This window comes from Puma concolor, chromosome E3 (genome assembly GCF_028749965.1).
Source record: "Puma concolor isolate L17-30 chromosome E3, mPumCon1.1.hap2, whole genome shotgun sequence".
Classification (NCBI taxonomy): Eukaryota; Metazoa; Chordata; class Mammalia; order Carnivora; family Felidae; genus Puma; species Puma concolor.
In genome coordinates this window covers 42330447-42565458 of record NC_141682.1, presented here as the reverse complement: position 1 = coordinate 42565458, position 235012 = coordinate 42330447, and the positions used below count along the sequence as shown (strand labels likewise).

Here is a 235012-nt window from a genome sequence, read left to right as displayed (position 1 = left end):
TCCGTCCGTTGAGCATCCGACTCTTGGTTTCCACTCAGGTCATGATGTCACAATTCGTGAGTTCCAGCCCATTGTGGGGCTCCACGCTGACAGCAAGGAGCCTGCTTGGGACTCTCTCTCTCTCCCTTCCTGTCTCTCTCTATCAAAGCGAATAAATAAACTTAATTTAAAAAAAGAGGGGGCAGCTGTGAAATGTAAATAAAGGAGAGACCAGGAAGGAGAAGGCCACACTTCAGTCTGGGAAGGCGGACTCTCCCTCCGGGACACACGCAGGGAGAGAGCCTTACCTTGTCTGCAGGGCTGACGGGGCATCCATCAGGTGCTGCTCTCACCCTCAACCCCTGACTCTCTCGTCGTGTCACATCTCAGGTATAGAAGAAATGAACACCGCGACACGAATAAAACGGCAGCACGGTGCCTGGCGGACGTGTTTCCATTTCAAAGGGCTCGTCCAAGCCAAATTTTCTCTAAGAATAGTTTCGCAAAATATCCGTGACGAAAACTCCCTACACAGGAGTTTCTGATTCCATAAAAAAAAGTCCAGCAGACTTTGTACAGATACCTCTTTGGCTGCCTCTAAAATTCATATGGAAAGGCAAAGGAACTAGAATAACTAACACCATTTTGGAAATGAAGGATAAAGTGGGAGGAGTGACATTCCGCGACCCTCTCACAGCTGTAACGAGGTACAAGTTACGCAGCAGGCACTTCACTTATTTAAAGCGTGCATTTTTAGATTCAGGGAGTTATACAACCATTACCACGATCTATTTTATTTTATTATTTTTTTAATGCTGATTTATTTCTGAGAGAGTGAGAGAGAGAGAGAGAGACAGAGCATGAGCAGGGGAGGGGCAGAGAGAGAGAGACACGGAATCCGAAGCAGCTCCAGTATCCGAGCTGTCAGCACAGAGTCCCACGCGGGGCTTGAATCCACGAACTGTGAGATCATGACCTGAGCCGAAGTCAGACATCTAACCGACCGAGCCACCCAGGCGCTCCTATGTTGGAATGTTTTCATCACCCCAAAAGAAACTCCATACCCTAGCAGCCACACCCTCCAACTCCCCGTGTCTAAACTACCTAAGCTACTTTCCTTCTCTATCGATATCCCTGTTCTGGACATTTCATATGAATGGAATCATACAACTTGTGTGTTTTCAAGGTTCGTTCACGTAGCGGTACTTCATTCCCTTTCGTGACTGAACACTATTTCTTTGCGTGGATTATCCCACATCAGCTGATGGACATTTGGGTCGTTCGCACTTTTAAAAAAATTTTTTAACGTTTATTTATTACTGAGAGACAGACACAGAGACACAGAGCGTGAGCCCCTAGGGGAGGGGTAGAGAGAGAGGGAGACACAGAATCTGAAGCAGGCTCCAGGCTCTGAGCTGTCAGCACAGAGCCCGACGCGGGGCCCAAACCCACAAACTGCGAGATCGTGACCCAATCCGAAGTCAGTCACCTAACCGACTGAGCCACCCAGGAGCCAACTGAGCCACTTTTTGGCTAGTACGAATGATGTTGCTATGAACATACAAGCTCCTGTGTGACCTTATGTTTTCATTTCTCTTGGGGATGTACCTCGGAGTAGAAGAGTCAGTTTGGTCATGTGGGAACATTCTTACCAACAGCACGTAAAGATCCCAATTCCACATCCTGGTCCACACTTGGCATTTCGTCTTTCTGATCATAGCCATCCTCGGGGGTGTGAAGTGGAACCTGTTTTTGGTTTTGATTTGCATTTCCCTCATGAGTAATGATGTTGAGCATCTTTTCATGAACTTACTGATCATTTGTATACCTTAGAGAAATGTCTATTAAAAATTCTTTCATCCTTGGGGCGCCTGGGTGGCGCAGTCGGTTAAGCGTCCGACTTCAGCCAGGTCACGATCTCGTGGTCTGTGAGTTCGAGCCCCGCGTCAGGCTCTGGGCTGATGGCTCGGAGCCTGGAGCCTGTTTCCAATTCTGTGTCTCCCTCTCTCTCTGCCCCTCCCCCGTTCATGCTCTGTCTCTCTCTGTCCCAAAAATAAAAAATAAAACGTTGAAAAAAAAAATTAAAAAAAAAATTCTTTTATCCTTTTATTGTTGAATTGTATGATTTTTAAAAAATATTTTGGACCAGTGTCTTATCAGACACGTGGTTTGCAGTATTTCTCTTATTCTTTGGGAAGTATCTAATTTCAAGACTTAACACAAAGTGGGACACCTGAGTGGCTCAGTCAGTTAAGCAACCGACTCCTGCTTTCTGGTCAGGTCTCTATCTCACATTTCGTGAGTTCAAGCGCCACATCGGGCTCCATGCTGACAGTATGGAGCCTGGTGAGGATTCTCTGTCTCTGTCTCACTCTCTCTGCCTCCAATGCTCTCTCTCTATCTCTCTCAAAATAAGTAAAATAAACTTTTAAAAAATAATAAAGAATTAAAAAAAATCTTTTAAGAAAAAGACTTAACATAAAGCAACAGTAATCAAGATAGTATGGTTTTGGTGAAGGATAGACACACAGATAAATGCAACAGAATATAGAGTCCAGAAATAGACCTGAAAAATACAGCAGATTTATTTCTCACAAAGGATTATGAGAAGGAAATCCAGTAGGGGATGTACGGTCTTTTCAATAAATGGTGTGGCAACAACTCAGAGGCAAACCAAACCAAAAGAAACTGGAACAAAAACTAACCCATACACAAAAACTTATCTCCAAACGTATCACTGATCCAAACATGAAATATACACTATTAACTTTGATAAGAAATCACTGACGAAATCTTTGTGGCCTGGAATGAGACACAGTGCTCTCAGGGGTGGCACTAAAGGCATGAATCATAAAAGGAAAACTTGGTAATCTGAACTCGATCAAAATCAAAACTTTGGCTCTGCACGCGGCCTTATCGAGAGGCTGAAGTGACAAGATACAGACTAGGAGACGATATGCGCTAGTCACGCATCTGACAAAAGCCTGCACCCAGAGTGTCTGCAAATGTCTACAGAGTGTGTCTCAGAGCTCGCCGGTAAGAAACAAAGAGCTTATTGTAAAAATGGGCAGAAGAGCAGAACAGATATTTCACCAAGAAGACGTATGGATGGCAGAGAGCACATGAGAAGACCCTCACGTCGCTGGTTATCGGGGGAAATGCGGAGTAAAGCCACACCACCACGCCCTCACCCGCCCATCAGAACGACTGCAGTGTAAAGAGGCCAGCAGCGACACGTGGCGACCAGAACGTCCTTCACGGCTGACCGCAATGCAAAATGGTACGGCCACCCTAGAAAAGGTTCGCAGTTTCTTAGAAACACACACGTAGCACATGAGCCGACAGTCCTCTCCTAGATAAAGGATCCCCTAGAGAAATGAAAACTTGCGCTCACATGAACACCTACGCACAACGTTCGTGGCAGCTTTAGCAATAGTCCCAAAGTGGGAAAACTCTCGTTAAGTGAAGGAACGCACACACTGTGACAGGTTCATTCCACAGAGCATGACTCAGTGATAAATAGAACTACTGGCACACGTAACAACACGGAGAGATATAAAGGGTATCACGCTGCGTAAGAGAAGCCAGTCCTAAAAGATAACGCGCTATAGACTTCAATCATATGTTATTCTTGAAAAAGACAAAATTATAGTGGTTGTCAGAGTTCAGGTGTAAGGCGGGTGAGATGGCAAAGGCCCCCAGCATGTGGGAGTTTCTTGCGGGGGGGATAGAGCTGTTGTATGTCCCGATTGTGGCGGGGGTTGAATGAACTTACGCATGTCAAAACTCACAGAGCAGTATACTAAAAAAAGTCAATTTTGTTTGATGTTAAAATAAAGTGTAAACAACTATTTGCCTCATTATGTCACAACGATGATATGGTGAGCAGGACGGCAACCCCTATGAGCACAGATTACAAGAATTCTCTTTTATTAATCTGATACTTCATCCAGCTCTTCAGAGGGGGTCAGTCCATCTCTCCTCAGTAACACGTGGACAAACCCATTGCTTTCTCAGAGGCAACCCAGGGATCACAGAGCCAGAGGGAGAGGAGACTGACACGTGGCCAGGCTGGGCTAGCCACAGAATCCCACTAAGGAGCCCAGCAGGCAGAAATGGGGCCTGCTCCAGCCCAAGGACAGTGTGTTGAGCTAACGCTCTGGTTTGCCCCATTCTGTGACTCTGAAGTGCAAGAAGATGGTCAGAGCTGGGCTATAAACCCAGGCATGGCCTCCTGGGCTGGCTGGGCCCCTATCTCTCCAGGACTCTGGTCAGGCTGTGGCCAACATCCCCTCTAAGGCCAAAGGGGAGGGTGGAGTGATAGCCCCTCACCCCACCAGTCCCACCAGGGACTGGTGACCACCCATCCTCACTGGGCCTGATAAGAGACCCCACCCCCACAGCCCTCTCCCCTCTCCAGACCAATGGCCACGGCCTGGCCCCCACCCCGGCTCTGTGTGTATAAAGGGATCCCGGGGGGTGAGCACACAGAGGCCAGTCCTGGGCACACCCGGCTCCAGCTCAGCCACCACCATGTCTCTGACCAAGGCTGAGAAGACCATCATCCTGTCCATGTGGGGCAAGATCTCCACTCAGGCGGATGCCATTGGCACCCAGGCCCTGGAGAGGTGAGTGCCAGATGGGCTGGGGTGGAGCCCCGTAGGTGACAGTGTGGAGTTGGTGAGGACAGGGGCCAGTGAGGAGAGGGCTCTCGGCGGAAAGGGTCCCTAAGGAGGGGTCAGCGAGGTGGGGGTTCTCTGAGAAAGGGGTCAGTGAGGGGGGCAGATGAATTGCACAGACTTCTGATGGACCCTATGCTCACTGAGTCCTGAACAAGCACAGGCCCAGCATCTCACCAGAGGGGTGTGGATGTGTTTCCCCCAACACCTGACATGCCTAAGGAGGCAGTCAAGCATCTACCAGCACCAGGGTCTCTAATCCTGGGGCAAGGTGGTCCCAGGTGGCTTCCCTAAGAGATCTCCCTTGCAATGTGCCTGCAGGTGGCATTATTTCTGACAGACGGTAGGTACAGCAGGAGCCCGGTCAGGGGTTGGGAAGGAGGTTTTTGTGGCCGGAGGAGAGGTGAAAACGGGCTGGAGGCCTACGGTGGGTGTGCAGGGCCAGCTGGGAGCAAGGAGACCCTGGAAGAGCCTGGCTGAGGTGGGGAGCAGGGGCGAGCCTGGGTGCTGGGAGGGTGTGGAGGCAGAAGGCCTTGGGACCATGGGGTGCAGCTTGGGGGAGGGGCAGCAGTCAGAGCACAGCACACCTCAGGAGGTGGTGCACCTGCTGAGCTGGAAGGCCCCAGGGCGGTGGTGAGGCCGCACTTGGGTTCTCAAGCTCGGAGAAGGACGCAGGGGTCGTAGAGAGGTGGACGGGGGCCCACGTTCCTCCAATGCTCAGGTCCCGCCCTCCCGCAGGCTCTTCGCCAGCTACCCCCAGACCAAGACCTACTTCCCGCACTTCGACCTGCGCCCGGGCTCCGCGCACCTGCGCACGCACGGCGCCAAGGTGGCGGCCGCCCTGGGCGATGCGGTCAGGAGCATCGACAACATCGCGGGCGCCCTGTCCAAGCTGAGTGAGATGCACGCCTACGTTCTGCGCGTGGACCCGGTCAACTTCAAGGTGCGCGTGGGGGCCGGGGTCCTGGCGGGGACGAGGCGGGGGGGGGGGGGTGGGGTGGGGGGGGGGCGGGGCGGGACAGGGTCTCGGCCGCCGAAGGTGCTCCGCCCACCCCAGAGCCCCCGCAGAGCACCCCGGCCTAGCGCTGAGCCGCCCTCCCGGCCCCCCAGCTCCTGTCCCACTGTCTGTTGGTCACGGTGGCCTCGCACTTCCCCGCTGACTTCACGGCCGACGCCCATACCGCCTGGGACAAGTTCCTGTCCATCGTGTCCTGCGTCCTGACCGAGAAGTACCGCTGAGCGCCGCCGCCAGGCCGGGGGCCGGCTGCGACCTCTCCGCGGCTCCAGGCTTCTCCAAACCCTCTAGCTTCCCCCTGAGACGCCAATAAACGAATGCACGCCCACCTCGCCTCTTGTCACTGGGGCCATCAAGGGGGCGGCAGGGGTGGAGGGGGGTGGCGGGGAGGCACAGGGACACCTGGAGGGCTGCGGGAACACTGCGCACTAACCCGAGGGTCTCTCGGACCGCAGAGGGCACTCCGGGGGCGTGGTGTGTGGGGCTAGGGCACTCGGGGTCCGGATGGGGTGACAGAAAGTGCACCCCTCGGCCTTTATTTCTGGGGTCAGCGCCGAGCCCACCTGGCCCCACTGACTCTGCTGGGGCGCACCATGGATTTCCTCTGGGATTGATCCTATTTTAGTTTATGCTTGATCTTAGCAAGAAAGGAGTAATGAGTGTACCTAGTCCCTCATTTATTCTTCCACCCTTCCACTAAACACACACACACACACACACACACACACACACATTTTTGATGCACAGGACGCTCAAGCATTTTTGTAGACTCTAATACAACAGCTAGAAAAAGCAAAGCCCCCTGCCCCATGGAACTGACAGTCTAGTCCCGGATACAGATGTGATATTCAGTCAGATCACAGCTCACAGAAAGAAAAAAATCATTTTGCTCATTATTAGAGAAATACAAATTAACACCACTAAAAATGAAACCTCACTGATATCCAGACTTTGACCACACTGTACTCATGGTCCCTTCTACAATGCAGTCCCTTCTACCACAGAGACTACACAAGCTTAGTTTTCTCAGCACTAGAAAACCCCAGTCCATCATCGGGCATTGACTGAATGTAGCATGAAAGCTCACACAGCAGAGAACTGTGACCTGAAAAAAGAATGAAGACAATTTGTAATAGTGGCTGTGATGTCCAGGATTTATCAGGTAAAAAGGAAAAGAAAAAAGAAAGAAGCAGAAGTGTGCATGCGTGTGTGTGCGCGCGCGTGCGTGTATCATGGTGGCTTTTCTGTTTTTCTGTAAGAAAGGAGAGGAGGGGGAGCCTGGCTGGCTCAGTCTGTAGAGCATGTGACTCTTGACCTCTGGGTGGTGTGTTGGAGTCCCACACTGGGCACAGAGTTTACTTTAAAAAAAAAAAAGAAAAGAAAAACAGTGAGAGGAGATACAAATGCGTGTGTGCATTTGTGTGTACTCACAGGTGTGAGTATGTGTACATTTTGACACACATGTATGATTACGATCATAGCTCTTGTGTGTGCACTTGTGAGTGTTTATAAGTTTGTGTGCATTTGCTCTTTTTTTTTAAATTTTTTTTTCAACGTTTTTTTTTTTTTTTAATTTATTTTTGGGACAGAGAGAGACAGAGCGTGAATGAGGGAGGGGCAGAGAGAGAGGGAGACACAGAATCGGAAACAGGCTCCAGGCTCCGAGCCATCAGCCCAGAGCCTGACGCGGAGCTCGAACTCACGGACCGCGAGATCGTGACCTGGCTGAAGTCGGACGCTTAACCGACTGCGCCACCCAGGCGCCCCATCTTTTTTTTTTTTTTTTTAAGTAAGTGCTATGCCCTGCATGGGACTTGAACTCGGGACCCTGAGATCAAGAGTCACACGCTCTACTGACTGAGCCAGCTAGGCACCCCTTGTGTTTGCTTAGTTTTGCAAAAGGAAATCCTTCAAGGATGAAGTGGAAATGATTACAAATAATAACACGGATGGAGATAAAGAAGGGGTGGAGGGGCTCCCCCAAGTCTAACTCTCTGGATGGTGTTACTTTTCAATCATGTAAATCTTTTACATCACCAAAAATAGAATTAAAAAAAGCAAAAAATGACAACTTGAAAAACCCTGCTTGTTTTCCACGGCAGCTGCTCCAACCCACGTTTCCAGCTGCAGTGCGTGACACGCTAGTCTCTCCACTGCCTCACCGATCCTTGTTCCTGTTTTTTTTTATAGTATGTATCCCGTTGAGTGTGAAGCGGTACTTCCCTGTGGTTTTCAGTTTCGTTCCTCTAACGAGTAATGAGGTCGAGCATCTTCTCATGTGCTTTCTGTGTATCTTTTCTTAGAGAAAAATCTATTAAAGTCCTTTGTCCATTTTTAAATCGGGTTGTGTTTCACCCTTTCCATTGCCAATAATTTTTAACCTGACTCTAACCAAGCCTTTAGATCTGACTTCCAGTGCACAGGAAATGCATGGATAAAGGCACTGTCTTAAAACAAACAAACAAACAACAACAAAAAAAAAAACCTTCAAGTAAAACCATCAGACCAATGCAAAATGTAGAACATTCTGTAAGACAGCTTGTCTGGACTATCCAAAAAGTCACTGATATGGAGAAAAGGTGGGTGTGGGGTGGAAAGTTTCTGGAATAAGAGAATAAAGAGACAACTGAAAGCTATGTGTGAGCCTGGGTCAGATCTAAATTTGAATGATTGAACAAATTTTGGTGATGAGTGAGGACATGTGATGCGAAAGAATGTTAATTCACTTAGATTGGCGATAAACCTGTGGTTATTTATGCAGGAAAACCTTAATCTAGGAGATGCGTGCTGAAGTGTAGACACAGAGCTTCAGGAGGACTGCCACACAATTCCAGATTTTTGGAAGAAATGTAAAGCACACCCAGGTATGTTCCTACATGTGCTGATAATGCAAACATGGCAAATGTTCACAACTGTGGGACCCCAGTGGTGACAGTGAAGGGGACCATCGTTCCATACTGGGACACACTGGGATATAAAGGGGACCTAAAGGGGAGCCTGGGTGGCTCAGTCGGTTGAGCATCTGACTTCGGCTCAGGTCATGATCTCGCAGTTTGTGAGTTCGAGCCCCGAGTCGGGCTCTGTTCTGACAGCTCGGAGCCTGGAGCCTGCTTCAGATTCTGTCTCTCTCCTCTCTTTCTCTCTCTCTCTCTCTCTCTCTCTGTCCCTCCCCCACTCACACTCTGTCTTGCTCTCCTTCAAGAATAAACATAAAAAAAAAAATTTTAAGGGTACCTAAGGGATACTGTAAGATCTGACCTCAATACTGCTCCTGTCACCCTCACTCCGCCCAGCCACCGGCCTCCTGGCTTCTCTTGAACAATGGAGGCACAGCCCCCTCTCGGGGCCTTTGGGCTTGCCAACCCCCTCTATGTGCCGCGCGCTCTTCCCCTGAACGTCGCGTGAATTACTCTCTGAACTACTCAATACTTGCTTACGTTTGCCACCTCAGTGACGTCTCCCCAGGCCACCTCATCTACAACTGCAACCCCTCTCAGCACTACCCACCATGCTTCGCTGTCATTTTCTTTCTACGGTCAATGCCATCCAGCCAAAGAGACCACCGGGAACACTCCTGTAGTCAGAGTTGGCTTCGTCAACTCATTGCCACGGAGGAGGCCGCCCACCACAGGGAACTGTGGTTCTGTGGGGCCGGCGTTCAGCAACTTGGGCTCGAGGAAGCAGGACTTTGCCCTGGATTGGATGCTGCCAAGAGGTGGGAGTAGCCCTAGGATCTAGTATCTTAAAAATTCCTCTCTAGCAGGTGAGAAGAGCAGAAGGAGGCCGGAGCCACCGTTGCCAAAGCAGCAGTCGCCCTCAGCAGCCAGGGTGGGTGCCTTCCTGATCTCATAGTCCACTGAAAAATAAATAAAAACGTTCTTTCTGAGGGGGAAAAAAGTAGAGCAGGCAAGATAGTGCACAGGCAGGGGTGGGGAGTTGCAATTTTTAACGGGGGGTCAATTTGGGCCTATTAGTAAGGTGACACTTAAGGGAGTGACCAAATTGGGGAAGGGCCTTCCAGGGAGAGGCCCCAGGCAGGACTGAGGAGGACAGAAAGTGGGGAGCAGGGCTGGGATGGCGGGGAGCGGGATGGGGGCAGGAGACTTCAGCTCGCTCGCAGAGGATCAGAGACCACAGCAGTTTTCAGGGATGAGAGAGGAACGTCCAAGAGGACTGTGGTTTCTGGCCCGAGCCTTGGGAAGAGAGGATGGTGCTGCTCGTCACCAGGCCCCGGGGAAGGGCAGGAGCAGGGAGGAAGAGGCTTTGAGGGAAGATCAGGGCCTCATGCGAGATGCACGGGTGAGGCTGCGAAATACTCCCTGGGTACAAGTCTGAGCTCAGAAAGGACATGTGCACGGATGCCAGCAGGAGTCCCAGGTCACAGATGGAAGTTAAGGCCATGAGGCGGACGGAGGGCTGGCAGAGAGGAGGACAGGATGGGGGCTGCAGCACAAGTTTGAGGGCTGAGGACACAAGCCTATCCAAAAGAAGAAAGGAAGGGTAGAAAATGTGGGGGGGCAAAGTGTACTCCCAGCTGCACTAACCACTCGGGTAAAGACTGGGAGGTGTGTCTGGGACGGGCTTGGGCATCCGAGGCCCCAGCCCGCAGGAGGAGGGGATTCTGTGGATGCCCTGGGGACTAGGGAAGAGTCCCTGTGCTCTGCCCTCAGGCCCTCCCTGGCTTCTCCCCTGCTCCTCTCAGCAATGCTCTCTTGGGTCAAGGGCCAGTCTCATCTGCAGTCCCTGCCTCTGCCTGAGCCTCTGGGGATTCGAGGTTGGAAGGAGGTCAGGGCTGGAAGCCTAAGACCAGTTTTGAATCAAGGCTGATTCCGTCCCAGGCCTGGCGCACTGAGAGTTCCTCCAATCCTCTCCCCACCCTCCATTTCGCTGGAGACCCTCTCCTGGGAGGAGTTTCCAAGGTAAGGGGCTGGCAGTCTCCTGTGGGTCCCTTCCTCACCCCGGATTTGGGCCCGAATACCATCCCCATCTTCTGTCAAGACGTGGACAGGGAAATCATTTCTGCTGAACTTCAGACTTGCTTAGTGACAGTGATAGCACCCAGCCAGCAAGGGCACCCCCAGGGAGCCTCAAATGGCGACTTTTGGAATCATAGGTCAAGGTTCCCAGGTGACTGGTTCAAATTCACACAGAGCTGTGACAGGTACACCCCTGCTGAGTTGTAGGATGTAAAGATGCAATTTCGAGGGAGTTCGGCTAAGCAACCTAAAACGTTAGTGTCAAGATACTAGTGATGTCCATTCACCTCCATAGTCTGTAGTTCTCACAGGCTGGGTTATTACACGCACGTGCACACACACTAGGAATCTCTATGCCCAGTGTGGGGTCTAAACTCACACTGAGATGAGGCATCGCATGCTCTCAGCTGAGCCGCCAGGCGCCCCTTATATGCATGTTCGTAACTTATCGCAGAGTCCTAGGAAAATAATTAAAGGGTTATCTCTGAAGACAAGCAGGTGAGAAGAGAACATTTTTTTGGAGAGAAAAAGAGGGAGAGAGAGAGAGATAAGCGGGGGAGGAGCAGAGAGAGACGGAGGGAGAATCCCAAAAAGGCTCTGCACTGACACCACAGAGCCGCACTTGGGGCTCGAATTCACAAACCATTAGACCATGACCTGAGCCGAAATCAGGAGTCAGGCACTCCACCGACTGAGCCACCCAAGCACCTCTTATGATTTTTAAGTGATCTCTACATCCAATGTGGCACTTGAACTCACAACCCTGAGATCAAGAGTCTCACACTCTACCAACTGAGCCAGCCAAGTGCCCCAAGTTTAATTTTTTAATTAACTCTTTAAAGGGGCACCTGGGTGTGGAGCCTGCTTAAGAGTCTCTCTCCTGGGGCACCTGGGTGGCTCAGTCAGTTGAGTGTCCGACTTTGGCTCAAGTTATGGTCTCATGGTTCATGAGTTCAAGCCCCACATCGGGCTCTGTGTGAATAGCTCAGAGCCTGGAGCCTTCTTCTGATTCTGTCTCCCTCTCTTTCTGCCCCTCTCCAGCTTGTGCGCTCTCTCTCTCTCTCTCTCTCTCTCTCTCTCAAAAATAAATAAAAATGTTTTTTAAAAGTTAAATTATAACTTGATTTTAAAAGTTTAACATAATAAACATTTCCTCATAAGCACACCTTTTTTTGAAATACAGGAATTTTTAATAGGAAGGGGAAAAAAGCAGGACATACCATCTGATCATGTTTTTTAAATACAAGAAAGGGCTGGACACAATCGCACCAAACTGGTAAAAACTCTTCCCCTTGGGGCGCCTGGGTGGCTCAGTCGGTTAAGCGGCCGACTTCAGCTCAGGTCGTGATCTCGCGGTCAGTGAGTTCGAGCCCCGCATCGGGCTCTGTGCTGACAGCTCGGAGCCTGGATCCTGTTTCAGATTCTGTGTCTTCCTCTCTCTGACCCTCCCCCGTTCATGCTCTGTCTCTCCCTGTCTCAAAAATAAATAAAACGTTAAAAAAAATTAAAAAAAAAAAAAACTCTTCCCCTGTGGGAGGAGGGTTACGGTTTTTCTCTTTTGTTTGCTTGTGCCCATGTTCTCACTGGGCTCCCACACTGAGTACATGTCACTAAAACCATTATGTGCTGTGAGGTGGCAGCTGAGCTGGGCCATCCTGGACCTTGCCATCTTTGGATAAGCAAGGAGTTTCGCAGGGGGTGGGGGCAGGGCGCGCTGAGCTTCCTCAGTGGCTCTTCCTGTCACACTTTCCCTCACAGGGGCTCGAACGGTGCACTGTGGGCCTCAGCCGAAGTGGGACGATTAACCGACTGAGCCACCCAGATGCCCCTAGCTATAATTTAACTCAAAATACATGCACCCTTTGCAAGAACACATACTAACTAAAGGAACATATTAAGCACATTAAAATGGTTGCCTTATGGTAGAGAGGGGAAAGGGAATAAGGTAAGAGGCAAAGAGATGTAAATAGTACAGGCTGTGACAGGATGTGACAGGTAGGATTGTAGGGTCGGGTGACCCCAGACTCTGTGTGAAGAGTCCAGCCTCCTTCCAGCCTGGGTGCCCAGCTTGGAGAATCCCCCCAGTCAAGCTGCTGAGGGACTTGGCTTGTGGGGGAGAAGAACCTTATCCAGGTGAGGAAGGCGCTATACACAGAGGCAAGAGCATCTGAAGCCAAGACTGTCACTCACACCCTGTGACACCTGGCCTCAGTTTCCCTCTGTGGACCTCCATTCACTCATCTGCAAGGTGATGCTACAGAAGCTTAAATTAAAGAAGGAGGAGACAGTGCTTCTGTGAAAGCCTGCTACCTTCTAGATCATCCTAATATCACAAGGACAGGGAACTCGGCGACCATGATTATAGAGGTCAGTCACTTGACTGGGCCCCTACCTCCCTGGAACCTGGAATCAGGCTGTGGCCCAGTGCAGGGAGGGGGGAATGTTAGCCCTTCTTCACCCCACCAGTCCCACCAGGGACTGGTGACCACCCATCCTCACTGGGCCTGATAAGAGACCCCACCCCCACAGCCCTCTCCCCTCTCCAGACCAATGGCCACGGCCTGGCCCCCACCCCGGCTCTGTGTGTATAAAGGGATCCCGGGGGGTGAGCACACAGAGGCCAGTCCTGGGCACACCCGGCTCCAGCTCAGCCACCACCATGTCTCTGACCAAGGCTGAGAAGACCATCATCCTGTCCATGTGGGGCAAGATCTCCACTCAGGCGGATGCCATTGGCACCCAGGCCCTGGAGAGGTGAGTGCCAGATGGGCTGGGGTGGAGCCCCGTAGGTGACAGTGTGGAGTTGGTGAGGACAGGGGCCAGTGAGGAGAGGGCTCTCGGCGGAAAGGGTCCCTAAGGAGGGGTCAGCGAGGTGGGGGTTCTCTGAGAAAGGGGTCAGTGAGGGGGGCAGATGAATTGCACAGACTTCTGATGGACCCTATGCTCACTGAGTCCTGAACAAGCACAGGCCCAGCATCTCACCAGAGGGGTGTGGATGTGTTTCCCCCAACACCTGACATGCCTAAGGAGGCAGTCAAGCATCTACCAGCACCAGGGTCTCTAATCCTAGGGCAAGGTGGTCCCAGGTGGTTTCCCTAAGAGATCTCCCTTGCAATGTGCCTGCAGGTGGCATTATTTCTGACAGACGGTAGGTACAGCAGGAGCCCGGTCAGGGGTTGGGAAGGAGGTTTTTGTGGCCGGAGGAGAGGTGAAAACGGGCTGGAGGCCTACGGTGGGTGTGCAGGGCCAGCTGGGAGCAAGGAGACCCTGGAAGAGCCTGGCTGAGGTGGGGAGCAGGGGCGAGCCTGGGTGCTGGGAGGGTGTGGAGGCAGAAGGCCTTGGGACCATGGGGTGCAGCTTGGGGGAGGGGCAGCAGTCAGAGCACAGCACACCTCAGGAGGTGGTGCACCTGCTGAGCTGGAAGGCCCCAGGGCGGTGGTGAGGCCGCACTTGGGTTCTCAAGCTCGGAGAAGGACGCAGGGGTCGTAGAGAGGTGGACGGGGGCCCACGTTCCTCCAATGCTCAGGTCCCGCCCTCCCGCAGGCTCTTCGCCAGCTACCCCCAGACCAAGACCTACTTCCCGCACTTCGACCTGCGCCCGGGCTCCGCGCACCTGCGCACGCACGGCGCCAAGGTGGCGGCCGCCCTGGGCGATGCGGTCAGGAGCATCGACAACATCGCGGGCGCCCTGTCCAAGCTGAGTGAGATGCACGCCTACGTTCTGCGCGTGGACCCGGTCAACTTCAAGGTGCGCGTGGGGGCCGGGGTCCTGGCGGGGACGAGGCGGGGGGGGGGAGGGGGGGACGAGGGGGGGCGGGGCGGGGCAGGGTCTCGGCCGCCGAAGGTGCTCCGCCCACCCCAGAGCCTCCGCAGAGCACCCCGGCCTCGCGCTGAGCCGCCTTCCCGGCCCCCCAGCTCTTGTCCCACTGTCTGTTGGTCACGGTGGCCTCGCACTTCCCCGCTGACTTCACGGCCGACGCCCATACCGCCTGGGACAAGTTCCTGTCCATCGTGTCCTGCGTCCTGACCGAGAAGTACCGCTGAGCGCCGCCGCCAGGCCGGGGGCCGGCTGCGACCCCGCCCCTGCCCCTGCAACTTCCCTCAATTTTGCCCCCAATAAATGGATGCGGATGGAATGGGTCCTGCGTTCTCAGTATTGGCCGAAGGAAGGGAGAAAGTGAGGCATAGAAAGCGTAAGCCACAGGAACACGGTGGTCCCCAGCGTCACCACCGGCCTGGAGGCCACCCCGAGGGCGCTGTGGCTCGATCCCTGCGCCTGCGGACCCCAGAATCGGGAGAGAGTAGATCGGCCCCGGGCTGGTTCTCCAGGGTCCGAGGTGCGTTTGCTCCTGTCCTGCTTCCCAAATCGCCCAAAGATCGTCGCTTTACTCAGCGTGTCGCGTGCGTGTGTGGTGCGTGTCGGCACTCAGGGGGCTTTTCCTCAAAGCCTGACACCATAGCTCCCGCACTGCGGGGACCCACGATACGCTTCCCGTGTCCCTAGCGGAAAAGAAGCGTCCCTGCCCAGCGCTCTTTCTCCCAATCCCTCCACTGGCTCCCTCCTGCAGTGGCTCTGACGCTGCCCGCAGGGGAGGCTCTCCCGATTTCGCGCAAGTCTGCAGCAAAAGCACGCACACACAGCGGCGTGAGTCGGTGCCGGTAACCCCCGGCTCCGCCCGCCCCAGGCCGTGGCCTCTGCAGCGATCGGGACCTGGGCTGGAGGCATTTCCCCGAGCTGGCCGAGGGTCCCGCAGATAAGGGCGGGTGGGGCGCCTGGAAGGCGTGGGGGCTGCTATAAGGAGGCGGGAGCGGCGGGTGGGGCCGCCAGCGCACGCCCGGCAGGCGCCATGCTCAGCGCCCAAGAGCGCGCCCACGTAGCGCAGGTCTGGGACCTGATCGCCGGCCACGAGGCGGCCTTCGGGGCGGAGCTGTTGCTCAGGTGGGTTGAGGCGGGGTTTCCAGGGTCACAGGGAGGCGGACACAGGGGTTGGGGGCCCGAGTCAGAGGGGCGGGCCAGGCTGGGGTTCCGGGTGTCTGGGAGGTGCCGGCCCGGAAGGACCCCACGCGGCCACCCTCACTCACCGACCGGCTCCACCAGGCTCTTCACGGTCTATCCCAGCACCAAGATCTACTTCAAGCACCTGGGCGTCTGCCCCGACGAGGCTCAGCTGCTGACCCACGGACAACGCGTGCTCGAGGCGGTGGGCGTGGCCGTGCAACACACCGACCACCTGCGCGCCGCCCTGAGCCCGCTCGCCGACCTGCACGCGCAAGTGCTACGCGTGGACCCCGCCAACTTCCCTGTGAGCCCGCCCCCGCCGCGGTAGACTTGGCGCCGGCAGCCGGGGTTGGGGTTAAAGGAGAAAGTGGCTGCAGCAGATCCCCTCTCATCTGCCCCTCCTCCCACAGCTGCTGATCCAGTGTTTCCATGTGATGCTGGCCTCCCACCTGCAGGGCGAGTTCACCGTGCAGATGCAGGCGGCGTGGGACAAGTTCTTGACCGAAGTAGCCATGGTGCTGACTGAGAAGTACCGATGAGTCCCCTGCCCCACCGGCTTAGGTCTGTGCGTGTCAATAAACAGGCCTCAAATGGCCGGACCCTGCATGTGTGTGTTCTTTGGGGAGCAGGTGGGCCGAGAAGCTGGGCAGAAGCTCTGGGTCCCACGCGCAGACTCCTGGAATCTTAGGGCGCCATCACGAACCCTTGCAGACCAAGAATCAGGGACCCGGGAGCCGGTCCTTGGATCTCTCCAAACTCTGAAATGAGGGCGGTTGCTGGGCTGAGGGTGCTGGATCTTGGGCAGGGTGTGGACCCCTAAAGGCTTGAACAGAGCAATTGCCCTCCTCTGTGGAGGAAATGGGAGGGGCAGAGTGGGTGCCAGGATGACAGGGGTCTTTGGGAGCAGTTCTCACCCAGCTCCAAAGCACGTCTGCACTCACCCACTCCCGTGCTCACTCCTTCATTCTTCCTCCAACCCTCCCACTGGGAGCTGGGAGCCAGAATTCAGAATTCGCAGCTCTTTTGCAGACAAACATGGGCACCAGGCCCAAGGGTCAGGTTTCTGGCCTGAGATCAAACAGACTTAGGGGCCAGGCCTCCTCTGACCCCAGGCACCTCCTCCCCTCCCCACGACTCTCAATCTGCAGCAAACCTTGCCCTGGCCAAGTTGGGTCCTTTCTCTGAAGTCCGTGGGGTGGGAGACTGGGGTGGGATGTCCCGATGGCCACGACCAGGCACACACAGCAGGGTTCCGACCCGGTTCGCAGGATAAGCCCTGTGACACTGGACATGTCTCTGGGCCGTAGGAGCCTAACGCATCAATGTAAAAGCAAACGAAGAGCAGACGACCAACAAAAAGCCCTACCTCGCTGGGTCTTTTGAAATAATTTAAAAGATCATGAGGCAGGCTCAGTGCCTGGCAGGCACTTGGCCATCCAGCCCCACCTATGCCTTTCAGTATCTGCAGGTCTCCCAGCCAAGCCGTTCCTCGCCTGCTCTCCCCACCCCCGCCCGCCAGGGTCAATCTCTCCCCTCAGCAGCAACAGGGCAGGAATCTTAGCTCTCTGCTCAGAACCTTGGTGGGCCAGGGAATAAGGCCAGGGACCCTGGAAACTCTCCCAACTCGGAATGAGGAAGGTTCCCCAGATAGCAGTCTCGGCGGGTGCGGGGAGCACTGCAGGGAGCTCTGAGCCCCAGTGGCAGTCCACACTCAAGTCCGAAGGGTGCTGGAGCCTAAGCCGAACTACCCACCCCCATCCACGGTCTGCGCCTTCACCTGTTAACCCCGCGCTGCCTAGGAGCGCCGGCCCACCAGTGGCAGCAGGAGGGCTTGGAGGGTGTCAACCCTCGTTATCTCCTTCACCTTCACGTTAACACGGACAATCTACAGCCCTTGGTCCTCGGGAAAGTCTGGTGCGAAAGCAGCTCGTTTTACTTTAGAAAATAGCCGTGCTCCCCTTCTCCACCGGCAAACAGCCCAGGTCGGGGCCGAACGTGGGTGCGCGACAGATGGGTGGGGAACCTGTGTAGGCTTCCCAGAATCACGGGGGCCGGATTGGAGAAGGCACCTCTGCCTGCGCGGAACCGGGAGAGGGAGGGCTGCCGCCGGCCCAGCGCACCTCCTGGCCCCGCGCCAGCCAATGAGCGCAGCCCGGGCAGGCGCGCCCCGCGCGCCCGGGGCATAAAGGCTCCGCGCCCTCGCGGCCCCGCACCTTCTGGTCCCGACACAGACTCAGAGAGAACCAACCATGGTGCTGTCTGCCGCCGACAAGAGCAACGTCAAGGCCTGCTGGGGTAAGATTGGGTCCCATGCTGGCGAATATGGCGCAGAGGCCCTGGAGAGGTGAGCACCCAACTTGCCCCTGTGGGCACCCGGCACCCGGGGCTCCGGACCCCTCGCGGTCCTTGTCCTGCGCCGCCCCGCCTAACCGTGGCTCGCCCACCTCTTCCTCCCGGCAGGACCTTCTGCTCCTTCCCCACCACCAAGACCTACTTCCCCCACTTCGACCTGAGCCACGGCTCCGCCCAGGTCAAGGCCCACGGCCAGAAGGTGGCCGACGCGCTGACGCAGGCCGTGGCCCACATGGACGACCTGCCCAACGCCCTGTCGGCTCTGAGCGACCTGCACGCGTACAAGCTGCGTGTGGACCCCGTCAACTTCAAGGTGAGCACCGGGCTGGGGGACATCTGCGGTGGAGGGCTCGCCGGACCCTGTTGGCAGGAGGGCAGAGTCCCTTGGGTTCCAGAAGGTGGAGTGCAGAGTGCGGGCAGCCGCGTCCCCCGACGCCCCCTGACGTCCCCCCTCCCCGCAGTTCCTGAGCCACTGCCTGCTGGTGACCCTGGCCTGCCACCACCCCGCGGAATTCACCCCCGCCGTCCACGCCTCCCTGGACAAGTTCTTCAGCGCTGTGAGCACCGTGCTGACCTCCAAATACCGTTGAGTGAAGCCGGGGCGATCGTCCTGAGGGCCCGGGGCCTCTTGGGCTCCGGGCACCCGAACTTCCTGATCTTTGACCCGAACTTCCTGATCTTTGAATAAAGTCTGAGTGGGCTGCAGCCTCTGTCCGCCTCTGTCTTCTTTGTCGCTGGCCTTCGTGTGTCGTGTCGTGGAGGGGGGTGAGGTTGGGGGGGTGGGGGAGCGGTGATTCTCCTCCACTGGTACCAGCGACCTCTCTGACTTTGGAGGGAGAGGGCAGGGGAGTAAGGCTGATGCTTCCAGGAATGTGCTGAACTGTGTTCAGGCCTGGGAAGGGCCAGACTTCCAAGGGTCCCTCTCTGGGGTAAGATGTAGGGGAGTCTTAAGATTGCCACCTTCTTTTGAAGTCTAACACCCATTAAACAGTCTAGATCAAAACAAACCACAAAAACACAACACTCCTGGTGCAAATGCGGGTGCTGGACAGTTTCTTGGAGATTCCCACCTCCTTCCTATCAGAGGGAAGGTGGGCTGGAAAGGGGGTTGCAGCCCCTCCCACCCTTCCTGGGTCACAGTAACCCTCCGGGGGACGGCAGGGGTGGGGTAGAGTCGGGGAAGAAGAGTGGGGCAATGAGCTGGGGGAATGGTCAGGGTGCACTTGGGGAAGCCCTTTAGCAGAGCGCCTTGCTCCCTTGGCCTGCAGGTTGTGAGGCACACTAACAGCTCACTGTTTGTGCAGCCAGGTGTTCCCCAGCTCACTGCTTCCCCTATTCAAACGCCCAAGGCTCCTGGGGCCTCCCAGAAGTTCTGCCTCAGTGCTGTGAACAATATTTGGAAAGTCCCCTGGCGGCAGTGCTGAAGCCCTGGGCTCAACTTCACACACCCCACCTGGGCTCTGCAACCGTCTTAGGGAACCCACCAGGGCCTCCAGCCCAGTCTGAGCTCAGGGCAGCGCGCAGTCCTGGGTTGTCTCAGGACAGTGACAGAGCCCCTTGCTCCCCACTCTGGACAGTGGGGGTTGCCTCTCCTCCTGCACTACACACCCTTTCTTCGCCCCAGAGCCCAATTCACTTTTACTTAAATATAGAAAACACTTAAGAAGTAAACTCAGGGGGCACCTGGGTAGCTCAGTAGATTGAGCGTCGAACTCTTTATCTCAACTCAGGTCTTGATCTCAGTGTCGTGGTTGTGAGTTCAAGCCCCCTGTTGGGCTCTGTGCTGGGCATGGAGCCTACTATAAACAAATAAACTAAAATTCGCCCATGCTTTCACACACAAGCCACGTGCACATGCACACCCACATACACCATTTTTGTGTTATTCAAAGTTGGGAAAGAGAGTCTCTGTGCCCTGTCCCACACCTCTGCAGAAGTAACACAGTTATCAGTTTGGGACTGAGCCCACTGGCTTCTATCCTGTGCTGAGGGGACACAGCTACATCTATGACTACATTCTTCTTTTTGGTTAAAAGTATCGTCATACCCTAGATATTTTTCTGCAACCTGCTTTTCTCATGGAACTGTGTCTCCACTACATCTCTTCCAGCAGCGTATCCAGCTCTTTCTCATGTCACAGATTTATTGGTCATTTCTCCATTTCTTTTTTTTTTTTAATGCCTATTTATTTATTTTGAGACAGAGAGTGAGAGAGAAAGAGTGTGTGTGTGGGGGGGGGGGTTGGGTGTGGGTGTGGGTGGAGGAGGAGGAGAGAGAGGGGGAGACAGAGAATCCCAAGCAGGATCCTTGCCATCAGAGCAAAGCCTGACATGGAGCTTAATCCCATGCAACGTGAGATCATGACCTGAGCTGAAATAAAGAGTTGGTGGCTCAACAAACTGAGCCATCCAGGCGCCCGGTCATTTCTACATTTCTGTTAATTTCCTGTTAATATCCTTTGTCCATTGTTCCCATTAGTCATTTGTTTCTCCCTTTTATATATATGTGGGAGCTCTGCCCATGTTAAGAATGTAAGCCATTAGCTGAGATATGTTCCTCAGTCTTGCCTTAAAAGGACTCAGTGGCACAGGGATTGGAACAAGATGAAGAAGGGGGGATTGTCCCTGGCCTGCGGGGTGGGTCTTGTATGCCTCTAAGCCCCCAGTGTCTTATCCTTTTTGGGGGGCCAGGAGAGGGCCTCTGGCTCTGACAGAATTGGGAAAAGCGTGGAGGTAGGAAGGGAAAGTGGACTGAGCTAGGGGGAGAGTCCTGTGTGAACAAAATTAGAGGAACAGACACCAGGAGGTGGAGCAGAAGGGGGAATTGCTGAGACTTGTCCAGAGCTTCTTTCTTCCCAGTCTGACCATTACTTCCTCCTGGACACACAGGGAAGGTCTTGCGGGAGGGCCCTAGGAGAGGGATGGGGGCAGAGGGTGGTGCCCCCCCACCCGTCCCCAAAGGGAAGTCTTCTTCCCAGGAAAGGACGTAGCGGTGGCCCCTCCCTCCCTTTTCCCCTCGCCAAGCTCTGATGTTCCGCCTCATCGTGCCCATCACACCACCTACTAGCCCAAGGGACTTGTCAGCAGCTGGAGTTCCTGCCCCTTCTTACCACCCCACCGGAAGCTCCTCCCCTGCCCCATGCTGTGGGGTCTGACCAGCCTTATCACCCCCGCATCTCTCACCCCCACTCTGCGGCCACAGAGGCCTTCTCTCCCCTTCCCCTCCACCAAGTGATGGGTAGCTCCCCCTGAACTCTACTCTGCCTATTACTGACTCATCTTCCAGTCTTACTTCCTCAGGGAAGCCCACCATGATCCCCAGACTAACCCTGATGTCCCTGAAAGCCTCATCCACTCTCTCCATGCTTCCTTGGGTCCTTTAACAAGGTTTTCCATTGTATGTGTACTTGTGTGATGATTTGGTCACTGTCCCTAACTAGGCTGGAAACTCAGGTCTTGCCCAGCCATTCGCTTTATTTATCAACTCAACGACTATTTGCCTCATGAGTCTTGTGTCTGGCACAGTTTACAGCACTGGATGTGTCATTGTGACCCAGGACAGCGGGGGAGAGAGACAGCCGTTCACGCAAGGTCTCAGATAGGAGAGGCCTGCCTCTGTGAGTCCCTGACCTGGGGTGCAGCAGCCGCCACCCTGGAGGAAGGAGCTTGCGCCTGGAACTCTCCTACCCAGCCCTGCAAACTCTGCCCCTTGGTATTTGCTCCTTCTGCGATCGGCACTCAGTGGCAGTCGATGGCTATTTGTGTAAAGAAAGGGGGTTGGGAGAACCAAGTCTGAGGGGAGCAGAAGGGCTATTGGGTGGGAATTCTCGAGAACATGTGAGGAAGGACCCCCTTGTGTGCACATCTCTTTCCGCCCTGGGCTAGGAGAGGCCTTTCTTTCCACGACTAACCGCCCATTGTTTCACTGGTTCCGCCCAAGTTAATACACGTCCGGGGAGTGCCAAGCCTAGATCAGGGTAGGTGGCACAAACTGACTGCTCCCTTCCGATCCTCAGGAGAGCACAGCCTGGGGATAGGGGCGCTCGGGGACCCTGAAGGGTGTCACTGGGCTCACGTGTTGGAAGAACGGGCATCGAGCCACCTCAGCAAACCGACCCCCACGAGCTGGGGTCTAGGATACCACTGCCATGGCCGTGAAGAGGCGGATGGGAGGAAGACACCCGAACCCTCTACAAAGCCTGGAGCAAAGCCCCCACCGCGCCAGGCTGGCGCTGGCCGCTCGCTGGCGCCCCCTGCCGTCCGGCCGAGTCGGCCCCGCGCCAGCCAATGAGCGCAGCCCGGGCAGGCGCGCCCCGCGCGCCCGGGACATAAAGGCTCCGCGCCCTCGCGGCCCCGCACCTTCTGGTCCCGACACAGACTCAGAGAGAACCAACCATGGTGCTGTCTGCCGCCGACAAGGGCAACGTCAAGGCCTGCTGGGGTAAGATTGGGTCCCATGCTGGCGAATATGGCGCAGAGGCCCTGGAGAGGTGAGCACCCAACTTGCCCCTGTGGGCACCCGGCACCCCGGGCTCCGCGACCCCTCGCGGTCCTTGTCCTGCGCCGCCCCGCCTAACCGTGGCTCGCCCACCTCTTCCTCCCGACAGGACCTTCTGCTCCTTCCCCACCACCAAGACCTACTTCCCCCACTTCGACCTGAGCCACGGCTCCGCCCAGGTCAAGGCCCACGGCCAGAAGGTGGCCGACGCGCTGACGCAGGCCGTGGCCCACATGGACGACCTGCCCAACGCCCTGTCGGCTCTGAGCGACCTGCACGCGTACAAGCTGCGTGTGGACCCCGTCAACTTCAAGGTGAGCACCGGGCTGGGGGACATCTGCGGTGGAGGGCTCGCCGGACCCTGTTGGCAGGAGGGCAGAGTCCCTTGGGCTCCAGAAGGTGGAGTGCGGAGTGCGGGCAGCCGCGTCCCCCGACGCCCCCTGACGTCTCCCCTCCCCGCAGTTCCTGAGCCACTGCCTGCTGGTGACCCTGGCCTGCCACCACCCCGCGGAATTCACCCCCGCCGTCCACGCCTCCCTGGACAAGTTCTTCAGCGCTGTGAGCACCGTGCTGACCTCCAAATACCGTTGAGTGAAGCCGGGGCGATCGTCCTAAGGGCCCGGGGCCTCTTGGGCTCCGGGCACCCGAACTTCCTGATCTTTGAATAAAGTCTGAGTGGGCTGCAGCCTCTGTCCGCCTCTGTCTTCTTTGTCGCTGGCCTTCGTGTGTCGTGTCGTGGAGGGGGGTGAGGTTGGGGGGTGGGGGAGCGGTGATTCTCCTCCACTGGTACCAGCGACCTCTCTGACTCTGCGGGAGGTGACGGCAGGGGAGGGGAGTGGGGCCGGACCTGCTGCCAGTGCAGGATTTGCGGGCCACCCCCCATCCCTCTCTCTGGAATGAGTGCCATTTCCTGCGATTCACTTCAGACCTTTCCATTGGAGCTCGTATTTGCTCAAATGATGAACTGATTTTCCATCTTTACGTTTTATGGCACACACTTGGGCTGAGAGCTGGTGGGCCTCCAGCCTGGACCTCTGAGCTCTCCGTGGCTCTTCCTGAAGTTGGGCGGTGGGGAAGACCAGAAGTTACGCTCCTCAGAGTCCCCCGCAGTGCCCCCACACCTGTCAAGCGCTTACAAAACACACATGCAATCCCGACGACATTGTGGCAGGCAAACAGTGCAATGGCAGTTGGCAGGCAATTTCCTGGAGGCATCTCTTTCACTGGTGTCACTTCCAGGACATTCACTCTGCAGGTGATGACGGCCTGGGGCACCATGGATCCAGAGGCCTGGTTTTGGGCCCAGCTCAGCATTTACTTCAATGTCCAGAGGCTGGCACTCCTGAGGCCCACCGACTCCCCCTGGCAGGGCAGCAAAGAGAAAAGCCAGGGCCTGGGAGCCTGCACTCCCACACTCTTCCCCCCCTCACGGCAAGCCGCTAGTGCTTAGGGGTCTGGTCCTGGCAGCCATCCAGGCCTGAGCCCCCAACTAACAGCAGTGTCCTTTCTTCCCTGTCTAAGAGTCATCCTTGGAAAATGATATGGCAGGTCTCTGCCTCAGTTTGTGCTACTTTTAACAGAGCTGGTGGCACAGTGTGAGCTCCCAGTAAGAGGCAGTCTCCTTCTTTTATTATTAGGGAAAAATGAGGGCCTGGGCTAAAGGTGGAAACAACCCAAATGTCCATAAGGGGATGAATGGAGGAATCAAGTGTAGTCTATCCATACAGTGGAATATTATTCAGCCATTAAGAGCTATGGAGCACTGACACAGGCTACAACGTGAGCGAAAACATGCTAAATGAAAGAAGCCAGACACAAAAGAATATATAGTGTGTGATTCCACATAGAGGAAGTATCCAGAATAGGCAAATCCATAGAGACAGAGAGCAGGCTGGTGGTTGCCAGGCACTGAGGGGAAGGGTTGTGGAGCTACTGCTAATGGGCACAAAGTTTCCATTTCGGATGATGAAGTTCAAGAACTAGATAGTTGTGGTTGCACAACATTGTGTGAATGTGGTTAAAGACACTGAATTGTACACTTTAAAATGGCTACTACGGTAAATTTTATATGAATTTTCAAAAAAAAAAAAAATTTAATGTGTAGAGTGGTGCCTGGCAGGTATCATGACTGAGATACAGTGGAGGAACTTAATAAATGTTTACTGCCCGGAAAGGAACATATGTCATGAGCTTGACAGTTGTTATCTGCTTAATTCTCACAGCAACCTTGGGAAGAGGACATTTTTATGTTCCTTTTTTACAATCAGTGCGAAAATAGACTCAGAGAGATGTCATAATAGTCTGGGGAGGAAGGGAGGGAGAATGAAATTCAGTGTCCCCTGATGATAATAATAACAAATTATTAGTTTCCATATAATAAACAGTACAAAAATGGGGCCGCGGGGTTCATGGCAATAGGGCAGGTCCCAGACTCTGGGACCCCTCAGCACCGGGGCCGGGACCCCTCAGGACTCTTCTACGAGCAAAAGCGGGGCGCGGCCGCGGCGTGGCGCCCCCTGGAGGCCGCGGGGACGCACCAATCGCGTCCGTGCTGCCATCCGGCGCGGAGCGCTCGCCGCTCAACGCCGCCGGATCCGCGATGGTGCTGTCCGCCGCGGAGAGGGCGGCAGTGCGCGCGCTGTGGACGAAGCTGGGGACCAACGTTGGGGTCTACGCGACCGAGGCCCTGGAGAGGTGCGGGCGAACAGGTCCCGGCGCCCCTCCGGCTCCCCGCCTTGGCGCCTGCCCCGCGGATGCCGTCCCCCGCCGCTCCTGGTGCCCTTCCTCCCCAAGCCTCCCCCCCACCCTCGCCCTCGGATCGCACCTCACTAGCCGTTCCTCCCGCAGGACCTTCCTGGCCTTCCCGACCACCAAGACCTACTTTCCCCACTTGGACCTGACCCCCGGCTCCGCCCAGGTCAAGGCCCACGGCCAGAAGGTGGCCGACGCGCTGACGCGGGCCGTGGCCCACCTGGACGACCTGCCTACCGCCCTGTGGGCTCTGAGCGACCTGCACGTGCGCCAGCTGCGTGTGGACCCCGTCAACTTCAAGGTGAGCACCGGGCCAGCGCTGGGTCAGCGGTCGCCGAGAAAGGGGGTGGAGAAGGACGGCCCCGGGCGGGACGACTGCCTCTCTCCGCAGCTCCTGGGCCACTGCCTGCTGGTGACCCTCGCCCGGCACTACCCTGGAGACTTCAGCCCGGCCATGCACGCCTCGCTGGAAAAGTTTCTGAGCCACGTGATCTCGGCGCTGGCCACCAGCTACGGCTAAACTCGGAGAGGGGCGCCCGCCGCCCAGCCGCCCCTCCCGCGAGTTCCAGAGTTTGAGTAAAGTCCCCGCAAGAAAGCCTCAGCCTGCATGCGCGTGTTCTCTCTGGGGGCGTGCGCGGGTCTGCGGAGTGGCGGGTATCGGAGACGCCGGAGTCGTACCCCACCGTCGTTAGACCCGGGCGCGCCCCCGGCTGCCCGCTGGGCGCCCTGGGCGATCGAGGGAAGGTTTAGGTCGCCCCCACCCTCAGCGGGCAAGGCCCGGACTCCCTCCAGGTGCAGGCGAGCCGGCCCGGACCCGCCGCGTGGCCCCTGACCCAACCGGAACCGCGGCCCGTCGCGGCCTCCGGGAACGTGAGGGAGCGGCGCCCCCTGCCGGCAGAACCTGCGCAGATCCCGACCAGTGTGCCGCTGGAGGGGCCTGGGGGTCTGGCAGTCCCGGGGGCCTCGGGTGCCCCGGCAGGAAAGCCCCTCTTCCAGACTCTGGACCTGGTGGGAGGAGGCGGGTCCTGCCCCAGCACCGGTGAACTGCCCATTTGTGTCCGTCCCTATTTTCCTGCTGTGGTATCTGTCATCAGATTAGCCCACAGAAGCCTTCCTCTGGAGATCTGTAGACGACTTTTAGTTCATCTTATGCACTGAAATTACTTGCCCATTTTTTCCGTCTTTATCTGGGGGGGTGGAGGGGAGAGCGGGATACTTCTTCCAGACACACTCAGCTCCTCCTTCAGGTCTGTGGGCCTTGACCGTGCTCCAACACGGACTGCTCTGAGCAGGCATTTCCAACCTGGGAACAGAGGCCACAGTTTCGCTTCAGCTAACTACAAATACTGGACAAATGGTTTCAGTGGGTTTTTTGTTTTTGTTTTAAAGCTCTATACCCAGGGGCGCCTGGGTGTCTCAGTTGGTTGAGCCACCGACTTCGGCTCAGGTCATGATCTCTCACAGTTCGTGAGTTCCAGCCCCACGTCGTGCTCTGTGCTGATAGCTCGGAGCCTGGAGCCTGCTTCAGATTGTCTCCCCCTCTCTCTGCCCCTCCCATGCTCATGCTCTGCCTCTGTCTCTCAATAACAAATAAACATTAAAAAAATAAAAAATAATAAAAAATAAAGCTCTATATCCAATGTGGGGTTTCAACTTACAACCCTGAGATCAAGTGTCATATGCTCTATTGACTGAACCAGTCAGACATCCAGATTAAATAGTCCTAAAAGCATCAAAGAGCAAAGAAGAGGGTAAGGAACCTTCTGGCCAGAAACCAAGTAAAGGCGAGGACTCAGAGAGGGAGAGGTTATCACAGCACCTAAACTACTTGGGTCCTGAGGTATTTGCCAAAACTGGCAACATCGGGCTAGAATTTTCTTCTTCATAGGTAAAAAAAAAAGGGGGCAGTATAAGGTGATGTGCTCCATAGGTGACTCTTCCCCATAAAGCTCGGGCCCCAAAAGGCTACACCTACTGGAGAATTCTCTCCTTTCCCCAAAAAGGGGGCCTAAAAAAAAATACCTTGGTGGTAAGCAGAAAAGGGAACATCTTTTCCAGATAAATCGAAATCTGATGTTGACACTCATGGCTCTGCAGCCCAAGTTTGTATCACCTGAATGGTCCCCCAAAATCTCAGGCTATGGATCTCATTTAAAACGATCCTGGACTCCCTCATAGGCACCTGGCAGTAGGAAGTAAGTCCTTCCTAGATAAAGGCACTTTACTATAGGCCACAAAGGGCAGGGCACCTGGGTGGCTCGGTTGGTTAAGCATCTAACTCGGGCTCTGGTCATGTTCTCACGGTTCGTGGGTTCAAGCCCCGGATTGGGCTCTGTGCTAATAGCTCGGAGCCTGGAGACTACTTCAGATTTCTGTGTCTCCCTCTATCCCAGCCCCTCCTTGGCTCACACTCTCTCTCTCTCTCAAAAGTAAACATTAAAAAACATTTAAAAAACCTCAAAATCCCGGGGTGCCTGGGTGGCTCAGTTGGTTGAGAGTCTGACTCTTGATTTTGGCTCAGGTCATGATCCCACGGTTGTGGAATGGAGCCCTGCATCAGCCTCCATGCTGAGTGTGGAGCCTGCTTGGGATTCTCTCTCTCCCCTCCCCCCACCCCCACCCCCCCGGTCCATGTTCTCTCTCTCTAAAATAAAATTTTATTATTTTGAAAAGTTTATTTTTGAGAGAGAGAGAGAGAGAGTGCATGGGGGGGGGGAGGGGCAGAGAGATTGGGAGACAGAGGACCTGAATGGGGCTCTACTCTTACAGTAGAGAGCCCGATGTGGGGGCTCAAACTCATGAACCACAAGATCATGACATAGTCCAAAGTTGGCCACTTAGCCAACTGAGCCACCCAGGAGCCCCTAAAATAAATTTTTTTAAATGTAAACATTAAATAAATAAATATTCAGTGGCTAAGTGTAACAGATAAAACATAGTCACAGAGAGAAATAGTGAACTTAAAAATAGATCTGAATTAAATTCTCCGGATCCTGCCTCACCCTATCCTGACTCTACTAAAGGATGCACTACAGGCAGAAGGACAGTGAGCCTGGGGAGAAGCCTGAGATGTAAGAAGGAGTGAATAACAAACAACGTGCTAACACAAACACTGATTGTATACAAAATCACATATGAGATTAGAAAGGAGAAAAAAAAAAAACCCTACAGACATAAAACACCAGATATTAATAACTAAGTCAGAATTAAGTCATGACTCAATGGCAGTTAAGTGCTCTTAAGTCCTTATGTCATCTGGGAAGGAAACATGTTTTTATTAACTTTAGGTTTTGCTAGTTGTATTACTTTCCTATTGCTGGCTAACAAACTTAGTGACTTAAAACAACACAAATTTGGGGCGCCTGGGTCACTCAGTCGGTTAAGTGTCCAACTTTTTTTTTTTTTTTAAGTCTTTTTATTTATTTTGAGATACAGAGAGAGTGCATACGGGGAAGGGGCAGAGAGAGGAGAGAGGATCCCAAGCAGGCTCCGCACTGACAGTGCAGAGCCCGATGTGGGGCTCAAACCCACAAACCATGAGATAATGACCTGAGCCAAAGTTGGACGCTTAACCGACTGAGCCAACCAGGTACCCCAAGTGTCCAACTCTTGATTTCAGCTCAGGCCCTGACGTCACAGTTCCTGAGTTCGAGCTCTCACCCAGCTCCATGCTGACAGGAGCAGCCTGCTTGGGATTCTGCCTCTGCCCCTTTCTCCTCCTCCCCTGCCTGTGCTCTCTTCCTCTCAAAAATAAACATTAAAACAACACCACAAATCCATTCTCGTATTACAGTTTGGGAGGGCAGAAGTCCAAACTCAGTCTCACTATGCTGAAATCAGTATGTCAGATGGATTGTGCTCCTCCTTCAGGAAGCTCTGGGGGGAAATCCATTTCCTTGCTTTTCCAGCTCCTAGAATTGCATTCCTTGGTTCTGGGCCTCTTCCTCCATCCGTAAAGCTAGTAGTATCTTGCTTTCTTCTGTAGTCACATATCCCCTTGCCTGCCTCTAATAAGGACCCATGTGATCACAGTAGGCCTATCTGGATAATCCAAAATAATTTCTCCATCTCAAAAATTAAAAAAAAATTTTTTTTCATGTTTACTTCTGAGAGAGAAAGAGAGAGAAAATGAGATGGGGCAGGGGCAGAGAGAGAGGGAGACACAGAATCCAAAGCAGGCTCCAGGCTCCCAGTTGTCAGAAGAGCCCAACATACGGCTCGAACCCATGAACCGTGAGATCATGACCTGAGCCAAAGTCAGACGTTTAGCCGATTGAGCCACCCAGGTGCCCCTCCCCATCTCAAAATTCTTAATCACACCTTCCAAAGCCTTTTGCCATATAAAGCCACATTCACAGGTTCCAGGGATTAGGACCTGGATATCTTTGGTGGCTATTATTCAGCTAGCATACCACAATACATGAAGCACGTACGTTGTCAATTCTGGAGCAACCATGAAATAGAAATGGAATGTCTGACTTCCAAAGTAACGGAGAGAAAAAAGTAGGAAGTTAAAATACTCTAAAACAGGGGCACCTGGATGGCTCAGTTAAGGTCCAATTCTTGGTTTCAGCTCAGGTCACGATCTCAGTTTATGGAATCAAGTCCCATGTTGGGCTTTTTGCTGACGGCACAGAGCCTGCTTGGGATTTTCTCTCTCCCTCTCTCTCTGCCCCTCTCTCGCTCTCACACACACACACACACACACACACACACACACTCTAAAAATAAATTTAAAAAGTAAAAAAATAAAACACGGAAGCACATGGGTGACTCAATTGGTTAAGCGTCTGACTTCAGCTCAGGTCACAATCTCACAGTCCTTGAGTTCTAACCCCGTGTCGGGGTCTGCGCTGGGGCCTGCTTCGGATTCTGTGTCTCTGCCCCTCCCCTGCTTTTGTTCTCTCTCTTTCAAAAACACGTAAACATTTGTTTAAAAATTAATAAAATAATTAAAAACTATTCTAAAACAATCCCCTCAAAAAGGGGCAAAAATGGAAATAGAACGGGCATGGCAAGGGGAAAGCTCAAAATAAGATGGCGTCAACAAGACCAAATACGTTAACTATATTGACCATAAGTGACTTCATTATCCCGGCAAAGGATAAAGACTGGACACATGGACAAAGACAAAAAGCACAGACTCAAAAAGTGTCAGTGAGAAAAGTACCTCAGGATCCCCACCTCCTGGTGTTCACACCCTTCTGTAGTCTCTCCACCTCCTTCTGAATGTGGGTTTTGCGGTTTTTAATACAAACAATAAATAAAACAAAGTTAACCTTTAAACCACTTTAGGGCATACAATTCGGTGGCATTTAGCACATTCATACTATGCAACCAACACCACTATCTAGTTACAAACCTTTTCATCGCCCCAGAAGCCCTGTTCCCCAGGTCACTCCCATTCCTCCCCCAGAACCTCTGAAGATCATTTGTCTACTGTCTGTACGGAACTGATGCTAGATAGTTCATATATGTGATCTTTTGTCTCTGGCTTCGTTTTCACTTAACATAATGTTCTCAAGGTTCATCCATGCTATAGTATGCATCAGAATTTCAGTCATCTTTATGGCTGAATAATATTCCATTGCATGAAGAGACCACATTTTGTTCGTATATAAGGCTGCAAAAAACACTGGAGTGCAGAGAGCTCTTCAAATCAGTGTTTTCACTTCCCCTGGATAAACACACACTAGTGGAATTATTGGATCATATGGTATTTAATTTTTGGAGGAACCTCCATACTGTTTTCTATATTTTGTCTTCTGTCTATCCATCCAGCTGCTGATGGATATTTGGTTTTCACCCTCCGGCTATTGTGAAAAATGCAGCTATAAACGTGTGTGCACAAGTATCGGAGTTCTTGCTTTCAGTTCTCTTGGGTATGTATCTAGGAATGTAGTCGTTGGGTTACAGAATTCTAACGCATTGAGGAACTCATTGCCGGACTCTTCTCCACAGTAGCTGACCTATTCTCTGTTCCACCAGCAGTATTTAGGGTTCCAGTTCCTCCACATCTTCACCAGCAATTATATTTTCTTTCTTCCTTTTCCCCTTTTTTTCTTTTTTGAACTGTGGCAATGCTAGTGGATGCTACGGCTTGCTTGTAACCTACAAAATTCTGAAAGGGGACTGGATGTCGCTTCCATGATTAATAACACCTCTCTTGCTTGGAGACGGTCTCCCTTGCTGGCTTGAAGCAGCAAGCTGCCATGCTGTGGCTGCCCCATGGAGTGGACCTCTTGTTGACGCCCAGAAGGTAGCTAAATGCTGCCAGCAACCATGTGAGTGGGGACCCTTCTCCAGAACAGCCCCAGAGGAGACCCCTCGATTGCAGCCTGTGAGGGAGAACTTGGTTGAGCTGTGTCTTGACTCCTGGTCTTCAGAGACCAATGAAATAACGAATGTGTCAAAGACTGCCACATGTCGGGAGGCTGTGACCTCTGGGAAGACAGAGGGACCGCGAAGGGAAGACGGGGGTTTCCCAGGAGCTGAGACACTGTTCCATTTCCTGACCCAGGTGGACATGCAGAGCTTGCTTCTTATTCTCTAAACTCTTCCGTGCCCTCTTCTGTAGGGAGAGAGGCTGGGCCCAGCCAGTAGCTGACTCGTCTGGAGTCCCAGGCACGCTGGACCTTCAGAGCTCCAAAGAAGGTTCCGGCAGCCTCAGAAAAAGGCCTAGGAATATGTAATACTGCATTGTGTATTATTACATAATTACATACACAGTATTCCACATACAGTAAGCATACTGTATTATATATTACATAATATACAGTATTATAGTTATATTTATATATAATTGCATCATATATTTACATGCATCTATTACAAATATATATACTTCACCGTATTATAGGTTATGTAATTACATATACAATATTATGTATAATGCTATCCTGTATTATTCCATAATTACATGCATAGTATTACATATATAATACTGCACTGTATTATGTTACCTAATTATATATATACACAGTATTCCATATATAGTAATTACATATGGCATTTTATACAGAACACTTCATTGTATTACATATCATTACATTACATATACAGTATTATATATAATACTGCACTGTATTATACTACATAATTACATACAGTATTATGCAAATAACACACTATATTATTACCTAATTATATATACCAAATTATATATACAGTAACATGGCACCATATTACATATTATTAGTTACATATACAGCATTATATATACAATACTGCACCTTATTACATAGTTACATTATTACATATACAGTAACACCATAGTGTATATTTGAAAGCTGCTCAGAGTACAGCTTAGCGGTCCTCACCACCAGAAAACAATTTGTGAAGACAGATGTTAAGCAGACTTCCCGTGGTGACCATTTTGCAACATATGTGTGTTGTTGAAATTAACAGAACACCATTTATCAATTACATCTCCATAAAAACAAAAAGAAGGTGTCTGGGTCCAGTGGTGGGGGCAGTCTTCTTCACGAGCTCTCACCACTGCTCCTCCCCTGGCAGTGACCCCTGCACAACTGCCCTGGGAGGGTAGCCCCAGCCCACAGGCTCAGCTGTATTAGCCCCAGGGAGGGAAAAGAGTGAAGGGCAGGAACAAAGGGCCAGAAAGCGCTAGAGAGCTTCAGGTGCTCAGGAAATCCGGTGACCCCCAGGGTCTCCCCTCAGCCTTCCTTGTGGATCTGTGTTATGCAGGGAGCACTGGCACTCCTGTGAGGACGGTCAGTCCTCCTGCATGGGCTGGGTCAGGGACCATGGCCACCCACCAGACCTTGTGCCCATCCATTAAGTAGCCATCAGCTTTGTCAGCAGTGATACAACATGCAGGGCGACGTGGCACCACATAGCCTCATGCGCCAGAGGATGCCCAGGGCATGTGCGGAAAGTAGGGGAGGGATTGTCTGGGGTGCTGGCATACGGACTGTGCAGTGGACAGAGGATTTAATTGTGTCATCAACTGAGGACATGACTCCTCAACCCCCCTTTCCTAAGGTCCAAGTATTACCTTTGGCGTGTGCCCTGATGCCAAGAGCTGGGGGCCCCTCTTTGAGTCAGCATCTCACTTCACATCCCAGAGAGGTCATTCAGGGTTTGAAGCTGGTGCCACTCCTGGCCCCCAACACCCTGCTGCCCCTATTCCAGTTTATGGTACGGTGCGGACCATCTTGCAAAACACTATGCTCAGTAAAAGAAGCTAGTCACAGGTCACTTACCGTGCTTTCACTTACAGAAAATGTTCACAACAGGTAAATCGACAGACACAGCAAGTAGATGAGCGATGGTCTAGGGCTGGGTCAGAGAGAGTGACTGCCTACTGGTAACTAGGTCTCCTTTTGGGGTGATGAAAATGTTCTGCAACTACATAGTGCTAGACAGCATAACATTGGGAATAGATTATAAACCACTTTCAAGCGGTCAAAATGTTGAATTTTATGTTAACTAAAAAAAAAAAAAAATCGACCTACAAAATAATGAAAATACATTCTTTCTGGGGCCCCTCCCCAGAAAATCGAAGCGGGGAGGCAGGGTAGCAACCCGTTTTAAGGTATCTGTTAAAGTCTAAGAACCACTCAACTGTCCCAAGCTTACCAGAGCGTAACCATATGCGGATCCCAGCCCTCACTGTGGCCACCATCCCATTTCTAGGTTAAGGGTCCCTTCCAAGGCACTCTGGTGCACAGCCCCTCTCCCCCTTACTCCAATCACAGATGGGTACCACCTTGCCCAGGGAGCTCTCCCAGCTCCCAGGCCCAGCCAAGTGCACCTCATTACCCTAAGGGAGGATCTCCACATATCCACAGAATGCAGTGAGAGCCCAGGACCTGCCAGTGAACCCTGGGGTGGGTGCTCCCCAAGGCTGGGCCCTGCTGTGGATCCTATGGGCTCCCATGCAGGGAACAAGGCCAACAGATTCTCTCCAACCCTCCCCTCATCAGATGGCAGCCCTCGACCTGGCTAGAGACCCCCATTTTGAGTTTGGAAGGTAGCCCCAGACCTCTACGCAATAAGAAGGTGCCACAACCCACACTAGGTACTGGTCACTCTGTCCTCCGCCAATCGACAGGACTGTGTGTAGCGGGGAAATCCTCAAGGAACAGCAACTGGGAGGGGCTGAGGGCACCACACAGCCCTGGGGTGGTCCAAGGAACATGGATTCCACTATGACCTTGGGGTCCTGGAGGCCCTGCACCTGCTGGCCTGGCCCACCCAAATCTCCTCAGGGACTGCAACTACCCCCTGACCTGCATCCCTGCTTCTCCATAAACATTTCCCACATTTTTGTATTCTTAGCAAGGACTCAAGGTGGGGTGGTGAACTCTGGTCCCAGCCACTTCATGATTTATGGGTGACTTTCTCTAGGCACCCTCCACATCCCCCCGACCAGGAGCTCACCTCTGTTGAAACCCACCTGGGATGAGCTGTGGAGCTCTGGGAGTGTCGTGCGTGGCCTCCATCAATATCACCTCCTCCTCTCCACCCACCTGGAACACAGGACGGTGTGTCCGCTGCACTCCTGCACACGGGAGCTTGGTGAACCCTTGAAAGCCACGAGGCTCAGGGGCCTGGGGTGCACCAGAGGCAGTGGGCGCCTCCAATAACGAGGTTGGAGAGTCAAGCATAAGAGCTCCAGACTCCTTGCTCCGCTACAGACTGGTGAGCGCCCACACGTGAAGGGAGCAGCTGCAGCCTTGACCTCAGCCTCATGCTCGTGGCTGAGATCTCACTAAGTCCAGGGATGCCCTTTCAAAACCACCCCTCCATGGATGGTGACACACTCAATACCACTCAAATGCACACTTCAAAATGGTTGAAATGGGGCACCTGGGTGGCTTAGTTGGTTAAGCATCTGACTTCGGCTCAGGTCATCATCTGGTGGTTCCTGAGTTCGAACTCTGCATCAGGCTCTGTGCTGACAGCTTGGAGCCTGAAGCCTGCTTCGGATTCTGTGTCTCCCTCTCTCTGCCCTCACCCCTCTCGTAATCTCTCTCAAAAGTAAACAAACCAACAAAAAAGGTTAAAATGGTAAATTGTGTGTATTTTACTACTGTTCTACAGTTTTGTTTTTCTTTTGTTTTCTAAAGCCTAACCCTCCAGGAGATGGGGGGTGTAGGCAGGAGGTCCTTCTGACACTCTGCCTCCTAGCAGCACACCCTCACGCTGTCGGAGCTAGGGTGTCCCTGCCTGCTTCAGACCATTCTCTGCATTCCCCACACGGGACTGCAGAGCCGAGTCAGGCACCCAGGACCCCAGCCCTCATTCCCTCCGCCCCTCCCCTCCTAGGACCACCCTTAACCCATTCGTGGCTTTGCACCAATGTGCCTCTACTTCCCAAACCCAAGACGCACCTCCACCACCCAGCCCGCTTGGTGTCTACGCCACCTACCAAGCCGACGTTTACCCCTTGCTCTCTGGCAGCCTCCCACTGGATGTTCCAGCAAGGCCCCTTCTTCCTGGCTCAGCCTGGGCCCCAGACAAGTGCAGGACACGGACACCCTACTGACACTGCCCTTCCTCCCTGTGGAGACAGGGGGCCAGGGAAAACCTATGCTGCAGGAGTACCCACCTATCCACACATCTTCCTAGAAGGGGACAGACTGCGATACCAGAGCCCACAGCACGGCTACCAGTCACTTCCCGGTGCTGGTGGCCCAAGATCCAGACCCAGTGACCATGTGCCCATTGGGCCAACCTCTGCACTAAGGGGGTGGGGATGACAGTTTTCACAACTTGGCCATCAGAAGCTCCCTCCTAGAATAAACCAACCCAAAGGGCTGATGGGCTGATTTTGGTCTCTGAGTTCGTGTGACAGAGCAGCTGAGAGCATGAGAACACCACTAGCCTCTCCTGAGTGTGAGTCGAACTACAACCTGATCCCAAATCAGTAACCCCTGCCTCTGAGGACCCTGTGGCTGCCACGTGGATGCCGTCCAAAGGCCTTTCTTTGTCCTTAAGTAACTCCCGAAGGGGGAACTGCAGTGTGGTTCACTGGAGCCAGGCAGGCTGAGGTTATGCTAACAGCACACTAGACCGGCAGTCCTTCCAGAGAAGTGGATGCAGGATGGGGCACCTCCCTCCTCCCCCGCAGAGCCTGCTGTGGTCTGCACTGAGGGGCGGGGCCAGGCAGCTCAGACCCTCAGAAAGGACACACCCAGCCCAGCAAGCAGACAACTCTGCACACCTCACTCCGCTTGGTCAGGGCGGCAAGGCATGTCAGATGCCAACACTCAAAGCGATGTCTAACAGTAGGTCAGCATTTCTGAGGGTGAATAAAGCTCACGGAGAACATCCAGCGTGTCATCAACCATGGAAGGCCATGGTGAAGTCTCTAGAGCACAGGAGGGACAGCAGAGACCCCACCGCAGCAGTAAGGAGGCCGTCTGTCAGATTTATTTATTCCTACTCAACATAACCCCAGAACACAGGAGCAACTCTGTACATCTCTAGAAACTCACAGCTAGCTCCGAAACAATAGAAATTGTAAACTACAAAAGATGAGGTGTATTCAGCAAATATAAAGGGGTACTTTAGGCTGTGTCAAACGTTTAACAGACTATTTACAGGCCCAGATGTAGGCTCAGATCTCGCCAGCCTCCTTCTCCTCCGATCTCCGTGAAGCTGTCTTCCCGTTGGAGCTCTCCAGCCTCCAGTCAGCGGCCCCTCGCTCACTGCGTCCATGCTCCCAAGACTCCTCCCTTGACGCCCGCTCTCTGGAGAACCTGGGAGAAGAGAACCAGAGGCTCAGAGGAGGCTGGCATCCCCCTTCAGGCTGGCTCCTGGGGCGCTGACAACTCGGATCCTCAACACCAGGTTAGGGAAGGCCAAGACCCAGCACACCTGGGGAGGCCCACAGAAGGCCAGAGGGCAGCCGTCTAGGGCCCACGCCACAAAGGAGTATTAGGCAGCCATGAAAAAGTAACATGTGCAGAGGTTTCTCCCAATAGGGTAAGCTTTCGCTTGAGTGTAAATGGAGCAAAAAACAAGAGTGCATATGAGAAATATGACCCGTTATGTAAACGTGATGGAAAAAAGGCTACAATCAGGCACACACAGTGCTTATCTTGAAGTGTGAGTATGAATGGTTTTTAATTTGTTTTTCCTTGGGGTGCCTTGGTGGCTCAGTTGGTTAAGCGTCTGACTTCTCTCAGGTCACTATCCTGTGGTTCTTGAGTTCAAACCCCATGTCGGGCTCTGTACTCACAGGGAAGAGGCTGCTTGGGACTCTCTCTCTCCCTCTTGCCCCTTCTGTACTTGTGCATGTACACGTACATGCTCTCTCTCTCTCTCTCTCAAATAAACTTAAAAAAAAAAAACACCTTAATTTGTTTTTCCTCAAACAAACAACAACAAAAACAAAATAAAACAGAGGCAAGAGGCACCTGGTCAGGACACAAATCTCAGGGGTTCTGTGTACGGAGGTGACACTGAGTGTGCAGCAGGTCACAAGAGGGAGCCATACCCATGTAACCACTCCCACAGCCTCTCAACTGTCCTGGCCCTGAATCTACCCGCTGCTCTCTGCTTAGAGCTCCCTGTTCCCTGGGCCCATTCACAATTCTCAAGGCTCCAACACTCAGTCCCACAGATGCCCAGCCAGGCTCCTGAGGCAAAAGCCTCAGACCCATCCCTACCGGGTATGGCCAACGGGCCCCGATGACAGACCCCCAGCAGACCCTGGGAACACAAAGAGAAGGGGCTCACTCCGGTTGCAGCTACTGAAGGAGTCAGAGTAGTTACTTGTATTTCGCACTCCGGTCCCTGGAAGCCCGGCGGTGGCCCCGGCTGTGGCTCCGGGAACGGCTGCGGTGGCGCCGGTGTCTGTCTCGGGACCGGGACCGGGATGACTTCCGTCTCTCCCTGGAGGTAGATCTTGACCTCCTCCGACGCCGGTCCCGGGAGCGCGACCTGCAGCAGACACCCAGATGGCTCTGAAGGCTGTGATGGCCCCATCCCAACAGCCCTTCTCTCTCAGCAGGTCCGACCTGATGCTTCCCTGGCATCTCCCCTTCCCTCCTACAAAAATACAACTGGGGTTCACAAGAGTCCCCCCAATCAATCTCCGGTCAAAGAGAATTATGGCCTGATGCTCCCACTGATGCTTCCCGAAAACATCTTGCCAGGAAACACTCACTGCCCATAGGCCTCAGCAATCCCACCTGACTTCTCTCATTGACAGTGGGTCCCTCTGCTGCACTAAGCCCCAACCAACCTGACAAAGACAGACAGGGTTTGAGTGTGTCCCCAACCAGCCCTGCCCACCAGGTAACAAGTGTGAAGCTATAATGGTTAACTATTAAGGAAAAAATGCACATGGAAAGGGACATTTGACTGAGAACACATTAATGGATCTGCAAACCTACCTCCTGCGATCTCTGGTTCTTGAACCAGACCTGAAAGAAAAAAAAAAAGATGAACAATTTCCCCCAAACTGCCCCGCCCCTCACATATGTATGAGGAGAGGTGCCCCTAGTCTACAAGGTGAAGGAGAGTCAGCTTCTCAGAGACTTGTTATTTTCTAGTTCTCAGGCCTATAGCTCCAAGTGCCCCCGACTCCTGATTTCAGTTCAGGTCATAATTCCAGGGTTGTGTGGGAATAAGCCCCGCGTCAGGCTCTGCACTGAGCGTGAAGTCTGCTTCAGATTCCTTCTCTCTCTTTCTCTCTTCCTCTGCCCCTCTCAACAACAGGAACAAAGAAACTGAAATCACTATCTTGAAAAGACCTCTGTGCCTCTACGTTCATCACATCGTTATTTACAAGGGCCAAGACATGGAGACTGACATATGGACGGATAAACAAGTAAATACACAACGAAACACTACCCAGCCACAAAAAGGAAGGAAATGCTGCCATCTGTGACAACATGGACGGGCCGTCAAGGCATGATGCTAGGTGAAATAAGTCAGACAGAGACAAATACTGTACGACCTCAGTTATCTGTGGAACCTAAAAAAAACCCCAAACCTCACAGATACAGAGATCGGAATGGTGGCTGCCAGAGGCAGGGGGTGGGATGTGCAAAAAGTATGAAGGTGGGGGAGGAAAAAAGGGTAGTTAACCTTGCCACATCACTGTAAGGGCACTGTGTATCTGTCAGGAGCACCCCTGCTGGGGGAAGATCTCAGAGGTGAGGCAAGGGTCCCACGTGCTTCCGCACACACAGACACACCCCACCGGAGTAGTGGTCACTTTCGGGTAAAAAGAGACTTACGTGTTTTGCTTAATACGTTTTTATACTCAGTGAGTCTCTTTACAATCACAACCTGTTAGATGATTAAAGTAATGAAAAGAAACACAGAGAAAACTATAAACGTGATCTGTCCTCTCTGAATTACAAACTAAGAAATTCCTCCAGGAATCCCAGCATCCAGGCCTTTCAAGGAACAGCGAGCTGTGCCCCACGAGAGCGTGGTCCGGCGTCTGGCCTCTTCCCTGAACTCTGACCAGATGTCTCCTAAGCATCTCAAAGTGAATACAGTCAAAGCCAAGTCCTATTCCCCACAGCGCCTTCTCACCCCATACACCGGTCCCAGTCTTCTCCATTGTCCTAAGTGGCCACGCCAGGCCAGAAAGCAGTGAGGCCGACTTCAATCCCCCTCTGCTTGCCTCGCCACCTCGTACCAGCAAACCTTATCAGCTCTACCCCCACAACACACCCACACCCTTCCCACTCGCACCCGTCAACCAGCAGCTCCTTCGCCTGGTTCTCCTAGGTAGCTCTTCACAGTTCTCACTGATTCTGCCCCTGTCCACTGGCCCCACAACCCTCAGTCAACACTGGAGTCTACTCAGCCCTAAGGCCCTTTGATGGATTTCCCCTAGGGCAGTACGGCTGTGTGACAGAACACGCTCCAGCTCCACAAAGTCTCTGCTCCTGCCCTACCGGTCCGCCCTGACCTCGTGGGGGCGCGGCAGGTGCCTCTCCCATTGCCACCGCTCAGCCCTCCCTCACACCTTTCCAGGTACAAATGAGGTTGTCACAACTGCTCCCGCAGCTCAGGGTGGCCGTGTACGCACCGCAAGGCTCCTACCACGCCAGCCCAAACCCTGCTCTCCGAAACATGTTGCACATTGCTTACTTTTCTTTTAAGGGCCACTGAGATCCGTAGCTGAGCTCAAGTGCTATGAGCCAGACTGAAGGAAGGAGCAGGGTCTCCCTGGGCGTGGATCCGCCGTGGACTCACCTCCTGCTCAGCCGCTCCTCCCGCTCCCTCTCCTCTCTCCTCCTCAGTCGATCCTGATTCCTCTTCTCCTGCTTTTCAGCCACAGTTTTCTAAATAAACAAGAAATTGGAAAATGAGAGAAGAGCAAGTTACACCAACTAGAGTGTGAACGCTGTTTAACAAAGCACTTTTACGTAATCTCAATATTGATAATTTAGAAATCCAATAGAAACTCTTAAGAAACAGGAACACAATCACCATTAAAGCTTCTTAATGGGAAATACGTGAAAATAACGCTTTTATCATTATATCTTACAAATTCAGTGACGTGTATATTCTAACAGATGCTACAGTTCTAAGTCACAGAAATCTATCTTTTGCCTCACACCAATCCAGAAAGTTATTTTTTTACCCAAAGGAGACTCCACAAACTTTATGGTAAAAAAGAACACATCTCTAACCAAACACATCCTGCTGCTTGTCCCTGGGGTGCTGCGTGCTACACTGGCTTTAGACCCAGCCTCATGGCGACAGTAGGCCAGGGGAGGTAGACCCTGAACCCTCAATACTTGGCCCATCAGGCTGGATTGTAAACACGGAGCAAAGACAATGCACAGACAGGAGGAGGCCTTGAGAAACGTTACTACCCGAACACAACTGACACAGCTTAGCTCAAAGCCCTGGGATCAGTCTGCATACTCCCACCCAAGGTCAACTCAAAGCCTTTTGGTGCCCCCACCTCTCTGCTGAGTGGAACGAAGCCCTGTGTAGAGTGGAGTAGGGAGACAAAGGGTCATCAGTGTTTTCGTGCTCATGATGGCACAAAGGATGGTCCCACCTTGCTGCAGACTACAGCCAGACACTGCATGAGAGGCGTAGCAAGGACTGAGAGAGAGGGGCCAGCTGTCCTCAAAGCACTCCCAAGGCACGAGAGCCTTCCTGTCTGGTTGCTTCTGGCCCTCCATCCCTGGTTTCACTTGTCCTACACTTGAGCAGGCACACAACAATGGACAGGTTACGGTTAGGGTTAAGGATGGGAGTTTCAGCCCCTTAACTTCCTAAAGGGGATGTGACCGAGCATAGGCCTATGGTCTGGCATTAACTCCTTTCCACATCTCCCTACTTCCTAGACACTATGCTTCCACCCCTAACAAAGAAGGTCTTGCCTCGCTCTTACCCTCAGTGTGTGGCACACCTCTGGGACCAATGCAAGGGACGCCATCTCTGATTAGGGCCCAGAACTCTACCCCCCTCCCTACTGTTAGGAGGTGCACTTACAAATACATTTTCTGTTGTTAGTTTAACAGCTATTATCAAAATACATTTATGTTGCTTTGGTCAACGACATGCCACTTGTAGCTTCAATGATAAAACATGCTTTCTAGATCAAGTTAATACTTAAGTTCTTAAGGTTTTAGGGGGAAAATTTTCAATATACTCTCATCTCTGTTGGAGAAATATGTGTTAAGAAAAAAATAAAGTTTTCAGCTATAAAAAAAAAAAAAAAAAAAAAAAATACCAGGACAGGGGCACCTGGGTTGCTCAGTCAGTTAAGCGTCCAACTGTTGATTCTAGCTCAGGTCATGATGTCATGGTTTGGGAGATCGAGCCTCATGTGGGGCTCTCTCTGTGTTGAGCCTGCCTGGGATTCTCTCTCTCTCTCTCTCTCTCTCTCTCTCTCTCTCTCTCTGCTGCTCCCTTGCTCACGCTCTCTCTCAATATAAATAAATAAACTTTAAAAAAAAAATACCAGGACAAAATTATGGGATGATAGAAAATGGAAACGTAATTTAAAGGAGAAATGTAAAAGTGCCATTTCCAACTGCTAAGTAGTGCATTTTTAGCGGGCATGGTAGTGGACACCAAACTGCTATTTATGTTCTATTGGTGGGGCACCTGGGTGGCTCAGTCGGTTAGGCGTCCGACTTCGGCTCAGGTCATGATCTCACAGTCGTGGGTTCAAGCCCTCTGTCCGGCTCTGTGCTGACAGCTCAGAGTCTGGAGCGTGCTTCAGATTCTGTGTCTCCCTCTCTCTCTGCCCCTCTCCCGCTCATACTCTGTCTCTCAAAAATAGACAAACATTAAAAAAAGTTTTATATTCTATTGGCAACACAAATATTTTTACACCTTTCATATCCATCAACTTGCAAGGACAAAATTCCAACTTAATAATATGTGACAGAGTGTATCACTTTTCAAAATTCTATTGGGAGCACAGAGCTGAATGTTTCAAGAGCAGAGGCTGCCACCCCAGCCCCACCTCTGCTGGTGAGTTCACACTGCACCTGCTGGCAACCCCTCTTCAGGGGCAGAGCTCTGTCCCCCCTGCTCCTTCTGGGGACACACAAGGCTCTCTACCCCGATGGTCACAGGGTCCCAGTCAGGGGCCATATGTCTGTCCCTCTATACTGAATTTCACGTGCGTGGAGGGAAGGCCTGCATAGGAGGCCTAGTACCCCATCCCAACGGTCTCCATACGCAGCAGGGAGGACTCCACCAGTCTGAAAAACAGTTCAAGGTATCTAAAACACGCTCATCCTTCCTTCAGAATGTTCTGCACCCATGATATGTTTTAGAGCCTAACCTAGGAAAATGAGGAGTCTTGGGGAAGAGACAAAGGTGGACAGTGGTGCAGCAGCACCATCCAAAAAAGCCCCACCACATCTGCATCCTCCAGAGAAGGCTCAAAGGCAAGGGCCGGGAAATGTGATCTTCTGTCTAGCCTAACCACTCTCCACACATCCACCTCTGCCCAAGGAGAAAAACGAGACTACTGGCTCTTCCGATCTCCAACCAGAAGTTACTTCAGAGGTGGGCAAGAGCGGTCTGTACCTGGGGAGGAGACTCTTTGTTTCCTGTAAACAAGTGCAGACTAAATAAATATCCAAGGTCCCTCTGGATTCTAAGACCTTAGATCTCTTGTGTGAACAAAGTGATGAAATCAGAATACTTCACTATAAAACTCAAGGCACGTTCTTGAGAGAGGATAAAAACACAAGGTTTTCTAGAAGTCAAGAAACATGAGGACAGTCAAGAGACTTGTTTCTCCAGAAACACAACACATTAACGTACCCTCAATTGATCAAGCTTCTCTCGAATCTGAATGAACCCCAAGTGTAACTTGCCCCCGAAGTGGTCTGCAAGGCGACGGTCATTGTCGTGGAGACCAAGGTAGGCTGAACAGACCTCACAGACGCGCAGCTTCTGCTGTTGAAAACTGGAAGCGGGCATGGAATTTCTGTATTCTTCCTGGACAACACGAACAGATCAAGGACAGTGAGGTACCCAGCACCACAACCAAATATTCAACCCCAAAATGGATACATTTCAAGGGACTACAGGGATGACTTTTTTTTTTTTTTTTTCCAGTTTTTATTTATTTTTGGGACAGAGAGAGACAGAGCATGAACGGGGGAGGGGCAGAGAGAGAGGGAGACACAGAATCGGAAACAGGCTCCAGGCTCCGAGCCATCAGCCCAGAGCCTGACACGGGGCTCGAACTCACGGACCGCGAGATCGTGACCTGGCTGAAGTCGGACGCTTAACCGACTGCGCCACCCAGGCGCCCCCAGGGATGACTTTCAAATAAATAAAAACTACACCACTTACAAGCCTCAGATATTTATAACCAACTCAATTTTCATCGTTTATTTACAAAATGAACTAACCAATTCAATTTTCATCGTTTATTTACAAAATGAACTAACAGTCATGATTCCAAAACAGTAAGAACATTTAAATCTCTGACAAGCAGGGTGCTGGTCTCAGAGGCCAGCAGAGAAGGGGTCTCAGCTACGCACAGAGGAGAGTCTAGGAGGGCCAGAGAAGCAAGAAGGGAGAACCTTCAAAAGGGGCCTTTGAAAAAACAAAGCACAAAACCCAAACCAAATAAACCAGCAAAACATACAAGAGCCACTCATAGAGACTGTGTCCCAACATTCAGAAAACTGTATACCAATGCAACCCCAAAAACTAAAATGTGGAAGGACAAATACATTAGACCCTCTCTTCAAAGAAGGAAGTATATAATAGAACAGAGCAAACTACACCACCTAGTGCAGCCACTCCAGTCCGAATCCTATTATAAGGAGTAACTCACTCAGCTTCAAGGTGGAATGCATGAAATATAAAAGAAAAAAAAAAAAAAAGAAAAGAAAAGAGGGACATGGCTCCTGCCGCTTGTGCCAAAGCTAAAACACTCTTTCCAAACCCAGGTTTAAGAAATGCATTCCAACAGTCACTGACCCTTACTTATGGGATCTTCCATTAATTCACACGTTCAAAATTCCCTGGCAAATGGAGATTAACGTAAGTTACCATGTCATTCATTCAACTGGTGGGCACTCTCATACGCTGCGGGGAGGAGACTAGGTTGGTGCAACTAACAGGTGGTGCAACTGAATAATCTGAGAGCAAGACAGTGCATGCCATTACCAGAAATTCTTCCAGGTGTACGTCCTAGAACACGCTCATACACGTGCCAGCAAACAAGTGCAAGGGCACTTGCTGTGGAGCTGTCTGTAAGATGAGAAACCGCCAACGGACAGTAACACGTCTGTGAAGCGGAAGCCTACAGCAATAACCTGAAGGAAGTTGTATGTAGCAACAAGGAGGGACCTTACAAACAGTGCTAAGTGAGGAATGCATGTGAGAGATGTGTATAGAATGGCAGCATTTAGGGGCGCCTGGGCGGCTCGGTTGGGCAGCTGACTTCGGCTCAGGTCATGTTCTCAAGGCCCGTGAGTCCATGAGTTAAAGCCCCACATCAGGCTCTGTGCTGACAGCTCAGGGCCTGGAGCCTGCTTTGAGTTCTGTGTCTCCCTCTCTCTCTGCACCTCCCCCATTCGCGCCCTTGTTCTCAAAAATAAGCAAACATTAAAAATATTTTTTAAAAAAAGGCAGCATTTATTTGGGACTTTTTATTTTTATTTTATTTTTTTTAACGTTTATTTATTTTTGAGACAGAGAGAGACAGAGCATGGACAGGGGAGGGGCAGAGAGAGAGGGAGACAGAGAAGCTGAAACAGGCTCCAGGCTCTGAGCTGTCAGCACAGAGCCCGACGCAGGGCTCGAACTCACGGACTGTGAGATCATGACCTGAGCCGAAGTCAGACGCTTAACCGACCGAGCCACCCAGGCGCCCCTATTTGGGACTTTTTAAACGCACAAAGCACACAACGCAGACACACACACACACACACACACACACACACACACACACACACACACAGAGTTTACAGGCGGTACACATGTGTAATACCAGACAAAGACAAAACTGAATGTACAGTAACGTCTGCCTCTGAAGAGGGAGAGAATGGGACTAGAGGGGGGAGGACTGGGAACCTGAATTTCCATTATGATGTGCTATAACTTTTTTTTTTAATGTTTTTATTTATTTTTGAAGGAGAGAGACAGAGAATAAGTGGGGGAGGAGTAGAGAGAGAAGGAGACACAAAATCCGAAGCAGGCTCCAGGCTCTGAGCTGTCAGCACAGAGCCCGACATGGGGCTCGAACTCGCAAGCTGTGAGATCATGACCCAAGTTGAAGTTGGACGCTAAACTGACTGAGCCACACAGGTGCCCCATTGCTAAACAAAACCAAAAACCTTACTCAAAAACGTAAATATGCTGGGCACACGAATATCTGTGATATTCTGTCCCTTTCTAGTTTCAAAACTTTGAATACCACCGCCTCCTATCTTTCAAAATAAACTCTATGCCTAGTTTAAAAAAAAAAAAAAAAAAAGCCAATCTCAAAAGGTTATGTACTGTATGACTCCATCTACATAAGATTCTTGAAATAACCAGAATATACAGATAGAGGACAGATTGGTGGTTGCCAGGGGTCAGAGAAGTGGGTGTGGCTACAGAAGGATCGTGGGAGGGATCTCAGTGGTGATGGACTTTTGACTATCAACATCCTTTGTGATACTGTACTACAGTTTTTCAACATGTTACCACTGGGGGAAACTGGCTAAAGGGTACATGGGATCTCTCTGCATAATTTCTTGAGACTGCCCAACACACCCACCCTTGTCCACTACTAAAAGCAGAAAGGAACCCACAGGTGCCTTATTACCTTAGGTCAGCACTGCCCAGACCTGCCCAACACCACCCTGTCTTTCCCAGTGGTTTTAAGAAAGTGGTGCTGCCTCCTGGGGGCACCCTCAGTGATGCGGATGGAGGACAAATGGCCAGGGCAAGGATGCTAGGAGTCCTGGGCACGAAGAGCCACGCATGCTACATTCTGCTCCTGTGTGGGCTGTCTGCAGACATGCACACGATGAACCCCACATCTACAAATTTTTATGCCTACATACAAATCTCTGAGCCATCCTAAGGATTTCTGGTGTTTGCTCGGCTCTTAGAAGCTGAAAGAGCTGGGCCACAGGACGTACCAACAGGCGACAGAGCTTCCCACTGGACAGAGCTGTCAGGACTCTTCTACATGTACACAAAAATTTCCCATTTCAATATACATCGGTTTAGATCCTACGTAAGGACGTATATACGTGATTTACATTTGTATAGATACTCAGGGACTTAAATCCTGTGCAGAATGCAAGATTTAAATATACATGCAATTTCCTGGATATGGATCTACTCTGTAAACCAGGAAAGGCTGTTTGGAACTCTACCAACTCATACTAACATGGCAATGCCACTCAAGGTAACACCTGCAACTGTCACATTCGCAACCCATCCATCTTTTACCTTGAATACATCTAAGCATTTACATACAAAACATCCATCTGCGGTGGGGGGTGGGGGAGAACGCCTGGATGGCTCAGTCAGTTGAGCATCTGACTCTTGGTTTCAGCTCAGGTCATGATCTCACGGCTGGTGAGCTTGAGCCCCAGGTCGGGCTCCGTGCTGACAGTGCAGAACCTGCTTGGGATTCTCTCTGCCTCTCCTCTTCTCAATCTGTCTCCCTTAAAATAAATAAAAATGCTGGGGAAAAAAAATTGTTTACAAAACATCCATCTGGGGGCACCTGGGTGGATCAGCTGGCTAAGTGTTCAACTTTGGCTCAGGTCATGACCTGGCAGTTCAGGAGTTCAAGCCCGAAACTGTACTCTGCACGAACACTGCAGAGCCTGCTTGGGATTCAGTCTCTCTCTGTGCCCCTCCCTCACTTGTGGCCTCTTTCTCTCAAAAGAAACAAACTTAAAAGAAAATCCATCTGTATTGTGAATTTTCTCCCTCTCATGTTCAAGAATGGACCATATCAGCTATATATGTCACTAAGCAGGTGCTGTCCTGCCAGGGGTATGAGGCATTATCTTGGCACCACCTTCCAGGAGATACCTTAAAAGCTGGAGATGACCCCAACCCCAGCACAGCCCTGTCCTGAGTAATCCTTCTGCTCCCTGTACTGACTACTGCCTCAGTGGGCATCGCTCTAACACCAACAGGCCCCTGGCACTATCCATGCATTCAGTTAGTCATTACCGAGCTCCTACTGCGTGTTCATCACCATGCTGAGCCAGGGGTGTACAGAGATAACCAAAGGGGACCTGACAACTACATGCCATCTGCTCACCTCTACCGGCCCCCACCACTCTAAGAACCGTCTCAGTTCATAGGTCTCCACTAAAGGGACTCCCAGGACCAAATTACTCTACCTGGAGACCCTTGGCAACACAAAGTCACTCTCAAACTCAGACCCCATTTCTTTTTTTCTTCTTTAAAGAATTCTTTTATTTATTCTAATTTTTATTTATGTGTTTTTTGAGAGAGAGATGGACAATCTCAAGCAAGCTCCATGCCCAATATAAAGCCCAACACAGGGCTCGATCTCACAACCCTGGGATCACCACGTGAGTTGAAGTCAAGAGTTGGACCCTCAATGGACTGAGCCACACAGGTGCCCCCAGACCCCATTGCTTCTAAGCACCAGATTTCCTCAGAATGAAACATATCCATCTGTTCACATACTCTTCTCTCTGCACCCCCTCCCGCCTCCAGCACTGTCTCCACAAGAAGGGCATCCTCTGGCATGTTCACAACCAGAAAGTATCTGGCACATAGCTGGAGCTTAATAAGCATGTGTTACAGGAACACAACCATCCCACCTCCCTCTGACTCTACTGTTCCCACCATTCTCAAAGTCGACATGAGCCATTTCCCATTCCAGGGGTAAGGACTTGAGATCCAAAGCATATCTGATGGATACAATAATCTAGGAAGAACACGGTTGTCAGTTATACAAACAATGAGTCCCTGACTCATTTTTTCCACCGCACATCCTGGCCTGGCATCCCAGCCAACACCACTTGGATGCTACCCTCAGTCTGCACAGGTTCTCCCTACAAGAGATGTACTGTTGCCAAGAACACCCAGTTTTCATTCTCCAATATAACTCTGACCCGCTCATGCCAGCTGAGTAACCACCACAGCCCAGCAACCTCCTAGGGAGCCAGAGGATCAGAGAGTAAAATGACATCACTCTGGGGGTGCCTGGGTGGCTCAGTCGGTTAAGCGTCCTACTCTTGGTTTTGGCTGAGATCTGAGATCATGATCCCATGGTTGTGGGATCGAGCCCCACAATGGGCTATGCACTTACCGTGCAGAGTACAGCTGGGACTCTCTGTCCCTCCCCACTTATGCTCGAGCACTCTCTCTCTCTCTCTCTCTCAAAATAAATAAATGAACATTACAAAAAAAAAAAAAAAAAAGAAGACACCACTCCAGTGACTTCACTCTCAGGACTGCATTCTGCATATAGGTGTTATGCTCAGGGCTGGTAAGGGATTGGTCTGATGTCAAACGAGTGTCACAGGGGGGCAGAGCAAAGGCACAAACCCAACTGTGTACAGACTCTAAATCCTACAATCCTATCCATACAGCATCTTATTTCCAACTTCTTTCCAATATTCAAAAAATTGAATGCTTTAATTTTAGCCCAAATGGTGAATCTTCTGGGGTTACTAAGTTTCCTCTTTCTTAAAGACATTTCCCACTAACCTCAGCTTCTTTTTTCTTTGCACGGACTTTTTCCACTTCCATAAGAATTTTCTGGGATTCATCAACATTTCCTTCAGCTCCCAGCTGCTCAGCTTTAGCAAGAAGTTTTCCGATTTCTTCATTCAACTCATGTACTTTTTCTGCCTAAGGGAAGACAGAAATAATCAGGTAAGGAGACATCTAAAACCAAAACACTAGAACAAAGAGAAAGTGAGTGGTTCTCTCGCTGTTCTTCTGTTCCGTTCCACTGGAATTAAAGAGAACAGCAAGGATCCTCACTGAACGCATGCAAAATATAGAAATTTTGACATCCTTACTAGCACTGTTGTGACCCTGACCTTAAACTAAACCTGGCCACTGCATCCCAGTAAGAGCATGTAAGACAGTAAGAGCATGTCTGTCACTTCCAACGTGGTGGTCAGGGTCATCACGGTGGTCATTTTCTGGGCTGTCTCTTCTCACTTCTATCACAACTCAACCTTCTGGGTAAAGGCCATAAAACATCCAGGTTTAAAGGTATAAATTTGTACTGTAAGCAAAATGCCTAATCATTTGGAATTTAATTTTAGAAATAAAGTAGCACCTTTGGTCCAGTTATCAACTGCACGTATCTTAGGTGATGCCTTTACAAAACTGAAAGTAAAGGACACCACAGAGACTTAGTTGTGCTGAAAGAGGGGGAGCAGAGGAGGGATGAACCGATAGGCCAGTTACACAAAGATCTACCTTCTTTATTCTGCGGTATAGGTGCCCCACAAACTAACCATTTCCCAACTAGCTTTCCCCCGTTTCCTATTTTACGTGGTGATGTTAAAAAAAAAAAACAAATGTTAATGTCTCCCAGGCATACCTTCGCAGAAACTTCTGCACTGATCTCCTCCTGCGTCTCTGCCAGTCGCTTCTTGGCAAGCTCAGTTCTCCGATCACACTCGGCAATAAAGGACTCCAAGTGATCCATTGCCTAGCTCAGGAGAAGCAGTGAGCTATGATCAGTTACATGTAGTGCCTTGGAACCCATTTATTCAATAGGACATACACTCCTGGGTTGGTTTCTTAAAAGCCTGTAAGTTCAGCGGGAAGATCTTAAACTACACTATAGCCAGCATGTCCATAATCACATTAAACCAAGGGGCTTTCTTAAACCAAGACTCAGAAGCATAGTCTTCTCATCTGTTTATTTCTAAAATTTGTAAAAGGACCCCCATCCCTCAATAACATTTCCAGGAATTTTTTTAATTAAAACACTTGGCCATAATTAACAGCGTTCTCTGAGGGGCAGGAAGGGTGGACTGAGACTAGTAACAGAGGCCCTCTGCTGGTGAGCTGTGGGGGATGCAGATGATGTACTCACTGGTCTGTGTGAGCCACGTAAATATTATTCCCTCATGTTCTGAGGGTAGAGTTCCCCCTTCCACCTCAAAACAAAACAATAGAACAAATATTACTGAGAGCTGTGAGTATGGTTAGTTATTGCCTACGGTCTAAAGTAGCAGGAAAACTGGTTACTACTTACCCAAAGAGATAAAGGAAAAGAAACTCTAGATATCTAATTGCTCACTCTGAAGAGTTTGTGGGAAACACTAAAATACACTAATTAATAAGCTGCTTCGTAGGTTTTAGGCAGTTAATCTGTCATGACCAGTCAAAGGCTCCAGCGTAACTTCAGATAAACACACAAACAGATGTGTCAGGCTATGACCAGTGATTAGCACCTCCTAACTCGCACCCACAAGTCAACTTGCAAATGTCGGCATTGTGTTAAATACGACAGCAACAGAATTTAGAACAGGATGACATGACTAGACCATGTGAACTATCGCCAAAAAATACAGGAGAACAAACTCTGGGTAGAGTTCCTAGAAAGCAGATGGAAGGCCAACAGACCAAGTGGTGAGAATCTATGTCCCTCTGCCCAAAGATGGCCAGGGGAGAGGTCAGCTGTCAAGAAACCACTCTACAAGGATCAGTGCCACAGTGGAATGGATAATAGGGACACTGGAGAGGGTTACTGTCTCCTCTAGAAATCTTAAATACTCTTTTCAAACAAATGCTTACTTGGAAGTAGGTCAAGACAGAGAAGAAGCTCTGTGACGATGCCAAGCCCCCCCAGGTGCTGAAGAAAGGTTAAAGCCTAATCATCCACTGAGGCCAATTCCCAATTTCACTCCATGATTTTGGAATTCAGGACCTCTTTCGTGTTGTTGGCCATCCAAATATTCCCTGATGTTTTGCTACATTTCAATCTAACAATCAGGAAACCAAATGATCATCATGTGTCTGCATGCAGTGTACTTCCTGGAAAGATGTAGAGTTGACCAACTCTGCTGACAGGGTGGTAACTTACCAGGATCAAAGTGCCAGCAATCTGATATAAGTCCCATGCCACCTGTGCTCACATGGGATAATGGATCCCAGTAGACCATCCTGAATCGCCCCAGGTTCACCCACATAGAGGTGTCAAGTCTGTGGTGTAGTGTCCCTCCGTTATATACCCAAAAAGAGCAATCTCCCCTGAAACAGACCCACGAATCTACACATCAGGGGTCAAATGGGCAAGAGACATCTAATAACCCTGCCAAGGCCTTACCAATTAAAGCAACCAACTGCAGCTTCAGCAGAACCTCAATTAGCTACAGACTCACACATCTGATAAGCTAAAAACTAAATAGGAAACCTCACAACCCAAAATAGGCAGACCACAGGGACATCCTTTAACTGCCACATTCTTTAAAAGACGATGCTTTGTTCTACTGCTTCTTCTCTTCAAAGTGCTTGTCAAATTCAGATTGATTCCTAAAATATATCAAAGAGGAGGTTTAAATAATTTTTCTTAAAAAAACAAAAAAAAAGGTACCCAAGTCTAAAAATTAAGTCCTAATCACAGCCCACCATTGACCAGAACGTGACCCAACCTCTGTGGCTTAGGAATGGTACAAGGAAATATGAACTACTGAGGGTACCTGAGCACAGGGCTGGTGTACAATTGGCACACAAGTCTCACTGCTGCTGAAGGCTATTCCTCCACACGTAGGACCGTCTGGTGCTGCTCCCAGCCCAGCAGAAATGACAGTGGCCAGAAACAAGCATGTGCCATCAAGGAGAAAGGTCACAGCACACACGTGCCCCTGTACTGTGTGACATGTCCACACATGCCTTAAAAGAGCTGCACAGAAACTCTGAAAGTCTCCATTTCCCAGGTGAAAAAACTGAGGTACAGTTTCCAAACTACTAAGTAATGGCATCAGGGTGCAAGAACCCTTGTGGCTTGGCTCCAAAGTCCTTACACCCAATCTGCACAACTGTGAGGCGGTCAGTACCAGCCCAGTTCACAGATGAATAGAAAAAGTTAAAAGAACTTGCCCAAGGTCACAAAGGGATTCTAATCCAGAATATCTGACTTAGCAAATACAACTGTTACACTGTCATCTGTAGCTAGAAAAAGTAGGTATAATCACAACTGGTCTCCTATGGGATATTAAAGATAGCTTGGAAATTTAGTTGATATGGTGTGTAGTTTTTGGAAACCTGTGAAGTAAAACATCAAAAAGCAAGACAAAGGCGCCTGGGTGGCTCAGTCAGTTAAGCATCCGACTCCTGAGGTCGGCTCAGGTCGTGGTCTTGAAGTCATGAGATGGAGCCCTGTGTCAGGCTTTGCACCGGTAGTGTGGAGGCTCCCTGGGATTCTTCGTCCCTCTCCCTCTGCCCCTCCCCTGCCCCTCTCCCACTTGCATGCATACACTATCCCTCTCAAAATAAATAAACTTAAAAAAAAATTTTTTTTAAATAGGAAACAATTTGGGGAAAAAATGATCTCTACTGAATTTAAAAAATAAAATTTTTTGTTTTTTCAATATATGTATGCTAAAGGAAAGCATTGCTCTGTAACTTTTTCATCGGCAAATATGTTAATATTGCGGTTTATTTGCCAGTGTTCACGTTGAGAAATGTTATTTATAGAGATGACCTCGTAGCAAACATATTATATACCCATTTCCTAGGAAATTTCTGAATAAAACACTTTCAAGAAGTCAAGGCCTGGCCGTGGCATGTCAGGCTGAGGCTGTGGTAGGCTGGGAGCCTGTGGTGAGAATGGGGAGGCACCTTCTCCCAGATAAACTCCCAGAGGCTCCAGCCATCAAGCTCAAGCTGAGGGTCTAGGCAGGATATACCTACACAAAGAAATGCTTTTACAACAACCCCATCAGGACCACAAATAAATACCTTTTTATACCTCTGACTGGCAAAGTCCCCAAAATTTGGCCACTCACTGTTGGCAAAGATGTGAAATGGAACTCTTCTACACTGCTGGTGGGAACATTCATCCCTCCGAAGAACACTATGGCACCATCAAAATGAAAGATACCCTTCTGATCCAACAGTTCTGCATCTAGGAATCTCTCCCAGATACATGTATACAATGCCAATGTGTAATGCAGCACCATGATCATCAATAAGGGACTGGTCACATAATGTAGATATCCATGCTTTGGAATACTACGTAGCCACAAAAAGGAATAAGGAACTCTATACAAAGATACACTAACAAGGAGAACAAAAAAAAGGGGTAAGGATAGAATAAGTGTATGGTAGACTGCTATTTGTGTAAAAACAAAACAAAAGAAAAAAACAATGGAATACAGACATACTATCTGCCTCAGGTATGCACATAAACTCTAAAGGAAACAGAACACTTAACTGGTTACTTCTAGAGGCAACCAGGTGACTGAAGAACTGAGCAGGAGAGCAGTTTCACAATGTACCTTCTATACTTTAAATTTTTGAACCTTATGAGAGTTCTACATGTTTGTACATTGCTAAGAGATGCTGCACCTTAGTGAAGTAACTGATCTAGGCAACTATCCTCAACTGTGCTTAAAGCATCAGGCTAAAGGCTGAAGGGGACCTTCACGACCAAGAGATAAAGGGTGTCTGTACCGACCAAGCCCACAGATCACTGTGCCAGCTGAGGTGATACAACAGGAAGGGCAAAGCTCTACCTCTGAAATCCTCCAGTCACAAAATAAAGTAAATCTGATTATCAAGCCTCCAGATCTAACTCCTAGGGTACAGGAATTTCAAAGATAAGGGAAAACATGTTAAAAAAACATCATGAGGATACAATCACCAAAGTTCAGGAGGAGACTTTAAGAAAATTAATTTCTTCAAAAAGATTTAAAAAGACTTACAAAAAGAAGTAAAAAGACTTACAAAGCACTCTAATGTGTAGCCCTTATTCTGAATCCTAAGTCAAACAAATAAAACTGTAAAAGAACCCTTTTTGAAGCAATCTGGGAAATTTGAACACTATCAAATGGTATATTATTTTTTAAAATGACTGTTTTTAATAAAGTCTTCAACTTCTAGATATACTCTTGCAGTATTTACAAATGAAATTCCATGTCTAGGAGTTACTATAAAGTAATCCAGTGGGGGCACCTGGCCGGCTCAGTTGGTGGAGTGTGCAACTCCTGATCTCAGGCTTCTGGGTTCAAGCCCTATGGTGGCGGTAGATATTACTTAAAAAATAAAATCTTGGTGTGCCTGTGTGGCTCAGTCAGATAGTGTCCAACTTTGGCTCAGGTCATGATCTTGCAATTCGTGGGTTCGAGCCGTGTGCTGGGGGCTCTGTTCTGACAGCTCAGAGCATGGAGCCTGCTTCTGATTCTGTGTCTCCCTCTGAATCTGCCCCTACCCCACTTGTGCGGTCTCTCTCTCTCTCTCAAAAGTAAACATTAAAGGGGCGCCTGGGTGGCTCAGTCGGTTAAGCGTCCGACTTCGACTCAGATCACGATCTCGCGGTCCATGAGTTCGAGCCCCATGTGGGGCTCTGGGCTGATGGCTCAGAGCCTGGAGCCTGCTTCCGATTCTGTGTCTCCCTCTCTCTCTGCCCCTCCCCCGTTCATGTTCTGTCTCTCTCTGTCTCAAAAATAAATAAAATGTTAAAAAAAAAATTAAAAAAAAAAATTAAAAAATAAATAAATAAGTAAAATCAAATAAATAAAACCTTACAGGCATCTGGGTGGCTCAGGCGGTTAAGCGTCTGATTCTTGGTTTTGGCCCAGGTCATAATTTGTTCGTGAGTTTGGGCTCCATATCAGGCTCTACACTGACAGCGCGGAGCCTGCTTGGGATTCTGTCTCCCTCTCTCTGCCCCTCCCCTGCTCACTCGCTCACTCTCTCTCTCTCTAAAAAAAAAAAAAAAATTAAAAAAATAAATAAAATCTTTAAAAAAATCCAGTGGGGAAACACAAGAAAAAAAGATGAAACAAGAATCTTCATATCAATAATCACTGAAAGAATTGTTGCACAGGAGCTGCACTGGGAGACAGAACCCAGAAATTTCATTATAATATTCTGTTCAGTTCTGTATCTTTAGAACTTTTTCTTACCACATTTTAATTTTTATTATTTAAAAAAATTTTTTTAAGTTTATTTATTTTGAGAAATACAGAGCGTGAATAGGGAGGGGCAGAGAGAGAGAGAGGGAGGGAGGGAGATTTGGAAGAAAAGTTAAGGCAAGACGAAACAGCTGGCAGTGAACTCACCATTCCCAAGGCTTAGTGAGGGGTACAAGAAAATTCATTATATGGTTACATCTACTTTTGATAATTGAGATTCTCCGCAGAACTTTAAAAAAAATTCCCTGGTAAATCAACCTTTGACTTTTTTTTGTAGAGAAATAATCCATTTAATCATAACTTTAAACTGTTAGAAGTTCGATGAGCAGGACTCACTACCTCCTTTTGGCCAGCAGAGCCTCAGAATTCTGACCCACAGCAAACCCTTGACACACAGCCTTCCAGCAAATGCTCCGAAACAGTCTGCTAAAAACCTAACCCACCAAGGTCAACTTGTGCCAGTTAACCAGCAAGCTGTCCCTTTTGAGGCGCCTGGCTAGATTAGTCAGAAGAGCATGCGACTGAAGTAGGGTATAGAGATCATTTAGATCAAAACAAGAAACAAAAGAACCAAGTTGTTGCTTTTAAAGTGTTTGCCTCCCCGCATTTTGACAGATAAGAGACTTGAGAGGCAGAGAGAGAGGGGGAGAGAGAATTGACAGTGTGGAGCCTGATGCAGGGCTTGATCTCAAGATCAAGGATCAGGACCTGAACCAAAATCAAGAGTCAATGATTAACCAACTGAGCCACCCAGGTGCCCCTGCTTCCCTGCATTTTAAAGCAGTACTAAGTGACTGCCTCCAGGGAGGGGAGGGCACACTCTGTGTTTTAAAAGCCACATCTACCAATTCTCTGATTAAGCAGTATGTGTTCAATGAGACCACAAAAAAAAAACAAAAAAACAAATCAAACAACCCCCCCGGCCCCCCCCCAAAAAACTATAGATGAACTCTCTAGTATACACAATTTTGTACCTTTGTCTTGCTCGTGACATCATAGCAATTCTAAGTCATTAAATAGATTTTATACAATTTCGAGGGCAGTCTATGACATGAGTTCTGTGTCCAATTTTCCAATCTTATAAACAATCCTACCATATTTGTTTACCAATGCCTGCCTATATTTCTAATTACTTCCTAAGAATGGAGATTTGTAAAACTAAGTCACAAGGTAGAAATACACACACACACACACATTTTGTTAAGATCTTCGTTTTGAGGGGTGCCTGGGTGGCTCATTCAGTTGAGTGTCTGACCACTGATTCTGACTCAGGTCATGATCTCATGGTTAGTGAGACTGAGCACGGAGCCTGCTTGGGATTCTCTCTCCCCGCTCTCTCTCTCTGCCCCTCCTCTGCTCACAGATGCTTGTGCTTTCTTTCTCAAAATAAATAAATAAACTTAAAAAAAAAAAAAAAAAGATTTTATCTTTGGGGGGCCTGGGTAACTCAGGTGAGCATCTAACTCTTGATTTCAACTCAGGTCATGATCCCTGGATGGTGGGATAGAGCACTGCATCAGGCTCTGTGCTGAGTGTGGAGCCTGCTTGAGAGTCTCTCTCTCCCTCTTACCCTCCCCCCACTTACTTAAAAAAAAGAAAAAAAAAAGATTTTATTCTTAAGTAATCTCTATATCCAATGTGGGGCTTGAACCCACAACCCCAAGACCGAGCTGCACACTCCACCAACTGAGCCAACCAGGCACCCCAAGATAAAAATAGTTTTTGTTTTTTTTTTTTTTAACATTTATTTTTTTGAGACAGAAAGAGCATGAACAAGGGAGGGTCAGAGAAAGGGAGACACAGAATCCGAAACAGGCTCCAGGCTCTGAGCTGTCAGCACAGAGCCTGACGCGGGGCTCAAACTCACGGACCGCGAGATCATGACCTGAGCCGAAGTCGGCTGCCCAACTGACTGAGCCACCCAGGCGCCCCTAAAAATAGTTCTAAAATTTCATTTCTGCCTATTATTGTGTTAGCTAACTGGACCTAATGACTATATGTGACACCGAAAATGTAATTTTTTCTTCTCTCCTCCCACAAGAAATAATCACTTAAGAATTTGGTATATACTGGGATGCCTGGGTGGTTCAGTTGGTTAAGCATCAGACTCGATTTCTGTTCAGGTCATGATCTCACGGTTCATGGGATCGAGCCCTGTGTCAGGCTCTGGGCTGACAGCAGAGCCTGCTTGGGATTCTCCCTCCCTCTCTGCCCCTCCTCCACTCGTGAACATGCTTGCCCTTTCAAAATAAATAAACATTAAAAGAAAATCTGGTGGGGTGTCTGGGTGGCTCAGTCGGTTAAGTATCTGACTTTGGCTCAGGTCATGATCTCACTGTGAGTTTGAGCTGTACTGACAGCTCAGAGCCTGGAGCCTGCTTTGGATTCTGTGTCTCCCTCTCTCTCTGCCTCTCCCCCACTCACACTCTGTCTCTCTCTGAAAAATAAACATTAAAAAAATTTTTTTTTCTTAAAAACTGGTATATACTTTTATTTAAAAAAAATTTTTTTTAAACTTCATTCATTTTTGAGAGTGAGACAGAGCATGAGTGGGGGAGGGGCAGAGAGAGAAGGAGACAGAATCAGAAGCAGGCTCCAGGCTCCGAGCTGTCTGCACAGGGCCCTATACCAGGCTCGAACCCACGGACTGTGAGATCATGACCTGAGCCGAAGTCAGACGCTCAACCAACTGAGCCACCCAGGCGCCCCAAAAACTGGGATATACTTTTAAAAATTGCATTAAGATGCATATACAAGAACACAATTTTCATTCCCACCAAACAGGACAATTTGGTAAGTTTCCATTTTCTTCTTCACATCATGTATCTTCTATGATCTACAACTGTGCAGTATTTCACTTTATTGTGACACAACTACTTTAGCCCCTCCAAAAACATCCATGTTTGGGTATCTCCATTTTTCCACTAATTCAAAATGATGCAATGAACACCTTCCATCTTCTCATACACACGCAATGTTCTTGTAGGACAACTTGCTACAAATTGCTTAGAGGTGACTCAAATCTCTAAGCGCTTTAGTTTAATTATTTTTAAGGTGTCTTTATTTTTGAGAGCGAGACAGCGTGAGCAGGGGAGGGGCAAAAAAAGAGAGGGAGACACACACACACTCCTTACATAACAAAAATCATTTAAAATAGAACTCAAACACCTGTTTTCTTTAATATATCTGATAAAGTTTTCAACATTAAAACAAAACACATGTTCTGAGTTTGTGGTCAGTTGTCCCCCAACAGGCCTACTGCAGGGAGTCTGACCCCTCTGCCAGCACCATTAATTCTGGCAAATAACAGTGGGCTTCAGACACTTCCAGAGATTTTGGTAAATGGTTGGCATATCTAATTATTGCCAACATGGAGATTCTACCAAAACACTGGATGAGGTACACAAAAATATAAGTTACTAAGAAAAAGCAGAATAAAGGGTGCCTGGGTGGCTGAGTTGGTTGAGCATGTGACTCTTGATTTTGGCTCAGGTCATGATCCCAGGATTGTGAGATCGACCTGCACATCAGGCTCTGCGCTTAAAATTCTCTCTCCCTCTGTCCTGTTTCCCACTCTCGCACACACACATTCTCTCTCTCTCAAAAAGAAAAGGAAAAAAAAAAAAAAAAAGAAAAATCAGAACAAATCATGGATTAGAGGTGGTTTACAACCTATGACAATGAAACCCGTATTCATCTCCTAACAGTGATGACCACACCACACTGCAGCCTTTCCAGAAACCAACCTCAAGATGGGCACCTGGGAGCCATTGGTCCCAGGCCTCCGGCTCGGATAGTGCAGGGGCCGAACGGCAGGCTCGGAGGCCAGCACCACCATCAGGTCTTCAGAGGGCAGCAGCAGAACAGGGACAGCAAGAATTAGCATACTGACCATATTTGGCCAAAAAGCTTCTGAGGGGTTCTGCTTCTCAAAATTGCAATTCTGACAAGAAGTACCACAACTAGCCTTTCTGATAAACCTATCTGTTCATCTTGAATCAACTATCTTTAAAAGATCAAAGTGACCTCCGGAGAGAGCTACTGGATGGCTGGTCACAGAAAGGGGAGACTTTTCACCAGAGCCTTTTAGACTTCTGGAATCTCCCACAGTAAACATGTATTACCTACCAAAGAGATTTAAAAATTGGTTTTCATCAAGTTAACTTAACAAATCTGTATTGTGAGAAAAGCCTTTATCTTCCCTAAAAAGTTTATACTGTAAAACTAAGGAGATGAGAAGTTATTTTAGGGGCGAGGCGCCTCTGTGGATAAGTTGAGCATCCGACTTCGGCTCAGGTCATGATCTCACAGCTCGTGGGTTTGAGCCCCGCATTGGGCTGTGTGCTGACAGCTCAGAGCCTGGAGCCTGCTTCGGATTCCGTGTCTCCCTTTCTCTCTGCCCCTCTCTTGCTCACGCTCTGTCTCTCAAAAATGAATAAATGCTAAAAAAAAAAGTCATTTCACAGGCACCTGGGTGGCTTAGTCAGTTAAGCATCAGACTTTGGCTTAGATCATGACCTCACAGTTTTCAGTTTCATGAATTCAAGCCCTACGTCGGGCTCTCTGCTGGAAATGCAGAGCCCACTTTGGATCCTGTCTCCCTCTCTCTGCCCTTCCCGCTCCTCAAAAGGAAAAAAACATTTTTAAAAAAGTTATTTTAGCTTGGTATCGTAAAGTTAGGCCACTTTTAATTACTTTACTTAGAGTAATCCGTGTACATCCAGTGTTGATATGTATAAATTAAAAACTCAAAAGGTGGGGCATGGGCATCACAATCTTAAAACCAATGAAGAAACTTTTAAGGGAAAACCTCCCTCTTCTCCCTAACACCTAGAGGTGTCTTCTTAGCTTCACAGAACAACAGTCCACTGTGTGACAGAACAATATATTTATTTATTTATTTATTATTATTTTTTTTTTAATTTTTTTTTTTCAACGTTTTTTATTTATTTTTGGGACAGAGAGAGACAGAGCATGAACGGGGGAGGGCCAGAGAGAGAGGGAGACACAGAATCGGAAACAGGCTCCAGGCTCCGAGCCATCAGCCCAGAGCCTGACGCGGGGCTCGAACTCACAAACCACGAGATCGTGACCTGGCTGAAGTCGGACTCTTAACCAACTGCGCCACCCAGGCGCCCCTATTTTTTTCTTTTTTAAGAAGATTTTATTTTTGTGCGGCGCCTGGGTGGCTCAGTTAAGCGTCCAACTCTTGGTTTCGGCTTAGGTCATGATTGCACAGTTTGTGGGTTCAAGCCCCACGTCAGGCAGGCTCTGTGCTGAGAGCACAGAGCCCCTTGGGATCCTCTCTCTCTCTCTCTCACAAAATAAATACATGAATAGATTAAATAAATACACACACACACATATCCAATGTGGGGCTTGAACTAACAACCCAGAGACCAAGAGGTGCACACTGGATGGACTTAAGCCACCCAGGCACTTCGTGACAATTTATATAACTAGTTCTCCATTAATAGTTGCATTACAGCCTCTTTTTTTTCCCTTAAAAAAAAAGTTGCAATGAGCATCTTTTGCATGTACATTTGCACGTATCCCTAAGATATGTTCCCAAGAGCATAGTTTTTTAAAGTTTTTTATTTTGAGAGAGAGAGAAATCACACATGTGTGCATGGGGGAGGGGTAGAGAGAGGGGGAGAGAATCCCAAGCAGGCTCCGCACTGTCGGCGCAAAGCCCAATGCAGGGCTTGATCCCACGAACCATGAGATCATGACCTGAGCCAAAATCAAGAGTCAAACGCTTAACCGACTGAGCCACCCAGGCATCCCCTGGCTATCAAACATTTTAATTTGAGCCACCTGTAAAATCAAAAATTATTTTTAAGGAGTTGGGGGGAGGGGTAGTTTCCTTTTTCACTGAAAAATTCCTATCTGTGATAAATTTTCTCATAGCACAAAAAAGTCTCTTGACCCACTCTAGCCCTCCAAGCAAGTTAAGAGTGTTCATAATCTCTAAAACACCTCTCTGCACATCTAAACATGTCAACAAGTGTACACCACCCTTCCCTGTTAAAAAAAAAAATACACACTATGGAGGGGTGCCTGGCTGGCTCGGTCAGTAGAGCATGCAACTCTTAATCTCAGGGTCATGAGTTCACGCCCCATATTAGGCACAGAGCTCACAAATAACTAAATACTGTATGCGATTTACAACAGCGTTTAAAAAAAAAAAAAACCACACTATGGAAGCATCATATCACACTTTGCTTATCCACTTAATCTACCTTGCAGATAAATTCACTTCAGTGATACAGTGAACTAACTCAATTCTCTTTTCACAGCTCTACTTCATTCCATCCTAAAGAGCAACTATGATTTAGCCAGTCCCTTATTAAGGAAGTCTACTTGGTTCCTGTTTTCTACAGTTACAAATGCTGTAGGAATATTCCAGAACAAATTTATCTTTGTACGTATGGGAAGTATTACCAGTGAGATATAATCTTAGAACTGGCCATCCTGGGATGTGCTTTCACATCTTCAGATGTTGAATTACCCACGAGGTGTATTATCAGGATTACTTAATTCTTCATCTCTTCAGTTCTGAATGAGGGAGAGCACCTACCACAGGATTAGATGCCCGCTAGGAAATGTCCTTTTCCATTCTCTACCCATTTTCTATTGAGCCACTAATACCATTCTAGTCAATTACGATGAATTTTACATAGAACTAGCTTGTTGTCATCCACACTGCAAACATTCTATCCCAGCTTATTCTCATTGTATGTAAGGCAATTTTTTTTAGTAACCTCTACAACCAACGTGGGGCTAAAACTCATGACTCAGATCAGCAGTCACATGCTCTTCCAAGAGAGCAGGCCAGGCACCCCACATATGGGTATTTTTGATACACTAAATTTTTACGTTTTTACACAAATGCACACATCTTTCTCTTATAGCTTCTAGACTTTATAGCACCGAGATGACAAAACAAAATCCATTTTGGGGGGATCCACCTGGGATGTACTGGTTGGTACATAGTTTACTGTTTGTTAAAAACAAATCCAGTTTCTCCATACTGGCGGAACACACCTCCTTCAAAATACACTACATGACTACGTGTTTCAGCCTGTTTCCAGTTCTTCTACTAATCTATTTCGTAGTTGTAAATTCATCAGGTCATTTAAAAAAATGCATGGACATTCTGATCTAGCAGAAATGCTGAGACTTATGATCCAGAAAACATTGCTGAAACTGAGATTTCAAACAGACACTGGTGTACATACCAGTTTCTGAAACCTGACATCCCAAGATAATGGCCTCTTCACATAAGCATTTGCAGTTTACTGAAGAATGAAACTCACAATACAGAAAAATGCCCTTTCTGAGCCTCTTCTGTTAGGTGAGCTGTTGCTAAAGGCATTTTTATTTTTAGTTAATTCCAAGATTCAACACTGAGAACACGCTGTGGCTAAAGAATGAATCCGAAAAAGAATTGTTAATTTTCATCACTTTAAAAGCTACTGGATTAAATAGAATTTACTCAAGTTATAATACATCCTTCAAAATGGCCTTTGGTGAGGAGGAAATGCCTTTCCTTGGGTTTTGTTTTTCCCTGACTCCCTCACACCAAGTTCTGTCCCTTCCCAGTCTTCACTCAGAAACCATTCTGAATGGCATCAACGCCACCCCACCCTTTAGTTATTTAGAGACAGACAGTGTATGAGTGGGACAGGGGCAAAGACAAAGGGAGGCACCAGTGCAAAGCCCAAAGCAGGGCTCGAACTCACAAAACTGTGAGATCATGACCCGAGCCGAAACCAAGAGTTGGCTGCTCAACCGACTGAGCCCCTCAGAGGCCCCTACATCAAACCCCTTCACTGACCTCTAGTCATACTAGCGATGGATGATTAGAGAGAAGAAAAAACTTAAATAGAGTGACTCTAAATCCTGCATTCTCAATGGAGAAAGGGGTGAAAACGGCTTAAAGGATGAAAAAAAATCTTAGATATCACAATGGTTTGTGGCCTGGAAATGACGACAGCACGTAAGCTAATACGCAGGGTATCTATGGTAACAAAATTTCATGGAGGGGCAAGGGACAGACAAATTAGGAATAAAGGTCTAAAAGGGCTCCTTTGGGAGGCAACATTTTTTTTTCAAGTTGCGAAGTTCCATTTTATTACCACTAAATTGCAAAAATTTAACACTAAAGGGGTATAAACTGGTATCATGGCTTCATCAACAACAGAGTAACAATAAAAACAACATACAGAAAAAGGATATTACAGAACTATCCTGCAAGGATCAACACATGCATCCCCTACAAGCCAGCAATTTCCTTCCTCAGAATAGACCCTAGATAAATCCTAATACGTGTGCACCAAAAAGATATTCAAGAACATTCATAATACTGTTTGTAACAGCAAAAAAAACCTAGAATCAACCTGTCTGTGAATAATGAATGGAGTTTGGGGAATAGTCAAGCAGCAATGAAAATAAACCATATCCAACAAAATGGGTAAAAAGGGACATACTGAATGAAAAAATAAGATTACCAAGTATATATATTATGAAACAATTTTTCTAAAGCTTAAAAACAGGCAAAAATATAATGTTCAAAGAATCATAATAATACGTAATAAAAAACACCTTGAAAAGGAAAGGATACGTATGAAACGCACAACAGTGTCGGGGTGGCAGACATACAGGTAGAGACCAAATGATACTGGCCATGTTCTAACTCTAAGGGAGAGTGGTGGCATAGTAAGTATCTCTTCGATTATTTTGCTTCATAACTTACAAATCTCACGTTATTCTCATTAGTTGATATTTGGCTCTTCACAGTAGGGATGAATTAACACCAAAAAAAACTTACATCTAGTTCAAAAAACAGGTCCCTTTCTTTACTTGCAATCTCATAGTCTGCTCGGAGGGCCAAGTCGTGGATTTTGGTACATTCTCCTAAATCCATGCGCTGTAGGAAAGAAACAAAAATTTACACATGAGCATCTACTCATTGTAGAAAGCACATGACCTGGTGTTTCAACTGTCACCAAAACAAACAATACCTCTTTGAATACTAAACTAGAATAAATAAATTAAGAAACCATACGTAGCCAAGAAGCCTTACTTTTCTTTCACCACGATTATGTGACACTTGTATGCATTTAAGTGTGAAGGTTTGTATCTCTTTCAAAGCCAGAAACAGAGTAACAATGAAAACCACATTAATTAGCTTTTGCTAGTTTTATTTTTGCATCAGTCATAGAAGAAACGTCTATTCAGTGAATATCAGCATGGGGGAGGGGAAGGTGGCAAGGAAAAGGCCAGAAAACAAGATGCCATCAATACAAATTTCTAGGCATTCCTTCCTATAATCCTCATTACTCAAGATGATCAATGCTTCGGGTGCAGAGATAAGGAAAAGGAAAGAGCAGATAGCAATCAGGTTTTGGCAATTCTAACAGAACCTAACGCTTAGTTTTGTGTAGCTCTTTGTATACCAGAAGGCATAAAGCAGAATAGGCCAATTCAGAGCCAAAAGAATCCTCCAAACATTCTCCTAACCTAGTAAATGACCCTTGACATAACTGGGGACATAGATTGCGCCACAAAAGGCTCTTTTACTAAAACAAATGATTTGTGTTACCGGTAACATTAGCCTGACGTGACATGCTATCATGTGTTGTACACATATGTAAAACAAACAACAGGGCACACTCCTTAACTAAATTCGGAGTGTGGGACTCTGTGATGGCACCCTCCACCTCTGGCCATCACAAGAGCACAAGGAAAGTTTGTATGCTGAGGATCATGCTATCAAGTCAGACAGGGCAAGTTAACAAAAGCCAATACCACAATGAGGAGACATCTCTGAAATCCAAGCACTTGGGACAAAAGCACAGGTATACATAACTTGCAAACAAAGAATGATGGGAGTCCAGGACCTCCTGTAAGCTCAAACTACAACTATGTCCAAAATGAGTTCAAAACCTTCGTGGATTATAAAGTCCTTAACATCTTAGGCAAATTAGGGAGTCTCGCGGTACCTAACTCTTAAACCGCAGTCTCACAGAAGGTGCGTGCCATGCTCACTAACGAAACGTCCTTTAGAATCACCAGTGAGAACCAACAGTGGGCTCCCTGGTGTAGAGCTTATCTTCAATTGATCTTCATTTTGATCATCTTCTGCATTTAAATGCTGATGACCTTTTTTCTCCTTAATTGTTATTATCGTGAAGTCATATGTAGCTCACGTATGTTGGTTCACAGGGGCATCTAGAGGCAGGGCAATAGTAGTTCTAGAAGCCAAAGTTGCAAATAGAATCGCTGTCCCTGTACTGCAGACAACTTTTGCTTCATTCACTCTTACGTATCAATACAATTTTTTAAAATATAGTCTCCACAAGAGAAAGGTAAGCACTATAGCCGCAAAATAACTGGCAAACACCAGGAATACTTAAAAGCTAATGCAAGTTCTGTATCTCAAAGAAAACCTACCATCAGAGGAAACACTAAAACCTGAAGTACTAAGCCTTCAGTACATGTAATGTAATATAATTTCAGGAATAGAATTTACTCATTCTACTTATGTAGAACACCCAGTGCTCATCCCAATAAGTGCCCTCCTTAATGCACATTGGCCATTTCGCCCATCCCCCCAACCAACACCCCAGGCAGCAACCCAGTTTGTTCTCTGTATTTAAGAGTCTCTTATGGTTTGTCTCCCTCTCTGTTTTAATCTTTTTTAAAAATTTTTTTAATGTTTATTTATTTTTGAGAGAGAGAGAGACACAGAGTGTGAGCAAGGGAAGGGCACAGAGAGAGAGGGAGACACAGAATCCGAAGCAGGCTCCAAAGAAGAATCCGAAGCTGTCAGCACAGAGCCCGATGCCAGGCTCGAACCCACGAGCTCTGAGATCATGACCAGAGCCGAAGTCAAACACCCAACCGACTGAGCCACCCAGGCGCCCCCTCTCTGTTTTTATCTTATTTTTGTTTCCCCTCTCCTATGTTCATCTGTTTTCTTTCTTCAATTACACATAGGAACGAAACCATACAGTATTTGTCTCTGACTTATTTTGCTTAGCATAATACACTTTGGTTCCATCCACATTGTTGCAAATGGCAAGATCTCATTCTTTTTGATCATCCGATGACATTCCATTGTATGTATACCACAGCTTCCTTATCCATTCATCAGTAGATGGACGCTTCGGCTCTTTCCATATTTTGGCTATCGTCATTAGTGCCGCTATAAACATTGGGGTGCATGTGCCCCTTCGAATAAGCATTTTTGTATCCTTTGGATAAATACCTAGCAGTGCAATTGCTGGGTCATAGGATTAAGTACTAAGCATCTTAAGTACAAATCAACCTCCATTCTAAAAATTTAAATTGTCACGGGATGCCTGGGTGGCTCAGTTGGTTAAGCCTCTGACTTCCGCTCAGATCACAATCTCATGGTTCATGAGTTCGAACCCCGCAATGGGCTCTGCATGAACAGTGCAGAGCCTACTTGGGATTCTCTCTTTCTTTCTCTCTCTCTCAAAAGATAAAAAATAATTTAAGAAAACAAAAATTTTAATCGTCAGGAAAATTTTGACATTTGTGAACCACGCAGGAAGCAATTCACTGCTGTCTTCCTTTGGGTGAGAACTCTCAGGCAGCCACTGCTAATGCAAGCAGTGGACAGGGCTGGGTTCCATGGTTACTCCCTGTCTATATATTTTCAGCTTTGCCAAGGAGGGAACAAAGTACTGGCTAATTTCCCTGGCAGCTGAACACCAAGCAGAGCTGCAATGTCACATTAGGCCCTTCCAGAAGATTTCAAATGGCTGTTAAATCCAGCTTGTCAGATGTTTTTTACTGAACAAATATCTGTGTTCGCTACCTCCTAGTGGTCTCACACTGGGCAGGGAACTAAACACACAGGGCAGGGAACTAAAGGCTCTTTCCAGAACATGTGGAAAACAAGTTCTTCCACTGAGGCAAGTTACACTACCTTCCCTCCAGTTATCTTACTCTCCCAAACTTAACAACCAATACTGTAATTTCCCATTAAGCTGTTTTTTTCAAGTTTATTTATTTATTTTGAGGTGCCTGGGTGGCTCAGTCAATTAAGCATCAACTCTTGGTTTTCACTCAGGTCATAATCTCACGGTTTCATGGGGTCGAGCCCTGCATTGGGCTCTGCGCTGGTGGCATGGAGCCTGCTTGGGATTCTCCCTCTCCCTCTCTGCCCCTCCCCCATTTGCACTGTCTCAACCTCTCTCAAAATAAATAAACTTAAAAACTGGAGGGATTGCTCTTGCTGCTTGGGATTGGAACAGAGGGAGAGGGGAAAATTTATTTATTTTGAGAAAGAGAGCACGAGCAAGCACACACACACACTAGAGGGAGAGAGGGAAAAAGAGAATCCCAAGCAGGCTCCATACTGTCAGCACCGAGCCTGATGCGGGGTTTGAACTCATGAACTGTGAGATCATGACCTGAGCTGAGATCGAGTCAGACACTTAACTGATTGAGCCACCCAAGGGCCCAATAGCCTTAACAAAACTGTAACATCCATTCCACCTTGCCTCAGGCCTACTAATGACAGGAGATGGTTCTGAGCAACAACTTGGGCCTGGAGCAGCCCATGGAAGACTGAAGGTTATAACCACCTTCATTCAGCCACTCTAATTTTTTTTTTTACATGTTTTATTTTTTAAAAAATTTTTTTTTTCAACGTTTATTTATTTTTGGGACAGAGAGAGACAGAGCATGAACGGGGGAGGGGCAGAGAGAGAGGGAGACACAGAATCGGAAACAGGCTCCAGGTTCTGAGCCATCAGCCCAGAGCCTGACGCGGGGCTCGAACTCCCGGACCGCGAGATCGTGACCTGGCTGAAGTCGGACGCTTAACCGACTGCGCCACCCAGGTGCCCCTTACATGTTTTATTTTTGAGAGGGAGAGGATATGAGCGGAGACGGGGCAAAGAGACAGAATCCCAAGCAGGCTTGGGAACTGTGAGATCAAGACCTGAACCGGAGTCGGATGCTTAACTGACTGAGCCACCCAGGCACCTGTAGCCACTGTATTTTAAATAATCACATTCATTCCATTATAATTTGACACAAAACACAAACTCCTCAGAAGACCCATCATTCACCTCTACCCCTCACTTTCCACTCCGATACAGTCCACACCAGTGAGGCCCAACCTTTACAACCACTTTCATCCGATTTTCCAACCCTCATCCTAGTCGTCCCTCGGCAGCCCCTGACATTTGTTTGTTCGCATTTTCACAGTACCATGGATTCTCCTGGGTTTTCTCCTCCTCCTCGGTCTGCTGCTTCTTAGACTCCCCTTGCAGAGCCGCCCTTGGCCAACTCCACCCAGGAGTGACCCTGCTCATTCCATGCCTTCTCATAACTCATCTGATTCGACAGTCTCTGCCTGCCTCTCCCCCTCACTCCCACCTCAGACACACCAGCACCATGCCCACTGTCCTTCAGTTCCAACTTCCACCCAGAGCATCATAACCCCCAACTGTGCAGGTGTTCCTTCTCACCATTCAATGTCCTGAGAAGCCTTTCTTATCACTCTACCCAAAACCGTCCATTATCCATTTAATGTCTGTCCTCTTCCTCCACTGGAATAAAGACTCTGTCTTATTGGTACCATTTCCCCAGTGCCTGGCACACAGCTGGTGTCCAATAAATACCTGGTGAGTTAATCTGTATCTACCACAATAAACACTTGTAAGAAACGCACTCATTCTCACTATTTTTCTCACTGGCATTCAGGAACAATGCTACCCAGGGATCTGACCTCCCTGCTCGAAGTACTGAAATGCGTTACTCATGCACATCCATCCCCCTCTGCTCCTTCTGGCTTCTCCCACTAAGATCAGTCAACAACTCCAGGTTGTGATGCCCCCCCCCCCCCCCCCCGCCTGCCCAACAGGATTTTCCTTCAGCTGAACTACTTTTAACTACTGGAAACCATTAATCTACACCGACGGTACCCAAAACAATTAGCAGAAAAAGGTATCTCTACCCAGGTCAAACTACAGGTAAAACCTCAGGTAACAAAAGCACAGGGTTTGACATTCATTTCTTCTCTGTTCTCTGAAGAGTGAGCTTGAGAATTTAATACATGAGTGGTTTTCCACAGGCTGCTCCCCCCACAAGTGTAATAACAAAAGTAATCATGAAGAAAATGTTCCCTAGGGGATGCACATTTGACCCTTAAAATGAAAAAACAATATAAAATGAGTACAGTTTTTATATTCCATAAAGTAGCTATGCAATCTAAAAATGGTGGTCGTCGGGGCGCCTGGGTGGCTCAGTCGGTTAAGCATCTGACTTCAGCCCAGGTCATGACCTCACAGTCTGTGAGTTCAAGCCCCGCGTCGGGCTCCGCACTGACAGCTCGGGAGCCTGGAGCCTGCTTCCGATTCTGTGTCTCCCTCTCTCCCCGCCCCTCCCATGCTCACACTCTGTCTCTGTCTCTCTCTCTCAAAAATAAACAAACATTAAAAAAAAATTGAAAAAAAATAATAGTAATAAAAAAAATAAATAAAAAATAAAAATGGTGGTCATCTTTATCGGACTCCTTTTCTGTAAGTAGCTGAATCACGGCAGGTAATTCTCCACTCTTTAGTCTTTTTCGATCCTATCTGACTCTGAAGAAACATACATTCCGTAACACTAACATTTATTTGTTTGGGTTTCTCAAGTGAACATAAAACTTTAGGGTTTATATTCACTGGAGCATGTGCTGATTTCTTGAGAGGGTAGCATAACACAAGCCTAAAACTCATATTCAAACAAAACGCTAAAACCTCAGTGTTAAACCCAACTGATTTTTTAAAAATCTAAAAATTTGGGGGGTACCTGGGTGGCTCAGGGGGTTAAGTATCCTGCTCTTGATTTCAGCTCAGGTCATGATCTCAGTGGTTTGTGAGTTCAAGACCCACGTTGGGCTCTTTGCTGACATCACAGAGCCTGCTTGGGATTCTGTCTCTCTCCCTCTCTCTCTCTGCCCCTCCCCCACTTGCTATCTCTCAAAAAAAACAAAAAAAACAAAAAAACAAACAAACAAAAAAACCACACACACACACACACCTAAAAACTTGGGAAAGAAATGTACCTTGTTGTACCAAAAATTTGCCAGATGTCTGATGTGAAAACAAACCAACCCAGAATTTTCAAAGTATAGGCTGACCTGAAGCATACTTTCAGGTTTGGCCAAATGACACTAGTCACAGTACTTAGTTATGAATATCTCCATATAAACGATTCTATGAAAATCTGCTTACAAAATGAACTTTATAGCAATAACATATGTCTCATAACATCAAATGTCACCAAACTAATGCCACGAGTCTCTCATTTGAAGGACAATAGATGATTTCTGCCTGGTAAAGGAAAAGAGAATTCAAGCTGTAAGCCCTTCACTGCCTGCACAGCCCTCATCTGAGTGTTTGATGATATTCTCCCAAACCCAAATACACCTACCGTCCCAGCCAGGATATCATGGGGGCAGCAGTCCAGAAGGTGACTCTTGCAGACACGGTCATCTGTAAACTTGACCCTCTGTCTGGTTTCGTCTCCTGAAATTCATTTGTGGTTTTAAATAAGACAATATTATCACGTTAAACACAAAAGCATATCTGGTACAACAATTCACCTGGATGATTGGCAGACTACCAAATACAATGAAAAGCTGATCTAGAGATAATTTACAACTGGAGCGGAATACAGATGTTTTTTGATGCTGAATGTATCATGAAGAATCACACTTAATGAGATCTGACTCCATCATTGTGCCAAAGAAGTCAAGGAATCTGAAGTAAGAGACTGAGCACCAAAAGGCCATTAACCCCGCACATACATGTGGGGAATGATACCAAAACCCATGCTACTCAGAGGGCCATGAATCACCACATATGACTTATAGCTGGTAGTTTCTCCACCAACAGAAGCTACATATTAGTCTTATCGTTTTGCTATGGACAAATGCATAGGCAGTATTTTGCCCAAAGTCACATGAAGGAGAAAGCTTTCAAACTCTACCACTGACTGATAAATAACCTAGACCTAGTCTTCCTATGCCCCGTCACCCCCACCCTTAAAAAAGAGAGTTGGCACCTGGGAGTCACTTTTAACAAGACAATACCGGAAAAAAAAAAAAAAAAAAAAAAGGAACTAGGTTAGTCAATACACACTGTGAGTTCCAACACATACTGTACCCATCTGCATTCTTCAAGACCTCAGCTGCAGAATTTTATGCCCGCTGTTGAAAAGTTTTAAAGGAAAAGTTTTCTTGCCCAACCTGCAGTAAGGAAGTCAGGGGAATGATACATAAAAGTAAAGGCAAAGTGGAATGTGACAAATTTTAAAGCTAATCTGTGTATCCACAGAGCTGTGTAATACTAAAGGAGGAATATATTTTAGGATTTGCAAGCATCCAGGATTAATGTTGTGTCTTTTTATTGAAAATGTTTTCTTTCTAAACTACACTTTTAAAGTTATTTGTGAAAAAAAGCAAACACTTTTTTGTTATAACAGCTTAGAAATTGGTTGTGACTCACGGCTCGATGAACATGAGGCTTTTCTGCAACTCCCTTGCAGATTGATGTAGGCAGGCAAAGATACACTGAACCTTTATAAATAAAATAGAGGGGCCACAATTGTTCAGTTTGTATGAAATAAAAATATGGGAAGCAATTCAAAAGCAACTCAATATACAAAGAAAGCTAAAAGAGCACTTATTCACCTATGAAATAAAGTGCAAAGAATCTGCACAGCCCTGCGAATGTGTCCATGTGAACTTACAACTTCATTACTTCAGTAGAAAAGAAAACACAAACCACAGCAGGTATACACCTTTGCGAGGTGCCACCGCTTTCTCCTGAAGACAACCATCATGATCTTTCACTCCTCCCTACGACAATCATTGCAAGACCTACCTAACGACTGCCAAGCGCTGGCTAAACAGAGGCTCTCCTGTGTGACTAGGGGGAAAGGGGGCTGGAAAAGCACTCGGCAGGAACCCACGTTAGAAAAGCTCAATTCACAGCTCCCCTTGGTACAGAAGAGGAACGGCGGGGGTTTCAAGGCCCATCCGGCTCGCTCGGGTGTATGTAGCTTCTTCCCCGAGGAGCCTCGGAGGAGCTCCACCACCCGGCTGTCAGCGACCTGGAGCCCACGCTGGCGCCAGCCCTCCGCCGACTCCCCGGTTCGCGGCGCGGGGCCGCGGGAGCGGGAAGGAGTCGCGCGGCGCCGGCCAGGGAGAAAGTCGCAACCGCAAATGGGGAAGGGACCCATCGCCAGCAAGGGAGGGCCCGGCCGTGGCCGCCTCCAAGGCAAACCGGCTCAGACAAAGGCCCGGCGCCGGCGGTCGGCGCGCGGGGGAGGGAAGGGCGCCCGGCGCAGGCGCAGACGGTCGCGGCCCCCGCCTCAGGCCGCCCGGCGGCCTCGCCTCACTCCTGCCCAGCCCCTCGCCAGGCCTGTCGCCCGGACTCACCGTCCCGGGCCGTGCCCATAAGCTGGTCCAGCAGGGCCCGCATCTGCGCCTGGGCGGACATGATGGCCGGCGAGGGCGGCAGGGATGGCCGCGACGACTCCTCTCAGCGCACGGGCAACGGCGGCGGCAGCGGCGACGAACGCTGGTCGCGTCGGCCTCGAGCCCACTTAGCTCCTTCCCGCCGCGGGGGACGCCGGGAGGAAGTGCGTCAGTGCCGGTGTTGAGCCTGCTGGGAAATGTAGTTTCTAAGGCGGGATAGGGAAGGAAACTCCGCCCTGTAAGAGACAGGTGGGAGGGGTCCAAACAAGTTGCCCAAAAGGGGAAGCCAAAAAAGTCCCCACCCTGATTTTATTCTAGGGCCCAAGACCTATATGTTCTACTGGGACTAAACTGCAATAAAATAATGTGAATATGGACAATACAAAACGAAAAAATAAATCTTATGTGTTTTCTTGCTGGCGATGAAACCCTTTTACTCCCAGACTCCAGTTTTTCTCTACTGTGAAATGGGGATTCTAATGGTGCCTGTCCTATGACTTGTGAGAGTTAAGTCAAGCCTGGTATTAATGTTAGATTCTGTGGTTACAATTTTATGGCAGTCTATCTGTGAGGTCAGTCGGCCATCCACCAAGGCTATTCTATTCTAGCTCCAGCCACACCAGAGATTGGCCATGAGGTACTATTCCTTGAGTAGAACAGCCAGTCACATGAAGGTAGGTTGATTACATTGGATCCTTTTTACTCTAGGCGGACAGTGATTCATCCCTATGGAACTGTCAACTTACACAGATACGTGTTTGTTTTTCCAGACAACAGTGCCTCTACACTGGCACACACATCCAAAAGCTTGCAGAATGCCTGATTCATTGACATGGGATCCTGCACAACACTGCCTCATATCAAGAAACATGTTTCATGGTAAAGCAGATCAGGTATTTATTTCTGTATAGCAAGCCACTTAAAAAACTTAGTGGTGTAAAAGAGATGATTTATTATTTCTCATCATTCTGTGGAATTCAGGCAGGGCTTAGCTGGGCCTAGGCTCTACTACTCTAGGTGGTGTTGGCCAAATTCACAAAATTGCCTGTATGGAACTGGGCTAAGGTCCAAAGCTTCACTGATATGTCTGGTTCCTCTGTAATGCTCCACAGGGCCTCTCTCTCTGTACAGAGATCACGTCACTCAAAAGTCTAGCACAAGCTGCTTTATAGTATGGCAGATGGGAAACAAAAAAGTGAACATGTAAAAATTGAAAAAACACTGCCTGTATAAAATGATAATAATAATATTAGTTTGTGGGATTTAGCAAAAGAGTAATAGGGGCGCCTGGCTGGCTCAGTCAGTGGAGCATGCAACTCTTGAACTTGCAGTTATGAATTCGAGCCCCACATCAGTGTAGGGATTACTTAAAAATAAAACCTTGGGGTGCCTGCATGGCTCAGCCCAGTAAGTGTCCCAACGCTTGATTTCAGCTTGGGTCGTGATCCAAGGGTCCTGGGATCGAGTCCCATGTCAGGCTCTGGGCTGAGCAGGAGCTTGCTTACGATTCTCTTTCGGGGCACCTGGGTGGCTCAGGTGGTTAGGCCTCCATCTCTTGATTTCAGCTCGTGTCATGACCTCACGGTTTGTGAGTTCAAGCCTCGTGCTGGTCTCTGTACTGGCAGCATGGAGCCTGCTTGAGATTCTCCCTCTTTCTCTGTCCCTCCCCCACTCACACTCTCTCTGTCTCTCCCAAAATATATACACTTAAAAAAAAAAAAGATTCTTTCTCTAAAAAAATAAAAATAACTAAATCTTTAAAAATAAATAAACTATTTAAAAAATGTTTTAATGTTTATTTATTTTTGAGAGGGAGAGAAGAGAGAGCGCAAGCAGGGGAGGGGCAAAGAGAGAAGGAGACACAGAATCTGAAGCAGGCTCCAGGCTCTGAGTTGACAGCACAGAGCCTGATGGGGGGGGGGGGGGGGGCTTGAACCCAAGAACCAGGAGATTATGACCTGAGCCAAAGTCAGAAGCTTAACCAACTGAGCCACCCAGGTACCCCTCCAACTCTTGGCTTCGACTCGGGTCATGATCTCAGCGTTTGTGGGATCAAGGCCCCCAGTTCGGCTCTCTCTCTGCTTGGGATTCTCTCTCTCTGCCTCGCTCCCATGTATGCACACACTGTCTCTCTCTCTCTCTCTCTCCAAATAAATAAATAAACTTAAAAAATTGTTTAAATTTAGATTTGGTTAAATTAAATATTCATTGTAAAATTTCAAGGATAATCACTTTAAAAATATAAGTGGATTATAAAAATTGCAGGCAGGTAGATGGGAAAAAATGGAACAAGAACATTAACAAAGTTAATCAACCTGAAGCATGCAAGAGGTATTGAAAAGTGAGACAAATAAAAATTAAAAATGAGGGACGCCTGGGTGGCTCAGTCAGTTAAGTGCCCAATTTCAGCCCAGGTCATAATCTCACCGTTCCTGAGTGTGTGCCCGGCATTGGACTCTCTGCTGTCACCACAGAGCCTGCTTCACATCCTTTGTCTCCCTCTCTCTGCCCCTCCCCACCCCTGCAGGCACCATCTCTTCTCTGCCTTTCGAAAATAAGAAAGAAAAAAATTAAAAATGAAATGGCTAGGGGTGTCTGGCTGGCTCCGTTGGTAGAGTATGGGAGTCTTGATCTCAGGGTTGTAAATTCAATCCCTATGTTGGATGTACAGATTACTTACGAATAAAATCTCAAAAAAATCTTCCTTAAAAAAGGTAATAAGGGCACCTGCGTGGCTCAGTTGGTTGAGTGCCCAACCGTTGACTTCGGCTTCGGTCATGATCCCAGGGTTTGGAATCAATCAATACCCTGTTGGGCTCAGTGCTGAGCATGAAGCCTGCTTGAGATTCTCTCTCTCCCCCTCTCCCTCTCTCTCCCCCTCAGCCCCTCTCTACCACTTGCTTTCTCTTTCTCTAAAATAATAATAATGATAATAATAACAATAATAAGGCTAAATGCAAATTGGCAGCCTGGATTAGATCCTTGAACAGAGAAGGGACAGTAGTGGGGTGCCTAGGCGGCTCAGTTGGCTAAGTGTTCAACTTCGGCTCAGGTCATGACCTTGTGGTTTGTGGGTTCAAGCCCATGTTAGGCTCTGTGCTGACAGCTCGGAGCCTGGAGCCTGCTTCAGATTCTGTGCCTCCCTCTCTATCTGCTCCCTCCCTGCTCATACCCTGCCTGTCTCTGTGAAAAATAAATAAACATGAAAAAAAAGGGGGGGGGGGACAGTAGTGGCAAAATTGGTGAAACTTAATAAAGTCTGTGATTTAGTTAATCATGAAGTGCTAATATTAATTTCTTAGTTTTGACAAATGCACCATAGTTATGGAAGCTGTTAATCTTAGCAGAAACTGACTGAAAGGTATATAGGAACTCTTTTATTGTCTTTGCAAGTTTTCTGTCAAATTTTTCCAAAATATAAAGTTCATTTAAGAAGCAGTATGGTGGGGCACCTGAGTGGCTCACTTGGTTGTGTGTCCAGCTCTTGGTTTTGGCTCACATCATGATCTCACGGTTTTGCAATTTCAAGCCCCATGTCGGGCTCTGTGCTGAGAGTCTGCTTGGGATTCTCCCTCTCTTTCTGCCCTTCCCCCTCTCGAGGTCTGTCTCTCACAAAATAAATAAATAAAGTTAAAAAAAAGAAAAAGGCAACACAGTATAGGGTGTCTGGCTGGCTCAGTGAGTACAGCATGTGACTCTTGATCTCAGGGTCCTGAGTTCAAGCCCCTCAAGCCCCACATTGGGCTTGGATAAATGTAAATAAATAAATAAATAAACAAATAAATAAAAATAGGTAAATAAAAATAAGAAGTAGAGGGGCACCTGGATAGTACAGTTAACTGTCTGACTGTTGATCTCAGCTCAAGCCTTGATCATAAGTTCAAGCCCTATGTTGGGCTCTGTGCTGGGCGTAGAGCCCACTTATAAAATAAAAAATGCACAAACCTCGAGATCATGACCTGAGCAGAAGTTGGACTTTCAACCAAGTGAGCCACTCAGGCATCCCTAAGGTTTTTTTTTTTTTTAATGTTTATTTATTTATTTTGAAAGGGAAAGAGAGAGAGCACGCGCGCCCACACGTATGAGTGGGGGTAGGGCAGAGAGAGAGAGTCTCCAGAAGGCTCTGCAATATCAGATATCATGAGTCAGATGATTAACCAACTGAGCCACTCAGGCACCTCTAAAGGGAATACTTTCAATTCCTGCCTATTTTTGCTCCTGTAGGATTTTTTGGTAGTTATTTTAACAAGCTAGCAATGTTACCTCCTATTCTTTTTTTTTTTTTTTTTTTGAGAAAGAAACAGAATGTGAGTCGGGAGGGATAGAGAGGGAGACACAGAATCCGAATCAGGCTCCAGGCTCTGAGCTGTCAGCACATTGCCCCACACGGGGCTTGAACTTGTGAGCCAGGAGATCATGACCTGAGCCGAAGTCGGACGCTTAACTGACTGATCCACCCAGGTGCCTGTTTCCTTCTATTCATAATCTCCTAAAACTTTTTACATCAATGTGCATTGAATTTTATTGACTGATTTTTCAGCATATCTTGAGATGGTTTTGTTTTTTTCCTTTAAGCTTTTAATGTAGTAAATGCCATGAACTTTCTAATGATAAATGGTCTTTATATTCCTGGAATAAAACAATTTGCTCATGGCTTGTTTACTTTGTGCAATTGCTAGATTCCATTTGCTGATACTGTTTGGGATGTTTGCCTCTGTGTTTATAATTGGATTATAATGTCACTTTATTTTACTAATCTCTTCTAGTTTTTGGTATCAAGGTTAAATTGACCTCAAATTTAATCTTTCCCTATTTTTTGGATGTTTGTATAACATTGGAATGATCTGTTTCTTTAAAAGTTTGGTACAATTCACCAGTAAAACTATGTGGGCCTGATGTATTCTTTGAGGAAGAAATTTAAAGTAAGATTTATCGTGGTGCCTGGATGGCTCAGTCAGTTGAGTGTCCGACTTTTGATTTCAGTTCAGGTCATGATCCCAGGGTCATGGGATTGAGCCTTCAGTCAAGGCTTGGCTCAGAGCCTGCTTAAGATTCTCTTTCTCTCCTTCTGCCCCTACTCCTGTGAGCATGCACATGCTTTCTCTCTCAAATAAAATAATCAATTAAAGTAAGATTTATGATGATCTTAAAGCTGGTGCATAAAAAATTAGCTTGGAGCGCCTGGGTGGCTCAGTCAGTTAAGCGTTGTACTTTTGATTTTGGTCAGGTCATCATCTCACGGTTCATGTGATCAAGGCCCGGGTCAGGCTCTGAGCTGGTACTTAAGAGTGTGCTTCGGATCCTCTCTCTCAAAATTAATAAACTTAAAAAAGTATTCCCTTTAAAACTAGAAACAACGATGCCCACAATTGCTTCTATTTCACAGTCAGCTCGGGAGAGCAAGAAAAAGAAATTAGAGACACAAGAATTGAGGAGGAAAAAACAAAATCGTCTTTTTTCAGACAATGGTTATGTTGATAGAGAACTCAAAAGAATCCACCAAAAGACGTTAAAAATGAATTTAACATGGTTGCTGGTTAAAAAACAATGTATGGAGGGGCGCCTGGGTGGCGCAGTTGGTGAAGGTCCGACTTTGGCTCAGGCAATGACCTCACAATTCGTGAGTTCCAGCACTGTGTGGGGCTCTGCACGGACAGCTCAGAGCCTGGAACCTGCTTCAGGTTCTGTGTCTCCCTCTCCCTTTGCCCCTCCTCCACTCATGTGTACACACTCTCTCTCTCTCTCTCTCTCAAAAATAAACATTTAAACATTTAAATAAACGTTATTTAAATAAACACTTAAGTAAATAAATACACAAACCAATGTATGGACCCAATGTGGGGTCTCCTGATCAGACGGGGCCACCACAAGTGGGGCATCCCAGTAAGGTAGGGGCCGGTAGCACAGGCAGTGAAATAATTCACCCAAGGGGCCCCTGTGTGACTCTGTAGGTTAAGGGTCTGACTCTCAATCTCAGCTCGGGTCATGATATCATGATCATGAGATGGAGCCCCGAGTCAGGCGCCACACTGGGCCTGGAGCCTGCTTGAGAGTCTCTCTCTCCTTCTCCCTCTGCCCCTCGCACACGCCCTATGTCTCAAAAAAATAAAAAATTCACCCAAAGCAGAACAAAAGAGATAGAAGTTTATTGAATTTATTGAGTACACCACAAGGGAGCAACAGGTGGGACAGCAGAGGAGAGACTGTCTTCAAGGGAGGTGGGGAGGCCACAGGTGGAGTGAGAGGATGGGAATGTGTGGAATTTTCCCTTTTTGGGTAATCTTAGGAACTGTGCCTGGTTGTTATTGGTCAGTTAGGGCCTAAGGCAATTTCAAGGTGGGTTGCATTATTAACAAGACTGCATGGTCTGTTTGCAATCAACTTGGTGGTGGTCGCAGTGGGCCCTTTCACCTTGATCAAGTTTCCACTGCTCAAGCCTGTTGACTAAAAGCATCCTCTACAGAAAGGTATACACTATTTCCATGTGGCAACTACAATGGAAAACATTATTTTTTTAAAGACACCATTTTCTTCTTTTTTTTTTTTAAGATTTTAAGTAATCACTACACCCAACATGAGGCTTGAACTCAAAACCCTGAAATCCAGAGTCCCATGCTCTACTTGTGACTGAGTCAGCCAAGTGCCCCTAAAGACACCATTTTCAATAGTACTGAGAACCACAAAATGCCTATGAGTAAATCTAACAAAAGATTCAAAAGACTTGTATGCTGGAAATAAAATGTCTTACTGGAAGGCATCACAGAGAGCTTAAATTAAGTGGATGGTCAGTCTGTGCTCTTGCTTAAAAATACAATATCTAGGGGTGCTCGGGGTGGCTCGGTCGGTTGAGGATCCGACTTCGGCTCAGGTCATGACCTTGAGGTTCGTGAGTTTGAGCCCTACACTGGGCTCTGTGCTGACAGCATGGAGCCTGCTTTGGATCCTCTGTTCCCCTCTCTCTGTGCTTCCTCTGCTCGCACTCTCTGTCTCAAAAATAAACAAGCATTAAAAAAAAAAACAAAACCCTGTGGGGTTATTTTGTTAAACTTGCCTGATTGTAAAATTTTCCTCAAGAATGGCTAAAGCTCATTAACGTAAGAAAAAGGTGGAGGTATCTGTCCAACTAAATATCACGAGTTATTATAAGGACACTGTAATTGAAATTGTATAACTGAGATTCTCTTTAGCACAAAGATGGAGAGAACATTAACAGAGTAAAGGTCCCAGAAAGAAGCTATGGGGAATCTCCCTCGAGCTCCCAGTGCTCCTGTAAAAAGCCCTGGTCTCCTTAGACCCTTCACCTACATGAGAATTGAGAATTCGATCTGCAAGCATTTATTTGTCCAGTTAATTACTCTGCTCCAGAAGTATAACTTCCTGTATCTCTCTGAGAGAGCCAAGTGGCTAAACCTTGGATTAGGTGCCCAGGTACTGGGGGGAACAGAGTGTTCTCTTTCCAGTTATTTACATTTCAAGGAATGAGAACCAGGAACTTGGAGACAGCTCCAGGTCCTAAAAGTCTGGACAAGAGACAGTAGGGCTCTCTGGCCCCTGGTGAAACTCATTTACATGTATTTACAAGGACTGGAGGAGGGAGGAGACCCCTTTCTAGAGGGGAGGAGGGCATCTACCTCTTCCCCTTCATAAAAGCAGAAAAGTTACTTTTCGTCATCCCTCACCTATGTTGCAGGGCCACTCCTGTAAGAAAAAATTCCATTGGTTATCCTTGTATTTCCCTGGGGGGTAAGGCTTGGAAGGAGGAGGTGTGAGGGACTCAACATGCTTATTATTACAAGGGGGTAAGTAGTAAGAAATCTTATCTGACCCAGAACACCTCCTGTGAGCATTAGGATGAAATTAATTAATAAAGACACTCGTGCATATCCAGATTTTTAAAAAATATGGCCGGTGCCTCTGCACATTGCTGGGGAAAAGAGAGACTAACTCAATAAATGTCACTAGAACTCCAAGTTATCCAAATGATGAAGAAAATGAAATTACCTCCTTACACCACACTAAATCTATTCTAAATCGAATTTAAAACTTAAATGTTAAAATGAGTACTTTAAAGCCATTAGAAAAAACGGGGGAGACTTATTGGGGGTAGGGAAGGGCTCCTTAAACAAGGCACAAAAAGCACTAATCATAAAAGATTGACACGTTTTTCTATATTAAAAAAATAGAAACTTGTGGCCACCAAAGGCACCATAAACACCAAGACGCCAACGGCGACATTCACCACGCGCATCAAGGGCGGAGGCTTCTTACCCTAAACCCAGCGCAACGAAACCACAGAGGAAGCCGCACAAAAAGTGCAGCAACGGCAAGAGCAGGCGCTGCAGGGGAAACGTCGTGGCCAGCAGAACGTGTGCACAGATACTCAAACCCGACGAGGCAGAATAAAGCCACGGGAGGTCCCACCTCAAAGCCAGGGACCCACGAGGCCCGCGCGGCCGCGGCGCCCGACCCCCACGCGAGCCGGCTCCACGCGCGGCCGCAGGCCCACTCGACTCGGCTGGGCCGCGGCCATGACCCGTTGCTCCTCCACAGCGGCCCGCCGCAGGGTCGGAAGCCGGTCGGCGCGCTTCCGCCTCCGCTCCGGCCGGCCGGAAGTGACGTCCGGGGGCGGGACTGAGGCGTGCGCCAGCAGGTGAGTGAGCGCGGCCTCGTCCTCCTCGCGCGTGCGCGCGGTGGGGCTCGCGCGGGGCCCCGCCTCTTCGCTCGCGATCTCACCTCTCCACCTCGGCGATCGGGCCCCGAGAGACTGCAGCCCAGAGGGACCCTGCCCACGCTGTGGCCCGCCTCTCTCAGCATCGGGCCCACGCGTGTTCGTGCAGCGGTGTGGGTGGAAAGGCTGCCGCCGGAGCCAGCCAGCCCTCCAGTCCTCCCCCCAGCGGGTCAGCAGGTCCGACTCCCGCAGCCCGGGCTTCAGTGGCCGTCAGCTCAAGCCCCAGTTTTCCCAAAGACAAGATTTGCTCCCAGTAAGAAACTGCCCGTCCCACGTTGGCGGCACAGTAAGTAAGCCAGCCTTTACTGTTTGCGTTACTGAGGGTGCTGCATCGGTTGCCTGAATATAATTAAAAATACGAAAACAGAATGGGCGTGAGAATTCTCTCACCAGAGTCAGAAATCCCCTAGGTCCTCTCATCAGGACCTGCCTGTTAGACCGGCAAAGTAACCCAAAGCTCAGCTGACATCTACCCTTGTATGGGGGAGGTCACTCACCCAGACCCCGTCTGTCTTACTGAACAGAAGAAGCAAAGCACAGTTTGAAACGGAAAAGGGCACTGCGGCTGTGAAAGAGTTCCTTGCTGCCCTGTGAACCGACTGGCGGTGACAGTCTGACCTTGAGCACACTGATCGGGTATCAGAATAGGTCATTGCAATTACTTTCGGGTGCTGTTAGAAACCGTGTGATTTCAGCTAAGGAGCTTGTGTTATGCGCTCACCTCCACGCAGTGGCTGGCAGTGTCTTTTCGACGCCACCACCGGATTGCCCCACTTCCTTCACTGGAAGGATCTCACGGGGACCATGCAGTTAGAGCAGCTTCTATTAACAAATACTGAGTGCCTGTTGGGTGCCCGGCATTGTTCTAGGTGCTGAGGGTGTAGCCCTCGACAAAACAGAATTCCTGCCCTCAATGAGCTCCATTTCTACGGAAGGATACAGATAATAAGCGAAATATAGAGCATGCTAAAGACAAAATACAGAGCAGAGAAGGATGAAATGGAAGTGCCCCGACTATCAAGTGGATGTTTGTGTGTTTTACCCGTTCTCTGGTCCTTTTTTGCACTGATTAGAACGCTTGTCCTGCCTGGTGTGGCAGTCAAAGGAAATAAAATCCGCCTTAGAGTTCGGGAAAAAGGCTGCTCTGTGCTATTTTCCGGACAAACTATAAAAATTATTTTGTGTAATAGTTACTTGTCCGAAATGCAGAGAGGTGTTCACCCTTAACTTACACTTAGGAGGCACTGTGAACTGTGCTGAATCGCTTTAAAAATCTGTGCGGTTGTGAAGGAAGGGACCTGTGTGTGGAGGCTTGTGCGCGCTGACCGCATATGCTGTGATACATTTGCCTTTATCCAGGAACTGTGACCTTAAAATTCGTTCTCATTATAAGATGAGTGAGGGCCTGTTCTGGGTTTTCAGATTGCTTACTTGCTGAAGAGAGGAAATACTTGTTCATCTGTAAACAACAGAACACTGGAGCTGTCATTGTCTGGCTTCTGCTTGGCTCAGCCAAACATTCCATGCTGCCTGGCTGGATATTGTGGGTGCCTTTCAAATGCCTCATGCTGAACTGCTGCCAGAATATTTGGCCCACTCTTGGCCATGACACAGGCTCCCTAATGGGAAAGACGTTCGTAAACGACTTGTATGTCTAACAAGCAGCTTTACGGACACTTGCTATAGAGTTGGTTAGCGATCACAGACCCTGAAGCCTCTGCAGAGATGGTCCCTGAAATACAGAAGACAGTCGTGCTGCATTACCGCCTCTTCTGGCCCAGGGACGGGGCCCACAAAGAGCTCCCATCCCATCTAACTGACCTTTGCTGCATCTACCGTGTGTTTGTACGGCGAGTGCCACAGAGCCTTCCGGCCCTAGAAGGTTCTCCGTCTGCCTTGGGGGCATCGTGAGTGCTCTGGGGTGGAAGGCGGCTAACCCGGATCAGTGGTGCTCACATAGAACTTCCTAAGGCTAGACGCTGGTCTAGCTGGGGCTTGGAGAGACGGGGCTTCCCAGGCAGGAGGACCAGTGCATGGGAAGTGTTGACAATCAGTAACCCTTCCTGGTCAAGTCACAGCACAAGCCAAGAGGGCAAAGGCAGTTCACAAGCCAGACAGCACAAAGGCGCAGTGAATATGTGACGAGATACAGAATATTCTGTTCTGTATGATTCTTACCTTTAAGATAATCTAACGGAGGGTGCTTGGGTGGCTCAGTCGGTTAAGTGTCCGAATTTGGCTCAGGTCATGATCTCATGGTTTGTGAGTTCGAGCCCCACGTCGGGCTCTGTGCGGACAGCTCGCAGCCTGGAGCCTGCTTCGGATTCTGTGTCTCCGTCTCTCTCTGCCCCTCCCTGCTTGCACCCTGTGTCTCTCTCTCAGAAATAAACATTAAAAAGAAAAAAAAATTTTAAGATAATCTAATGGAGCGTGAATTAGGGCAAGAGGGCCCTAGCAGAAAGACATGAATGTACTGTACTCCCACCCAGACTTTAAGAGCAAAAAATCCTAGTGATACAGTGGTGGGTGATCTTTCAGTTTCTTTTAAGCCATCCATTTTACAGATCCTTTCAGTTTCTGTGACTGGTGAAGCTAGATGGTAAAGTCAATCTATAATCAGAGCTTTTCCCCAAGTTTTCCCTACATGTTTTCTTCATTTAAAAAGCTCATCTGAGGTGCCTGGGTGGCTCAGTCAGTCGAGCATCCAACTCTTAATTTCAACTCAGGTCATGATCCCGGGGTCATGGGATCAAGCCCCTCATTGGGCTCTGCACTGACAGTGTGGAGCCTGCTTAGGAATCTCTCTCTCCCTTTCTCTCTGCTCCTCTCCCACACGGGGGCTCATTCTTGCTCTCTTTCTCTCTCAAATTAAAACAAAACAAAACAAAACAGAACAAAAACTTATCTGTTCCCTCGAAGCCTCTCCTCTGCTCTCTGAAATGCATTTCTCTCTCTCTCTTTCTCTCTCATTGTTTAATGTGCCAGGACACTTTCTTCCTCTTGTTTTATTTATTTAAGTTTGCAGATGCCCTTGATTAAAATAATGTCCCCTTTGTAAAATTGTCACGCTAGTGAGGGTGAGTAACGGCAGAAGGAGATACTCTTCTGAGTGATGGGTGGCATGCGTTTGGCTGTGCTAAGTTATGGGCAAATGGAAGTGGCCCTCACTCTTCCTCATTCCCTCGCAGAGACAAAACTGTAGTACCAAGTTATTCTCAAAATTCTCCTATAAAACCAAAGTTAGGACTTTAAGACATGCAGTTAAAAACTAAACAAAAATTTTACTTAGTTTAAAACGATTTTTTAAGTGCACCAACTACCTTTTAGACGTGAAGCAGAAATCAAGAGTTGGGCGCTTAACCTACGGAGCCACCCAGGCGCCCAAGCCCTTGCTAGAATTTTAATGCTTTCTTTGTCCATTAAAAAAACAATTAGGGTGAGACTTTTGTAATTTCAGTTTGCTTTGCTCTCTGACTCAGCAAACTGTTCCTAGAGAAAGAGCCTTTGCAGGATAAGGAGGCGCCTTTTCTGCAAATACTGTAGAATTTGTATTTCCTGCTCCCTTGAAATGTTGATGATCTGCCTGAACTGTTGTTTGACTTCATTCTTCCCTGTGATCAGAGTTTCCACCTGGATGGAAAGCCCGTGTTCAGGTGGAGGACAGGGGTGGCGGCCACGGTGGCCTTGCACAGACACACCCACAGTGGCTCCCTGGAGCCACGAGAGTGATGTGTGGGAGAAACCAGACATGTTCAGGTCACTCCAGGCTGTCCTAGAGTACCTTCTTCCTTGACGTGTCTCATATTGATACATTTTCTTTTTTATCTCTCACATTTCTCTTCGTTGCTTTGCTTTTTACTTGAAATTAAATTAAAAAGTAGGATTGTAGTTACCATTGATAACTCAGAATTTATGGGAGAAAATTCCAGTCAATGACAGTCTCAAAAATACTGTGAGTCATTTTCTGTTTTCTGTCCTCAGGATCACCAACTTGTTAGAAGTAGCAGAAAAGAATATTGGATGCAAATGAGATAAAGATGCAGATCTCTTTTTGTGTTTTTAATGTTTATTTATTTTTGAAAGAGAGAGACAAAGTGTGAACAGGGGAGGGGCAGAGAGAGAGGGAGACAGACTCCGAAGCAGGCTCCAGGCTCTGAGCTGTCGGCACAGAGCCTCCGATGCGGGGCTTGAATCCACGAACCGTGAGATCATGACCTGAGCCAAAGTCGGACGCTTAACCGACTGAGCCACCCAGGTGCCCAACAGCTTTTATTTTAGATAAAAGGGTCTTAATTCCATTTTGGTAGCTGGAAAGTGTTCATTTCATTTCTCTCTCTCACACATACGCACACAAACATGGAATGTTTTCCTTTTGAATTTATTGAATTGGTGCTAACGTATGTTAACAGTCCCCAAGGACTTCCCTTCTGCTTCTCACATTTAATTTCACTAGCGTATAGATGAACATTTTGACCCCAGGTGGGACTTGGCAGAGGCCTCTGCTAAGTGGGTGTGGTTATTTAAAACCCCTCAGTCTGTGCTAGCAAATGAGAAAGAGAGAGGGGGGAGAGAGAGAGAATCCCAAGCAGGCTCCATGCTGTCAGCACATAGCCCAACACTGGGCTCAGACTCACAAACCGTGAGATCATGACCTGAGCCGAAATCAAGACTTGGACACTCAAATGACTGACCACCCAGGCACCCCTCTTATTCTCTCTTTATGGGGAATTTAACAACAGAAGTTGCATTTTGAAAAAGGGAAAAAAAACCTGGAGTTCATAGACATACATAGTTTGGGGAGAAATCTTGGGTGCTTTATTTTTCAGTCTGTTCAGATCAGGGTGGCACTTTGAGCCACTTCTCCTACTTAGGTTGTGACCAGGTGTCCCACAGTGCCCCAGACTCCGAGCTGGGAGGGAGGAGGTTTGTCCTTCTAAGTGGGCCCCTCGGCTCCAGCGTTGTCCTCGGCGCTCCATAGGTGACACGCAGACCCTGCCCGGCACTGCCTGCCGGTGCTTTGAGACTTCTCTGCTGACCCTGCTCCTAAAGGCAGGCCAGAGTGAGTACACGCTCTGCGGAGTCCGGAAGCTTCTCTGCTTCCAGCAGAGAAGAATCTTGTATTCCCAGATCCTCCACCAGATCTCTGTTCGCCCTGCAGGTTCTCCAGGTGGCGGAGGGCTGAAGGCACGTCTGTGTCAGGGGAGGGTGCAGGTATGCAGTAAGACGAGGCTGAAAGCCAGGTGGGGCGTCCGGTTGGGGTAAGACTGCATCGAGAAACACTCTGTTCTTTCCTTTGAAAGTTTTCTCCTTCTGCACAAGAAAGACTGAGAAGTGTACAGAAGTCATAGGAAAGTGCAAAGTACTCACTCTGGGACCCCACCCATACGTCATGTTAGGATTACACTGGGATTGAGAAACCTTTTGGCTATTGGCTTATGCCTGATTTTAATCTTCCAGAGTGCACACACTCTTTCTTTCTTTTCTTTTCCACACCCCCTTTCTGAAGCAAGCCTTTGTGTGCTGGGTGGAGGATACAGGATACTCAGCAGCGAAAACTCGCGTCCTTTGGGCACTTACATTGTCACTATGTTGTTGGGCTTTCATGACCCTTACGAACTCCGGCATTTGCTTTGTGCTCTGCGTGTTTGGGGGAACCTCTGTAAGTGAGTTAGGCTGAAGAACTACACGTATCTTCCTCTGCCACTGTGGGAAGGGAGAGGGTTGCTTGCGGTGGTTTTCAGAAAGCTGGGCATTATTTTGTTTTGTTTTTGTTTTTGTTTTTTTAGGGCATTGTCTTGAAATAGAGAACTGTGGCAGGTCAGAGATTCCGCTGTTGGATCAGAGGCACCGCAGAACTCCACTGCTGTTGACATTCCACCAAAACCAAACCAAACAAAGCACAGAGACTTCCCTGGCGTTAGAACAAAAGAGCTCCGTGTAAGGGAGCTTAGAGGCGTCACCACGGCCGCCTGTGGGGAAGCTGGCTCTTCCTCTTGGCGTGTATGATGCTCTGACCCCCGCCTTCTTGCCAAAGGCTTTCTTTTTTTAACTGTTTGTTTTGAACTAATTATAGACCACAAAATGTTACAAAAATCATGCAGAGTCGTCCTCATGCCCTCCAAAGGTCTTACATAACTGAACAGTTATCAAAAGCAGGAAATTGACCTTGGCACAAAGCACTTAGCTAGGGTGCAGACCTCACTCCCGCCCGTCTCACCAGTTTTTACATGCACTCATTTGTATGTGTGTCTGTGCGAATTTTTATCACCAGTAGGTATTTGTGCAGCCAACAGGACAATCCAGATATAGAACTGACCCATCAGGACAAAAGACTCCCAGACCACTGCTCCATACCTGCTCCCCCATCCCTTCGTAGTCAGCCAATTTCTGCACGAGGCGGCTGTGCCTGTGCTGTGCCCTAGAGACCCCAGCTCAGCTCCAGGGTTCTAGAGGCGGAGAGCTGCTGGATGTAATTTACTGTCATTTCCTGAAAGAGTCGATAGTGGGGTTATCCTCCTCCATCTGTCCACCTCAGCTGTTTTTAGGTAAATAAACTTACATTATTGGGTTGGGTATGTGGTCCCTACTTAGTTTTCTCTGAAAGAATGGAAACCTTCAGAGAAGGATCACAGTATCTTTTATTTGTTAATGAAGTGGTTTTTTTTTTTTTTTAAGTTTATTTATGTAGAGAGAGAGAGAATGTGTGTGTCTCCAAGCGGGGGAGGGGCAGAGAGGGAGGGGTGCCGGGAGAGAAAGAGAATCCCAAGCTGACTCAGCACTATCAGCACAGAGCCCGACATGGGGCTCTATCTCATGAACCATGAGATCATGACCTGAGCCGAATTCAACAGTGGGACACTTAACCCACTGAACCACCCAGGTGCTCTTGTTATAAAGTATCTTTAATTTCACTGGGACAAAGTCTTGGAACTCTATTAATGATTAAGAAAAGAAGAAGAGGGGCGCCTGGGTGGCGCAGTCGGTTAAGCGTCCGACTTCAGCCAGGTCACGATCTCGCGGTCCGTGGGTTCGAGCCCCGCATCGGGCTCTGGGCTGATGGCTCAGAGCCTGGAGCCTGTTTCCAATTCTGTGTCTCCCTCTCTCTCTGCCCCTCCCCCGTTCATGCTCTGTCTCTCTCTGTCCCAAAAATAAATAAAAAACGTTGAAAAAAAAATTAAAAAAAAAAGAAGAAGAAAGAAATTGTTCAGAGTAATCCAAGGGAGCCGGTGGTTGATACAGGAACATTCAGCGACTGCTTGCTCTTACAGAGATGGCAGCTGGAGCCGGTTCAGCCTCGAGTCATGAAGGATTGGGTTGGAATGTCCCGGGACATTCCAGCCAGGTGGTCCCATCACCCTGCACTTGAACCCTCCATTCATAGCTGCTTGTGTTTCCTCTGCATTGGCCCCAGCCCTACCGACACCCGTTCCATACGAAGCCTTTTGAATTTTCAAAGACGTCACAAGGCAGAATTTAAATCTCACTTTTCAGGACTGTTTATTATTGATCCCAGTATAAACATAACCCTTGTAACCCTTTGCTCAAGGTGAGGCCTTGGTGTTGCTCACAGTGTAACAATGTCGTCAGGCAATGAGGTGGCTCAGCCTAGGACTAGGTAGCCCACATGTAACATTTTTGTGTTACTTCTCCACATTTGAAAGAAGTTTTTCCTTCCAGATACCAGATAGGGTTTGTTCTCTTTTTCTGTAGGACTTTGTGCCGTGTGTGCCTGCTGCCATCTCCAGGCCTCTCTGGGGCCCCGGGCGAAGGCATGGGGGAGGGGAAGGGCACCTGCGATGCTGGAAAGCCCAGCCTGAGACGTGCAGAGCCGATGGTTTGAGGGGTGCCCAGCCTGTCTTGGGAGGAGCCCACGGTGAGGGGCCATGCGGTGTCCGGGGGCCAGGGAGCCTTATCCCAGCTGGACCGCTCCCGTGGCCGTGGTCTCGTTGTGGTCTTGGGCACCTGGTGTCCCTGGATGTCCACTCATGTCCTGAACGTGGTTCTCCAGTCTTCCCATCAATCTGGGTACAGTCCAATCTCTTTTCAACAAAGTGCCTTTCTATCTAAATTTGCTAAGATCTCTTGAGCAAGGAAGAAGCTTGCAGACACAGAGGCTAGGTAATACGGCCAAGGTGCCCCAGATAGGGCGTGAACCTCCAGGTCCAGCCGCTCCGCTGGACTGTGCCCTTCCTCGTGACTTAAATCAAGAAGAAAGAAATTAATTCTTTTATTTTGGTGCTAATAATCTTTCTCTTTTTTTAAACTATCATACTGGTTTTATTTTTGTTATTGACAACATGCACAACACTGGAATTGTGTTATTATTTTACTTAATGTCCATAGATATGCACTAAAAATGTTTACATTTAAGAAAAATCACACATTATGTAAGTCCTATGTAAACATAACCCCTTTTCAATATGTTTTCCTGCTTTGTTTCACACATAAATAGCAGTTTACAAAGTTATAAAACTATCCGTTTTTTTAATTTTTTTAATGTTTATCTATTTTTGACAGAGAGACAAAGCATGAGCAGGGGAGGGGCAGAGAGAGAGGGAGACACAGAACCCAAAGCAGGCTCCAGGCTCCAGGCTCCAAGCTGTCAGCACAGAGCCCAACATTGGGCTCAAACTCATGAGCCATGAGATCATGACCTGAGCCAAAGTCGGACGCTTACCTGACTGAGCCACCCAGGTGCCCCAAAACTGTCAGTTCTTACGGCCCAAAGTACATACAGGTTCTGGAGCATGACAGAATGTTCTCTTTATGATTATGATTTGTTTTGTTTTGTTTTGTTTTGAGAGAGAGAGAGAGAGCATGAGCAGAGAGAGGGGCAGAGGAGAGAGAGAGAGAAAGAGAGAATCCCAAGCAGGCTCCATGCTTAGCATGGAGCACAGTGCAGGGCTCAATCCCACGACCCTGGGATCATGACCTGAGCCAAAGTCAAGAATCGGACACTCAACTGCCTGAGCCACCCACGAGCCCCCTCTCTTTATGATGATTTCATAACTAGCAACATGTACTGTTACAGTGCTTATCTCAGTCCAATGACTTATAATCAACCACAAGAGGTTATTGAGCCAGTATCACCAATAATAGACCCATCAATGCACTTGCTGAAAGATACACGTGTTTAAAAAGTTAAAACAGGGGGTGCCTGCGTGGTCAGGCAGTTAAGCATCTGACTCTTGATGTCAGCTCACGTCATCGTCTCGTGGTTTCATGAGTTCGAGCCCTGTGTTGGGCTCAGCACTGACAGTGTAGAGCCTGCTTGGAATTCTCTCTCTCTCCCTCTCTCTCTCTGCGCCTCCCCAACCCCTCAAAATAAATAAATAAACTTAAAAAAAAAAAGGTTTTTAAGGGCACCTAGTTGGCTCAGTTGGTGGAGTGTGTGACTCTTGATCTCAGGGTCGTGAGTTAGAGCCCCATGTCAGACACAGATTACTTTAAAAAAAATAAAAAGTCAAAATAGTCAAATGGCTACATTTTAAAAACAACAGCAGAGAAAGCTGCTGTTTGTTTGTTTGTTTGTTTGTTTGTTTTATGTAGACAGAGCTGGAGAGGGGCAGAGAGAGAGAATCCTAAGCAGGCTCTGTGCTGTCAGTGTAGGGCCCAACGTGGGGCTTGAACTCATGAACCGTGAGATCACAACCCAAGCCGAAATCAGGAGTTGGATGCTTAACCTATGGAGCCCTCTAGGCACCCCAGTTTCAGATCAGTTTTGTGCCCTTGCACATGTCTTAGTGGCTGGTTCAGTTTTAGACGCCAACATCTGTCATTTCAAATGATGCTTCCCACAAAAATGTCTCCTACAGCTGCTTCCCTAGCCCACAGCGGTACTGGTTTACTCCCAGCTGAGCCTCTGGGGAGGGGAGCTCACCTCTGGAAGCCCTGGGCTCCTGTTCCCGCATCTCTGATGCACGGCCAGGTTGTAGATGCCGACAAGAGGCACATCACCCGACCTCCTGTTACTGGTGACCATATGGAGGGTTTTTTCCCTTTCTGCTTCTAAGTCTTGTCACGGAAACAGGCAGTGGTGTGGGGGAAATGTGTGTTCTTTCAGCTGGGCTCCCAATCAAAAGCCAGGTCATTGAGAAAATGACAATATTCCCTCTGTTCTTGCCATGAGATGCACCATTTGGTCTCATTTAGCAACGTAAACCATGCAGGGGAAATAAGGGAATAGTCTGGGCTTAGTTTCCACATAATTTTCGGATTTATCACTCGGCTCTTCTAACCAACTGAGATAACAGGCCAACTGCTCCAGTCACATTTTAAAAACACACTTTATGCCTGACAGTGCACAGAATATTTCTGGAGGGAGCCATAAGAAACCAGTAGCACGCTTCCCCTCAAGCCTGAGGGCCGCGGAAGGGAGTGAGCTTTATACTTCTGCACCTTTCGGAGATGTATCATGTGTATTTACTGCTGACTTAAAACCCCAAACAACATCTGTAATCATTGTTTGCCACTGTCTTCTGTTGTTAGTCTTAGGGACCCCTGTGGCTTAGGGATTCAGAGACTGATCAGGGAAGAAGCAGTCCAGCCTCCTAGGCTGGGGTCTGCATCTGGATTTGCTCTACTGAAGCTTACCAAGAATTCCAAGGAAAAGAACGCCCAGAAAACAGCGTCCAGCAACGTGGTTGAAGGGAGAAGTCCTTCCCCCTTTGCTGTGCTTTCCCTCCAGGCTGGCAGTGGGAGGTGGGGTCTCCCTCTGCTTCACGGGCCAGAAGACAGGAGACAACATCTCATTGTCACCAGTGGCAAAAGGGAGTGACCAGAGCCAGAGAAAGGCAGACTTCGTGGCCAGTGCTGCTCCACTTGGCTGCTCTCTGGGATCTCCTGCATAGCATTTAACCACAGCTCCTGCCTGGAGCCACTGCCCAGATTGATTTACTCGGGGTGTGGTCGGGGTGTGGCATCAGGATTGTGAAAGTGGTTCTCAGGTGGAACCACGGCCAAGAACCAGGGCCAGGGAGGACCTGCGTCCCTCAGCCAGAGCATGTCACCAGCGGCTTCACGCTCCTTAGTCGCCTGGGCTCCGGAAAGCAGTTTCCCTGGGCAGACTGGTCAGCAGTCGGGCCCATGGCTGTCCAGAGGCTCCTCCCACAAGGTGGGTCTGGGAAACCAGGGCTGTAGGCTGGGTGTGAGTAGTTGTGTCACTCTGAATGGAGGCCTCGCTCTTACATAGTCTTGGGGTGCCTTCCCACTGTGCCCTGCTGGACACCCTGCTTCTGACAGATAAGGGCAGCTACAGCTCAGAGACCCTGAGCTTCCTGCCCTGTGTGTTGAAGCTCTGAAGTAAGAGAACGTCACAGATAGAGCTTGTAAAATGGAGTATTTTAGCATTCTGATCTCTCATTCGGTTTTCTGTCCTTTGCCAAAGGAATGTGTGTTGTAAATGCGTCCACTATCCTTCCCTTGCAGACACAACATCTAGATCTTTCCCGAAGGTCAGGCCTGATCCCAGGTTCTGCTTCCGCTCTTTGCCTAGCTACTCCTCCAGACGCTCCTGCCCCACTCCCCCACCCCATGCCAGCCGCTTGCGTTTAATGAGGTCTTTGGTCATGAGTCATTGTTTGATTCTCTTGTGTCCAACTCATTACCTTGGACAGGCACACCTTTTCTGACTTCCAAGACCTTAAAAGTCATGTCTCTGCGCTAGGGAGAATGCACACAGATTCGTTTGGTTTCCTTTTTAACTTGTGGTAAAACACACTTAACGTTTAACACCTAGAACTTACCATTAGTGACATGGAATACATTCACAGTGTTTTGCAGTCATGGCCACCGTTTTTATCACCCCAGTGGGAAACCCTGCACCCACTAGCAGTCTTCCCCTGTTTGCCTGTCCCCAGCCCTGGTACCCAGCCATCTCCTTTCTGCCATTATGGGTTTGCCTGTTGCGAACAATTTCACGTAAACGGAGTCATACCACGTGCCGAGTGTGGAGTCTGGGCACCTCACGGAGCCTCGATGTTTCCAAGGTTCATCCATGTTGCCACAGGCGTCGGTGCTGATTGCTTTTTACCGCCGAAGACTATTCCATTGTGTGGATTTGCGCGTTTGCTGCATCCATCTGTTGAGGGACATTAGGGTTGTTACAAATAACGAAGCCATGAACACTTGTTTACAAGTTTTTATGTGAGTCTGGTTTCGGTTCTGTTGGGTGTATACCTACAAGTGGCATTGCTGCATCATAGGGTAATTCTGTGTAGACGTCTGAGGAGCTGTCAGACTGTTCTCCACAGTAGCTGCACCGGGTCCCACGTTCTCCACATCCTCACTGACACTTGTCATCTTCCTTTTCCTTTCTTTTTTAATGTTTACTTATTTATTTTCAGGGAGAGAATGCGGGAGTGGGAGGGGCAGCGAGAGAGAGGGGGAGAAAGAGAATCCCAAGCAGGCTCTGCGCTCAGCGTGGAGCCCGGTGCCGGGCCCGATCTCATGACTGCGAGATCACGACCTGAGCTGGTATCAAGAGTTAGATGCTCAACGGACTGAGCCACCCAGGCACCCCTCTCTCTCTCTCTCTTTTTTTTCTTAATTAAAGCTACCCCAACCTTCCCACATAGGCCACCATTTCCATCGATACCTCAGGCTGGTGGGAGGCAGGTCGGGCGTGCCCAGACCTGCGCTGGCCAGGCTTGTTAATGTGTGACACATGGGTTTACTATTGTCAGCCTGGCCCCAGCCCCGCCCTGCCCTCCCTGGGCTTGCCGCGGCGTCAGCAGGCAGGAGACACTGGAGTGTGAGGGGTGAAAGTTTTCCCTGCCCGCTGGCTCCACACAACCGGTCTGCCAATTAAAGATTTTCTTGGGTGGCATTTGTGACACCCTAAACATTCGTGGAGCTTTTGTTTCTTGGGCCGGTGGCCCGCAGTCACGGCTGCAACCGGGCTGAGAGGCCAAACGCAGCGGAGCCCCGGACGGCTGTCCGGTGCGGCAACCTTTTGACTGTCCCTGTTTTGTTGATGCAGTGACCAGGAGTGGCACTCTGGGATGTGCACGCGATGATGGGCAGCAAGGACTTAGAAGCTGAAATCCATCCCTTGAAGAACGAAGACAAGAGGTTGCAGGAGAATCTGGGAAGCCAAACGACAAAGGAGGACAACCTGAAAGGCTTGCCTCGGCAGCCCGGCCTCTCCGGCTGCCGGACAGTGGCGTTTTTTCTTTCACTGTTTGTCTGCCTTTTTGTGGTGTTCGTGGTCTCGTTCATCATCCCCTGTCCGGACCGGCCCGCGTCCCAGGGGACATGGAGGGTCTACTACAACGCAGCAGGTGTGCCTGGGAGTGGGCGGAGGGGAGCGTTGAAGTCCAGGGTGGCCTGCAAGCAAGAATCAGCCCGAAGCGGCTGCCAGTCCCGCGTCCAGGTTTTTCTTGGGACCGTAAGGCCTGTAGAGCAGCCTCTCGGCAAACGTGGGGCACCACCCTGGCAGCGTGGTGGCCTGCTCTCCTTTTAGGAAGGATGGGTTGGGTCAATCAAGGAAAGCCGCCCATTTGGTTACATTTTGGAATTTTTAAAAATTAATAAAACAGCACCGGGCAGCACAGATAGAGGGGAGGCCGTGGTGAACTGAAATCCGCAGATCTGGGAGTCGGGTCTCCTGAAGCGCTCCGGCTAACTTGCGGGCGGCTGAGCCGGATCCAGCACACTCGGTGTCTCTCATGAAATCCACAGTGTGGAATCGTGGCCTTTATGAAAAGCCATCGAGTCAGCCCCACTCGACACTCTGCCTCATCTCACAGTGGGGGTGCCTGCAGTGTGCACACGAGTGGGCACCGCCGAGGCTCCGTGACCGCGGCTGGGGGCGGAAGAGGGGGTTTCTCATCTAACCCCCACAACCCGTTTTATTCAGGTTTCATGCTTCATTTTGAGAAGGAGGAATAATGTATGTCTCTGTGTTTATTTTTGCAGCTTTTGTTGAGGTATAATTTATATGTCAAAAGATTCACTTGTTTTAAGTATAGGACTCAGTGATTTTTAGTCAATTCACAGAGCACCTGTGCACCTATCAGCACATTCCAGTTGTAGCAGATTTCCGTCATCCCGACAAGATTTCTTGTCCTCCCCACTCCCCTTCCCCCAACGTAGGCAGCCACTGTTCGCTGTCTGTGTCCACACACTTGCCTTTTCTGGATACTTCACGTGAACAAAGCCACTAGACCTGTATCTGGGAGCCTGGCCTCCCGCACGGAGACAAGTCTGTCCCCCTATTCACGGCATGTCCCCCTGTTCTTTCTGGTGCTGAGCAGGGCTCCTCCATGGGGGTGGGCCGCATCGTTCATCTGTTCACCCATTGGTGGGTATTGGGTTGTTCATCGTTTGGCTTTGCTAACGCTGCCGTGAACATTTACGGACAGTCTTTGCACAGACACGTGTTCTCATGTCTCTTGGGTAGGTTGCTAGAGGTGAAACTATTGACGCTGATGGTAAGTTCGTGCTTAGCTTTCCTGGTAAATGTCGAGCTGTATAATTATATCGGGCTGGAGAGGATTCTAGATTCTCCACGTCCTTGATAATACTCGTTGTTATCTGCCTTTCTGGTTCCAGCAGAGGGTATAAAGTGGTGTCCCGTCGTGGTTTTAATTTGAATTTCTCTCGTGACCAACGATGCTGAGCACCTCTTCACAGTGTGTCTCCCATTCTTGAATCTTCTCTGGTATACGTCTATTCAAATCTTTTGCTCATTTAAAAGACAGGATTTTTTAATTTTTGAGTTATACAAGTTCTTTATATATTGTAGATGCAAGTCTTTTATGAGATACATGATCTGCAAATATTTGCAACCAGTCTGTGGCTTGTCTTTGCACTTTTGTGAAGGTGTCTTCCAAAAAAGCACAAAAGATGTAAATTTTGATGTAGTCAGGTGTATATTTTTTATTATGGATCATGCTTTTGGTGCCAAGAACTCTGCCTAATTTAAAGCCGTGAAGGTTTTTTTTCCCTGTATTTTCTTCTAGATACTTTATAGTTTTAGCCTTTCAACTTAGGTCTCTAGTCCACTTTTCCCCCTAAAGTTTATTTATTTATCTTGAGAGAGAGAGAGCGAGAGAGAGAGCGAGCATGCGAGCAGGGGAGGGGAAGAGGGAAAGGGAAAGAGAGAATCCCAAGCAGGTTCCACATTGCTGGCATGATCACAAACCTTGAGATTATGACCTGAGCCTAAGTCAGACACTTAACCAACTGAGCCACCCAGGTGCCCCTTTCCAGAAGTTCTAATCATCTCAACAGAAACTCTGTACATACAGTATTTTCCCTTTTGTATCTGGCTGCTTTCACGGAGTCTAATGCCCTTCGAGCTTGTCCGTGTCGTAACAGGTGTCAGAATCTCCTTCCATTTTATGGGAGAATCTTATATACTGTGTGTGGACTGCATCTGGTTTATCCCTTCTTCTCTTGGTGGACACTTGGCATGTTTCCACCTGGTGGCTGCTGTGAGTAATGCAGTGAACTTGGCTGTGTGGGAATCGAGTCCCTGTTGTCGGTTATTTTGGGTAAAAGTATGAGGTAGTGTCTCCTTATGGTTTTGATTTAATTTCCCTAATTGCTGCTGATGTTGAGCATCTTTCGGGTGCCATGGCTATTTCTCTCTCTTCTTAGGAGACATGTCTCTTTGAGTCCTTTGCCTGTTTTTACACTGGGTTGTGGAGTCACAGGAGTTCTCTCTCCCGGGTATCAGTCCCTCATCAGATATCTGATTTGCAAATATTCTCTCCCACTCTGTGGGTTGCCTTTTCACACTCTTGCCAGTGTCCTTTGATGCACAGAAGTTCTAAATTTTGATGAACTCCAATTTGCCTAATTTTTCTTTTGTTGCCTGTGCCTTTGGTGTCACATCCAAGAAATCATTACCAAATCCAGTGTCATGAAGACTTTTCTCTATGTTTTCTTCTAGGAAGCTCTTAAATTTAGGTCTTTGATCCATTTGGAGTTCATTCTTGTATACGGTGTAGGATAAGGGCCCAGCTTCATTCTTTTGGTGTTCGATTTGAGTCCTTGAACGAAGGGAAGACCTAGACCCTTACGAGTAGTGGGGTGCGGACTCCTGGACCCCAGACTGATGTCGGGAGGGATTCCTTCCTGAATAAAAGGTGTTCAGAGGACGCATGTGTGCACCCCAGCGTCCTGCTGATGCCTGACATTTCATCTGTCGTGTTCGTGAAGGACACGTGTGCTCGGAAGAAGCCGCTGCTCTTATGGCGGCCTCATGCTGGCAGGTGCTAACTGGTGCCAAGCCTCAGGGAGCACAGAAGTAGGTCGAGCCAGGGGCGTGCAGCTGGCTCAGTTGGAAGAGTGTGCGACTCTTGATCTTAGGGTTGTGAGTTCAAGCCCCAGCCCATGTTGTGTGTAGAGATGACTCAGGAAAGAAAAGAAAAATTAAAAAAAAAAAAAGAAGTGAGTCATGTCAGACTTGGCCTGGCCTTTACACCGGGCACGGCCTGAGGACTATACTCTGTGGTTTTCTTTCTCAGTCACCTATGACTTTCTGGCTACAGAAGACATAAACAGGGACAGGATCCAAGACGTTCTCTTTCTGTATAAAAATACCAACAGCAGCAACAATTCCAACCTGTCCTGCGCTGACGAAGGTAACTGTTTTTATCTGAAAAAGGAGGAACTTGCTGTGGGTGGAGGGATCCTCCCCCCTTTGCCATCTTTGAGGAAAACAGATGGTGGCGTTTCTGTAACCCGGCACGTTGCCCTTCCCAGCAGGACTAGGAGGAGACAAGGGGGCAGCCCTGGTCCCAGCACCCTGGCCTCCGTGCGGCTCCTGACCCCATGGGGCCAGCACTAGGGTCCCCGTGAGCCCAGTGGTAGCGGCCTGGGCCCGGGAGTGGGGTGTGGGGAAGAGGGCCTGTCGCGCCCCACAGAGTTGGGTCTCTCCCCTCCAGGCTTTTCTTCCCCCTGCACCTTTGTGGCCGCTGTGTCAGGGGCCAATGGCAGCGTGCTCTGGGAGAGGCCCGCAGCCCAAGACGGCGCCCTTGTGCAGTGTGCTGTCCCACAGCCACAGGGCGGCAGGACATCGTCTGCCTGCATCCTCGTGGGCAGACCCAGTTCCTTCGTCGCTGTGGACGTGTTCACAGGTAGGCGGCTCCGCACGGGAGGTCCCACACCAGGCAGCCCTCAGGAGGTTCAGCCGTGTTCTCGGGGCCAGTGGGCGGGATAGGGAAGACGGTTTCCAGAGTGGGAGGGAGCCTCCGTGGGGACACCGCCTCCTGGCAGTCAGGCCCTGCTACCCTGATGTAGCCGTCACGTTTCACCCTGTCTTGGCACCTCCTGGTTCAGTCTTGCCAGGCCAGCAGAGACGGGGAGCTCAGAGGGGCTGCCCTTCGCAGCACCCAGGCCAGCGCCTGGGTTGAGCCCACAGGGGAGGTCCTGGCCTCCCAGGGCTCTGGATGCACGGTGTCTGTACCCGGGCCTTAATGTAACAGGTTGTGGTTAGCCCCATCCCTCACCGGGGTCTTCTGGAATTCTGCGCCTTGACACTAGATGTGCTGAGCATTAGCATTTCCCTTACCAGTTGTGGTTTTGAGGGTATAGAGGAAAACAAAGAGCAGCCTGGAAAACTTTAAGGACAGAGGAATTCGTCTTAAGAAAGAGCGTGGACAAGATTGTACCTGGGTAAGAAAGAAGCTGTTCTGTCAGAGCTGGGCTTCTGTGGGTCCAGCCATAAGCACGCACCTTCCTTCTCTGCCTCCTGTGCGCAGGCGCCTTCATGGAGGCCAGGGGTCCACCTGTGATCCCAGCGGTAGTCAGGGGTCCTGAGGCGCTTGGGAAGTGTCGAGGTCAAGCCCTGTCCATCCAGGCGGGAGGGTCAGGATTGGCCTTCAGATGTTCTAGAACCAAACGTGAGAAGACATGGATGAAAAACAAAGGAAGACGGAGCTCTTTGGTTCCAGAAACAATGCTTCTGACACCCTGGTGCGTGACCGCATCTTGGACAGCCAGTGGTGTGCACGCTGCACTTGCCTTTGGCTTCCCACCGGCGGGCGTTTCTGTTTCTCCGTGTGGGTGCTGTGCGACTGCCAGGATGAGGCAGAAGGGGATTTGGAGGCCAGCGCTCAAGCGACATGTTTGGTTTTAGGGGAGACCCTGTGGAGCCACCCCAGTAGCTTTGGAGGGAACGCTTCCATCCTGAGCTCTTTACTCCGACTGCCCGACGTCGATGCTGACGGGGCTCCAGACCTGCTGGTTCTCACCCAGGAGGAGAAGGAGGTACCGCTCCCCCCACCAGCTGGCTCACCGCGGCCCACTCACCATCAGGCCTCTTCTCTGCCCTTGGTCCGCTTTCACTTTTTTTTTTTTTAATTTTTTTTTTTTAACGTTTATTTATTTTTGAGACAGAGAGAGAGAGACAGAGCATGAACAGGGGAGGGGCAGAGAGAGAGGGAGACACAGAATCGGAAGCAGGCTCCAGGCTCTGGGCCATCAGCCCAGAGCCCGACGCGGGGCTCGAACTCACGGACCGCGAGATCGTGACCTGAGCTGAAGTCGGACGCTTAACCGACTGAGCCACCCAGGCGCCCCGGTCCGCTTTCACTTCTTGGCAGAACTTGGGTCTGACCATTGGTCAGGGGCCTCACTCAGGGCCCTGTGCTCTTGGTACCTGCCGACTGGCCAGCTGGGGCGGCTCTGTCCCTGTTGGGCAGCTTCTGGGCCTTCCCAAGAATGGCAGAGCCATTTGGACCAGTGCAGCCTCGGGGGTGGGGCCCTGTAGGCTGGCATGGGGCTGCCAGCGTCTCCCAGGAAGGTTTTACCCCCCTCTCCTCTGTGTTACAGGTTAGCGGCTACATCTATTCAGGCAGCACTGGTCACCAGATTGGCCACCGAGGCAGCCTTGGTGTGGGTGGGACCAGTGGCTCCCTCCTCCATGTCACCAGGATGGGTGCTCACTACATCCTTTTCCCTTGCGGTATGTCGTGCCTGCCGTTTCCAGGACTGTCCCTCTCACGGAAGCCACGCCCCTCTGAGAAAGCAGATTGGGGGTGGGGTTGGGACCGTGGGGAGGCATATCAACTCCTACCCTTACAGGAGAGACACGAGTTGGTCACTGACAGGCTCAGAAACCAGAGGGTCTCCGCACCCAAGGCTCAAGGAGGACACCTGTGTCCCGGCAGCAGGGCTCGTGAGGGGACTCCTTCCTGCCAGCAGCAACTCGAGGCACTTCTGTGTTTCCAACAGCAAGCTCCCTCTGTGGTCGCTCTGTGAAGGGTCTCCATGAGACGGTGACCGGGAGAGGGAGCCCACTGAAGAGAGACCCGCTCTGGGAGGGCATGCTCAACGCCACCACCCACGGGCTGCTTTGGCGCAGGTTGGTCTGGGTGGCGGATGGCACAGGTGGTCCCGTCCCAGTGCTTGGAGCCGTCGAGCAGGCCAAGGGGCGAGGCCCTGCCTGGTGCTGGGCTCCAGGGCTGCCCTGGGCTCAGACTCAGGAAGCGGGCCTACAGCATCTCAGAAAAGGCCAATGGGAAGGTAGGTCCCCGACAGTGGGCTCACCCTCATCTCTGTACACAGCCAGGGTCTTGACTCCTCTTAAACCAGAGAAGCAGGGAGCGTGGGCTGAGCCGGGAGCTGGAGAGACTCAGCCCAGCAAGCAGCCCGTGGGGGTGGGTCCTGCCTACCTCTGTGTCCCAGCCGCATGCCTCTGGCTCTCTCCTCCCTTAGCCCTGGAGCCATCCGCTACCTGATGACCGTTCCAGGGAAAGTGGGTGAGGACCTGCTCCTCGTGAGTTCAGAAGCCTGTGTGCTGTTGGACGGGCAGGAGCTGGCACCCAGGTGGATCTTCAGCGCAGCCCGGGTCCTGAGGTACAGCGTCTTTCTCCAGGAACCGCGCAGCGATTGCAGGCCAGGCGCGCTCAGCCTGTCCCTTGGTTGCAGCCCTGGGACGAGGCCTGCTGTTGGTGGGGGGATGCCTGTGTGCTTCTGCCCAAAGCCTCTTGCCCATCACCTGGTGACACTGTGTCACCCCTCTTGCACTGGAGGAGCCGGTGCAGTCCTTTCAGCCCTGGCCTCAGCCTCCGTGCTGGCCCTGGTGTGGGCAGGTGTGGCCAAGGGGAAGACCGGGGGGTATACCAGTGCCCGGGTATTTCCTCACAGAGGTCCTGTGCGAGCTCTCCTGCCCTGTCTTCTTGCAGAAGACCCATCCTTGGCTACTACAAACCTGACACCTTGGCTGTGGTCATTGAAAATGGAACCGGCATTGACAGACAGGTTGGCTGCACCTGCTTTCGAGGCCCCACCTTTGTTCATAGTTGAGGGACGTCAGTCTGCACAGCCCACGGGGCCGCTCTGGAAGACTGAGCCGGAACAGGAGAGGCCTCAGCGAGATACCTTGGTGGCCCTCGGGGAGTAGCTCCTCCGGGGCTGGCCTAGCTGGGGCCCGTGGGCCTGTGCAAGCCCCACCCGCAACCCTCTACACTGTCCCCCTCCCACCCTAGATCCTGCTCCTGGACCTCAGCACGGGGGCCGTCCTGTGGAACCAGGCCCTCCCGGGCCTCCCCGGGGACCCGCAGTCTGCCAGCCTGCCAACTGCAGACCACCGCTCAGCCTTCTTCTTCTGGGGTCTCCACGAGCTGATGGGCACCAACCAGACAGTACAGGTGGGGCAGGCGCAGAGGGGACACGCCCATGCCAGGGCCAGAGACCAGAGGCCAGGCTTGGGTGCTGCCTTGAGGCACCTGGGAGCTAAATGGGTGGCTGCATGTGCACACATAAATAGAAGCCATGGGACGGTGGGTGGGCCACAAAGGAGGCCAGGGCCGGCGTCAGCCTCAAGCAGGTGACGGGGATTGGGGAAGAAGCGGGGGTACATCAAGGAGGGCAGGCGCAGATTTCCAACCAGAGCATTCCTGAGAAGGATCAGGGTCAGGTCAGAAGAAAAGGAACGGAAGGTGGGTGCAGAGTGGAGGACCCTGTGGACACAGCTCTGGGCAGGGTCACTCTGTCACGGTGTCCTGTGACGGCAGGCACAACATGGCCCGGCAGTGAGCCAAGGACGCTTAGTTTCTCCGATCTGGCGCTGGTGACAGCCACGGGCCTCATCGGCTTCACGCTCCATTGCCGTTTCTTGCTCTAGGAGCCCGGAGACACCCAGCACAGCCTGTACATGTTCCACCCCACTGTGCCCGGCGTCCTGCTGGAGCTGGCCAACATCTCCGCCAACATCGTTGCCTTCCAAGGTGAGCGCGGCCTCGTGTGGGCCGAGGGCCTGCCTCCTGCCGGGTCTCCTCTGGCCGGTCCTGATTGCCGCGACGGCTGTGTCTCCTGTAGCGGTCCTGTTTGAGCCAAGCCGCCACGCTGCCTACGTCCTCCTGACGGGCCCCACTCGCCAAGACGCTCCTGGCGTGGTCTCTGTAGCCAAGCACAAGGTGCGGGACCTCGTCCCGAGCAGTAGGGTGGTTCGCCTGGCCGAGGGCGGGCCTGACAGTGACCAGGCGGTCCGGGACCGGTTCTCCCGCCTGCGGTACCGCAGCGAGGCCTAGACGCCTGGTGGCCAGCGAGGTGCGAGGGGCTCCAGCTGCTGAGATTAAACACCGTGGGACATCGGTCTTTCGCTCGGTTTGCACGCTGACCCCTCTCGTCTCCGTCGTGCCCAGGGACGTGCGTGGGTGAGGGGATGGCCGGGCCTCTCCCTCATGCGCCGCACACCACGTCCCCGCAGGTCCTCGCTCTGCCCCACTGGGGTCTTGCTCATGGCCGGCTGCCTTCACCGTGGCCTCTCTGGGCTGCCTTGGGCACAGCTGGGCCCTACAGCACCACTCTCACTTGTCCACACCTGGCTGGAGGGGCCGGGGCTTTGGGAAGAGCCCCAGCCTGCAGAAGTCCCCTCCCTCGTCCCATCTGCACCCACCCTGTCTGCACATCTCCCTGGGGCCTGCGGTGGCCTCAGGGCAACAGCCAGGCCCTGAGGCCATTCCAGCTTCTGGCCTTTCTCAGAGCAAAGGGGGGGCTAGACTCTGGTGTGGTTGGTGGACACTTGCCCTGGGGGCCCCTTTGACAGGCCCGTGAGGAATGGGATGCCTTGGAGCCGTGAGGCTGGCCTGCTGCTCATGGACGCGCTGAGGGGCATTTTCACCCCTGTGCTGTGAATGTCGCGAGGAACCGGCCGTAAGGCCCACACTGGGGTCAGTCTGTACCCTCTCAACACACACTGGAGCTGCTTGTCCCTCGGGGGTCCCTACACCCCTGGCCAGTGCCTGGCCTCCTCCTGGTGCTCAGAAGTCCTTGGCCGGCAGTGTCACCTGATGCAGGACTCACCTCTGTGCCTTGCTGTGCCCCAGGCCTACCGCGGTGCTGTGTGGGGCTCAGTGTGCCCTGATGACCCTGAGTACCACCGGAAGAAGCCGGAATAAATGATTTGCACTGAGAGCATGCGCCTCATGTGTGTCTGCTCCAAAGGGGTGAAGGGGATTTGGTGCTGGTCAGGCTGCTGGATCACGGAAGAGGTGGGGGACCCTCTACCCGGTTCCCGTCCAGATCAGCAGTGGGGACACGAGGAGCTTTGCTTCTTGGCCTCTAAGTGCAGCTCAGGTTTGAAGACCCCTCCCTGGTCTCTCCAGTTCAAGTCAGGAACCCAGCCTGTGGACGTGGATATGCCCCCAGCAGGACAGGCAGGGTCCCCTGAGCACCCCTGTGTACTCCAAGGGCAGCTGTGCAGGCAGCAGGAGCCTGGGCAGGGGGGGCTTCAGGGAGACACCGCTCTGGAACCGAGGTGAGGGCGCTTATCCGAGAATCCTGCGGGAACCTCCTGTGTGCACGTAGGTATGGAAAGCCCCGTTTCCCAGCTGCACAGACAGGAGCCTGGGAGGGACAACGCGGGGGGCACCCTCTGCCACGGAGCAGGCCCCTCGTTGCGGAGAGAAGCCGCCCAGTCCGCACAGCCTCAGGCCCCGCAGGGTTGTGGTGGCAAGTCCGCGGACAAGAATCCCCGAGAGTGGTGCAGGGCTGGGGGCCGCCCGCAGCAGTGCCGGAGGAGCCTGAGCGGGAGGGACCCCCGCCCACCCCCCACCCCCCACCCCCACCCCCACCCCCGCAGGTCCCGGGGCCGGGGGCAGGGGTTAGGCGCGGGCTCCAGGAGAGGCCCGCACTGGGGGGCATCTCGCTCCACGGACTTGTGCCTCCGATCGCTCTGGGGCCCTGACCCACGCCAGGCTCCCTGGGACTCGGGCCTGGCCAGGAGTTGCTGACCGGCACCAAGGGCCCGCCCTCCCCACTGGAGCACTCGGCCATCCTTGTCCTGCCAGAGCACGGACGCCGTTCCCCACCGTCTCCTCTGAAGACCCCCGAGTCTGCGCCTGAGTCCTCTGCTCCCGAGTCCTCTGCTCCCCACGTGGGACCCTGCGTGCCGACGTCTTTGACGCCTGGACATTCCCCCCCCCCCCCCCCCCCCCGTCCCCCGCCACTGCCCGTCTCGCAGACACCTCATGCGCCACACGCCTCACGGACACGCCCCACGCACACGCCTCACCGGGTACGCCTCTCTGACACGCCTAACCGGCACCCTCACGGACACGCGCCACTTACACTCCTCACCGACACCCTCGTGGACACGCCCCACGCACACTTCCCACCGACACGCCTCACGCACACGCCCCACCGACACGCCTCACAGACACACCTCGCGGACACGCCCCACCGACCTACCTCGCGGACACGCCTCGCGGACACGCCCCACGCACACGCCTCACCGGGTACGCCTCTCCGACACGCCTCACCGGCACCCTCACGGACACGCCCCGCGCACACGCCCCACCGACACGCCCCACGCACACGCCTCACGGACACGCCCCACGTGCACTCCCCACGGACACGCCTCACCAGGTACGCCAAACCGGCACACCTCATGGACACGCCCCACGCGCACTCCCCACGTACACGCCTCACCGGGTACGCCTCTCCGACACGCCTGACCGGCACCCTCACGCACACGCCCCACGTGCACGCCCCACCGACACGCCTCACCGGTACTCTCGCGGACACGCCTCACGTGCACGGCCCACGTACACGCCTCACCAGTACGCCTCTCCGACACGCCCCACCGACACACCTCACGGACACGCCCCACGTGCACTCCCCACGTACACGCCTCACCGGGTACGCCTCTCCGACACGCCTCACCGGTACTCTCGCGGACACGCCCCACGTGCACGCCCCACGTACCTGCCTCACGGACACGCCTCTCCGACACGCCCCACCGGCACGCCTCACGGTCACGCCTCACGCACACACCCCACCGACACGCCCCACGTGCACGCCCCACCAGTGGGCCTCACAGCACACGCTCCAGGATTTGGACAATAAAGTGGGCTCAGAGTGAGAGCTGCGGGTCTTTTATTTCCGCGTCGGGCGTGGGTGCGAGCAGGAAGGGGGGCGCCGCTCCCTCTGGCCCCACAGAGCTGCGCTCCCAGAGGACCAACTGTCCTCCGCCCCGGGTCTGGCGTCCGCCTCCTCCCCCAAGGGCTCCACCCGCCCCTGCGGGGAACTGGCACCAGTTGTCACCAGGGTGGGGCCGTTGGGGCCGTCCCTGTGCATGGAGAAGCCGCAGCCTCCAGGACACCGGCCAGAGGCGCCCCTGGGGCATGAGGCCTGGGACGTGCACAGTGGCGGCCACAGTGTAGACGAGACGCCGGAGGATGGCTCTAGGCTGACTGGAAGGCTGAGGCGCCCCCAGCAGAAGCGGGGACGTGGTGTGGGGTCCCCACAGGGTCACACTGGGCGGAGCGCCCCGGGGAAATCCACCCGGCGGCCTGCATCTCCCCCTATGACAAGTGCCGCCTGCCGGAGGCCCACCTGGTATCTGCCAGCAGTTTGTGGTTCTGGAGGTGGGGAGGCGTCGAGAGGGCTTGACAAGGGCAAAGGTGGGAGGGAGCCCAAGAGGTCTGTTTGCCCCACAGCAAGGCCGGGGCCTCTGGGCACGAGGGGACGCCCGTGCCAGGGCTCTCAAAAGTGGCCAGGACCCTGGGCAAGAGGTGAGGGTGGCGCTTCTGCCCACTTAGGCGCCCCCCTCACCACACTCAGGGCCACCGGCGGCAGCCGCAGGCTCCCCAGAGGTGGCGGCAGGAAGCAGAGCGGGGCTGGGGCTTGAATGCGGCAGCTTCCGCATGAACGGGAACACCCTGTGGGCAAGACGGGACCTGAGCACGGGGCAGCCGTGAGGTCCCGCCCGCCTCACTGCGGGTCTGCACTGCTCCGGGCACGGACAAGCTCACCGTTTCTTCGCCTCTGGGGGAATCACGGCTTCGGCCAGCAGGTCTTTGTAGGCGGCAGACTTCAGGAACCTCGGATAGGAGTCCTGCAAGAGACCGCGCCCAGACGGCTTCCCCTGCCGGTCCAGCCTGCCACTGCCGGGGCCTCCGCCAGCCCCAGGTCCCCCCCACCCCGCCCCAGCGGACAGTGCTGGGGGCGACCACCCCAGACCTCCCCAGAACAAGTCAGACGGACTTGGGGAGACCTAGGCTCCTATCCAGTTTACCCACAAAAGCTGGGCAGGGGCCGGGTGCCCATGCTAGGAGTGAACCGTGGTACCCACCCCCCCCCCCCCCGTTCTCTGTGTACCCCGAGAGTGAGGGGGAGAACACAGAGCAAAATAAAAAGCAAGGTCGAGAAAAACTGTAAAACTGCATAGTATACAATAAAGAGGGAGAGAAATCGATGAACCCAACTGCTTATTATATTTAAAAGAAATAAATAAATTTCAAAGAGTTAATTTTAGTGGGAAGAAGGGAAGACAGCAGAAGGATCAGGACAGAACCACATTTACTTGAATGTACCTTCTTTGCTGATTGGATTTTGTGGTTTTTTTTTTTAATTTTTTTTTAATGTTTTTTATTTATTTTTGAGACAGAGAGAGACAGAGCGTGAACGAGGGAGGGGCAGAGAGAGAGGGAGACACAGAACCGGAAGCAGGCTCCAGGCTCTGAGCCATCAGCCCAGAGCCTGACGCGGGGCTCGAACTCACGGACCGCGAGATCGTGACCTGAGCCGAAGTCAGACGCCTAACCAACTGAGCCACCCAGGCGCCCCAGGATTTTGAAACTGTGTAGACACTTTACATAATTATAAAATAAAACAACAAATAGTCAATTCCCAAACACTGGAAGTCAAGTGGGACAAGTGAGCCAGGCACCCAGTCGGTGACACCACCCTGGCCACACGGAATATAGCTGCTGGAGGGGGCGTCCCCAGGAGGGTATGTGCAGAGGACCAAGCCGAGGAAAAAGTAAACCATTTTCAGTGACTGTATGGTAAATGGTAATGCTGTGTTGTTGAGACTCCTGAGTGAAATGTGAGAAAAAAGCAAGTGAGTCATGTTAGCATCGTCGAGAACCAAGATTTTCAGTGGGTTAGTGAGGAAAGAGATGGAAGTCAACAACGTTAAGGAAATTCTCTAATCCTGAACCTGAATTAGCAGTGTCACGAGGCACCTGGGCGGATCAGTAGGCGGGGTATCTAACTCTTGATCTCTGTTCAGGTCATGATCTCATGGTTCGTGAGTTCGAGCCCAAGTCAGGCTCCATGCTAACAGCATGGAGCCTGCTTGGGAGTCTCTCTGCCCCTCCCCCCACACGCACACGGGCACGCGCTCTCTCTGTCAAAAATAAATAAATGCACCTTAAAAAAAAAAAAAAAAGTAGAGGTGCCTGGATGGCTCAGTTGGTTAAGCGTCCGACTCAGGCTCAGGTCATGATCTCACAGTTCGTAAGTTTGAGCCCCACATCAGATGCTGTGCTGACAGCTCAGAGCCTGGAGCCTGCTTCAGATTCTGTGTCTCCCTCTCTCGCTCTCCCTGCCCCTCCCCCACTCGTACTGCGTCTCTCTCCCGCAAATAAACTAAAAATTAATAATAAAAAAAGGAAGCATCAGTACGAGCTCCTGATGTATCCTGTTTAAAACACTGATACTCCTACTTCTGTTCACTGAAAGGGCCCGAAACAGTTCAGGTTACAGTGGACACATCAGCGTGTGTGTCAAGGTTTCTAAACACCCTTGAAAAAGAGCCAGGGCTTCCCATGGAAACGGCTGACTCCAGTTCTGGCACAGGTGGAGCCGGGGACAAGCCACCACACCAGAAGGCAAGAAAGCCAGCACGGATTTCAGGACACATCAAATGCCCCAGGAGCCAACAGCTGGCAGGCTGGACCTCTGCACGGGAATTAAGGGTAAGAACCAGAGCGGAACGAAACCCGTCATCTGGTGAGAGTGTGGATTTACATCGGGGTTAAAACTATCTCAGACTTACCACCCTTGGCAGACACCGTGGGTACGATGCATTATTGTGAAAACTGGTGACTAAAAGAAGGGGTCAAGCACTGATCCTGCCTTCCCTGGACGACTGTGCCACAAAGAGCAGGCGAGAAGAGGTGTCTCAGAGCAGTGTCCCCCCTCTTAAACAGAGGCAGGGACGAGCCAGCTCCTTGCCTGCACCGAAGCCACAGGCTGCTCCCGTCACAAAAGGAGAGGCGCCCCCACGTACCTCCCGATGGGAGAACACACCGAACACCATCTCTGAAGTAAAGACCCTTGGCAAAACCAAATACACGAAAAAACTGAAGATGAATCCGATCAAGTCTTAAACGTAACTACCAATCGGCAGAAACACACAAGGACACCACGAGGGCGCCATTAGTAAAACCCAGACTGTGGGAAATCACAGGACAAAGGACCTCCAGTTTCTTTAAAACAAAACAAAAAAAGAAGAAAAGGTAGAGAAGAAGCCTCTGCTTTAAAAAGAGGTTTAAGGGGCGCCTGGGTGGCGCAGTCGGTTAAGCGTCCGACTTCAGCCAGGTCACGATCTCGCGGTCCGGGAGTTCGAGCCCCGCGTCAGGCTCTGAGCTGATGGCTCAGAACCTGGAGCCTGTTTCCGATTCTGTGTCTCCCTCTCTCTCTGCCCCTCCCCTGTTCATGCTCTGTCTCTCTCTGTCCCAAAAATAAATAAATGTTGAAAAAAAAAAATTTAAAAAAAAAAAAAAAAAAAAAAAATAAAAAGAGGTTTAAGGGGCACCTGGGTGGCTCAGTCAGTTGAGCATCCGACTCTTGATTTTGTCTCAGGTCACGATCTCGCGGGGTTCAAGCCCCGAGGTGGTCTCTGCACTGAGTGTGGAGATTGCTTGGGATTCTCTCTCTCTCTCTCTCTCTCTGCTTCTCCCCTGTTCACGCGCTCTCAAGATAAAAAAACTTAAACAATAAAAATAAATAAATAAAAGGGGGTTTAAGAGATTTATTAACCCATTCTGACATATGGACTTCGTTCGGACCCAAATTCAAGGAAATTGAAAAAACAGGTGAGTTTTTGGCTGTGGCATTCAGAGGGGAAGATGCCAGAGATGTCCATACCCTAACCTCTGGAACTGTGATGGTGTCTCTTATAAGGCAAAGGGATTTTGCAGATGTGAGTTAAGTCAACGATCTTGAGGTGGGGAGAGGCCCTCAATTGTCCAGGTGGGCTCAGTGTCACCACAGGCCCTTATAAGTCAAAGAGGGGGCTGCAGGAGGACCAGAGACACAGGTCAGAGATGTTAGACTACCGGCATAAAGACGCAGGAGGAGGAGGTGCCAAGGAAGGCAGGCGTCTGCAGAAGCTAGAAAAGGCAGGACATGGGATTCCCCTGGAGATTCCAGAAGGAACCAGTGCCACCCACACCTTGACTTTACCCCAGGAGACCTGTGTCAGACTTCTGACCTCCAAAACTTTAAGAGAATAAATTCGTGTTGCTTTAAGCCAAGTTTGTGGTGTTTTTTTACAACAACAACAGGGAACTAAACACAGAGGCCAAGTGAGGAAGTTTTGACCCCGACTGGCTCTTTGAGGACACTGAGTGACCCTGTGTTCAGTATGTGATACTGACATCTGGGGTCACGTTGAAAAGGGAGGGAGGGGGTCCATGTCTTTTAGAGGATCTTGAAGTATCTACAGATAGGGAGTCTGGAAATGGCTTTAAAGTCACGGGGTGGGGGGCAGGGATAGACAATGAATCAGGATAGGCCCTGAGCTGACTGTTTTTGAAGCCAGGCAGTAGGTATGTGGGGGTCATTTTACTATGTTTTTGTTCACGTTTCAGATTTTCCATGTTAAAATACTTTTCTTTTGAGGAAGAGAGCATGAGCATGAGTGGGGGAGGGGCAGAGAGCGAGAGAGAAACAGAGAGAATCTCAAGCAGGCTCCATGCCCAGCACAGAGCCTGACATGGGGCTTGATCCCATGACCCTGGGAGCAGGACCTGAGTCGAAATCAAGAGTCGGATGCCCATCCAACTGAGCCACCCAGGCGCCCCATATTAAAACCCTTTCTAAAATCACGACTGGACCTCTCCTTAGGCCTGTGGCTTGGGCAAGCCCTCAGCCCTTCTGAGCCTCAGTTTGCCCCTCTGTGAAAGTGGAGCCTGGGTCGCAGGTCTAAGCATGCCAGCAGCCGGTGAGAAGTGGGTGTGCAGACCCAGCTGTCACGGGGCCAGGCACTCCCCGAGCCCTCCCGGCCTGCACACTCACCTTCTTCATCAGCATGTAGATGTGCAGCTGGGCGTCATCCAGCACGTAGCGGTGGGGCTGCTGCAGACCCTCCAGGGTCCGCTCCATCGTCCGGCTGTCGATGTTGACCCACCGGGCAGCGCCAGGGGCCAGGAACTGCCTGTGTCGGCAGGAGGAGGACGGGAGACAGGCCCTGTGGGTCCGGGTTCCGCACGCAGGCCTAGCGGCCAGCCGGCACCTGCCCCTCGGCACTCACTGGTACACGGCGTCCACCATGGCGCGGACCTGGGCCTGCCCTCCGTGGCGCAGCTCCTCGCATGCCTCCCAGAAGCTCAGGTTCTCAGCTAGGGGTCCACACGCCAGGTCAGGCCAACCTGAGCCTTGGCCATGCCGGCAGAAACGTGGCAGGGGCGGGGCGGGGGGGGGTGGGGCGCGGGGGACGGTCCTAGGCAGCAGCATCCCTCACAGGGGCCTCGAGCAAGGCAGGGGGCTTCTCACCGCTGAACTCTGTCCCGAGAAAGGCCATGAAATGCGCCCGTCCCACAGGGTCTTCCAAGAGCTCCTGGAAGCTGAAGCCCCATCGCTCCACGCGGAGCTTCGTGGGCACAGCCACGCTGGAGGGACAGGGCACAGGGATGTGCCGGCAACGGGGGTGGGGAGGGAGTGCCCCAGTGGGAAGGGAGGTGGGGGGCAGTGCCCCCTGCCCCCCCTGGGCTTACCTGGGTGCGTTCATGGTCCAGTAGGTGTCATCATCTGTGACCCAGGGGTTGCCAGGCAGGCACCCTGACATGATGGGATCATGCAGCTCACGTTGGCTGCTGAACTTCAGGTACCTGGGGAGTGGGGGGACGGTGCCAGGGGCCAGTGCAGGGACAGGCTGTGGGGACAACGGCACTCGAGGAAGGGCCTGGGCTCTGGGCGGGGGTCCCCAGCCGGTGCCCTTCAGCCCACTCACGCCTCAAGGCAGACAGAGGACTTCACCCGGGCCCTGCCCAGGGCTTTTCTGCACAGCTCCATCTAGGACGTGAGGCCGATGAAGTGGGGCCTGGCCTGGGGGTCAGCCAGCCCAGGCCCCTCTCTCCCACCCACTCCTAGGACCTACCTCTCGCTTGTAGAAATCTATATTCTTGGTCTGGAAAGGGCCGGGCGGGCTGCAATTAGAAGGCAGGCCCTGTGGGGACTGAAAACCCACCGTAGTTCAAGAGTCCATCCCTGGGCTGATAGAGAATGGCTCAGGCCCCCTGCCTTGCCCCTTGAAGCCCCCTCCTCAATGGAGGGGTCTGGCTTTCCAAGAAGCTTCTGGGGGCCTCTAGTGTAAAGGTTTCCAGAATGTTCCATGGAGCCCTCAGGTTTCCAAAGTTACCTTGCAGTTCCCCAACTGTCACTATTTCATATTTTCGAATGTAGTTAGGTCTTTTTTTTTTTTTTTTTTAACAGCAGATACACGAGAAATACTGCAACAGAATCCCACTCAGGAAGTCAGTCTCGCTAACTTATGCTCCAGGGTGATCTCAGCCTGTTCAGAGCTCAGAACCTGCCTGCCACATCTTCCGGGCCAGGTGGATGGACTGACCCTTCCCAACACCTGCGAACCCTCAGGATGCCCGAGATCTTCAATTTTCGCCTAGGCTCTCTTCGGCTGACTTTATAACAAGAAAATTACAAACCCGCAATCTTGAACTAGGACTTTGAAGTCAGGAAAAAGTTTTATCTGTAAGGTACTAGATGTGGGATATTTTGCATCTTGTGGAACTGAAACAGAGGGCTCGGCTGCCACCAAGTGTGGCCACGTCTGTCCTGGCTCAGTTCCCTCTGGTTCCAGAGGCCACTGGAGTCCATGCAGGGTGTTGGCTGGCTCGGCCCAGACCCCTCAGGCCTGCGGCCCCGCCGAGGGCACACCTCCAACTCCCCCGGGTTCTGATGCTGTCCCGGCCCGGGGAGGAGCTCCCACTCTTCCCAGGGCCCCATCGCACTTACTTGCACCCAGTGCAGCAGGTGGGAGGCAAGAGGTGAGAGTTAGCAGAGGCCTGGGAGCGGGGGTACAGGCAGTGGGGCATGACGGCAGGGTCAAGTGCCATTTGAAAAAACGGATGGATGGGTGAGCAGCCCCCAAGTTGGGGTGGGGGAGGTATGTGTGCAGGGTGGGGAGTGGTCTGGGGGTATGGTGTGGGGTCCTCACCATCTGCGCTTGCCCGGCAGTGCAGGAACTGCGCTCTGGACCCTGCTCCAGGACGCTGGGGACCCCTGGCTGCAGAGGGGAGGCTGAGATGAGGTGAGGGGTGCAGCCCAAGTGGGCTGGTGAGACCCGTCCTAGTCTTGTGTTCCTGTCCCCCACCAGCTTCATATACGGAAGCCCTGCACCCACACGTCCTCCTTCAGTGGAAACTACAGGGGACCTGGCGGGGGCTCCGTTGGTGAAGCGTCTGACTTCAGCAGAGATCACGATCTTACTGTTCGTGAGTTCGAGCCCTTCGTCAGACTCTGGAGCCTGCTTCAGATTCTGTGTCTGTCTCCTTCTCCCTGCCCCTCCCCCACTTGTGCCCTGTCTCTCTCTCTCTCTCTCTTAAATAAATCAAAAAAAACACAAAACATTAGAAACTGTCATTCAGAGAAAATTAAGAACCTGAGTCTCCAGTCCCTAAGCCTGCTCTCTACCCATCTTCACCCCCATGATTACCTCACCTCAGCTGAGCTCACCTCCCCGCTCCTGACTACTCAAACCACAAACCTGAGAATCCTTTTTTTTTTTTTAAGTAGGCTCTGTGCCTAATGGGGCTCGAACTCGCTACGCCAAGATCAAGCGTCATGTGCTCCACAAACATAGCTGGCCAGGAGCCCCCTCCTAACCATCCTTCTCGAGATGCTCACCCGCCCCACATCTTGCTGCCCTATCCTCAAATGCATCTGCACGTCTGGTCTCTTCCTCACCTCGGACCAGGCAGAGCCCTCATGCCTGTTCGCCCGGAGGCCCCCGCTGCCCTGCCCTCAGCCCGTGTGCACAGCCTCGGGGCCACGTCTGCTCTGTCTTTCCACCTCCCTATCCTGCCCACCTGGTGCTCAGGTGGAAGAGGAGGAGTCATTTCCCACAGACACCCCCCCCCGCCCCCCCCGCCCAGACACACACTTGATGAGTTATAGGCCTGTGGATCGCTCTCATTTTTCTTTTCCATGGATTTTTCCCACAAGAACTTGCATTCATGCTGGCTCTGACCGCCCCCACAGACCAAGATAGCCGGTCAGCCTCATCTCTCCACAGCAGAGGACTAGCACACCGCCTGCTCAGACCGCGGTTCTGGGTACAGCCTAGCTACAGGCCAGCACTCCCCAAAATTCTTGGTCTGTGACCTCAGTTCCTCAGAGCTATAACTAAGCCTGACTCCACTTTGCCTCCTCCTCTAGACCTAGAAAGAGGCCGGTTTGTCCTGGGCTGTGTGGATGGGAGGCGGACGCAGGCCCGGGCCTCAGTTCTCATGGGCCCCAGAAATAGAACTTACTGCTGGGATCCCGAAAGCCGCATCCTTATCACAGGCTCAAAATGCAGGTTCAGAGCGAGCATTTGAGAGAAACACACTGCCTTCTGGCAAGATCCCGGTGCTATACAAGGAACTGCCCCCCCCCCACACACACACACAAGGGTATTACCGGAGGCCTATTCACCAGCCAGTACGTCTGCTCCTGGCACGCCATGACCAGCCTGTCCCCCTTCCTGCGCTGCTTAGCTGCCCTGGAGGGAGGGTAGGTGGAGCTGGGGGACAGGGTGCCCACAACAGCACCTCTTCTGCCCTGTCCCCACCCTCAGGCCAGAGCCTGGGGAAACAGCCAGGGCTTGGTACAGCTGGGCCTCCCGGGCAACTCCCACTCGATGCCCGCAAGTCATGGGTGGGGCAGGGTCTCACCGAAGCTGCTCTCTCGCTTGCATCACCACCAGGTCCCATGCGTGGTTGATCTTCCTGTGCAGCTGGCCATAGTGTTCCTGGAGGGTGTTGAGGTCTACCCTGGGCAACCCCTCTCCTGTCCAGCTCTGGGTTAGGGACCACCCACGTCCCCACCGAGACATATAGGGATCCCGTGTTTGTGTCTGCACCATCCCGGGGCCTGGGCTGTGTGTGTGCTCCAGGGCAAACTGAGGCCCCGGGGTCAAGAGCAGGGCTTGGGTTCCTCTGGCTGGCCTCAGCCTAGGGGAGCGTCCCACCTTCTCGTGGCCGACCAGGGCCCCCTGCTTTCGGATGTTCTTCTTCGCCAGGTAGATGGCTGGAAGGACAGGGGACCAGGCTGCAGAGGAGAAATCTCTGCCCCTCGTCCCTTGCGACATCACTTCAGAGGGCAGGAAGCTGTCCCAGGTTAGCCTGCTCCTCCTCACTCACCATAGTCCAGCTCAGTAGCTGGCCACAGCGTGCTCGTCCAGAAATAGGGCGTCTGGTATGGTGCAAGGACAGCGTTTCTGGGACCTGCTGGACCTTCCCCACCCCAGGAGTTGTCCCCCTCCCCAGGCCCCTTGGGAAGAGACTGGGCGGCCTCAGAATCTGCCTGTCTGCCCACAGCCTGGAGACTCACACACCACTGGCCATCTTCCCCACCTGGAACCAAGCTCCACTCACCCCTTGGGGCCCCCTGCAAGCACTGCCTCCTGGACTGGGCTCCCTGAGTCCCTACCGCCTGGTGGGGGGTGGGGGTGGGGCCTGCTCAAGTCTGTACTAAAGACTATGTGTGGGGACTGCCAGGGAGGCCAGGCAGGACAGGTCCGTCGTGATTGAGGTTACGCACTGAGATGCTAGAATCCTGTCCCCAGGCCCCGCACAGACTTCTTCCTGGGTGGGGGTTTAAGGATTCTCAGGGAAACCATCAGAATCCTCCACAGGTGCTATACCCTTTATGGGTCCCCTGCTGCGGCCTCAGAGAAGCTGAGGGTCTCTCCCCTTATCCTGGTCCTCCTATCACAGGGCATGTGTGGGTTGGGGCAGTGGACCACTCCCCAAGGGCCTGGGGGAGGGGCAGTGGACCCAGACCTGTGGTGACATCACCACGCCCTACTCCAACCCCTTCCACAGGTCCCCTCTAGCTGGGCTGCTGGGTTTGTGCTTTCCACCTGCTCTCAGTTGCACCTGACCTGAAATCTGTAGGGTGTGTCGTCTGGCCGGAGCACAAGACAGCGGGGGTCTCGCAGCGGGTACAGGTAGCCGTGCTGCACCAGGAGAGTGCCCAGGTGCAGGGCCTCTGCGGGGCGGCAGGGTGGTGAGTGCTCAGCCTGGGAGAACCAGTCCCGGGGCTCTCCCTCCCCAGCACACTTGGCTTGGCCCTGACACCTGTGAGCCCAGCCTAGGCCATCAGCACAGCGACCCCAGGGCAGGGGGCAGGGGACAGGAGGCGCGGCAGGGGTGGGGCACCGGATGAGCAAGGGGCTGACCCCCTTACCCTCCTCTGAGATGCAGTACTTCTGGATCAACCACTCCACGAGGTCGCTGCCTGCACAGCAGAGATTGGCATGGGGTGGGGGTAGGCTCGGGCAGGGCCTCCATCCACCCCAGCCCCCGCGGCGCCTCACCAGCCACCATGTGCGGAATGACGGTGATGAGCAGGCGCTGGCTCCGCATCTTCACGCCCTGGTCGGGGTCCTGCATACTCACGACCACCCGCTCCATCTGGGCGAAGGGGGGCCTTGAGGGACTGTTCCGGCCCGCCTCCCCCGCCCCGCCCCAGACCCAGACCCCGATTCCCCGGAAAGGGCCGAGAGCCCGGGACCAGTGCGCTCAGAGAAGATTAACACGCACGCACGACGGTGGCATCTGAGGCCGCGGCGGGCGGCGGAGGAGTGGGGGCGGGGGCGGAGGCTAGAGGCGACTCCCGCCCCCGCAGCCCAGGTCTCCGCCGCCTCGCCCCGCCTCGCCTCACAAAGCGCTGTCGCCCCCAAACCCGCGGCCACACTCGCGCGCACCCACGCCCACCCCTCTTCGGCTCCCGGCCTCGGATGCCGGGAAATCGAGGGTATGGCGGGACCCCCAACCGGCACCCACCTTGCTCAGATGCGGCATCTGCGCACCGGCGCGAACGCCGGCCATTGCGGCGGGAAGGCCAGATGGCCGGTGGGGGCGGGAGCCGCCCCCCTCCCCCCGCCCCGCAAGACCCGCCTCACGCCCCTCTCCGCCCACGCCCCGCAAGACCCGCCCTCACGTCCTCGCAAGACACGCCCCTCCCCATGAGATCCGCCCCCACGCCCCGGAAGACCCGCCCTGCGCAACCCCCGGAGTGGTTGCGGGGGAGGGGGGGGTAGCCCCGGCAGTGTCAGCCCTCAGGGCACACGGGGTCTGGGGTCTGAAGTCTGGAGGAATCTCCCCCTACGACGGGAGAAACTGAGGCCTGCGCCTGCGGGAGGGGCCGCGAGGTGGGCCGTGGAGATGCCCGCCCTGGGGCCATGGTGCGGAGGTCAATGAGGGAATCCGGGCTCAGCTGGGACAGGGTGGGGGGCTCAGGGAGAGGAGGGTCTCCAGGAGAGGGTCCTTGTGGGGTGGATGGGGACAGCAGTTCAAGGTCTCTTGTAATCCCTACCCCCCCTCCCCCAACCAGCCCACGTGTGACCTCCTCAGGATGCGGCAGCCCCAGTGGTGGAGGGGGCTGTGAGGTCAGGGCAAAGGGCTTGACTGTCCTAGGAGTGTGTTTCTGTGATCGTGACACCATGCGTCACACCACGTTGGTGCCTCACGTTGGCTGTTGCAGGTGTGCTGGGTGGGGGGAAAGGTGGCAGAAGGCTCACTCTCCCCCCAGCTGCACAGAGGCCTGGGCAGGACCAGTTGGGGAACAGGCAGAGAGACTCCACAGATACAGGATATCTGAGACTGTGGGAGAGGACCTTTACTGGGGAGGGGGGATCTCGACACGCCCGCCCCACTCGTGGTTCCCTTGCAGCCTCTAGGCTCAGGGCCCTGTCCTGGCCCTTCCTCCCCCTACGCCAGCCAGCAGCTTGGCCACTACACCTCAGAACCCCTTTGCTGGACATTTATAAGAAATTCGAACAAGGGGCGCCTGGCTGGTTGAGGCCCAGGTGGTCAAGGTCCGACTCTTGGTTTCAGCCCAGGTCATGATCTCACAGTTTGTGGGATCGAGCCCCATGTGGGGCTCTGCACTGACAGCATGGAGCCTGCTTGGGATTTTCTCTCTCCCTCTGTCTCTGACCCTCCCCCACTTGAGCGCGTGTGCGCTCTCTCTCTCTCTCTCTCTCTCTCTCTCTCTCTCTCTCTCTCTCTCAAAACAAATAAACTTAAAAAAAAAGTCCAACCAGGTCTATCTCTGCTTTTTGGAGATAGAGTCTCTGTCCTCCCCTCCTGCCTCAGGGATGCTGGGGACAGAGCAGGACAGGGGGTTGGCCTTTGTCCTACAGCCTCGGACCGATTTATGTCCACTGCTAGCAAGGCCAGGTCCAGGATGGGTTGGGGAGTCCTGCCTCCGCCAGGGATCTCCCTCAGATCCCAGTGACCTTCTCCCAACCATCCCCACCCACACAGGTGGGGTCAGGCTGGTGCCTGGCCTGCCCGTCCTCTCTGGATGAGTGGGCATCCACAGAAGCTGAAGGCCACCAGAGGCCATAGCTGCGCACCTGGGGACAAGTGGTTTCCCTAACCAGCTACCCCTGCCACAGGGAAAGGGCAGCAGGGGTGGGGCCCTAGAATGGCCTGGGCCCCAGCTGGGGGAATCCTGCCTTGGGAAGATTGTGGACAGATGGAGCTCCAGAGGGGACAGTCCCCACCCAAGCCCAAGTGCCCCTAGCATCCATGGTCCTCCTCTGTGTAAATTTTGGGGGTGCAGGTGGGGAAATTGTCACATGGTCCCCTACCTGGGCTCTGGTGGGGGCATGGGGGCTTCAGCAACAAAGGAGCCAAGCATGGGCAGGCCTGTTTGTGAAGCCAGGGTGGCAGGGACACTCCCTCTTGTTTTGGGCAAAGGTGGGTCTGATCCCTGGGTATTTTCAGAAATGGGGTGTGGGGCAGAAAGGCATAAGGAAGAAGGGGGACTCAGGCCAGTGTTCGTCTCCTCCACATGCTCCACTCACGTCTCTTGGATCTAGCTGTCCCCAGCCTGAGACCCAGCTCACCCTTGTTCCCTGCACTGGCTGCTCCCATCTGCGTACCCCAAAGTTTGTCCACGCATCAAGACCAGAAGCCCCTTTTATGCCCCCATCTCGGCTCTCCACCACCAGGACTGTACTTTGGGTCAGTGTCCTTTCCTCCTCAAGGACAGGGCCCTTCGTTACGGCCTGGGTGCACAGAGCCTGCAGAGACCAGGGCACATTCACACAGCCCAGTCCATAAACACTAGGGGAATGGCTGTGTGCCTCCATGTTGCATCTCGCTCTGTGGGTGGGACCTCCAGTCTCTGGGTATGCGGACACGGGTCCTCTGTGAGCCTCTGGGATGTGGAGCCAGAAGACTGCACAGACACACACACACACACACACACCCCAGCTCCCCAGGCTGGGCAGACTCCAGGAGTCCCGTCTGCCCAGACAGAAGATGGGTGGGGGTGGGGGTGGGGTGGGGGACTGTGGAGCCCCAGGTGCGGCCTGTACCGCCTGCAGGTAACGAGAGCCTGGGGACCTGGGGGAGGAGGGGCACGCCTGCTCCACTGGGCGCCCCCACCCCCACCCGCCCCTCCCAGAGGGCTTCCCCGGAGAATCCCCCAGGCTCTCGCGGGCGCCGTAGGGGTGGGGCAGCTCTGACGGACAGAGCGGGGTGCAGGCTGGGCCGGCGGCTGGGTCCGTGACCGCGGCGGCTGTGCGGGCTCCTGGTGCGCCCACGGCGGGGACGCCCAGGTGCCGGCGCCGTGCGGGCGACAAGCGCGTCTCTGCGGGGCTGCGCGGGGTCCGCGGAGCGGCTGGGGGCGCGCGGCGCGGGCGCGGCGCTGGGCGCGGGGGGCGCTCCCGGCCGGGATGAGCTCACCGCAGTCGCGCCGGGGCTGAGCGCCGAGCCGGGCGGCGGCGGGGCGGGCGGCGGCTCCTCGGCGGCTCCGCGGCGGAGCCGGGCCGCGGGCCACCATGCTGGGCCTGGACGCGTGTGAGCTGGGGGCGCAGCTGCTGGAGCTGCTCCGGCTGGCGCTGTGCGCCCGAGGTGAGCGGGCTGGGCTGGGGCCAGGGCGGCCACGTGGGCGGGGGTCTCGGGCGGGGGGTGGGGTGAGGAGGCTTCGGCCCGGGGCGGGGGCTCGCCCTCCCCCGCGGAAACTTTGGGGTAACTGGAGGGGAAATCGTGGCGTGGTCCCCCGCCTGGGCTCTGGCGGGGTGGGGCGGGGGTGGAGGGCTTCGTCCAGGGTAGACCTTGGCTGGGGCGGGGGGAGGCCGGGGGGCGGGGGGGGGGGAGGCGGAAGAAGGAGCCAAGAGTGGGCGGGTCTGTTTGTGAAGCCAGGGTGGCTGCGAGACCCTCTCCCCTTGGGAACCTGCCCCTGAGATCCCCCCTCCCTTGGGTGGGGCGAGGGCTCCTTCAGGGCGTGTGGTGATCATTGAGGAGCCTGGAGTGCAGAGAGCATGGACTGGAAAAGATCCTGTCCCAAAACACTGTGGGAAGGGGTTTAGCGAGACCCCTGCTCCCAGGCACCATGGGAAGGGGCTCGAGGAGACTCTGAGTCTGAAGGCGCCCAGGGAGGTAACCTCAGAGCATGAGCGCAGGCAGGGGTTTAGAGAGAAGCCCCTCTGTGCCCCAGGAACACTACCAAGAGGAACCCCTGGGACAGCAGGAAGGCTTTCCGAGATGTGAAGGGCAGGGCCTCTGCCCCAGGGAAGACCTCGGAGGTCACCACTCCACCGTGGTGGCCTCCAGTCCTTGGGGCTGTGCCCCATTCAGGGTCTTCCTTCCCCCCACCTTTGGCCTCAGAGTCAGGGAGGAGCCCCGGATGGATGGGTTGCTGGGCCAGAAAAGGCAGCTGGTGCCTCCGGGGTGTCGCTTGGCTCCCTCTCTCAGGAGCCTTCTCCAACCCCCCAGCCTCCTCCTAAAAGGTTTGGGTGCAGATGCTGCTCTGTTTCTTCCCAGCCCACCTCTCTGCCCCGACCCCCCATGCACCCCTCCCTCTCTGAGCACACATCCCTTTCCCTAACCCACCCCCCTCCCTGAACCAAGTCCCTCTGGGCACTGAGAGGCACAGCTGGCCAGGTGGGGGGCTTCGGTTTGATGAGTGAATGCCAGGGTCAGCTGGTCACAGCTGCTCATGCACCTCCCCAACCCTCAGTCCTCCTGACCGACAAGGAGGGGAGACAGCTGTCGCCCGACGAGGCACTGGATGAGGCCGTGCCTGAGTACCGGGCCCCGGGGAGGAAGAGCCTCCAGGAGATCCAGCAGCTGGACCCTGATGACGAGAGCCTGGTCAAGTACAAGCGGGCACTGCTGGGGCCCCTGCCACCTCTCGTGGGTATGTAGGGCTCTGGGCCCGGAGGGGAGGGGCGGAGGCCGGGCGGCTGGGGCGGGGCGGGGGTGGTGGGGGGGGGGGAGCCGTCCTGGTGACTTCCGGTTTCTCCTCAGACCCGAGCCTGCCTAATGTGCAGGTGACCAGGCTGACGTTGATATCTGAGCAGGCTCCAGGGCCCATCACCATGGACCTCACAGGTACTGCCCCCCCCTCGCCCGCCGTGGGGCTCCTGGGGCAGGGTCTCCACCGTCACACTTAGCTGCACTGTCCCTCGCAGGGGAGCTGGCTGCGCTGAAAAACCAGGTGTTTGTCCTGAAGGAGGGTGTGGATTACAAAGTGAAGATTACCTTTAAGGTGAGGGCAGCTGTCGCGGGGGACACCTGCCAACACAGGGCCAGCCCCCCCAGAGGGGCCTTTAACACCCTCTGTCCCCCAGGTCAATAAGGAGATCGTCAGTGGCCTCAAGTGTCTGCATCACACCTACCGCCAGGGCCTGCGTGGTGAGGGCAGCGAGGAGGGCTGGCCTGGGGGGCTGTGGGTGGGGGGCGGCTGCGGCAGAGGGTGGCCCCTGACAACCTCCCCCTCCCCCAGTGGACAAGGCGGTGTACATGGTGGGCAGTTATGGCCCTAGCGCCCAGGAGTATGAGTTTGTGACCCCGGTGGAGGAGGTGCCTCGAGGAGCCTTGGTGCGGGGTGCCTACGTGGTCACGTCCTTCTTCACTGACGATGACAGGACAGACCACATGTCCTGGGAGTGGGGCCTCCACATCTGCCAAGACTGGAAGAGCTGAACGTCCCCTACCCCCGGGGGGCTGTCCTCAGCCCACCTGGGGTCCTTGTTTCCCCTGCCCCTGCAGTCAGTGACCACACCCCCACACCCTCTGCTCCGGTCCTGGGACACCCCCTTCCTGGGCTGGCACTGTGCCCTGAACAGTCCTATTAAACGTCACCTTGTCTCGGTGCCCTTGGTGTTGCCTCTGTCTGCCTCCCCTCCCCCGGGGGTGGGGGGAGCCTCGTGGCCTTATCTTCCTGGGACTAGGACTGGGTGCCACGTGGCAGCAGCTGCTTGGCCCCCGGCCCCCTTATCTGCCCCCCGCCTCGTGGGCCCAGCACTGCCATGGACGGCCAGCTCCTGCTTGTGCTGCTGCTGCTGCTGCTTGGGGCCTCGGGCCCAGAGGGCCAGGGGCCAGGGCCCGGGGAGCCCGAGGAGGAGCCCCCCAAGGAGGAAATCCCTGAGGAGGATGGGATCTTGGTGCTGAGCCGGCGCAACCTCGGCCTGGCCTTGCGGGAGCACCGCACTCTGCTGGTGCAGTTCTGTGAGTGCACCGGGCCAGAGGGCTGGAGGACCCACAGGGGCCCCCCGGGGCGGGGGGGGGTTCAACTCCCCACCCTGTGTAGCCGGGGCTTGTGCACATGAGGGACTTCCCCTGTGGGCACTTGGCCCTCCACTGTGCTCCTGGGGCTCCATGGAAGGGCACCGGAAGCAAAGCCCTGGGACTGAGCTGGGCCTGGGGGCGTCCAGCCTGAGCAGGGGAGGGTGGGGCTGGGGAGGGAGGCGCAGGTGCAGGGAAGACCCTAGATCACCATCCATCTGCAATTCTTTCTGTGAGGGGCCACATAGCATTCAGGCCTTGCATATTCTGCTATGGATTAGAAAAAGAATAGGGGTGCCTGGGGGGGGGGGGCTCAGTGGGTTAGGCGTCTGACTTTGGTTCAGGTCATGATCTCACAGTTTGTGAGTTCGAACTCTGCGTGGGGCTCTGTGCTGACAGCTCGGAGCCCGGAGCCTGCTTCGGATTCTGTGTCTTCCCCTCTGCCCCTCCCCAACTTGAGAGTGCGCGCGCGCTCTCTCTCTCTCTCTCTCTAAATAAACATTAAATAAATAAACATTAAAGAAGACATGTTTTTAATGTTTATTTATGTTGAGAGAGCAGGCACATGAGCAGGAGAGGAGAAGAGAGAGAGGGAGAGAGAGAATCCCAAGCAGGCTTTGCACTGTTATCTCAGAGCCCGATGTGGGGCTCGATCCCATGAATCGTGAGATCATGACCCCAGCCAAATTCAAGAGTCAGACAGTCAACCACCTGAGCCCCCCAGGCGCCCCCTCTTCGGTGGATTCTTGCAAAACTTTACACACGTGAAAGCCATTCCTAGATGGCAGGCTTCCGCAAGCAGGCACAGGTGGCCAGGGAGCAGCAGCTGGAGGGTTCTTCTCAAACTCACTGTCGGGGCGGTGCTGGCCGCTGCACGCCCCCCCCGCCCCCACCGCCCGCCGCCCCCCGGTGTGGGACCTTGAGTCTGGCTCTGCTGCAGAGGCTCAGATGGGCCCCCAAAGGATTCGGGAAGCGTGGATAGGAGTGCTCTCTGCCAGACCTGACTGATCCCAAGGTTCTGGCCGGGAGGAAGCAGGAGCCCAGGCTGGGGCTGTGGAGGCCGGTCGGGGACACTCATGGCCCTGTCCCCCAGATGCCCCATGGTGTGGGCACTGCAAGGCACTGGCCCCCGAATACAGCAAGGCCGCAGCCCTGCTGGCGGCAGAGTCAGCCAAAGCCAGGCTGGCCAAGGTGGACGGGCCTGCAGAGACAGAGCTGACGGAGGAGTTTGCTGTGACCGCATACCCCACGCTCAAGTTCTTCCGCGATGGGAACCGCACACACCCGGAGGAGTACACCGGTAGGGGGAGCGGGCACGAGGGGGGGGGGGGGCGGGGGCGGGGGGCTGGGCCCGGGCTGAGGGGACTCTTTGCAGGCCCCAGAGAGGCTGAGGGCATCGCTGAATGGCTGAGGCGGCGGGCGGGGCCCAGTGCCACCCGGCTGGAGGACGAGGACGGTGCCCGGGCACTGATCGACGGCCGGGATGTCGTGGTCATTGGCTTCTTCCAGGTGAGCTGGTGGTACTGGGGTCCAGGCCATGGGAGCAGGGCCCGCGGTGCCAGCTGACCTCACAGGCTTGGGGCTCCTTAGGACCTGCAGGACGAGGACGTGGCTACCTTCCTGGCCCTGGCCCAGGATGCCCTGGACATGACCTTTGGCCTCACTGACCAGCCAAAGCTCTTTCAGAAGTTTGGCCTCACCAAGGACACCGTGGTGCTCTTCAAGAAGGTGGGTCAGGGCCAAGGTGGGGGTTGGGGCTCAGGGCCCTGGCTCCTGCTGACCCCCGCTGAGTTGTCCAGTTTGACGAGGGCCGGGCAGACTTCCCAGTGGACGAAGAGCTGGGCCTGGATCAGGGCGACCTGTCGCACTTCCTCCTCACGCACAGCATGCGTCTGGTCACAGAATTCAACAGCCGGGTGAGTTGGACTGTGGGTGCATTTGCAGGGGTGGGGGCGTGTCCAGGGGAGCCAGCCCCCGCGAGTGCGGTTTGCCCTTGCAGACGTCGCCGAAGATCTTTTCGGCCAGGATCCTCAACCACCTGCTGCTGTTTGTCAACCAGACACTGGCCTCCCACCGGGAGCTGCTGGCTGGCTTCGGGGAGGCAGCTCCCCCATTCCGGGGGCAGGTACCGGCTGGGACGGGGGGAGGCGGGGTGGTGGGGATGTGGGCTGACCGGCACCGACTGCCTGCCGGCAGGTGCTGTTCGTGGTCGTGGACGTCGGTGCCGACAATGGCCACGTGCTGCAGTACTTCGGCCTCAAGGCTGAGGAGGCCCCCACCCTGCGCTTCATCAACATGGAGACCACCAAGAAGTACGCACCTGCACACGGGGGGCCGCTCACCGCAACCTCCGTCACCGCCTTCTGCCACGCGGTCCTCGGCGGCGAGGTCAAGGTCTGCTGCTGAACTGCCCACCCAGGAAAGGCGGGGGGGGGGGGGGGGCGGGAGGGGAGCAGCAGTGCCCAGGAGAGCCCCCCAGTGAAGCACCCGGCCTGGTTTCCCCCAGCCCTACCTCCTGAGCCAGGAGCTGCCCCCTGACTGGGATCAGCGGCCGGTCAAGACCCTCGTGGGCAAGAATTTTGAGCAGGTGGCTTTCGACGAAACCAAGAATGTGTTTATCAAGTTTTGTGAGTGCAGCGGGCCACGGGTGGTGGGCAGCGGGCAGGTGGGGGCCTCTGCCGGCTGTGCCAACGCCCCGCTGTCCTAGACGCCCCTTGGTGCACCCACTGCAAGGAGATGGCCGCGGCCTGGGAGGCCCTGGCCGAGAAATACAAGGACCACGAGGACATCATCATTGCGGAACTGGACGCCACAGCCAACGAGCTGGAGGCTTTCCCTGTGCACGGCTTCCCTACCCTCAAGTTCTTCCCCGCGGGGCCGGGTCGCAAGGTGAGGTAGGGCAAGAGACCCCGTCTTCCTCGGTCTGCGGCTTGGTCCGCACCTTCCTCGGGCCTCGGCCATGGCCAAGAGATAGGGCAGGGCCTCCAGCGGCAGGGCCTGGGAGGATGTGGTCAGGGTGCAGGGCTGGGGGAGGCATGTTCTCCAGCGCCTCGTGTCCCTCCTTAGGTGATTGAATACAAACGCACCAGGGACCTGGAGACCTTCTCCAAGTTCCTGGACAACGGGGGCGAGCTGCCCGCAGAGGAGCCCACAGAGGAGCCCGCAGCCCCCTTCCCGGTGGGTGCCTCTTTCCCAAGGTTCCCAGTCTCTGGACGTGGCAGTGAGGGTGCCAGGGGCTGGGGTGAGTCAAGGGCACAGCTTCTAGCCGGGGCTCTGTGACCCTTTCCAGGAGACCCCAGCCAATTCCACCACGGAGCCCAAAGAGGAGCTGTAGTCGCCCCCCCAACATCACCGTCTGGTGCCCCCACACCAGATGGTTCACTGAGGAGCCAGTGAATAAAGAGCTTTTGATCCTGCACGGTGTGTGTGGTTCCTGAGCACGGCCGGCCCCCCGGCCCCCCAAGAACCTCCTGGGCCCGTTCCGTCTTGAATGCGTCCTAGCCCTTGCCCCCAGCCCTTCTGGGTGGGTCTCTGACCCAGATCAGGGTCTGGGAACCCACCCTCTCCAGAGCTGTCAGTGTACCTCCACCGGACACCCCCCACACACAGGGGACCCTCAGAGGCCTGAAGTGCCATGGTGGACAATGGCAAGCAGGCCACCAGGCTCCACCCACAGAAAACAGGTGTCTCCATCGCCGGAGAAGGTTCAAAAATGATTTTATTCCATTATTATCCAAGTACCTTTGAAAAGATAATTGTACAAGTCAGCGCATGAAAAATGGGCTGGGGCAGCCCCCTCCACCCCGCTGGCCCTGGCCTGAGAAATGTACATATTTACACGGGCCCTTAAAGGGGAGGTGGGGGGGCCCGGGACCCGCTGAGCCCGCGCTCTGGAAACGGAGGGTGGAGGAGGGAGAGCGCTCCGGGCTCCGGCGCCGGATCCACACAGTGGCAGGCAAGAGACAAGCTGTGTTGAAGGCACTCGGTGACATGTACAATTTACAGAGGCCCCCGCGGGGCCCCTGGCCCCCCAGGCCCGGGCCAGGCCCGAGCGGGGCAGGGCGCGGCGGACGAGTCCCAGGGGGAGGGGCAGAGCCTGCAGTGTGAGCGCGGGGCGAGGAGCGGGCGGGCCTGCCCGCGGTCAGCAGCAGGGCGACACGGAGGGCGGTCGAGGTGGCTCCGGGGCGGGCTACCCGCCCAGGCGGACCGAGTGTTGCTGAGGAGTGGACCGCGCACCCTCCTCGTCAGCTGCAGGACGGAGGCCTGTGGGACCCGCAGAGGGACCCCTGCCCGTCCGGACACAGATGGCCCGAAGAGGCGGGTGGCCTTCTGCCAGTAGTTGTGTTGTCTGCATACACGCCAAGCAGGTGACCCACAGGACCCTCGGAGGCCGCCCTGGCCCCTGCCTGACGAGGGCCCAACCTGGCGCGGAGGCCCGGCTGGCGGGTCAGTCCACCTTCTCCACCTTGCCGATGATCTTCTCCTCGAAGACCGGCAGGACGGTCTCATCTTCCCGAACCTCCTCAAACACCACGCCGCAGTCAAACTCGTCGCTCACCTTCTTGAAGTAGTATCTGGAGGACGCGGGCCAGAGGCGGCGAGAGGAGGTGAGGGCCTCGTCCCCTCCTCCGCTGGCCCAGCGGCCTCATCTCCCCTCCCGTGCACACAGACGCCGCAGGGCCCCGGCCACCAACACGTGTGCTGCCCACCGCAGGGTCTCCCGCGCTGCCCGGCCCTCACCTGTAGTTGCCCTTCCTGGTCAGCAGCTCCTTGAACTGGCCCAGAGTGACGGCTCGGCCCCGCACCAGGGTCCGGTACGGGATGGGCTCCCCGCAGAAGTAATAGGCCACCACGATGCTGTCACACGGCTGGGCGCTCCCACTGCCCGCCTTCCTCTGCGACTTCGACCTGGGGGCAGAGGCGCAGCGGTGACCGCTGGGCTCGGGGTCACACAGGACACACCCCAAAGGGCTTCGGGCCCCCTACAAACAGGGGATAAGGACTAGAGAGGATGAGCCGGCCTGGCCGTGTGCAAACACCACGAGTGCGAAAGCCCGGATACCCCTCACCCGCAGCGCCCTGTGGCCTCGCTCCGTGTGGGGCCTCAACCAGAGGCTCCGGTCCGGCCACACTCTCCGAAATCTACAGCATGGATGCCAGCTCATCTCCCCTCGTGCCCGTGGCCTCCAGCCTCCCTGTGTCCTGAGCTGGCTGGAGCACGTCACCTCCTACCCAGACCACACGAACATGGCTTCTCGGGGCCAGAACCCATGGTGGATCCCATCGCGGGGCGTGGGAAAAAACGCCTAGGTTACTGGAAAAAACGCAGCCCCCCACCTCTAGGCTGGGCTACGCTACCTGTACCTTAGGAGAGGCCTGAAGCCCTAAAGCTTCAGAAACTCTGAACGCCAGAGGCTGGGCGAATGGCACCGTGCATGGGTCTGGAAATGAACCTGCCCGCCCCCCTACCTCCACCGCAGACGGCTGGTCTGAAGAGCAGAGGCAGTGGCCGGCCAGATTTACAGGGAGGGCCGTGAGGCCAGCACGGTCTCCTGCCCGGGACCACTCCGAAGGGCCACCTGTCCTGATGGGTGACGAGACCGCACAGGCGGCGCGCCCTCCGTCCCGTAGTGGTCCCCGTCCCTGTGACCGCCCCGGAGCTGCCCAGGTGTGCTCGGACACAGTCCCTGGCCCCCACCAGCCGCCCTGCCAGGAGCGGGTTGCAGCGTCATGTCGGGAAGGCCTCCTGAGCTCACAACGGGACGCCCTGTCTCCCTGGTGCTCCGGGGGATAGAGGGGGCGGTTCCTTGGGCTAGCTGGCCGTCTGCGGCTCAAGCCGGGCTCCTGGGCGCCTGCTTTCCTTCCCTGAGTGCTGCAACCTAACATGGTGGCGGGGGTCCTCTGCAGAAGGGATGCAGGGCCCCTCCCCGCCGGGAGACCACCCTCGAGGAGTGACCTGATGGGGAAGCTCTGAGTCACTCAGGCATCCGGCTGGACGTGATGAGCCACTGTGTGGGATGAGGCGGGGGACCCCGTTTCTGCTCCGTTCTGAGCAGAGGCACAGGGGTTGGGTGGCCGGCACCGTCTACATGAGGTCCCCAACACCTGCCCTGCACCACGCCTGCCTGGGGAGCGGACGTGCCAAGCACCTGTGCCCACGTTCCACGCAAGAACAGAGCTAGACAGACTCCGTGTGCTCACGGCACCCGGACACACACGCCCGCGGTGCTGGGCCAGGAGAGGCACCACCAGTCGCAGACCACCGAGCCCCAACGGCTGGCCGGGAAGCTCAGGAAAGTAAAGGCGGGTGGGCACACGGGGCCAGAGCGGAGGCAGCAGGTCAGAGCTCCCTCCCTGGCCCGGAGGCCACGTGTCACACAGGACGGCCCACGTCTCCTCTGACAGAGACCGGAAGCTTGAGGCTGGCTCCAGCTCTTCCCTTCCGGCGCGACGCCCCAGATCCTGGGAACAGCGGCTCCCCCGCGGGAGGCGGGGTAAGCAGTACCGAGACCCTCGGGGGGCGCACGTACTCTGTCTCCGAGAGCTCCAAGTCGGACACGGCTGGCACCACGCTCAGCACAGGTGTGCACGCTGGCCTGACACAGGAGCGCCCCCGCTGGATGACCTCCTGCACATACCTAGGGAACAACCACGGCGGTGAGCTGCGCGTGCTGGGGTCGGGCCTCCGCCAAGGCTCCGCCGTGACAGTGGGGCCACAGACAGGCAGACGGAGCAGGGGCCCCGGGGAGGGTCCGTCACCGCCGAACCAGGCTCCCACCGTGTGGGGCGGACAAAACACCACACCACACCACACGACGGGGGCTTCCAGGGCTCCGTCGGGGCCGGTCAGGAAACACGAGGCTCCAGTTAATCCAGAGTTCCTGGACTCCTCGGCGGATGACACTCCGGGGAACCACCGACCCTTCCTCCACACTGAAAAGAGCCTTCGGGGACGGCCTGGCTCCGGCCTCGTCTGCGTGCTCGGCCTCGTCCGCGCTCTGCTGCTGCTCCATCCCGAGCAGCTTTCCCAACAGCTGTCCGCCCCGGACGCGACGTTGTGCAGCCCTGACGGTGACTTCTCTTCCGCCAGCCGGGGCGGGGTGGGGGTGGGTCACCCCACAAGGAACTCGGACCTCCATCCGTGTCTGCAGTCGCTTACAAAAGGCCCACGTTCTGGACCGGCGACAAATGGAGACGCCGGAGCCGGTGGCCAAAACCCTGTCAGGAGCCTCACGGCCCAAATACGGATTCCCAAGAGGCTTGTGTGGACCAGTTTGGCGTCTCTGGCCGGCACGAGCACACGCAGGGCCTGCCGGGTGCTGGCGAGAAGAGCAGACGTGAGCCCTACACCCCCAGTGCGTGGCAAGGACGACGTTCCCAGGCTCTGTGCAGCAGGGAAGACTTCCTACCCATATGCCCCAGCCCCTTCCCCGCCGGCCCCTCTGCCGCCCTGTCCGCCTCCAAGTCACAGGCCCCGTCAGACGAAGCAGCATCCGCAGCACCGAGCCGGCTCTCTGGTTCTATGTTGACAGGGTCACAGGGTGTGAGACAGGTGGCCATAAACGTGGTCACACTCAATGACCAGGGGACGCACTCAGGCTCCTGGCTCTGCCCGATAAGACAGGCACCAGGGATGGCCTGCATGCTGACACCAGCCTCCCAAGAGCTGGACGGCCCCCCACACAGTGAGGTCCCCAGGAAACATGTCCAGTGACCATGACTGGGCAAGGGGCGCTGGCAACGTCCAAGAACAGGGCCACCGTGTGACCGTGCTCCGGGGCCTCGGTGGAAAATGCAGATTTCCCGGATCTGTCCAGGAATTCCAACGCGCTGGTACATTCGGGGAAAAGTGACCTCAAGGCCCAGCAGAAAGGGCAGGGGAAGGAACATTCTGGCCTGGAGAGAAGACCGCCATCCACAAAGGGGTTCTCCCTAGGGTGAGCGGCAGGGTGTGGGGAGCCGCATTGGCCTGAGGCTGCGTCAGCAGTGGGCGGGGCCTCTCTGGCCCTCAAGGCCCAGGAGGGCATGGCGCTGGGGACAATGGGGCTGGGGGTCCCTTGCAGAGAAGACTGTACCTCTATGCGTACTTCAGCAACGTTCACTGTCCCACCTGTGGGTGGCACCATTTATGGCTCCCCGCCCAAGGACCCCCCCAGGACCCCCACTCTGTAGCCTGCACAGCGGCCAGGGGGATCCCGACAGTAGTGTCTAGAGGCTCCGTGGAGCCCCGGGGCGAGTGCACACTCACAGAGGGGAGACGGCTCCCTCTCTACCCCAGGAGGACCCTCCCAGCCCCTTGTCACACAGCAAGGCCACGTGCCGTGCCCCGGGTGGCGCTCAGTGAAAGAAGAAACCAGGACTGCTGGGGGGTGCCCAGGCCTCGGGGGGCTACAGCCCCAAAGCAGTGCCAAGGCAGCCCTGATTGGGGGTGTGGCCTGCCCTCCCCGCTGCGCCCCCTACCTCTGCTTTGAGGGTAATTTGCTGGCTCTCTTCTCTTCCTCCTCCAGGCGCCTGCGGGCCTCCTCCAGCTGGGTCAGAGGGTTGGGGGCTGGGTTGGGTGGCATGGTGGGGTCTTGAACGAAGAGGTGAGAGGGCTGGACGGAGTTGCGAAGCTGAGCGCTGACCCAAGGGTGCACGGCCCCGGGACGCTCCACGGACAAGGGCCTGGGGCTCTCGTGCACCTGCTGCTTCTTGGCACCGGAAGACCTTTGGGAGCAAAAGAACGAGTGTGGTAGCATCTGGAACCCTGGCCACAGGCGGGACCAGTGGAGGCCACCAGGGGCACACCTGCCACCCCTCCCACCACACCACATGACACCGTGCTCCTCCGCTGCACGCTCTTTTTGTAACTCATTTTTATTTATTTTTTTAAAGTTTTTTTCTTTTTTTTTTTTTAACATTTATTCATCTCAGACAGACAGAGCACAAGCAGGGGAGGGGCAGAGAGAGAGGGAGACACAGAATCCCAAGCAGGCTCCAGGCTCTGAGCTGTCAACACAGAGCCCAACGCGGGGCTTGAACTCACAAACTGTGAGATCATGACCTGAGCCCAAGTTGGACGCTTGACTGACTGAGTCACCCAGGTGCCCCTGTAACTCATTTTTGAAGAATTGTTTAAAGGTTGTTTATTTTCAGAAAGTGTGAGTGGAGGAGGAGCAGAGAGAGAGGGAGACACAGAATCCGAGGCAGGCCCCAGGCTCTGAGCTGTCAGCACAGAGCCTGACACGGGGCTTGAACTCTCAGACTGCAAGATCACGACCTGAGCTGAAGTCGGATGCTTAACCGACTGAGTCACCCAGGTGCCCCTGTTGTAATGTCACACCCTATATAAAAACTTAAAAAAAAAAAACTTTTCACTGTTTTTAAAAAACATTTTAGTATCAAAATAAATGCTCTTTGTGAGAAAGCTGAACCATATAGGAAATTCCAAAGTAAAACCAATCTAAAACTCTTAATTTAGAAGTACCTACTCTCCTTCCCGTTAAAAACAATCAGCGTAACTCTAAACGTACCATTTTTCATTTTTTCAAACGTTTCCCCCATGGGATCACACAGCTCTCTCTGCCTTCATTACCCAACACAGAACGCTCTAGAGCTGGGCAGTACGCCTTTGCTGCACGGCTGAATTATACCGAAAACATCAGCCTCTCTTAGCCTTGGCTGGAGCCCTTGGAAAGGGGGGCTTTAGCACCAGGAGGGAACCCTGGAAGAGGGCCCCCAGGCTCAGTGCCCTCGCAGTCCTGGAACTGCCCCAGGAAAGATGGCATCTCCCTCCTAAAGAGCCCACGGGGCCAGCCACAGGGAGACCTTGGCTCTGGGGCCCATCCCCAGCCTCTCCTTGCCCCCCACCTCCCCGCCCCACACCCACCTCCCATCGCCTGGCCCCCCCACGTCCTCCCTCTCTCGCTGCCCCATGCCTCCACCCTCCCCTGCCTACCTGTTGTATGATGTAAGAGCAACAAAGACAGAGGCACACTGTCCCCCAACTCCAGGGAGGCCAGGGAGACCTGGTAGGGATACTGAAATGCCACCATTTAAAATGGCCCATCCTGACATCAAGCACCTTCCAACCTGAGACTGTTTCCAGATGGGCCTTTTATTCTTCCACCACAGAAACCCTCCATCTGGCGTGGGAGGAACGGCCAGAACAGAGCCATTCCTTGTGGAAACCCGAAAAGGAAATCCAGAGAAACCCAACCAAAGCAGGAGAGGAGCTCTGGAAAGACCCTCACTCAGGACAGGTTTTGTGACCGCAAAGGTGTCCGATCACTGGCGGGAGCCTTGTTCCCACAGTCACGTGGAGACCAGACACAGGGACCCACGGGTGGAGAGTCCCACGTCTCTGCTCAGGATGGGCTGGCTGGCAGGTGGTTACCCACTTCTCCCTTTCTCCCCTCCCGACCCCGAGCCCCCCCCCCCCCCCCCCCCCGCCGCCACACACGCACACTCTACCGTCCCCAACCATATCCAAAACAGACAGTCAGCGAAGCGGGAGACTGAGGAAGGAGGGGTGGCCAGCCCACCCACAGGCACCAGCCCCACGGCCCAGACAGCTGGTCTGGGGGTGAGGCGTGCAGTCCGGGCCAGCCCCAGTCCCCCATGGTCCCCCCAAAATGGATGGACCCACACGAGGCGGCAATGGCACGTCTGGGGTCCTGGCTCCACACCCTCCAGAGCAGCCTCCGGCTCTGTGGGGCCAGTACAGAGTTCAGAGGGTGCAGACACCACCGACGGCTGGGGGGTGATCAGGTGCGATCAGAGAAGACTTGTCCTGCGTGGTCTGTCTGGAGTGGCGTCCAGGTACCTGCCTAACTGCCCCAGTAACTTAGGTCACTGTCGGTGGAGGCGTCAGCCACCCAGAAAGCAGCTCGTGAGGGCAGCTGTGTGAAAGCGGGGCCCCCCTTGGCGGGCTGGGCACAGCAAGAGGAGATCAGGCAGAAACGTGGTGACTTGAGAACGAGCTCAGCAGCGGACACTCCTGCCCAGGACACCGAAGCTGTGTCAGGACCCCAAGGCCGGCACAGGGCCCCACTCGGGGCGGGAGTCAGCGAGCTCACACGGCCACGGCCACGGCCACGGCCACGGCCACGGCCACGGGGTATAAGGACAGGTGGGTGGGGCCAGGCCGCAGCTTCAAAGACCCTGGTGGAACCGTGCTGTAGGCTCGTCAATTAGTGCCACACGCTGGTGCCCGCGCCACCCAGGACGCTGGGTGCCTTTTACCCGTGGCTTGTGTGGCCACACCCACCCGGGACGCTGGCGCCTCTCACCCGTGGCCAGCCTTGCGGTGCCGGCTGATCTCCTTCTCCCCCTCGATGATCCACTGCATGATCTTTTGGTTCTTCTCCGCGTCTTCCGAGGGGCCAGGCACCTCGGCTCCCACGCCCTTCCCTGACTCCGCCTTCTTGGCGTTTCTTCTGGAGGCAGTGCCAGACTTCCCGCTACAAAAGCAAGGGGCCGGGAGTCACCTGCTGCCTTTACTTTGTGGCCTGTTGCCGGAAAGCGGCTACCTGAACGTGGTGGCTTTGACAGAGCTGTGTGTCCTCGCGGGCTCCGCCCCAATGCCAGGGGGTTCTCTGAGGTTAGTCTGGTGGGGAGCACAAGGTGTCCAGGCAGCACCAGCTGGGAGGGCAGGGGCACCTGTCCTTCGCCCTCCCAGCCCGGCCACCCACCTGGGGGCAGCAGCACCGCGACCCAGTCACCCCTCACCCAGACGCCTCCCCCGAAACAGGTACCTCTCTATCCATGCACCCTTCAAGCCCTGGATGGCCCGGGACCCCAGGCAGGACCAGGCACTCATGCTGGGCGCTGGGGCCCTCTGGCGACCACATGCCCATGGTCTGTGCAGGCAACCCCGGCTGGACGACTTTTAAAGGGGAACTGGGGCCCAGAAAACTGAACAGAACCCTCAGGAGACACAGCCTCTCACTGTGACCCCTTCCTCCCCGGGAAGGCGCACGTGGCCCTTACTGATACAGGTTCAGGGATGAAGAAACCACAGCCCCGATCCCAAAGCAAGGCCCAGGCTGCCACAGACACTCACCTGTAGGCCAGGCTGTCGCTCGCATTGGGGGCGGTGCCCACGCTCTCTGAGTGGCTACGGGGCTTGGCTGTGTGGCCGTGCAGCTCCGGGCCCCAAGAGAAGCTGCCCGGGATGCGGCGGGAGGCCTCAGCCTCAGCCTGCTCCTTGGGCCTGGCCGCCCCGTGGTGACTGTGGTGGTGGCCGTGCCTGTGCAGGTGTGGGCCGGCTGCGTCCAGCTTCACCCCGGACTTAGGTGCGTGCTTACTGTGCCCAGGGGGCACGCCCCCTAGGACCCCCACAATCTTGGGCACGTGCCCGCTGTCAGGGGAACGGTGGCCGGGCCCCGGCGACTGACAGCCCGGCGTCCTCATGACCCGCTGCACATGCTCATCCAGGATGCTCTCAGGGTTCTCCTCGTGCGCGTCCCGCAGACCCACGCAGCCCACGTCTGCATAGCGGGGCGGGAAGTGGTGCCAGGCTGTGGCCAAAGGCAGCTTATGAGTGGCCCCCGGGGGACCAGAGGGCATGTCACCATCCTCACCTTCTTCCTCCTGCAGGACAAGGTCACGAGTCACCTCCTGGCACCGGCCGAGTCACAGAAACCTCGCCCTCGCGGAAACAAAGAAATAGGCCCGCAACGCTCCATCTCGGGGGCCGGAAGCACCGAGCCCAGGATGAGCAGGCCAGGTGAGGCACTGGGCGCTGGGGAGCGTGAGAGAGTGAGCACGCCCACCACGCACCAGGAACTCGAGGACCACAACGCCCACCCAATCCCGCCCACTGAGAAACCTCCAGAGGGACTTAGTTCTTTTATGCTTCTCAATAAAGGTATTTTTATTTCTTCAGTTGATTTTCCTAGTCCTCAATTTTATTTCCATGTTTTCCATTATATTTTCTTTTGTTTGCTTTTAAAGTTTATTTATTTTGGGGGGGGAGGGGCAGGGAGAGAGGGAGAGACACAGAATCCTAAGCAGGCTCCACTCTGTCAGCACAGAGCCTGATGTGGGGCCCAAGGGAGATCATGACCGGAGTCGAGATGAAGAGTCAGACGCTTAACCGACTGTGCAACCTGATCGTCCCTTTCCCATTACATTTTCAAAGGGAATACGCCCTTGTACAGAAGAGCTCGTTTTTTGCTTAATTGCTCTGCTCTGTGATTCTGGGTCAACTGTCACACTAAATCCAGTTGGGTTTCTCTGGAGTCTCTGGCAGCCAACAGGACCCTATCTGTAAATATAACATGTGACCAGCCAAATCCTGTATTTATTTTCTCATCTCAGTGAATTGTGGAAACCAGAATAATGGTGGGTACATCCGGTGGTGACCAGAAAGGATGGGACAGCTACCTCTGTACTGTACCAGAAACAAATCTCACAAAATCCACAAGAAACTTTTCACTTATGGGAAAGCGTCTCCACGTCACCAGGACAGGCGGTCAGCTGCAGACACTTCAGTCCACGCTCAGGTCGCAGGTGGCACGGAGCAGGACAGAGGGCAGGCGCATAGCTGCGGGGAGGGTGAACACGCCCCTCTCGGGCACACCGGGGCCCTGGGCTCCCCACCCCACGTCCCATGCCGGACCCCCCACTCTGCCCTCGACGGACACTGACCCCCACGGGTAAGGAAGAGGGGCTCTTGCAGTCCCCGGGGGGCGGCACGGGGTGGTGACGGACAGCTTGGGCTGAGAGCCAGCTTGTCTCGGTGGCTCTGCACATGTAGGAAACCGGTTTTACGGTTTTGAAATGTTACAGGTTCACCAAACTGTCTAGCTAAGAATTTTCACTTTCTTCTTTGTTCTTATTTTCCGAATTTTACAACAAAACTCTTATTTAAAAATCTGTAGTTATTCTTCTTTTAAAAAAGACTATAGTTTATGGCATATTTATATGAGCCTTATTTTGTAAAATCATACAAGACAGGGACTCTCACGTCCATGCGGATTCCCTGTACATACGTAATTAAAATTGACTTTCTCCTGTTTTGTTTTTAAACACTCAGGGCATCCGATGGAACCGCACAGCCAGCTGTGGGGCAGTGAGCCCCCCAGGGTCCGAGGGAAGCCTATGGGGACAGAGTGGCTACAGGCCAGAGACTGTGACACAGAGCCCGGCGATCCTGTCCAGACGCCACCGCGGGCCTGCCGATTCGTTCCCGAATCGCTACCCAGGAAATACAAGGGGCTACTCGTTTGAACATCTTGTGTTAAGTCACAGGCACTGGGGAACCTCTGTGGCCGGGCCCAGCCCCCCGTGACAGCTCCTGGGAGATCCAGGCACAACCGCACGCCCCCGACAGGGAGGCCGCAGACAACAGGAGACTAAGACTCAGACATGAGAAAAATACACCGAATACCGATGGCTGTTAAAATGCCCATCCTGCACGGTGACCTGCAGGGCCACGGGCACACGGAGCCACGAGGACAAACTTGACACAATTACCACAGCTGGGTTCTACGGCAAGAAGGTTTGAAAGTCTCCTGCCTTAAACTTCTTTCACAAACCACAGGGTACTTTTACTTCGTGAGCGTACTCAGGAGGCACTGACGGAGGCGTGCTTGGGCCACGGACGCGCCACGGTGCCAGCCCCACGACGGCACGCAAACCAGGGCTTGGCTCCTGTAAAACCCGCCGTGCCTCACGGCAACCCTGTGTCCGACACTGATTTCTCAAAGAAGGTTACCTGACAGGCCACGCCCTGACAGTCCCTTCACTCACGGAGGCCTCTGCTGGACCCTGACGGGGAAGGTGGCCTCCGTGGATGCCCACTGAACGTCCGCCCCCACCCTCGCTGCAACCCAGACTGGCAAACAGGCAGCGGGTCAGCACACGCCTGGCGCCCAGGCCAGCACTGCGCTGCCTACATGGGAGTCACCGGGTCACTACGAGGGAGGGAGACAAGAAGATGCCGGTAAGAAAAACCTAGTGTCCCTGCCCAGGTGCTTAAAAATACTTTCATAGGGGCGCCTGGGTGGCTCAGTCAGTTGAGTGGCCGACTTCGGCTCAGGTCATGATCTCTCGGTCCGTGAGTTCAAGCCCCATGCCGGGCTCTGTGCTGACAGCTCGGAGCCTAGAGCCTGCTTCTGTTTCTGTGTCTCCCTCTCTCTCTGCCCCTCCCCCATTCACACTCTGTGTCTCTCTGCCTTTCAAAAATGAATAAATGTTAAAAAAAAAAAAAAAAAAACCAAAAACTTTCATGCGGGCTCCCTCTCGGAGAGCACGCCATCTGGCCATTCACCTCGGTGACCACCCCAGCCTTCCTGGTGCCCACCGCGAACCCCAGGTTTTGAAACGCTATTCGAAATCTGAAAAATGTGGGGGGTGGGGTGGCCCCTCATTTCAAACCTGGGTGTCCTATGAGGGGGCTCCGGAACCCTGGACGGCAAGGGCACAGCACCGTGTGTGATGCATGGAGGGCAGGACAGGAAACTGCCAGGTGTGACTGTGGCTGGGCCCCATGACTACCCTTACGATGGCATCTCCAGACTTCAGGTGCACATGACTCACCAGGGGAACACGGAAGGTGAGATAGCAGGCCCCTCCTGGGGGTTCGGACAGAGTCTGAGCAGGGCTCAGGTCCGTGTTGTAAATGAGTATCGGGTGATCAGGTAGAGAAACAATTCCTTCCAGAACAATCCTGTTTTGGGTGTGTTTTTCTTTGTGTTGTGTTTTGAGGGAGAGAAAGAGAGAGAGCAAGCCTGCAAGAGGGGCAGAGAGAGAGGGGAAGACAGAATCCCACCAGGCTCCACGCTCAGCACAGAGTCCTATGTGGGGCTCAATCCCATGACCCTAGGATCACGACCTGAGCCAAAATCAAGAGTCGGATGCTCTACCAAGCGATGCGCCAGGCACCCCCACAGCAGTCATGGTTTGGGTTTCAGGCATCGGGCATGAGGTATTGAGGGAAAAAGTGCAAGACGCCACTTGTTGGTGACTGTTTTTCCTTTTTCTTTTTTTTAAAGCAGACTCCACACCCAACGTGGGGTTTGAACTCACAACCCTGAGAGGAAGAGTCGTACGTTCCACCGACCGAGCCGGCCGGGTGCTGCCAGTGGTGACCTTTCTTAGTTTCAGAAGGAGATTCCTACCTGCTGGAGAAAAGCAAAGGCCTGTCTCCAGCGACACAGTGGCGCCTGGCTCCGGGAGCACGGGGCACTGGGGCCTCGGGGACACACAACCTGGTGAGGCGTGAAGAGCACGGGGAAGGCCGTGCTCAAGGGACATGTCTGTCATCGACATCTCAGGACGGAAACCAGAGCACACGTGGGAATGAGTCTTGCAGGATGACGCCCACAGGCCACATAAGCCGCATGTCTCTTTGACAGCTACAGGCCGAGAAGTATCAAAGCAGGTAAGTCACAAACCACACGTAATTGTCCCAGCACTCCACGTTCTGCCCGGCAAGGCCATGGGTCAGAAAACAAGGCACAGGAGCCTATTCTGAACGTGACCCTTTCTGCACTCGGGATGACCGGTGGGAGCCCCCAGGCCCCGTGCCAAGGGCACACTCTGCTCCACACGTGCGCCCGGCGCCCCTGGGACCTGGCAGGGCCACGGGGGCACGTGGGACACGGGAGGGAGCAGGAAGGGGGTTGGGCTGAAAGGAGAGGTCAGTATGCACGTGGTACGCGTTGAGTCGTCTGCCAAAACTGCCTTCCTGAGCCGAGCCGATGTAGCTCCAGTGTGGGGATGACAGCAGGGCGTGGTCTCTGCCCGCCTCTCCACCCCTCCCCAGAAGCAGGTGGCACAGGAACCCCAGCTCCCCGCAGGCCAAGGAGCGGCTGCTGAGTGCCTTACTGGTTGCTCCCAGACCGGGCTCGGGGTCCCCGCCAGGGGGACCTCCTCCCCAGGAGACGGTGAAGACCACACAGGAGCGGTGGTGGCTTCAGACGGGCCCCCGTCACAGCAGAGCGGCCAGCCACCAGGGCAGGGTCAGAGGGCGTCGGGAGCCAGCACTCTGGGAGACCCAGGAGGGAGCTCGTGGGAGCCTGAAGCTGCCCTTAACTCCACCAAAATGCAGTAAGATCATCCAGAGCCCGAGCCGCACCGTGGCCTCTCCCAGAAGGCTCACTCACCATCCGGACGCGTTTCAGCCGCTCCTCCAGCTTCTCCTCGGCCTCCCGTGTCCGCTGGATGGCCTCCAGGCGGTGGATGAGCTCCGCGGCGAACTTCTGGGGCTCCACGCGGACTTCCTTTGGCATTCGGTAAGTGCGCTGCAAGGAGACACTGATTAGCCAGCCACGTGCAGCCTTGAACTGCCAGCCCCGTCAAGATGGCACACGGGCACTCTCCGGGTGACCAGGAGGAGCCCCGAAACGTGCGTTTTGTTTCGTTTTTTTAACTTGTTTTATTTTTTATTTTTTTAAATTTATATCCAAATTAGTCAGCATGTAGTGCAACAATGATTTCAGGAGTAGATTCCTTAGTGCCCCTTCCCCATTTAGCCCATCCCTCCTCCCACACCCCCTCCAGCAACCCTCTGTTTGTTCTCCATATTGATGAGTCTCTTCTCTTTTGTCCCCCTCCCTGTTTCTATGTTCTTTGTGTTTCCCTTCCCTAATGTTCATCTGTTTTGTCCCTTAAAGTCCTCATAGGAGTGAAGTCATGATTTTTGTCTTTCTCTAATTTCACTGAGCATAACACCCTCCAGTTCCATCCACATAGTTGCAAATGGCAAGATTTCATTTTTTTTGATTGCCAAGTAATACTCCATTGTATAAATATACATCTTTTTTTAAATTTGTTTTTATTTATTTTTGAGACAGAGAGACAGAGCATGAGCAGGGGAGGGGCAGAGAGAGAGGGAGACACAGAACCTGAAGCGGGCTCCAGGCTCCAAGCTGGCAGCACAGAGCCCGACGCAGGGCTCGAACTCACAGACCGTGAGATCATGACCTGAGCTGAAGTCAGCCACTCAACCGACTGAGCTACCCAGGCGCCCCATATATCGCATCTTCTTTATCCATTCCTCCGGCAATGGACATTTGAACTCTTTCCATACTTTGGCTGTTGTCGATAGTGCTGCTATAAACATGGGGGTGCATGTGTGCCTTTGAAACAGCACACCTGTATCCCTTGGATAAATGCCTAGTAGTGCAATTGCTGGGTCGAAGGGTAGTTCTGTTTTTAGTTTTTTGAGGAAACTCCATACTGTTTTCCAGAGTGGCTACACCACTTTGTATTCCCAGAAACCTGCGTTTTCTCTTAAAACGAGTGTTCACACTTGCCCCTTCTGCTGGGTTCCTCACTGCCCCCTTTTCTTGTCTAAGGTCTCCTTTACCCAGCACTGAGCCGGGAGGGACGACAGAGCCCTGGTGACCATCACATTAGGTCTGTGTTAGGTCACTACATGTTTTAAAAGTCTAACATTACTGTTACCTAATCAGGCCTTATTTTAATTTGATCAGCTGTCCTAACAATATCTTTCAGCGCAAACGTGTTTTAAAAGTCTAAGCCACTTGGGCGCCTAGGTGGCTCAGTCAGTTAAGCATCCAAACCCTGACTTCAGCTCAGGTTCCAATCTCATGGTTCCTGAGTTCAAGCACCACACTGGGCTCTGTGCTGACAGCGGAGAGCCCAGCTTCGAGCCCTCTGTCCCCTTTTCTCTCTGCCACTCTCCAGCCTGCACTCTGTCTCTCTCTCAAAAATTAAAAAAATATACCTATTTTTTAAAATCTAAGCCACCACCCCCCTGCTGAGGGGGATGGGGTCACCGGGGAGCTGCCAAGTGGAGGGGAGAGAGCGCAGGGGGCTCGGACAGGGCAGGAGGGCAGACGGAGGAGGGAGCAGCCCGAGACAGGGTGACACACAGGCGTCCTCTCTGATCTCCTGCATGGATGGTGGCGATCTAGAACCCTGGACTTCGGATGTACAGCAAGCTGAGCAGGGAGGACTCCGTGTGGGGCAGGAGCCTGAGCGGGGGCAGTGCCCCTGGGCACAGTTTTGACTCTATGTTTCTCATCTACAAAACGACAGAACCTCAGAAACAGGTAAGCTTAGGTGAGAAAATCATGGGAAGGGCTCAGGGACAAATGCCCACGTGTGGGGCTATCACTGGCCTCGATGAGCTCAGGGGCAGCTGCAGAAAGCTCGGAAGGGTCCGGAGAGGGAAGCAGGGGAGGGCAAGCCCAGGACGCAAGCAAACACTTCAACAGAGAGAGCTGGTGCGAAAGGTCCGGGGGTGCCCAGTGTTCTCAGAAGAGCCTGGGCAGTAGGGACAGCCATGAGGCCGAGACCCGGAAGGGAGTCTTTGCGGACAGCATATCCCAGTGGAGAAGAAAGGCCCGAGGCCAGCAGGCTGGCTTCTCCGGGGACGGAACTGAGCAGAGGGCAGTGACCTGCATGGGAGTGAGAGAGCAAGGCCAGACGTCCAGGTGGCAAGCGCTGAGCAGTGCTGACCGTGAGACGGCACACGCAGAGGAAGGGCAGAGTGAGAAGTCCCCACGAGACGGAAACGCACCCACGTGCAGTGAGGACGCGTGCGAGGCTCGGCCCTGCGGCGGATGCCTGCCCCCAAGCTCAGGTGTTCTGGAAAAGAGCCTCTAGGCTGCACGGCTGTGCTTCTGAAAATGGGAAACTGTCAGAAATGACAATAATTACCAGCTCTGTGGAAAAACGGGTAACCTTCCGGCTGTGGAGGAACAAAAGAAGTCACAAAGGAAAAAGTCCCAGTAATCACAACTGTGGACCTTCCGGGGAGTTCAGATGGCTCCTCCCTCGGGCATTAAGGAGTAGACCTTTCATGACTGGAAAGTCGGCGGGGTCCCCCACGTGGTGGTGCCTCTGTGCCCCTGCGCCGACACCCACACACAGCCCCTCGTCCTGGGCCTGATCCCCTGGAAGTCACGCAGCAAGGACCACCAGGCACAGCCCACCCGCCTACCTCGGGGCAGCACAGCGTCTGCCTCTCGCCCGCGCTCCCCAGACCTGCCTCCCCTGAGACCCACGACAAAGCAGACACGCACAGGTTCCTGGGGCAGGCGGGTGTCACCAGCCACAGAAGAGACACCCCAATCACAGGACTCCACGACCTCGGCCAAGACGGGAAACATTTTCTTCTGGTTTGTTAGATACAAAATGTTGCCCTTAAAAATAAAAGCCAGTTATTCTACCAGCAAAAATGGTTTTATTTAGGAGTAACAAGAACTGCAACTGGGGACAAGCACTGCATGGCAAAAGTGATGGACTCCTCCCACCAACAAAGGCAAAGACGTCATCTTACGGAGAAGGGGAGTTGGGAGGGCTGCTGTGAATGGAAGCCCCCTGGAGAGAAGCAAGCGTCTGGGGTGAAAAGGCTTCTCCTTGGCTGAGCCGCAGGGGTGGGACGCAGTGTGTAGGGGACCCAGCGCGTCCTTCCCTGTAACGGACGCTCCTGCTGGGTTGGCACGCGAGCTCCCCCCACTGGCTTCCTGACTCCCCTTCGGTGAGTTTTCTCCTGCTTCATTTCCACGCCGGACAGAACGGATGCAGCACGCCCTCTCTTCGCTCTTAACTCCGAGCCACGTGCTGGCCTGTCTGACCTGACCACACAGCCAGGCTGGGCTCCAGGCTGTGCCCAGTGCTGACGGCAGACGCCAGCTCACCCAGGCAGCGCTTCTGCTGAGACCCCCCCCCCCCCGCGCCCCACCGCCTCAACGGGCTACCCAAGCACACCCCCGCCAGGCCCCTCTGCTGAGCTATCAGACAGATGCAGAGGGGCCCCTGGAGAGACCACGAAGCTCCCCACGCCGCCGAGAAGCACGCGGGCGACATCTTCCAACGCTGGTCCCCAGAAAACGAAGCCCAGGCGGGTGAGGAGGCCAGTGACCTCTGCCCCCCCTCACCGCCCCCGGCAACTGCACCAACCGCCTGGCCGTGCCCAGTCCATCCCAGCCACGACCTGTTCCCCTGAACGTGTGAACAGCTCAAGGAGCAGGGCTCATTAAGCCTCCCCTGGAAGGTAACCAGCACTCAGAAGTCACCAGGACGCACAGGACTCCTGCTTTCACAGAATGGTTGCACGGGGTCAGGCCCGAGGGTCGGCGTGGTGCCCAAGAACGCTCTTAGCCCTGCCGGGGGGCTGGGCGGCCGAGGCTGGAAGCCTGTGGGCCACAGCACTGTCCACACCGCACGGTAAAGCCAGGCTCTCGCTGCCATGCCTGCCTCTCTCAGCTCTGCCTTCACGCTGACTTGGCCAGGACCTTCCAGAGACTGAAGATGCCTTGCTTTCCTCGATTCTGGAACATTCCCCCAATGACACTTCTGACTCTTGTCTCTTCCTGATTCTCTGTGCCGCATTCTGAGACATCTTTCCAGGTCTATATTCCAGCTCACCAACTTTCTCTTTTGGTTTTCTTGAATATGCCGTTTAATTGTTCGAATCAGATCCTATCGCCAGAATTGGTTGGTAGGCGTCCCACAGAGGAGGGCTCCCTGACATGAGCATCCCTGGACCCGGAGGCCCCACAGGCCCTGCACGGCCACGGCGCTCAGCCGGACCGTTTCTCTGCACTCCCTCAGTCTGGAATGAGGCTGTCTCCTCTGGACTTTTGTGACCCTGTGACTTTTGAAAATTTGAAGCCAGTTCTTGGGCAGGGTGGCCCTCAACGTGGGCTGTGTCCTGCTGATTTCTCCGGCAAGAGGCCCCGGGCCTCTCATGGTCCTCGAGGGGGCAGCATCCATGGGTCCCCTCACGGCCGAGGATGGCACCCCTGCCCTGAAGTCCCTTTTTCCCATGGGAGCGACAGCTTCACCTGGGCCGCTGCAGGTGTCCTGCTGCTCATCACACTCCCGGTGCGTTCAGTCCGTCAGCGGAGACGCGCACGTTCCCGCCTCACCGCCACTGACCCTCACGCTTTGGTGGCCTGGTGGGAGGGAGCACCTCCACGTGGCTCCTGTGTCCACTCACCCCCTTCCTTTCTGGGACACAGGGTACCCAGGCACCCCTACTGCTCCCCCTGCCCAGGCCCAGTCCTGAGTTTACACATCCATGAAGAGAGGAACCTGGGGGGTCAGTCAGTTAAGCGTCTGACTCGGTATTGACTCAGGTCACCATCTGAGACCGAGCCCTGCATCAGGCTCCGTGCTGACAGTGCGGAGCCTACTTGGGATTCTCTGTCTCCCTCTCTCCCTGCCCCTCCCCCACTCCCTGCCCCCTCTCTGAAAATAACTAAATAAATAACCCTTAAAAAAACCACAAAACACAAAAAACAAAAAAGATCTCTGAAGAGAGCAAGGAGACACACGCACCAGCCTACAGCGAGGTGAAGACGTGTGCAGGCCCCGGCTGTGCTCCGACAGCACGAGTTGGCTGGTGCTCCCTACGGGGGAGCCCTGAGGGGCCCCGGCAGCGTGCACGCACACGCAGGCACACACACGCACACAGACCACCAGCAGCAGCATCCACTCCTCCCGAGCACACGCTGTCGGTGCCTGGCTTAGGTCAAGTCTGTGCTGGGAGGTGACAAGATGCTTGACCAGGTTTTTCTGTTTTTTCCTTTTTTTTAACATTTATTTATTTATTTAGAGAGCACACAAGCAGGGAGAGGCAGAGAGAGAGAGAGAGAGAGAGAGAGAGAGAGAGAGAGGAAGAGAATCACAGGCAGGCTCCGTGCTGTCAGCACAGAGCCCGACACGGGGCCCGACTCCGCCAGCAGTGAGGTCATGACCTGAGCCGAACCTGAGGTCACGACACTGAACCGACCGAGTCCCCTGGGTGCCCCTAACACTGACCACCCATCCTCTTCTCAGAAGCAAGAACATACCCACAACCTTTCTGCTCAACCATAAAAATCACCTTTCTTACCTGGAAATTAGCTAAAAGACTCTAAGCAAAGAACCGGCCACGGATGAGTGTGCGGTGACCCCGAGAGACGTCCCCTTCACCTGCACAGGAACCGCGGACAGCTGCTCACAGCACCAACGGTTTGAGACTCCTGCAAGGCCTCCTTCTCTTCCCTGAGAAGTCTTTCCCGTTCAGTTGGCACGCCAAGATAAAGAGGTCTCTGCAGGTGGGGGCGGGCTGCCTGCCTGCTCTGCGAAGCCCCCCCTCCGGCGCCCACAGTCGGGGGGACTACTGTCACCTCACTATTTCCTCCCAGGAGGCGAAGCTGAGGCACCTCCCACAGCAAGTGCTCACAGTAACTTGGGATCAGAGGCGCCGAGCATTGCCGCCGTCAGGCTTCCGCACGGAGCCACAGTGAGGTGGCCCGTGCAGGGGCCGGGCCCGGTATCGAGCCAGGGACAGGGGCTCAGAGCTGCTCTCCCACATCGAGGAGCAGCACGTCACTTAGCAGGACAGGAAGACTGCACAGCAGGTGCTACGTGAGGCCCTCCCTGCCCCTGTGAAGGGAACGTGTGGGCCTACAAGTCGCCCACGCTGTCCTTGCCAGCCTGTGGGGCGTGACCTCGTGTTGACCACACGCTATGCCTGGACATGAGCTGAGCCCACAGGAAGCAATGCCCTTCCCGCTGCCCAGTGCCACAGTGGCCGGGGGTGGAGGGAGAAAGGGTGGGCATGGTCCCAGAGGGCCCAGGAGACAGGGCGCAGGGCTGCGTGGCCAGAACTTACAGGGATGTGAGGTAGGGGCACCCGCCCGTTGACCTGGACGCTCTCTTGCATCTCCCGGCGGTGCTGCTTACGGGTCCTGTACGGCGGGACTCCATCCCTGTCCGGAGGAGAGAGAGCCCGGCGTGAGTGCAAGACAAACAGCTCAGGGAAGTGCAGCTGGCGAGGCCTGCTCTCTACAGCCGGAGAGCTAACAAGGGTTTCTCCGTTTTCTAAAGCAGTGGACAAGGGGCACCTCGGTGGCTCAGTAGGATGAGCGTCATTTCATTTTATTCTTCATTTCAGCTCAAGTCATGATCCCGGAGTCGTGGGATCGAGCCCCTGTCGGGTCCCACACTGAGCATAGAGCCTGCTTAAGATTCTTGCTCTCTGGGGCGCCTGGGTGGCGCAGTCGGTTAAGCGTCCGACTTCAGCCAGGTCACGATCTCGCGGTCCGTGAGTTCGAGCCCCGCGTCGGGCTCTGGGCTGGTGGCTCGGAGCCTGGAGCCTGTTTCCGATTCTGTGTCTCCCTCTCTCTCTGCCCCTCCCCCGTTCATGCTCTGTCTCTCTCTGTCCCAAAAATAAATCAAAAACGTTGAAAAAAAAATTTAAAAGAAAAAAAAAAAAAAAAGATTCTTGCTCTCTCCCTCTGCCCCTCCCCCACTTGTGTTCTCTCTCAAAACTTGAAGGGGAAGGGGCGCCTGGGTGGCTCCGTCGGTTAAGCGTCTGACTTCGGCCCAGGTCACAATCTCGCGGTTTGTGAGTTTGAGCCCCGCGTCGGGTTCTGTGCTGACAGCTCAGAGCCTGGAGCCTGCTTCTGACTCTGTGTCTCCCTCTCTCTCTGCCCCTCCCCTGCTTATGCTCTGTCTCTCGGTCTCAAAAATAAATAAAAACAAAAAAAATAAAACTGGGGGGGAAGAAAAGCAGGAAAGGAATATGTGACAGAGACCGTATGTGGCCACAAAGCCTGAAACATTCACTGACCTGTCACTGAACGCCCAGGTGCCCGTGGCAGGGGTGCTGTAAACAGACCAAGACACGGACAGCCAAGACAATTTAGATCCCACTGGAACAGATCTCCCAGGTTCTAGGTTACCTGCTGTCTTCCAAGGCAGACTGGAAAGGCAGCGTTCTCTCTCTGAGGGTACGCAAATTAGCTTCCTTGACGTAAGTTTTAGTCATAAACCCTCCTGAAGATTGTAATAAACGTATGGATCAAATCGCGTGTTGTCTGTACATGGCTGGATGTACCTACTCAAGACACATGCCAGCTCTAACACGTCACCCACTGCACGGACCCGATCCCTCCCGCTCTCCAGTCCTCTCCGCACTTTCAACCTATGGTAAGAAGCACAGTGGCCAACAGGAGCCACTGCGACGTGAGGACGCCCGCCAGAGCAGGATGCCTAGAGAGAGTGGCTCCTCTGGGTCCCCACCTCCTCCTCACTGAAGAACTCCCGAGCGGGTCCCCGGCTCTGACAGCTGGAAGGGAGGGGTCCGTAAACCACCTGGCCGTTGAAAGACCTCGGCCTCCCTGGCCTCCGGTGGGTGAAGATGTGCGTCCCCTGGCCTCCTTCCCAAGCACGGCCCAGGGAGGGGGGTGTGGGGGGACAGGGCTGGGGCGCTCTCAGAGCAGTGCTCCTACTTGCCAGCAGGATCCACACGTGCACACAATTCTGATCTCATTTCTTCACTGCTGGGCCCCCAGCTCGGCGGCTTTGCTAACAGGCAGGGATGCAACATTCTCCTCTTAAAATCATATTCCTGAGAGCCCTGGTCTGGGTGGAAAGGGGAGACTTTGGCCGAATGAGGCAGAATGAGGCTGGGACAGCCCATCTCTCCTGTCACTGCCTCGGTGTCCCGGCTATCAGGGCACCAGCTGGGTGTGCAGTGTGACTGGCTCAGCACTCTAGCAGGGGCACCTCAGGGGACAGCTGTCAAGCAGCAGGCAAGTCAAATGCATTAAAAGATGTCGTCATCTGCCCGGAGGGTTTTGCCCAGGTGTCCCGAGCCACCAACTTGTTTCTCATACGCTTTGACCAGGCACTGGTTAAAGGTCCCACATGCCTCCGGATGAGGCACTGTCCTTGGACGCCCACGTCCAAAGTCTAGAGTGAGCCATGCCACCGTTTTTACTGTGTGGTTGACGTGCCGAGGGCAGCTGTGCCCAGGAGAAATAATGTAGAAGAAACGCACCATGCTACTTTTTGCCTCTGACGTATATTCAAATACATTCTAAATTTATTCCTACGTTTTTTTGAAAAAATAAAAAAAAAAGCATATATTTATTTATTTATTATTATTATTTTGTTTGTTTGTTTTTTTTACTTGACAGAAAGAGGGAGAGCACACACACACAGGGGAGGGAGCAGAAGGAAAGAGGGGGAAAATGTTTTTAATGTTTATTTTTTGAGATGGAGAGAGGGAGAGAGGGAGAGAGGGAGACAGGGAGACAGGGAGACAGGGAGACAGGGAGAGAGGGAGTGCACACAAGTAGGGGAGGGGCAGGGAGACAGGGAGACAGGGAGAGAGGGAGTGCACACAAGTAGGGGAGGGGCAGGGAGACAGGGAGACAGGGAGAGAGGGAGTGCACACAAGTAGGGGAGGGGCAGGGAGACAGGGAGACAGGGAGAGAGGGAGTGCACACAAGTAGGGGAGGGGCAGGGAGACAGGGAGACAGGGAGACAGGGAGTGCACACAAGTAGGGGAGGGGCAGGGAGACAGGGAGACAGGGAGAGAGGGAGTGCACACAAGTAGGGGAGGGGCAGGGAGACAGGGGGCCACAGGATCCCTGTGCTGACAGCACAGAGCCCAACACGGGCTTCAAGCTCACGAACCATGAGATCATGACCTGAGCCAATGTCGGACGCTTAACCAATAGCCACCCAGGCGCCCCTACTATTCCTACGTTTCTCAGTCTTAGAGTAAGCCAACATGAACAGAATATCAGGAAAAAAATACTTTAAAAACTTTAGATCTTCCCTTTAGCAAACATATGTCCTTTTCTTAGAGTGAATTAACAGACTTTATGAGAAAAATATGCTGGCAAATGAATCTTCATTGTAGTAACCAATTTCTGGGAGGAGAAAACCGAACAGCACGAGGGCACGATCCCGAGCTGTCAGCTGCGAGTGGGGGTCACAGTGGGCACTGCTAAAAGCACAGTCATTTCAAGTAAGAAACTGCTAAAAACACGTCAACATTTTATCTTAAAGATGTGATGCAAAGGGGGTGGCTGAGGGCTGAGGGGCTCAGTCGGTTGAGCCTACTTGGGATTCTCTTTTTCCCTCTCTCTGCCCCTCCCCTGCTTGCTCTCTCTCTCTCTCTCTAAAAATAAACTAAAAAAAGGGGGGGGGCACCTGGGTGGTTCAGTCGGTTGGGCATCCGACTTTGGCTCAGGTCACGATCTTGTGATTTGTGAGTTCGAGCCCCGCGTCAGGCTCTGTGCTGACAGTTCAGAGCCTGGAGCCTGCTTCAGATTCTGTGTCTCCCCCCTCTCTGCCCCTCCCATGCTCTTTTCTGTCTCTCTCTGTCTCTCTATAATAAATAAACGTTAAAAAAAAAAAAAGATGTGACACAAAGAAGGATGAAATAGTCAATATACACACACAAGTTGAACCCAAAGGGACAGACCCGTCTCGTGACGTCACCACCATGTGGCCACCGAAGAGGAAAAGAGAAAGGGGCCCCGGATGCATGGCGACGCAGGGTAGCCTGCAGAAGCGGCGAGTGCACACCACAGGCAGGGGCTTAGGCAAAGGGGAGGAAGCAAGTATGAAAACGGCACAGAAAGTGGGACCACAAATTTAAAAAAGGGTTTAGTAACCCTTTTTTTCTTTCTTATTTAACCCTACCTGATTTTCCAAAATGTTTCCTGTGAAGAAACAAGCTGGCTGGGGAAGAAATCCCCCAGCGACCGGTTGACAGTTGCTGCCCCCCCTCCCCCTCCGCTGCTGGTCCTGGCCCACACCCCTGCAGCCTCTGTGCAGGGAGGGTGCCCACGGTCCGGCCCACACCCCTGCAGCCTCTGTGCGGGGAGGGTGCCCGCGGTCCGGCCCACACCCCTGCAGCCTCTGTGCGGGGAGGGTGCCCGCAGTCCGGCCCACACCCCTGCAGCCTCCGTGCGGGGAGGGTGCCCTGCAGCCTCTGTGCGGGGAGGGTGCCCGCGGTCCGGCCCCCAGCCCCTGGCCCTGGCCGGGGACTTGCCATCAGTGGTGGTCAGATGGCGAATGGCACACAGTCTTAGAGCTGAGTACGTCTGATGTTCATGGGTGGCCAAGACCCCACATGACGTTGATAGGCTGGTTGGGCAATGCCCTGATGTAACAACAGGGTGTTTTACACCACTCTTTGGGTGGTCCCCAAAAGCCACCGACCAAAGTAAAGGAAGAGTGTTGGAAAATAAGTACTTTCTCACAAAGGGAGGGCTTCCCTGGGGAGGACGATGGGAGAATACGGTCCACCGTCACCACCGAGGGCCGCTAAGGCTCAAGGTGGTTCTTGACGGTCACTGAGGCCTCAGAGATGTGTTGCGGCCCCAGTAGCTGTCCCTGAATCGACCAGGCAGTGGGGCTGGCCCGGAACCAGCTGTAACGACTCCCCTCTGGCTCCTGTCTTCCCATCCCTTACGCCAAGTAGGTGACAGGGAGTAGATTTTGAACAGTGACAAGTACGGAGAGGCACCCCTGCCCAGGAAGCAGCCCTGCCAGAGGAGGCCCGCACCCCCACCGCCCACCCTGCTTGGCCACCCGTCTGTAAAGCGAACCCGAGACCGAATGCCGAAGACAAAACTGAACCACGGCATGAGAGGTGGGCAGCTCTGGAATCTGCTTCCTTAGTTTCTTCTCTTTCAAAGGTCCCAGCAGCCTTGGCCTGGGGAGAAGCAGTGGCTGCAGCCCCGGGGACCATCAAGGACACGTCCCGCAGCGCGGACTGTCCGTGCAGCAGCGGGGGGCCTGCCGGGGTTCGCCCAAGAAGAGGGGACTCACACGCTGCTGTCGGTGAGGGACAGGCTGTCGGCATCACTGGATAGGCTCTGCTGCTCACTGTCGTTGGCACTGGTGGCCGGGGCGAGGGCGTAGCCGGAGCTGACGTAGTAGGGGTTGGCAGGCTCCCGCCAGGACCCGCACCTGTGAACAGGGAGCAAAGGTCAGCAGCAGCCCAAGGACACGTGCGCAATCACCCACATCCACGGGCGAGTATCCGTGCAGATACCGATTTATGAACCGTGCATGTAAAGAATCCAGAAAACACAGCACAAGGGGCAGGTGCCTCTCTCTGTCCTGCCTCCGGCCCTTCTGCTCTTCCCAGAGGGATCGGTTAAGCCCCAGGCATCTTCCGGATCTTTGGCGTGCATTTAGGCAGACGTGTAAGTGCGCACACACTTGTCACCTCGGTTTGCACTTTTATGCACGTCACTACAAATGGGACGCGCCAGGGGCGCCTGGGTGGCGCAGTCGGTTAAGCGTCCGACTTCAGCCAGGTCACGATCTCGCGGTCCGTGAGTTTGAGCCCCGCGTCGGGCTCTGGGCTGATGGCTCAGAGCCTGGAGCCTGTTTCCGATTCTGTGTCTCCCTCTCTCTCTGCCCCTCCCCCGTTCATGCTCTGTCTCTCTCTGTCCCAAAAATAAATAAACGTTGAAAAAAAAAAATTAAAAAAAAAAAAAAAAAAACAAATGGGACGCGCCATTCTGCTCTCGGGCCTTCTAAAGAACGCTGCTGGCAGGCTTACTTGCCGCACAGCGGGGCGCACCTCCACCACCAGCAGCAGCGACACCGGTGCCCCTACCCCCGCTGCTTCTCCCCAGAGTCTGAGGCCACAGGAGGCCACGACCCCTTCAAGGAGCCATCCGGGACTCTGGCGCACGAGTGTGACAAGGCTCACGGGACGCAGGCGGGAGCCGGGGGTGAAGGTGCACGTGCATCTACGGAGGCTGCAAGCTGCCTGCCGGGTGCGGCGAAACCAGGAGTTGGATGCTCAATGGACCGAGCTCCCGGGCACCCTCGGGGCCGGTCGCACCGCAATGATTTCTGGGGGCAATGACTTCTGGGGGCCGTGCTGTTCTCCCGTCAAGGTACCCCCCCCACGCCCCGCCAGGCACCTCCTCCTCCCAGACTGCCCTCCGGTAGCGACAAGGGGCTCAGGGAAAGAGAAGACGTTCTGTGATGGCTGCCGGGATATGGGGGCCTCGCAGGACCCGCCCGACTGCCGCCCCGTCAGGAGTCCCGGCCTCTCTGTCGAGCACACCACGACCCACAGTGCCCAGAGTGCGCCAAGCGCGGGGACCTGGGGCGCATCACGGAGGTCCTCAGACTCCAGTGTCCTCGGTGCAGAGAGGGAGAGGAGACCGTCTCTACGGGGATGGAACCCCTGTGGACAACCATCGCCTCACCGGGCCCGATTCGTGCCACGCACAGACTCAGAAAAAGGCGCCCTAACGAGACTGGGGACCAGGCCCCTCGGTACCCTGAACACCCATCACGCAGGACGTGCAGGGCCAGGCAGCACGGCCAGAAGAGAGGCCCGACCGAAGGGGGACCAACTCCCCGGGGGCCTTGGCATCCGGTCTCAGGAGAGGTGGCACCTGAGGCCACGAAAATGAGAAAAGTGCCAGCCCGGTGGTCCTCCTATTCTGGCCAATGAGGCCACAGCACCGGATGGAGACACAGCCACCGAAGTTCTGCGCTGGCTCAGGAAACATGTGCTCCACGTCCGTCTCCAGAAAGGAGTAGGTCACCGTCCAACACCACGCAGTTTCTCTGACCCACCCATCCACAGCCGCCAAAGCCTCTGGAGAGGCCACTAACGGGTTCCAGCCAGCTGGGGGCAGGGGCAGGGCCCAAAGGCTCCTAGTACACAACATGTCCCGTCCAAGGGCTCATAGGAAGGGATGGGGACGAGGACAGAGACACCGATGCCTGTCCCCGGTCTTGTGCCTGTGTACGTTTCCTTATCTAGATCATTCCTACCGTGAAGCAGACAGAATGATGGGAGCTTGCCACATCAAAACTCTTTAAGAATCATACAATTTCAGGGGCGCCTGGGTGGCTCAGTTGGTTGAGCGTCCGACTTCAGCTCAGGTCACGATCTCACAGTCCGTGAGTTCGAGCCCCGCGTCAGGCTGTGGGCTGATGGCTCAGAGCCTGAAGCCTGCTTCCGATTCTGTGTCTCCCTCTCTCTCTGCCCCTCCCCCGTTCATGCTCTCTCTCTCTCTCTCTCTCTCTCTGTCTCAAAAATAAATAAATGTTAAAAAAAATTTAAAAAAAAAAATCATACAATTTCATTTTTATTACTTTAAACAATTTTTGTAAAAAGTAGGCTCTACACCCAACATGGGGCTCAAACTCATGACCTGGAGATCAAGTGCAACGACGGAGCCAGCCAGCCGTCCCACCATAAAACATTATTTTTAAATGACACTGTTATTCCTCTTCTATACTTAAAAACATAAAACCACCAATATCGTCACCATAATAACCACAGCACTGGAATCCAGATCACAGGCTAAGCGCTAAACTGTTTTTTCAGTTTCCCCATTACGAGTAAGGAATATTAACCTTTGGTTACTTTCTGTAAACACTCATTTGGTCAAACGAGAAAAAAAACTCCAACTTAAAGGGAAAAGGCATCCCGGCTTGGAAGCCCAAGCCCGCAGAGCATGCGCTCCACCCCTGCACCTGCTCACCTTTGCCCTCCCCCTACACAAGCACCCCGTCCAGCAGGACATAGCCTTCGACTCCGATGTGTCCAAGACTGTGTGTCTTACGCCTCAGACAGGTCCCCAGCGTGCCTCCCACATGTATAAAAAAGTCCATCTTGGGGTGCCTGGGTGGCTCAGTCGATTGAGCATCTGACTTCGGCTTGGGTCATGATCTCACAGTTCGTGAGTTGGAGCCCCGCATCGGGCTCTGTGCTGACAGCTCGGAGTCTGGAGCCGGCTTCAGATTCTTTGGGTCTCTCTCTCTCTCTCTCTCTCTCTCTCTCTCTGCCCCTCCCCCACTTGTGCTCTGTCTCTGTGTCTCAAAAATAAATAAATGTAAAAAAAAAAATTCAACAAAAAAAGTCCATCTTTAGGTGAAAAGCAAGAACAACATGGTTTAATTTTCCACAGCCTGCAGCACAGAGCCAAGCCCACTACGTACATGAGCTCTGAGTCCAGATGACAAAGGGAAGAGAGAAGAAAGAGCCACACCAGACAGAACAGAAGAGGAAGAAGGGGAGCGTCTGACTTTAGCTCAGGTCATGATCTCACGGTTCCTGAGTTTGAGCCCAACGTCGGGGTCTGCACTGACAGCTCTGAGCCTGCTTAAGATTCTCTCTCTCTCTCTCTCTCTCTCTCTCTCTCTCTCTGCCCCTCACCCGCTCGTTCTTTCAAAATATATAAATAAATTTTTTTAAATAATAAAAAAGAAGGGAGGAAGAGCTATCGGTTATCTTTTCCCTTTTTAAACTTGTAGACAATAAAGCTGGCTCTTGGAATCAAGACCGTTAGTGCCCTGGGCCTTCGCTGCAGGCTGACACCACAGAAAGTTCTGGCCAATGACCTGCAAGAGGAAATGTCATGTGGGGGAGCCCATGTCTCTACAAGACAGCCAGAAACGGAGACAGGGAGAGTGTGCATGTGCTCACACACACGCACGCACACACACGGGCACAGCAAACGTAGCCAACCTCCCAGGTGCTGCGGCCAGAGAAAATGCCCACTGCTCTGTCCCTTTCGATGTTCTCAGAATAAAACCTGGACGGGCCCACATATGCCCAACCGGGAACACCCTGCCTCTGTGCTGCCTTTTCTGCTGGGATGCCGTTTGCAGGACTTGGGTTTTCCATCCTTTCATGTTTAACTTGTTATTCTGCTTTCGTGTGTCTGCTGGGAAAGCTAGCCTTGTTAAGATCCAGCTGGACAATCTTTCTTCCAATCAAACAATTTGGTCCTGCTGCATCTGGTGTGACTACTAAGGGAACAGGGGTTGTCCACCATCTTGTTATCTGCTGTCTGTCCTTCTATTCTGTGTTTTTTGCTTCTTTCTTGCCTTCTTCTGGCTGTTTATTTTCCATCTCCTCTCTCTAATAAAGTAACCCTTCGGTCAGTAGTTCCTGTAGAGATCACAACACAACCCCAGGATCATGGCATCAAGCCCCGGGTCTGGACCAGAGATCCGTCCCCTGGGGACACCGGGAAATGTGGCCCGCTCCACGGAAGGCCAGGGGCCTTCCCAGGCTGGCTGCCGGCAGCCTCTCCCACTCCCAGCGCTCAGGCCAGGCGCACACCAACCCCTCGCCCATAAGGCCTTGCTCCCTGCACTGAGCCCAGACGTGCCCCCGGAACAGGGGCAGAGGCGGTTCAACACCGACATGACGCGGCCTGCCGACCCAGAAGACAAGCTCAGATGTGTTTTGCCGTCCGGTTATGGACCGGAGAGTGTTTTTCTCCCTCCTGCCTCCTTTAACCTGGGCCCTCATCCTTACCAACACGACGTTCTCAAGAGTCCAGGCAGTTACCCTACACAACGGTTCACTATATCCTTGTGGTGACACTCACTGGGCACTCTTGGGCAGGAATGTCACAGAAGTGATGCTCAATCACATCAAGAACACCAAGTGGGTTCGTCCCAGTACTGGTAGCAAACCAAGTGCCAGCCAATTTTTTCCACTTCATTATTTTTCTTTTGTTATCAAATAGGCAATTGCGGGGAGATACTGAGATACATACGAATTGTTACCACCCGGTGATTTTCCAACCCCTTCATTTGACCGCACACCCACAGCTGGCTGGTGTTCTAAGGAAGATGTGCTCTCCATCTGCATTTATTTACATCCGTGTGGACCTCAGATGGCTTCATCCAATGGATTACAACCCATTCATTTCTTTTCTGCTCATACTCGGCACAGCCCTGTCGGCCTAGGAACGCGCCCACACTCTCTGGCACTCCCTGCCCCAGCACTGAGATTTTCACCAAGAAGGTGTCTGTTAACTGTGTTATCTGGATTCCCGTGGTTTTCTTTCTTTCTTTTTAACGCTTATTTTTGAGAGAAAGGGAGAGAAAGAGAGAGGGAGACACTGAATCCAAAGCAGGCTCCAGGCTTGGAGCTGTCAGCACAGAGCCCGATGCGGGGCTCGAACTCAGGGACCCTGAGATCGTGATGTGAGCCAAAGTCAGATGCCTAACCGACTGAGCCCCCCAGATGTCCCCTCCCTCTCTTTTTATCATCCCATTGTCGTATGTCCCTGAGCACATGGGTTATTTTTCATTCAGTATCTGGTTATTTTGGACAGAGGGCCAGACACTGTGTGGGAAAACCCTTCCACCGCGGCAGCCTGGGATGACACATCCTTCTCCAGAGCACATACGCGTGACAGGGCACGTGGCTGGGGCACCAGGGTCCCCAGCCACCTTAATCCAGTGTCAGGAACTGAGAGATGCTGGGTGAGGCTGCAGACCGGGGAGGCGGGAGGGCTCGCGTCCTGCAAGTGTGTCCCTCCTCGAGGGCAGGGCACCTCCCTCCTAGGCAGGCCCCGGCCTGCCGGGGCCCAAGAGCCACACTGCCAGGCTTGCCCACCTGGGCTCCCTCCTCCCTGAACGGGGCTGCGCGCCTTGCTGCGTGGATAGCTATGCAAAGCCTTCAGCCAGATTAAAGACAGAAGAACAGGGGTGCCCGGGTGGCTCGGTCGGTTGGGCATCCGACTTCGGCTCAGGTCATGATCTCGCGGTCCGTGAGTTCGAGCCCTGCGTCGGGCTCTGTGCTGACAGCTCAGAGCCTGGAGCCTGCCTCGGATTCTGTGTCTCCCTCACTCTCCTGTTCATGCTCTGTCTCTCTCTGTCTCAAAAATAAACAAACGTTAAAAAGAAAATTTTTTTTTAATAAATAAAGACAGAAGAACAAAACCAGGTCTCAACATTTCCAGTTATGCTCAGTAGGATGTCTGCCCTGAACGGCCTAACTTCTCCGCGTATAGAGACCTCTCATCTCCTAGAAATCCTGTGACGAAGGATGTCCCCTAACTAGCACTCTACCCAGGCGAAACGTGAAATGGTGATTAGGCCTGTCCCCCTGCCCGACTGCCCGGAGCGTAAACGTGCGCCCTCGCCCCACAGGGAAGCTTCCGTCGACCTCAGTCAAACGCCCCGAGGAAGAGGCTTGTGATGTTTACTCGGAAGTGCAGGTGCACACTGCACTCTGCTTCACGTGACATGCCCGTCCATGGAGACACAAAGGTAACGCCCTGAGTGATGTAGCAGTGAGTCCGCTCGGCGCTCCAGAGGAGCGCTCGGGTGTCTATCCGGCCGCAGCTCTGCTGGCTCAGGTGGGGAGGCAACACCGCCACGCTCCTGTGACCAGCTGGCCCCACTGTGCCCCCTGTGTCCATGCTGGTCTGCAGGGACTGTCGGGGGCCAGACACGCACACCCCACACGGCCTTTCCTAGCGAGCCAGGCGGTCTCTGGTCAGCTGCTGAGGTGACAGATGGGCCTCCCAGCTAATGAGTCAAGGAGGCCACAGGGCTCTCTCTCTCCTCTGTTTTTTTTCTTCATCTGAAATGACGCTAATCCTTGTTACGGCCCCTGCTCCGACCCCCCATCCACGCTGGTTCACTGGCTGTGTGCTTGGCAGCGGCCGGCACAGAGACAATAAACAAGCCCTCGGTACCGACCGCGGGTACCAAGCACCATGCCACCCACCTCCTGACCCCGGTCAGCGTGGCGTCTATGTCTCAACCTGAAAGCCCTCTGTTTGGTGCCACCTGCCGGGCTTGGCCAAGCCCTGCCCCTAGCAGAGTCACTGCTGTGTCCAGACCTGTCCCTTTGCCGAATACCTACACCCTACCAGCTCAAGCAATTCTAGACTGCGCGCACAGGTCAATCAGTAGAGGAGTTCTACCGCCACAGAGATCAGAGCAGAGGTCCTCCCTGAGCAGACGGTGAAGTGGGCTGGTGCCCCGGCCTTCTCCTTGTGGGCAATCCTAGGGCCTCAAGGCAGCGTGGCAGCATTGACTTGTGCGCCCCCAGCTGGCAGGCAATTGCTGCAGCACAGAATTTAATTCCCTGTGGGTGTATCCTTAAGCCCAACACATGAGTGTCGTGACCTATACGTTTACTAGTTCTTACTGACCCGCGCTGACCACTTCAGCATTTCAGGTGTCCGCTGGGGGCCTTTCGGTAGGCGCGCGGAATCCTCCGGCATCGTGCACAGAACCCTCGTGGCCGTGGCCGTCTTTCACTCCCAAGTGTGAGACCAACCACTGCTCCTCGAAGGTCTTTTCTTCCTCCGCGGCTGGCGTTCTCCGACATTGCTGAGCGCCCTCGACGTGAAGACTGATCCATCCTCCTTCTTCCCTGCCGCCTTGAGGATCATTTCTTCTGGCTCACCCTCTTCTAAGTGACTCATCTGCTGAATCTGTCCATGGGACTTTTGTGACGGCCGTTGTCGATCTTAATTTCTTAAATCATCTGCTGTGGTGATTACTAGCTTCATGCGCTACTTAAATTTAATCAAAACTATATACGTTGAAAGTGCGCCTCCTCAGGCACACTGGCCACATTACGGGTGCTCCTGCACGGTGCGCCCAGGGCCGGTGAGCCGGGCGGCCGGCGAGGACCGCTCCACCCTCACAAGGCACCGGCCCACAAGATCTAATTGGCTGCTTCAAAGCTGCTGCATCACCGCTTCCTGTCCCCTGGAGAACCTGTCGGGTAAACTGTGATCTCCCGGACTTGAGAGCGCTTACATTTTACAGGCTGTCTGAGACCCCCTGTCCAGAGCCTTCCCGAGGGTCACTCTGGCCTCTGCTTCCGGCGGCTCACCCTCTGCGTATCTGCTCACCTGTCGCTGTGGACTGGCTGTTTTGTTACAAAGTTTTCTGCAGGAGTCGCTATGGGCTAGGATAACGTGCCTTCTGCCAGAAGCCAGACTCGCCTGCACCCAGTTTGAGGCCCGTGCTCCTGGGGTGACTGTGGCTTTGAGTCCATGCTTCTGGGCTGCCCAGCCCAGTCCAGAAGCATCCCCGGTCTGAGGCTGGGGTCTGTGCCACCCAGCCCTGTGAGGTGACGAAGGAAACTCCCAAATGTCCCCAAATTTGACCTCAGGGTCAAAGACCCTCCCTGATACTTTGCTTGTTGGATTTTCCTCTATATGTTTAGTCTGATCAGTTCTGGAACACACTATTTTCTTTTAACGTTTATTTACTTTTGAGAGGGAGAGACAGACAGACTGCAGGATGGGGAGACAGAGAATCCGAAGCAGGCTCCAGGCTCCAGGCTCCGAGCCGTCAGCACAGAGCCCGACACGGGGCTCAAACTCACCGACCACGAGGTCATGACCTGAGTTGAAGTGGGTCACCCAACCAAGTGAGCCACCCAGGCGCCCCTACAACACATTTTTTTTTTTAATGTTTATTCATTTTGAGAAAAAGAGTGAAGAGAAGGGGCAGAGAGACAGGGAGACAGAGGATCCCAACCAGGCTCTGCGCTGTCAGCACGCAACCTGATTCTGGGCTCGGACCCACGACCTCGGGATCACGACCTGAGCCAGTATCGAGACAGACGCCTAACTGACCGAGCCACCCAGACGCCCCGAACACATTTTTTATCCTAGGAAATGTCGACCTTGTAGACAAGTAGACGGAACAGTGTATGAACCCAAGGCTCACCTCCACAGTGACCGCTTCACGGCCAGCCTGTCTCCCCTGGCCCTTGCACACCTTGCTCAGCCCTGTCGCCCCTGGGGGTGCAGAGCCCGGCCACACGCATGCCCTCGACTGCTGTAGCCGTTTCAACAGAAGGGAGGTCAGGAGACCTGGCCCCGGCTGGAAGCACGAAGTCCTGTGGTTGTGCGGGCGGGAAGCAGGGGCCACGCACACCTTCTCTCGGGTGTCTTCCCTCATACTCCGCAAGGTGTAAGGAAAGCCAGAAGACCTCATCATTGTGTGAACAGCGGCCAACGCCGGCTTCCTCCCCTGCGTGGCCTGCTCACACACAGCCGCCCGCGTGAGGGCAGCTACAGCCTGGAGCTGGGGTCCAGACAGCGCTGTGCTCTGCCCTCTCCATTTGCAGCAGGACCTTCCCCGCTCACCCTCTGCTAGTCCTGTGGCCGGGCCTGGTTTCCTCACCTGCAAACCAGAGACAAAACACACGCAGGCCTCACAGGCCCACACACACGGGTAGTGGGAGCAAGTTGCGGCCTCACCCCCGCAGACCAGAGTGCTCCTGGGAAAACGCCCGGAGAGAAGTGGGGATTTGGTTTCTGTTTCTGTGCTCTTTGTTTTCGGGGGTTTTTGTTTGTTTCTGTGTTTCTAAAAATTCTGCAGAAAACTGAACAGTGACAGAACTTCTGGGAAGGAACAGTAATAATGGAACAAGTGGAAAGAGGAGAAGGTGACAGGCTTTGGCGCACTGCTTCTGCCCCAGAGCTTTCCTTCGTAACACAAGTGTACGGTCAAAAATAAGAAAGGTTAAGAAGATAAGAAGATGTACTCCCTACATAAACAGGTAAGTTTATCATCCCCATTCCAGAGACGAGGAACTGAGACTAAGGGAAGTTAAATACCTCGGGTGCCGAGGCCCGTGAGACACTGAAGAAACGCAGGAAGCAGGGGGTGTGGTGGGTTGGGGGGGTCAGAAAGTTAGAAGGCAAAGCCCAGGCCAGGCCCTCCCACCAGGGACCACACTGGGGGCTTCACTTGTTATTCTGAGCGCAATGGGCCTCACCAAAGAGTTTGGAGATGTGGCTTCTTATATGGAAGTGAGAGCAGGGGACAGAGTGAGGTGGGGTGACCTGGCCTGGAAGGCGTGAGAGGCCGGAGACACGGCAGCCAACAGCGGGCAGGTGGGGACTGGAGTCAGGGAAAGTACTCACACTTGAAAACGGTCGTCTCTTTATTGAACGGAAAAGCCTTCTGACAGGCAGGAAGGGCCAAGGAGGAGGCCTGGTGTCAGCTTGTCTGCCTCGCTCCGACAGAGCCTGCCCCCCCAACCCCTGCCGTGTGCGGCTCCCCTGTCCTCGCATGCTGAGGGACAAGCCTGACCCAGAGCGCTGCCTGGCTGTGCTCCTCAGTGAGGCCTGGAGTCGAGGCCACTCGCTGACCTTGGTGAGGCCACCACACTGGAACGGCCAGCATCCCAGGACTCGCCGTCTGTGTCTGCACTCAGGTGGCTCACAGACGACACAGGCACCCCGGGCACAGACGGCTCCTTGGGCCGCCGACGTGGGACAACGTCTTGACACCCTGTTCACCCGCTCCGGGGTGACCTGAGCCGCCTCCCGCCTGGAGCACCCCTGACTGAAGTGTGAGGACGTGACCCGCCGAGAGAGCCTGACGGGGCTCATTCCCACGCCAGCACGCTGCGCCGGGACGGCCTTCAGGGCCGCGACGCGGGACGCTCACCATGGCCGTGAGCCCCACGAGCAGGCAGATGCTGCTGGCATGTGTGGACACTCTGTCCCTGCTCCAAGCTCCCTCTGCCCTCTCTCAGCGTCACTCGCTGGTCCCAAACACTCTCAGCTTCCCCGGTGACCTTCTATTAAGAATTCATGAGAACAGTCTCCACCCTGAAAAATACTTGGCAAACTGTTGTCCACCTGCTGTCAGCGAACTGCAGAGGTGTGTGCGCTCAGTTAAGGGGACTCACAGGCCACATCCGCTGGTTTTAAGCTTGCTTTATCTATTAATCTATCTAACATCTAGCATCTAGCATCTATCAAAAGTAAGTTCAAGGCCCAACGTGGGGCTCAAACTCATGACCTCAACTTCAAGAGTCGTTGCTCCACTAAGCCAGACAAACGCCCCCATCAGCTAATTTTAATGAAAGTTCAGCACAAATGAACAAATGCCTAAAATGATTCCCGCAAAGTAAGAACACACCAGGGAGCTCAGTCAGTGGAACGTGTGGCTCTTGATCTTGGGGTTGTGATTTCAAGTCCCATGTTGGGCCCAGAGCTTAACTTAGAAAGTAAGTGAAGGGCATCTGTGTGGCTCAGACAGTTAAGCATCCGACTTCGGCTCAGGTCATGATCTCACCACTCGTGAGTTTGAGCCCCACGTCAGGCTCTGTGTTGACAGATCAAAGCCTGGAGCCTGCTCCGGATTCTGTGTCTCCTTCTCTCTCTGTCCATCCCCCACTTGTTTTCTCTCTCTCTCAAAAATAAATAATTTTTTTAAAAAAGCGAATAAAAATAAAATAGAAATTGAGAAATAGGTCAAGCTTCAAGCCATTCCACAATAGCCCTTAAACACACACCCATAAATTCAAGAGGTTTTCGGCCTTTAAAACCACATGCCTGGAAATCAGGCCTTTCTCATCAAATACGTGAAGAGAATACTGTTAAGTTCACTTAAGGATATAAAAATTAATGGCAAAAAAACTTAACAGCAAAAAGCCAAAAAATAAATGGCCAGCCCACTCCCCCTGGGTGTGAGGGGGGGGCCTCTCCGTAGCCAGGGGGAGGTCTGCTCCCTGGGTATCGCTACAAGCAGTGTCCAGACCTTACCCTGCCCCTCCCCCTCCCCCTCTCTGCCTCCTGTCCCCAAGGTCCCCGCCCCCACCCCATCCTCAGCAAGAAGCTGCTGCCTGCCATGCCACTTCAGTGGGTGGACATCGCTACGGAGAAATAGCAGTCCATGTGTCCAGGACAGAGTGTCACTGTTTCCCTAGAGCACTCCCAGCCATTCTGGAGGCAGGTTGCCTTCCCCTGCTACCATTCTGAAACCTGGGCTCTGGAGTTAACAGTCAACTTTCCTAGAACGCTCACCTGTGAGCAAGCACTGGAAGACAGGTCAGGGATGAGATGCGGCCACCACGGCAGTTCCCAGGACACGTGGGCGCCCAGACCAGACGGTGAACACGGGCCTCCGGGAAGACCACGTGCCCACGTCCACGGGAGACGCCCCCTTTCCGATGAGCACCTGTGGAGGCAGCCCCGGCCCCTCACGCCTCTCTTGCGGCTTTTGCCTGAGCTCTGATGCAGGCCTCGGCCTGTCACCGCGACCCGAGCCCGCGACCTGAGCTCTGTAACGGGGCTAGGGGTGCCGGGGGGCTGGCGGCAGCAGGCCGCAGTCGGCCCGTGTGTGCAACCCAGCCGGCCCCTTCCCAAGGCCTGTGAGCCCCTCGGCAGCCTCATCGCCCATCCCCAGACGTCTCTCCGTCCCAGGGGACCCTGGGACCTGTCAGGTCAGAGGGATGCGATCACAGAATTGCCGGCTGTGACATGTCAGCGTTCCGGCACCCAGAGAGCCGTGGCAAGGACAGGCGCCGTGGTCAGAACCCCACTGTCCGCAAGACACGGAAAACCCGCCTTCAAACAACACAGACAGAAAGGGGTTTGGCACAGAAGGCAGGTGAGTGGGTCTGGAGAAAGCTGATGAGCCCATAGCCTGCCCCTTCCTGAGCACTGGCCTCAGACCAGTTCCTGCCCAAGCCTAGAGCCCGCACTCGACCTCAGTTCACAGACGGGCCTCAGCCACGTCCCCTGCCTCACAATCCCCCCACCCCTGGGGTCCAGGGAAAGGGCTCTGGCAGCAGATGGGCAGCGGACAGTCACGGGGCAGACAGGAAACCATGGACGCCACCACTGCTGGCTTCCAGAAGGGCAAGCCAAGGGCTTTGGCGTGTGTTGTCCCGTACCCCAGAAGGCACACGGCCTTCATCACCTTGACGACAAGGGGGAACAGACATAAACTGCCCTAACTCCATCAACACTGCGGAGCAAAGAGCCTGAGTGGACGGCCAACCCGTGGCGGGCCGAACCCACAATGCCCAGCACCCTCTGTACTAACCAGCAGCCTCCACAGGGTGGAGACTTTCAGGCAAGTGTCAGAGGTGGTGGTGTGGTGTCTTTTGGTGTTTAAATCTGTTTTCTTTAGGGGCACCTGGGTGGCTCAGTCAGCTGAGCGTCCGACTCTTGATTTCGGTTCAGGTCATGATCCCACGGTTCGTGGGTACAAGCACCACATCAGGCTCTGCGCTAACGGTGGGGACCCTGCCTGAGATTCTCTCTCTCTCCTCTCTCTGACCCTCCACCACTCGCTCTCTCTGTCCAAATAAATAAATAAGCTTAAAAAACATACATATATATACATATATTAAACTTTTTTTTCTATTTGAACATAGTTGACACACCACACTATAGTAACTTCACATGCACGAACGACACTGTGACTCCACACGTCTACACGATACGCTGTGCTCATTACGAGAGTAGCTCCCATCTTCACCATGCACTGTGCCTTTGAACCCGGTGACACGTTCATCCCATAACTGCAAGCCTGGATCCCCTACTCGCCTTCACCCATTTGGCCTGTCCCAGCGGGTACTTCTTGGTCATATCCTGGCACGGTGCAAACACACAGCCACGGCCCCAAGGATGCTGGTTCCATCGAGGGTACTTCCCGGGTGAGCCTCCCTGAGCCTCCTGGGGAAGAGGGTGGCGGTGTGGACACATGCACCAGGGGGAGGCTGGAAAGCAGCTAAGGAAACAAGCCATCACCAGAAGGAGACGCAGGCACAAAGCGCTACTCAGCAGAAGGTCCTCTGGTGGACCTGCAGGGACCACGTGACCGTGGCTGGGTCATGACCAGCAGCTCCCAGACGGACTTGTCCACGGCAGCTTAATACAAACAACTGGAAACGACGTCAACACAAGTTTACACTGTGAGGTCATAGAACCACAAACCACACATTAGGTTATGAGATACATCAATTCACCTGATAGCTATTGTGAGAAGACAAGTAATAATTTACACCAGAAACAAAGCAACGCGTCAGTGTTACTCACTTCACCTCTGCAGAACCAAGGGGAGGGACGACCTGGCTGAGCCCTGACCCTGCCAGGGCAGACACCAATCTGCACCCTCGGAGTCAGCAGCCCACAGTCAGGGCAGGCGAGGACAGCAGGAGCACGCTACCGAGCAACCTCCTGCCAGAGGCCACAAGCAGCCTCCCGTGTCCCCGGCCCCTCCCTGGAGCCTGGTCCTCACCAAGACCCCAGTGACAGCGGCTGCGCACAGGAGCCCACGCCTGTCACAGTCCTGCGGAAGCAAACAGGTGGGCTCTGCCCAAGCCCTTCTACCTTCGGATACTGCTGTCCCCCCGCGTGTGAAAGCCTCGTTCCCTTACGTGAAAGCACGTAACAGCCATACGAAGTGCGCCACACAATCCACTGCACGTAATTAAAGCACAGAACGTAATGGCTTCTGTGACGTGTCCACACCCATGAAACCATCAGCACAACCAAGATCATAAAGGCACCTATCACCCTGAAGTTTCCTTGTGCCCCTCTGGAACTCCTCTGTCACTACTGGGCACATCTGTTCTGAGATCTGTGCAGGCTCTGCTCCCATCGGTAGTCTGTCGGTGACACTGCGTGGCACTGCATGACACCGTGTGGGTGACACCCTCTGTGGGTGACACTGCGTGGCACAGAGGCCCCATGGCTTGTTTCTACACCCGCCTGGCAAGGGCCACCCTAGCTGTTCCCGCAGTGACACAGGTTCCTTCTGCCAAAGAGCAGCACCCTCCCCACTGCCTCAGTTTACCGAGGGGAGGGAGTGCGAGTCTAGAACCGCATCTGAGCAGGAGGCCACCAGCAGACTCTGTTCCGCTGCCCTGAAGGAGCCAACAACCGAGTGAGAAGACCATCACCCAAACCCAGAGTGACGTGGCTGGGCCCCTGGCCCAGCTTCTGCCCAGCGCCCGCCTGGCACGCACAGGGTCAGCCCTCAGGAAGAAGAAAGGAGGGCCGGCCTCCTAACAAAGTGGTAACAGCACTGTCTTCTCACACTACAGAGACTTCAATACCACGAAGAAATGACCAAGACAAAGGAGCAAGAAGGTTTAGGACGGACGTTTCCTCATTTCAAACCAAAGTCTTCACAAACTGCAGCGCACCGGCCCCCAGAAATGACACATTTCTGTGTTTCTGCAGCCGCAGACACCATTTCAGGGCACAGGGCCCACACTCACTCACAAAACAAATAAATGATCTTTGCATCCAAACATTAAAACGTTTATATTAAAAATGACAGAGGGACTCCTGGGTGGCTCATTCGGTTAAGCTTCTGGCTCTTGAGTTCAGATCAGGTCATGATCTCATGTTTCATGGGATCGAGTCCCATGTCAGACTCCATGCTGAGCATGGAGCCTGCTTAAGAGCCTCCTTCCCTCTCTCTCTCCCCCCTCCCCTGCTTGTGCTTGCGCGCTCTCTCTCTCTCTCTCTCTTTAAAAAAAAAAGAGAGAGAGAGAGAGAGAGAGAGAGAAAGAAAGAAAAATAAAAATGACAGAAATCAGACCAATGTCAGCTATAAAAATCTCTATCTTACATGCTCTGTGCAGAAATCAAACAATCAGGAATTCGGTCTCTACACAAACCATGAGCCAAGGTTAACGGCACCCTGTGCTGGCTCCCCTACACTCCCCAACTGACACGCCCATCACGAGCCTTGGTGTCAGACACCTGGGGCACCACTGGGGGCCACTCATAGACCATCAAGCACACACACTGCCCCTGACAGAGCTCAGAGGGAACAGGGTGGGAGGAGATGACAGCTAACTGAGTCACCTGGCAGGACCAGGTAAGAGCTTCCTGATCACTCACTTTGCTACCTGTGCGTGAGGTGGCCCCTGCTCTCACATTCCTGCAGGCATTCTATTTATTTTTATTATACAGCGGTGCGCCCCGCCCAACACTGTGCACGAACTCTGGACTACGTAACATATAAAAGGCCCTTTTGGTCAGAATCAAACAGTGAGACAGGGGACGTGCGTTCTGTGGCACAGGCACACTGGTGGCCGCTGGGTGACCTCTCCACTTGCCCCCCACTCCCAGGCGTGGACGGAAGAGAACCCTGACTCTAGAATGGTCCCCGGGGCCAAATCCCACCTCTCCACCACTTGTCTGACCTTGATCAGGTTGCCATTCATCCCCTGCCAAGTACAACGACAATGGCCACTCAATTCTTTACAAAGGTTCCGAGAGTCGGGGCACCTGGGTGGCTCAGTTAAGCGTCCAACTTCAGCTCAGGTCACAATCTCACCGCTCCTGGGTTCGAGACCCACATCAGGCTCGCTCGCTATCAATGCCCGCTTTGGATCCTCTGTCCCCTTCCCTCCCCTGGCTCACACTCCCTCTCTCAAAAATAAATAAAACATTAAAAAATATTTAAAAAAAATTAAAGAATAAAGGTTCCAAGTGTCCTAAGGAATAGTACTCATAAAGCATCTGCTGGGGGCTAGAATATGAAGCAGAAAGCCGTCAGGAGAGACCACAACCATGCTGCCCTCGCACCGTGCCCCTCGCATCCAGAGACAGAAGGACTAGATGGTAAAGCCCGCAGGCTGCAGTTAGAACCCACGATTCCACCTAACTTACTTATTAGGAGAGTCAATACGAACGCTGAACAAACCAGACTCAAGGCTCTAAAATCAGAAGAATCACGCTCACGGGAGCCCAAGTGCTCATGAGCTGGAAAGGCACAGCAAGACTCCCAGCTGGAAAGACAGATTCACACACACATTCACAGAAGAGGGGGCAGGCAGGGCAGCCCTCCCCCGCCCCCCACGGCATCACTTCCTCTCTGCTCCCATCTTACGTGTAGTTGTGCTGTTGAAACCAGCTCTTCACAATGACTGCTGGAGACACACATTGTGGGTAACGTGGATTAGGGTCCCATCTTCCTGGGGGAAAACAAAGATTATGTATGTGCCAAGATCTACAGGGATCTAGACAGAACAGTGCTATCTCTGAGCAGTGGGATATTACATCATTGCTCATTTGCTCATCTGTATTTTCTAGTTTTCCTGCCCTAAATGTATTTCTTTTTACTCTTTTTCTTTATTTCAGAGACAGTGTGGGGGGGGGGGGGGAGGGAGGGAGAGAGAGAGACAGAGTGAGAGGGAGGGAGGGAGGAAGGATCCTAAGCAGGCTCCACGCGCCTAGGGCCATGAATCACGACCTGAACCAGTAATGTCAAGAGTCTGAGCCACTCGGGCGCCTCACCAAATGTATCTCTTATATAATTTTGACAACGACGTGTCTCAATATATTATCTCTGCAGAACAGTTATTGAAATGCGTAGAACAACACACACGAAGAATGCTTTGACAACTGTGAAACAGGACACAGAAATCACTGATGGAACTTCCCAGTGAGAGCTCCCACATGATGAGTTAACAAAACCGGAGACCCTGATCCTCTCTGCTCAGCATAAATCAGCTTTATCCTGCTCACTGCCAGTGTGTTACAGGTCAGTGCAATTCTCTTCAGGGCCTAGACTTACATAAATGTTTCACAACTGATTTTAGATTCTCATGGATCTGAGGAAGAGAACGCTGAGGTAGTAGTGTTTCAAAAATGGAGAAAAAACATTTTACAGAATCTCCCATTGTAGTTTTAAATCAATCTTTCTCAGTGCAACGGTGCACTGAGGCAGGTCAGCCTGCCTGGTAGTGCCTTCTCCCGGAGACCCCAACCCCTTACTCCAGGCTTGAGCCCTCAAACCAGAGCTCCAGCGAATTTACCAGTTGCCAAGAAGAAGTGCCAATCACACTTCACAAACTCAGTAAAGGCTGCAACAAACATTTAGCAATAGCGACTCCCAATTAATTGCAGGTCATTTAGAGTAATTTACTGTGATACTATCTGTACCTACCCCCCTAATGTCTTTCAAACATGAGCTAGACAACTACATGACACTCTGGACCTGGGTCCTTACTGACGTCAAAATGGCAGATCACTGATAATCTCCTTAGCACAGGTCCAACCAGTCAATAACCCGAAACGAGGCGCGGAGGCTTATGTTGCAATCCTACGATCCCACAAAACCGCTCAGCAGCCCGGTTCTCAGCGCTGGAGCTACAAGCCCGGAACAGTGGCTTTAGAAAAACAAGGCTTATTGAAAATCACCTTTAAAAAGCACTTAGGAGTCTAGTCTCAAATTCTGTTCCCTTGAAGTGACTTAGTAACCACTAAGGACTCCCAGCCTCGGGTTGCCCTCTTTACTTCTTCACGTCATCGGGTAACCCTCAAGACCTTCTCCGAGCTCACAGGTCGCCTGACAGTCCCCACACCTGCAGGACACTGGTCTTTCCTTGCCTGAGCACAGAGAAGCAGCCTCCGTGCCAAGACTGAAAACCTGGAGGAGAAACAGAAAACCTCTGGGTAGCCTGAGCTATTTGATTTCTCTGCTTATGCGTTTTCTTTCACAATGTTTCAAAAGGTTTTTCTTTTTCGAGGGGTTTTACTTTACCCAGATGAACTTAGCATGACCACCTGTGCAAAAGCCGAACCACAAAGGATCCATCCCATGTTTCCGTATGTAAAGAGAACGTATAGTGATAACTGAGCATGTGAGAGCACGGCCTGGGCTGCTTTCGTTTGCCAGTCTTTGTTCACCACGGAAATGGGGTTGTCTTTAAAGTACCCCCGGCGCAGCCCCACGCGGCCCCACAAAACTTCACATTCCAAAGCGAATGAAGTTTCAAAGGACCAAGGTGCGAGCCCCCTCCGTCGTCAGGATCTCCATCGAGGCATCCGTGCTGCTGGCCTCACCCCACACCGATCTCTGGCTCAGAAGAGAGCGCCAGGGCTGATAAGGCCCGACTCGATGCTGCCACTTCCACACCCGTGAATTGCAGAGGCCGCCTGGAAGGTGGGACAGGGCCGCAATGCCGGGCGCCACAGACGAGTGCTCCAGGTAAGGATGGGGAGGACTCCATCACAGGTGTAGCTGTGGGCCTCTGTCTCCTGCGCCCCCGGCAAGGCGATCAATGACACGTAGCCTGCTGCGGAGAACCAAAAGCCGAGCCCTGCATCTTCACGTGGTGGCGTGCACACACGCCCGATACACACAGGACACGTGGGGCTGAACCTCCCTGGCCTGTGTTTGCTGGGCAAGCCTACACGTGCCAAGCCCCTGGGCACGTTCCTCATTTAGGCCGGCCAGCTGTGTCCGTCCTCTTCCCCTATAGCGAACCTGGCCACTGATCCATCCAATCCCCTTTGTCACAGGGGGAATGGGGCAAAAACTAGGTGCATAAAAGCTACGTAATTCAAAACACAAAGAAAATCCTAGAAACATTTGCAGTAATTAGTACAGTCATCTTTATAACTGAAAAATGAACACATATTCAATAGATCCAGAGTGTGTACTCGATACATACCATACTCTCTGTGAACGATCTGATTATTTTCGGCCATATCCATTTCTTTTTTTGTTTTTTCTTAATGTTTATTTATTTTTCAGAGAGGGATAGGAGGCACAGAGAGAGAGGGGAACAAAGGATTCAAAGCGGGCTTTGTACGGGCAGCAGAGACCCCGACATGGGGCTCGAACCCGCTATGAGATTGTCACCTGAGCCGAGGTTGGATGCTTAACTGGCTGAGCCATGCAGGCACCCCAGGTCATATCGATTTCTCATATGAAAATCTCAATGTTTTTTAATGTTTATTTACTTTTGACAGAGAGAGAAAGAGACAGAGAGTGGGGGAAGGGCAGAGAGAGAGGGAGACAAAGAATCTGAAGCAGGCTCCAGGCTTCGAGCTGTCAGCAAAGAGCCCGACGCAGGCCTCAAAATCACGGACCACGAAATCATGACCTGAGCTGAAGCTTAGCCGACTGAGCCACCCAAGCGCCCTTACTTAAAAATTTTTTTTTTGACGTTTATTCATTTTTGAGAGACAGAGCGCAAGTGGGGGAGGGACAGAGAGAGAGAGGGAGACACAGAATCTGAAGCAGGCTCCAGACTCCGAACTGACAGCACAGAGCCTGACGCGAGGCTTGAACTCACGAACCACAAGATCATGACCCGAGCTGAAGTCGGCCGTTTAACCGACTGAGCCACCCAGGCTCCCCGAGAAAATCTCTACTTTAAAGTGTATTAGGTATTGGGGAGTCTGGGTAGCTCAGTTGGTGAAGTGGTCAACTCTTGATTTTGGTTTAAGTCATGATCTCATGGCTCTTGAGTTCAAGCCCCACATCAGGCTCTGCGCTAACTGCACGGAGCCTGCTTCGGATCCTCTGTCTCCCTCTTTCTGGCCCTCTCCTGCTCACGCTCACTCTCTCTCAAAAATAAACATTAAAAATTTTTAAATAAAGTGTATTAAGTATTAAAAATGTAATATGTTTATGTTAATACGAACATGCGTAAAGACATTGTGGAAGGACACCCAATAAATTACTCACATTATTTACCTCCACGCAGTCAGTCCTTGCAGGGCAGGTAGGCCAAGAGTGATGAGAGGGAGACTGGGGAAGAGAGGGTTCCATCTTTCGAAATATATTTGCATTTTACAAACTGTGGGGCATAGACTTCAGTGCCTGCTCGTGTACCTGACCACAGCAGGCTATGACACAGTCTGCAGAAGAAATGCCACTGAAGACAGCTCTCAGGACGAGAAAGATAGTCACTGCAAGGCCGAACAGCCTCCCTGCCCAGAGGCCATTTCAAGTCACATCCAGAGAAACAGGGACACCTATCAGCACCCACTCATCTTTTCAGACTCTTCTCTTCTGACTCCTACCTAGTTCAAAATCACACAGAAACATCTAACACAAGGGTTCATCAAAAATAAGCTCTAGGGCACCTGGGTGGCACAGTCAGTTCAGCGTCCGACTCTTGATCTCGGCTCAGGTCATGATCTGACAGTTCATGAGTTCAAGCCCCGTGTAGGGTTCTGCACTGATGGTGCAGAACCTGCTTGGGATTCCGTCTCTCCTTCTCTCTGCCCCTCCCCTGCTTGTACGTGCACATGCTCTCGCTCTCTCAAAATAAATACATTTTTAAAAATAAATAAATAAAAAATAAATATAATAATAGTAATACAAAATACAACCTTGGGGCGCCTGGGTGGCTCCGCCGGTTGAGTGTCCAACTCTGGCTCAGGTCATGATCTCGTGGTTCGTGGGTTCGTGCCCCGTGTTGGGCTCTGTGCTGACAGCTCAGGTCCTGGAGCCTGCTTCAGATTCTGTGTCTCCCTCTCTCTCTGCCCCTTCCCTGCTCATACTCTATCTGTCTGTCTCTCTCAAAAGTAAATAAAACATTTAAAAAAGGAATATCCATATACAAAACCATATCCAGCTTATAAAAGAAACAACTTATATACAAGAATATAGAAAAATTAAAAGTAAAAGATTAGAAACACAGTCATGCATATATTAACAAAAGAAAATTTGGGGTAGCATTAGCAATATCAAAGTAGATTTTAAAACAAGAAGCTTTGGGGGGCGCCTGGGTGGCGCAGTCGGTTAAGCGTCCGACTTCAACCAGGTCACGATCTCGCGGTCCGTGAGTTCGAGTCCCGCATCAGGCTCTGGGCTGATGGCTCAGAGCCTGGAGCCTGTTTCCGATTCTGTGTCTCCCTCTCTCTCTGCCCCTCCCCCGTTCATGCTCTGTCTCTCTCTGTCCCAAAAATAAATAAACGTTGAAAAAATAAATAAATAAATAAATAAATAAATAAATAAATAAAATAAAATAAAATAAAATAAAATAAAATAAAATAAAATAAAATAAAATAAAATAAAATAAAATAAAACAAGAAGCTTTGGGGCGCCTGGGTGGCGCAGTCGGTTAAGCGTCCGACTTCAACCAGGTCACGATCTCACGGTCCGTGAGTTCGAGCCCCGCGTCGGGCTCTGGGCTGATGGCTCAGAGCCTGGAGCCTGTTTCCGATTCTGTGTCTCCCTCTCTCTCTGCCCCTCGCCCGTTCATGCTCTGTCTCTCTCTGTCCCAAAAATAAATAAACGTTGAAAAAAAAAAAATTTAAAACAAGAAGCTTTGTCAGACATAAAGAGAGAAATTTCATAATAATAAAAAGACCAGTCCACAAGGAAAATATAATGACTCTAAATTTGTATGCATGCAAACTATGGGTTCAAAACACATAAAGCAAAACCTAACAGCAACAGAACACCCGAAACTAATAAAACACTGTGTGTTAATTATGCTTTAATAAAAAAAAAAAAACTAACAAAATCAGAAACAGATATTCACATTCATGATGGGAGATTTTAGCCAATCAATTCAGCCTCAACACTCACTAGCAGTGGTACATACAAGCCACGGCTTGTTTCTGTACACTTAGTAAATCAGACAGAATTTCTTAGTTTACCTATTTTTTAAAAACATGTTGAGGGGCGCCTGGGTGGCGCAGTCGGTTAAGCGTCCGACTTCGGCCAGGTCACGATCTCGCGGTCCGTGAGTTCGAGCCCCGCGTCAGGCTCTGGGCTGATGGCTCAGAGCCTGGAGCCTGTTTCCGATTCTGTGTCTCCCTCTCTCTCTGCCCCTCCCCTGTTCATGCTCTGTCTCTCTCTGTCCCAAAAATAAATAAATGTTGAAAAAAAAAAAAATTTAAAAAAAAAAAAAAAACATGTTGACTTCTTTATCAAATGTGAAAGGTCCAAAAGGTAAAACCAATGCAGAGGTTGTGGCTGGCCGTGACTACAAACCACATTTTGGGTAGCAGCTTCCTTAATAAAAGATAGGAACCCAAAAGACGATGTGACAGCAATGGCTCAAGTGCATAAAGCTATCAATCCTGCAAGTCCCGCAAATGATTTCTAATGGCTACAATCATTTCAACTCAACACATATCAACAGCAGACCTGCAAACCACTATTTTAAGCCAAGAGACAGAAATAAGGCAAAGGTACAGTCCCTTCTCAAAGGGCTGTGAGTTGTTGAAAGTTAAACTTGAAAGTTGTTTCAATATACCTTTACCATTTCCCACCACCATCACCCCCACCCCCACCATCACTACCATCATCACCCCCACCCACCCCTCCCCACCCCACCCCCACCATCACCCCCACCCCAACTCCCCCCACCACCCACACCACTCTCACCATCACCCCCACACCCACCCCCCACCACCACCCCTCCCCACCCCACCCCCACTCTCACCATCACCCCCACCCCCCCATCTCCCACCACCACCACTGCCACCACCCCCACCCCCCCACCATCTCCCACCACCACCCCCACCCCTCCCCACCCCACCCCCACTCTCACCATCACCATCACCCCCACCCCCCCCATCTCCCACCCCCACCACCACTCTCACCATCACCCCCACGCCCACCCCCACCAGCCAGAATCACCCAGGATCACCCAATAATCTCCACATTGTTAAACCTCATGACTATCAGTCCCCATCTCACTTCACCTACCGGCAGCATTTGATAGCTAATCATTCCATCCTTCCATCTGGCTTCCAAGGCACCACCCTCAACTGGTTTCTTCCTACCTCATCTCCCTCTTGCTTCCTATCCATCCCCAAAGCCTCAGCCGTGGAGTGTCACTTGACTCCTGGGGATGTCAACAATGCTCACAGCTCTAGATACCATCAATACACTGACGACCTGAGAGAGAGGCCAAAGCAGAAGCTGCAGTGGCTTTTCTAACCCCATCAGAATATCCCATCACCTCTCTGGGCTCACCTCCCCACGGCTCTCCCTTTGAGTGCTCTGCTCCAGCCATGCTGCCCCGCTTGCTTCCCCTCTTCTTCCTCCTCCAGGTACATGGTTTGTGCTCTCACTTTCTTGAGGTCTTGCTCGAAAGTCATCCTCTCAAATGGGACCCTCTCTGGCAACACTTTGTTAAAATCACAACCCTTCCTCTGCCCCTTACTGCCCTTTCCCCTCTTATACTTCACCACAGTACCTGTCACCATCTGGAACATTCTATGTTTTATTCATCTTTTACTGGTCCCTGTTAAAAGAAACTGTAAGCTCCGCAGGCGGAGGGATTTTTGTCTGCTCTCTTCACTGGTGAATCTCTGGCTTCTAGAAGAGTATCTGACACAGAGGGCACTCAACGAATGAACGTGTCTGTATTTCTGTCAACTCTCCTTTTAGAGGGGCAGCGCATCAGGCCACACAGTAGAGACATCTGTTCCCAGCTGCTCACACGCAGCTTTTCTCGGACATGTGTGCCCCACGGTGTTTATACTCTCCTCCTGTTCTCCAAACACCACGATCGTATCATAGTCCACCACCAGAACAGGGATCAATTGTCCTGAGATGAACCAAGGGTCCTCAAGAAGGTGCGGTAAGAAACCCAGTCACACCAGAGGGAGAAACAGTACCCACATCCCCCCCAGACACCAACCCCTCCAGCTACATCCAGTACAGACAAGCCTCACACCCGGGATAAACGTTCCCCCGAGAAGTTCCACGTCCGCATACAACTTTTACCCACTGAGTGATCTCAGATTATTAAAGGTGTCCTGAATGAATTTGTATTAAAAAAGAAAGAATCCTTTCACGATGCTGCCGCCTCCACATTACATATTTCAAGGTAATTACATCAGACCTCCCCCAAACAGCAGGTTCACATATCCTTCACGGATTTCTTCTCAGAGTTCTCTTACCTGTGCAAATAAGGCCCAGCTCTACAGAAACAAGGAGCAGGCTTCCCCCACACATGTGCAGGACTTCTTGGCAATAACCAACCGTACCTCCCTACCGAGGGCTGGGTAGAGGGCATGACGCTAAATACAGGTTGTTGAGCACCAGTGAAGGGCTAGTTAGACCTGCAGGGCCCGGTGTGAGGACCGGCATGAAGACACAGCATGAAGACACAGCCCTCCATCACACACTCCTGGAGGACGCCGGACAAACAGTCTCTGTAAAAATGAAGACGAGGGGCACCTGGGTGGCTCAGTCGGTTGAGCGGCCGACTTCGGCTCGGGTCATGATCTCGCGGTCTGTGAGTTCGAGACCCGCATTGGGCTCTGTGCTGACAGCTCAGAGCCTGGAGCCTGTTTCAGATTCTGTGTCTCCCTTTCTCTGACCCTCCCCTCTTCATGCTCTGTCTCTGTCTCAAAAATAAATAAACGTTAAAAATAAATAAATAAATAAATAAAAAATGAGGGACACCTGGGTGGCGCAGTCGGTTAAGCGTCCGACTTCAGCCAGGTCACGATCTCGCGGTCCGGGAGTTCGAGCCCCGCGTCAGGCTCTGGGCTGATGGCTCGGAGCCTGGAGCAGGTTTCCGATTCTGTGTCTCCCTCTCTCTCTGCCCCTCCCCCGTTCATGCTCTGTCTCTCTGTCCCAAAAATAAATAAAAAACGTTGAAAAAAAATAAAAATAAAAAATAATAATAAAAAAATTAAAAAATTAAAAAATGAAGGCAAAAGGCTCCTGATCTGGGGAAATCAGGTACAGGGAAGACATTAGGGGGCTCAGGACCGAAAACTGAGAGACTAGGCGAAAGTCTGTATTCTCACCTGGGAAACCCCAAACTCCTGTACCTACTTAGCGCCAGAATCCAACAGACAGCCCCCACAAAAAGGAGACATGAAGCATCCCTGTCAAGGAGAAGCAAATGACCCAGAGAAAAGACCACAACAAACAAAGTCCACAGGTGGCGTGAACACTCTGAGCACACTGCTCCAAAAGGCCGCCTCGCACACAGCTTTCAACCAGCATCTGTAGTGCCTCACTGTGAAACACGAAGGAACAGCCAAGGATCACCACTTGGGTAGAACTTCCAGCAAGGAAGACAGGAACCACAGCAAACCCATAAGAAAGGAACTCAGAGGACACAGAGACTACCTTACCCAGAAAGCTGGGCAAAACAATAATTAAGAAGTTATAACTGACATCTCCAGAAAGATTTTTAACAGATGTTGACCCATGAACACAACAACAACAAAGACAAATGTTTTGTTTTTTTCAGAGTGTGCATTCAAAAAACAAGGGCAGAAAAATTTAATAGATCAGAAAACACAACAAAAAGAAATGGAAAATAGGAGAAAGATTTAGAATTTAAAGGCTCGTTCCAGATGGTCCAACATCTAAATAATAAGAACCCTGAAACAAAGAAACCGTGAACGTGGAAAATAGGAAATTATCAAAGAAGTAACATTTAACAAATTCCCAGAATTGAAGGACTAGTTTGTTCAGCACAACGAAGCAAAAACCACAGAGCAGGCACAGTGCGATGAGACAGCGCTGCTGACGGGGCACCCAGAAATGCTCCCAGAGAGGGGACCCACGACCAAGGGTTATGAATAGAATGGACTCAGGCTTCCCCAGCACAAGGCCCTAAGAAAGAAGACGAGGCGCAAACCCTTGAATTTCTGAAGGAGACACCACCGCCCCAACTGGAATTCTAAGCCCATTCGACCTCTCCCCCACTCACGGCAGTCACAGGGTACCGCGCCCCAGTCACACGGCACCACATGGCAGTCACACGGCAGTCACACAGCAGTCACAGCAGTCTACACAGCAGTGAATGAAGAACACCTGAAGGGAAGTGGGAAGAGGGAGGGTTTTAGGAGACATGTCTCTTGGAGAAAAACAGTTTGTCTGACAGGTTTTATAATGCAGAGACATATATACGCAAGGCATTTCTTAAGCTGATACAGATTAAGGGAAAATGTACATCACAAAGTCAAATAACTAATCGAAGGGAAAAATGCAGCTCTTAAAATTCAAAAAACACAAAAAAGTGATACTTCTTAACAAAAAAAAAACGTTTAGGGGCACCTGGGTGGCTCAGTCAGTTAAGCCTCTGACTTCAGTGGCTTCACTTCAATTCAGTGGCATCACTTCATGATGATCTCATAATTCGTGGGTTCGAGCCCCACATCGGGCGTTGTGCTAATGGCTCAGTGCCTGGAGCCTGCTTCGGATTCTGTGTCTCCCTCTCTCTCTGCCCCTCCCCTGCGTGCATGCGCTCGCCCGCGCTCTCTCTCCCTAAGAAATAAACATTTCAAAAATTAAAGATTTTTTTTTTTAAAGAAAGAAAGAAAAAGCTTGGCCCAGCTCAGCAATGAATACACCAAATATGGATGGAAGCCAAACCTAGGGTGTACCAACAAATAGGGTGGGTGGCAGGGAGCCAGAACCCTAACAGAGATGGTCTAATAGCAGATGGCCTACAGACAGCAGTAGGGACACAGGACTCAAGGCGGCTGTGAGGGCCTGAAAGCCTACATCACCCCAAGCCCTATGTTGGAGTCCCGGCCCCCGGCATTTCTGCATTTAGAGGGGGTGCCTCTACGGAAGTTGTGAAGGCTACACAAGGTCGTAAGAGCCCTGACGACAGGACTTAGCACCCCTTACTCGGACACAGCAGGGGTGGGGGGGGCCTGCTCCCTCACCACCCACAGGGTGAAATGGTGAGACAGTGGCCCTGCTGGGGCCTTGATGTGGCACCTCCAGCCCCCCACACTGAGAAATAAATGTCTGCCATCTAAGCCCCAAGTGCACGGTGTTTTGTTGTGGCGGCAGAGCGGACGCTCAGGAGGCTCAGACACAGACGGAAGTGGCCGTCCTGGAGAGGCTGGGAGGAAGGACATGGGACTGCTAAGGGTTTTGGGGGTCTTTTTTAAGGTTTTTTTTAAGGGGGCGCCTGGGTGGCTCAGTCGGTTGAGTGTCCGACTTCGGTTCAGGTCATGATTTCACGGTTCATGAGTTCAAGTCCTGCATTGGACTCCGTGTCTCCCTCTCTCCCACTCGCGCACGTTCACTCGCTCGCTCTCTCTCTCTCATTCTCAAAAATAAATAAACCTTAAAAAAAATTTTAATGACATTAAAAAAATAACATAAATAAATAAATAAATCTAAGATCATATTAAAAGGAAATATTTCATGCATCCTTCTTAAAGAAAACATAGACTTTTGAAAAGCAGATAATTCAGGCCTCCATGCAACCTGTTTCTATACACCTGATTTCTATAAATATGTTTTGAAGAAACTTGGAAAACGCAGTGAAGCCAAAAGCCTACGTTCTCCAGCTGTACAGACACAATCCCTGTGCGACCACCCGTGCTACTGGACATTCAAGTTACTCTGTTAGCTGTCACGAGCAGTGCTGCCAGCAACATTCTTTATGGCTTTTTTTTTTTTTTTTAAGTAGGCTCTACACTCAGCGTGGGGCTTGAATTCACGACCCTGAGATCAAGAGTCACACGCTCCGACTGAGCCAGCAGGGCACCCATTACGGTTACTTTAAAATGTTGGTTCAAGAGAAGACACTGGCCCTACACCGAAGGTGAGTTAGTTAAGATCCAGAGAGGGTCAATGCCAAAAACAAACAAACAAACGAAACCAAAAAGCATTTAAATAACTCAAAGTGCACAAAGCTGGATGAGCTGAGGGCTCGGGAATGGACCGATGGCGCCCACCAGACCACCTAACCACCTCTGTCCCCTGAAACTGGAAGAGCCAACCCCAGCTACTACCAGAAATTTCCCTGGCTCACAGAGAAGGCTCAAGGGCCAGCACTGGAACACACCCAGCGATGGGGGGCTGCCCACAGGGGTGCAGCAGGCCCTGTGCACGGCCTCTCCTGTGAGCTCTCTGAAGACGCCGAAGTGGTTCACTTTAACAAAGTCAGGCAACCAGCCTGGGTCCCGGGAAGGGACTGAAGAGATACACTGAGTTGTTTATTCAGATCAACGCTTCTTGGAATTAACGGGCCCTAAGAGGACCCTGAGTGGCTCACAGAACCGACCACCTGTACCGATGTGACACAAAGGGAAAATACAGCAACACCGACTTCCTTCCCCACACACAGGTATGCAGCCTCAAGCAGGCCGCAGACTTCGACTGCCCTTCTTTCCTACTGAGCCACCTACCACTACTCACCCAAGTCTCCTTCCAGTAGCTGCAGGGTAAACTGATGTAATGCAGCCGGGATTCTAGAACAGATTAAGAGGGCTGGTGACTATGGTCAAATTCAAATCTCTGTGACACCAGGGCACAAACACGGGAATGCGCTGGTCACGGCAGGCGGCTGACCTATAGGTATGGCTCAGTTCCAAGAAGTGCACCCAAGCCAAGCACACCAGCCCCACGCTCTCCTGAAATCGTCCTGAAATAGCGGCACGTCAGAGCCACGGGCAGTGCCGTCCGTGCAAAGGGTCTGGTCAATAACATTGCTCATGGGCTCTCTGCAAGCACTTCTCTGTCATAAGCCCACTGACGCAAAGGCCCAAGCAAAGGGGCCTCTCTATTCCAGAATTCTCCAGTCTGATGGCTATCTGCAGATACTTTCCCAGACTCTGTTGAAACCTGTCAAAGACCATGGAGTTTTACATGACTTTAGCGGACCGAAAAACACTCTGACTCTCCTTAACTCGCTTAAAAATTTTAATGGCCATGTACACCACTGACAGGTAGAGGAAATGCATACAGCATGATCGTGCCTCTGTGACGGAGTCCAGCACGGGCACACGCGTATCACGGGAGCCTGGGGTCAAGTCAGGTGCCGTGGGAAGTCCCGGCGGCGCTGGAGAAAGGGAAGAGGCGGTCACACTTGCACTTAGGAGGGACTGCTTTGGTGCTGTGGGGAGAAGAGACAGAGGCCCAGACAGAAGGTTCTGTGGTGGCCCAGGAAGAGGTGGTGGGAGCCAGCACGCAGAAAGCAGGAAGCAGAGGGATTCAACACACACTTGGTGGGGAACCAGGACTGGACGCTGTACTGGATACACAGGTGAACAAAGCAGGGATCGGAGCGCTCGGTTGGCCTGGTAGATGCCGGTACCACTTCCGCAGGTTGGAATGGTTACGAGAGGGACGGGTGTGGGGCGGGGAGGTACTATGCCTCCCCTGAAGGGAATTTTTTCTTTAATTTTTTTTTCAATGTTTATTTTATTTTTGAGAGAGAGAGGCAGAGCACTAGCAGGGGAGGGGGCAGAGAGAGAAGGAGACACAGAATATGAAGCAGGCTTCAGGCTCCGAGCTGTCAGCACACAGCCCGAAGCAGGGCTCAAACCCACGAACCGTGAGATCATGACCTGAGCCGAAGTCGGATACTCAACCAACTGAGCCACCCAGGCGCCCCATGAAGGGAATATATTAAAATCTGGACATGGCATTCCTATCCTTGAAACCATTTGTAATCCACATACGAATTCCACCAACATCTAGCACTGTTGGTGAAATTCAGATGACGAAGGAGGGGAATGGGGCAGGCATAGGCCGCACCCCCAGGCGCGATCGCACGGGACCCCGTGACAACCTCATTCGGCAGGTATCACCTCATCCTCCCCAGCTCACACGTGAGCACAGAGAGGTACAGCAACTTTCCCTCCGTCACAAAACAGAAGACTGACCTCACAAGACACTGTCTAGTGGAGAAGTCACTAAGTGAGGAGTCATTAAGCTAAACCACCAAGCTTCACGTTCTCCCCGTCCAGCTGGCAAGGTGAGTGAGACGACGTGCAAACTCCCGACCCAGGAACCCACGGCCGCACACCAAGGGCTGTCCGAAAACGTCTCCAGTCACCTCCTCTGGGATCATCTGTTCAGTTAGAAGAATTCACCTAGTTGAACGGGTCACACATCTAGAAGATGACGAGGGAATGCCAACGGGCCCCGGTCTCTCCCTAAGCTTCATGCCCCTACTGAAAGGAACTACCAGCACTGCAGTAGAAGAAGCAGGGGGAGGGCTTTAGGGAGAGCCAGACGCTCGCTACACTCCATAACAGATGGTCTAAAAATTCAATGGCGAAGAGAATTTGCTGGTGGTCAAACCGAACAGGCTCACTATTAAGCAGACAAATGCACACACTGTACCCTCTGCAGCCAGGCCACCGTCCCCAGACTGTACCCTCCACAGCCAGGCCGCCGTCCCCAGAGCCACAGCCTGAACCACACCCCGCTCCACTTGAACTCCAATCAGAAATCCAAAACCAATCTTGCTTTTCTGCATTCCGTGGAAATTATATACATTTGGAGCATTTCCTCTTTTTACATTTTTCTCTAGACCTTTTAAATACAGTCAATGAGCCAACCATCAGGACAGACAGTTCCTTAGTCAAAATATGAAGGGCCCCTGGAAAGGACTAGCTGTCTGCCCTTTAAATGTGGAGCCGCTCCTGCTATAAACGGCATCCACGGTCCACTCTCTGGCCATGACCATGATGACCAGCCCTGACCAGAAGCACCCTCCTGGGCTGGCCCACCAGGAAGACACAAAAAAAAATGTGGGACCCTGTCCTTAGGGAACTTCCCACCGGATGAAGAAGGTAAGGGTAGCAGACAGAAACAGAAAGCGCTTGCCAACGTCAGTCATTAAAACCAGCAGTGACTGCGGGGGTGCCTGGGTGGCTCAGTCGGTTGGGCGTCCGACTTCGGCTCAGGTCATAATCTCGCGGTCCATGAGTTCGAGCCCCGTGTCGGGCTCTGTGCTGACTGCTCAGAGCCTGGAGCCTGTTTCAGATTCTGTGCCTCCCTCTCTCTCTGACCCTCCCCCGTTCATGCTCTGTCTCTCTCTGTCTCAAAAATAAATAAACGTTAAAAAAAAACAAAAACCAGCAGTGACTGCGAAGTGTGGGTGGTTGAATGGCTGAGGCAGGTGACCAACCAGGCCCTCCCACACAGTCCCTCAACGCGTCTGGGGGGGCCAGCGCATGCTTTTCATGGGGGAGTAAACCTTGAGCCTGCCAGCTACTGTCCCACAGCCCCTGGGCCCTACACCTGATGCCAAATCATTCACACACCCTCTGCCACTTCTACACCAGTGAACACGATGGGTGGGAGCCAACCAAAGTCCTATTCAGAGTTCCACCAACTGTGGGCAATAAAGACTGGGAAAGTCTGTGCAGAGACACAGAGAACAGCAAGGGATTCTGGGATCCCGTGGCCCAGGGGCTCGAAATGGCCCCAGGTGAGCAGGATAAAAGCAGAAGGCCAGGGAGCACCGCTGCTTTCCCAGGTGTGACAGAGACCTGGGTAACACTCATCTAACTTTCCTCAAGTTGCCTCCATGAGAAACAGCCACGTGCCCACACATAAGGCCAAGTGAGGACAGACACTCAGGCCTCCTATCGGGAAACAGGGAAAATGCTTACCTGGTCAGGGAGGCTGAACACCAGAGGGTACGCGTGGAGCAGCCCCAGGATGGTGAACTCAAGGAACCGTGAAGTTCTAGGTTCGGGAGAACCCCCGAGTCATCTTGTCCTAGATAGTGGCCCTGGTGACACACGTCTCCAGGCACAATCAGTGCTTAGGAGAGGCACCTGTAGGGCACCTGGGTGGCTCAGACGGTGAGGCGTGCCACTCTTGATTTAGGCTCAGGTCATGACCTCACAGCTCATGAGATCGAGCCCAATGTCAGGCTCCACACTGACCGCACGGAGCCTGATTGGCATGGCGCTCACCCAGAGGAGGTGAAAACTCCCATCCGCACAAAAACCTGCACACAGGTATGTATGTACTGCAGCTTTACTCATGATTGCCAAAGCTTGGGGACAGCCACGACGTCCTTCAGCAGGTGACAGATAAATTAACTGTGGTCGATCCCCACAATGAACTAGTATTCAGCACTGGGGTGCCTCGGTGGCTCAGTTACATGTCTGCCTTTGGCTCAGGTCATGATCTTGTAGTTTGTGAGTTCGAACCCCACGATGCCCTCTTTGCTGACAGCGTGGAGCTTGCTTGGGATTCTCTCTCTCTCTGTCCCTCCCCCACTCGTGCTCTCTCTCACTCTCAAAATAAACATTAATAAATAAATAAATGTAGATAAAAGAAAAAGAAATGCTCCATCAAGCCATGGGAAGCCACACAGGAAGCTCAAATGTGTGTTACCAAGTGAAAAACGCCGGTGAGAAAAGGCTACACTGTAGGGGTCCAACTACATGACATTCTGGAAAAGGCAGAACTGTGTTAAAAAAAAACAAAACACAGTTATCTGGGGCTGGGGGAGAGGAGAGGCTGAATAGGCAGGACAGTGACACTACTCTGTGACGCTGCAATGGTGGAAACTGGTCATCATCCATTCATCCAAACCCACAGTGTCCAACACCAAAAATGGACCCTAATGTAGACTTTGGGTGGTGATGCCGTGTTGATGCAGGTTCAGCAGCTGTAACAAAGGTAGTGCTCTGCTGACAACGGAGGAGGCTGTGTGTTGGTGGGGGTGGGGGGTGGGGGTGGGGGTAATGGGAAACCTCTGGACCTTCCTCTCATTTTTGTTGATAACCTAAAATTGCTCTAACATAATAAAGCCTTTGGGGCACCTGGGTGGCTCAGTTGGTTAAGCGTCCGACTTCAGCTCAGGTCAGGACCTCACGGTTCCTGAGTTCGAGCCCCACGTTGGGCTCTGTGCTGACAGCTCAGAGCCTGGAGCTTGCTCCGGATTCTGTGTCTCCCTCTCTCTCTGCCCCTCCCCCGCTCATGCTCTGTCTCTCTCTCTCTCTCTCAAAAATAAATAAACATTTTTTAAAAACTTAAAAAAAATAAAAACTGTGTCAGTTGCTAGCCTTACTCAGAAAAACTTCATGGTTAAGTTCTGTCCTAAAAAGCTTGCTATACCGACAGCATTCAGCTAAAGACAATGAGCAAAAGTCACACAAAAATTAGTTCAAATGGGGTATCTTGAATCCCATCACTTAAATGATATTTAAAACTTAGAAACGTTTAATCCTGTGCTTATTAAGCAAGTAGCCAGTTTCTCTGCCACAGTGAGCTTGAAGAAATGATCCAGGTTTTGAATGACTCCACGGGAGAGCCACAGCACGAAGTTTCTGACTCCTGATTAACTCAGTGTGGTCAGCAGGGTCACACAGATGCCACGCTTTGAAGGTTTCAGGGGCATAAGTCCCCAGGACCAGCTACAGGGAAATGACGGGACACGGGAGTGGCCTACCAACATGTGCTAACATCGGCCAGAGGCTCCAACCCACGGCCAAAATCTCCAGTAACCGCAGGGGGAACCACCAAGAAAAGAGGATGAAGACACAGGTTTCCCAAGCTGTAACAACTTCTCGATTAACACCACTGGTGATTCTAAAGTTGCAAGGAGCCTGTAGGCAAAGGCTCCCCCAACGACTTCACACTTCACACGATGCTGGGAAGACCACACAGCAGCAGGAGGAAAAGGCCGCCCCTAGAATTCCATCCAGAGGACGTTTCCCAAGTGCTCTGATACTCTGCTGCATGGTAGTGTCCTCCCCCACCCCTCCCCAACCTCCAGGAAGAATCTCAGAAAACCCGTACAAAATGCAACAATCCAGAATTCTCTAAGGATTGATGCTTTCAGATGTTCACTCCTCTCCATGAAGCCAAAAGGATTATGCCTATTGCGTAAATCCAACTTCTATGCAAGACGATACAAATTTCACTGCTACTAAAGGGTAAGTTTCAGCATCTTTCTGAGTTTCAACGATTTCTAAGACTTCCCATGTTCTCAATGACTTACAAAGCCACATATTTTAGACTGTTCTTGATAAAAGTCTCAACTTACAAATGTCAAACACATTTAAAGACAAATGTGCAGGTGTCACGAGTAAGGACTCAAACCACAAGTCACCCACAGCAGCAGGAGCATATCCACCTAGGGGCTGGAAGACAAGACCACTCCTTACCCACACCTCTCCCCTGCGGGTTCTCCGGGTCTCGGACGTGCCCATAGACACGGACGCCTGGTACCTGACTCACCTGAATTCTCTGCCTTCGCTGGACCGTCTACTTGAGGAGGCCCGCGGGGCAGCCGTCTCCACAAGCAGCTTCTGCGTGAGCCTGCCGGGGGGAGCAGGGTCTCTGCCGCTGTCTTCGTGCAGGTCCTGGTCACACTTCCATTCCTCATCTTCATTCAAAGTGGGCAGGTATCCAGGTATGCCCTTCCCTGTCCCCGACCCAGAGCTCTGGTCACTACAGAGCTTTGGGCTCTCCGAGCCTGTCCTCGTATATTCCAAATAAATATCAGACTTGAGGAAGGAGGGGTAGGTGTTTTCTTCCATGGTGGACTGGATCTCCGTCTGGGCCTGGTCAAACATGGCAGGATCTATCAGCTGCTTCATGATGCAGTCCTTTATGAAGCTCTTGGTAGCTGGCTTGGTTTGCCTGGATACGATGCCGTTGTTATCGAGGATATATTTGCGGTAAATGGCTTTGGCCAACTTCAGCCTCTTTTCCTCATTCGAGTCACAGGGCTCCAGCTTCCTGAAGCCGCTGCAGGCGAACCAGAAGTCCAGCAGGTCAGCACAGTCCTCCTGCTTCAGGAAAGTCCTAAACAGGTTTATCCCATCTTGATCGTCCAGTAACGAGTGCAACGACTCGGCCCACTTCAAGTATGGCGGGGTGGGGGAGGCGCTGCCCTCAGGCTCATACCCCAGGTCCAGATCCGAGCGCCTTGGTGTGGCTGCTGAAGTCTCACCTTTAACCCCGGCACCCTTCCCGGAGCAGAAGCTGTGGCTGATGGGCCTGGGGTCTGTGGACACCAGTTCGCCCTCCTCACCAGGCACTGGGGGTCGGGGGGCATCTTCGGTGAAACTCGCTCCAAGGTCCAAAGGGAAACCCTGCTCCTGGATACTCATTGTGGGATCCTGCGTCACTGTACAATGAGCGCTGCACCCTAATAATCAGTACTTACAGCTCCAAAGTGAATCAATCTGTCCTGTTGAAACCATTAAGAGGACAAGGATTAGGAAAGGTGGGTCCATGGAAACATGACCACAGAGGTTTTCTCAAGACAAGACTCGCCATGATGCCCTCCCGCTCGAACTCAAAGCCAGAAATTCAGTTTATGTTTCAATCATTGTCACAAGGTTTGTGCTACGTTAAAACCATTTCTGGGGGGCGCCTGGGTGGCGCAGTCGGTTGAGCGTCCGACTTCAGCCAGGTCACGATCTCGCGGTCCGTGAGTTCGAGCCCCGCGTCGGGCTCTGGGCTGATGGCTCAGAGCCTGGAGCCTGTTTCCGATTCTGTGTCTCCCTCTCTCTCTGCCCCTCTCCCGTTCATGCTCTGTCTCTCTCTGTCCCAAAAATAAATAAATGTTGAAAAAAAAAAAACTAAAAAAATAAAAAAATAAAAAAAATAAATAAAAAAAAAACCATTTCTGGGAACTCTTACAACTACAGGAATGCCTCTGGATCTAAAAAACGAATGCCCAGGACAGGGGGAGTGCCTCTCCCGTCAAGGGTCGTTCTCCGAGAACGTTATGGAGACCGGTAGCCTGGGGACCTCCCGTCTCAGCCACAACCAGTCCTGCTCTACAAGCTCCAGGGAGACAGGACTGGAGGAAGGAAACGTGCCCTGTAATCCTCGTGGCCGTGTAAACTCGGGTGAGGGCTGGCTCCTGACGTGTTAAGACGGGGCGGCCCCACCAGCACTGCAGGTTGCTGCCACACTCAGATACCAAAAGGTAGACACGTCACACAGCAGAAGCGGGGTGTCACATCTGCTCCCCACATTCCCTAGGCCCACAGCCACGATGCCTTCTGCCCACCCCATCACTTCACACGTCGTGTGCCTCCTAACATGTGCAAACACACAGGTGTTCCCTTACTTCCCAACACACAACTATACGAACAAGGATGGGTCACCTTCGGTGCCTTCGCCCAAGTGATCCAAGGACACTCCCTCCCCCTCACAGAGCGGCCTTCTCATGTCACCAGTGTGGACAAGCTTTAAAATGCTCCCACCAGAAAGCTGCACTTGACCTTGCTTCTAAGGAAAGCGTCCTTCTGATAGCAAGTGGCAATTTAGTACTCTGAGGAAAAGAGAAGGCATAGGGAAAAAAAAACGAAATCCAAACACAGTTATACCTTTTAGCTAAGGAAGCACACAGCTCACGATTCCACTCCGTGAGCTCAAAACCAAACCACCCACCCCCTGAGGGACCAGAGTGTTGCAGGCGTTGTTGCTGCTGCTGCTGCAAGCCTGCCTCAGGTGCGAAGGAGGCAACCCTGGGTCAGAACTCGTCCGCGGCCTTCCGTCCCCGCTGCCGTATCCTACAGGAGCTCACAGAGCCCGCGAGCTGAGCTACACGTCCCGACCTGGCCAGACAGGTGACCACAACTCGGCCTACCAGGATCCAAGTGGTCTGGCTACAAGTGGGTTGGGGAGAAGCGTGTCAAGTCCAAACGCCGAGGGCACCAAACAAGCCAGAGGGAGAAAAATTAACTCCTAAAACCTGGTCCCTCACAAAGGGTGGCTCTTCCTGGCCACCACCCCACACTCTGGGCCACGGCCGGCACGGGATCTGCCCCCGCACCTGGGCCGTCACGCTGTACGTACCGCACCTGCCCGCGGCTGCTGATGGCTAGAAGGCAGAAGGGAATGGGTCACAATAACGTGCCCCAGATGACATTTCTGCAGCTAATGACTTTTTACAAAAACTACCGGGGAGGCTGTAATCTCAGCAGGAATAGCCTGCTTCTTAAGGTCAAGGCCCGTGGGCTGTGGCACCCTGCTGTCACGGACCGCTTCAACTGCAAAGGCGCTTTCTTTGAGCCCCCTCAACATGAATGAGCACCTGTGGTGTCGTAGCTCCAGCCCAGCTCATGGACATCTAACGTCCTCTTGTCCAGGATGCCTTCTCAGGAAGGAGGGCCCGTGCCTGGCCTGAGCCTTACCCTGAGAGATACTCTTTAGTTCACAAGCCTTGACAAAGATCCGAGTCCCTGTGTTCCAATGGGAGGTTAATTACATGTCGCCGTCACCTGCTCTGAAGACGCTGATGTCTCCTTTGTACATTATTAGCAGCAACCTGATTAAACATTTTCCACAAGATCTGCAGCACCTAACACAAGGTCTTGCAACTAACAGGCACCAATGAATATTTAATTCATCGACATGAAGGCAAACGACAATTGTCAGAAAAGCCAAACGTTAGCCCTTCATAGATGCTGAACCATTGTGCTACAAAAACAGCAAGAAACTCAAGATTCTAGCCCTTTATTACAAAACTGTGGTTGTCGTTAAAAGCTAACATTTTAATTCATGTATGAACAAGTCCCCCTAATCATTCTAAACTATTTTCCATTGTCCTGAAGAAACAGTTCTTATAATTCACATCTATTTTTGGCTGTCAACTGACAGAAGACGTCTGGTGTCCCTGAAAGGACGTGAACACCTCTCGGAATCACTGGCATTATCGAAACGCCCCCTAATTCCTGCAGTCTCTGGGTTCCCACACAGAAGCACACCAGGCGTTCAGCGTCTACACACGTACATACCACACATAAAGCAGCTCTATTAATTCACAGAGTCAAATGCCCACAAGCATCGAATACGGCCAACAGCCTGTAACCACCATCAATAAAAGGATTCCATAAAAGTAATGTACAACTGTGATACCAGACTTAAAGTCTCCCGTAGTCACTGCGGAGGCAAACCCCTGGGTTCCACGGCAGCCAGCTCCATACCACAGAGATATAGATGCTTACTTATTTCACTCCAATATAGCTTTTTAACTCTTAATTTACGTGCAGTGTGAAAATAACAGAGCGTGACTGTGACATTCTCCTAACTGCCCATCATTAAACTCGGAAAGGGTTAGGGCCACTGTTTTACAATGTAATCCATTCCTCCACCATCTAAATTCTCAATGACTGATGCAGCCCAAAAAAGTCCACTTAGCTTTCCTGAGGCTAGAAACCCAAGAAACACCCACACCTGCTGAAAATCCAACAGAAACGTCGTATTTTGTATGCCTGTCCAACCCTGTCCCTCAAGAGAAGTTCTTAAAACTGAAACCCAAACACTGCTATCCTGAAAGGTCAGGTTGGACCATGTGTGTTCTTCAAAACAGGGCCTGTAGATCCAAGTATGCGTGAGATTCTTCTTTTAGAAGCACAGAGCATAAATGCAAGCAAATGGGAGGGGCTGAGATGCACGGCAAGGAGTCTTCTTACATTATCTTAGAGAGGAGCTGAGAAAAGTCCCTGGAGAACTGGTTCTGTGTGTGTTTCCTCTAACGTCCTCGGTGCCCAGCTGAAAGTTTCACGGCCCTGGCCATGCAGCTCTAGCTTCGTGGGGGACTGAATTCCAAAATGTGGGGTGGAGAAAGAAGCTAAGACCCACACCCAAAAGAGAGTTCTGGGGGCAAGGCATCAACCTGAACGAGTACAGCCACTCAGAGCAGCCCAAACCACAGCCTGGAACCAGCTCAGGCACCTCTGCCTCGGAGGGAGTGCCCTCCTTGGGTTTCAGACTCTCATTCCTACTTTCTGCTGCGGGGGAGAGGGAAGGGATGTGCTACTGTCCAGCCTCCGTCCAGGGTCTCTGCACACGGCGGCTCCTCTGCACCGCACACACACCCGAAACAGGCTCCAGGCCCGCGACTGACACCAACCAACCAAACACATCAGCTGCGCGCCCTGGCCTCCTCCAGGAAGACCGTTCCCCACCCCCTCTCACACAACCCTGGTTCTTCCTTACACTCTTCCACTCACCTAGAGCAAGGGACTGCCCTTTCGGAACCGAACCCCGCACTTTTCCGGGTTCACACAGCCCTATATCAACGGCCCTTGCTAGCATCCCCTCTGACACACCTGCCCTCACAGCCTGGAACCCCACACACCTTCCTCGCACACCACACGGTCTGTACGCCCGGCCCGCACAACCTGCTCAGTGCTGCAAGCCTCCCCGCACGCGCCCCCAGCCCGCACCCTCCGAGCCCGTCTTCCGGGTCCCGCGCCGGGCCCGCCCGGCCCGGCCTACGCGGCCTACAATGAGCGGCCGCACGGGCCCGCGCCCCGCAGTACCGCGCGCCCGGCCCGCACTACTCACCCGCGCGCGTCGGCGGCGGCGACGGCGGGGCCCCGGCCCTGCTCGCGGAGCGGCGCGGCGCGGCCCATGCGCTCAGCGGCGGCGAGGCGGGCGGGACGGGGCGGGGGCGCGGCCCCGGGCGGCCCCCATGGCAGCGGCGGCGCGGCGGCCCGGAGGCGGGCGCGGGGCAGGCCGCGGGGGCGCCGCCGAGGCCGGCCGCCCGCTCTCACCCGCCTGCACCGGGGAACGCGGCTCCGGCCCGACTCCGGCCGGTCCTGCGGGCGGCGACGGCGGCCGCGAACGCTTCCCCGAGCGGGGAGCCCGAGCCCAGAGCGCCGAAGCCCAGGCCGGAGCGCCCCCGCCGGCGCCGCCCGGAAGTGCGGGGGCGGGGCCGGAGCGCGGGGCGGGGCCGGGAGCGTGGGGGCGAGGCCGGGAGCGTGGGGGCGAGGCCGGGAGCGTGGGGGCGAGGCCGACAACGTGAGGCGGGGCCAAGCGCGTGAGGCGGGCCGAGAGCGCGGGACGGGGCGGGGCCGGGCGTGCGGGGCGGGGCCGGGCGTGCGGGGCGGGGCCGGGCGTGCGGCGCGACCGGAGCGTGGGGTGGGGCCGAAGGCTCGAGGCGGGACCAGGACGCAGGCAGTCCCTAGACCGTGGGGCGGGGATGGAACGTGAAGCGCTACCCAGAGCGTGCGGCGGGCGGGCCGAAGCGCGGGGCGAGGCAGGGACTTGGGGCGGGACCGTGAGCGTGCGGCTGGGCCGAAGCACCAGGCGGAGCTGTATTGTGAGGCGGATCCCGGGGCTTGAGGCGGGCCTTGGAGCGTGGGGATGTGATACGGACAGGAGGCGAGACCGGGGCGTGGGGCGGAGCCGAGAGCATGGGGTGGGATCGAAACGTGAGGGCGGGACAGGGACGAGGGACACCGCCAGGAGCGTGGGGCGGGGCTTGGAGCGTGGGAGCGGAACCGAGAACGTGGGGCGGGCCGAGGGTGGGAGGCGGGGCCAAGGCGTGGGGCGGGGCCAGTAGCATGGGGCGGGACGGGGACGACGGGCGAGGATAGCAACGTGGGGCGCGGCCGCAGCGCTGTGGGTAGGGCCGGAGCGTGGGGCGGTCCGAGAGGGTTGGGGCAGAGCCGAGACCTGGAGCCTGAGTACTGGGAAGGGCGAAGAGCGGGAAGGCTATACCTGGGCGTAAGGGTGGGCCCTGAGCTCGGAGGCGGAGCCAAAAGCGTCCTAGAGGGCCTCGAGCGTGAGGCGGAGTCAAAGGAGTGGGTGTGGCCAAATTGCTGGTGTGGGTCCAGTGCCTCGAGCGTGGGGCGGGACAAGGACCCGGGAGCAGGCTATGCGAAATTGCAGTCCCCTCCCAGCAGGGCAGCTGCGTCCGGGAGGATGGTCTGTGGAGACACCCCTGCGAAGGTCCCTGAGGGACTGTGGCCACCAGGGAGACCTGGCCTGGTGCACTGAGCGGTCAGGCGGCTCTCTTGGGCACTGCGAGGCGCACACCACGTCTCAGCCCTTTTCTGCTGCCCACACGGGTGTCCACCAGCCCGGGTCTCCCCAAGTTAGCACCCACAGGCCAGGCCCGCACCCAACCGGTCTCCCACCCCTGCAGAGGGAGCATCTCGTGCATGGGCGGGCAGGGTGGCCAGGGGGACTGGAGACCTCGCTCGGGGACTGCCTGGCCGGCCCTGCACAGGAGAACCCTCGCAGGACGTCCAACAACTGCCCACAGCATTGAAGGAAGCAGGTGTGCGGGAGTTGGGCGGTTGGAAGGCACAGCCAGGCTGACCTGGAGCTGACCCTTGGTAACGTCCAGTCCCTCTGTCCCTCTGCTTGTTACCCCTCAGCTGGCCCAGTCCCTGAGAAAGTGGGTTAGGGCTCCACCCTCCCTTAGTCCCCAGTGGGTCTGGACTCGAGGCCAGGGCCAAGTGGTGGTAAATGCTGGTTGTCACTTGGACAGGAGCCCCCACCTGCAAAGAACTGTGTGCTGAGATTCCACCATGTTGGGCTTGCCTGCTCAACTGCTCCCAGGCACCATCCAGAGTGTGGACAAGGGCTCTCCTTCCTACCACTGCCTTCGGGTCACAAGCGCACAGGCCAGCCTGAGAGCAAGGGCTTCCTATACCCACCACACCTCTCCCCATCTCCCCATCCCTCTATCACCACGACAGCTCTTGCCCAACCTGCAAACCCAGCTGGCCCCTCCCTAAGGACGTGAGCACCAGATATTGATCACTGCCCCTAAGCAATTGCTTCTGGTGTCCCCCATGACACCCAGGACCCTGTGCTCCACGGAGCCACGCTGGGCTTGGTACCTCAAGAAATGCTCCCAGCAGCCCCCAGAGGGTGGCTATACCCCCATTCTATAGGCCAGCACATCTTCTGGATACTGCTCGCCCTCACTGCCCACCCTCATCCTTCTTGTCTCCAGACCAGAGCAGAAGTCCTGACTGGGGGCTCCATGAGCCATGGGCCATCCTCCCACCCAGCTGCCCACTGGTGGTGCCTTGCCTGGGGTGAGCAGGTATGGAGGGAGACCCAGCACCCAGCCATTGCCAGCCTGACAAGTCTCAAATAGCATCCGATACCCGGGGTTTTGTAGGAAAGGGGGGCAGCGAGGGATGAGGGCCACTGGGGAAGCATCCCCAGCCTACCAAGAGCCCAGGTCACCCAGGGCCATCACTATGCCTCAGGGCAGGCTGGGCAAGGCTGGGGCTGTAGATGAGGAGCCTACAGTACTGAATGCACACTGGCCCCACTAGGGTCATGGCACTGGGGGGTCACTCTCACCCACATCTAGCTGGGATGGCCCCAGGCCCCACCCTGCTCAGCCTAGGAGTCTTAGAGGAGACAAGGCATAGCGGGTGGCCTTCAAGGCACAGCAAGGTCTCTCTGGGGTGTGGGAGTCCTGGGTGGGCTGGAGAGACAGCAAGAATTCCCAGATATTGGCCCTCAGGTTGCCTCCCCGCTCCCAGGCACAGGTCCCCAGTGCTTGCCTTGGTTCTGCGGAGCTGCTGCTGTGGCCAGGCCAGGCTCCCGGGGTTGTGTCCATGTCCATCCTCCTCCTGACCCATGGCGGCAGGTGTCCCCAGGCCCTGGGACCACAACAGGGCCCTCGGGCCCCTGGCTCCTTGGGGCCCCAGCCCTGCAGGGACAGGAAGGGAGTCAGAAGGCCTGCTACAGTGGATTACAACTGTGGGCATGAAGGGGAGATTGAGCAGGGTGGGAGTGGGGACAGACCAGAGGAGGGAGCTCAGGGAAGGCTCTGAAGAGGAGGAGGCGGAGAGGGCAAAAGTGAGGGCCCGTGGTGGAGAGGGAGACCTGACGGGGACTGTGTCAGCCACCCACAGATGAAACCAGACAAAGAGCCACAGGGGCCTCCCTTCTGAATGGCTGAGTTCCTCGACGGAGCACCAGCTTTTCGCTTTCCCAGTGAGGGGCACTGGAGTTTGCCAGCAGAGGCTTGGGTTTAACTGTGGATGATATTTGTTCAGGAGTTCCATGAGCCACGTGAAGAACTTAAGACCAGAAATGAAATTCTTTTCTTCAACTTAGACACAAAATGAATACTCTGAAATAAAGTGGACTTTGGCGGCTTACACGTGTGTGTCCACTTGGCTGAGGAAGACCACTTATAAAAAGCGATCCAAAGAAGTCATCTAAGTGCACCAAGGAGTAGGCTAAGGCGTGTCCAGCATGGCCTGACATGGGATGAAAACCAGCAGCAGAGAGCAAGCTGCAGAAATAGGGTACTGTGAGTGGCACGTCCCCATTGTCTTCCGGGAGGGGAGGACAGGAAGGACGGTTCTCATTGGGGCTTCTGGAGGGAGATAGGAGACTCAGGCTGAACCTCTTCTGGGCTCTCCCTTCCCTGCCCCTCTGCCCTGTCCACAGGTGTCAGAGGTGGCGGGGGGGTGGGGGGGCGGGTGAGGCCCTGAAGCGGGGAGGGAGGCTCATCCAGTTACGATGAGTGAGGCATGGACTCCCCTTTGGAGGCACAGCCCCAGCCGCACTGGCCAGCCACCTTCTTGGCCATAAGCCAAGCCCCTGCGTTCCATCCCTCTTCCCCAAGTGTCCTTTTCTCACCGGTTCTGAGCCCAGGAGGACGGCCCAGTGTTGTTTGTGTCCCCATCCCAAGCCCAAAGAAGGAGGCAGAGATGTGAGAACAAGGCCGTGAGATAGAACACCAAGGAAAAGGCCACAAGACCACACATATCGGGTGCCCGTTTTTGTGAACACAGAAAATGTGCCCGTAAAGGCGAGAAGACTAAAAAACTATTCCAGGGTATTAATATGGGCCACTGTCGGAGTGCAGTTAGGGCTGGGTTCCGTTATCTTCTTTCTGCATTCAAGGAGACGTTCTGCGGCCATGTGACTGTCACCAACGCATGCAAATCACAAAGGTGTGCGGCAGACGCCATCTTCCTACCCGTGATCAGTGTAAACTAACCCAGGGGAGCGAGGACCCTGGGGGAGAGTGCAGAGCTGCCCGCTGGGCAGACTCAGGCAGGCCTGTGGCCCCAGGACCAGTGAGAAGGTGCCGAGTCTAGCTTCCAGGGCCAGCCAGCCCAGCTCGCTGTGGCCACTCCAGGCTGGGGCCCCCCTGGGCGCCGACTCCACGGCAGGCAGGCCCCCGCCTCTCTCCTCCCTGTGCACACCTTGGGGCAGGTGTGTCGTCCACGCTGGCATTTCACACCCCTCTTCCTGTTTGGGGTTCTCTCACAGCTCTTCAGCTAAAGCTGCCTCAGGCGGACACCCCCGAAGTGACCCAGGTCCCAGTGCCAAGCTGGGGCGGTAGGGGGATATAAGGTCAGGGCTTTGCCTCAAACCAGCTGGCTCCAGAGTCAGCTCGGTGTTGACACCTGGCGTGACTGTCACCTTCTAACCCTGCTGCTGCGTGTCACCCTGGCCTGATGGTCCCTGCTCCTAGGAGCCGTCGTCAGCTGCATTCGGGGTTTGTCACACATTATTGTGCGCTCCCCTTTCATAGGTGAGGGGGTCCCATGGCAGAGGTGGGCAGAGTGAAGCACTCAGCCATTGTCAGGCATGTGGCAGTCCCCTCAGAGACAGCCGCTGTGGTCACTGTGCTTTTTCCCCACTTGCTTAGCATTCCAGGGTGCCAGGCCCAGCTGGCCAATGCTGTGATTGTCCCACGTCCCCTGCATAGACAACTCACCCAGCAGACCTGACACGGCCCCCCACATCTCGGCTGGCCCCCATGTGTCAAGGGTCAGGCCTCAAGGCCACCAGGAAAGCCGTGGCATGGTAGCAGGCATGTAGCCCCAGGGCAGCACGCTCCATCCCAGGGTGCCATCCACACCCAGCCCAACTTGGGTCTCACCTCCAGTGTCCTGAGGGGTTCCTGTCACTCCAGGCAGAAGGGCATAGCAGGACACCTTCCCATACTGCCTCTATGGAGGATTCTGACCCTTTGGTGGGGATGTGTCCTGGAGGTCTAGGACACAGTCGAGTAGGCTCATGATTAGAGGGCAGTCCTTGAGTGAGTTCTGAGTGGGCCCTGCCAGCCACAGGGGCCTGGGAGACGAGAGGGAAGAGCGCCTCACCAGTTTGGGAGCCTCAGGGACACAGGGGTGCAGCCAGGGCTGACCCAGCTCCCACCTCCCTGAAGACACATCTATCTATGGCAAGGTGGGTACCTCTCTCTTGGCAAGGGAGGGTCCTGACCCAACCCTGCTGGCCCCAGAGGTCTGTGGCAACCCTCCGAGAGTGAGTCTCAGTCTCAGGGTGGGGCCAATGGCTGGCAGTGGCCCAGGTCAAAGAAGGAAGGGCCTGCTGACCTCCCCCAACCCCAGCACCGTTTTCCCGGGAACTGTAGCATCTGAGTTCAGGGGCCTTCAGCCCAGCTTGTAGAAGCAGCCGCTGAAGTCTCACCTTCCCAGGTGGCCTCAGGTCACTTCCCTTTCTGGTCTCGGGCACACCTGCCCTCTTGCCGTACTGACCCTTACACCAGGCAGACTTGCACCTTTGTCTCCGCCATTCCTTCACCTGGAATGTCCTTCTGTGACCTGACCACCCCACCCCTGAAGGCCTCTCTCAGCACCAGGAGCTCACATTGCCCTTCTGTTGGCTATCTTTTCTCTTTCTGTCGGAGACACCTCATTCAGCTCCAGCAGGCCTGTGCAGGTCCAGGAACCAGGGGCAGCCCCGCGGGCTGGCAGCTAGGGGGCTTGGTCATGGGGGGCAGGGAGGTGCCAGCCCAGGCTGGCTGGCTGCCTTTGCCCACGGCCACACCCACACCCTCCGGGTCAGCCTCTGCCAGCCCCTGGCCTCTCGGCCACCTGCCTCCCACCGTGCTGTCCAGAGATGTCTCTTTCGGCTGCCTAGGAGCCCCGCGGCCGCTGTGGCCAAGTTATAAGTATGTGATTATGTATGCCGAGGTCCCTCCGGCCCTTTGTTGCTGCAGAATCTGTCCCAGCAAACAAAAGTGCACTGGATTAGCCACAGTGGATTAAAAGATTTGCTTCTCAGAGTTTACCTAACAACCCGACAGTCCTGCCTGCAGAGGCTTTGAACCTCAGGACGTGCTCAGCAGGCCATCTGGGAGCTCTCGGCTTCTGCGGGCAACAGGATGGCGGTCAGGGTGATTACAGGCAGCTACCGCCCCTCACACTCTGCTCTGTCTGCAGCCAGGCCTGTGCTTGTGGCCTGTGCTTGGGGCCTGTGCTCTTGGCAGGCCCGTCTGGGTCAAACTTTGGGGGCGAGACCAGACTCCAGGACAAGGTGGAGGAGGCTGAGGTAGGGGCACGAGGCCCAGCCAGGACCACCTTCCAGAGGGCCTGCCGCCCAGGGCCCAGGCATGGTAGGGACCAGGCCTTGCCTCCCCCAGCCCTACCCCCTGGGCACGTCCACACACCGCACACAGCGATAAGGCCACGAGCAACATGGAGGGTGGCCGTGGTGGGCAGGGACACGCCAGGCTCCACCATGCTGCAGCGCATGGCCCCACTACTGCCACCCCGTGGTGTACGTTCCTGCACACGCGTGCACGCGCGCGCGCACACACACACACAAGCGTGTCCCTCTTTGATCTCCAAAGGACGCTGCATTTACAAGCTCTTGATCGCAGCTGCCTTTTCAGGGCCTGTCCGCTAAAGTCCCGAGTAATGGGATTTGGCACTTCTGATCCATCTTGGTCTGGCCGTTCCCCAGGACAGGTGGACATTTTTTTTCCTCTTTTGCACTTCTTTTTTTTTTTTTTTTTTTCCTTTTCAAAAATAAAACGCTCCTGAGACTGCACTGACTTGACGCGGCTTGTCGCCCAGCCCTACAAGCGGGGCCAGGAGAGGGGCCAGGTGGCCGGCACACCAAGGGCCCGGCCAGTTGGGGGTCTTTGATGCGGCTTCCGTGTGAAATCGGAGCGAAAGACGTAGGAGAACGATTTCGGGACCACGGTGCCGTGGGATTCATCCTGCCTCGTGCGTTTCCCTTTGTCTCCCTTCCCGTGACCCTTCTTTGGGACGTTTGGGGAGAGGGTCCCAGGGCAGGTGCGGGCGTGTGTGCAAGCGTGCGCATGAGGGTGCAGAGGGCAGGGTGGGCTGAGTGAGGGCAGGGCCTCAACCATAAGAACAATGGGCAGCAGGGAGCACATCCACCTGTCCGCCTGTTTGTCTGTCCATCCATCTGCCCGCCCGGCTTACCTCACCTGCCTGGCTCCGTGTGCCTGCTCGCGCCCCACCATCCCGCGGTCCGCCATGATGGGCTTGGCCGTCCGTCTGAGCACTTTCAGCCACTCCAGGACGCGGGTCCCTGCTCTTGGCCACTGTGTGGCTGGAAGGAAGAAGTGTGACTCTGGGCTGCAGCTCGGGCTCCCACCGCCGATTGGCTGAGGCAGGGACCAGATGACGGCCTCAGAACCCTATGGTAGCCATGGCAACCAGCCCCTTTAGACACCGCCACCCGGAGCCACTCCTGACTGCCGAGGGAGCAGGCAGTGCCGACGTGGGCCCACACCAGGGTCCCCTTGGAGAGTAGGGTCAAGCGTGAGTGGACCCTGCTCCTATACCAGCTGTTGAGTGTGTGTGTGTGTGTGTGTGTGTGTGTGTGTGTGTTTCTTGTATGTCCGGTTTGAAGGGTCCCTGTCCCTCTCTTGGGACGTGTCCTGTCTCACCACCTGGTGGAGGCAGGAACAATGTCTTTTTAGCCTCTACTTCCACGAGGATTTCAGGTCAGGCTTGCCCCAGGGGCTGAAGGCCAGCCCCTCTGGTGAGAAAACAATGGATGACAGCGGTAGGAGGAAGGGCAGGGGGCAATTCCCCATGCTAAGGGAGCCAGAGCCAGGCTCTCAATCCACCTCAGACCCCAAAGGTCCTTCCAGCCCCTTCTCTGCCTGCCAACCCCTTCTCCACACTTTCACAGGCCTACTGAACACACAGGCTCACACAATCCCCAATCAAGAGCCTTTAGAGGCCCCAGGCTGGCCCTGCTGCTTCATAGACCCAATGTCTGTGTCCCCAACCATGCAGGACTCCGAGACTTCAGGCAAACCCAGCACTTTCCAACCCTGCAGGAACTGAGTACACACCTGCGACTCTACCTGCTCTTCCCTTGGTCTGAACTCCTAGGGTCTCTCGGCACCAGCCCCTTGGTGAAGCCTTCCCAGGTGTCTCAAGACAGGGTTCTCATCAAGGGCGCAACGCAGCATTACCCCAAGGACTGACCATCCTGGGAGCTGCAAGGCAGTGAACACCCAGGAGCCGACCTACCCCTATCTCCATGAGAGTCCGAACATTCTTGGCTCAGCACAAACTAGTCAAGGCTCCCATGAAATCCAAAGGAGAGCCCTGGGAAGTCACCTCCCACTTCCCGGCCCAGGCCCAGCCCACACCTGCCGAACATATGAGGAAGTGAGTAACAGCCATAGGCCTATGAGCAGGTGTGAGTCCCAAGTCCCCAGGAAGAGGCCAGGGACTGCTGAGGAAGCCACTGCCCGGGTCAGAGGGACACAGAGAACAGCGGGAGTGGGCTCAGGGTGGGCCGGGCTGGGCATAGAGGCACATGGCTCAGCCAGCCCCCTGCCCCCACCTCGGTCCCAGACTTCTCCACGCTGGCTCGTCCCTCCCTAAGCTGCTCAGTCACAGCCTCGAGGGCAGGCTGTCGGTGAGGACATAGGCCAGGGTCAGCGGGAGGTGGCGGAGGGCCCAGGGGCTGAGGGAGAGGTCGGGGAGGGCTCCGGCATGCTGTGCCAGAGGGTGCTGGATAGCGTAGGACTGGTTCTGTGGAGCAACTTCAGCTGACCCAGGGCTCCAGCTTTGGGGCAGGCGGCTGGCAGGGGTAGGAGGGAGAGGTGTTCAGGGGTTCTGGAGCACAGGCTGAGGGAGAAGGACGGTACACGTGGCTGGGCCTCACTACAGCTCCTCCGGGCTCCTAGCACCCCGACGCAGCCAGCTGGCACAGGGCCAAGATGTGATCTGCCTGTGGTCTCCACACCCGCCACCTGCAAGCCAGTGCACCCCTGAACAGGACTCCATTAAGACCCTCAAGGTGAGGGGACTGGGCCACACCTCTCCTGACCTCAGCTGTCCTTCCTAGGCCTCGAGACATCACGGTGTTGATGGTCACACTTGTCAGGGCCCTCCACCGTCCAGGTGTCAAGGGACCTCTCCATCTACAGCTAGTGATGGTTGACCCTCGTGGCCCTTGAATGGATGGGCTGTCACGGACACATAGGGACTCGGCCAACCGCAGGGCTACATGGGGAGCAAGGGGACTTGCCTGAGCTCCTAGAGGGGCGGGGCAGGGACAGGGGCACAACCTGTCTTCCCACTAGGGGCCAGCGCAAGGCAGCTCTGGCTTCGGTGGGCTTGACCTGGGTCAGTACAACTACCCAGCCCACCACAGAGGCCCGAGGGGCTGCAGGGACTCAATGAGGGGACTGGAGACGGTCAGGGACACAGAGACAGCTGACTAGCAGAGGTGTGGCCCATGGGGGAAAAATAAGGAGGAAGAGGGCTGGAGGGGAAATGGAGCCTGCTGGGCTCCCACAGCTAAGCTCCCGGTTGGTGTGTGTGTGTGTGTGTGTGTGTGTGTGTGTGTGTGTGTGTGTGAGCATGTACAGTCCCTGTGTCCCCTTCCCACCTTCTGGAAGGGGGAACAGTGTGGCAGATTCTCCCTGCTAGGGGTCTTCCCACACCTGAGTTATTGTTTCATTTGGGGTGGGGAGGGGAGGGGAATCTGTCATTCACCGAGAGTTCCTGACCTTGCCTGAGTCAAGGGTATTTGTGGGAATTTGATGAAACTGACACTGACTCTACCAGAAAAGGGCCAAAGCCACAGCCAGGCCCACTGCAGGGTACGGGGAGGTGAGCACCGCTGAGTCGCATCAAGCTCTGCTGACCAGCAGCACCGGAGGCCAGTCTGGGCCGTCCTTGTGGAAACCCCATGTCCCCAGGGAGGGCAGAGGGGCGGCCTTGTTTTTCTCTGTGCTGCCCCCAAGCGCAGTGACCCACTGCAGGTGCATCTCCGCTTCAGATACTCTTGCCTGGCCCGCCAGTGCTGACAGGGGGACCCAGGCCAGAGTCCACCCTCCTCGACTGTGGCCCCCACCCTGCTCCAGCCCACCTTGTGCCAGCAATTACAAACACTACAGGTCCTGGTAGGAGCTCCCCCAACCTTGACCTGTAGCCTTACTGGGGGCAGGAAAGAGCAGAAGAGCAAGGTGTGACTGAGCCACAGCCAGTGAACTGGGGACGTCCTGGGTACACAGCATGGGGGCAGGTGGGGGTGGCCTCAGGTGACAAAGGCAGGGCTACCAAGGCATCAGTTTGATTCAGTTCAGGGCTGACCATGGGAACCGTGAAGTGGGGGCCAGGAGGGCTGCCGGGTTCAGAACACCACCGACCTAGCTGGAGCCGGGGGCTCTGGTTCGCGTAGCTAGGCTGGGCCTTGAGGCCATCCAGAGCCGGGGCACAGGTGGGCTGGGCACCATCAGCTTTTGGTAAAATTTTAGAAACATTAAAAACTGTTCACAGTGTTAGAGCATCACGTGAAGAAACAATCAGGTGCATCAAAACACGGGTCCAGAGGCGTGTCCCAGAGGAGTCGGGACTGATGACAGCATTTCCCGGCTTTGTAGACACCTCAGGATCACTCCGCAAAGCGCAGGCCCCGACCCTAGATGACCTCCCTATGCTGTGGGATCTCCAGGACCCTCCTGAGGCTGTGTTCAGTGCCCAGCCCTGCCCACTGGGCCAGCTGCACGCTCCCTCTGGCCTCCACCTCCGTGAACACAGCCCAATGTCCTCACTTCCACAACAGCCCTCAGAAGATCTGGGTGTTCCTTGGTCAGCTGCCAGGACCAGGTCAGGGGAGTCCCTCCCTGTGCTCCCAGAGAGATCTGAATGGGTGTCAATGCTCAGTACTCCCAAGGAAGGGTTGCGGAAGAGGGTCAAAGCACCCCCAAATTTCAGGGCAGGAGCGGGCTCAGGTACCTGGCCCAGCCTCCCCCTGGGAATCCCATCCCTGCACCTCCCGACCCGGTAGGGGCACTTGCCACCCTGAATGGCCAGCACAGATCTTTCCCTGTCACCCCAAGTCAAGCCACAACCTCCCTGCCCCCGCTCTGGAGAACACTCCAGATGGGTGGAGAAGTGCAATCGGGGAAGGACCTATTGCAAGACGTCTTCAACTACACTAGACTCTCTCCCAGAGGAAAACAGCTCGGCCACATCCCGGGTCCCTGGGGCAGGGCGTGACGAGGTCGAGGACTACTCAGGAGAGCTCCGTTCCTCCCAGCAAAGCAGCACACACATGGCCCGGCTCAGACTTTACTCGTGCTGCCCCCGCTTCAGCGGGGAGGGGGTGCCACAGAGGCAGCAAGACGGCCCCAGACCTCTTAGGATCCTGGGGCAAAAGACCCCTTGGGGCCTCCACAAAGCTCACCCAACCCTGGGAGCTACTGAGTCAGCACACAAGAACGAGTTCATCCACTACCCAAATACGGCCCTCGCCACCACCCCAGGCTCAGTGTCCACGGTGCCGCAGGGCGGGGTGGCTGCGCGTGGCTGTCTGGCGTGGGTCACTGTGCGGTCAGTTCTTGTTGGCTCTCTTCTGCACTACCACTGGCTCAGACAGTGTCTGGTGCTGAAGCCGCTCAATCAGCCTCTCCACGTAGACCTTGAACAGAGGAGTCGGGTCCTATGGGAGTGAGACAGGGTCAGGATAAGTTGCTCTGGGGAAGGTCCGAATCCAGTTGGCCAAACACCAAGAGGAATCTGGCACAAAAAGACTGGACCCCTCAGGCTTGGCTACAGCCACCGGTCCAGAGGACAGTGACCCTGTCCATGAGACAGGGGCCACCTTCCCTTGGGACATAGGGATCAGGCAGCTGTGGCTACAGTTAAGGTGGCAGAGAACAGGGCAGTGGCTGCTGTGCCGTGTGGGTTCCCTTTCCCAGTAGCGACCACAAGCTCAGACCCTTCTAGGGTACACACACAAAAAGACCTCAACCAGGGGCGCCTAGGGGCTTAGTCGGTCAAGCTTCTGGCTTCCGCTCAGGTCATGATCTCATGGCTCACGAGTTCGAGCCCCGTGTCAAGCTCTGTGCTGACATCTCACAGCCTGGAGCCTGCTTTGGAGTCTGTGTCTCCCTCTCTCTCTGCCCCTCCCCTGCTCACGCTCTTTCTCTCTCTCTCTCAGATAAACATTAAAAAAGAAAAAAAGAAAAAAAAAGAAAGACCTCAACTCGCTAACAGGAAGACCACAGGGCAAGAAGGCGTTAGGCAGTCAAATAAACCAAAGGTGCCACCAAGAGTCTTTCTGTCCATAAACTTATGAAGCTAGCCGGGAGCGGGGTGGGGGTGGTAGACAGGAGAGGGTCAGACCCTCGAGGGGAGGGCACGTGCTACAGGGAACCCAAGACCATGGCTCCATTGGGGTGGCTCCTCCCCAGACCCACCCAGGGCAGTGGCCACCAGCCCGGGTTCCCCAAGGCAGCCCTGCCCCCACCCCATCTGCCTGCTAGTGCTCAGCGGTTGGTGCTCACACATGCTCACCTGCTCCTCCAGGAGCCTCTGCTTCTCCAAAGCCTCGTCTAGCGTCAGGCCGACCCACTCAGCCTCTGCCTCTGGGATGACAAACTCCTGCACAGGAGGGGCCAGGCCCACAATGAGGCCAGAGGCACCAGCCAACGGGGCCCTCAAGGAGCAGGAAGTACGAGCCAAAGCCCTTACTTACCTTGTACTTTTCATAGATGGCCGCCCGCTTCTTGGGGTTGTCTGGGTGCAGCTGGGGGTCCTGTCGGGCCAGCCGCAGCAGCATCCCTCGCTTCAGGTCCATCCCGAACTTGGAACACAGGTCCTCCTTCGGAGTCTGGTAGGAGGCTACGCGTGGGGCCAGGTGTGGCTGGCCATGCCCCGCCCACCCGAGGGCTGACCCCCACCAGGCGCCTCCCCGGCTGGTGGAGGGCCCCAGGCCGTCACAGGACAAAGGACTGTGAGCTGACACAGGTGTGCCCCACCAAGTCTCTCACTAGCCAGGAGACTCCACTGTGTGCTGACCCGACGAGCCCTGACCCGCCTCCCCGCTTGCCTTGAGGATGTAGAAGTCGAACCCGTAAGCCTCGTCAATAAGGTCCAGGGTCCGCATGGTCACTGTGATGGTGAATTTCGTGTCCAGTATCTCACTATAGAGCTGGCGCTGAAACAGCTGTGGTTTCCACACCTTCTTCACCCTCTTGGAGAGCTAAAGGAACAACAGAGAACCTACCTGAGACTCAGGACACGGAGCCAGAGGACCAGCCCCCACCTGTGGACCCAGAGATCAGCTTCTCCTCAGCCAGTCTGGCACCTCCTGACCCTGCCTGGGTTGCTGGTGCGTGTTCCACATGTACGACCATAACTCCGTGGTCCACAGGCCATCACATTCCAAACCAGGGACCAAGGGACCAAGGGCAAAGGGAGATGTCAGCCTGAGAGCCACCAGGCAGGGGGCTCAGCAGCCCCTCCAGACTGCCCACTGGAGACTGCACCGTGCGCAGGGCTGACGTCCTAATTGCGATGACAAGGTGGTAGTGCCAGCCCTGTACGTTGTCACAGACACACTGTGGCATGTCAAGCCAACAGGTGACTGAAGACCTGACCTCCCCCTACCTCCTCTCACGCACAGATCCCCTCACTCCTCATCCCTACACTTGATCTCATACCCACCCCAGGGTCTCTGCACTTACTGTTTCTGGTACAGACCACCGCCCTGTCTCAGGATACCCAACTGGCTTCCCAGAGTAACGTTTGCCAGAAACGCGTCTTCACAGATGAGCATGCCTCTTCAACGGAGCGGTGTCTGCACCATACTGTAAGCGCACCACCCCGCCCCCGGCCCTCCACGCCCACCTTTGGAGCACAGCACTGAGCTCGGAGCAGCAAAACCCAGAGGAGCGGCCCCCCGCCCCCACCCCCAGCCTGTCCTGCTCACGTACCTTGTCGTTGTTGGTGTATCTGTGACCCAGGACCCAGCCCTCCCCACCCCAGAGCCCCAGCTGGGACTCTGGCGGGTAGTAAATGGGAACGGGCACATCCTCCACACGCTCCCGCTGCCCATTCTTGGGGTTGATCTTGAACTTAACCCCGTGCGGCCTGTAGTGCACAGGAGTGGGCGTTCGCGCAGGCTCCTGCGAGCGCAGGTAGTGCCGGGGCAAGCGGGAGCAGATACCCTCCCGCAGCCGGAGCTGTTTCCAAAGGCCAACCGGGACCTTGTGCAGGGGCATCGCGGCGAGCCTGGAAGGGGGCAGGGGGGCAAGGGGCGGGGGGCGGGTCGCCGTCACTCCGCAGCCCGGCCGCACTCCGGCCCTGACCCCCGAGGCCAGCTGGTAGACTCCCGATCCCGACCCAGACCTCCGACACCAGACCCCTGACTCCCGCCCCCGCCGCCCCCCGCGCGGCCTCTACCTCCGACCCCGACCCCGACCTCCGACCCAGACTACCGGCGCGGCCCTGACCCTCGATGCCGGCCTCTTGACTTCTGACCCCGACCCGGACTACCCGCGCGGCTTCGCCCTCCGCCCCCTGACTCTAGACCCTGGCCCCGACCTGCGGCCCCTACTCAGCCCCAGTGACCCGAACCGCGGACCCTCCGACCCCTGCACCGCCTACCTCTCCAAGTTCCGCGCCCCACCGGAACCAGAAGTCCTGACGCAGAGCTTGGCCCGCTATCCGCCGCTGACTGGCTGAAAAGCCCGTCCGTCTACCCTCGTCCCGCCCCCTTTCCCGCCTTTAGGGACCGTGCAAAACGTCCTGCAGTGACGGCGGCGGCTCCAGGCACCGTCAGCAAATGAGGCCCCTTTTGCCTCGAACGGAGCCGGGGGCAGGGCGGGGCGGAGCTTGTCATCCCAGGTCCCACTCCCCCTCCTCCCCGAAGGAGAGCAGAAATCAATGAAAAACGCTTGTGTCTTGAAATATCACTGTAGAATATTAAATTCATCAATCACAGCGAAAGAAGGGCTACATAAAAATATGTCCTCTTGTCTTAAAATTTTTTACCCCCCAAAACACCATATATAAATGTCTCCCCTTTACAAGCCTTGAGTGACCTAGTGGCCAAGTGCAGGGTGAAAGGGGTGGGGGAGGCCTCCAGGGAGGCCACACCTTGGACAGGACCAAGAAGGGAACCCCCCCCCCCCCCCGCAGCCAGTACGCAGGATGGGTTGGGCTGCATGCCTGCACCCCACCCTCAGCGGCCTCGGCCTCGCTTCCTGTGGCCACGTCCCCTGGTCCTATAGCAGCAGCCCACTGCAGTTTTGTCTTAGGGGAGGGGCAGGGCACTGACCCTGGGGCAGTCAGCCCCCCTTATCCTGCTTCTCCCACAGAGGAGGCATAAAGGCCCAGCCAGATCTCTGGGAAGCCCCTCCCCAAACACACAGTTGAGCCCGGTACAGGGCTATAGTCATCACCTCCTCTCCGGGGAGCAACTCATGCTTCTGAGTTCCAAAGGTCCCGGGAACCCCAGGGAAGGCTGAAGGCACGGACCTGGGGCAAAGTGTGCCAGGTCGTATCACACCCCTAGAGCAGCTCGGCAGCCCCTCCCAAAGAAGCCCTTCTCAAGGGCCTGCAGCTCCAAAGCTGAGAGCCAAAGGGAGGGGCAGGGCAGGACCAGACAGCCAAATGCCAGCCTCTCCATGTCACTCATGGCAGCCCCAGTGCCCATCAGCTCCCTGGGGACTACAGACACCTCCCCCCACACTACTGCATCGGTGGGAAGCATCCCCATGCTTGAGGAAGGCTGGCATCAGGGAGGCAGGGAGGGCACAGCTCCCAGGCCCAGTGGGGCGGGGCCTGTGGGAGGTGAGCTCAGGTGTCCCTTGTCCCCTTGGGTGTCACATCACAACCTCACAGGGGAATGGGGCAATGGGGGAGTCTTTCTCCACATGTCCAAGCATCTCGACGTCAGAAGAACACAGAACCTCGCCCTGTATGGTACCTGTGGAGGGGCCACGGGAGCCAGCACCTGGCAGGCACAAGGCAGGTGGGAGGTGTGGTCCTCTCCCCAGGAGGAAGCAAAAGGGTGCACAGGGCAATTTTATTCAGTTGGAAATCGGTCTGGACAGACTCGTTCTTCGGTCACATCCCTGGCCAGTGAGGTTCATCATCACAGCCGCAGGCGTCCCCGAGCCGGCCGTGTCACGTCACCGCGTACAGCTCCTCTCGGTGGCTCTTACAGATCTGATAGCGGCACGTGAGCTTCTGCGAGCAGGCCCAGGGCTCGGTGTGCTCCTCTCGCGGCGGCAGCAGGAAGGCCGCACTTCCCGCCAGCAGCATGTGCCAGATGCTGTGGGTGTAGTAATAGTTGTCACTGGTCATCATAGAGGTGTAGATGGCCACAGCCACAGCGGCCATGGAGATGCCGGGCAGGAGGAAAAAGCCCCAGCGCTGCCAGGAGGTCGGGTAGCACTGGCGCCGGTGCCCGCAGCGGTACACCTGGAGGAAACCGCCCGTGAGCGACGGCACAGGAGGCTGTGGACACAGTTCCCAGGGGCCCGCCGGGTCTGGGCAGTGGGGCCGTGTGTGGCTGCTTGGAGAGGACTCAAGGCCAGGACTCGGGCCCAGGCCCAGAGACATGGCCAGAACGAAGGGCCAGGCTCTCTTCCCCTGGGGAAAGAGTCTGTGGGGAGACCCGATTCTCTCCAATCCCGCCCCCCCCCCCCGGGGCCAGGGGGCTGGGCAGGACCTGCCCCAGCTCCTTACCCACATGGTGACCATAACCACAAAGGCAAAGAGACAAGGCCCCATCATATTCCAGGCACCCCTGCGGTCCAGCTGCAAGGACATGGCGAAGACCAGCGTGCCCAGGAGAAACAGGACCTGGGCAAGACACAGGGATGACCGCAGGCTCACATGGACCCTCAGCCAGAGTCATTCCTGACAGAACATGGTCTAGCAGGACAGGTGGACCGGGCATGTGTGCCATCCCCCCGCCCCCCGCCCTGCGCAGGCCGCTGCCCCGCTCTGTCCTGCTCTGCTGGCTGGGAGGGAGGGGCCTCTCGCCCAGCTCGCGCATTGCCGGGACCCCGCGCTCCCGCCGATGTGTCCACAGGTGGATTTCTCAGGCACAAACTTGGCCAGGCAAGGTACCGGGGGCACGTGTCTCTATCGGCCAGGGCCAGCTGATGCAGAAAAGTCCCCAAAATGTCCCGAGCACCAGGGACTGCAGGAGCAGAGCTGGGGCTTATTGGGGAGATGTGGCCTAGGGGTGGGGCTCTAGGCCTCCTCTCTGAATGGGGCTCTGGGAGAGACCGGCTGGGGCCCTCACTGCACCCTGCCCACCACCTTTCTTTCCTGGCGGCCTCCAAGCAGCAGCCCCCTCACCGCTACCGGCACCTTCTGCCAGCAGGCCAGTGGTCATCACAAGAGATGAGCAGCTTCTAAGAGCTGAGCCTGCTTTCTGGGGTCTTCTTCAACGTGCTGCATGCCGGGCCCCTGCTCCCCTAGAGCCCAGACTCGGGTGTCAGGAGCCACTCACATGTTTCAAGGCCGCCTTCAGCCGCGCCATGCAGAGGACGGTGACCCAGATGGACACCCCAGAGCCCAGAAAGTCGCAGTACTGCAACGTGTCATAGCTGAGGATGCACAGCACCGCCTCCCCGGGCTGGTCACAGGCATGGTAGAACTGCGGGGCAGGCTGGTGAGCGGCAGCCCATCCCCCCCCTCCCCTGCCCCCGCCCAAGTCCCCAGGGGAGTGAGGCCAGCCTACCGTGGAGAAGAACATGGTGTAGGCATAGACGGAGGCCTCCACCAGGAGGAGGCGGTGCACGGAGATGCCAATGGGAGCCAGGAACATGAGGTTGCTGAGGGTGAGAAGGAGGGTGGCCACCCTCTGCTGGGCCACCGTCTGGGCTGTGCTGTTGTCCGTGCAGCTCCACCCACGCCAGCCTGTGGGCCAATGTGACGCCAAGGGGGCTGAGGCCAGGAGAGGGGGCGTACCCCTCACCTAGAGCTCTGCACAGAAGCCCCCTCCTCACCCAGGAGCAGGCTGGGACAGACTGGGGCAGGTGTGGGCAGGGGAGTCCAAGGTCAGGAGGCAGCACTATGTCTGGGGGTGCCACTCTGTGCTTGTGGGGGGACTGAGGAGACATGGTAGGAATGGGGAGGGGGCGTTTGCACTTGTTCTGCAGGGTCACTCTGCAGCCGCGGCAGAGCTGACGTGGGCTCCCAGAGGACGGCGCCGGGCTCAGAAGCCAAGGGGAAAACGTCTGCAGGCAGGGCGCCTGGCTGGCTCAGCCAGAGGAACATGCAACTCTTGATCTCAAGGTCATGAGTTTGAGCCCCATGTGTAGAGATTACTTAAATAAATAAACTTAAAAAAAAAAAAGTGGGGGCGCCCGGGTGGCTAAGTCGGTCAAGTGACCGACTCCTGATGTTGGCTAGAGTCACCCTCTCACAGTTCGTCAGTTCAAGCCCCGCGTCGGGCTGGGTGCTGACGGTGTAGAGCCTGCTTGGGATTTTCTCTCTCTCCCTCTCTGTCTCTCCCTCCCCCACTCAGGCTCTCTCTCTCTCTCTCTCCCAAAATAAATCAATAAACTTGACAAAGAAAGTGTCTGGAAGCACCCAGGCCTGGCGCTCACCTGCCTTGCAGCTGCAGCCTGCATACAAGTAGCTGTGTCTGCGCAGCAGAAGACACTGGCCGTAGGGTCCACAGTCATTCAGGCAAGGCACCAAGTACAAGGCGGTCTCCACGAGGACCGAGGTCTGCTCACACTCCCTGTGAGGACGGAGCCACAGGAGGGCTAGCTGCTGACCGCTGGTAGCCAGTCCCCTGTCACTGCTCCCAGCGGGCTCTCGGACGCACGACCCCAGACTCGAGGCCCCCAGGCTCCAAGCCTCAGAGGTCGGCAGCTGCGAGGTCTGCTGAGGCCGAGATGCCCCGTCCCCATTGTCGTTCCCTGAGTCCCAGTCTCCCAGGGCTGTGCCTGGACTGGCACCCCTCCTCGTGTCCTGATGCCCAGGGCTGCAGCAAGGAGAGTGACCAGACGGAGGAGAGGGACCCTTCACAACCCCCAGGGGGCAAGTGACCCCGTGGGGCTTGTAGAAAGCTTGGTCACTCCCAGACTTGGACCTGGGCAGCCCCAGGCATGGTCCTGATGCAGTGATCCAGCTGCCTGCCCCAGGCGGTAGCCCCCGCGTGTACTTACTCAGGACTCTCGGGGCATACGAGCTGCAGGGAGAGGTACCAGTTGTCTGTCTCTGGATAGGGGATGACGAGGTCGGCCTGGCGTGATGAGGCGCTCAGAGACAGGGGGTAGCCCTGGAAGAAGGCTGTAGGGAAGTGGGAAGGCATGATCAGAGGTGGCCAGAGGGGCTGGCCTGGGTTGCTTGGCCAGATGCTGCCTGCCCGTACCTGTAGTGCAGTTGAGCGACGTGTTGAAGCTGAGGAAGGGCGAGGCTGCATTCACGCAGACCACGACCAAGGTGTTGTTGGTGACCGCGGTCTGGAAGGAGAGGCCGTGCACAGTCAGCCCCAGCCCCGGGGCAGCTGCCCAAAGTTCCCGCTCTGTCTGGTGCTGGGCACCATTGTCTGTGGCTCCTGCTGGCCCAGGGCCCCGCCGGGACCCTTCCTTACAGGCCTGCGGACACCCAGGCTGATCCCACACACAGCCCCATCCCCTTAGATACAGCCTATAGAACAGGCCTTCCTTTCCTGAAAAAGAACCCCTATTCTGCCCCAACACCCGTCGGGGTCACCTTGTTGCCTGAAAGGCTGACCTCGTCCCCGCGCCAAAGTCAGCGCAGGAAGACCTGAGCCGCATCCCTCAGCCCGGCCAGGTGTGAGCCCGGAGCTGAGCCAGGCCACGGGGTGCTCCCAGGCAAAGGTACCTGGTTGGCCTGCAGGGAGACGGTGAGGGAGCCCCCGCTGTCCATGCCAGTGTTGAGGTGCAGCCGCAGCACCGAGGGCACGGCTGACTGCACCAGCATGGAGACCCTGTCCACGGGCCGGAAGCGTACAGATACCACGTCCATGTCTTCTCGAAGGACCGGGTAGCTCATGAGGCAGAAGGGCCCGCTGCCCAGCCTGCTGCTCCTGCCCGGGCCACGGGAGCCGGGGCTTGGGGGCAGCAGGCCAGCGGAGGCGTTACAGCTCTGGTTTGTGCCGCTCGGCAAGAGGTGCTGGGAGTTCAGGGTCCACGGCCTGCAGGCTGTCAGGAGGACAAGGGGCTCAGGCGCACGAAGGCCCGGGGGTTGGTGGCAGGGGGCAGAGTCACCCGCACCCTGCCCTCTCCACGCGGCCCACCTGTGAGCGCAGCTACAGCCCTGAAGGCCACCGACACATGAGGCCCGGCCAGGCTCCTGGCTGTCACTTGCAGCCACCGGTCCCAGGGCGGCGAAGGCAACAGCAGGTGGCAGGCCCAACTGGGGCTAACGCACGTGAGCACCTTCTGGAAGTTCCTGGGCAGGGTGGCCGAGCCCACAGTAAGGCGAACAGGGCAGCCCAGACTCCCGTTGGTCGCACAGCCCTGCAGCTCCAGCCGCAGCTCCCGGGTATTCTCAGGGATGAAGATTCTGCGGCCAAGGGGATGCGGTCTCGCTCAGGCCCTGTGGCCCCCAGCGCCCTCCTGTGTCACTCTCACTCGGGATGTTGCCCAAAGGGGGCTGGGCATCCGGCCCCGAGACCCAGGCCCACACACTGAGGATGGTGGGAGCGCCCACTCTACCCAACCTGGAGGCTCGGCCTCCCCAAGGGCCCCACTCACTTGAGGTAGCTGGGGTGGGACAGGAGAGTCTGTGGAAGGGGGACATCAGGCTCCAGGATGAACACCTCGACTGCCCGCAGGACAAGCATGTCCGGCTGGAAGATGTAGGCACAGGTGGGCACAAAACCCTAGGGAGAGAGTGAAGTTCGGGGGAGAAGAAAAGGCAGACATGGGGCGGTCAGGGCCAGACCAGAGGGCCCAGGTGTGGAACAGGGGGCAGGCAGGACTGGACCAGAGCAGGACAGCAGAAGCCAGAGAGAAGTCTGCCCTGAGGAGGGCAATGACGGCCACTGGGCACTCATGCACTGAGGGCCCTGTCCCCCCACCGCCGGAAGGCAGCCCCCTTACCTTCACCTCAATCTTCTGGGATGAGGGCGGCAGGTGGGCGGCCACAAACCAGTCCCCGGGTGCTGGGTGGGAGATGTTGACGGACGCGTTGCTCTGCAGCATCTTGATGAGGAAGGAGGGCTGCACGGAGGTGTTGGCGGGGAAGCTGGTGTCCAGAGGGTTGATGACAGGAGGGGCGCCATAACGGAAGTACCTGGAGGCAGGGAGAGCAGGACAGGCGTCGGGCGTGGAGCCTGGGAGAGCCTGGGCGGGCAGGCGGGCGGGCGGGCGGGCACCTACACAGTGATCTCCACGTCGGTGCACGCAGGGCCGCCGCCCCGGGACACTTGCAGCAGCCAGCGCAGCAGCACGGTGTCCGGGGGCACGCGGAAGTGGAAGAGCCTGGCGCTTCCGTACCAGCTGTAGAAAGACAGCTTCTGTGGGGACTGCGAGAACTGCTCCGACACCAGCCTGACGTCTGCGGGGACACGGCACCGTCAGCCAGGCCAGGCCCCCACGTCCTCACGGAGGCCGCGACAGGCGCCCGGCGCACTGACTCTGACCTCTCGCTGTCCCCGGCAGCCCCGGCGGCTGGCTCTCGCTCGGCAGGGGCCCGGGACTCACGAGGTGGCCCTCTGCCATCACACTCCCACTCAGCTTCCACGCATCCAACGTCTCCACCCCTGCCATCCATCTCTCCGCGGCTCGGGCTCTGACCCTGAAGCCATTTCTCTGCCACCTCTGTCCAGACCACCCACATCCCGCCCACCGGGCACCCCTTATCACTGTAGCAGCTTCCAGAACGAGTCCCCCAGCATGTCACCCCAAATGCCTCAGACCTTAGAAGTGGGACAGACCTCATCCTGCCTGTCCCCCGACCCCCACCTTCTTCTGCACGCTGTCATGGCCTCACTCAGTCCCCCTCACAGTGCAGCCCTGGCAGGTCTGGGGCCGAGAGGTGGAGGCTGAGGGACGTAGGGAGTGTTCGGGGTGGGAGCCCAGCCCCAGCCTCACATCTGCCCTGGGCACCGGATACCGGGATGGTTCCCCACCTCCTCGGATCCTCCCTGCCCCGTTCTGCGGAGCCTGTGGGGCCTGCCGTGGTTGCACCTGACAGGTGAGGGGATTCAAGTCTGGAGGCTGGCCACCTGTTCAGGCCCATGATGACTTGAGCCTGAATCCCCACCAACCCAGAGAGGTGGCAAGCGGAGACCCTGGGGGGAGGGGAACCCTGGACCGGAAGCCTGGCCAGCCGTGAAGACAGAGGGGGGGCAGCTGGTTCCCATGCCTTAGCGGGCATGTGTCCATGCAGAGTGGCACGGACAAGGCAGGGGCCCCTGGCAGCAGACTGCCTGCGGCCCCAGCCTGGGGCGCCCCTGTGCCCACCCTCGGAACACCTCTCAGGTCTCCACCACGGCGGCTCCCTGGCTCCCCTCCCCTCCCCCCCTACACATGTGCACTGACACTCAGTTGTTGTCACACCAACCTTTCGAGGACTGGCTCAGTGTCCGGGGGCTCGGCACAGAGGCCCGAGGCCCCAGCCTAGACTAGGCCCCTCCTGGGAGTGTCCACTCACTGAGTACAACCTGCACCAGGACCGGTGCCCGACACCATGAATGTGCCCCCCAAACCCTCCCTCTTGGGGTTCCCACCCTGGGTGTTCTCTGTGCTCTTGGGGGCAGCCAAGCAGATGTGGGGTCCAGCCATGAGGCGCCCGGGTTGTGTGCCAGGGAGTCCAGGCCCAGCAGCAGCTCAGACCTCATGCCTCCTGTGACCTTGAGTGTCCCTTCCTTTCTCTGGGTTCCAGCTTCCTCGTGAGTTGGCTGAGGTGGATGGCACCACCCCCTCTCAGGTGCCCTGCCCTCCAAAGTTAATGGATATTAAAGTGCTTCTGGAAGAAATGCACTGTGGACACAGTAGGGTGTGGCTTCCTCTCCTCCAAGCTGACCTCTCTCTGCCCTACCAGGAGAGTGGCTGGCTGACATCACCCCAGCAGAGCAGGCCGGGCCCCTCAAGGTAAGCTGGAGGAGCAGGTCAGGGGGCCAGGTGACCAACCCTTCTGCCAGCCTGCTGACCTTCCCATGGAGTCACCTCAAGAAAAGACAGTAACCCACTTATGAAGTCAGTCTGAGTTCCAGAGGAGCTCCACACAGTGGGGTGTGAAGAGGTGGGCTCCATGCAGGACGAGCTCCAGACTTTCCATGTGGCTGCTGGCCACATGGTCCCATCCAGTGGTCTGTGGCCTGAATACTAGGAGGCCAGGAGCTACTGAACTAACACAAACTTCCCCCTGAGGCGGCTGTGGCCCTTAGGATAACATGACGAGAGGGGCCGAGAAAAGTGCTAGGGAGCTGAGGCAGGACAGCCCCCACCCCCACCTCAGGACCAGGGGGCCTGAGAGAAACAGGCAGCCAGCTGGGCCTCCAGTACCTTGACCTAAAAGTGCAAGGCCTTCTGGCCCCCACCAGCCCTGGGGTGCCAGCCTGAGCACACCTGGAATGCAGTTGGTAGCTCTGAAGTTTCAGCAGGTGCATGAGAGATGAGACCTGCTCAAGGTCACCCTAAGAAGCAGAACCCTTCCGGCCCCTCAGCACCCCAGCTCTACAGCCCGACCTCCCTTCCCAAGATACCCAGGCACTCATCTTGCTGAACACCAGGCGATTAGCACATTACCTCTGATATCAGGGAGCACAGGCTTCATGCACACCAGCCCTGCCCCACAGTCCCCTCCGAGGACACAGGGTTACAGGGAAAGGAAAGAAAGTCCCTGAGCCTGTCCTGGGAACCCAAGTGAGGGCACACTACCCCACACACTCTGAAGCAGGACAGGGACCCAGTGCACAGACCCTAGAAGCCAGGGCCACACAGCTGCCTGCCCCCTCAGCAGGCCTGGGAGGTGAGGGGCTGCCCCAAGTTTTCCATCTCCCTAAGCCCCTCACCAGTGAGCCCTCATCCAGCCCTGAACCCAGGATGGAGAAAAAGGTGCATGTGAGAGTGACAATATGCAATCCAATGGAGCAGTTGAATCGGGGGCCAGTCTCAGGGGAAAACACCTTTCATTTCAAGCTGTGCCAAGCTCAGAAACCGGAGGCACAGCCCTCAAGGAAACAGGAGCTTGGAGGGTTTCAGAGAAGGGGGGGAGAGGCAGGGAGCCAGGGAGTGGAGGGAGAGAGCTCCAGGCTGTGCTGGATAAGCCACCTGCTGCCCAGAGGGGCATCTGGGCCCCCCTAACCCAGCCAGCCCAGCCAGCGGCCCTCAGGAAGACCCAGGCCACAGTCAGGGGAGACCACTCGGCACTCCCAGGGTCTTATCTCAGGCGGGTCAGAGGGGCAGCGTCTCCAGGTCTATGGGGGGCTCAGCCCAGGGTGCGGACTCTCAAGGGGCAGAACCACCTGGCCCACCAGGCCCCTCGGGTCCACGGGGGAGCCAGCCTCCAAGAAGCAGTGCCAGGTGTTCAAAGTCACTGCACTTGTCGCCGTGGGAGGGGTGAAGACGCGGCCCCACTCCTGGATCTAAGCAACTTTCTCCCAACTCCGCCCTTCTCAGAGGCCACATGAGGGCCCTGGATCCCACCACACAGCCCTTCTTCCCAGCGGGCCTTGCGGCTAGACCCTGGGTTGAGTCCCCCTGCACCCCTCCACCTCCGCGTCCCTCCGCGCGGCAGTCGTGCCCTACCGAAAGGCGTTGGGAGGAAGCAGAAAGGGAGAGCGCACTACGAGGGGCCGTCTGGCCGAACCCGGCCCTGGGGACAGTGCAGGGGGCGCTGGCGTCCTTGCCACCCCGACTGCCCACCAGGGGATGCTCACAAGGGCTTGTCCTTAGGTCCCAGCCCGGCGTGGGGACCTGGGCCCCGGGCCCGCGCCAGGTGAGCGCACGGGCGACCCCAGGTGAGTCACAATCCCGACCCCGCCCCCTTCCCGGCTGCCGCCGGCCGCCCCCCACCTCCCCCCGCCCCACGGCGCCCTCAGGACCTCGCGGGCTCACCGCTCTTCTTGGCGTCTCCGGCAGCCGCAGGCGGGGCCCCAGCGAGCAGCAGCAGCAGCAGCAGCAGCAGCAGCAGCAGCGGCCCCGCCACCGCGACCGCCACCGCCGCGCCCCGGGTCCCGGTCCCAGCCCGGCCCATGGCTCCGCGCTCGGCCCGGCGCTAACCGGACCGCGTCCCCGGCCGCCCGCCCCCGCCGCCTCCCGGGCAGCCTCCGCCGCCACTGCGGCCCCCGCCGCCGCTTCTGCCCCGGGCTCCCATCGTCCCGGCCGGTCCCAGCCGCCGGCGCCCCGGGCACTTCCGCCTGCGAGGCCCCGCCCCGCGGGTGCCCTGCCCGAGCCTGACCGGGGGACCGGGGTCGCAGAAAGGATGCGGGCTGGGGGCCGAGGCGGGCGGAGGGCAACGTGGGGACGGAGGGGGCGCTGGGGGAGGTCGCCGACTTAGGGGAACGCCGACCCACGGCCGTGCGCGCAGATGCGGGAGGCAGGGCGAGATAGGGTGGAGGGTCACGCGGGGCGCGCGGGGGACGTGGGACCGAGGGCGCGGCGGAGTCGCGGGAGGGAGGGGGCGCGAGGGACGTGGGACCGAGGGGGCGCGCGGGGGCAGAGGACCGAGGGGACACGGGTGGGCGGGCAGAGGGCTTGAGCGGGACCGAGTGGGGCGCGCGGCTGACGTGGGACGGAGGGCGCGCGGGGGACGTGGGACCGAGGAGGCGCGGGGGACGTGGGACTGAGGGGACGCTGGGGACGTGGGAATGAGAAGGCGCGGGGGACATGCGTCAGACCGAGGGGGCACGGGGACGTGGGACGGAGAGGACGCGGGGGACGAGGGACCGAGGGGGCAGGGGGACGTGGGAAGGAGGGAAGGAGGGGGCGCGGGGGACGTGGGACTGAGGGGACACTGGGGACGTGGGAAGGAGAAGGCGCGGGGGACGTGCGTCAGACCGAGGGGGCACGGGGACGTGGGACGGAGAGGACGCGGGACGGAGAGGACGCGGGGGACGAGGGACGGAGGACGCGCGGGGACGTGGGACCGAGGGGGCACGGGGACGTGGGACCGAGGGGGCACGGGGACGTGGGAAGGAGGGGACGCGGGGGACGTGGGACTTAGGGGCCCTGGAGACGTGGGAAGGAGGACGCGAGGGGGACGTGGGACGGTGGGCGCGCGGGGACCTGGGACCTAAGGGGCACGGGGGGGGGGGGGGTGGGCAGAGGGCAGGACCCAGGGATTCAGAAGGGAAAGTGGCCGGACGTGAATTGGAACGCGCGCAGGGGGTGGCGGGGGGGGGGGGGGGGGTGGCACAAATGCTTCCTGCAGTCTCTAGGGGTCCAGGCTAGGCGTGTCTGGGTTCCCTGAACCGTGAGGGGGGAGATGCGCGATGTGGGCCGCGGGGCCCGGCGCACAGGAAGCAGGCGGAAACTCGCGCCCACCAAGAGGTGAGTCCTGCGCGCCTTTCTGCCTCCGTGGGCCTTGACTCTGCGCCTCCAGCCCCTCAGAGCTGGGCTCCCCAGGCCAGGCCTTCCCGCCCTTGAAGCCGTTACAAGGGTCGCCCTTCACACCAGGAAGCCGCTAGAAGTGTGTGTGAAGAAAACTTTTATGGAAAGATGAAAAGGCTTTGTGTACATGTGGGAATTTCGGACTCTAAGGTGGCGATTCACATCAGTGAGTGGGATTCACCCCTCACCGTTCACATTGGCTTAGATTCCAAACAAGTTAGATTTAGGCATTAAAAAGAAACGATGGAGAGACTAGAAGAAACTTGGGGGAACTTTTTCAGAGTCCCCTGGAAGGGAAGGCATTTCTGAACATGACCTCCAACCCGAAGACCAGAAGCAGACTGAGAAATTCAACTACCTGAAACCAAAGCTTTCAAAGCTTTCGGGGGAGCAAAACTGCGTTAAGCAAGGTCAAAAAAACAATCCACGAATTGGGAAGGACAGGCTTGCAACTCCGATCCCAAAGGGCCAATCTTAATACGATTGACAATAAAGAGTTTAATAATGCAGAGCCCCTACAAATCACTAACAAAGTGCCACCCTCCAATAAATCCAAGGACCCTCCTGGAAAGGGTATGCAAATGAACAGGACTGGGCGCCAACCTCCCTCCTTCAAGAAATGCAAATTGAAAAGCACCTAGATGCCTGTCTTATGTATACCCAACAAACCTGCAGAGTTGAAAAAGTTTGATCACCTGGCAGGGTGAGATTGTGGGCCCACAGTCATCCCTGTATTCAGTGAGCGGCAGTGACAGCTTCCAGAAGCCTCTGGACTCAGCTACCAGAGTGACAAGAGCACATCGCTTTGCCTCGGTCACCTTTGTGCGCCTTCCCTGCAGAGGTGCTCACACGGTGTGAGGCTGCATATGGTTCAGTACACAGACGGGTATTGCTCATTAGGGAATGGCGTATTCAAACCACGAACACATCACTGGCCAAACCCTGATACGGTGTGGCTGTGAGAGGAAAACCAGGAAGCTCTGTGTACTGATTGGGGGTGGTCTACCTGACTCACCTTTAGCTGATAAAAGAAAAGGGCAGAACAATGTGTCCAGAAAGCTACTGTATTTGTAGGGAAATGGTTTTAATTTGCATGCACCAAAGGCATAGAATGCATCGGGCAGCAGGTTATGCTGAATGACTCTGAGGGAGGGAGCCTGATGGCCAAGCGTTGGAAGGAGGGGCTTGACCTGTTTGTATCTTTTGCATTTTGTACTGCTGGGGACAGGGGGTTGGGGGTTGTGGAGAGTTTAAAGAAGGGAGGGAGGAAGAAACTGACCGCAGAAAGCTGGAAAGTGGGGTGGAGAGTGGAGACCCAGGGAGGACAAAGGCCAAGGTGTGAAGCCATCAAAGAGACTCTTTGTTCCTTTGGGATCTAGGCTGGGCTCTCCTCACCCCTGGCCGTTCTCAGTTTAAAGGGACAGAGGTCAATTCTGGGATTTTGCTGAGCCGTGATTTCAAGCACTGTGCTGACCCAGGGTCAGTCGTGCTGGGACAGCAGCTGTGGTCAGCACTGAGCACTGGAGGCTGTTCCTGCCCTGGGCTGGGCTATACACTCCGGGGGCCTCCCCTCTTTGTGTCACTGCAGTATGAGGCTCCACAGGTAGGAGGGGACGTGACAGACACCCTGTCCCAGTGCTGTGTCTGGGGGCAAGTGAGTTTGTAGACAGACCTGGAGCCCTGGGCTGGAGTCAGGAGATCTGTGCTAAGTACCAAAGCATTAGCAGTGGGAAGAACCCTAGGACCCACCTCAGAGGGCTTCAGTTTAAAGACAGGAAGCTGAGGCCCCCACTGCGGAGGGTCCTGTCCCGAGAGGGGCTCTTGTATTCCGCCTCAAATCACACAGAAAAATTAATTCTAAGGGACTTAGAACACAGCCCTTAGAACAAAAGGGTGGGAAATAATTAAGCAACATGGACAGCAAATTGGGGAATCATGAAGGAAAAGTTACTCGTTTGACTACTTTTTATTTATTTATTTTTATTTATTTATTTTTTTTTTTAATTTTTTTTTTCAACATTTATTTATTTTTGGGACAGAGAGAGACAGAGCATGAACAGGGGAGGGGCAGAGAGAGAGGGAGACACAGAATCGGAAACAGGCTCCAGGCTCTGAGCCATCAGCCCAGAGCCTGACGCGGGGCTCGAACTCCCGGACCGCGAGATCGTGACCTGGCTGAAGTCGGACGCTTAACCGACTGTGCCACCCAGGCGCCCCAAGACTACTTTTTAAAAATGTTATGTAAAAGGGGCACCCGGGTGGCCCACTCTTGATTTCAGCTCAGATCATGATCTCACGGTTAGTTCATGGGTTGGAGCCCTGCATCTGGCTCTGCACTGACAGCTCAGAGCCTGCTTGGGATTCTCTCCTTCTCTCTCTCTGCCCCTCCCCCACTTGTTCTCTGTCTCTCAAAATAAGTAAACATTTAGAAAAATTTTTTAAAAATCATTGTTTATTTTTATAAAAATGTTATGTAAGTAGGGGCACCTAGGTGGTTCAGTCCGTAGAACACAGGACTCTTTTCTTTTCTTTTCTTTTCTTTTTTTTTTTGAGAGTGAGGGGAGGAGGGGCAGAGAGAGAGGGGAAACAGAGAGAATCCCAAGCAGACTAGACCTCAGGAACTATGAGATCATGACCTGTGCCCAAATCAAGAGCTGGATGCCTAACCAACTGAGCCACCCAGGTGCCCCGAGCACTTGACTCTTGATCCCTGGGTTGTGAGTTCGAGTCCCACTTTGGGGGTATAGGTTACTTTTTAAAACTGTTACGTAAGAATAAAAACTGTGAAAGTAAAAAGTAGGATAAGAGTCATCAAGTCAAGAGACAAATGGGAGATTATATGTGCCATCCATATGATAAAGGGTCATTATACCTAAGATAGGCAATTTACACATTGAAACCAAAAGCAAAATAGACTCATGCTTTATACAGTTGAAGGTGAGCGGAGTTGCCAGAGTCCAGCACAGGCCGTTCAGAAGCTCTGGCGGCAGGGCACTGCTCGTGTAGTTTTCACACGAAAACAAGATACCTGTCAAAAGCAGACCGGCAGCCCTCTCTGGATGCCTTGCGCGGCGCCCAAGGGAGTGCACGCTGCCTCAACCTTTTGAAGGTTACTGTGGCAGCATTAAAATGTAACAAAAACACAGGAGCCTAAGGACAGACACCCAGGGGGTTGACTGCACAAGGCTGTGTACTGGCAGGAGCTTGAGAGCTGTGTGACTCTACTCACCCGTGGCAGATTATGACACAGAAGTGTATGAATTTCCGCACAAGTTTTGTTCTGGTCTGTGGGACCTCTGCAGGAATATTGACGGAGTGGAAAAATCCAGTTGCTGGATAACACGGATACATCCCATTTCCGGACTGGAAAGCTCTCGGGTCCTCTTGCCAGCTCTGTGAGTGTGGATGGAGTGGCCCGCTGTCCACTCACACAGAGGGGAAGGCAGAGGGGCAGTAGAGGGGAGTCTTTCTCACACACAGCCTGCGTCTGGCCACAACAAGCATTATGATCTTTGCTTTGGATAAAAATGCCAAAACTTAACAGAAGGAAAAAACCACCTATAATTCAATTTTATTCAAATAATGAGAGGAAGGGCTGCAGCACCTGGATTTTGAGGATGGGCCTCACGACCCACCCAGTGGGGGGGAGGAGGTACAGCCAGCTGTCTCCCATCACCGCCCCCTGCCTGCCTTCCTCCCTCACTTCTTCCTTTTTCCCTCCCTCCCTCCCTCCCTTTTTCTCTTCCTTCCTTTTCCCCTCCCTTTCTCACTTCCTCACTTCTCTTCCTCCCTTCCTCCCTTCATGGTGGTTGCAGGCAAGTGGTGCTGCTGACATCTGGCCTCAACTCCCATGGCTTCCCTTGCAGCTAGAGGCAGGTGCTCAGCCCTGCACACACGGTGGGGATGCTTGAGGTCCTCAGACACCCTGGCTGCTCTCTTCCATCCTGCCTGTCTTCCAGAACCCGCATGGGTCCCTCCTCCAAGTGCCTCCTGTGTAGGAGGGCCTGTGAAGACGTCAGGTCAGAAGGCGCTCCCCGCTCTGTGTGTCCCTGGCCTCCCTTCACGCCACCCCGTGGCAGGTCACCTAGAGGCAGGAGCGGGGTCAACCCTCTGGTCTGGGGGTGCAGTCACGCTTCCTTCTTGTCTCCGTGCCCACCCCAGCTTGTCAGCATAAACTGGACCCGGGGGCCCAGACATCTGGGTTTCACAGGAATAGTTTACCCAAAAGTTTTGGGAACAACATAAGAATTTTGAATATCTTACCAAGATGAAGTTGTTTTTTTTTTTTTTTCAGTTCAAATACCATCTGTTATTAGAAAAATCGTTTTCCAACCAAGAAAGTAGGAAGTACATACTCTTAAAATTATGTATAAATAAATGTTAGTTTTTGTTTTTATTTTTATTGTTTTAAAGTTCTGCAGGTGATTCTTATTTATTCCCATTTTATCTGGGCAAATGAACACCTCCTCTCTAGGGCGTTGGACACCCCTGAACAGGAAGATGAAGGGCACAGGCCATGCCCTCAGGCTCTTGGCCTACAGTGAGCCTGGGAGGAAACCCAAGTGCACCGGGGCAGGTAACCAGAGTGAATTCTTGGTTCCCTTCTAAGGTGCAGAGTGGGACAGGGCAGGAGGAACCAAGCGTTGTGCCCTGGTTTGAGGGCTCCCCTTGGCACTCCTCCTCAGTTTCCCTGAGCTACAGATGGAGGCAAGGCTAGCAGGGGGCCCTCCTGGGAGAAGAAGCCCCCTTTTCCTGGTTCCTGCCTGCAGCCGGCCACTGGAGCAGGGGCAAAGCGGGGGGGGGGGGGGGGGGGGGGGGGGGGGGGGGGGCGTTGACATCTCCCAAGCTGGAATCCCAAGGGCCTCCTGGCTGGCTCAGTCAGTAGTGTGTGCCACTCTTGGTCTTGGGGTTGTGAGTTCGAACCCACGTTGGGTGTAGAGGCTACTTAAAAATAAAGCCTTTAAAAAACTAATAAAATTTTTAAAAAGTGTTGGAGTCCTAAGAGGAGTGAAAAGAGAGAAGGAGGCAGAAAAAAAATGTGAAAAACTAATAGCCCCAAATTCTCAAATTTGGTAAAAGACGTTACTTTTCCAGATTCAAGCAGCTCAGTGACCACGAGAAGAATGAATACAAAGAAAACCACACCCAGGCACAACTACGGAAAGCAAACTAGAGCAGAAAATATTGAAAATATTGAAAGCAGCCTTCATTCAAGGGAAGGCAGTTTGGATAATAGATAACTTCTCAGAAGTCAGAAACAATGCAGGACAAAACACGGGGGAAAACAGGGAAACGGAAAAACACTCTTGTCAACCCAAAGCTCTATGGCAAAAATATCCTTTAAGAATAGATAAAACAGGGGTGCCTGGCTGGCTCAGTCGGTGGGGCGTGCTACTCTTGATCTCAGGGTTGTGCTTTTAAGCCCCATGTTGGGTGCAGAGATCGCTAAAACCGTAAATAAACTCTAAAAAAAAGAGTAGCCCAAATAAAGACATTTTCAAATAAAAGAAAGTGAATAGGGTGTTGCCAGAAAATTAGAATAAGAAATGCTAAAAAGATAGATGTTTTCTTAACACATACAGTAACAATAATAAATATATTTAATTATATTGTTATTGTTATTACCACTTTGAGGTATATCTTGAAATCTCGAATTGTGATATCGCCTGCCTTCTTCTTTCTTTCTTTTTTTTTTTAAGTTTATTTATTTATTTTGAGAGACAGAGAGAGTGTGTGAGCAGGGGAAGGGCAGAGAGAGAGGGAGAGAGACAGAATCTCAAGTAGGCTCCACAATGTCATCGCGGAGCTCAGCGCAGGGCTCCAACTCACAAACTGTGAAATCATGACCTGAGCTGAAATCAAGAGTCGGATGCTTAACCAACTGAGCCACCCAGGCCCCCCTCTCCACCCCGCCCCCCCCCCCCTTAAGATTACTTTGGCTCCTCAGGGTCTTTTTTGGTTCAAACGGTATGATGCTGACAAAAATAGATGCATACACCAATGAAATGGAATAGAAAGCCCGGAAATAAACCCATGCTTGTATGGTCAACTAATCTACAACAAAAGGAGGCAAGAATATACAACAGGGTAAAGATAACATTTTCAATAAATGGTGCTGGGAAAACTGGACAGCTGTATGCACAGGAATGAACCTGGACCGCTTTCTTACACCACACACAAACTCAAAATGGATTAAAGACCTAAATGTGAGATGTGAAACCAAAAAGCCCCTAGAAGAGAACACAGGCAGTAATTTCTTTGACGTCAGCCGTAGCAGCATTTTTCTAGATCTGTCTCTGCGAGTGAGGGAAATAAAAGCAAAAATAAACGATTGAGACCACACCAAAATAAAAAGCTTTTGCACAGCAGGCTAAAACATCAACATGACAAGACAATCTACTGAATGAGAGAAGATATTTGCCAATGACATATCTGATAAGAGGTTAATATCCAAAATATATGAAGAATTTAGGGGCACCTGGGGGGCTCAGTCGGTTAAGCATCCAACTCTTGACTTCGGCTCAGGTCATGATCTCATGGTCTGGTGATCGAGCCCCACATCAGGCTCTGCGCTGACAGTGCAGATGCTGCTTGGGATTCTCTGTCCCTCTCTCTCTGCCCCTCTGCCTCACTCGTGCTCTCTCACTCTCTCTCAAATAAACTTGAAGAAAAAAAGAATTTATACAACTCAATACCAAAAAACTTATAATAATAATCGGATTTAAAAATGGGCAGAGGACCTGAATAGACAGTTTTCCAAGGAAGACATACAGCTGGGCAACAGATACATGAAAAGGTGCCCAACATCATTCATCATCAGGGAAATACTAATTAAAGCAACAGTGAGATATCTCCTCACACCTATCAGAATGGCCAGAATCAAAGAGACAAGAAATAATAAGTGTTGATGAGGATGTGGAGACAAGGGAACCCTCGTGCACTGTTGGTTGGAATGCAAACTGATGCAATCAGTGTGGAAAACAGTATGGAGGGGCGCCGGGGTGGCTCAAATGGTTATGTGTCCAACTGTTGGTTTTGGCTCAGGTCACAATCTCATGGTTCATGGGATCAAGCCCCGTGTTGGGCTCTGTGCTGATGGTGGAGCCTGCCTGTGATTCTCTCTCTCTCTCTCTCTCTCTCTCTCTCTCTCTCTCTCTCTCTGCCCCTCCCGTGCATACTCTCTCTGTCTCTCTCAAAATGAATAAACAAACTTAAAAAAAAACAGTATGGAGTTTCCCCCCCTAAAATTAATGTGATCCCATACATCCACCGCTGGGTATTTACTTAAAGAAAATGAATATACTCACTTAAAAAGATACATGCACCCCTAAGTTTATTGCAGCATTATATACAATAGCCAAGATGCATGTCTGGCAGGCTCAGTTGGTAGAGCATGCAACTCATGGTCTCAGGGTTGTGAGTTCAAGCCCCATGTTGGGTGTGGAGCCTACTAAAAAGAAAATAAGAGCACCTCAGTGGCTCAGCCGGTTGGGTGTCTGACTTTTGCTCAGGTCATGATCTCACAGTTCCTGAGTTTGAGCCCCACATGGGGCTCTCTGCTGTCAGCACAGAGCCCCGCGTCAGATCTTCTGACCCTTTTTCTTTCTGTCCCCCGTTCGTTCTCCCTCTCTCTCAAATCAAATTAAAAAAACAAAACAAAACAAAACAAAACAAAACAAGAATAGCCAAGATATGGAAGCAGCCCAAGTGTCCATCGATAGATGAATAGATGGGGTGCCCCCTGGTTGAGTTGGTGGAACGTGTGATACTGGATCTCAGAATCATGAGTTTGAGCCCCACGTTGGGTATAGAGTTACCCTTTTATTTATTTATTTATTTATTTATTTATTTATTTATTTTTTAATGTTTATTTAAAAAAAATTTTTTTAATGTTTATTTTATTTTTGAGACAGAGAGAGACAGAGCATGAATGGGGGAGGGGCAGAGAGAGAGGGAGACACAGATCAGAAGCAGGCTCCAGGCTCTGAGCCATCAGCCCAGAGCCCGACGCGGGGCTCGAACTCACAAACCGTGAGATCGTGACCTGAGCTGAAGTCGGATGCTCAACCGACTGAGCCACCCAGGCACCCCTAATGTTTATTTTTGAGAGAGAGAGAGACAGAGCGTGAGTGGGGAGGGGCAGAGAGAGAGGGAGACACAGAATCCGAAGCAGGCTCCAGGCTCCAAGCTGTCAGCACAGAGCCCCACGCGGGGCTCCAACCCACGAACTGTGAGACCGTGATCTGAGCCAAGTTGGACGCTCAACCAACCGAGCCCCCCAGGCACCCTGATAGCTCATACTTTTTATTGCTGAATAATATCGCTGGTAGGGATGCATCACAGAATGTGTATCCATTCACCCCACCGAAGGACACCTTGGTTGCTTCCAAGTTTGGCAATTGTGAATAAAGCTGCTATAAATATCTATGTGCAGATTTTTGTGTATGTAAATTTTCAACTCATTTGAATAAACACCAGGGAGCATGATTGCTGGATCATGTGTTTAGTTTCCTAAGAAACCGCCAAACTATCTTCCAGAGCGGCAGCACCACCACCTTCATTTCTGCCAGCAGCCGGGGAGAATTCCTGCTGTTCCACATTTTTTATCAACAATTGGTGTTGTCAGTGTTTGGATTTTGTCTCTTGTGATATCTTCATGGTGTCACTCTTTTCCTTTATAATGAGTGCTTTTTGTGCCTAAACAAACTCTTCCCCACAGAAGACTGTGAATATATTTTCCCATCTTCTAAAAGGTTTATATAGATTTTCCTTTCATATTTCGGTCTTTCATATGCCTGAAACTTATTTTTATGTACATCTAGATCGGGTAAGGAGTATTGCCACCTTAACAAGGTTAAGTCTTCCAAACCATGAACATGGGATTTTCCTCACTTATTTAAATCTTCTTTAATTTCTGTCAACAATGATTTGTAGCTTTCAGGGTGTAAGAAATCAAAAGGGAAATCTGAGAAATACTTTGAGATGAATGCAAATGAAGGCACACATATAAAAAGTTATACAATAGAGGGGCGCTGGGTGGCTCAGTCGGTTAAGTGTCCGACTTCGGCTCAGGTCATGATCTCATTGTTGGTTCGAGCCCCCCGTCGGGCTCTGTGCTGGCAGCTCAGAGCCTGGAGTCTGCTTCGGATTCTGTGTCTCCCTCCCTCTCTGCCCCTCCCCTGCTCGCACTCTGTCTCTGTCTCTCTCTCAAAAATAAATAAACATTAAAAATTTTTTTTTTAATAAATAAATAAAAAGTTATGCAATAGAGCAGAAGCAGTGTTTAGAGGGAGATTTATATCTGTAAATGTCTATACTAAGAGTGAAAAACTGTCTTGTAAAAATTAATGAAGGGAAACTTCATTAAAGTGGAGTCAGGAGGTCGGAAGTGGGACCTGTCACTCAACCTCCATTACAGGAGGGATGGCCAATTACAGACTCCAACACAACTGTCAATTACATTTCAATAGAAGAATAATCTCCAAGAAAGAATCATCAAGTAAAAGCCCCAATAGGGAGGGACACCTGGGTGGTTCAGTCTGTTGAGCCTCCGACTTCGGCTCAGGTCGTGATCTCGCGGTTTGTGAGTTCGAGCCCAGCGACGGGCTCTGTGCTGACGCTGCACGTCTCCCTCTCTCTGCTCCTCCCCTACTCACGCTCTGTCTCTTTCTCAAAAATGAATAAACATAAAGCCCCACTAGGGCAAGATGTGCATTGAATAAGAATACGAAGATAATATAAGAATAAATCACCCCTCGGGGCGCCTGGCTAGCTCAGGTGGTTAAGCCTCCGACTTCCCCTCAGGTCATGATCTCAAGGTTCGGGGGTTCGAGCCCCGCGTGGGGATCTGTGCTGACAGCTCGGAGCCTGGAGCTGCTTCGGATTCTGTGCCCCCTCTCTCTCTGCCCCTCCCCTGCTCACGCTCTGTCTCTCTCTCTCTCTCAAAAATAAATAAACGTTACAAATAAATTTTTTTAAAAAAAGGAATAAATCACCCCTGCAACTCAGTCAAAAATAAACTCTCAGCACCCCGGAATCTTTTTTTCTCCAATGGACTATTGTTGAAAACAACCCCTCCTAAATTCCGCCTCCATCTCTGTAAAATAAAGTTCTTCTCCTTTTCCATTAACAGCATATATAGTTTTTCAAAAGTTCATTAAATAAGATCTAGTAAGATCTACGATTTCAAACTGGAACCGGCCGCCATCACCACCCCTACACTATTGTAACAAAATACCTGTTTCTTTCTCAACTCCGCCCTCCCCTTCCCGCCCTCCTCTCCGGCCCGCCCCGCGCCCCGCCCCTATCACCTCCGCCCCGCCCCCCACCCTTCACTACTCCCCGCCCTTCTCCCCATCCTCCCCTTCCCTCCCTCCCCTCCGCCCCGCCCTTCTCAGCTCCGCTCCGCCCCGCCCTCCACTCCTCCCCGCCCTTCTCCCCATCCTCCCCTCTGCCCCTGCCTCTCTCTTCCGCCCCGCCCTCCCCGTCCCTCCGCTCCGCCCTTTCTCCCTGCGGGCTCCGTTGCCCGCCTTCTTTCCGCGCTCCGCCAGCGGCCCGCGGGCCGAGGGTAATGGGCGGCCTCTTGGGGCGCGCGGCGCTGCCGGGGTTGCTGAGCGGCCCGCGGGCCGCAGGCCCAAGCCTGCTCGCACGCCCCAGCTCGGGTGAGTGGTCCCTCCCGTCGGCGACCGGCGGAGGGGGGAGACGGGCGGGGGCGTAGCCCGGCCTTTGTTGGCGCGCGTGTGGCCGCTGGCCGCCTGGCTGTCTAGATGGCCTCGGGTTCCCGCCGGGCGGGCCGGGGGCGCCCTGCACGTCTTTCTTCACCGCTCGCTGCTCCCCCCCCGCCATCCGCCCACCGTCCCGGCTTGCTTGGGGGCCGAGGCGGGGGGTGCCCTCAAGGCTCCACAGCAGGAGGAAACCAGAGGCCTGGTGGCCACGATAGGCAGTGATGAGGGTTGCAGCGGACCTGGGGCGGCTGTGGGGGGCATTCTGAGCAGATGAACAGTCCCACACGGAGCCGCTGCCCTCGGAGCGTTTTTCTGCAGGCCCTAACTCCATCCGGCTCATCCCCGCCTGGGGTCCTGGGGCCCGTATCTGTAGCGGGTTCTCCCCGTAATTGCGACCCCCAGGGTGCTCCCGAGAGCCAGATGTCTTCGTGTTCCAAACTCTGGAAAGAGTGAACTGCCCCGTTCTCAGGCACAAGTCAGCTGGCAGCCGGCCAGGCGGCACAGACGGCCCCCAGGCACTGGGTTTGGGGGGGGACAGACAAGCCAGGGGGGCTTCTTCCAGGGGGCTTCATTCAGTCCTGAAGAGAAGTGGGGGGCGCCTACTGCCTGCTTCCCAGTCTCTGCACACCTTGTGGTTGATTTTCCCCCCGGAGGTGGGAAGCCGCAGATGCAGACCCCTCCAGGGACACTGGCCTGTCCCCATCCTATCCTTTCTCTTCCAGTTCTGTTCTCCGTCTTTGTGAGACATCCAGGGTTTAGGCTTCTCTCAAAGGCACATTTGACCCTGGACCTAGTGCTGAGGGTCAGCGTAACAATGTGGCAGGGGGCTGATGGGTGATGACGCCTCCTGTCTCCCTGGCAGTGTCCTCTAGAGAAGACTGGGGCCCGGCCCAGTCCTGTATTTGGGTCTGGAAGCGTCCTGTCTTGAAACCCACCAGCAGCACAGAGTTCCTGTTTGGCTAGTGAGGGTGTGCGAGGAGGAACCCTCTCCCGTCTCCCCACCTACAGACACCCTCTACCTTCCACCTTCCTCCTCAGCCCCCCGCTCCCTTTTGTCCCAGTGTGTGCACGGAAGGTGCACCTCACTAGTCCCTGGTTCCCCGCCGTTCCTGCACCTTGGACCTAGAAGAGATGGGCTTTGGGTCCTTCCTTGTGTGGCAGGCTGGGAGTTGAGACAGTGTTGGCCATCACTCCCAAGGGTGGGAGTCAAAAGCAAGGCCAAGAGTTGTGTCTTCTTTCCAGCGTGGCTTCTCTGGGCCTCTGGGTGGCCAGTGAGTGGAGCTGTGCCTCCCCAACTCTTGAAGATGCCTTCTCAGGCACGCTGTGTCCATCATGGGTGCTCCTGCCACTGCATGGGAGGAGCCACGGCCCCTCTGACAGGCTGGAAGCACGGGGGACCCACTGTCCTGCTTGTCCCTGAAAGGCAGCGCCATGCCGGGCATTAGTTGGCTGCGGACCCGGCACTTCTCCCCTCCAGAGCTGTTCTGGAGAGGCAGACACTCTGAGGCCCAGCTGACACCTGGACCCCGGCAGGGGAATCCGGGTTCAGGGAGATGTGAAAGGGTCAGGCACCTGATTCCCCATCTTCTCAAGGAGGGTCTTCCTGGACCCGGGAGCGGACCCTGGTTGCAGTGAAGCCAGATGGGGTGCAGCGGCGACTCGTTGGGGATGTGATCCAGCGCTTTGAGAGGAGGGGCTTCAAGCTGGTGGGGATGAAGATGCTGCAGGTACCCGGGCTCTCGATCCAGGGGTGCCCTCGAGGGGACTGGGAGTGGGGGACTTCTCCTGGACCCCAGCCCTTCACATCTCAGCCCTGCGTCAGGAGCGTCCTGGTATTGGCAGAAGGGGAACGGTGGGAAGGTGTCTGCTGGCGGGCCAGCCCATTTTGCTGCTACTTGCAAGGTGCCCTGAGGTCAAGGTACCGTGGTCACTGCCCTAGCGTCCAGCGGGGTTCCCAGTCCAGGGGCTCCTCTCACCCCTTACCCCAATGCCACCCAGGCGCCAGAGACAGTCCTTGCCGAACACTACCATGACCTGCGGAGGAAGCCCTTCTACCCAGCCCTCATCAGCTACATGACCTCCGGCCCCGTGGTGGCCATGGTACGGCAGGCAGGGGTGGCGGAAGGGGTGGAGGTCCCTGGACTGAGCCCAGACCTGCTGAGTCCTTGGCAGTCGCCACGTCTCCCAACCTCCCTTATCTCTGTGCTGCAGGTCTGGGAAGGCCCCAACGTGGTCTGCTCCTCGAGGGCCATGATAGGACACACCAACTCAGCTGAGGCTGCCCCCGGCACCATCAGGGGGGACTTCAGCGTCCACATCAGCAGGTCTGGGGACCCTGACACACTCAGCCACTGGAGCTGATGGGCCAGCTCATCAGGGTTGAGGAGGGCCTCAGTGTGGGGTGGCAGTCTGCTCCCAAGGCAGATCCATGGGACCTGGGCCAAAGTAAAGCCAGAAGAGATTTTCGATGCTGGGATGTCGCACACACCTCACGTTTGCAAGAACAGGTTTTTCAAAGCCCTTTGCGCACAGGAGATGATAATGCATTCTCTGTGTGCTGTGTGTGAACTCTGCCGTCATTTTCTGTTTCCTGACTCTGTGTTGCCAGACACCCCACAGGGTTGGCACTGGATGATTGGTGGGAACGTGAGGCTCCCAGAATGGTCAGGGCAGGTCGTGAGGTTGTGGGTAAGAGGCCAAGGCCAGGCTGGAGCCAGTCTTCCATTCCTGTTCTTGCTTTCCCCTCTGCACAATACCGGGCTTGTTCCTCTTAACAGTACGGAATTGGCAGATAGTCCCCGGGACCCCCAAGGTGCACACTGAACTCTGTGCCTTACCTTTGCCACCTATCACTTGGCACAGGAACATCGTCCACGCCAGCGACTCCGTGGAGGGGGCCCAGAGGGAGATCCAGCTATGGTTTCAGAGCAGTGAGCTCGTGGACTGGGCAGAAGAAGGCCACCAGAGCAGCACCTACCCAGCCTGAGCACCCGGGCTGCCCTCAGCCACCCGGGATCAACTACCTCTGTCGACAAGAACTTGAGCCCACACCGCGGTCTGCCCTTCTGTCCCAGACCACCTCCCCGTCTACCTTCTGCCCCACCCCAGCCCAGAGGGGTTGAATAACCAACTTTATGTGCCTTTTAATATCCTAGCCAGTAACAACTTGGACCAAGTTCTTTCTGTACCAAAGTGCCAGACTGACAGTCTTTGGGGCATCTCCAAGAGTGGGTACTGTGACCTCCCTTCCCCCAAAGCCGGGGGCTGGGGGGGGGGGCGCGACATTAAAATTCACTGTGTTGTGTATGGGGTGGATTGCTTGTTAGTTTGTGCCATCTCTGAGGTAGGGATGAGGACGAGGACTTTATGCAAAGTTATGAGTTTGAGTGTTGAAATAAAGCGTACCTTCTCACAAATCAGTAGGGGATCAATTAACTTTATTGAATGTATCAGACAGGCAGGGGTCCAAAGACCCACAGCCTGAAATGGGGAGGAATCTGAGGTGAGCCCTGGAGCTGGTGATGCCCATTCGTCTGATCATGCTGAATGAGGAACGGACTGCCTTGGGCAGGACTGGAGGGTGGCAAGAAGGGGTGTGGAGGGGACCCACTGAGACCACCCCCAGGGCAGAAGGCCTGGTAACCACGGCCCCCTCCCCTCTAGGTGGCTTCACGTGGAGACTGGAATTGCCTCATGTCTCCTTGTTTTCACGTTAGCACCATATACCTTACACTTCACCCCTGGTCCTCATGTGTGTGTGTCCCCGGTCACTTGTCACAGGTACTGGACATTGCATATCATTACATCTGCTGAGGCCGCCTTGGTCCTCACTCTACTTTTTGACATCTTTGAAGAGAAGTGCCCGGTTGGCGGGGGCCTTTAAACGCTAAGTGCCCCCCAAACCAGATGTTTTAAATGCACAGCGGGGCATGCGAGCGCCGCCTTAACTCGGGCACCAAACGTCCGCAGTGTCTGGTTGGCTCCGACCACGGCACTGACTCCCAATATTGTCAAAAGGACTCAGGGACGGAGACGGTTCAGAACCGTGCCCATTGAGTCTCCACGGCGGGAAGCCGCCGGCCGCGCGGTGTTCACCGAGACCTACCTCCAGTCCCAGCGGGTTGCGCGGCCGCTGTGGGCGGAGCGTCACGGGAGCGGCGAAGGCCGCTGTGGGCGGGGTGTCTTGGGAGGAGGGTGGTGGATGCTGTAGGCGGAGCGTCCTGGAAAGAGCTTGGATGGAGCTGTGGGCGGGGCTAGCGGGGCGGTCGGCCCAGTGGGCGGAGCGTCACGGGAGAGGCGAGGGCCGCTGTGGGCGGGACGTCCTGGAAAGAGCTTGAATGAAGCTGTGGGCGGGGCTAGCGGGGAGGTCGGCCCGGTGGGATGAGCGTCACGCAAGAGGCGAGGGCCGCTGTGGGCAGGGCATCCTGGGAGGAGAGTGGAGGCCGCTGTGGGCGGAGCGTCACGGAGAGGCGAGGGCCGACTTGGGCGGGGGCGTCTGGGAGGAGCAAGAAGGCGGCTGTGGGCTGGCCTAGCGGGGCCTCCGGATCTGGGTCCGGGCGAGTGCTGAGCGCCTACGCTTCTATCCGGCGGTGGGTCTCCGCTGCTGTCGGATCCTGGGGAGGTCCCTGTTGTGCTCGCCGCCCTTAACCCGCACCGAGAGCCATGGCCCAGCCGCCGCCCGACGTCAGTGAGGACGAGTGTCTTCCCGAGTACCGCCATCTCTTCTGCCCGGACCTGCTACGGTGAGGCCCGAGTCCCTAGGGGCGTGCAACCTCTGCAGGGGTGGCTCGGGGACCTGCGGTTTTACTAGGGTGTGTGGGGACCCCGTGCCTGGCGGCCGGACAGTCTCAATGTCCAGGTGGCGCTGGGGACGCAAGTGCTCTGGTATTTTGACATTCGCCTTGTTGGGAGCACGTTCTGTTTGTCTTGGTCAGTGGCGCTGGGTGTTCCCAGTGGTGGTCCTGGGAAAGTGGAGTGAGGGGCAGGTGGAGGAAGGCTTGTGTGTCTTGAAAAGATTTCTCACTGATAAGTTTCATGTTGTTGTTTTTTGTTTTTTAAAGTAGGCTCCATGCCTTGCCCAACGTGGTGGGCTTGAACTCCTGACACAGATCAAGATTTGCATGCTTTACTGACTGAGCCAGTTAGGAGCCCCTTAACTGATAACTTTCTGAATAGAGGTTTTTAGGTTGAAATATTTTTTTCCCCGAAAACCCAGAAAGCATAGGAATGCAGCCTTTAAAAAGTAGCGTTTCATTTTCTTACAAAAGTCATCCCTGTTACTTACTAACAATTCAAATCTGATAGAAGTGCCCAGTGCAGGGAGCCAAAATCTTCCCAGAACCACTGGCTTCCTCCCACCCACTAAGTCAACAAGCATCTATCTCTTTAAAGTTCTTCCTGTTAAAAAAGATAAGTAAATAAAGTGCTTCCTGTTTTCTCAGGGACAAAGTGGCCTTCATCACAGGTGGTGGCTCTGGGATTGGGTTCCGAATTGCTGAGATTTTCATGCGGTGAGCACTGCTCTGTGTACTCTGTGCATTCCCAGCCCCCTGAAACTTGTTCCACTTTGCCTGGACCCCACTGGATCCTGAGATCGCTGGGCAAGATGCTGGGGGGAGGTGGGAACCCCTCTAGGCCACAGGGCATCAGAGAGCATCTGAAAGGGGTCACGCGCTTTCCTGAAGGAGGCAGGACTCTAGGGTCTTGTGCTAGAGATTAGTTGGCCCCAGCACCCTTATTTATGCAGAGAGGGAGGGTTCAGCAGGTTGAGGTAACTGCTGCCAAGCTCCCTGGGGCCTCGTGGAGCCAGGGTCAGGATGAGCTGAGTTGACGTCAGTAGTGTGGAGAGCACAGTGTCTCTTGGGACAGGAGATCTTGACCTCAGGCCCAGGTCAACCACTTGTGCCCCCACCCCCACCCCAGGAAAGGACCAGGGTTAGGCTGGGGTTGAGGAAAAGGAAGCCTGCTGATATCCTAGAGACCCTCCCCGGTTTTCCCCAGGCCCCCACTGTTCATACCAGAGAGGTGAGTCTCACTGGGTGAGATTCGGGGATTCATCCATTCCAGGTGAATTTATTTT

At 53.8% G+C, this 235012-nt stretch overlaps 16 protein-coding genes and 1 long non-coding RNA gene across 43 annotated transcripts in view; 11 read left to right on the top strand and 6 right to left on the bottom strand.

Annotated features, from left to right (window-relative positions):
• The first annotated feature begins 4459 nt into the window (after window positions 1–4459).
• On the top strand, window positions 4460–6001 carry LOC147573264 (hemoglobin subunit zeta-like). Its single transcript, XM_086691784.1, has 3 exons — window positions 4460–4607; window positions 5397–5601; window positions 5769–6001. The coding sequence occupies exons 1-3, from the start codon at window positions 4513–4515 to the stop codon at window positions 5895–5897; spliced, it is 429 nt and encodes a 142-aa protein (XP_086547910.1). The 5' UTR covers window positions 4460–4512; the 3' UTR covers window positions 5898–6001.
• Window positions 6002–13255: 7254 nt separating this feature from the next.
• Window positions 13256–14785, top strand: LOC112859996 (hemoglobin subunit zeta). The gene is made up of 3 exons (XM_025923196.2): window positions 13256–13403; window positions 14193–14397; window positions 14565–14785. Exons 1-3 carry the CDS (start codon window positions 13309–13311, stop codon window positions 14691–14693), a joined length of 429 nt encoding a protein of 142 aa, XP_025778981.1. The 5' UTR covers window positions 13256–13308; the 3' UTR covers window positions 14694–14785.
• Window positions 14786–15431: 646 nt separating this feature from the next.
• Window positions 15432–16252, top strand: HBM (hemoglobin subunit mu). 2 transcript variants are annotated; one of them, XM_025923401.2, is made up of 3 exons: window positions 15432–15588; window positions 15748–15952; window positions 16059–16252. In XM_025923401.2, exons 1-3 carry the CDS (start codon window positions 15497–15499, stop codon window positions 16185–16187), a joined length of 426 nt encoding a protein of 141 aa, XP_025779186.1. In that variant the 5' UTR covers window positions 15432–15496; the 3' UTR covers window positions 16188–16252. The 2 variants fall into 2 exon arrangements, with proteins under 2 accessions (XP_025779186.1, XP_025779187.1); XM_025923402.2 differs by having other exon boundaries at window positions 15436–15588; window positions 15769–15952.
• Window positions 16253–17836: 1584 nt separating this feature from the next.
• LOC147573263 (hemoglobin subunit alpha) lies at window positions 17837–18705 on the top strand. Its single transcript, XM_086691783.1, has 3 exons — window positions 17837–17992; window positions 18109–18313; window positions 18462–18705. The coding sequence occupies exons 1-3, from the start codon at window positions 17898–17900 to the stop codon at window positions 18588–18590; spliced, it is 429 nt and encodes a 142-aa protein (XP_086547909.1). The 5' UTR covers window positions 17837–17897; the 3' UTR covers window positions 18591–18705.
• Window positions 18706–22347: 3642 nt separating this feature from the next.
• On the top strand, window positions 22348–23182 carry LOC112860016 (hemoglobin subunit alpha). The gene is made up of 3 exons (XM_025923221.2): window positions 22348–22489; window positions 22607–22811; window positions 22960–23182. Exons 1-3 carry the CDS (start codon window positions 22395–22397, stop codon window positions 23086–23088), a joined length of 429 nt encoding a protein of 142 aa, XP_025779006.2. The 5' UTR covers window positions 22348–22394; the 3' UTR covers window positions 23089–23182.
• A 1832-nt stretch (window positions 23183–25014) lies between these two features.
• On the top strand, window positions 25015–25849 carry HBQ1 (hemoglobin subunit theta 1). The gene is made up of 3 exons (XM_025923223.2): window positions 25015–25191; window positions 25345–25549; window positions 25640–25849. Exons 1-3 carry the CDS (start codon window positions 25097–25099, stop codon window positions 25766–25768), a joined length of 429 nt encoding a protein of 142 aa, XP_025779008.1. The 5' UTR covers window positions 25015–25096; the 3' UTR covers window positions 25769–25849.
• A 10781-nt stretch (window positions 25850–36630) lies between these two features.
• On the bottom strand, window positions 36631–81860 carry LUC7L (LUC7 like). Of its 3 annotated transcripts, none has more exons than XM_086691778.1 (11): window positions 81565–81852; window positions 73258–73483; window positions 71247–71341; window positions 64615–64713; window positions 50234–50344; window positions 49384–49527; window positions 43489–43665; window positions 40438–40526; window positions 38616–38645; window positions 37993–38160; window positions 36631–36974 (listed from the first exon to the last, which is right to left on the bottom strand). In XM_086691778.1, exons 2-11 carry the CDS (start codon window positions 73316–73318, stop codon window positions 36833–36835), a joined length of 1116 nt encoding a protein of 371 aa, XP_086547904.1. In that variant the 5' UTR covers window positions 73319–73483; window positions 81565–81852; the 3' UTR covers window positions 36631–36832. The 3 variants fall into 3 exon arrangements, with proteins under 3 accessions (XP_086547904.1, XP_086547906.1, XP_086547905.1); XM_086691780.1 differs by lacking the exon at window positions 81565–81852 and adding an exon at window positions 72323–72393 and having other exon boundaries at window positions 73258–73423; XM_086691779.1 differs by having other exon boundaries at window positions 36742–36974; window positions 37957–38160; window positions 81565–81860.
• An 82-nt stretch (window positions 81861–81942) lies between these two features.
• Window positions 81943–104392, top strand: FAM234A (family with sequence similarity 234 member A). Of its 3 annotated transcripts, XM_086691768.1 has the most exons (13): window positions 81943–82310; window positions 82549–82660; window positions 95004–95304; window positions 98500–98616; window positions 98920–99111; window positions 100113–100243; window positions 100808–100940; window positions 101210–101339; window positions 101693–101833; window positions 102163–102238; window positions 102466–102627; window positions 103104–103206; window positions 103298–104392. In XM_086691768.1, exons 3-13 carry the CDS (start codon window positions 95037–95039, stop codon window positions 103507–103509), a joined length of 1665 nt encoding a protein of 554 aa, XP_086547894.1. In that variant the 5' UTR covers window positions 81943–82310; window positions 82549–82660; window positions 95004–95036; the 3' UTR covers window positions 103510–104392. The 3 variants fall into 3 exon arrangements, with proteins under 3 accessions (XP_086547894.1, XP_086547893.1, XP_086547895.1); XM_086691767.1 differs by lacking the exon at window positions 82549–82660; XM_086691769.1 differs by lacking the exon at window positions 82549–82660 and having other exon boundaries at window positions 81943–82314.
• On the bottom strand, window positions 86387–100133 carry LOC147573262 (uncharacterized). The gene is made up of 3 exons (XR_015245352.1): window positions 99646–100133; window positions 93960–94103; window positions 86387–87348 (listed from the first exon to the last, which is right to left on the bottom strand). It is a non-coding gene; the product is annotated as an uncharacterized LOC147573262 (long non-coding RNA).
• A 1948-nt stretch (window positions 104393–106340) lies between the features above and the next one.
• Window positions 106341–117598, bottom strand: RGS11 (regulator of G protein signaling 11). 7 transcript variants are annotated; one of them, XM_086691774.1, is made up of 17 exons: window positions 117502–117598; window positions 117033–117129; window positions 116903–116953; window positions 116598–116704; window positions 115855–115906; window positions 115683–115741; window positions 115387–115463; window positions 115133–115214; window positions 113670–113738; window positions 112593–112670; window positions 112446–112507; window positions 112210–112323; window positions 111989–112104; window positions 111747–111834; window positions 111512–111650; window positions 107236–107318; window positions 106341–107142 (listed from the first exon to the last, which is right to left on the bottom strand). In XM_086691774.1, the coding sequence occupies exons 1-17, from the start codon at window positions 117544–117546 to the stop codon at window positions 107019–107021; spliced, it is 1443 nt and encodes a 480-aa protein (XP_086547900.1). In that variant the 5' UTR covers window positions 117547–117598; the 3' UTR covers window positions 106341–107018. The 7 variants fall into 7 exon arrangements, with proteins under 7 accessions (XP_086547900.1, XP_086547901.1, XP_086547896.1 ...); XM_086691775.1 differs by having other exon boundaries at window positions 112593–112622; XM_086691770.1 differs by having other exon boundaries at window positions 115387–115741.
• A 2609-nt stretch (window positions 117599–120207) lies between these two features.
• On the top strand, window positions 120208–122831 carry ARHGDIG (Rho GDP dissociation inhibitor gamma). The gene is made up of 6 exons (XM_086691781.1): window positions 120208–120585; window positions 121694–121873; window positions 121984–122067; window positions 122148–122224; window positions 122307–122370; window positions 122462–122831. The coding sequence occupies exons 1-6, from the start codon at window positions 120513–120515 to the stop codon at window positions 122659–122661; spliced, it is 678 nt and encodes a 225-aa protein (XP_086547907.1). The 5' UTR covers window positions 120208–120512; the 3' UTR covers window positions 122662–122831.
• Window positions 122832–122856: 25 nt separating this feature from the next.
• PDIA2 (protein disulfide isomerase family A member 2) lies at window positions 122857–126661 on the top strand. 2 transcript variants are annotated; one of them, XM_025923337.2, is made up of 11 exons: window positions 122857–123186; window positions 124337–124543; window positions 124619–124752; window positions 124834–124971; window positions 125043–125159; window positions 125243–125368; window positions 125440–125637; window positions 125750–125870; window positions 125951–126132; window positions 126310–126420; window positions 126533–126661. In XM_025923337.2, the coding sequence occupies exons 1-11, from the start codon at window positions 122988–122990 to the stop codon at window positions 126575–126577; spliced, it is 1578 nt and encodes a 525-aa protein (XP_025779122.1). In that variant the 5' UTR covers window positions 122857–122987; the 3' UTR covers window positions 126578–126661. The 2 variants fall into 2 exon arrangements, with proteins under 2 accessions (XP_025779122.1, XP_086547903.1); XM_086691777.1 differs by lacking the exon at window positions 125243–125368.
• Window positions 126662–126943: 282 nt separating this feature from the next.
• AXIN1 (axin 1) lies at window positions 126944–191589 on the bottom strand. 4 transcript variants are annotated; one of them, XM_086691763.1, is made up of 12 exons: window positions 191239–191589; window positions 186163–187120; window positions 151774–151914; window positions 146810–146906; window positions 142721–142837; window positions 140337–140474; window positions 135287–135816; window positions 134514–134684; window positions 131704–131949; window positions 129774–129881; window positions 127984–128151; window positions 126944–127817 (listed from the first exon to the last, which is right to left on the bottom strand). In XM_086691763.1, the coding sequence occupies exons 2-12, from the start codon at window positions 187038–187040 to the stop codon at window positions 127691–127693; spliced, it is 2721 nt and encodes a 906-aa protein (XP_086547889.1). In that variant the 5' UTR covers window positions 187041–187120; window positions 191239–191589; the 3' UTR covers window positions 126944–127690. The 4 variants fall into 4 exon arrangements, with proteins under 4 accessions (XP_086547889.1, XP_086547890.1, XP_086547891.1 ...); XM_086691764.1 differs by lacking the exon at window positions 129774–129881; XM_086691765.1 differs by lacking the exon at window positions 142721–142837.
• An 11391-nt stretch (window positions 191590–202980) lies between these two features.
• On the bottom strand, window positions 202981–206460 carry MRPL28 (mitochondrial ribosomal protein L28). 3 transcript variants are annotated; one of them, XM_086691759.1, is made up of 6 exons: window positions 206316–206460; window positions 205643–205940; window positions 204757–204909; window positions 204403–204537; window positions 204222–204308; window positions 202981–203364 (listed from the first exon to the last, which is right to left on the bottom strand). In XM_086691759.1, the coding sequence occupies exons 2-6, from the start codon at window positions 205928–205930 to the stop codon at window positions 203257–203259; spliced, it is 771 nt and encodes a 256-aa protein (XP_086547885.1). In that variant the 5' UTR covers window positions 205931–205940; window positions 206316–206460; the 3' UTR covers window positions 202981–203256. The 3 variants fall into 3 exon arrangements, with proteins under 3 accessions (XP_086547885.1, XP_086547886.1, XP_086547888.1); XM_086691760.1 differs by having other exon boundaries at window positions 206253–206321; XM_086691762.1 differs by lacking the exon at window positions 206316–206460 and having other exon boundaries at window positions 205643–205943.
• A 1264-nt stretch (window positions 206461–207724) lies between these two features.
• Window positions 207725–216958, bottom strand: PGAP6 (post-GPI attachment to proteins 6). 3 transcript variants are annotated; one of them, XM_086691757.1, is made up of 13 exons: window positions 216716–216958; window positions 213032–213209; window positions 212753–212945; window positions 212405–212532; window positions 211945–212213; window positions 211530–211849; window positions 211054–211144; window positions 210848–210971; window positions 210281–210417; window positions 209410–209588; window positions 209179–209325; window positions 208404–208520; window positions 207725–207987 (listed from the first exon to the last, which is right to left on the bottom strand). In XM_086691757.1, the coding sequence occupies exons 1-13, from the start codon at window positions 216852–216854 to the stop codon at window positions 207874–207876; spliced, it is 2136 nt and encodes a 711-aa protein (XP_086547883.1). In that variant the 5' UTR covers window positions 216855–216958; the 3' UTR covers window positions 207725–207873. The 3 variants fall into 3 exon arrangements, with proteins under 3 accessions (XP_086547883.1, XP_086547882.1, XP_086547884.1); XM_086691756.1 differs by having other exon boundaries at window positions 207725–208136; window positions 216716–216955; XM_086691758.1 differs by lacking the exon at window positions 216716–216958 and adding an exon at window positions 216407–216594 and having other exon boundaries at window positions 207725–208136.
• An 11755-nt stretch (window positions 216959–228713) lies between these two features.
• NME4 (NME/NM23 nucleoside diphosphate kinase 4) lies at window positions 228714–232352 on the top strand. The gene is made up of 5 exons (XM_025923181.2): window positions 228714–228870; window positions 230527–230660; window positions 230932–231033; window positions 231145–231257; window positions 231796–232352. The coding sequence occupies exons 1-5, from the start codon at window positions 228780–228782 to the stop codon at window positions 231917–231919; spliced, it is 564 nt and encodes a 187-aa protein (XP_025778966.2). The 5' UTR covers window positions 228714–228779; the 3' UTR covers window positions 231920–232352.
• Window positions 232353–233335: 983 nt separating this feature from the next.
• The window catches only part of DECR2 (2,4-dienoyl-CoA reductase 2), a 15554-nt gene continuing 13877 nt past the window's right edge, over window positions 233336–235012 (top strand). For 2 of the 8 annotated variants that reach the window (XM_086691752.1, XM_086691749.1), the window contains exons 1-2: window positions 233336–233675; window positions 234375–234443. In XM_086691752.1, coding sequence (XP_086547878.1) covers window positions 233596–233675; window positions 234375–234443 — 149 coding nt within the window. In that variant the 5' untranslated portion in view covers window positions 233336–233595. The remainder of the gene's footprint in view (window positions 233676–234374; window positions 234444–235012) is intronic. The other 6 variants (XM_086691751.1, XM_086691750.1, XM_086691755.1 and 3 more) reach the window with 5 other exon arrangements.

What these genes read in the sequence shown, in the direction of transcription:
- LOC147573264 (XM_086691784.1), top strand. Translation starts at nt 4,513, where the DNA reads ATGTCTCTGACCAAGGCTGAGAAGACCATCATCCTGTCCATGTGGGGC. An exon ending in GGCACCCAGGCCCTGGAGAG is followed by an intron (nt 4,608 to 5,396) that starts GTGAGTGCCAGA and finishes GCCCTCCCGCAG; the next exon opens with GCTCTTCGCCAGCTACCCCC. An exon ending in TGGACCCGGTCAACTTCAAG is followed by an intron (nt 5,602 to 5,768) that starts GTGCGCGTGGGG and finishes CCGGCCCCCCAG; the next exon opens with CTCCTGTCCCACTGTCTGTT.
- LOC112859996 (XM_025923196.2), top strand. Translation starts at nt 13,309, where the DNA reads ATGTCTCTGACCAAGGCTGAGAAGACCATCATCCTGTCCATGTGGGGC. An exon ending in GGCACCCAGGCCCTGGAGAG is followed by an intron (nt 13,404 to 14,192) that starts GTGAGTGCCAGA and finishes GCCCTCCCGCAG; the next exon opens with GCTCTTCGCCAGCTACCCCC. An exon ending in TGGACCCGGTCAACTTCAAG is followed by an intron (nt 14,398 to 14,564) that starts GTGCGCGTGGGG and finishes CCGGCCCCCCAG; the next exon opens with CTCTTGTCCCACTGTCTGTT.
- HBM (XM_025923401.2), top strand. Translation starts at nt 15,497, where the DNA reads ATGCTCAGCGCCCAAGAGCGCGCCCACGTAGCGCAGGTCTGGGACCTG. An exon ending in GGGGCGGAGCTGTTGCTCAG is followed by an intron (nt 15,589 to 15,747) that starts GTGGGTTGAGGC and finishes CGGCTCCACCAG; the next exon opens with GCTCTTCACGGTCTATCCCA. An exon ending in TGGACCCCGCCAACTTCCCT is followed by an intron (nt 15,953 to 16,058) that starts GTGAGCCCGCCC and finishes CTCCTCCCACAG; the next exon opens with CTGCTGATCCAGTGTTTCCA.
- LOC147573263 (XM_086691783.1), top strand. Translation starts at nt 17,898, where the DNA reads ATGGTGCTGTCTGCCGCCGACAAGAGCAACGTCAAGGCCTGCTGGGGT. An exon ending in GGCGCAGAGGCCCTGGAGAG is followed by an intron (nt 17,993 to 18,108) that starts GTGAGCACCCAA and finishes TCCTCCCGGCAG; the next exon opens with GACCTTCTGCTCCTTCCCCA. An exon ending in TGGACCCCGTCAACTTCAAG is followed by an intron (nt 18,314 to 18,461) that starts GTGAGCACCGGG and finishes CCCTCCCCGCAG; the next exon opens with TTCCTGAGCCACTGCCTGCT.
- LOC112860016 (XM_025923221.2), top strand. Translation starts at nt 22,395, where the DNA reads ATGGTGCTGTCTGCCGCCGACAAGGGCAACGTCAAGGCCTGCTGGGGT. An exon ending in GGCGCAGAGGCCCTGGAGAG is followed by an intron (nt 22,490 to 22,606) that starts GTGAGCACCCAA and finishes TCCTCCCGACAG; the next exon opens with GACCTTCTGCTCCTTCCCCA. An exon ending in TGGACCCCGTCAACTTCAAG is followed by an intron (nt 22,812 to 22,959) that starts GTGAGCACCGGG and finishes CCCTCCCCGCAG; the next exon opens with TTCCTGAGCCACTGCCTGCT.
- HBQ1 (XM_025923223.2), top strand. Translation starts at nt 25,097, where the DNA reads ATGGTGCTGTCCGCCGCGGAGAGGGCGGCAGTGCGCGCGCTGTGGACG. An exon ending in GCGACCGAGGCCCTGGAGAG is followed by an intron (nt 25,192 to 25,344) that starts GTGCGGGCGAAC and finishes TTCCTCCCGCAG; the next exon opens with GACCTTCCTGGCCTTCCCGA. An exon ending in TGGACCCCGTCAACTTCAAG is followed by an intron (nt 25,550 to 25,639) that starts GTGAGCACCGGG and finishes CTCTCTCCGCAG; the next exon opens with CTCCTGGGCCACTGCCTGCT.
- LUC7L (XM_086691778.1), bottom strand. Translation starts at nt 73,318, where the DNA reads ATGTCCGCCCAGGCGCAGATGCGGGCCCTGCTGGACCAGCTTATGGGC. An exon ending in ATGATATCCTGGCTGGGACG is followed by an intron (nt 64,714 to 71,246) that starts GTAGGTGTATTT and finishes TCTTTCCTACAG; the next exon opens with CGCATGGATTTAGGAGAATG. An exon ending in AGAACCAGAGATCGCAGGAG is followed by an intron (nt 38,161 to 38,615) that starts GTAGGTTTGCAG and finishes TGTCTGCTGCAG; the next exon opens with GTCGCGCTCCCGGGACCGGC.
- FAM234A (XM_086691767.1), top strand. Translation starts at nt 95,037, where the DNA reads ATGATGGGCAGCAAGGACTTAGAAGCTGAAATCCATCCCTTGAAGAAC. An exon ending in GGTCTACTACAACGCAGCAG is followed by an intron (nt 95,305 to 98,499) that starts GTGTGCCTGGGA and finishes TTTCTTTCTCAG; the next exon opens with TCACCTATGACTTTCTGGCT. An exon ending in CCTGTCCTGCGCTGACGAAG is followed by an intron (nt 98,617 to 98,919) that starts GTAACTGTTTTT and finishes TCTCCCCTCCAG; the next exon opens with GCTTTTCTTCCCCCTGCACC.
- RGS11 (XM_086691770.1), bottom strand. Translation starts at nt 117,546, where the DNA reads ATGGCCGGCGTTCGCGCCGGTGCGCAGATGCCGCATCTGAGCAAG. An exon ending in ACACACCCTACAGATTTCAG is followed by an intron (nt 115,907 to 116,597) that starts GTCAGGTGCAAC and finishes GCACCATACCAG; the next exon opens with ACGCCCTATTTCTGGACGAG. An exon ending in TCTCGGGACAGAGTTCAGCG is followed by an intron (nt 111,835 to 111,988) that starts GTGAGAAGCCCC and finishes GTGGACCCCTAG; the next exon opens with CTGAGAACCTGAGCTTCTGG.
- ARHGDIG (XM_086691781.1), top strand. Translation starts at nt 120,513, where the DNA reads ATGCTGGGCCTGGACGCGTGTGAGCTGGGGGCGCAGCTGCTGGAGCTG. An exon ending in GCTGGCGCTGTGCGCCCGAG is followed by an intron (nt 120,586 to 121,693) that starts GTGAGCGGGCTG and finishes CCCAACCCTCAG; the next exon opens with TCCTCCTGACCGACAAGGAG. An exon ending in CTACCGCCAGGGCCTGCGTG is followed by an intron (nt 122,371 to 122,461) that starts GTGAGGGCAGCG and finishes CCCCTCCCCCAG; the next exon opens with TGGACAAGGCGGTGTACATG.
- PDIA2 (XM_025923337.2), top strand. Translation starts at nt 122,988, where the DNA reads ATGGACGGCCAGCTCCTGCTTGTGCTGCTGCTGCTGCTGCTTGGGGCC. An exon ending in TGGTCATTGGCTTCTTCCAG is followed by an intron (nt 124,753 to 124,833) that starts GTGAGCTGGTGG and finishes GGGGCTCCTTAG; the next exon opens with GACCTGCAGGACGAGGACGT. An exon ending in CCGCGGGGCCGGGTCGCAAG is followed by an intron (nt 126,133 to 126,309) that starts GTGAGGTAGGGC and finishes GTCCCTCCTTAG; the next exon opens with GTGATTGAATACAAACGCAC.
- AXIN1 (XM_086691763.1), bottom strand. Translation starts at nt 187,040, where the DNA reads ATGAGTATCCAGGAGCAGGGTTTCCCTTTGGACCTTGGAGCGAGTTTC. An exon ending in TCCCTCACCGACAGCAGCGT is followed by an intron (nt 146,907 to 151,773) that starts GTGAGTCCCCTC and finishes TCCTCCGGACAG; the next exon opens with GGATGGAGTCCCGCCGTACA. An exon ending in GGCTGAAACGCGTCCGGATG is followed by an intron (nt 135,817 to 140,336) that starts GTGAGTGAGCCT and finishes CTTGTCCTGCAG; the next exon opens with GAGGAAGAAGGTGAGGATGG.
- MRPL28 (XM_086691759.1), bottom strand. Translation starts at nt 205,930, where the DNA reads ATGCCCCTGCACAAGGTCCCGGTTGGCCTTTGGAAACAGCTCCGGCTG. An exon ending in GATACACCAACAACGACAAG is followed by an intron (nt 204,910 to 205,642) that starts GTACGTGAGCAG and finishes TTGTTCCTTTAG; the next exon opens with CTCTCCAAGAGGGTGAAGAA. An exon ending in TCGACTTCTACATCCTCAAG is followed by an intron (nt 204,538 to 204,756) that starts GCAAGCGGGGAG and finishes GCCTCCTACCAG; the next exon opens with ACTCCGAAGGAGGACCTGTG.
- PGAP6 (XM_086691756.1), bottom strand. Translation starts at nt 216,854, where the DNA reads ATGGGCCGGGCTGGGACCGGGACCCGGGGCGCGGCGGTGGCGGTCGCG. An exon ending in TCTCCCTGCAGGCCAACCAG is followed by an intron (nt 211,145 to 211,529) that starts GTACCTTTGCCT and finishes CTCTCCTTCCAG; the next exon opens with ACCGCGGTCACCAACAACAC. An exon ending in AGGCTGCAGCTGCAAGGCAG is followed by an intron (nt 209,589 to 210,280) that starts GTGAGCGCCAGG and finishes ATTGGCCCACAG; the next exon opens with GCTGGCGTGGGTGGAGCTGC.
- NME4 (XM_025923181.2), top strand. Translation starts at nt 228,780, where the DNA reads ATGGGCGGCCTCTTGGGGCGCGCGGCGCTGCCGGGGTTGCTGAGCGGC. An exon ending in GCTCGCACGCCCCAGCTCGG is followed by an intron (nt 228,871 to 230,526) that starts GTGAGTGGTCCC and finishes CATCTTCTCAAG; the next exon opens with GAGGGTCTTCCTGGACCCGG. An exon ending in CCGGCCCCGTGGTGGCCATG is followed by an intron (nt 231,034 to 231,144) that starts GTACGGCAGGCA and finishes TCTGTGCTGCAG; the next exon opens with GTCTGGGAAGGCCCCAACGT.